The sequence below is a fragment of the Astatotilapia calliptera genome, chromosome 18, assembly GCF_900246225.1.
Source record: "Astatotilapia calliptera chromosome 18, fAstCal1.2, whole genome shotgun sequence".
NCBI classification, from domain to species: domain Eukaryota; kingdom Metazoa; phylum Chordata; class Actinopteri; order Cichliformes; family Cichlidae; genus Astatotilapia; species Astatotilapia calliptera.
In genome coordinates this window covers 18,281,761-18,545,600 of record NC_039319.1, presented here as the reverse complement: position 1 = coordinate 18,545,600, position 263,840 = coordinate 18,281,761, and the positions used below count along the sequence as shown (strand labels likewise).

The 263,840-nt window shown below is 40.7% G+C and overlaps 16 protein-coding genes, 2 long non-coding RNA genes and 2 other non-coding genes across 42 annotated transcripts; 13 read left to right on the top strand and 7 right to left on the bottom strand.

Annotated features, from left to right (window-relative positions):
- Positions 1–19,103: 19,103 nt before the first annotated feature.
- Positions 19,104–21,856, bottom strand: LOC113010829 (bcl-2-related ovarian killer protein homolog A-like). Of its 2 annotated transcripts, none has more exons than XM_026150053.1 (3): positions 21,187–21,856; positions 20,455–20,769; positions 19,104–19,649 (listed from the first exon to the last, which is right to left on the bottom strand). In XM_026150053.1, the coding sequence occupies exons 2-3, from the start codon at positions 20,675–20,677 to the stop codon at positions 19,504–19,506; spliced, it is 369 nt and encodes a 122-aa protein (XP_026005838.1). In that variant the 5' UTR covers positions 20,678–20,769; positions 21,187–21,856; the 3' UTR covers positions 19,104–19,503. The 2 variants fall into 2 exon arrangements, with proteins under 2 accessions (XP_026005838.1, XP_026005839.1); XM_026150054.1 differs by lacking the exon at positions 21,187–21,856 and adding an exon at positions 20,929–21,098.
- A 4,627-nt stretch (positions 21,857–26,483) lies between these two features.
- On the top strand, positions 26,484–29,955 carry LOC113011275 (elongation of very long chain fatty acids protein 1-like). 2 transcript variants are annotated; one of them, XM_026150740.1, is made up of 8 exons: positions 26,484–26,840; positions 27,392–27,485; positions 27,682–27,872; positions 27,969–28,049; positions 28,209–28,265; positions 28,378–28,483; positions 28,598–28,737; positions 28,855–29,955. In XM_026150740.1, the coding sequence occupies exons 2-8, from the start codon at positions 27,425–27,427 to the stop codon at positions 29,161–29,163; spliced, it is 945 nt and encodes a 314-aa protein (XP_026006525.1). In that variant the 5' UTR covers positions 26,484–26,840; positions 27,392–27,424; the 3' UTR covers positions 29,164–29,955. The 2 variants fall into 2 exon arrangements, with proteins under 2 accessions (XP_026006525.1, XP_026006526.1); XM_026150741.1 differs by lacking the exon at positions 28,209–28,265.
- An 883-nt stretch (positions 29,956–30,838) lies between these two features.
- Positions 30,839–34,870, bottom strand: LOC113011384 (cell division cycle 20 homolog). The gene is made up of 11 exons (XM_026150913.1): positions 34,786–34,870; positions 34,217–34,427; positions 33,974–34,113; positions 33,800–33,896; positions 33,593–33,718; positions 32,851–33,047; positions 32,649–32,743; positions 32,311–32,548; positions 32,045–32,170; positions 31,372–31,489; positions 30,839–31,276 (listed from the first exon to the last, which is right to left on the bottom strand). The coding sequence occupies exons 2-11, from the start codon at positions 34,404–34,406 to the stop codon at positions 31,098–31,100; spliced, it is 1,506 nt and encodes a 501-aa protein (XP_026006698.1). The 5' UTR covers positions 34,407–34,427; positions 34,786–34,870; the 3' UTR covers positions 30,839–31,097.
- An 815-nt stretch (positions 34,871–35,685) lies between these two features.
- Positions 35,686–42,489, bottom strand: LOC113010892 (uncharacterized). Its single transcript, XM_026150160.1, has 6 exons — positions 42,009–42,489; positions 39,194–39,376; positions 38,845–39,102; positions 36,895–36,993; positions 36,607–36,624; positions 35,686–36,337 (listed from the first exon to the last, which is right to left on the bottom strand). The coding sequence occupies exons 1-6, from the start codon at positions 42,073–42,075 to the stop codon at positions 36,264–36,266; spliced, it is 699 nt and encodes a 232-aa protein (XP_026005945.1). The 5' UTR covers positions 42,076–42,489; the 3' UTR covers positions 35,686–36,263.
- A 3,684-nt stretch (positions 42,490–46,173) lies between these two features.
- Positions 46,174–50,130, top strand: ppp1r7 (protein phosphatase 1, regulatory (inhibitor) subunit 7). Its single transcript, XM_026150525.1, has 10 exons — positions 46,174–46,301; positions 47,002–47,097; positions 47,275–47,330; positions 47,545–47,610; positions 47,799–47,929; positions 48,032–48,194; positions 48,350–48,466; positions 48,551–48,655; positions 48,766–48,852; positions 49,565–50,130. The coding sequence occupies exons 1-10, from the start codon at positions 46,193–46,195 to the stop codon at positions 49,739–49,741; spliced, it is 1,107 nt and encodes a 368-aa protein (XP_026006310.1). The 5' UTR covers positions 46,174–46,192; the 3' UTR covers positions 49,742–50,130.
- Positions 50,131–54,187: 4,057 nt separating this feature from the next.
- ubxn7 (UBX domain protein 7) lies at positions 54,188–68,441 on the top strand. The gene is made up of 11 exons (XM_026148572.1): positions 54,188–54,293; positions 58,063–58,216; positions 58,525–58,589; positions 58,723–58,788; positions 58,936–59,048; positions 61,243–61,389; positions 64,112–64,202; positions 64,671–64,801; positions 65,132–65,639; positions 67,220–67,299; positions 67,433–68,441. The coding sequence occupies exons 1-11, from the start codon at positions 54,188–54,190 to the stop codon at positions 67,592–67,594; spliced, it is 1,623 nt and encodes a 540-aa protein (XP_026004357.1). The 3' UTR covers positions 67,595–68,441.
- A 1,838-nt stretch (positions 68,442–70,279) lies between these two features.
- Positions 70,280–77,018, bottom strand: LOC113009915 (uncharacterized). 3 transcript variants are annotated; one of them, XR_003270262.1, is made up of 4 exons: positions 76,665–77,018; positions 75,121–75,180; positions 74,736–74,865; positions 70,280–70,445 (listed from the first exon to the last, which is right to left on the bottom strand). It is a non-coding gene; the product is annotated as an uncharacterized LOC113009915 (long non-coding RNA). The 3 variants fall into 3 exon arrangements; XR_003270260.1 differs by lacking the exon at positions 76,665–77,018 and having other exon boundaries at positions 75,121–75,883; XR_003270261.1 differs by lacking the exon at positions 76,665–77,018 and having other exon boundaries at positions 74,736–74,862; positions 75,121–75,883.
- Positions 77,019–78,050: 1,032 nt separating this feature from the next.
- Positions 78,051–85,315, top strand: tfa (transferrin-a). Its single transcript, XM_026148571.1, has 17 exons — positions 78,051–78,136; positions 78,227–78,378; positions 79,088–79,190; positions 79,322–79,513; positions 80,323–80,452; positions 80,549–80,604; positions 80,975–81,147; positions 81,254–81,407; positions 81,495–81,658; positions 81,750–81,846; positions 81,943–81,963; positions 82,555–82,719; positions 82,934–83,084; positions 83,410–83,477; positions 83,563–83,744; positions 84,658–84,850; positions 84,974–85,315. The coding sequence occupies exons 1-17, from the start codon at positions 78,097–78,099 to the stop codon at positions 85,015–85,017; spliced, it is 2,085 nt and encodes a 694-aa protein (XP_026004356.1). The 5' UTR covers positions 78,051–78,096; the 3' UTR covers positions 85,018–85,315.
- A 2,351-nt stretch (positions 85,316–87,666) lies between these two features.
- On the top strand, positions 87,667–109,741 carry eif4g1a (eukaryotic translation initiation factor 4 gamma, 1a). 8 transcript variants are annotated; one of them, XM_026149008.1, is made up of 33 exons: positions 87,667–88,188; positions 89,861–89,983; positions 90,082–90,168; positions 90,361–90,393; positions 91,296–91,316; positions 91,626–91,796; positions 93,350–93,449; positions 94,332–94,442; positions 95,313–95,464; positions 95,679–95,768; positions 96,558–96,627; positions 96,717–97,619; positions 97,716–97,804; positions 97,917–98,106; positions 98,498–98,631; positions 100,559–100,678; positions 101,053–101,421; positions 101,632–101,778; positions 101,866–102,102; positions 102,313–102,417; positions 103,287–103,565; positions 103,649–103,766; positions 103,856–103,955; positions 104,287–104,585; positions 104,692–104,813; positions 104,907–105,079; positions 105,178–105,303; positions 105,585–105,666; positions 105,796–105,894; positions 106,229–106,372; positions 106,487–106,568; positions 106,810–106,950; positions 108,632–109,741. In XM_026149008.1, exons 2-33 carry the CDS (start codon positions 89,909–89,911, stop codon positions 108,811–108,813), a joined length of 5,151 nt encoding a protein of 1,716 aa, XP_026004793.1. In that variant the 5' UTR covers positions 87,667–88,188; positions 89,861–89,908; the 3' UTR covers positions 108,814–109,741. The 8 variants fall into 8 exon arrangements, with proteins under 8 accessions (XP_026004793.1, XP_026004795.1, XP_026004792.1 ...); XM_026149010.1 differs by having other exon boundaries at positions 89,857–89,983; positions 95,313–95,461; XM_026149007.1 differs by having other exon boundaries at positions 87,668–88,188; positions 89,857–89,983.
- On the top strand, positions 101,463–101,540 carry LOC113011454 (small nucleolar RNA SNORD66). The gene has a single exon (XR_003270560.1). It is a non-coding gene; the product is annotated as a small nucleolar RNA SNORD66 (small nucleolar RNA).
- Positions 102,150–102,224, top strand: LOC113011455 (small nucleolar RNA SNORD66). The gene has a single exon (XR_003270561.1). It is a non-coding gene; the product is annotated as a small nucleolar RNA SNORD66 (small nucleolar RNA).
- Positions 109,742–111,053: 1,312 nt separating the features above from the next.
- On the top strand, positions 111,054–118,507 carry fam131aa (family with sequence similarity 131 member Aa). Of its 2 annotated transcripts, none has more exons than XM_026149022.1 (5): positions 111,054–111,777; positions 114,376–114,487; positions 114,577–114,759; positions 115,923–116,060; positions 117,560–118,507. In XM_026149022.1, exons 2-5 carry the CDS (start codon positions 114,397–114,399, stop codon positions 118,096–118,098), a joined length of 951 nt encoding a protein of 316 aa, XP_026004807.1. In that variant the 5' UTR covers positions 111,054–111,777; positions 114,376–114,396; the 3' UTR covers positions 118,099–118,507. The 2 variants fall into 2 exon arrangements, with proteins under 2 accessions (XP_026004807.1, XP_026004806.1); XM_026149021.1 differs by lacking the exon at positions 111,054–111,777 and adding an exon at positions 112,620–114,197.
- A 4,215-nt stretch (positions 118,508–122,722) lies between these two features.
- On the bottom strand, positions 122,723–182,477 carry clcn2a (chloride channel, voltage-sensitive 2a). 5 transcript variants are annotated; one of them, XM_026149018.1, is made up of 25 exons: positions 182,426–182,477; positions 159,565–159,730; positions 150,617–150,748; positions 149,673–149,801; positions 149,203–149,336; positions 148,761–148,841; positions 146,315–146,338; positions 144,044–144,122; positions 141,152–141,277; positions 139,686–139,770; positions 139,140–139,241; positions 136,566–136,668; positions 134,202–134,357; positions 133,804–133,873; positions 133,607–133,717; positions 131,755–131,968; positions 131,449–131,582; positions 130,908–131,152; positions 130,455–130,566; positions 130,323–130,369; positions 127,904–127,972; positions 127,345–127,383; positions 127,150–127,254; positions 125,536–125,622; positions 122,723–125,408 (listed from the first exon to the last, which is right to left on the bottom strand). In XM_026149018.1, the coding sequence occupies exons 2-25, from the start codon at positions 159,728–159,730 to the stop codon at positions 124,893–124,895; spliced, it is 3,066 nt and encodes a 1,021-aa protein (XP_026004803.1). In that variant the 5' UTR covers positions 182,426–182,477; the 3' UTR covers positions 122,723–124,892. The 5 variants fall into 5 exon arrangements, with proteins under 5 accessions (XP_026004803.1, XP_026004800.1, XP_026004801.1 ...); XM_026149015.1 differs by lacking the exon at positions 182,426–182,477 and adding an exon at positions 177,198–181,210; XM_026149016.1 differs by lacking the exon at positions 182,426–182,477 and adding an exon at positions 177,198–181,209 and having other exon boundaries at positions 130,923–131,152.
- LOC113010134 (uncharacterized) lies at positions 125,621–130,898 on the top strand. Of its 3 annotated transcripts, XR_003270283.1 has the most exons (5): positions 125,621–125,879; positions 127,951–128,162; positions 128,283–128,757; positions 130,329–130,393; positions 130,498–130,898. It is a non-coding gene; the product is annotated as an uncharacterized LOC113010134 (long non-coding RNA). The 3 variants fall into 3 exon arrangements; XR_003270282.1 differs by having other exon boundaries at positions 127,951–128,757; positions 130,332–130,393; XR_003270281.1 differs by having other exon boundaries at positions 127,951–128,757.
- On the top strand, positions 160,175–162,757 carry LOC113010132 (zona pellucida sperm-binding protein 4-like). Its single transcript, XM_026149020.1, has 8 exons — positions 160,175–160,512; positions 160,601–160,788; positions 160,889–160,986; positions 161,474–161,631; positions 161,705–161,897; positions 161,973–162,120; positions 162,208–162,283; positions 162,569–162,757. The coding sequence occupies exons 1-8, from the start codon at positions 160,233–160,235 to the stop codon at positions 162,685–162,687; spliced, it is 1,260 nt and encodes a 419-aa protein (XP_026004805.1). The 5' UTR covers positions 160,175–160,232; the 3' UTR covers positions 162,688–162,757.
- Positions 182,478–188,469: 5,992 nt separating the features above from the next.
- On the top strand, positions 188,470–201,218 carry LOC113011257 (solute carrier family 12 member 9-like). The gene is made up of 14 exons (XM_026150709.1): positions 188,470–188,882; positions 190,888–191,022; positions 192,364–192,501; positions 192,581–192,687; positions 192,950–193,151; positions 193,348–193,455; positions 194,239–194,350; positions 194,682–194,839; positions 195,318–195,400; positions 198,210–198,334; positions 198,460–198,652; positions 198,755–198,929; positions 199,185–199,331; positions 199,478–201,218. The coding sequence occupies exons 1-14, from the start codon at positions 188,681–188,683 to the stop codon at positions 200,362–200,364; spliced, it is 2,772 nt and encodes a 923-aa protein (XP_026006494.1). The 5' UTR covers positions 188,470–188,680; the 3' UTR covers positions 200,365–201,218.
- Positions 201,219–214,490: 13,272 nt separating this feature from the next.
- Positions 214,491–246,740, top strand: per2 (period circadian clock 2). 5 transcript variants are annotated; one of them, XM_026148677.1, is made up of 24 exons: positions 214,491–214,732; positions 221,654–222,219; positions 231,721–231,813; positions 232,006–232,160; positions 232,651–232,772; positions 232,893–233,094; positions 234,036–234,087; positions 234,613–234,755; positions 235,237–235,315; positions 235,418–235,524; positions 235,620–235,773; positions 235,919–236,033; positions 236,269–236,409; positions 237,035–237,125; positions 237,259–237,439; positions 237,736–237,860; positions 238,046–238,252; positions 239,537–239,800; positions 240,354–241,246; positions 241,552–241,668; positions 243,560–243,755; positions 244,519–244,645; positions 245,895–246,045; positions 246,132–246,740. In XM_026148677.1, the coding sequence occupies exons 2-24, from the start codon at positions 221,771–221,773 to the stop codon at positions 246,279–246,281; spliced, it is 4,314 nt and encodes a 1,437-aa protein (XP_026004462.1). In that variant the 5' UTR covers positions 214,491–214,732; positions 221,654–221,770; the 3' UTR covers positions 246,282–246,740. The 5 variants fall into 5 exon arrangements, with proteins under 5 accessions (XP_026004462.1, XP_026004464.1, XP_026004463.1 ...); XM_026148679.1 differs by lacking the exon at positions 238,046–238,252; XM_026148678.1 differs by lacking the exon at positions 241,552–241,668 and having other exon boundaries at positions 214,493–214,732.
- Positions 246,741–249,654: 2,914 nt separating this feature from the next.
- On the bottom strand, positions 249,655–251,848 carry hes6 (hes family bHLH transcription factor 6). Its single transcript, XM_026150558.1, has 4 exons — positions 251,485–251,848; positions 251,324–251,410; positions 251,140–251,221; positions 249,655–250,817 (listed from the first exon to the last, which is right to left on the bottom strand). The coding sequence occupies exons 1-4, from the start codon at positions 251,776–251,778 to the stop codon at positions 250,402–250,404; spliced, it is 879 nt and encodes a 292-aa protein (XP_026006343.1). The 5' UTR covers positions 251,779–251,848; the 3' UTR covers positions 249,655–250,401.
- On the top strand, positions 251,809–258,327 carry itm2cb (integral membrane protein 2Cb). The gene is made up of 7 exons (XM_026150559.1): positions 251,809–251,871; positions 253,382–253,652; positions 255,481–255,618; positions 255,733–255,924; positions 256,021–256,131; positions 256,290–256,440; positions 257,138–258,327. The coding sequence occupies exons 2-7, from the start codon at positions 253,566–253,568 to the stop codon at positions 257,227–257,229; spliced, it is 771 nt and encodes a 256-aa protein (XP_026006344.1). The 5' UTR covers positions 251,809–251,871; positions 253,382–253,565; the 3' UTR covers positions 257,230–258,327.
- Positions 258,328–259,766: 1,439 nt separating this feature from the next.
- Positions 259,767–263,455, bottom strand: LOC113010888 (G-protein coupled receptor 55). Its single transcript, XM_026150154.1, has 3 exons — positions 263,381–263,455; positions 261,570–262,332; positions 259,767–260,854 (listed from the first exon to the last, which is right to left on the bottom strand). Exons 1-3 carry the CDS (start codon positions 263,383–263,385, stop codon positions 260,630–260,632), a joined length of 993 nt encoding a protein of 330 aa, XP_026005939.1. The 5' UTR covers positions 263,386–263,455; the 3' UTR covers positions 259,767–260,629.
- Between the last annotated feature and the right edge of the window lie 385 nt (positions 263,456–263,840).

The window sequence follows — 263,840 nt, the reverse complement described above, 5'->3', positions numbered from 1 at the left end:
ATTGATTTACATCGGGGGTGTCCAACTCTACAGTTTTAGATATCACCCTGGGTCACCATACCTGAATCAAATGATTAGTTCATTACCAGGCCTTTGGAGAACTTCAAGACATATTGAGGAGGTAATTAAGCCATTTAAATCAGCTGTGTTGGATCAAGGACACATCTAAAACCTGCAGGGACACTGGTCCTTGAGGCCTGGAGTTGGACACCCCTGATTTACATGATCAGGATTTACTTTAAAAAAGTGATAACTCTGACATCACAGGTTAATGTGAATTCCAGATTATACTTTTATTCTGCTCTCCTCTTACCTGACATGCCAACAGAAAAAAAAAACTAAATAAAGCAGTAGGAAATTTAAAAAAAAAGTAATTTACTTAAATAATCTCATGGCCAAGGAATCCCAATGTTTGGTATAAAGAGACGTGCAACTACACTGAAAGCTTTTCAAGTAAAGATGCTGCAGTCACATTTTTAGTTCAAAACAACCAGGATTTGACACTTTGATCAGTCTCTCAGTAGCAAAACAACATAACATTTAAATATTCTACATAAAACAGAGTACTGTGCAATTTTAATGCAAAAAACAAAAGCTTATGTTTCACTGGAGCCAGGAATGTTACCTAAAGCTTGAATTACACATCGCAAAGGCCTGCTGATATTCATGGAGCTACGCTATCAGTTTTCATACAGAAATATGCTGGAAATATCATCCGTTTTTTTAGTATTATTACAGTTGTGAGGTATTGTAACAGAAGACGTCTACACAATTTCCCGATCATTTTCAGTCATTTCATTCATATCTCTGTGGTAATGGACAATTGAGCCAATGACACCTGTGGGGAAAGGAAAAACACAGATTATGGTATGTGACATGTTACTGAGTTCATGAATATGTGGTTTTAATCTCTAATGATACTTTTAATGATACTATAGTTACAGTCATTTTAGACAGACCACATGACTGGGCCACAAACACCTTTGAAAAGCAAAGGGAGTCTGTTTGACTTCACTTAATATTTAACTTTCTGAATCTTTCATAGGACTCCGAGCAGAGAAATGCATGAATCCCCCGGATTTGTTCTCCTAGATTTTGAATCGCTCTTTTAGCCATCATGGAGTAGCAGCTGCTTTCTTAGACTAACGTGACTACAATTCAACCTATACAGCATGCCGCTTATTTCTTTTTCTTAATGCCATCCACCAGAGCTCAAGCTGTCCGGCTGACAAGCGCGTGTAGAGCATGCTACCCCTAACGTAAACATACACATTGTAAGGGTTACAGAAAGAACCCAAAGCAACATGGAGGAAAACTCAAAGATAAACCTAAGAACATAGTAGTCAGGCAAGGTCAAACTCAGAAAAGCAAAACCAACTTAGAGAATCTAATCTTTTCTTAGCACACAATTTTCCTTGCGCTCTGCATTAACTTTCCTTTCCTGTGCATCGTTTGAGAGCCAAGATTGGACATGCTGAGCTTCACTTTAACACTATCACATTAAGCCCATCCATGCCAGTTCTATGCTTATCAGTTCAGGTACCCTGTGCAGGTCGCCAATCTGTCACAGGATACCTTTATTATTAAAGAAAATGTTTAGTTCTCTATAGAAGAACGACACGCACCAAGAAGCCCTTTTATGTTCAGCACAATACCCAAACTTGGGCTCATTAGTAAACTAAAATGCTCTAAACATAGAAACTCTGGATGTAAGACTTAATTATGTGTTATAGATAGAGTCTCACCACTTACATCTGATTGCACCACTCACTCTGAGCCCGAATGAGTGCTGGTGAAAGCTGCAGAGGTCCAGTCAGTGCCATCCAGTAACAGTCCCAGTGAAGGTCACTTCCTGTGCTCTTTTTAATTTTACTCGATGCATATCACCTGGCTATCATAACAGCTGTGATACCCGCTGTGAAATCTCTGTTGTACACATGAAGATCCGAACCAGTTCTCCATGGCACAGAATGTTGAGCTGCCGCGCCCGTTCCTGTACAAACGGCTTTATACACTCCAGCTCATCGCCTAAGAACGAGGGAGAGCAGAACAAAAAAAGAAAGGAGAAAAGTCTGTTAAAGTGATCTTGAGCGAAGGAGATTAAAAACGATCGACGTGTACAGTCACAACATTTTACTTGCTTGAATTGAATAACTTTCACGTGAGAGTTCCTTCACATAACCGTGTGCTGAAGAAAGATTCAGATGTGAGAGGAGGGCTGGATCCGCTGCTGCCTGGTTATGGTTCAAGCTCTTCTCAACATGCAGTATAATCTCGACTCATCATTTGGTCTGAGCTCATCAGACCTTAAATCAGTCAGTACAGGGCTGTTATAACATGTGGCAGTATAAGCCTATTGTTGCTTTAATATATTGCAATGTAGCAAATACTCCAGAATAAGGATCATAATGATAGGTACCGAAATTCAGGTCTCTATCATTCGCAATTTTCCTGGTCTTACCATTCTTGAAAGCAGGTGTAAATTCAATCAGCGTTGCATACTTTTCTTACATTTTTATGGGCCAACAATAATCAATTGTGAGCAGCTATAGCAAGATCGTGAAATTGGAATGCATGTTAGAATTGCAAATGCATGAAATTGTAATGTCAATCATTTCTGAATGCTTAAAACACAAATCATTCTCCTTAATTTAAGTATTGGTTGTTGGACAAGAAGAAGAAAACACATCCCAAAAGTACACCATTATCCTTTTTTTATGTCATGCTTTTTCATGACAGCACTATAAGAGCAAGGCAATCATAGTTCAGAAGTCATTCATAAAGGTGGCATTTATAGAACTTACCAAGGACAGCGAAGCACCATAACACTTCAGCCACGCTGCAGTTTGAGGGAGAAATTGAGTCCAGTTTTAGACCATCCAACCCGTTTTGTGAGCTGCGACAAGATGTAGTCTCTGCCAGCCTAGACTGGTCAACGCTCCCTTCTCGTCAGTGACGGTCAAACACATCAGGCTCTGCAGCAAAACATGAACCTGCGCAGACCTCATCCTATGCAGGGTGAGGCGGATCTGATAAGTCAGAGAGCTTCTGACCCCTTCCAATCAGCTCAGAGTTCAGTGGTGCCCAGTATATGGCAGCTGTAGAATAGGAGTAGATGAGAAAGACGCGTTCAGATAAGAGGAAAACGAAGCAGTGTGAGAAAAATCCCTGCTGCTACTACACCACTTTTTTTTTATTCGACAAGCATGTGGTGAGTGTTATAAAACATTTGGATCTAAAAGAGCAGAAACTTACATAGAATATTGATGAGGCGTTATGTTGTGGTCACATGGTGGATAGTCCAACCTATCCTACACTTCTTGGATTATGCAACAACACGGCACCACCAAATGTGGACTGAGGAAATTTTTGTTTCCGTCTCAATATAAACAACACAACGCACGCACGCACAAACCCATCGGCTTTTTTCACTAAGTCACAAACCTTACCCTATTTTAATCCGGCAACCTCTTACATCCGCACGAGAGAAGACCACGCTTACCATCGCATCCCACATGATGCAAACCACCTGCCGCCATGACATGTCAAACCCGATTTATACGAATTTATTAATTAGCAAGGGGGACAGGACTGGCATTCAGAAGCGAAAATCTCTGAAGTCTTTCAAAACAAGCTGGACTGTCAGAGCAAGCGCATAAAACTCCCTCCACTGTGCGACAAAACGCCCAGACAATAATGCAACAACGGGCGAAAGTTCTGACTCTCATTTCCACGCAGCGGATAGTGTCCACTTGCTTCCCGAGAAGCGCACCGACGAGGTAGGGAGGAGGCGGGTGGAGGACGCCCCCCCCCAATACGTTGTTCCCTCTCATTGGCGCGCGGTGGTTGCTGTTTCAGAGCGGAAACCCGGTAAGGAGTTTGACAGCCGCCGGTCCCCCCACCACAGCCAGCTTCTCACCCGGCGGACAGAGGAGACACATATCATTAACTTACTTTCATTTCATCACATTGAGCGGCGATTAGCTCGCTTTAAGAATACCAGTTCGTTTGAATTTTTCTATATTCACGCCTTCAAACACTGATGCATAATAACCATTATGCTGTGTTGAGACACAGGTTGTGACTTCAGGACTATCACCTGCCAAGTTTTGTACTGTTCTGAGCCGAATGTCCACTGTGCATCCCTGCAGAGCTCCTTCCACGCACGTTGATGTCCGCTCTGCTCGTGGTGTTGTTTGGTATATCTATGTAGATTTACTTTTTGGCCCAATTGCTCTATCTTCCTTATTTATTATCTATCTAAGCAGATAATGAATAAGAATAGGATAACTCTTTCTTGTATTGCACATTCATACTTAGTACAATACAAAGAAATATTTTGTGGTGGGGGTTGGTGGGACGTAGTAAGTCATGTGAACTAACAAGAACAATAGTCTCTCATTATTTGAACTATTTTCATTGACATCTATTCAGATTCACAGATAGACCTAAGATATATTCTTTTATTTATTCTTTGATACGTTTAATGTTTTCAATACATATAAGTGACAACCTGTGTCGGTGGTGGTTGTGTGTGTGTGGGTGGTGGGCGTGTGAAACGTGTGTGAATGATGGTGTGGTAGTGATGTCGGGATGTGTGGATGTACTGGTTAAATTCTTTGAGGACCAAAAATTAGTATGTCCATGATACTTGTGGACAACCAGTATTTGGGAATATAATGCCCCGGTACTCAGCAAATATTGAAAGCCGATTTTTGCAGCTCAAAATGTGTTTTTTTAGTGTTAGGTACAAATGGGGTTTATGGTCAGGAAGCTAGGGTTAGTTAGTATTCATTCTGATGTTGCAAGTTTTGTTAGGGCTAAGGAAAAAGCATGTTCCACCAGATATGAAAATCTGTGGTGTGTGGCTTTTTTTTTATTTAGTTTGTTTGGCTTTTTTAGAAAACTATAGCGACTCTGTACGTAGACATAATATTACAATGTTAACTATATGAACTAAAGGTGAAAGCGTGGTTAGATGTAATTTGTTTTTTATTTGAAAAGAAGCTGTTAAAAAAATTGTTAAGTATGTAAAATTAAAATTTTGTTATTCTTATCAAACATTCATCCTCAAAAAAGAGAAAAGAAAACTGTTATTTTACTGCTTTTAATGCTCGGCTGTTTGAATTATACAAACTTAATCCAAACGATCTTTTTTTTGACACTGGCTCATTAATTTCCCTGCAGTGTTGCTGTTTCTCCTGTGTTTGGAGACCTGAGCCATTTTCTCTTAAATATCCACAACTTGAAGAATCTACATAACGCAAAACAGACATTTGTTATGCCAAACACGATTCAAAACATGTGACACAGGAACTCAAGAGAACTGGATTTAAAGGAGCAACTGACTGGTAAAAAAAAAAGTTTGCTAAGACAAATGACGAAAAAGTCATATTGTGATAATGTGAGTGTGAGATGCTCTTGGTTATAAAAGGGTAAACTACAGCTGGATGTGAACTTAATGAACCAGTCTTTGCTATTTTGCTTTTTCTTCTTTTATCATCAATTCTATATTTCCAATCTGGTTAAAGATGTCGATTTTCCTTACATGTTGATTTGTTAGTGTAGCTGTAGCTTTTAACCTACGTTCCTTTCACATTTCCTTTTTTTTTATCCCTATAATGATCCGATAGAGAGAAAGTTTTTATTTGTAAGCAAATGCACAGAAGAGATTGCAAGTCATCTCAGCCAGAGGTGCAAATGAGCTGGTTAAGACAAGTACACCTGCCTCAGATGATCACATACACATGCTTAGTGTTTATGTACATTCTGCCAAGTCATAACTCTGACAGTATATTATTCCAGAATGGACTAATGCTCAGAGGCAACAAGAAGCATCGTGTCACGTGTTTGTCTATGACAGAAGCTCTAGAGAAAGGCCTCGCGAGGTGGAAATAAATCCCCGAAAGCAAAGCTGCAGACGAGAAAATAAACAGAAACATTTTTAAGTGCGCCGAGAAATAATGTGCAAAACTCTGAAGACAAAAGCAACTTGGGACCTTTTTTTTTTAGGTTTGATAACTCTAGCACTTAGTCAGTCTGAAACTTCTTGCCTGCACATTATGTATTTATGTTGTATTCTATACTTCTTGTGGAAAAAGAAAGAATTTCTTGCTCTTTAGGTTTCAGCAGTGGGATTGAAACTTAAAGTTCAGAAGACAAACGCACGTATAAGATGACAAGCAACCCATATTGTTTTCTTCTATCTTCTGTACTCGAGTAATCAACACCCCTTGCCACTTCTTACCCCCTTAACAAAAAAAGAAATTAGATGACGTGGATGATGGCCGGTCTCCTCCGCAAAACAAGCTAATATCTGCCAAACGTTAGACTTCTGCATGCGTGATTCCCTAAAGATGTTCTATCTCTCTTGCATGCTTGATGCTGCTGTGCAGACTTCATATTCACATAAGGATTAGATGAAGCTTATAAGTTAAGTCATTGTTTTCACTGGAGTGCATACTTGTTCCAACTCAGTGAATGACAATTGATCTCAAAGATTTCGTTGGCTTCTTGGTTCGTTCAGTTTGCACAATTAAAGTAGTTTCAAGCGCTTTAACCTATTTAATGATGATCAAGAAAAAGAAATAATCCTGATAGGGTCAGAACTGCAAATACTTATTAAAGTCCAAGCTTAAAATACTTTTCTAATATGTAAAGAAATTCAGATAAGTAATGGGACTATATGTGTTTTGCAGTATTAATGTATAGTATTTTTTTTTTTTCTAACATACAGCCCTGTTATAGGTTACATGATCAGAATTAAGCGGCTGAACAAAATCCAAAACAATTAATAAGTGAAAACCAAGCTTGAACTGCTACTGAATGAGATTTTTTCTAGATACAACAATATGAAAGGTGTTTGCGAGGCTGTGGTTGATGAAATTCGCTCACCTTAAGAGCTTGCCATCGAAATGTTACTTAAGATCTCAGACCCAGTTATCTTCCATTGCAGACAAGGCACCTGTCTTATTATTATGCAAAACCAGTTGCACCAGAAAGTTGATTTATTTGTAGAAAACAGTGTAAGAAGAAAACTTTTCACATCTATTCAGTATCACCAAACCTGATATTTTCACATCCCATGGGAGGTGAGAAGAAAAAAAGCCTTTCAGCTCCATGTTTGTAATGTCTCTACAGAGTTTGTTTTAGATGGCTGCAAACAAGCATGGATTAAAAATGATAATATTGGGGTAAATATACTTACACGTAAATGATTACATACTCGGCAATCGCTGAAACCACTGTGAATCGACGGTCTTTCTTCACAAACAGCACCACACTGCTTTGGCACGTGCCAGCCTTTCCACAAATGACCGGTCACTGAGAGAGAATGTATGAGAGCATGCGGCAACCATATGATTTCTTAAGCTCTCACTGCTATTACATAAATGCACGAGCTGAGAAGTTTAAAGATCCCCCACCCACAATTCCATTTACATTTCATTTTCCACATTACGATGAGGCCCATCCTGCCTATTTTCCACAATTGGCAAATGAGGGGACAATTATCGCGCTGGCAGTGGACGGCATGTCAGGCTTGTTTGCCGGGTTTGTTGTCATATCGAATTAACTAAAGTCAGTGTTTTACGCTCACAAGGACAAGGTGACAGACTGTTGCGTGTATGGTAGTTTAGAATAATGGCAGGCAATGGAACAGCTGAACCCGCGTGGAGACCAAAACACCAAGTCTCACATTCATGTAGCTTATGCTTAAAAAGGGCAAGAAACTCCATAAGCACATTTGCTCTCCCCCATGCACAGTTAGACTTGTTGTATGATCATTTTAATTCAAGTTTTGTCACATTTCCACCAACTGCATGGATGATTGTAGCATACTAAGTGTCATGCTGAGTTCTGGTGCATGTGAAACCTGACAGTGCCATGAATTTGATTGCTTTTCAGAGAGTCCTCACGGACTTTTGTTAGAGCCCTGTCTCGGGTGACGACATGGAATATGTTACAAGATCGGATTTACCTTAAATATTGGTGCTGCCATGAATGTGATATGGCCACATCAGAGCCACCTGTCGAGTTCTTTAAGGGCTCTATCTGAACTAAAACTCCCTGTTGGAAGTCTTTACTTTTCTGCAATGCGTGCATTTCCAAAAGAATTTCACTTTTTTTTCCACTTTTATGTTTTCGTGCGTTCACTTGATTGATTAGTGTTAAAGTTCATACAATATGTAAACGACAGCCTGTTGCTCTACCCTGCTTCCTTCTGCCCTCTATTCATTGTGGCATGGATGCCTCTTTATTCCTGCCTCTCCGTCTAATCTTGTGGTGCCGATAATTTTCTAAACACTATCACATGCCTCCACGCCCAGCGACTCGCCGGGGCTTGGGGAAGGTCATAACCAGAGGCCCAGGGCCTGTCAATAGCTGCAAGTTGGCAATCCAATGTGTCGTTAGGTTTAAGGTATTGTGTGGGTTTGCATTCTACCTTATCAAAGTATGAAGGATAACCTTATTATGTTATCCTATATGCGTGATAGCTTCCTTCTTTATTTTTTATTCATGGCTGTGTTTGGATCTGCTATTTTTATTCAGTTCATTTTTCACATAACTCTGTTTGTTTTCTTGCTTTTACTGAACTTATTAAAGTAACAAATGAGTAGTCGCTCTTGGTGTAGGTGTCTGTTGCAGGGGCCTTTAACTCTTTCACCTATGCCTTCCCACTTATTATGAGCAGTCAAATCACAGCAGTCTCAGTGGACACAGGAGGTGGAGCCAAGCACTAAAAGGGCTGTGGTGTGAAACTAACAAAGTGGCCTGGTTTAATTGAGCTGATAGCCCACAGCTCCATAGTTGTCTAGCTCTTCTGTCCACTTTTACTCACTCTCCCTCTCTCTCTCGGTTTCTTATCGTCTATCCTTAAAGCTTTTAGCTAGTTGGTCTGTTTTCTGTAATTGTTAGAACTTATATACGGAGGCAGGGAGGGGGCGGGAGCTGGGAGGCTTCAACCCACGGAAAATCCCTATGCTTCTGGTTTTTCCTGATCGCTCTCACGGGTGGCGCAAGATCTGTTGATCATGATTGAGTGCTGCGGCTGTGGCTGAGGAGCTTGCTTCCTCGCATAAGGAGTGCTCAGAGGGTGAGTCACTTGTGTACACTGTAGCTTTTCACCTCCTTGTCAAATGAAGAATAAGCATTGAACTAGTTCAAAAAACATAAGAATGTTACGTTCTACAATTCACTACCTGGGCTTCATATCTGTCAGTATTCATTCACTCCATTTAGCCACATGGCCAAGTTCTGTGCTACCTGTCTGACTTTCGCTCTGTTAGTACCCAATGGAGCATCTTTCATTGTTTAAACCTTGTCAATCTGAAATCACGTTCACAATCTGCCCAACTATCTATGAGGACTTTTCTCTTGTAAAAATGGTCTGAGCGTGGTCGAAGAAACTTTTAAATTCGCCTCTCATTTTTTCCTTGATATATATCTGTTTGAAAAGGATGGAGCCGAGGGCCTCAGGTGTTTGTTAGGCATCCAGTCTCCTGTTGTTCCAGTCTTGAGTCAGCAGGTTTGACAGTCAGTATATTGCTCACGCCCACCAACCCTCTTTCAGCTTCCCTTTACTCCTTGTTCTCTTGATCTTTGTTTTTGTACGTTGTTTTTTTTCAGATTTTGAAAGGTAAAGAGGAAGCAGTCACCATGCTGCAAGAGGTTATAGACAAGCGTTTGTTGAGGTGTCCACAGTATCTACCATAAGAACTGCGTAAGTTTCGTCATTTTCTGCTTCCACACCACCAATCTGTCAATCAGAAACATTTGATTTCCTCATCATTCATCAGATGTGCAAAACAGCACAAGTACTGTATGATGAAGTGCCGTGACCCAGATATTCCAGATGGAACCAGACTCAAGGACTAAAATGCTGTGTTCCTGTATCGTTCCAGATGCCGAGTCAAGATTACCCTCTGATGCAGCGCCCCGTGCACATGGAACGCCCCTCCTCCTGTTACGTTGCCTTTCTCGTGTACGTTGGGCTCGCGTGATGGCACATCGCAAAAACTTTCCCTCAACACCGCCATGAATCTCAATGTTTCCTGTTCTGATCTGACATCCTAGCATAGTTGTATGATGTAAGACGAAAATGGTAGTGTTTGCGTCTTTTACTACGGGTGCTGTCATCTAAATTGTGTGGTTTTTTTTCTTTTTTTACACTTAGTTATATGTCTGGATGGCACCACCTTCCATGGACGATGCGGACCTATTGACCGTTCCACAGCCACTAGGCCTCTTAGGGAATCAGTAAATTTCCACAGGCAGCTTTTCTTTTCAAGCTAATAATAAATTTTTTTTTTTTTTTTTTGTTTTTTGGGTCTTTAAATGTAATTTATTTTATTTCTGGCGTCAGTATCGACATCACGCCCTCTTCCTTCACAGATATTGGTGGCCTGGCTGTTTTATTTTTCAAATTCATTGAGCTTCCTACCGTGGGTGATTTTCTTTTTCTTTCTTTTTTTTTTCTTTTTTTAAATCTTCCCCTATTATTTTGCCTTTTGCTCAGTAACCGGATGAATCCCATGTTGTGCCTTTTGCATTATCTTTGTGCTGAAAAGAACAACGTCAGTCACATTCTTCACGTCTTCCCATCACTCCTTTTGCCCTGACGTAGAGAGTGAGATGGGGCGTCAAGCTGACACCGGTGAGCTACAAATGATGTAAACGCATTGTTTGACAGTGCAAACCAGCAAACTTTCTGTGAGATGTTGCCTCTGTACTATTAACATAATATTCTTATACCCCCTCAGTCTTAAGCTGGAGAATGGGCATCTTCCAATGCCTCGGGATTGCAAACATCCATTTTCATGTACCCTACTACGCACTCTCTGCTGCAGGGCCTCGCTTCCACAAATACTTGTAGGTGTAGAAGTACATGACCGCAATCCAGCTTGTACGTTGTTTTGTATTTTCACAGCAAAATTCAAATAAATGGCCTATTGGATTTTTGCCCTCCAGCTCAAACCTGTTTACAACGAATGTCTTGGCGAGGAGGGTGGTTGTTTTTCAGACGGCAGTTCATTCTTAGGTTCCATTCACATCAGCCTAATACTACTTCCCATGGAAATGTGGCTATCACATCCCCTTTGATCACCTGTTCGGTGTATGGGTCTTATTCTTTCTCCTTCTCTCCACTTTTGGGTGCAAGAGCCTACATAAAGGCACAGACTCCCCTCCGCCGAAGTCGAAACAAGGACTCAACCAGCAACGTTCACTAGTGGTGGCCAACGGAAAGCACCTACGAATGCACCGTCACACTGCACAACGGCAAAATTCTTATGGGCAAAAGTCAAGAAGTCAACTCTGTACCTGCCTGAATTTAGAGAGACAACAGACTTGTCAGTCGAGATTACACCATTAACTTCATCATCATTATCTTACTGGCATATTGGTGCATCAATTTCAGTATGCCATCTAACTTAGTCTCTCTTGTAATCTAGGTACTTTTGTAAGCACATCCAGTTCTTGGGGCGTGACGATGCCGTGATCTCTACCTGCCCACGTGTTTTGTAAGTTGTACTGTGATGAATATGTATGCAGATGTGCTTATTTTTTGTCCACTGCTAGTATTCTTCGATCAGGATCGACCAACTGCGTTTTTGCTAAATGTGGCTTTGTTGCTTGGAGTCGGCAAGTGTCACACAAGACACTAGAAACATGTATTACAGCATATCTGTTAGCCCCCCACAGATTTCACTTAAATGTCGAAATATATTAGGTTTTTTTCTTATTTTATTTTTTTATTTACTTTGAAATAAATAAATTTAAAGGTCTGCGTAACTTGAAAAAAGTTATGGTGTGCACTGACGAAAAGTGTTAACACCTAAACTAAATTTAATTTGCAGGAGTCTGTGCGGAAGCATGTTATACTGTATTTACAGTTTGTGTTGTTTTTTAAAGTGCACTAACTTGCTGTGCATGTCATCTGTATTATTCCAGTCCTGTTTACAAACTCGTATGGTCTGTTTCTTTGCAACACTTGCTTGAATTATAGCTGTCTATGCTGTTGGTGTATTCTGAATTATAACTAAAGAAAGTCTAATAATACTGACCCATCAATGTTTCTGCTATTGATTACCTTAAACATGTCTGTCCAATCCCAGGCCCAGGCTGTTCCTCGGTTTTTAGATCTCACACTGGTCAAACCACCTGAATCACATATTGTTCATTACCAGCCTCTGGAAAACTTTCAAGACATGTGAGCAGGTAATTTATACATTGAATCCAGCTGTGATCGTCAAGGACACATCTAAACCCTGCAGGGACACCTGCCCTCATGGACTGTGGATTGCGGGAACCCGTTTTTAACGTGTAATTTGCCCTCTGGGAACAAGAGGTTGGGCCTTTATCTAGGCTTTATAACTCTTGGTCAATTAATGGATAACATTATGACCTTGCAAACCACATGATTTATAACATGAGCTTTCATAATCTTACTCGTAGCAGTTGCAACATCAATTTTTAAAAAAAAAAAAAGTTGACAGCAAAAACCAGCTTGTTTTCGCAACATGACGACACTTGACTTTTAGGAAATTCTGCATGTGACATCAGCATTCTTTTAATAACTTAATTGCAAGCACTCGTCCTGATTTCAGAGTGGCCACTTGTGGCAATATTTGGGCATCTGTTATTTACATTAAGTGGGGAAAAAGCTTCCATGAATATCTCAGGCCTTAGGCATACTTGAACACGTCTACAAAGATTGGTTTGCATATTTATCAACAAACACTACAGAATAACAGCAGATTAAGTGAATCGCTTAATATGATCAACTTTGTGATGTAACAAAGCCAGCTCTAGTCTGACAAATGAACACAGACTTAGTTTACATCATAAGCAGGATGTATTTGAAAACAACACACAGTAAACTTTTAAATGGTCTGGCCAACATGAAAGCCAACACAAAGGGACCGTTGGTTAAGGTTATTTATAACACCAGAGTATACGAAACATCCAGATATTAAAAGAAAAAAAAAAAACTTAGCTATACATCTTTAATAAACTGACTGAGCAAATCACTCGAGTCCCACACAGACCATTGACACTGTTAAACACACTGGGAGCCATCACAGCAAGCACCAGTTGTTTCTTGATGTGGATAGAATTAAGAAAATTATACTCGCAAAAACATCTGTCAAATACCATTGAAGAAATTATCCGATGGATGGATGCAATGACGCTGCATGGTCTGATTTCACCATTTTCTTCTTTAGCTTCTTCTTTAATGGGATGCCATTTCGCCGTCTTTCCACATGCGAATGGTCTCATCTGCCGCACCAGTAGACAGCTCGAGCAGTTCCTATAGAGAGGTCAAACTCAAACTCGTGTCATGGCCTTAAAGGAACAATAACAACAATTAGACCGAGCAAGGAGCAACGCCGGTTCTCATTCACTGGATGGCCTTTATTGGAACGGACTTGTTATCCATTTGAAGCTCCTGCGACTTTTAACTGAAAGAGGGGATATTTCTCAGACAAACACATTGTTTGTGGCATCTATCCATGGAGCAGAGACCAGCTCCTTGGAGTTGCGTGGCAAAACCAGGGATGAGATCAAAAGTTGGCATTGGATGAGTACATGCTAGTCACACACAATTTTTGGTGGGAATGACCATAAACCGAGACTGTGTGGAAGAGGATGTCAACAGTGCAGGGCCAAAACCGGCCAAGCCAAAGTCTCTTTAGGCCACTGACAGTCTTTGAAGTGAAAGAATGATTTTTGACTTGAACCACGCTTTCCTATCTGTAAAATACTATCACCATCCTCCAATTCTTTCCACCTATATAGCTCAATCCTATATGACTTATAAATATTAATAACAGAAATGTATCATATTTAATCCTCTACAACTATTTAAATCTGTTATGCCATTAACACAAAAGATTGCAAATTTTCGGGCGAACCTTTATTCTCATAAGAAAAAACTGAGAAATGATGTTGAATTTTATTCTATATTAAAGAGTATTTCAGAGATAAATGTTTTAAACTTCTTTTACACTGCCAAGAAAACGGGCAGTTTTACTTATCGGGCCATTCTCAGCAACAATGTGAGCTGTATGTGGCCCACAATGTCAATTTTTTGACATCCCTGGGGAGGATGCAGTTCCTGGGACTGTATGTCAAGCAACTGATACAAGAGCCTGATTTACATTTCAGGATACGGACTGTGGCGGTTCGCTAGTACCACCTCAGAGGCCAGGTTTGGGCTAGCCATGGACCAGGCAGACGCTAGAACGAATTGAAAGGCATACACAAGTGCGCAACAGAGAATATTAAACTTCATCGCTTCATTAAATGTTCAACAACGGAGCAGAAGCCGAGAGGAAGCACTGAAAGGAGAAAATTAGATAAGACTATGTTTGCTACTCACCTGCACTCCGCTCCCTGATGTCGCTCCAGCAACGGTAGCTGGCTGTCGTTGCCAGCACTGCCCCCCTTGTGACACGACAATTGCAACCAAGTTATCATTTGCCTCACTAGCCAAGTATCGCATAGGGACCCTTCAACCGCACATTCTGATGCGTGAGCAGTCAGGGTGGCAGATGTGAATGTCGGCCACTCACATCATGGGTGGTGGATGGGTCCAGATCTGGAGCCACTGCAGGGAGGTGGGAAAGGGGAGAAACACACTTGGTGCCAGAAAATGCGAAAACACCAGGAGAATCACATGTTTTGGTAGGAGAACATTTTTTACCGGGAGGAAAACATGGTCATTCCAGCTCAGATTCCAACCTTGCTGGTGGTGGCCATTGCTGCTTCAAGCGTTCTGATTTTCATACATCCCACCAACTAAATGGAAGTCAATACAATTTATAAAAAAATAATATAATAAACCATGTTCATGATATGTCCCATACTTCATTTGACTATGGCCAGATGTCTCCACACGACCTGAACCTTGCAGTCACTGGTGCAAAACATAGGTAGCTTCCCTCTTTTCCGGACACGGGAGCAGATGTAGTCCTCTTACGCTCCATTCATGAGAAGAGAAATGTATCTTGAGTGGCATCCACAGGTAAACACTGTTATGAAGGCAACACGAGAGAAATTTCTACTGCTCATCAAGTAGATTCATCTAGAGGGGGAGAAAAAAAAGCCAAAATTATATTGCATGTTAAAGTATTTCTTAATTTACTAAACTAGATGTTTATTTGCAACACTTGATTTCAGTGCGATTCCTTATTTATTACGGGAACACTATATAAACGCAAAACATTGGGAATGAGTGTTCTCTGAGATAGAGATCTCTATCTCTCTCTACTCTTCTTTTAAATGCGATGCAGCGCATTCATGACGGAGCATTGTCTGATGGATAGCGTTTTACAGCAGGCCGATCGGACACCAATGGAACAAAATGTACTCGCAGCCAATCTTAGCTGTGAGGTATGGAAGGCTGCTCCAACCTTTGCCTACTGTAAAAGTCTGATTCAATATTCAGCTGCAAGTCCGAAATAAGGACTCAAACCACAACATACAAATTTGCTCTTTTAGATCTATTGAAATCAGCGTTCCATCTCTTGACCTTTCTGTCCAATATTGTGGATCATGATCAAGTAAACGATTTACAATTGCAATTAATAAAGATCATTGATATAGAGATGTAAAATCACTTCAAGTTGCCCAAACTTACAGAAATCATTTCTCAAGATCAGGCATCAAGATCCTGTCAGGAGCTGAAGTAATATGACGGACTTCTTAAAGGCGGTTGACTGATTGTTAAGAGTGTAGAGCGACATTATTAGGTGTCTTTTGGTAGCCTGCTAAACAAGACAGAAGCCGAACAAATGTAATAAAAAACATTGCCCTTCAAGACAGGCAGAAATATTTATAAAATGCAATATTTCTACCCTTACTGGGCATTAAAGTGTTCCCTCCAAGATGTCAGATCTTGCGATCTGTACAAACGTTGTATCCAATTCCTATGACAACAACCACGCTTTCTGGTTTCCCTTCAGACGGAGCACACCACTGATTGATCATAACGCTACTTGTTACAAATAGACAGACCGTAAGATGTTTTGTTACCCAACTACATGATGATAACTTAGATCGTGTTTGTGATCGCCTGCTCTTTCTCCTTTGTCAGAGAATGTTAGCACATCCATTTGTTGCTGTTTCCTGATGGAGAATGAAACGATCAGGATTTTGATGGATAATAATCAACATAAGCTTCTATTATATGCAGATGATATGTAGTTACTTATGACACAGCCTGGGAAGTCTATTCCAGCCCTATTAGAATGTATAGAAAGCTTTACGCTGCTTTCAGGGTATCACGTCAACTGGGATAAATCAGAGGCAATGCCTATGTCAGGACACTGCCCTCATACTTTATTTAAACAGTGGGAGTTTCGGTGGTCCGTGAATGGTTTGAGGTATTTGGGGATACAAATTACCTTGGATTACACTAAGATGGTTCGAGCAAATATGGAGCCAATGTTTGAAAGAATAAAAATGGAATTTGGTAGATGGTCCAGGGTACGTCTCACAATATGGGGTAAAATTAGCTGTATTAAGATGATGACTGCACCCATGACCTTTTATATTTTATTACATATTCCAGATCTAGACTAAGATCTAGACTTTTTGATCCAGCAGTTTCTTTGGGGTAGCTCACCACATTGTTTAAGTATTAAGAAACTTCAAGCGAGTGCAAAACAAGGAGGTTTTTCATTGCTTAATTTCGAATGGTATTATTGGGTGATGAATGTGAAACAACTTAGAGCTTGGTTATCTACTGTTAAACCCATTTGGTCCCATATAGAGACGGAAGTTAATGGCGGTATTTCTCCTTGGAAGGAGCTGTTTGATACCAGTCATAAACTTACCCATCCTATAATTGCAAATGCGAAGACATTGTGGTGTAAATTACATAGGGCGGGTCGCTGGGACTTTATTAAATCTCCTTCGACAACCTTATGGAGTAATAAAAGAATTTTAATTGGAGGGACATCGGTTGACTGGTTACAGTGGCGTAAGGCAGGCATCATTTATGTATCAGATTTATTTGACTGTGGGACCAAATTTTTTAAGCTTTGATAAAATTGTGGAGTTATATAAGTTGCAGCATAATCAATTCTGAAGATAAGCTCAAATACATAGTTCATTATCGAAGTGGCTGAGAACCCCCTTGAGTTGTCCTGTGGGCAGCCCTGTGGAAGTCGTGCTCTCAAGATCATCCTTGGGTAAAGGTATCACTTCTAAGATTTATCATTTATTGCAAGAACGGTCAGCTGACCCGCTCCTTAAAGTTAAGGGCTACTGGGCCCAGGACATGGCATTGGACATATCCTTCAGTTGAACGGGATTCATGTTTTCAAAATGTTAATACTATGTATAAAGAAACAGGCAGTAGATTTATTCAACTTAAGATAATCCATAGGTGGCATCGAACACCGCAATAATTGTATAAATGGAACCTGGCCTCTACGGACGAATGTTGGAGATGTGATGGTCAAAATGCCTCGATTTTACATATCTTATGGAGCTGTTCGGCACTTCGGGATTGGTGGGAAAACATAATGGAGGTAATTTTCAGTGTTTTTGAAAAGGAGATTTGGTATCTCACCAAAACTGTCCATACTTGGTATAACCACAGAACTTTCTGATGGAGGTTTTTCCAGTTATACAAAAAGATGGGTTATTCAGGCTCTTACTACGACCAAACAGGTCCTGCTAAGACATTGACGGAAAAAGAACCCCCTCCCTATGAAGAGTGGCTAATGACAATGGCTAAGTTGGCGTCTTACGAAAAAGTGACTTATGGTTTATTAGATAAATTGCATCAATATGATTGTATTTGGTCCATCTTCACAAGCTGGCTTTCTGTAACTTGAAGAACAGAGGAGTAATGACAGAGTGGTGGTGTGGGGATTGGTGTGCGAAGAAAGAATAGGATAACTTCCCTTTGTTTTTGTTTTTTGTTTGGTTTTTTTTGTTGTTGTTTTTCTGTTTGTTTTTGTTGTTGTTGTTTTTAATTATTTATTTATGCATTTAAGTTCTGCTATTGAAGTTTAAAATGAAATAAATAAAAATTGTTGATGATAAAAAAAAAATTATGGCTGGTATCATCCCAGAACTCCACTGGTGTAGCCTGCAAATTTTTACATAAGGGTATTAAAGTAAGGCTGTGTCTATGTTAGACTGGATGTAATAATAATAATAATAATAATAATAATAATAATAATAATAATAATAATAATAATAAGAAGAAGAAGAAGAAGAAGAAGAAGAAGAAGAATAATAACAACAACAACAACCACCAGATGAATTATTTGCCAAAAACAACACCTGAACTATGTGAGGACACAATTACAAGATTTACTCAGAGTTCAAAAATAAAAAATAAATAAATAATAAATCACACCACCAAAGAGCACAGCTGGAGATTGTGATTTTCTTTGTGCACAACAGCAGTTGCTTCTGTATCAGTACAAAATTTAAGAACAAAAAAAAAAAAAAAAAAATCAAGAAAATGCAGACAAATTAAGCACCAGAATTATGTTACATATCTTATAATTGGCTAAATGATTCTTCTTTCAGCTTTAGCCTTATTTGGAAGACTTCACCACAGCGGACAGATCAGCACACCTACATCTACACTCGATAACTATCCTGAAGGAACTCACCCAGGGATTTGTGTCTCCTAGATTTTGAATCGTCTTCGTTAGCACACTATGGAGTTAGCAGCTAGCTTTCTTAGACTAACAGTGACTACAATTCAACCTCATACAGCCATCCGGCCTTCATTCTATTTTCTTAAATGCCCATCCAACCAGACTCAAGCCTGTCCCGGCTGACAGCGGGTGAGAAGCATGCTACCCCTAACGTAACATACACATTGTAGGGTTACAGAAAGAAACCAGAAGCAACATGGAGGAAAACTCAAAGATAACCTAAGAACATGTAGGCTCAGGAAGGTCAAAACTCAGAAAAGCCAAAAACCAACTAGAGAATCTAAAATCTTTTCTTAGGCAACCACCATTATCCCCTGCCGCTCTGCATTAATTTCCTTCCTGTGCATCGTTTTGAGAGGCCCAAGATTGGACATGCTGGCTTACACTTTAACACTATGCTACCATTAAGCCATCCATCCATTTTCTACTGCTTATCCAGTTCAGGTTACACCCTGTGCAGGTCGCCAATCTGTCACAGGACTACTCTATATTAATTAAAGAAAAATGTTTGAGTTCTCTTAGCAAGACACGACAACGCTACCAAGAAGCCCTTTTATGTTCAGCATCCACATCCCAAACTTGGGCTCAATTTAGTAAACTAATGTCTAAACATAGAAACTTGGATGTAAGACTAATTATGTGTTTCAGATAGAGTCTCACTCCACCTACATCTGATTCGCACCCACTCACTCTGAGCCGAATGAGCCTGGTGAAAGCTGCAGAGGTTCACAGTCAGTGCCTCCATAAGCAGTCAGCAGTGAAGGTCACTTCCTGTGCTCTTTTAATTTCTACTGCGATGCATCATCAACACTGAGCTTCATAACAGCCTTGTACCTGCTGAGAAAATCTCTGTTGCTACACCGATGAAGGCATCCGAAACCATGTTCTCCATGGCAACAGAAATGTTGAGCTGCCGCGCCACGTTCCTGTACAAACTGGGCTGTATACACTCCAGCTCATCGCCTAGGTAACAGAGGGAGAGCAGAAACAAAAAAAAAGAAAAGGAGAAAAGTCTGTTAGGAAGTGAATCTGAGCGAAGGAGATTAAAAACAGGTGAACGTGTACCACGTCACACATTTTAACCTGCTTGAATATTGAATTCAAACATTTCACGTGACAAGAGTTCCCTCAGATACCCGTGTGCTGAGAAAGATAGATGTGAAGAGGAGGGCTGGGACCGCTGCTGCCTGGTTTTGGTTCAAGCTCTTCTCACACATGCAGATATAATCCTCGACTCATCATTTGGTCTGAGCTCATCAGAGCTTCAATGCTCAGTACAGGCTGTATAGACATGTGGAGTATAAGCCTAATGTGTTGCTTAATATATTGCAAATGTAGCAAATACTCCAGACACAGGATCATAATGTAGGTGATCAGCAAATTCAGTCTCTAATCATCGCAATTTTCTGGTTTCTTTACCATTCTCTGAAAGCAGGTGTAAATTCAATACAGCCGTTGCTACTTTCTGACATTTTATGGGCCCAAACAAATAATCAATTAGTTGAGCAGCTAATCGGCAGATCGTGGAAAATGGAATGCATGTTAGATTGCAAATGCATGAAATGTAATGTCAATCATTTCTGAGATGCTTAAACACAACATTTCCTTTCATTTTAAGTATGGTTGTTGGACAAGAAGAAGAAAAAACATCCCAAAGATACCCATTATCCTTTTTTTTATGTCATGCTATTTTCATGACAGCACTAATAATGAAGCAAGGCAATCATAGTTCAGAGTCATCGATAAGGTGGCATTTATGGAAACTTACCAAGACAGAGAAGCACCATAGACACTTCAGCCAGCGCTGTGTTTGAGGGAGAAAAATTGAGTTCAGTTTTAGACCATCCCAACCCGTTTTGGTTGAGCCTCGACAAGATGTAGTCTCTGCACAGCGCCTTAGACTGGGTCACCAGCTCCTTCTCGGTCAGTGATCGGTCAAACACATCCAGGACCTCTGCAGCAAACACTGAAGACCTGCGCAGGACCTCCATGTCCTCATGCAGGGTGAGGGGGATCTGTAAGTCAGAGAGCTTCTGACCCCTTCCAATCAGCTCAGAGTTCAGTGGTGAAGATAATATGGCAGCTGTGAGGAATAGGAGTAGATGAAAAGAGGTCAGATAAGAGGAAACGAAGCAGGTGATTAAAAATCCCTGCTGCTACTACACACTTTTTTTTTAATTCACAAGAATGGTGGGTGAGTGTATAAAGACATTTGGATTCTAAAACAGGAGCAGAAACTTACATAAGAATATGATGGAGGCGTTATTGTTGTGAGTCACATGGTGGGATAGTCAACTTATTGCTACACTTCTTGGATTATGCAACAACAAACGGCGATACCACAAAATGACTGAGGAAATATTTTGTTTCCCAGTCTCAATATAACACACACACACGCACGCACGCACAAACCCATCGAGCTTTTTCACTGCAGTCACAACTTAACCCTAATTTTAAATCCCTGAACCGCTTTAACACGCGAGAAAAAGACCACGCTTACCATCAGCATATCCACATGATGACAAACACCTGCGCCTGATGTCGCAAACGCGATTTATCCGATTTATTAATTAGCAGACGTTTCAGAGCGAATCTCTGAGGTCTTTCAAACAAAGCTGGACTGTCAGAGCAAGCGCATAAAAACTCCTCCACTGTGCAGACAAACCGGCCCAGACAATCAAGCAAACAACGGGCGAAGTTCTGCTCTCATTTCCACGCAGCGGATAGTGGGTCCACTTGCTTCTCCGAGACGCACCGACGGAGGGGAGGGAGGGAGGCGGGTGGAGGACGCCTACCTGTTGTTCCACCTTGCCATTGGCGCGCGGTGGGTGTGCTCGTTTCAGAGCCGGGAAAAGCCCGGATAAGGAGTTTGACAGCCGCCGCCTCCCTCCCACCACAAGCAGCTTCTCACCCCGGCGGACAGAGGGAGACAATTCAACTGTAACTACTTTCATTCACAAATCTGAGGGGCGATTAGCTCGGCTTTAATAGAATAGCCAGTTCGTTTGAATTTCTTCTAATATTCAGCCTTCAACACACTGATGCAAATCACCATTATGCTGTGATTTGAGCACAGGTGTGACTCAGGAGACGATCACCTGCCAAAGTTTATGTAACTGTTCCTGAAGCCAGAATTGTGCCACTGTCAATCCCCTGCAGAGCTCCTTCACGCCGCTAGATGTCCCGCTCTGCTCGTGGGTGTTGTTTGGTAATATCTATGTAGATTTACTGCATTGCATCCTGATCTTTTTATTTATTTATCTATCTAAGATAATGAGATAAGATAGGATAACTCTTTATTGTCATTGCACTGTCATACTTAGTACAAATACAAAGAAATATTTGCTACAGTCATGGAACACAAAAGAAAAAACTCTTAATGTCTTTATATTTTCTGTCATCTATTCAGTCAAAGAAGACAAGATATTTTTTGTTGTTGTTGTTTTCTGCTGTGTGTGTGTGTGTGTGTGTGTGTGTGTGTGTGTGTGTGTGTGTGTGTGTGTGTGTGTGTGTGTGTGTGTGTGTGTGGATGTGTGGATGTACTTGTTTAAACATCTTTTTGAGGACCAAAAATTAGTATCCCATTATACTTGTGGGGACAACAGTCACTTCTGGGGACATAATGCCGGTACTCACAAATTTGAAAGCGTTTTTGAGGCTCAAAAATTGTTTTTTTAGGGTTAGGGTTACAATTGGGTTATGGTCAGGGTAAAGGTTAGGGTTAGGGTTAGGTATTCATTTCTGATGGTTGCAGTTTTAGTAAGGGGCTAAGGAAAGCAATGTCCTCACCAAGATATGAAAATGTGTGTGTGTGTGGCTTTTTTTATTTAGTTTGTTTGGCTTTTTAGAAAACAAGCACTCTAAGTAGGAATAAATATTACAATGTAAACTATATGAAAAATAACAGGTGAAAGGCATTGGTTAAATGTAAGTTTTTTTTATTTGAAAAGACTGTAAAAAAATTTTTAAAGTATGTAAAATTAAATATTTTGTTAATTCATTTCAAACAGTCATCCTCAAAAAAGAGAAAAGAAAAACTGTTATTTGTTACTTTGCTTTTAAATTGCTCGTGTGTTTTAAATTATAAAAACTAATCCAAAGGATTTTTTTTGAACTGGCTTCATTAATTTCCCTGCAGTGTTGCTGTTTCTCCTGTGTTTTGAAGACCTGAGCCATTTATCCTCTTAAAATATCCACAACTGAGAATTACATAAAAGCAAAACAGCAATTTGTGCAAACACGGATTCAAACAATGTGGACACAGGAACTCAAGAGAAAACTGGATTTTAAGTGTAGCAAACTGAAACTGTTAAAAAAAAAAGTTGTAAAAAACAAATACAAAAATTCAGTATTGTGATAAATGTTAGTGTGAAGATGCTCTGGTTATAAAAGGGTAAACTACAGCTGGATGTGAAACTATGAACGGTCTCTTGTATCTTTGCTTTTTCTCTTTTATCATAATTCTATATTTCAATCGGTTAAAGATGTAATTTTCCTTACATGTTGACTTTTTTGTATAAGTGTAGCTGTAGTTTTAACCTACGTCCTTTCACATTTCCTTTTTTTTTTAATCCCTATAAATGAACCGAATAAAGAGAAAGATTTTTTATTGTAAGCAAAATGCACAGAAAGATGATTTGCAAAGTCAAATCTCAGCAGAGGATTGCAAATGAGCTCCTGCTCAAACAAGTACACCATGCCTCAGATGATCACACTACACATGCTTAATGTTTATGTAACATCTGCCAAGTTAAACTCTGACAGTATAAATATTCCAGACATGAGGACTAAATGCTCAGAGGCCAAAGGAACATCGTGTCACTGTGTTTGTCTAGACAGAAAGCTTAGAGAAAGACCTCGGAGTGAAATAAAATCCCACGAGAACCAAAGTGATACAAAAAATAAACAGAAAACATTTTTTAATGCCAAAAACATAATTGCAAAACTTGACAGACAAAAAGCAACTTGGGGACCTTTTTTTTTAGTTTGATACAGCTCTGGCACATAGTCAGTCTGAATAACTTCTTGCTGCACATTATGTAATTTATTTGTTATTCTATACTCTTGTGGAAAAAAGAAACATCTTGTCCTTTAGGTCTTCAGCAGAGGGGATTGAAAACTAAAGTTTCAGGAAGACAAACGCACAGTCATAAATGTACAACACACACATATTTTGAATTTCTTCTTCTTCTGTAACTCAGAAAGTAATCACACACCACTTGCACTTTTACCCCCCTTTAGACAAAAAAAAAGAAATTAGGAATGACGAATGATGGCCGTTCCTCCTCAAAACCAAGCTAATAATCTGCAAACAGATTAGACTTCTGCATGGTGATTCCCTGAAAGAGTGTTTATCTCTCTTGGCATGTTGATTGCTGCTGATGCAGGCTTTATTCACATAAGGATTAGATGAAGCATTATAAAGTTAAGTCATTGTTTTCACTGGGAGTGCACTTACTTGTCCAAACTCAGGTGAATGGGAACATATGATCTCAAAAGATTTTCGGTGTGGCTTCTTGGTTCAGTCAGTTTTGCACAATAAAGTAGTTTTCAAGGCTTTAACATTTAAATGCATGATCAAAAAGAAAAAATAAATAAATACATTTATAGGGTCAGACACCTGCAATAACTTATTAAAAGTCCAACTTAAATACTTTTCTATATGTAAAGGGAATCAGAATAAGTAAAGTGAGACTATAATGTGTTTTGCAGTATTTTGTATAGTATTTTTTTTTTCTAAATTACAACCTGTATACTGTTTACATGATCAAAATTAACTGAACAAATCCAAAACAATTAATAAATAAAACCAAGCTTGAACTCATACTGAATGGATTTTTCTAGAATACCCACAATATGAAAAGGTTTTGTCAGGCTTTTGAAATTCCTCACCTAAAGCTTGCCATTGAAATGTTACTTAAGATCTCAGACTCCAGTTATCTTCCATTGCAGACAGGCACCTGTCTTAGTTATTAGCAAAACAGTTGCCAGATAAGTGATTTTATTGTAAGAAAACAGTGATAAGAAAGAAAAAACCTTTTCACACATATGATCAGTATCACAAACCTGAATTTTCACATCCATGGGGAGGGGAGAAGAAAAAGAAAAGTGCCTTTCAGCTCCAGTGTTTGGTAATGTCTCTACAGTTTTGTTTAGATGGGCTGCAAACAAGCAATGGATTAAAAATGATAATGTTGGGGTATATATACATAAACGTAATGAATTACATAACTCGGCCACTGCTAACCACATGTGAACTCGACTGTGTTTCTTCACAAACAGCACAAACTGCTCTGGAGTGCCAGCTTCCACAAATGACCGAATCACTGAAGAGAGAATGTATGAGCATGGGCAACCATATGATTTCTTAAGCAATCCTCACTGCTATTACATAAAGCACAGAGCTGAGAATTTAAAGAATCCCCCCCCACATCCATTCATTCATTTTTCCACATCCAGATGAGGCCCATCCTGCCTAATTTTCCACAATTGGCAAAGTGAGGGGAACTATTATCTGCGCTGCGCAGTGGGACTGAATGTCAGCTTGTTTGCCGGTTTGTTAGCTCATATGCGATAAACTAAAGTCAGTGTTTAACAGTCACAGGACCAAGATGGACAGGGAGTGTGCTGTATTATTTAGGAATATGGCAGCAATGGAAAACAGCTGACCACGTCGCTGGAGACAAAAACACCAAGTCTCACATTCATGTCAGCTTATGCTTAAAAAGGGCAAAAACACTCCAATAAGCAACATGTTGCTCTCACCCTGCACAGTTAGACTTGGTTTGGATGATCATTTTAAGTTCAAGGTTTTGTCACATTTCCACCAATGCATGGATGATTTAACATATAAGTGTCATTGCATAGAGTTCTGGCTGCATGTGAAACTGACAGTGCCCATGAATTTAGCATGCTTTTAGAAGAAGTCCTTCACTTTTGTAAGAGCCCTGTCTCTGGGTGAAACTGAACTGTTAATATGTTAACAAGATCAGGATATTACACTTACAATATGGTGCCTGCCATGAATGTGAATGGCACATTCAGGAAGCCACCTGTCGAGTTTTTAAGGGGCTCTATCTGAAACTAAAACTGCCCATGTTGGAAAGTCTTTACTTTCTGACACAATGCGTTGCATTTCCAAAAGAATTTCACTTTTTTTTTCCACTTTATGTTTTCATGCTTTCACTTGAGTGCACTTAGTGTTAAAGTGTCATACAATATGTAAACAGACAGCACTGATTGCCTCTCCCTGCTTCCTTCTCGCCCTCTTTCATGTGCATGGATGCCTTTCATTCCTGCCTCTCCGTCTAATCTTGTGGTGCCGAGTAAATTTCTAACACTATCCAGGCCTCACGCCCAGCATCGCCGGTGCTTGGGGAACAGGTCAAACCAGAGGCACCAGAGGGCCTGTCAAATAGCTGCAAGGGTTGGGCAAATCCAAATGTGTCGTTAGGTTTGTAAGTGTATTGTGTGGGTTTGCAACCTTTAACCTAAATCAAGTATGAAGGATAACATTATTATGTTATCCTCATGTACTTCTTTACTTTATTTATTTCATGGCTTTTGGGAATCTGTATTTTTATATCAGTTCACTTTTTTCACATAACTCTGTTTGTTTTCTTGCATTTTACTGAACTTATTAAGTAACAATGGAGGTAGTCGCCTTTGGCTGTAGGTGTCTTATGCAGGGGGCCTTTAACTCTTTCACCCTATCGCCTTCACCACTTATTGATGAGGCAGTCCAATCACAGGCAGTCTCAGTGTGGACAGAGAGGTGGAGCCAAGCACTGAAACAGGGTGTGGTTGTGAAACTACAAAGTAGAGCCATGGGGTTTAAATTGAGCTGAATGAGCCCAGTCCCATAGTTGTCATAGCTCTTCTGTCACTTTTACTCATCTCCCTCTCTCTCTCGGTTTCTTTATCGGTCTTTCCTTAAAGCATTTTAGCTATTGTTGGTCTGTTTTCTGTGTAATTGTGTAAATATCATACATCAGAGGACAGCTGGAGGCTTCAACCCACGGAAAATCCCTTCATGCTTCTGGTTTTTCTCCTGATCGCTCTCACGGGTGTCGCAGATCTGTTGAATTCACTGGATTGAGTGCTGCCGGCTGTGGCTGAGGAGCTGCTTTCCTCGCATACAGGAGTGCTCAGAGGGTGAGTCACTTGTTACACCTTGTAGCTTTTCACCTTCTTGTCAAAACTGAAGAATAAGCTTGAACTAGTTCAAAACAACATAAATGATCGTGTCTCGTTCTACAATTTTACTACCTGAGCTTCATGATCTGCTCATATTTCATTCACTCATTTGGCCACATGGGCCAAGTTCTTTGCCTCACCTGTTTGACTTGCTCTGTTAGTCCCAATGAGCATTTCATTGTTTAAAACCTGTCATCTGAAATCACGTTTCACAATTCTGCCCAAAATATCTATGAAGGACTTCTTCTTTTTAAAAAGTCTGAGCTGTGAAAGAAGTTCTTAAATTCGCTCTCATTTTTTCCTTGTATATCTGTTTGAAAAATTGGAGCCGAGGGCACTCAGGGGTGTTTGTTGAGGCCATCCAGCTGTCTCCTGTTTGTTCAGTCATTGAGTCAGCAGGTTGAGCAGTCATATTATTGCTCACCTGCCCAACCAACCTCTTTCAGCTCCGCTTTATCTCTTGTTCTCTGACTCTTTGTCTTTTTGTACTGTTCGTTGTTTTTTTCCAGGTGTTTTGAAAGGGTAAAGAGGAAGCAGTCACCATGCTGCAAGAGGCTATAACAAGCGTTGTTGAGTTCCACAGTTATCTACAATCAAGAACTGGTAAGTGTCTTCATTTCTCTCTTCACACCTACAATCTGCTCAAATCAGAACATTTTATTTCGTCATCATCATCAGGTGTGAAACAGCACAAAAGTATGTATGACCTGAAGTGCCGGTGGACCCACCCAGATATTCCAGTATGGAACCATGACTCAAGGACTAAAACATGCCTGTGTTTCCTGTATGCGGTTTCCAGATGCCAGAGTCAGAGATTACCCTCTGATGCAGAGCCCCGTGCACATGACGACCATCCTCCTGGGTTACGTTGCCTTCTCCGTGTACGTGGGGCCTCGCGTGATGGCAAATCGCAAACCTTTCCACCTCAACACCGCCATGATAATCTACAATGTTTCCATGGTTCTGTTGAATGCCTACATAGTGTATGAGGTAAGACGAAAAGGTATTTGTTTGCGCTCTTTTACTACAGGTGTGATGTCAGTGCTAAAAGCTGCTGGTGTGGTTTTTTTCTTTTTTTACACTTAGTTTATGATGTCTGGATGGGCCACCACCTTCACATGGAGATGCGACCTTATTGACCGTTCCACCAGCCCACAGGCTCTTAGGGTAAGTCAGTAAATTTTTACAGGGGAGCTTTCATTGTCTCAAGCTAATAATTAAATTTTTTTTTTTTTTTTTTTTTTTTTTGGGTCTTTTAAATGTAATTTATTTTATTTCTGCTTGAGTGTCAGATATCTGACATCACAGCCCTCTTCCTTTCCACAGATGATTTGGGTGGCCTGGCTGTTTTATTTTTCCAAATTCATTGAGCTTCTTGACACAGTAGGTGCATTTTCTTTTTCTTTCTTTTTTTTTCTTTTTTTTTAAATCTTCCCCTTATTATTTTGGCCTTTTGATCAGTTAACCGTGACTGATCCCATGTGTGCTTTTGCAGGTATTCTTTGTGCTGAGAAAGAAACAAGGTCAGATCACATTTCTTCACGTCTTCCATCACTCCTTTATGCCCTGGACGTGGTGGTGGGGCGTCAGCCTGACACCCGGTGAGCTTACAAATGCATGTAAACGCATTGTTTGACAGTGCAAGACCAGCACAACTTTTCTGTGAGATGTTGCATCTGTACATTAACATAATATTTTATTACCCCCTTCTTAAGCTGGAGGAATGGGCTCCTTCCATGCCATGGTGAATGCAACAGTCCATGTTATCATGTACACCTACTACGCACTCTCTGCTGCAGGGCCTCGCTTCCACAAATACTTGTGGTGGAAGAAGTACATGACCGCAATCCAGCTTGTACGTTGTTTTGTATTTTCCACAGCAAAAAATTCAAATAAATGGCATATCTGATTTTTGCCTACAGCTCAACTGTTTTACAAAAACTAATGTTTGGGAGGGGTGGTTGTTTTTCAGACGCAGTTCATTCTGGTCTCCATTCACATCAGCCAATACTACTTCATGGAAAAGTGTGACTATCAAGTCCCCTTTTGGATCCACCTGATCTGGATGTATGGGGTCTTATTCTTTCTCCTGTTCTCCCACTTTTGGGTGCAGGCCTACATAAAAGGCAACAGACTTCCCCTCACGCCCGAAAAGTCGAAACAGAACGGCTCAACCAGCGAACCGTTCACTGTGGTGGCCAACGGAAAGCACCTTCAGAATGGCAACAGTCACCACTGCACCAACGGCAAAATCTTCATGGGCAAAGTCAAGGAAGTCTAACTCTGTGACCCTGCCTGGAAAATGAGAGAGACACACAGACTGTCAGTTCGAATTAACACCATTAAATTCATCATTCATATCTACTGGCATATTGGACTGACATCAATTTCAGTATGCTTCATCTAAACTGTAGTTTCTTTGTAAATCTAGTCTTTTGTGAAAGCACATCCAGTGTTCTTGGGGCGTGAATGGTGATCTCTACCTGCCCACGTTGTGTTTGTAAGTTGTAACTGTGATGAATACTGTATGAAGATTGGTGCTTATTTTTGTCACTGATAGTATTCTTCGACTCGGGCTCGACCCACACTGCTGTTTTTGCTAACATGGGCTTTGTTGCTTGGGAGTACGGCACAGTTGTCACACAAGACTAGAACATGTAAATAACTGCAATTATCTGTTAGCCCCCCACAAAGAATTTCACTGTAAATGTCAAATATTTAAGGTTTTTTTTCTTATTTTATTTTTTTATTTATCTTTGAAATAAAACTAAATTTAAAGGTCTGCGTAACTTGAAAAACAGTTATGGTGTGCACTGACCGAAAAGTGTTACACCTAAACTAAATTTCAATTTTGAGAGTTGTGGGAGAGCAATGTTATACTGTATATTACAGTTTTGTGTTGTTTTTAAAGTGCACATACACTGCTGTGCATGTTCATCTGTATTAATCCAGTCTGTTTTACAACTCTGTATGGTCTGTTCTCTTTGCACACTGTGCTTGAAGTTAATAGGCTTTCTATGCTGTTGGTTGTTTCTGAATTATAACTAAAGAAGTCTGAATATACTGAAACCCATCAATGTTTGCTGCTATTGATTACTTTAACACAGGTGTCCCCAATCCCAGCCCGCGAGGGCTGGTGTCCCTGCAGGTTTTAGATCTCACACTGGGTCAAACACACCTGAATCACATGATTAGTTCATTACCAGGCCTCTGGAGAACTTCAAGACATGTTGAGGAGGTAATTTATCCATTTAATCCAGCTGTGATGGATCAAGGACACATCTAAAACCTGCAGGGACACTGGCCCTCATGGACTGGGATTGGGGACCCGTTTTAACGTGTATGTGCCCTCTGAGGAACAGAGGTTGGGCCTGTTATGCTGGTTTTAACTCTTGGTCAATTAAAGATAACATTATGGGACCTTTCTAAAAGCCAATGATTTATAAACATGAGCTTTCATAATCTGTACTCGTAGCAGTTGCACATCAATTTAAAAAAAAAAAAAAAGTTGACAGCAAAAACCAGCTTATTTTTGCAATATGACGACATACTTTTAGGAAATTCTGCATGTGAACCCAATCAGCATTCCTTTTAAATAACTTAAATGCAAGCACTCAGTTCTGAATTCAGAGTGAGCCACCTTGTGGCAATATTTGGGCATTTGTATTTACATTAAGTGGGGAAAAAAAGTTCAATGAAATACATCCTCAGGCCTTAGATACTTGAGACACATCTACAAAGTTGGTTGCATTTTATCAACAAACACTACAGAATAACAGCAGATTAAGTGATCCGTTATAATAGATCAACTTTTGTGATGTAACAAAAGCCAGCTCTAGTCTGACAATGAACAGCAGATTTAGTTCTACATCATAAGCAGGATGTATTTGAAAACAACACACCAGTAAACTTTTAAACTGGTCCTGGCAACATGAAGCAACACAAAGGGAAGCCGATATGGTGAAGTGTTTATTTATAACCCAGGTATACAGAACATCCAGATTTTAAAAGAAAAAAAAAAAACCTAGGCTATACATTTTAAAAACTGACTGACAAAAATCACTAGTACCACACACACGGCCATTAACACTTTAAACCACCAACTGGAGCATCACAGAACACCAGGTGGTTTCCTTTATTGTGGATAAATTAAGAAAAAATATATATCACAAATAACTCAAACTCATAACAGATGTAAAATCTCATTGAAGAAAATTATCTGATGGACTGATGAATGACGCTGCTGGTTGATTTCACCATCCTCTCTTTAGCCTTCTTCTTAATGGGATCCATTTCGAAGCTCTTCCACAGGCGAATGGTCTCATCTGCAGCAACAGTAGCAACAGTCGAGCAGTCCGGACTGAGAGTCAAACTCAGAACTCTGTCGTCATGGCCTTAAAGAAAAATAAACAAATTATACCAGGAGAAAGGAGGAACAGCAGGTTCTCAGTTCACTGGATGTGCCTTTATGTGGACGGGACTTGTTTACCATTGAGCTCTGCGACTTTACTGAGAGAGGGATATTTCCAGACAACAACATTGTTGTGGGCATATCCATGAGCAGAGACCAGCTCCTTGTAGTTGGGTGCAAACACCAGGGATGAGATCTAAAAAGTTGGATTGGATGAGACATGTAGTCAAACACATTTTAGTGGGAATGACCATTAAAACCGAACTGTGTGGAACAGGGATGTCAAACAGGTGCAGGGCCAGAACCGGCCAAGCAAAGTCTCCATTTAGGCCCACTGGACAGTTCTTGAAAGTGAAAGAAATGATTTTGAACTTGAACCAGCTTTTCCTATTGATAAAGACCTTCCACATCGCCATTCATTCCACACTATAGTAGCTCAATACTATATGCACTTAAATATTAATACAGAAATGTTCATTTTAATCCTCTACAATCTACAACTATTTAAATCTATTATGCATTAACAAAACGTGGAAATTTTGGGCGAGACCTTTATTTTACAATATAGAAAAACTGAGAAATGCTGTTGAAATTTTATTCTATATTAAGAGATTTCAGAGATTAAATGTTTAAACTTCTTTACACTGCCAGAAAACGGAGTTTTACTGATCGGGGCCATTTCAGAACAATGTGAGCTGTATGTGGCCCACAATGTAAAATTAGTTTGACATCCCTGGAAGGATGCAGTTACCTGGGACTGAGTGTCAAGCGAACTGATACAGGAGCCACTGTTTACATTCCAGATACGGATGTGGCGGTCGCTAGTACCACCTCCAGATGCAAGGATATTGGGCTGCCATGGACACCAGGCCAGAGCCTAGAACAATGGAAAGGCATACACAAGTGGCAACGAGAATATTTAAACTTCAGTCTTCATTAAATGTTCACAAGGAGCAGGAAGGGAGAGGAAACTGAAAAGGAGAAAATTAGCATATTGAACTTCTGTTTGCTGCTCACCTTGACTGCTCCCTGATGTTCGCTCCAGCAACGGATCAGCTGGCTGTCGTTGCCAGCACTGCCCCCCTGTGCACGGGGCCATATGCACACCAAGTTATCATTGCCTCCACTAGCCAAGTATCGCCCATCAGGGGACCACTTCAGGCCGCACACTTCCTGTGCGTGAGCAGTCAGGGTGCCGATGTGATGGTCTGCCACCCTCACATCATGGTGGTGGATGTGTCCAGATCTGGAGCCACTGCAGGGGGTGGTGAAAGAGGAGAACACACACTTGAGTGCAAAAATGGAAAACACCAGGGAGATATCACCACTGTCTTTGGTAGGAGAAACATTTTTACCTGGAGACAACATGGTCATTCCAGCTCAGACTTCCAACCCTTGCTGTGTGGCTGGCCATGCTGCGCAAGCGCTTCTGATTTTCAACATCCCACAACTAAATGGAAATCAATACAATTTATAAAAAAAATATATATAAAACACATGTTCTGATATGTCCCATATTCATTTGGACTCAAGTGGCACGATGATCTCCACACGGACCTGAACCTTGCAGTCACTGGTGCCAACAGCTAGGTAGCTTCCCTCTTTAGTCCAGGACAGGGAGCAGATGTAGTCCTCTTCACGCTCCATCTTCATGAGAAGAAGGATGTCTCCTTGAGTGGCATCCCACAGGTAAACACTGTTATGAAGAGCAACAGCGAGAAAATTTCTACTGCTCCAATCAAGTAGATTCAAATCTAGAGGGGGGAGAAAAAAAAGCCTAAATTAATATTGCATGTTAAAGTATTCTTAATTTACTAAACTAGGATGTTTATGCAACACTGAATTTCAGTTGGGTTCCTATTAATTAAACGGGAACATATATAAACAGGAAAACAACTTGGGAATGGTGTTGCTCTGAGATAGAGATCTCTCTCTCTCTCTCTCTCTCTCTTAAATGCTGCAGCGCATTCATGACGGAGCCTTGTCGTGATCTGGATAGCGTTTATACAGCCAGTCATGGACAACAATGGAAACAAAAATGACTTGCACTGCCATCTTAGCTTATGAGGTTGGAGGGCTGCTCCAACTTTCCTAGTAAGAAGTCTGACTTAAATATTCCAGCATGCAAGTCACGAATAAGGACTTCAAACCAAACATACAAGATTTGCTCTTTTAGAATCTATTGATCAGCGTCCATTCTCTGCCTTTCTGTAAATTTGTGGCATCATTTAAAGATTCATTGCAATTAAATAAAGTCAATTGTATAGAGATGTAAAATCCTCTTAAGTGCCCAACTTACAGAAATCATTTCTAAGATCAGGAGCATCCAAGATCCTGTCAGGAGTTGAAGATATGTATCTGGACTTTTTAATAGAGGCAGGGGTTGCTGTGTGAGTGTAGAGGACTTTTAGGTTGTTTTGGTAGCCTGTAAACAAGACAGAGCGACAATGAATAAAAAGAATTGCCTTCAATACAGCAGATATTTATAAAATGCACATATTTCTACCTTCTGGTGCATTAAGTGGTTTCCCTCCAAGATGGAGGATCTTTGCATCTTCAACGTTGTATCCATTCAGTGACACAGACCACGCTTTCTGGGTTTCCTTCAGACACAGGGAGCCACACTGATTGATATCCTACTTGTACAAATAGAAGCTTAAGTGTTTGTTACACAACTTACTGATGTAACTGATGTGTTTGTGTCCGCTGGCTCATTCTCCTTTGTCAGCAGGAAAGTTGCCACATCCATTTGCTTGCTGTTTCTGATGGGAATGAAACGATCACCCCCCATCTTGGATGGGGTTTGTTTCTTGTTTTTGCCTATGACCCATAAAAAAATAAATTTAAAAAAAAAACTTCCCAGTGGTTAACATTTGCAAAGCTTTCCCCGACATACGAGTATAAATGCAGACAAATACACTACCTGGCGTTTTGCTTGGTGTTTTTGATGAGCTCAGGGACACATTAGCAGACTTTCCCGGCGACAAGCCGCTCAGGGCGGATGTGTTTGATGAGCTCGCCTTTCTCTGCCACCTCGCCATGGGAGCGTTTGTGATCGGCATGTCCAGCTTCAAGATGCTGTGGATGTCGTTCTCAAACCCAAACTGCGCCATTTTATCAACGTTTTCATAGACCTGGACATCACAACAGATAAACAGTAAGTCCGTATCTGATTTGAAACAGTATAAAAGGCTTACTGACAGCTACGATGCTCAGACTAATGCTAGGATAGCATCTGTCAAAAATGTCTTCATTTAAAAAGTAAGTCAGGTCCGATTGAAAAACTTCGCTATGCTTCTATTCTTGTTTTGAACGTTAGCTTAACGTGACCAAGCTAAACGATTGTGTAGCATGAATCCAATGAAAGAACGCGTTAGCACCATCGCTTAACCGATTAAAAATGATTTCACGTATAAACAAAACAAACTTAAAACTAGTGATTGAATTTAAAAGTATATTTCTGCAATTTCAAAATCAACACAATGACCTCACCTCGTCGAGAAACCGTGAAATGCAGAGAAGCACAAACTCTTGTCTCTCTCTCGATTTTGAATTTCGTGCGTATGACGCCACGACGTTTAAATGCCACAGAGCGCTCATGCGATTGGTTAGTTCAAGAAGCTGCAGTAAGCTCAGCGCATTGCTATGGTGACGTTTACGAATACGTTAACGTGATTGGTCAATGATACTTTCTTTAACGTATGAAAAGAAACCTCTCCACTTAAAGGTGTCGCCCTCTATCTGTAGTTTAGGTCTGCGCTGTATGAATTTAAAGAGCGACACAAAACTAAAGACCTGTAAGACGCTTTACTTTAAAACACGAGACCGCTATCAAGTATATTTTTCTGTATTTGAAGGCTAGTAAAATAAATAAATAAATATTGGGTTTTATTTTTTTTATTTAAGAATCTAATATTGGTAAATATTAATTTCAGGGAGAGTTTAAATATAAATATTTGCTGAGTGATTAAGCAAAAATCTTCTCATAGTCTGATAATATATTGTGTCTTTGCTCTTTGACTGATGTGTACACGTTGGTTTTCAGTCACCTTGACACACCTGTACACAGGTCTGGACCACAGCTTAAAGGAGGCACCTCAAACAAACATCTTTAGTATTGAACAAATAAAATATTTATTGTTTATTATGCACTATCATTTAGATTTAAAGTCATTTTCTTGTTTGCTTGGCATTTGGTCAATTGATTTACATCGGGGGTGTCCAACTCTACAGTTTTAGATATCACCCTGGGTCACCATACCTGAATCAAATGATTAGTTCATTACCAGGCCTTTGGAGAACTTCAAGACATATTGAGGAGGTAATTAAGCCATTTAAATCAGCTGTGTTGGATCAAGGACACATCTAAAACCTGCAGGGACACTGGTCCTTGAGGCCCGGAGTTGGACACCCCTGATTTACATGATCAGGATTTACTTTAAATAAAGTGATAACTCTGACATCACGGGTTAATGTGAATTCCAGATTATACTTTTATTCTGCTCTCCTCTTACCTGACATGCCAACAGAAAAAAAAAAAACTAAATAAAGCAGTAGGAAATTTAAAAAAAAAGTAATTTACTTAAATAATCTCATGGCCAAGGAATCCCAACAGTGTTTGGTATAAAGAGACGTGCAACTACACTGAAAGCTTTTCAAGTAAAGATGCTGCAGTCACATTTTTAGTTCAAAACAACCAGGATTTGACACTTTGATCAGTCTCTCAGTAGCAAAACAACATAACATTTAAATATTCTACATAAAACAGAGTACTGTGCAATTTTAATGCAAAAAACAAAAGCTTATGTTTCACTGGAGCCAGGAATGTTACCTAAAGCTTGAATTACACATCGCAAAGGCCTGCTGATATTCATGGAGCTACGCTATCAGTTTTCATACAGAAATATGCTGGAAATATCATCCGTTTTTTTAGTATTATTACAGTTGTGAGGTATTGTAACAGAAGACGTCTACACAATTTCCCGATCATTTTCAGTCATTTCATTCATATCTCTGTGGTAATGGACAATTGAGCCAATGACACCTGTGGGGAAAGGAAAAACACAGATTATGGTATGTGACATGTTACTGAGTTCATGAATATGTGGTTTTAATCTCTAATGATACTTTTAATGATACTATAGTTACAGTCATTTTAGACAGACCACATGACTGGGCCACAAACACCTTTGAAAAGCAAAGGGAGTCTGTTTGACTTCACTTAATATTTAACTTTCTGAATCTTTCACTAGGACTCCGAGCAGAGAAATGCATGAAAATAAAGAGAACACATGACAGTTGTAGTTTTCTTACCTCCAGGGTGCCTGAAACCTGCATAGCAAGTGTGAAAAAGACAAAACACAGGAACATAGTTTACACTTCTCTTGGGTATAAGAGTCATTAAAATCATGTGACAGTTTAAAGTTAGGGCAGAGATAAAGGTCAGCACATTCTGTTAAATGACAATGTGCAACACTGGACTGCAGTCACCTCTTAAACATGCATCTTGTTGCTACATTAAGCAGTGAACTGTGAATAAAGGATGCACAACTTCATGTGCTGACATCTAAATGGAAAGAAAGAAAAATTCTCAATGCCCACCTTTTATTTTGTAGATAACGATGCTGACCATAATTAGTACACCAAACATAATGAGCGCCAGGAGTGGGACCAGAAGATGAAGGTGAAGAATTCCTGGAACTAAGAAAATATGTTAAATTTGTAACCCGACAGTCAACAAAAAAAAATTCCGCTCCAAAACACGTATGTCCTGTATGTGGAGGTGAACTCTTGTAACTGCATGAAACAAAGTTGTTTTGTTTAAGTACATGCCCATTTTTCTGTTTTAGCGTCATATATAACTGTGCAAAAGTCTTGAGCTGCCCCTTATTTGTTTATATCTTGTATTTCAAGCCAGACTCTTGTCTTTTTTTACAAGTGGTCATTAACAACAGTTCAAGTCCAGACTTTCAAAGTTTTTCTTTGGACATTGGCTGCTTGACCATTTTCAGACAAATCTGTTGTATTTTTTTATTGTTTGATAAGGCCATGTAACACTGACTTATGAATCATTTAAGCATAAACTTACCTCAAACAATAAACCGGTATTATGTTTGCTTATAGAGCACTTATAACGAACTTAGCAAAGAACCAATTTTAAATTGTGCTTTTAGGCTCTTTGTTACAAGCAGCTGTTCCCATTTTTTTTAGCTGATTCTGAACAATGCAAAAGACAACACAGTATGACAGACATAAAATAGTACCGTCTCAGTGAGTGTGTATTTGTAAAACATGCTTGAGGCTCTGTCATGGTTATGGGTTGTATTTCCACAAGTGGTGTTGGAGATCTTGTCAACAATGATGAAATTATAAATGTAGAAATTTTGAGCCACCAACCCTTAAAAAGCAGCTTAATGAGACCAGTTTCCATTTCCAGCCTAAAAATGATTCCAAAGGAGTAAAAACACACCAAAATAGAAAAACCCACAGTGGTGCACTAGAAGAAGCCCAGAGAACTATTCCTGAATACTACTTAAAGAAATGACCGGAAAGCTTGCCTAAGAGAGTTCAGCGCATGTTGAAGAATAAAGGTTGTCATACCAAATATTGACTTTCAAGCTTCTTACATTTGGACAAACTGGTTTTGCCTTTTTTTTTCCGTGCACGCTTACACATGTTTGAATAAATCGTTGCACCTACTTCAAATAAATGAGGGGTGGCTCAAAACGTTTGCACAGTACTGTACTACATTCCTTTACTACTACTTTCAAAGAGGCTTTTAAAACTAAACAACTGAAATGATTATGAGATACATTATTACGCATTTTCTGCATTTTAAAAAGATTAGCATTAAATAAATAAATGTCCTGTTTCTGGATAAGGAATTTCAGCATATCCTCAAATCAAATATGACACAGTAAGGATAAATTTAAACTAACTTTATTGTTTTCTACAGTAGCAGGCTAATCAAAGTTGACAAAGTAACATCGTCTTCTTATTCTTAACAAAGTCTGCCCAACTGTGATGGAAATGTAAGTCCTTAAATGTTCATTTTTTAGGTCTGTAATCACTGCAAAGGAGTTAAAGCTATCAGCTTAGTGTTTGTTCCAGATAATGACTCACTGTGAACAAAGGAGTCAATTTTGAAGAATAGAGGTGGTCATACCAAATATTGACTTTCAAGCTTGTTAGAAGTGCACAGATTTGTAGAAATGTACATTTCATAAGTCACTGCACTTATTTCCCATTTTCCTAGAAACATATAACAATAAATGAGGGGCGGCTCGAGACTTTTGAAGAGCAGTGTATCATTCAAGTATATGTCATTGAAAATATTTTGTTATTTTTGTATTCAGACATGAATTACTGCATATTATACTTATGGGTTGCTTAGAAAAATGTTATTACAGTTATTGCTGGAGAATCTGACAAGTTTAAAAAGGGCAGTCGGAGCAGGAGTAAAAAAGTTTCTCTAAGTTCAACACTTTATTGAACTGATTTTGTTCCGCAGCGCTTAAAGCAGGCAGGAAAACAGCCTGAAGTAAAATATACCTGACTGTTTCTCAGAAAGGTTCAAATGCTTCATCAGCTTGACGCATCCCTCCTGCAGATGGAGTCTCGCTGCTCTTGTTTGCTGCACTTCCTGGTCCCAAACCGCTTTGATGGCCACCGCCTCCTGTACGTGGGCTGTCCACATGTCATTCTGGTTGAGAGTCAGGTACAACTGGCTGTCAGCAAATACACGATCTGCCCAGCGCAGCTTAGACCCTTCCCACGTGCATTCTCGAGAACGAAGAATGGTGTGGTTACCTGTTGAGAGTTAATGGGTTGTGGCCCTGGTGACAACAATCTCACTTACACAAATGTTCAGTTGTAAAACAAGACAATTTGATTTTCTTACGTATTGAAGAGGTCTGGTTGAAACTGATAAGAGATGTTAGGAGTGTGTCATCTAATACGGCTTTGATAACTGCATTGAATTCTGGGCTTTTGCCCATTAAAGGAATTCCATTGAGAAGGACTTGCTCTTCAACCTGCTGACTTCCTGCCCTCCTCCACTGCTGGATCTGCAGTACGACGGTATCTAATGTAATATGGGCAAAAACAAAAACCAGATATAAATTTTAAAAACATAAAGAAAAAAGGAAATGCAATTGTAGCTTTATGTCAAGAGATTTATTCTAAATGACACTTCTTCAGCTGAGAGTGTCAGAGAGTGGAGACACACACGCTGCAGTTTTTACTTGCAAGGGCGGTCACAGAGCGCTCACATCAGAGTGGGGGCCCTGTGAAGTGCGCTCTGTTACCGCTCTGGTCTTTATTTATATACAAAAGTAATACAATAGTGAATACATCTGTTCATAGACAGAGGAATGTTAGTGCGTATGTATGTGCGTATGCAGGTTTATGTGTGTGTTGTGGGATTCAGAAGGGAGTGAAGATAAGAGTGGTTCAGCTCTTATTATCGCTGTGGGAAGAAACAAAGAAAGAGAACAGAACAAGTTTTTGTAGTGAACAACAGTCTAACACATCAAAAGGTCATCATGCAGTATTCTATCATATGCTAACTTATATCATTAAAAGCTTATACTGACTACTAAGTACAATTTTCTATTGACACTTTATTTATTTCTTGTTGTCTTTTATGGAGATGGCGTGAGAGATAGAACCACACACAATAATTTATCATATTATCATGTGAGCATTATTAACAGCAAGCTTTAGTTTCCTATGGACACGTTTCACATGGTGTCACAGGAGATGAAAATGTGTGAGCTGTGAGGAAAAAAGTTTTTTCATTGGTAATATGAAAATCTACTGTAGTATATTAATCTTTTTGTGTCATTGTAGAGTCATATAACCTTGTGTTGGGGGTGTGTGGAGGGGCGGGCTTTAGCACTCAAACAAAGATAGTGCTTTGTTTGACTAATATATTGCTTTAAGGTTTGGAGATGATCCAATGGGCAAACTGTAAATGGGTGCTAAAAAGGAAGATGAAAGTCAAATGCTTAGTCAGCCTAGGTACTCGTGTCCCACAAGTATATTGTTGCAAAGTGTGAAGACAATCCATAAGAAATTGTGGGTAATGTGAAGTTTTTGCTGAACCTTGATCTTGACCCAATTTTCACCTAAATGATCTCGAGCTGTTTTTGGTATCTACCATCACACAAAGTCTGAAAATGATATCCCAAAAAACTTTGGAGCACTAGATTGCAAACACAACCAATTACATAATCCCTCCCTTAGAGGGGGAATAACCAAATCACACTGAACTGATGTATCTAACTTTCACTTCACAAAAGCAAAACTGAAAGCAAAAGCTAATAGCCTTTCTAGTAAATATTTTGCATTTACCATACTTCTGCTTTCTGGAGCAGGATAGACATTTTATGTTAATCGCATGGTGTGAAATAACAAGATGCGGTGATTTCTACATTCTGTCACACAGTGTTTATAGTTGATTAAATAACCAACACTAAATCAAGTCAAGTGCAGCTCTTTGAAATGCTTTGCAGCGTCACATCCCTCGGTATATTTTGATTGTTTTTCATCTCTCCTTCTCTCTCTCTATATATGCATATTTTAAAATTCACTGCATTTGTCAAATTGATGCAAATTGAAGCGTCTCCACTTTCTGAGAATCCTCAGAAAAATGGACCTGAAGAAGGAGCTGCTGACCGTCTTCTACCGCTGCTCCATTGAAAGTGTGCTGACATATTGCATCGGTGTGTGGTTCTCCAGCTGCACCACAGCAATCAGAAAGGCACTCCAGAGGGTCATCAACATGGCCCAAAAAATCATTGGACATCCTCTCCCCTCCCTGAAGGACCTGTACAGCACTCGCTGTCTCAAGAGGGCACGCAGCATCCTACGGGACTGCACACACCCAGGACACCGGGTGTTTAAGCTGCTGCCGTCTGGCAGGAGGTTCAGGCTGCTGAGGTCCCGAACAAATAGACTCAAGGACAGCTTTTACAACAGGGCAATAGCCCTGATCAATGTAAATAGCTGACCTGACTGGATACCTCCCTGGACTTTTTAGGGGGAGGTAACAATGTTTAAAACGATAACAATAATATTTATATTTATAACAAGGTGCAATAATAATTAATGTGCAATAATAACAGTGTGCAATACACATACACTTATTCTTCTTTTTTATACTAAGTTAATATACTGTGTTGTGTTGTTTGTTACGTTGTGATGTGTCATATCGTGTCGTGTTGTGTTATATGTAGTGCCGACGTAGGACAGTTTTTCCAATTTCATTGTACTACTGTACTATGTATGACTGTGCAATGACAATAAAGAGTTATCTTATCTTATCTTATCTTATCTTATCAATAAAAGAATCATGTACTGTGCAAGTTGCCTGTTTTGTATCTGGATAACTTTATACAATTCAACATAAGACGCCCACAGATAACTTTTGTTTGGTTGTTTCAGTTTCTGATTACATGGCCAGACATTGTTTTATATTCCTAGGAGTCCTGCACATACAAATAAAACGACCTGTGAAAGAATTAAATCCAGTCAAATCCACCACCCGAAGATTAAAGAGAATAACAGAAAATGGGTGGATTCATGCACTGTTTGAAGCTGCTGAAAGCCGTCCCTGCTGTTCTGTCAAAAGAAATTAAGCAATCCTATACATTTTATTTATTTATTTAATGAATTACAGTGAAACCATTTTTTTTTAAAGACGTGATTCCTACCTGCATCGACAGGAAGACTCCGGCATACGTGAAATGATAGGATCAAAACAAAGCGCAATGAATACATTTCTACACGCGTACAGGACTGTACTGTAGCTGGCGCTCGGTGTCAGATTCAGTGTTGTTCATCTGTCAAAGAAGCACAAACTCCACAGCAGCAGTGTGCTTTAAGCCATTTCCTCATTAAAATGGTGCTCGAAGGATGACCAATCCATCAGGCTTTAACAGAAACTACTCCACAGACACAACGACAGCAATAGTCGGATAGACCCGATCCTCTAGGCGTTTACGTTTCGGTTCACCTGACTTCAGGCTTCCGCCTTGCTTTCTCTTTTGGCTGTCCGGTGAGGTGGAGTTGCTGTTGGTGTGTGTGTGTGTGTGGTGGTGGTGGTGGTGGTGCGGGGAGCATGTGGGGCAGCCAAAGGTCATTTAAGGTAGCTTTCAAAACAGCGAAGTTAAGAAGTCAGAGCAAAGGACTCGACTGATAATTCAAAACAGCGCTGCGTAACCATGGAAACCGTAAATAATTAAAATCAGAGCCATCACGTCATCTTTATTTATTTTTTTCCATCTGTATGTAAATATTGTAACTCAACGCATTTATAGATTCATAATAGTCAAAAGTTGCCGGACTGTCTCCTAATTTAAATCCACCGGTAAGTACCGTCACCGCCTATCACGTGACGAATTCTGAACCCTGACACGACTCTGACTTATTCAAGGGCTCTAGCACCTGTATGTTTCTATTACTTTATTCTACCCTGCTTGTGTTTCTACGACAGGTATGCACTTTTGGGGGAGACGCACTAAATTTAAGGTATTTATAGAGGGATAACCCTGAGCCTGATATCCCTGAGAGCAGATTTCTCCCTTTGCTCAAATCCTGCAGTCAGTCCAGTTTAACACAGCTGCTGTCTGCTGTCAGAGATGTGTTGAAAGTGTAAACAATGAAACTCAGTTTATATGCTTAAATTGACTTTACATATAGCACTTTTCTACTCTGTGTGAGCACTCAGAGCATCTTCTTACTACGAGTGTTATTCAGCCACACACAAACATTCGTACGTGTGCTTCTTTCTATGTCTAAGAACTTTGCCTAACATTTGCACACACATACTTCAATGGATGCATCTGGGGCGACTTGGGATTTAATATCTTGCCCAAGGATACTTTGACATACATGCTGGAGGAGCCTGACCTTCCAATTAGCAATCTGATCTGATTGTGAATTATGGAGTCAGTCCGCTTAACTTCAGGCTGGGTTGTGATGTCTCTGAGTTATCGAGTTTTACCCTCAAGAGAGGAAATGAAAAAAAAAGTCAAAACAAATCAGCAGACTGAAGCTAGCACAGGAGGAAAAAAAGATGTCTGCGCTTACTACTAAAATACATTTACTCCTCTTTGTATCATGGAATAACGAGGGACCAGACAGATCCTCATCGGGCCATTAAATTGTTCTCTGCCAATTTAGCCTCTTGGGGAGAGTGCATAAGAATTGCTGTAGTACAAACAGTTAACACAATACTTTAGCAGATTACAGTATGCATAGTCTTTAATCTTAAATTTCTTTTTTTTTTTATCCTTTTTGCTGGTGTACTGAGGAAAAAATGACTTATGGACCCACCTGTATATTGTATATTCTGCGGTTTATATGTTTGCTGTGCCTTCAACTTTCAGACAAATGTTCTAATTTTGTCATTACTCTTCTGAAGAGTTAATATTTACATTTGTGCCTTGAGTTGACTGGTCAATGATTCTGGGAGGTGCAGCTTAGAAACATATTTAGCTGCTAGTTAAGCATGAAAACAACCTTTATTCTCCTATCCTGGCGGCCACACCTCTGCTTACCCCCGATAACATGTCAAGTAAGAATTGTATGTTCCTTTTTAAAAAAAAATCATATCTAACACGTTACACAATCACACTCATGCCGTCATAACAGAAACACATTGATTAGACACCGTGGGCTCAAATCGGCAGTGTCTGCTTGTTATGTTTTTAGAAATTTTAACTATCTGGATGCTGATGTTGTAATCAGGTCTTTTGTGGACGACAGCAGTGCCTCAGTCTTATGCAAGGGAATTCTTAAGATGGGCGGTACGTAGCACGCATGGGAAGTGGTCGTATAAACAACCTGCTGTGGTACTGCAGGAAATGAGCACAGAGGCAGGGCTGTTTTATGTTACATCAGACAGAATTACTTTAAGCACCCTTTTCACCTTGTATATGTAAAGTGGTGCTGCTCACTTTAAATTGTCATCTCTCCCTCTTTTGAGTCATTAATGTGCTACATAAACATCAACATTTTTACAGTCTGCGCCAAATAATTGCTTAAAACGCAAATAAAATAACAGACCTTCCAATCACAAGATATTCAATTCAGTTCTATTCAGTTTTATTTATACAGCACCAAATCACAACAACAGTTGCCTCAACGTGCCTTATATTGTAAGGTAAAGACTCTACAATAACACAGCAAAAAAAACCCCAACAATAAAATCTGATGATGATCAATCAGATTACCCTTATGAGCTAGCAGCTGGTGACAGTGGGAAGGAAACACTCCTTTCTAACAGGAAGAAACTACCAGCTGAACCAGGGGGGCAGCCATCTGCTGTGACTGGTTGGGGGTCCACAGGGTAGACAGATAAAAGAGGTGAGTAAAGCAGAAATGCTCAATGCATCATGGGATATGCATCTGGACTTATTTTGCAGTATGCAACCTTGCAGTGGAGGGGATCCTGATAGTCATACACTTTGACCTCACTGGCGCACATGATGGCAAGGTGGGGTAATATCTCACAAAGGAGTCTTGGCACTTTAATGACCCTTGCCGTAATTCAGAATCGTGGCTCATATGACTTTTAACTAATTACATGATGACAGGATGTGTGAGTGACTCAGAACCACCTCCAACAGGACTATCCCATCTGGGACTCTCCTACTAGAAATGAAACATCTTCATAAATCAAAAAGAAATCCAGGTGCCTTCATTTCAAGCACTTGGCTACCAGGAGCTGATGACTAAGAACCTACAAAGACATACAGTGCCCTAAAAAGACATGTTTCTTCACGTTCTTTGTTTCTTTTTCCCCCCTCTTTTTTTCCGCATATTTGTCACACTTAAAAAGTTAAGATCATAAAACAAATTTCAATATTAGATAGATATAACCAGAGTAAATACAAAATTAAGTTTTTAAATGATCTCATTTATTAAGGGAAAAATGCTATCCAAGCCTACCCAGCCCTGTGTGAGAAACTAACTGCACCCTTATTAAATCATGAATTAACTGTAACTGAATTAACACATTTTTTTTTAAAAGTGAGCTCAATTTCACTACATACCGAGGCCTGATTGATGCCAGACCTGCTGAATTGAGAATATACTTAGACAGACCCTGTCAGACAAAGTGAAGTAGGATAAGATTTCAAAAAGCAACACACTGTGTCAAACTCAAGGAAAACATCTTTAATACAGTTATTGGTTGCAATCTAAAGAAACAGCTGACAAACAAAGCTAATAACATCTATCAGTCTGAAAGGGGTTACAGTGCTCAAATTAACCAACATGTTAGGTGTCGTGCTGCTGCAGAACAGTAGTAACAACTACCAGACCTCACAGTCACAGCTGTGCTGCTGCAACCACCAGCTTTGGAGAAGGAGGAAGCCACAGAGGAAGATGAGATTAACGTGGTAAGAAAATAGATGAAGGGACATAATTAGGAAGGTAGGATTCAAGGATTCAGATGAAATGAATGGCTGCTCTGATCATGAGTCATTGCTAATAGCTTTTAAATGTGTAGCTTTTAATTGTCCCATGCTGCAGGGCAACTAAGAACTACCCCTACAACAACTGTACCAACCTGATGCCAGGCCCAATTGTTTTGTCCCAGTCCAGCTCTAACTGCATGTATAACATCTGCTGAACAGATTTTTAAAAAAAGAAAAAAAACTGCACTGTGCAGTCTAACAGTTTTATATTCAGGTGTACCGTGTGAAATCCAATAAGTTACAGAATAAGAGAGGAAATAAAAACAGCTTGCATTTGAAATTTTAAACTGAATAATGCAAGTTCAACAACGGTACTCTCTTGTCAACTAGTAGTGTTACATTTATGTCCTGAGTTATATAAACCTTACCGTATAATTTGTTGATGCTCGTTTCCAGCGGCCTTCAGCGCCCCCATGTGGCTGATGTCAGTGTATGCCTCCACTGGATTGGCTGCGCGGTTGTCAGGAGTGTTTACAGGAAACATGGCTTCCCTGTCTGTTGGAGAGCTTCAAGAAATGGAAGGTGAGTAGCCAAATTTTCAATGGTGCAGCCGTGTTGTGATCGATATAGCTTGGTAGCCTGGCGGAAATTTGGATAAAAGAGTCTTTTTTCATCGGAGCACGCTCCTTGATGTTTTTCTCTTGTGACTAACCAAACCTTCATCCTTGCTTTGCTAGCTAACAGGCTAATAACAAGACGCTAGCTGACGATATTAATTTAACGTCAGTTCATGCTATCTTTATAAAGGCCATCTACTGCGGCGTTTCAGGGTATGTTGAGTACCCCATAGTCATAGACGTTTATTTGTTTCCCCGTCCATGTAACATGTTTCAGATTCAGCTCGTAAAAGCTGCTAGCTGTGATACAGTCAGCAACCTAGCTGGCTAACGTGCTTAGCAATGTGTGTGTTCAGTAGGTAACGCGCGTTCAAACTGATTTAAAAAAAATGAAAATAAAGCTGGGACACATCCCGCAACATATAATACTAATAGATAAAATCCGTTGTAGTGCTTTCACATTTTTCCACGCATTTTTCCACAATTTGGGCGCGTTGCAGAGCACAGAAATGTGCACTATCACGATCTTGTGATAGTGGAGACAGAGGGTGGCTGCTCCAGATAAACCTGGGCTTGGCATCATCCAAATGTGTGTGTGTGTAACCAGTCGGAAGCTGTGAATCTTTGTTGAGGTTTTGAGGCTCTCTTCTGTTTGCGTACTGTAGTGGACCGGAGGGGAGAGTCTGAGGAGTCTGGTGATGATGAAACCAGGAGGAAGAGCATCAATGGCGATGTGGACCCTAATCAGCCCACTGCTACAAGTAGGTCATCATCACCTCCTACCCAGCCAATAAATGTGTTTTAGTTTACAAATTAGGCATGCTGCTTGTGTTATTTTCTCACAAAAACTTTCTTAGATAAAATCTTTATGTGACAATATGTTTGTGATTGCAGTGGATGCTTTAATTTAATTTCATTCATTCTTGCTCGTATTAAAGGTAAAGAAGAGTCTCCTGTTGACATGGACACCATAACTTTGGACCCTGAGGAAGAGGTCAGTTTAAGTTTTGAAGAACTTGCCTTTCATCTCTGATGACTTGTTTTGTTTGGAGTTTAAGAAAGTGAAGATTATAGTGTTAGAGTTCATATTAACAGTGATTTTTGGGATTTACAAACTTCTGTGTGTAAATCTGTATACAGGTGCTGTACCATAATGGCTAGTAACCATAGACTGCGTGATCTCTTATGGTGTCTATATTTCTTTCTAGGATGTCGATCTTGTTCACTGTCGTATTGGAAAGATTGAAGGACTGGAGGTGCTACAGAAGGCTAAAGTAAGAATTATTTAGGTGATTCTGTTGGCAGCAGTGTCATTGGCGTCTGAGGCGTTTTATTAGCATTTTGGTTTCATCTGCATTTTTAAAAAAAATATTAATCTCTAAAGTAAGGACCTGTCACATGCACTTTAATTCTGCTCTTGATGGTATCCTCTGTTATTTTTGCCTCTCCTCTCTTCACGCAGACACTCTCCTTACGGCAGAACCTCATAAAAAAGATAGAAAACCTCGACAGTTTGAGTGCCCTGCGAGAACTAGATTTCTATGACAATCAGATCCGCAAACTGGAGAACCTGCACAACCTCACAGAGTTGGAGTAAGTGTGACAAAACTGTGATTCTTACGTAAGCCTAAACAAAAGTCTAAGATATCAAGGTATATTTATTCTGAGAGGGACTGTTGTTTTGCCAACCCACAGGCAGCTTGACATGTCATTTAACGTTTTGAGGAAGGTGGAGGGTTTGGAGCAGTTGACTCGGCTGAAGAAACTTTTTCTGCTTCACAACAAAATTAGCAGCATTGCGAATCTGGAGCACCTCACAGGTCTGGAGATGCTGGAGCTCGGCTCCAATCGCATTAGGGTGAGATACGAAGGGACTGTGCTGCACTGAGAAATTGTTTTGAACTCCTTATGTAAATAATGGGTTTTGTTTGCAAAATATAAATGAAGATTTGTTGGAAAATGTAAGTTGTGATGTGATTTTAAAGTGTTGCCTCAATGTTGTTGTGTTCACAGGTCATTGAAAACCTGGATTCACTTACATCTTTGCAAAGTTTGTTTCTTGGCACTAATAAAATAACAAGGCTTCAGAATCTGGACGCTTTACACAACCTGACTGTTTTAAGCATCCAGGTATCATCACGCATATTCATCACTTGATTACAGTTGCACACGCTCCAGGCAACCAATAATCATTGGGTTTGCATTTACTTGCAGAGCAACCGGATTACGAAAATTGAGGGGCTTCAGAACCTCATCAACCTGAAGGAGCTCTATCTGAGCCACAACGGCGTTGAGATCATTGAGGGGTTAGAAAACAACGTGAGTTATAAGCTTTAAGGCACACATTTCCAAGACACATAAAAGAAAATGGGGTTCCATACTGTTGAATTGTGCAAACATGTAACAGCAATGTTTGTTTTTCCGAACAGAAAAAACTCACCACCCTCGACATCGCAGCCAATCGAGTAAAGAAAATAGAAAACATCAGCCACCTGACGGAGCTGCAGGAGTTCTGGGTACAAATAGTTTGTTTGACATGTTATTTAATGTACAGCCTCAGTACAGACAGCCCATTTTTCACTGCTGACAGTTTGACAGAAGAAGAAAAGTTTCTTAGAACATTAACAAAATTTAACGTCGGCATGCATTAAAAGACAACCATCATCAAATAATTAATTACACCTTTGCTTGTTAATAAAAATGTTGACATTGTGGGTAGAGAACCGATAGAAGCGATCCTGCTGAGGTGGAGGTATGCGCTGGAGAAAAGAGGAATGAGACACCTGGGAGATGGGTAGAAAAGTGAAGATGCAAGGAGTAGAGGCAGTGAAGGTGGATGGGTTTAATTCCCCTGGGTCAGTTATTCAAAACAACAGTGCGCAGAGAGGTGAAGAAGAGCGTGGAGGCAGGGTGGGTGGATGTAATGAAGGCGGACATCCAGAGGGCTGGTTGGACAGAGAGCAAAAATGACAAAATAAATGACAGAAAATTCAAAGTAAGACATAATTAGTTGAAGTACTCGTGTATTTGTATCGCATAATTTTTTTTGTTGAGCAGCACATTTAAAATGAAACTTTCTTAAAAGTCAATTTTTGTTGCTACGTTCAGTGTGTTGCTCTTTAAACAGTGGGTCAGTACAAAAAGTTTCAAAGTGTAGTTCTTATATTGTTATGAGTTAAACTGATGGTGCACCCTCACTGCTCTTGTTGTTTTGTAATATCTCCTCAGATGAACGATAATCAGATAGATAACTGGTCTGACCTTGATGAGTTGAAGAACGCCACTTCTCTGGAGACAGTCTACCTTGAAAGAAACCCTCTACAGAAGGATCCACAGTACCGGCGAAAGATCATGCTGGCGCTGCCCAGCGTACGCCAGATCGACGCCACCTTTATCCGCTTCTAAGCTGCAGCGTACGATTTACCTGCCAGCTTCACAGTGTTCTCCCTCACCTCCCTGCCTGTCCTGCCTACACAAACAACAACCTTTGGAATCACATTGGCCTCACTCGATTATATAGCTGCGTCACACATTCCAACATATAGCACACCCACTGCTCACTCAACATACATGTATGCATGTATGCACTCATTCAAACCTTGAATCTGTACTTTTGTGTGGAAGCTTTTATTTATTAAGGTGGACCTGTGAAAATGAAAAACTACCATACACTCATTTCCACATTTTTTTTCCTCTGCACCCTTTTCCCCCCTTGTGTTGTTTTGCATTTGGGATGTGCCGTTTTCATTCATGAAGTGGAGGAAATTATGAAATCAGTCTTATTTATCACACTATTGAAGTTTCACTGTTATTATAGCAGAGGAATTCTTAACATTGGAGGCATTGTTGTATATTTAAGGGATTTTGTGAGTTTACTTCTTTCATTTGGGCGGAGAAAGGCTGGGGGGTTTTTTTTTGGGGGGGGGGGGGGTGTTGTTGAGACATTAAGTAAAAGAACAATTCAGCATTAAAGGGAACGTCTATAACATAATAGAAGCTGCTTATGTTGAACCTTGGGATATAGCTCACCATTGCATTCGGCCTCAAAACTGTTCCACACTTAGTACCAACTGTGACAGTTTGAGAAGCCTCTAAAACGAAGCTCACTGTGCCATAATGACATCATGCTGACTCAGAGCAGCGCAGTAAAGGTGCAGTTTCATCAGTCCTTTTTAAGGAAAGCGGATCCTTTACGGCTTGATTTACCATTTTAATAAACTGGTTCTATTACTGACAGAAGGGGGATTTTTATTTTATTTTTTTGATGTCCAGCAGCCTTGTCTGTTCCTTGTTCAGAGATTTTACAGCTTATAGATCCATTTGCTGATTAACAAGAGTGACCTCTGCAGTAAAATAAAACTCATGAGAATGTAAGAACAATTAATGTGTCCACAATGATGGTTTTGTAATCGGTGGTGCCGTCACTTTTTTAGTTTATTTTTATTTTTTTAGCCTTGAATGCATCACTGATTACTATCACAGCGTATTAGGGCCACATTGAGAAAAAACAAAAACGTTGTTGCTCATTTTGAGAATAAAGATGACATTTCGAGATTAAAGGCGAAATGTGGAGATTACCGTTGTTGTTTTGAGACCAACTGCCACGGTTGCACTACCCTCTAAAAAATGCCTTGTTTACATGAGTTAGTGAAACAAATTGTGATCAAACATACATCCTCTTTATTGGACGAGAGTGTAACCACTGGTAACCTCACATCTGTCCACTGCCGGTCATTTCGTGTTGTACAAATCAGCTCTTCTGAGTTTGTGTGTTTCTGTATAAACTTTTCAACGTCCTTAAAAGAAATCATTTCCTTCCTTGTTACTCGATTTTACTAACGCAGGGGGTATAAAAACCATGATAGTTTGTCTGGAAACAACTGTAACCTCCACATTTTGACTGTTTTTCTCAAAATGATTGATAATATTTTTTTCATAATGTGGCTGTAATACTTCATAGATTAAAGCTTGGTGATTTCTTTGGCTAAAAAAAATGCTCATAAAGTTTATTTGAACCGATAAAATCTAAATGTAGATTTTTCCTTCATTTACATTCTACTGGCTGGTTTGATCTCATGATAACTAATGTAAGATAGACTATTAATGCTGCTGGTACAGACAGTCTTTATAAACTACTAAACTACATTCAGCAGATGTGTGAAGACACTGCATTGATTCATTTGGCATTTAGGATGGCTTCCAAAAAAAAAAGAATTTCTGTGTATTTATTGACAACATTTAATACAGGATTTTCTCAGATCAAAAAATACAATGACTGCCTGGAACCAAAGTTAATAGATTACTCTTTGGGTCTCCTGTATATAGTACTCCTGTATATGCTTGAGTGCACTTGGTTTTATCCCTGGTACAATTAAAATGCGATGCATCTTTTATATGAAATATGAACTCCCCACCTCAGGGCTTTTAAGTTCACACATGATTACAGTAGAGAAGCATCAAATTTATGTGCATTAAATGAGAAGTGCTAAACGAAGTGCTCCCTTTGCACTCATAATTATAACCTGATTTTATTTGGATTCATTGGAAACCTTTGAATCGTTAAAAGTACCCTGAGTTGGCATTTAAATCTCCCACTGTAGCCTAAAACCCACGCTGAAATGTTGGTTTCTATCGTAGAACAGCTGTTTATTATGCTTATGATCACAGCCTTTTTAAATCCAGTTGCTTGTGATCGTGAGCATAAATTAACAGTAGAACAATTATCAGACTATCAGCACTGACGTTCTTGCTTAATTGAAATGAATGTAATGTTATTTTTATATTCAGCTTGACTGAAACTGGCCAGTGGGGTTGAAAGTATCACGTTGTGTATTTGTAAATAGAGTTTGGACATGCCATGATGTAGAAAGTCAGTTCCACCATCACCTTCCCTTTGTAAAGTGACATTCTTTTTCCTCTTGTTTTGTTTTCACCCGGCAGCACAACAGATTTGTGCGAGATACTTAAGATGACATGACTCTGACTGGTCACTGAGGGAGCAGCTGTTCAGATTGCTGTTTGCTCCTTGTTGTTAGGACTGAGTCTTCAGGTTTTGGGCTTGGTTGATGCCGTTTTCAAACTGAATGTATGAAACAAATAACAATAAAATGACACTACTTAAGAAGCGGGTTTGTTTAGTTTTAATTTCAAAGATAAAGAGTCTCATAAAGCACAGTGTGAAACTTGATTCACCGTCAAATGATTATGTACCTGGGTATTAAAGGATCCTTTATTATGACAGCTGCTTAATAAATTAGATTTGCTACATTAACAGCCAAAACAATAACAACACACTATGAAACCCCGCAGCTCATCATCTGTCTGAAACAAGCTGTTTTAGCTGCATGGCCATTTAAGCCAAACTTTGGGTCTCCTGTGTATTAGAACTCGTCCTATTGGCTGCCCCCAGCAAACAGACGGTTTAAATCACAGGTGGGTGGGGCTTGCTATGCTCACATTTTAGGGGACATCAATCGTGAGTCATCATAGAGACTCAAGAACAGGAAAATATATAAAGGGTGTGATGGGGAGCACAAAGTCTGGCCTCATAGGGACTGCTTTTGCATACGAAACGTTGGCCATGGTTATTAGCAGTATTTGTCTTTTTGCATGCATTATGTATGTATCTGACAATAAGGAAAAGCATAATGAATTTCTTTTAAGTTAAAGTTAATGGACTTTGACTTTAAACAAACTTAATTCCTTGAAAATCTAGATACACTCACCTGCCATTTCATTAGTTACACCTTAAGATACACCTTGTTAGTTCCCTGTTTTCTTTCAGATCTGCCTTAGTTATTTGTGATTCAGATTCAACATGATGCTCAAAACATCCTTTAGAAATTTTGGTCCATATTGACATGACAGCATCACACAGTTGCTGCGGATTTGTCACCTGCACATCCATGATGTAAATCTCTACTTCCACCACATTTCAAAGGTGCTCTATTGGATTGAGATTTGGTGACTGTGTACGCAGTTTGAACAGAGTGAATTTATTGTCATATTCAAGAAACCAATATCAGGTGATCTAAGCTCTAGTCTTCTATTGTTCAATTTGCCCGTACAAACTCTTATCTGACAGTAGTGGCACCCGGTGTGGTCTTCTGCTGCTGTGGCTCATCTGCTTTAAGGTTTGACGTATTGTTTATTAACCCTAGAGATGGTTATGTAGGAAAATCCTAGCAGATCAGCACCTTCTTAAATATTCAGACCGGCCTGTCTAGCACCAACAACTATCCCATTTCTTCCCCATTCTGATGGCTGGTTTAATCTTCAGCAGGTAATCTTGACTTTGTCTACATGTCTAAATATGCTGAGTTGCTGCTATGGTACTGCTATTGGCTGATTTTGGTATTTGCATTGACAAGCAGTTGAACAGGTGTACATAATGAAGTGACTGGTGAGTGTAGATGAGTGTAGATATGTTTACTGAATTATGACCAGGTAAATTATGAATTATGAAATATAGCCGTCTACACACAACATTATCATATGAATAACTCTGTGTCTACAGCACAGAAAATGTAACTCAGTTTCTGAATATGAATTAAAGAAAAGTTTATATTTTTAGCAAAACAGCAGGAAAATAAAGATAAATTTTATTAACTTTTATTACTAATGTAAAAGGGCATATAATATAATATAATATAATATAATATAATATAATATAATATAATATAATATAATGTAAAAAAAACTGTATAAAATTCCAACACGTATTTTTTACATAATAAGCCATCAACGGTAATTGACTTTAGATCATTAAAACTACATGACCCAGAATGCAGCACTATTGTTACGCATGGGGTCCGCGTCGCGCCGGGCAGGGGAAAAATTACGACTTTGCGCATGCGCCTCATCTATGTTGTTGTTTGTGGCGGTAAGATGGCGGCGCTCGGAGATACCTCAGCTCCGGGGGTGAACGGGTTAATACAACAATTCACAGCAATAACAGGTAAAAATAACATTTTAATTAGCGTTTATTTCACTCAGTGGATTTTTGTGCTCATATAGGAACACTTCCCTCGCCGGGTAAATCTTGAAATCCGTGCGCAGATGAGAAAACGGGCGTTAAGTGTTGCTCTTGCTCCTGCGCTGCCAGTGGTTTGCAGAGGGGAAAAAGCACAGGCAGTTATCAGCTAAACTCAAGTGAAAGACTCGGAAAATGAACCTTAAAGCCGCCAGCTTTGAAACTTATTTTTAATCATCACTTAAAAATGTATGTTTTTCTTATTAGTGCTCGTTAAAGACACAATCTCGCTAACCTAGAGCGGTTTGTATGCTCTTTTTTTGCGTGGCGTGTTGCTCGATAATGTGGAATGGAGGTCGGCTGTTCAACATTTCCCTTCTTCATCACCACCAGCCAGACTTCATGTTGTTGCTGTCACTATGCCTCTGACTGTGGCCCCAGACACTATTTATTGGTCACAACCTGAGGACTCCGAGTGTCATCGCAGACATTATCTATAGTTTATCAGCACTTTGACACAGTGGACGGTGTTTTTTAAGTTATTAAGCGGCAAAGAAGAGGGAGACTCTGTTAAGAGGCTGCTACTTTATACGGACATGCGCAGTGCAGACCAGAATTTCATCGTCGCCCCGCGGCACTCCGCTTATAAATCAGGTTCATTCAGATGTGGAGTGTCCAAATCACTGTCACGACGTTGTGGACTGCCGCCATGTGTGTCATTAAGGCTTTTTGCATTGTTCAGGTTTTTTCGCACATTTCCGTTTATTTACCAAACATCGCGTTGTATATGCGGAGCATTTCCGCCCACTAAACCTTTTCTGAACTGAAACTGAACTGTCATGCGGTTGTTTGGCGTTAACTCATTTCACTATAGTGATAAAGCGTTAGTTTAAGATGTGCTTTGTTTGTCCTAAAAGTTGGGGAAACTCAGTAAAACAAGTAAAGCATTTTTTCCCATTTAAAATCAAAATAAATATAAAAGGTAAAATAAATGTGTCCATTGTCAAAGTGACATGTGGTTGCTTCTGTGACCACATATACGGAAAAACAAGTAATCAAATACTAAGATATTCCAAGGTTACCAAGTACTACTAGACTATGTTGTCACATGATAATAAATGGCATTTAATCCCTTGAGTGAATAAAACACGTGTGTATGTACTCATAATGTTTAGTGAGCTGGTTATAACTTTACTTTGGGCCTTATGTGGAACAGTTATAGCATAAGACAGAAGTTTGAACATTTAAGAATTTTTAATGAGGTCAGTGTTGCTGTTTGCCACCCTCTGTGCTTTGCTTTCACCCAGTTATATGATTTTATTCATACTGCTGACAGTGTTGTGAAATTATTGGTGAGGTTTGCATAAAGCAGAAAAAAGACTTGATCCAGTGTAATAGAAAAAAAAAGCAGACAAAAGGTTCACTGTCACGAGTTTGATGTGATGCTGGTGACACCTTGGTGCATTGGTTAGTACCGCTTTGGAATCCATCCTTGGTACTCCAGCTTCCTCTAATAGTTCAAAGACATGCTTGTTTAATGGTGATACTAAATTAGCGCTAGGTGTGAATGTGATGGACTGGGAACATGTCCAGTGTGCCCTGCCTTTCTATGAAACTTGGGATAGGCTCTAGCCTTATGTGACCTCACAAGTAGAAGATGGATACCTAGACTGTGATATACCACTCTCAGAAAAACATGAGCATTGTAATATAGCAAGTAGGGATTAAGGAAAAATTGATAGAGCGAAGTATGATGATATTTTGTGTAGTGATGTTGTGTGAATACAGGGACGCTAAATATTGATATTGTATTAAACAAGTTTAAATACCCTGGGAATACTGCAAACAAGGGGGCTGATCTAATGCACCATCATCCCGAGATAACATTAGCCAAGCAAAATTAAACTAAATCAACTGAACTGAAAAACTATCTAACACTGGTGACACTTAGCTTGACAAAGCAACTACCTAATTCACAGCTAATGGCTAACTCAAATGAGTAAAAATAGGACAGCGGCTTCCTTGTATATAAAAATAATGGCTGTATTTCATATTTTTCTAATCTGTGACCACAACTTGTGCTAACTAAATGTTTATGGCATTGGTGATTGCACGGGTTGCCTGATAGGTGGTAACTTTTTTGCAAACAGTAACAGTCTCACCTGGACTGACTGCAGTCAGCTTCAGAGAGATTGTTGGAAGTTTATGAATAATTGCGTCTAATTTATTCTCGTAGACCGATTGCTAACATGTTGCCATCGGTCTGAATGAGTCGTCAGCACAGCTCGAGGAGGACTGAACTGGCTGATCACTGGTTGTATTCTGGTAATATTTCTCACCCCAACTGGTTGCAGCAGATGGCCGCCTGGTTCTGCTGGAGGTTTCTTCCTGTTAAAAGGGAGTTTTTCTTTCCCACTGTCGCCAAAGTGCTTGCTCATAGGGGGTCATATGATTGTTGGGTTTTTCTCTGTATGCATTGTTGTAGGGTCTATCTTACAGTATGAAGCACTTTGAGGCAACTGTTTTTGTGATATATTAATAAATTCAATTAAAGTTGAATTATGAACAGGAAGGTTGCTGAGTGTAACTGTTAAATGTTCATTTCTGTGTATATACACAGCAACAGATATGTGATTTTCAACAAATTGTCACAGGTAATTGCTGCATTAACCAAAATAGACTGCATTTAGTTAACAACTTGACCCCAATTATTCGCAGACCAAAAGCAGACTTATGGCAACATTAATGCAGTTTTTAGTGACAGTGTTGGTTTGCTTGACAGTCTTTTATAGAAAAAAAATTTTTTTTTTAAAATGTTTTATCACACTAATGTAATTAGGACCTGGCCAATAAAGTTGTTGTTTTTTTTTTTAGCACAGATACCAATATTTGATTTTCAGCCAATATTTTGTTTTGTTTAGGCAGTCAAAACAAAAAAATATTTGTGATGTGTGGTTATTTATGATTCCCTACTAAGATAATATCCATCCACCCATTCGCTTCCGCTTATCCTTTTCAGGGTCACGGGGGGCGCTGGAGCCTATCCCAGCTGTCATAGGGCGAGAGGCGGGGTACACCCTGGACAGGTCACCAGTCTGTCGCAGGCCTAACACACAGGGACAGACAACCATTCGCACTCACACTCACTCGCACATTCACAGCTAGTGGCAATTGGGATTATCCAATTAACCTATCCCCACAAGCTGCATGTCTTTGGACGGTTGGAGGAAGCCAGAGTACCCGGCGGGAACCCACGCAAACACGGGGAGAACATGCAAACTCCACACAGAAAGACCCCAGCCACTAAGATGGGGGCTAAGATAATATGACGATGCATTTTAAAAATAAACTTTTATTGTCATGAGAAGTGGTAGATTGCTCCTTGTACTCTGCCCATCTCTGCTTAGATTAGCAGGTTGTTGTTTGCGGTGATTCAAAATTAAGTTGCCATCAGAAAAAAAGCAGAGTGCCCTCTAGTGGGAAAACTATGCAACATCAACACTCATAACACGGTGGAAGTGCATTTTGTTCATTTTGACTTTATTCATTTTTATTTATCAGCATCTATGAGATTTCCAATACGGATATATTAGCAAATACCTTATAGCTGCTGGTTGAAAATATCGGTCAGCTGATATTTGGCTCTGAAATACAATGTGCCACTATGAAATTCTCAATGTTATTTGTTAATCTGTAAACATTTGTGAACGCATTGTGCTCATGGTTAGTGCCTACATATCTAACTCTCTTCCAGGGGCCACAGAGAGCGTAGGAAAACATATGCTGGAAGCATGCAACAACAACCTGGAGATGGCAGTGACCATGTTCCTAGATGGAGGCGGGATTGCAGAGGAGCCCAGCACCAGCTCCAGTTCTGCAGCGTCAAGCAGCAGAGCGCCCTCTACAGAGTAAGCTGTGACTTTTCTCCACAAGCCTAGGTCAGACAAAAGTAAAACAAAACCCACAGAGTTAGTTTGTCTGTTTTGGTCATGTTTTATTTCAAAAATGGAAACTTCTCAAATTTTCTGCTGATTGTTTATCCAAGCTTAGAATCTGTGTTTACCACAAGCTGACATGAGACGAAAAATAGCATTCGTTTCATTGCTTCCTTATCATACTAAATGTTGATTGTTTGTAATATGATTACAGATCTTTTACAGCTGATTGCTTGTCTACATAAATAACTCTGTATATGTTGCCTTCATGCCTTCCTCAGTGAAGTGCGGGCTCCAATTCCTCAGAAGCAGGACATATTGGTGGAACCAGAACCCCTTTTTGGAGGTATGTTGTTGCTTTTATTTGTCAGTCCTGCTTAAGGCAAAGAAATCTTCATGTAGACTGCCAGCTGTCTGTAAAGATGATGATGATTTTTTTTATTTGTTTACTTATTTATTTTTTTATTACATATATTCAGTGCCAAAGCGAAGAAGACCTGCTCGATCAATATTTGATGGTTTCCGAGACTTTCAGACGGAAACAAGTGAGTATTTTCCAAAATGTACAAGTTAAAGCAAATAAAATGTGGTAGTGCTGTTTCCTAACAATCACCATTAAAAGTCTGTCTCATATTTCTGTTGTGGCATCTTAACTTCCAGTAATGAGTGAATGAATGTTTTTCTGTTCCTAGTCCGCCAGGAACAGGAGCTGCGTAACGGTGGAACAGTGGATAAGAAACTGAGCACCCTGGCAGACCTTTTCCGTCCTCCCATTGAGCTCATGCACAAAGGCAGCTTTGAGACGGTGAGGAGTCACTCACAGGACACTGTACCCCACACCTTTATTCAGCCTGTGTGAACTTTCAGCCAAATTTTAGATGATGACTGAGTAGGTAGATGGTGAAAACCTGCAATGTCATGCTTCCTTGCTTGTGATCGCACACCGCTAATGCAAAAACCTGTTCCCAAAAAAGTTGGGAGGACTAAAATTTGTGTAAAAGCAGATTGCAATGATTTGGCATAACACCAATTTGACTGTTTGTAGTGGAAGAAACATCAAATGCTTAAAATCAGAAATTTTCTCATCTTCTGGAAAGGACACACTATGTTTTTCTCACTAGTTTGACTGCTTTGAAGGGGCAGTTACTTCAAAACAGCATGACCCCCACCTAAAGAAACACTGGGAAATGCTGGATGATATATATATACAGGTTTTAGGCCAAAATATGCCACCATTAAGGGGACTTAGGGAGTTGGTGCCAAAAATAGATATTTATAATTATTTAGAATATGTACCAGTATCATTTCCTAAATGTAGGCCGATATAAACAAAGACAGTAGAATTTTTAGCATAGTTGCAAAGAAAAATTAGATTTGATAAAAGTTCGACTTTATTTGACCTTGGAGAAGAGGTCAGAGGTCAAAGTAATGTGATGTTGAGAATCCCAAAAGATCATTGCCTTTATTTTTTTTACATTGTAAATATACCAGTAAGAAACCTAGGTCGTGTCCAAATTCATGGGCTGCATCCTCCTGAGGACCTGGCATTCGCAGTCTACGTGGGCCGGGTCCTCAGAAGGTCGGGTAGGCCGGAAGTAAACGGCTGTGAAATTGGACGGTCTAGCCTTCAGATTTGCGACACCGCTGTCTCGGTGGAGTCTAATTAACTCAGCTGTCTGCTCCTTGCTATCTAAAATATAACAGGACACTGGTGTAAATTCTCGACCATCTCACACGTCTGTTTAATCAGTTTTCTGTTTGACGTTTATTCAGCTGTGTGAAAACCAAGTAGGAACCCACCCGGGGAATTAATAAAGTTTTATTTTACCTAATCTAATAACTTTAATTTCAGCCAAACCGATTTACTCATGAACAAATAAAACACCGAAAAAAGCCAAACAATAACATTTTTAGGTTATCTAAGTATATTATATTATTTTTAACCTGAGTAGCGAAAGACCGTGGTGTTCTGAAAATGATGTGCCGGGAGTTTGCCGTTCTCGGCGGCTCTAGTGACCTAGCGGCTTAGCTCCCAGTTAGCTATCGAGCTGGTGGATAACAGACGTCTCCGAACACGTCAGACAACTTTTGCAAATATGTGATATCTTGATAAAGCGAGCAGATATTTGAAGTTTACACAGCTACATTCTCCCCTGAAAATATGTTAAAAGTTTGTTTTGTGACCCAGAAAGAGTAATAAGAACAATATTAAAAACTTAGTAGTGGCCGCCATTGTTGAAAACTGGAATTGGCTGGGCCGCGCTATGAATTCTGGTATATTGTGGGCGACGATGGATACACCCAACCCATCCTTCAAATTCGGAGAGAAGGAGGACACATTTGTCGGCTAAATTCGGAGGAGTCTACGAATTTGGACAGCCTTCGTCACGTCGCTGTGACGCAATTGGCCTACAAATGCGGCCTCAGGAGGGTGCACCCCATGAATTTGGACACCCCCATAGTTTTAAATATCTCTATATAGAATTATTATCACTTTGACCTTCAGATCATTCTATTGACCTTGAAGGAGAGGTCAGAGGTCAAATGTGACATATTTTAAAACTTTATAAACTTTTCTATATGTTGACAGTATTTACCACAATATTCAGAGTCACAGTCACTAAGTCTTTTAATGGATTGTTAACACGACCCCACCCCTAATTTTTTTTCATCAGAATTCATACAAAAAAATTCAATAAAAATTTCATGTACACACAGAATTACACATAACGACACACACAAGAATGAAGAACAGAATTTTTCGCTTTCAGCATTTGATTTGTAGTCTTTGAACTATTTCCAGTTGAAATTAAGGTTTCAGTTCATTGTAAATAATCTTTTTTCTTAGTTAATTTTATTATTTGTTCTCCACCAAGCAAAAGATATGTTTTGCGTTTAAATCAAAACTTGCAGACTTAATGATTTCCATCATAAAGTATATTTGTCTTTGTAAATCGTGAATTCCCTCTAATTCCATATGTCTTTCTTTACGTTTATAGGCTAAAGACTGCGGACAGATGGAAAACAAATGGCTAATGATCAACATTCAAAATGTTCAGGACTTTGCCTGCCAGTGTCTGAACAGAGATGTGTGGAGTAATGATTCAGTGAAGACCATCATCAGAGAACACTTCATATTCTGGCAGGTATGAGGTTTTAAGAGCGCAGTGTGGTGTTTTCTGTGATGCATGGCGTTATTCGTGAGGGAATTTATTTAGTCCATCCATCCATCTACAATTTGGTAGTTAGGTGTTAGCACCATCATCTCACAGCAAGAAGGTCCTGCTTTTGAATCCACTGGGTAGCTCAGGCCTTTCTGCATGGAGTTTGTATGTTCTCCTTGTGTGTGCGGGTTTCCTCTGGGTACTTGCTCCTACAGACCAAAGACATGCATTTATAAAGTTTGGGTTTTTTGTTCTACACAGGGTATAAAATGCTTTTTTAAACCTGTAGGATATACTTCTATGATGCACGTTATATTTTTCCCATGTATGGACAAAATTTAACAATGGTATAACTTCAATTGCAGCTCAGTGTGTAGCAGTGCCACAATCAACACCTCTGGTTTATGCTACCAGAGCACTTAAATACCACCCTAATTCTTGCAATGAATACAGCAAGCCAAGCCAAAAAGTACATCAAGCCTACATGTTCACTACAATAACGAACAGATGTGCCTGCTTCCGAGCAGTTGAGACCATCATGCATGTCTGCTGTGTGTAGGTGTCACTGCAGTCACATGCTGCTTATAGCAGATGGCAAACGACTGGCTCGTTCGTGGGTGGGGCGAGACAACTGCTGGCATGTCATATTGTAAGATGTGGATTATAGTCTTTAGAAAATGCAGTACTCAATGATCAAAGGTGTTTAAATTCTGTTTCGTGTTTAAAATTGCCATCAGGTGAATTAGCCATCATTGAGCAAAGATGGGAATAGGGCTGCTCGATTATGGCAAAAATGATAATCACGATTATTTTCACTGAAATTGAGATCACGATTATTTGACGATATTTATTTAACCCTTTAAGACCTACTATAGAACCAAGTCCACCAGAGCTTATATTATTTTTTTTACATGCTGTAGTGCCATTTGTGGGAGCATTTCAAGTTGCTATACATCAATACAACTGTTATAGCCCATATTTTAATAATATGTATGCATTAAGTCCATAGTAATTACATAAATTGCAAAAAAGTGCAATAAACTACAAAAAAAATTGAAAATTGCTTTTGTTTTGTTTACATATATTTCTACTTGGAGAAATTTAAGAGGTTTATCCCTCAAAACTTTAAATACAATAAAGTTGCAAAAAATAGTTTCCCACCACAGGAAATTTATTTTGAGTGTCTTCATAGTTTTATTTTGGAGATACAGCAATTTTTATGTACTGCAGGAAAAACAAAAAACAATCCTATGATGCAAATTTGCAAAGAAAACAGCATGTGCATCATTTCACTGTGGGAAGTGTTACGAACAGCTGATAGGAACGGCAAAGCGTGTTTCTGGAATATTATGTTTTTGTTCCTGCAAGCGCTTTTTATGCAATTTTTGCAAAGCTATATGTGGAACGAAACCGTGACCGAGGACAAGCTGATGGCATCAGATGTAAGTACAACTCCTCCGGTTTCATATGCAAAACAAATTATTGCGCTAGCTTACACGGTTCAGGTTCTACAGGGATTTAAAAATAGTTACGCAAAACGGAGCGTGCTGCTCTGACCGGCTTTAAAGGGTTAACAATGACTTTAAAAAAATAATATAAAATAGTGTGCAACACCACTGAAGTTTTTTTTTTTTTAAACTCTCTTTTCAACCAACGGCAGTCACTCTCCAAATAACTTCTGCTTAGCTTTCCGAGTTTCCCTCGGGTCCTCTTAATCAGCGGTCTCCAACCTTTTTTGCGCCACGGACGGTTTATGCCCGACAATATTTTCACGGACCGGCCTTTAAGGTGTCGCGGATAAATTAGGGAGGGGCTAATAATCGGCTCAGTCATTTTTAATGATCGTTGAAAGCCCAGATCGTAATCGTGATTAAAATTCGATTAATTGAGCAGCCCTAGATGGGAAAGTGTATTTTTAGAGCTGTAAAAAACAACAAAAGACAAAAAAAAAGAAGCAGTTTTCCACGTAGAGGTAAAAGGTTGGTTGGTATTGGTGAGTGAGGCTATGCTTTTCTGTTTCTGAAGTGGGGTGTGCCTGAGTAAAAAGTAGAAAACTGGTCCTGTTAGCTCTAAAGGGCTTAAAGTGAGAGTAAAAGTTCAAAATAATGGGCTATGGAGAGGAGCAGCACAGTGGTGCAGCTGTTAGCCTCAAGATGGTCCCAGCTTGAGCCTTTTGGTGAAAAGTTTTCATGTTAAAATGAAACATAAATGCAGGGGTTCTTCCTTTTAAAAGGAAGTTTTTTTCTTCCTACTGTCACCAAGCACTTGCTCATAAGGGGTCCTATACTGTAATAACTGTAGGATCTTTACTTTACAAAATAAAGTGTCTTCAGACGACTGTTGCTGTGAATTGGCGATATATAAATAGAAAAGAATTTAATTGAATTCCTCACACAATCCATAGAAGACATGGATGTTAGGTTAACTGGTAAATCTAAATTGGCTGCAGGTGTGAATGTGAGTGTGTCAGTCTCTCTGTGTTAGTCCCATGGCAGACTGGCTACCTGTCCAGGGTGTACACCACCTGGGATAGGCTCGAGCCTGACTGTAACTCTGAATTGGATAAGTGGAAGAAAATGGGTGGATGATGGAGAGTTGGGGAGGGAGGTACTTTTCCAAAGCAGTCCACCCGTCTTTGCATTATGCAGTGTGGGCACACTTTAAGTTCAGTTTATATTCTATCGTTCATTTTCTCCCTCTGCAGGTATATCATGATAGTGAAGAGGGACAAAGATACATCCAGTTCTATAAGCTGAACAAGTTTCCCTACATTTCGATCCTGGATCCACGCACAGGTGAGTGTTTGTGGAGGGCTGATTGATGATGAGGGTTTGCTGATGTACGAACACACTCACACCATTGAGTTGTTTCCAGCTGATCAAGAAAACAAACAAATATGTGATTTACTGGCAAGATTAAAGTACAGCTCTCACTCTGAGAGGCTTACAAAAGCAGTTTTTATTATAAATGCACAGGAAGATGATGTCTGCATGCATCATTTTGTAAGACATTAATAGTGTTATGAAAAATAATTTAAATGTCAGTAGTCTTCAAGTAGCTTGAATAACAGTGTTCATATCAGGAAATGGGATTAAAGCAATACTAAAGCGACACAATTGGCTATTATGTCACAATAAACTGTGTAAATCTGCAGTGTTGATCCAAACTGATGTGTGCGTCTCTCTCTCTCTTTTCTTATAATTAAATACTTAATTATTTCCTGCTTTTGGTGATCGGTTCTGTTCAAACCATGTTCACATCAGGTCAAAAAATGGTGGAGTGGAACCAGCTGGATGTGGCGTCGTTCCTGGAGCAGGCAACTGGCTTCCTGGCAGAGCACGGACAGCTCGACGGGCCATCCTGCCACGCACCTCCTGCCAAACGAGCTCGCTCTGTGGGTCTCTCATCTCATGTGTCACCTCTAATTCCCTCTATGTTTTTGCTCTAATAAGAGCTCCTCGCTCCTGCTGTGGCTCTGTTGGAATTTCCTCAGTCACACCTCTGATCAGTTTCAGAGGCATCTGGGATGTTTGTTAGGATTTTGCATCAGAGCTTCAGGGTTTGGATAAATGTCATGCTATGATCAGTATCAGCATATTTTAGTGCTGTGATATTTGATGTTGTCAGTGTCACGCAGCCATCCATATTGTTTAAAGTCTTTGTGTTGCTTTACTCAGATCTTTGTTACTTTTTTTAAACAATTGTACACTATTTTATCTTTTAGGAAAGTTTAATCGATGCCAGTGAAGACAGTCAGTTGGAGGCAGCAATCCGAGCTTCTCTACAAGAGACCCACTACGAGTCCTCAAATGTCCCCGAACCCCCCGATTCTCCTCGATCAGACGATGAATCTGATGCAGAGCCTTTCTCTGACAGCGAAGGGCCTTTCTCTGTTGACGGCTCAGACAGCGAGACGCCAGCACCCCATGAAGAGAAAAGTTCGACCGGCAAACACACTGCGACCCCCTCTGCAGCCACTGCAGCCCAGCAGCGTCTTCATCCTGATAGCTCCACTTCTTCCTACAGAAAATCACCGTACAAAGAAAACAACCACAGTCACAAGAAAGAGGAGAGCAAAAAGAACCACCTGGAGCCCTCGGCTCCCGGGCCTCGTCATCCCCAGCCTGATTCAGACTCTGGTGGGAATCACTGCGCCCCACTACCTGAAAGCGCAGGAACTTCAAAGATCAGCACCACCACAACCTGTGATGTGGACTGTCCTGAGGACAATGGTACGACAAATGAAAAGTATTTTAGGTTTCATGAGTGTGCGTGTGTGTGTGTCTATATGTCTGTTTTCGATGCAATCATAATAAGGTGAGCAGCAAGTTTGCTTTAAAAAAACAAAAGTCTAAAGGCCTTTGCGGACGTGCAAACTCTTTCCGAATATTTTGTGCACTAAAAGTTAATTTTAGGGCTCATCTATTCTTCAGTGTCAACTTATTTCACTGCATGAATTTGTGACTTTTATTCACATTTGGAAAAATAAACAGATCTGCCCAGACAGACTACTGCACTGTAGTTCAAAGTGCATCAGTACTGAATATACAATGATATGGAAATCGTAAAATAATGCTGTTTAGCCACAGACACAGCGCTAGACACTGCTCCGGGTCAATCAGCTCTCTGAAATTATTTCTCTTCCTCCTCAGTTGTGGTTCCAACTCTTTCAAAAACAGCTCAAACTGTCCCGCTGACATCCTGAGATATTTACAGAAGCGGTCGTGGTGCTGCTTCAGCTCCTTGATCAAACCATGAAATTGTCCCTACTACTGTCTTCTCATGATGAATTTGATGATGTTCGTGTTTAGAAACATCAGGACCATCATCATCATCATCGCTTGATGTTAATGTCATCTTTTTCACGTCACTTTTTTTTCAGGCGAATTTTCTGCAAACTGCAATGCTTTCAGTGTGCATCTGCGTTACACCACAAGTTTGGATCCAAAAAATTAGCTTTTTTCAACGTGCTCAGGGTATTAAAGCCTTAAGGTGTCTTAAGAGCCCACTTATGCCAACACATAAGTGGGTGCTGCTGGACTGACTCCTTTTAGATCAATGATGGCCGTGAAGTCAGTCCTAGTCAGTTGAATGTAGACAGACCCTTAATCCTACTGTACTATTTGGTCCCTTTGGCTGGATTTAGCATTAGTTTTATTGCTGGAGTGTGTGTGAAGATTTCTATCAAAATGTGTACCATATATGACCAGTGAAGACTGGTGCTAAGCACTAGATTTTCTGACGGTTTCTACAGTCACATCCCTTGCAGAATGTGGTGGTTGTGTGTTGTTTTTACTTGGCGGGACCCAAGTGATAAGTATGTTAGTGGTTTCACTCATCTTGTCTAATTACAGTCTGGTGTAATATCTGTGTGCGGGTACCTTCTAGTGGTTGTAGTTCTGGAGCATAGACAGAAAAAGCAATGAATGTAGCTTCTGTGACGTCACCTATTGTTTAGTAAAGTCCTGTCATAAAACCTCAAGCCGAGCATTTTCCCCCGTTGCCACCCTCACCGCCACTCCACTAGTCCGTATACTGACGTCTCTACTGACAGCTTAATAGTGTGAAAGCGGAGCGTGACAAGGCTGCTATAGGACTGAGTCGGAGGAGTCGCCCTCTGCTGACCATTAAATAGAATGCAAGTTTAATGCAAGCGCACACAGTCGTAGCTGTTAATTCAAAGATCAATCCATTGTTTATCTATGTGATGTGTGTTTTTTATGCTTTTTGACCAGTGTGTTCTGGCATTTTTAAGTATAGTGGCTTTTCAGTTCTGACAGCATCATCTTAGTAACTGTTTTGTTTTTAATAGGTCCCAAAGCCAGGTTGATGCTCCGCTACCCTGATGGACAGAGAGAGCAAATTTCATTGTCTTCTAAAGCAAAACTTTTGGTGAGTGAACCCCAAAATCGCTGATATTCAAGTAAAATAAACAGTAGTACATGTTTATAATGCCTAATAAACATGGCAACATTTTTTTAAATCTTTTTTTCCCCTACCTTCCAAATTATACTCTCTCTTTAAGGCCCTGGTAAGACACGTCCAGTCTAAGGGTTATCCTAACGAACGCTTCGAACTCGTCACCAACTTCCCCAGAAGGAAGCTCGCCCACTTGGACTATGACATCACGCTGCAGGAGGCAGGGCTGTGTCCACAGGAGACTGTATTTGTGCAGGAGAGGAACTAGCCTTCCAGACACACTCACTTTTCGCTTGTCTGTATCTCTGGTAGACCTCACCCTTTCACCAATGATGTGGGATGATGTTACTGGCCTTGATCCCATAACCTTTTGTTCTGGAGGTGGCCCTGGTTTTTGCCAAGACAGATAAGGGTGGATGGGCTACTTTCACCGCCACTCCACTAGTCCGAATACTGACGTCTCTACTGACAGCCTAATACCTTTGTAGTGCTCTACAATTGGCCAGTAAGGTTTAATGGATGCCAGCAGTCTTTAATGTTTTTAATAAACTATATACTCTGCTCTGAGGCAAGCCTCATTTAGCTTTCAACACTGAGGCATATCAGAACAGAATATATATCATATAGCTCGTCTTCAATTAAAAAATGAAAAAAGAAGAAAAAAACACAAATAATAGATCACTAATTGATGATGGGCCACAAGGGACTTGTACAAAGAGACTTTTACCTCTCAGAAAGGACATTAAATCAGTCAGAGTTTATTTTCTAGCTCTTCTTGTTATTTTCTCTACCTGGGACAGGTAAAGGGAGGCTCATTCTTGTTTATTTTGACCCAAATTTGGTCTCTCACTCGGTCATTGTTGAAACAGTTGTAATTATTTGGAAGGCAGGGGCGCTAAGAGGCCATGTCCAAAAATTACAAAGTCGTGAAAATGTGTCTTTTGATACAGAAGGGAATGAATAAAAGGTGGTACATCTCATCAGTCACACCTACACTGTACAGAGATGGCTTAGAGAGACTGATATTTCGATGTAGTCATTGTTTCCTTTCTTTTTTTATATGCTGCCAAGAAAATATGCTGATGTTGAAATATAACCACCAGAAAACAAAAAGAGAGGTTCTGCTTCATCTTTTTCTTTATTATTATTATTTTGAATCGTTTGTGTGGCTTTAATTTAAAGTTAAAACCCCAAACGCTTGAACAGCTAACAGAGTAAATAACTTCAGATTCAGCTGGAACTACTGAGAACACAAATGTGTAGTGCACCTCACTTTAAAGATTAAGCATTTTTAGTGTGTCCATACTACGTTTTGACATGTTTTATTCCTGGAGCCTTGGTGAAACCAGTAAGAGTATTTTACATCTTATGTGTAATGCACATTTCTCAAAAAAATGACAGGAACACTTGATCATCACAGTATAACACAGATGATTAAACTTTTCAGTTGGTAACCACAGCTCCCAATGGGGATCCATTCCACCTGGTTTGGTCCAAATGAAGTGACAACAGCTGCACTGGACAGGCAACTCCCCCCTGCGCAGGGAAGGCCACAGACTATTGCTCCTGACTGATTTTCCTCTAGTTCTCCTTTTTGGAAGTGCCCTTGCCATCAGTGGCAGCATGAAATGATACCAGTTAGTCCAGCTCTTCTGTGATACCGTATGCAAACAGGCAGTTGCAAAGTTTTCTGTCTCCTAGTACAGCCTTGAAGGTGTAAATGGGTTATTGCACAAGGAGAACTAGACAGAGCCACAGAGGGGGCATCAGCTCAGCAGCAGGACTGGTATCTGGTTCTTGATGCGAGAAGGAACTGGAGGAGCACTGCCAAAGCCCTACAAAATGACTTCCACTGGAATACTTGAGCATGTTTCTGATAGAAACACTACCTGAGGGTGGCATGAATGCCCAGCAGTTTTTAGTAGGACGTGTGCTCACAGTACAGCACCGAGCAGCTCAATTGGTGATGGCCTGACAACACCAGAGCTTGCAGGTTAGCCACTGGTGCTCTGTTCTCTTCACAGATGAGAGCAGACCACCTTTAAACAACATGAAAGAGTCTGAAGACGTTGTGGTGAATGTTTTCTGCAACATTATCTAGTATGACAGGTTGGGCAGTGGTGGTCTCAAGTGGGATTTCCTTGCATAGAGACCTCCGTGTGTTAGCCAACAGCAGTTGGGTATAGAGATGAAATCCTCAGATTCACTTTACATCTTTTGCTGGTGCAGAGTGATGCCTTGCCTCGTGTGGGCAGTGTGTAGCCATAGTGGTAAAGGCATAGGTATCATGGCCCTAGAACAATATTTATGAGTCCCACAGATTATCTAGTACCTCACTTATGCTCTGATCCAGGATCTGGGAGAAGATGAACCAGGGCATCATCCACTGTCTGACCAGGAGCGTACCCAGATGTCTGAAGTGCATGGAGGCACATTGAGGCTGTAAACATTAGTGAGCCAGATTAGTCTGATCACTCTGATATAAATTTATAGCTTTTTTTTTGTGATTTGATGATTTTGGTTTCCCCTGGCTTTTGTTACATAATTTTGTTCTCAGCAAATTACAGTGTGTATCAGTAAAAACTTTCAGCCTGAATATTTTGTCATCAAGAACCAATGTGTGATTTAAGTGTTCCTGTAACTTTTTTAAATTTAATTTAATTTTTTTGGAGCGGTGTATTTAGATTTTTTTTTTTTTTTTTTGTGCTGAGGCTGTTAAAGACTTTTCTGTGTGTCTGTTCAGACTGAGCAGGTTTGTGTTTCTTAATATGGACAGATGGTGGTGATAACGTACCTTAAATACCAACAATTCCCCGAACGCAGGTGAAAATTCCACTAAGACCAAAAAGACACTGACACCAATATTTTATAAGCAGTGTTTTAAGTTTTAACTGTTCAGATTTTTAAAAAAAAAAAAAGTTTTAGGAAGTATCTTGATGCATTCTCAATCATCAAGGTAAGTAAATCTCCAAAAGTTGATTCTGTTCATCTGGACGTAGCGTTTCGTCACTTGGAGTCATGCACGTGTTAACTGGTGCAGGGGTTTCTGTGGTGGAGTATGAGCTGTTTCCTTCCCAGAGATTTTTCTGTGTTTAAGTTTTTCACTCAGGCGTCCAGTCCTGGAAGAAAAGAGGTGATGTTTCTTAAAAATGTTACAGTGATCTATGTCAGTGGTAACAATCATAAGGCCAGGGGACTAGAAGCAGCCCAGCAAAGATCCACTATCTGGTCCACTGGAAGACTTTGGAAAATATGAAGGAGGGCATGAATTTTGGACTTTTAGATGGATTTATTAGATTTAGATTTCATTCATTTTTCTTGCTGATAAAGTCTCCTCCATGGCCATTCATACAACGCCAAAGTAATTAAGAGACAGATAAACAATTAAATGACAGAAAAGTTCCATCAGCTATTAAAAAAATTTGTTGTTTTTTAAAGTGGGTTCACAAAAAGCAATTTTGAAATCAAATCTTTGAATTGACAGAAGCTTTGTTTTGTAATTAGAGCACAGTCTGAGCTACCAGACGTTGTCTAATTTTGCGTATTTATTTCTTGCAGTTTAAGCCCAAACAATATTTCTTTAACATAAAGAAAAACAAAGATATACTGTTGAATTTACATGGCTGCTTTTATTAACCCTCTCGAGGCAGGCGTTGCCGATTTGCAAAAGTTAAAAACTAACAACCTGGTTACCCCACATACATATTTTATGAGGTTTTTTTTTTTTTACTCAGAAGTACCACTGCAGGACTTGGTTGTGCATTAGCAACAAAAAGTTTAATTTGAGCCTGAAAGGGTTAAGACATCACAGCCAAGTGTGTAGGTAAACTTCTTTTTACTAACTGAAATGGGAGTTTCACTGGTCTGGATAAAAAATGGGCTGTATGTGCTGCAAATTGAATGTTGGCTTCAAATTTTGTCCAATCAATCAAAACATCTTTCTTCGCAAATAAGAAATCTCACAGTTAATACAAGACTTGATGCTCCTGCATCACTGGCATCAACTCTTTGTGTGACAGGCATTATTTCCAGTTTGATGGGTTGACATATTGTTTGTCACACCCACCTAGAAGCAGTTGTCTGGTCTTTTTAAACTAATATGTGACCACTGCTGTGACTCATAGATTAGAATGAGATCTTTCCAAAAGAAAAATCCCTGGACAACACCTGAAAATTGTTATTAACAGTGCCTGGTGTGGGGGGCAGTGGTCAGAGGTGAAAGAGTACAGTGTGCAGCTGTGCAAACAGATGAGGAGTCTTGAGTCTGTTTCACTCCCCTCGCTGTGTGGATAATACAGTATGAGACAATCATTCTTTCACCTCCTGCTTTTTGTGTAAAGGACAAGGGTGAATAAACACAGGAGGGCGAAGGGAAATTTTATTGCTGACTAAAACAGAACAGCTAAAACCATTTCCCCCCACGAAAAATCGTTAAGCCCATCAGAAGTTTCGCAAGTCTGAGAGTACTGTGTGTTCCAAAGTCACATCTTCAGAGCAGGAAACTCTTTAAAACATGCATTTTCTTTTTCACTTTGTCAGTCAGTCAGAGAAATTGTGTTTTTCCCCTGCTGAATTTCTGGTACCTCCAAATAAAGGAGCAACAGTTTAAAAGCCCACATCGCGTAGCAATGACCTAAATCAATTTCACACTGAAGCCGAGTTGATTAATCGGTGCTGAAATTTTAATGACGCAGCAGGACAGCAGCCCTCAGGCTTTGTTTGTTCAAAGGGTTTGTCTGTTGCATAAAAGGCTGGTGACCCCAGTTGTCTGATTACCTCTTAGCTCATTCTCAGAACGAATCAATAACAGTTAATAAACAGTGAGCCATTTTTGGGTTGAGTTTAGACATAAAGTTCAGTTTGGACATCACATGAACCAGTACTCAGACTGGGATTTTAGTCTTCTGTGTCCCCTGGGGAGCTTTTTCAGAGTTTGAAAACTTTATAGGAGCTCCAGTAAAGATGCTGTTGGTGCTTGATGTGTTGACCTTTGATTTGTTCCTTAGGAGTCCCAATTTTATGACCTCCATGGAGTACCCACTAATATTTATGCATATTTGGAGAGTTTTTAGACTCTTGCAGGTTTTGCACATTTTCTTTTGTACTCTTTATGAAATGGATTTAACTCAATCAACAAAAAGTTACAAGTTACTACAACTTGACTGAAATCCATTAAGTATTGCTCATAACAGGAAGAGATGCAAATTAGCTCATATAAGATCCTTGCATGTAATTGTGTATCCCAGAATGAAAACCTAGCATGGAGGTTCAGTGGCTTTTCTGTAGACCTGCAATAGATTGTGTAAAAACACAGATTCTGGGGAAAGTATACGAATATCTGAAAATGTCCAGGAGCAAAAAGAAGCAAGGTGCCACCATAAATCTTTCAATAACTGGCCACCAGTTTCCCAAAACACACCTGAGTAACTCACTTCAGCATGATCCTCCAGTCTTCCTATCATTTCTCTACAGGTTAACCATGACATCATCTGCCCTCAGACTTGAGTGAAATCCAGATCTTTTGCCAAGTATATCATGAATTGATGAGGGAACAAGCCTCAACTTGCCATGAAAGTGCCTGTGAGTCTTAAAATCACTTATGAGCCTCTGAAAACGGGATCTGTTTAGAAAAATCGCTGAAATTCCTAAACATCTTGATTGTTTATTTAAACTCCAGTGTGGTGACATTGCCCAAAAACTCCTGGCGTTTCCTGGAGTTGACTGTATGACAGGAATAATTCAGAATGACGGCTGTTCAGGTATCAGAGAAGCAGCTCTGAATATGTCTCCTTCCACTTTAATGTCAATCTTTACTGAAGGTGCAATTAAAGTCACCATTTCTATCAGTGACGTAATAACAGTATGAATAACTGAGGAGCCCGATGTCTCTGATTCCTGATGGAGGAGATGGATGTTTTTCTACAAACTGACACTTTCTCAAAGTGTACTCATGTGTGGGCCTCAAGATGAATCACTCCTGGCTCATGTGTCACAGTTAACTCCAGTGTTGCCTCTCACTCAAACGCCTGCCTTGAACACGCCTTCACATCTTACAGTAGCACACAGCATTTCACCTGCACCTGAAGGGGTTATTGCATGCACAGTGGAACAAAACCTTAAAAACAAAGATGACCATAAAAAATACAACAAAGCATCTGCTCTTGAAGCTCACCCGTTTATGCAGACTACAGTACTTTGTTATTCCCCTGCTCTGTGTACTCTAGGAGAACAGCCATGGATGATAAGCTTATCTCCTCTGACTCAGCACAGTCAGAATGACTTAGCGAACAATAATCTCTGATACGCAGTCCTTCGCAATAATCCTACACTTCAGAAAGTTCAGTCACAAAGCTACAAAGACAAATAATGGTGTTCAAATTCATGTTCACAGCCACATATAAAAATATAGAACTGTGTGACCATTTTATTTGGTTCTGTTTTCTGATCTTATGACAAGAAACGGTCCTGCCTGCAAAAGCTGGACAGGTATGTTACGGGATTGCCAGGTGTGTTATCAAGCACCTCAAAGTCCTTTAAAAATGGGACTGACAGCAATAATCTTCTTTGATTTTTTTATAGAGTAAATGTTTAATTCTAGTGTGTGCGGCAGGAGTTAACCACCATGATGAATTAATTTCTGTTAGGATTAATAAAGTTTTGTAGAATCAAATGAAAGACAATTCATGGCCCAAGCAGTTCTGAGTGAAGTGTCAGCAAAGATTAACAAAAGCACAACATTCAGATTGAACTGCAGACTCACAAGACAGATACTGTAACGAGGGCTAAAATCATTCAAGATCAATTCCAGACTACATACCTCAGATGCCCACAACATTCATTTGTATTTCTTCTGGTTCATCTGAGTTCTTTAGGTTCATAACACAAAACAGGGCAAGAAAATAAACAACCCTTGCAGCAAATACCCCATCAGATCAGCTGCATGAGCAATATCTGTCCAGTGTATACCTAATAGAAACACACTCCGCACCCTAGCAATAGAAAGAGATGCTTATACACAGAAATGATTAACCTGGACTCCTGTGTCTCCTCCTGGGATTTAGTCCTACAATTAATACAATCATTCCACAAAAACTGAATGGCAGCCTGGCGCTACTTGGACTTCGACCCTCTCTGTATCACTGAGTGATGGATTTTCTTACAAGGAGGCCGTCATTCACAACACCACCTCCTCCTCCACCAGTCAAACACTACAGCCGCCTTCCCCCGGCTGTGTCCTGACCCTGTTTCTGCTGTGTCACAAAGCTGGAGTATGATGGCTCAGCTGGACGTATGGGGCAATCATGATGCCAAGTTTGCATAAAACATAAAAACTCACGTACTGTGGGAAGGAAGTGAAGGAACTGAAGACCTGGAGAGAAGAAGAACTACAAAACCTCACAAATGCTTACCATGCATGCACAAACACAGCCAAAGAAAGACAGTCAACCGGTGCCAGGTTCCTGCCATGCATCTCCCACAGATGTCCAGTGAAGTGCGCTCTGAGCATCATGACCCACATCATCACACTGTTTCGTCCTGCTGATTAGAATGGGAAGTAGTCATGATTTATTAAAATAAAGTTAAATACAAAATTATAATAACGATAAATGTAACTGATAATCTAAAGCACAGAAATATGTTTGTTATCAGCGTATTACAACTATTTGATAAGGTACAACTTTATTTGGCAGGAGATCAGTTTCTACTTCATAGATAAGTTTATAAAGTAAGCTTATCTTGATTTTGAGGACTTTAATCTCTCAAAATAAAGACTTGTGTAATCTGCAGACTCACCTTTGGACACATTTCAGTTTTGCTAGTTTATCTTCCAAGTCACACATTTGTGCTGATTACCTGAAAAAAAAGAAACATTTTACAATCTGTACTTTCCCTGCTTGTATTATTTAGGGGTACTTCCTGCAAGCCCACTCTAAGGTCAGCATAACACCTTAAAAATGTGCACTCAAACTTTCCCTACTCAGAACTGTCCTCTTTGTGGAATGGGTTTATTTTAGATGTAAACATTTCTCAATACTCAGGGGTATCATATTGATTTCTCAGCTGATGGTGAATAATACTGTATCAGAGACCCTGATAAGATGGCTGGACTAATTCCTCATGTTGTAAAGTAAATTTAACCATAGCAATATTAATACTTGCAATCACCTATTCCACAATTATGTGTTATTATATCTAGAGCTGGGAGCAAAATCTGCATAAATATTTCTTTCCCTCTTATTTTGCTTTTTTTTTTTTTTTTTAAAGAAAGAAGTATGGAAGAGATGTGCTTTTTGTTCCGATTATCAATTTTATTCATGGCTGGCCCAATTTCAAAGTTGGATGGGTCCAACCTTTATCTTTAAAATTGATATAAGGGATAATTTAGCTACTTCTGCTACTCATCATCTTCACTGGACCTTATTCTGTTATTAAAAATGATTATTTTAGGTTTCCTATTTGAAGGAAACGGTTTCCAAGGCCTAATCCGTGGATCGACTTCCTTCAAGGCGTGGACGTCTATCAGCAGAGAATGTACCTTCACCTATCAGCAGAGAATGTCCCTTAGTCTGTAACACAGTCAAATATAGTCTCAAGTAATATTCAAGCATGCCATTCAGCGTGTTAGTACGAGCTCGGGAGCAGCTTGGGAGAACAAGAAAACAGAGACTGCTTTAGATTGTCTTCCCAAAGTGACTCAACTTTATTCACAAGTACAACAGTTTATATAGAGGGTAAAATTCATGAGACAGCAGATTTATCAGTTTAAACCAGTACAGACCAAGATAAGGCAGCGTCTTCCTGCCCATGGGTGAAGAAGCATCCTTTGTGTAGTTTATCAGTTCAGCTACAATTGTGATTATCTCAGCGACATATTTTCATGGCACAAAACAAAGAGTTCTTACATTAGTGAAATCTGAAACAAACCATTTGGCCTTCAACAGGCGTCTCCTAAAAGATTAAGAAACTAATGTAGCTGAGGGAGTGATCTCTGTGGTATTTCAACCTTGTACCAGCCTGTGATTCTCACACATCAATTCTTGGGTCAAAGAGAAAAATAACTAAAACAAAGGGGCCTTATTGAATGACAGAGTTTTCCTGTATAATGTCACTATAAAACAATATCCAGTAAATGCTACCATGGTACTAAAATACCTAACACTATTGTTCCTTTAAGTTTTACCTGCTTCAGCCAAGTAAGACATTTAAAGTTGCAAACGGACACAGCAGCACAGAACAAAAACTGCATGAATAAAAATGAATTTGGATAATAAAACACTGCAGAAGCAAGAAAGAAAAGCAGATGATGCAAAATAAAAAATAGATCAGTTTTCACTTACACAGGCTTTGGCTGTGGACGCAGGATGGTGTGCAGTCCTCTGCAGAGCTGTAAAAATTAGGTTAATTAGTTAACAATAATAATATTTTATTTTGATTACTTCATTGTGAGTGGTAAATTATGTCTCCTAATTCCAGAAATACTAAGTAGTTTCTAGATACAGCAAATATTCTTCTTCTTCTTATCCAATATTAAAGGATGGTGTACTACAGTAATGTTGCTACATTAAGTATTAAATCCATCCAGAATCATGTTTTGGATCTTCCAAAGTTACACCACCGAACATGCATCATTAAACATGAAATGTATTATGAGAGGTATTATGTGATATCTCTACATTTGATGGCTGAGAATAAAGGAAGCAGTCAAATGTGCAAATCAGCATGAACCTTAGTGCTTGCATTGGGTAATATTGACTCTGTAAACACAGCTCCCAAGTGGGTCACACAAACTGCAACTTTTCCAAGTAAAAAAAAAACAAAAGAAAAGTTTGCAGGTTCTGATTTTAGAGGCTGAATAATTATGAATATTGAATGAAACTTTCATGCCACTTCTGGATACAGAATAAAGACAATTATATTAAATTAAAAAACAAATTGCAAAATAAAGACATTTTCTCAAGAAATACAATATTTTGTGTGCTATATAAAGTCTGGTGGCATTTATACTTCTATTCCACGTATTTACTAAAAAATTAAAATATTTTACAGATGTTTCCACAACAAATATTTCAGGACATCCATTCTTTCCTGCAAAACATCACATGAGTATATTAAATTCTCTACTTTAAGCAGTCCAGAGTTATATTCTGAACCAAAGTTTAGATTTTTCTTTCTTTCTTTCTTTTTTAAGTTAACTTCAGCATGACTATGAAGATATTCCATTGCAGGGCTTTTTACATGTGGAGTATTTTTACATTGTGCCATATATACTTTTATTCAGACACCAAAATCCTTTTCACGTGGCTGGTTAGTCCTGAGACCAGAATGCTTTACTGCAGTAAAAACTCCAGGGGTTTTTGTTATTGTTTTGTTTTTTTACTCTTAAATGTAGTTTAGACTCTGTGCTGCAGAATGTTTTGTCCTCTGACCAAACCTTTAACCCACCTGAAAACAAAGATTTTTGGTCCTGCACGTGTATCCTAAATATGCTCATCTCTAAATATTTCTGATTTCAAATTGTGCAAACAAACTGTTTCAGATGACTAAATGTTATTTCGTATTATGTGGCAATTTCAGATTGTCCATGAAACCTAATCTCTGTCTTTTGCACACTAAAGTACACACGTGCGCCCCCACATGCGCACACATTAGGAAACCTGAGCAAACTCTGGCATTTTTATCTTTTGTCCCGGTCCACTCAGGTTTGCTATAAAAGCCCGAGCAGCCTCCCAGTCTCTCTGCTCTGCTGATCCGGAGACCCCACCGCCCAACATGAAGCCCCTCCTCCTAGTGGCGCTGCTCGGACTGCTCGGTAAAAGCTTTTCAGCCCCGCACTACTATATTTAATCACACACATGACATCACATTTTCAATCCAAACTGACATCCATGTGTTTTAACAGCCAGCGCGTTCGCCCGACCCGGCTCTCAGAAGGTGAAATGGTGCGTCAAGTCGGACCAAGAATTGCGTAAATGTTTAGATCTCGCCGCTGCGGCTCCTGCGTTCTCCTGTGTGAAAAAAGAAAACACCCTCGAGTGCATTATTGCCATTAAGGTGAGCGCTTTTTACATCCAGAGCACCAAATTAACCACAAATACTCAATAATAGATTTTGACCAGGGCAGTTGTTATAAACGCAATGTAACTGAAGTGCTTCACAGTGCTCGGCTTATTCTGAAATGTTACTTAAATAAAAATAAGTGAATGTAATGACTTCATTTTATTGTTTTTTTCCCTTCACTTTCTTCGAGTAGGTTCATACTCGAACTACTACTAAAACATATCTAAAGTAAAGATAAACTAACTGTATCTGCTGTGGAGTGTTCTAGAAAAATAGAGTCGAGTTAAAAAATAAAAAAATAAAATCCGAACCAAATGATTTGACTTTAACTATTTCAATTGTATCTAAATATTCAATTTCATTTGGTTACATAAATACAATTTAAATGTTACATTTAATGGAAGCTTGTCAAATAAAATTTATTTGATTGGCATGGATTCAGTTTATACCAAGCACATTTTCCTTGATGATTATTTAGCTCATTAAATAAACATTTGATTTTATATATTTCAGCTTTACTCACTTTACTCAAAATGATTGCATCATGTTTGCTGAGGATGAATAACTCCCCCCCCCCCCCCCCCCCCCCCCCCCTTTTAAGTATTTAATGTGGGGGAAAAACTACCAATGCCTTCAACTTATCCAGTGAAATTCTATGTAAAAATGACTTGACCTCAGTCATACAGCAAATACTCTCCGGCAGGCTGGTGAAGCAGATGCCATTACTGTGGATGGTGGGGACATTTACACTGCTGGCTTGAACAACTATGACCTCCATCCCATCATTGCTGAGGACTATGGCGCCGGTATGTCTAGTCATCAGCTGTCGTTAGTAGCCTAATGAAATAAGCTCAAGCAAGAACATGTTTAGCGTTTTATTTGAATGTGATTTAGCTGTTTCAATAATATTATATCCATTTTTTTTTCATTCATTCAGGTACGGACACCTGCTACTATGCTGTTGCTGTGGCAAAGAAGAACACTGGATTTGGCTTCAGAGATCTCAGGGGGAAGAAATCATGTCACACTGGTTTGGGGAAATCTGCAGGCTGGAACATTCCCATAGGATCTCTGGTGACCATGAATGTTATTGAGTGGGGTGGCATTGAAGACAAACCTCTGGAGGAGGGTAAAGGACTTTTTGTTTCTGGTTAGCTAATAACATTTGACAGTTTTAGTGCATGTATGGTCAAAGGACAATAAGATCAGACCTTTTTATGAGAAACTGCACACCTGAGAAACAATTAAACACACTTATTTGCTTTACTGACAAGAATTTATTGACGGGATCAAAACTACAGGAAAAGTAGAAACAGACAGGGGCTACCTAGCTTCTTTTTTTATTAGTCCTTTATTTAACCAGGGAAAAAAATCTCATTGAGATTAAAAATGTCATTTCCAAGAGAGACCTGGCTTCTGCCCAGGGATTATAAAATCCTGTGCCTGTCAGCACTTCTTATCACTTATAACACTTCCTTTTGTTAAATATAATTTACTGAAGTTCAAAAACTAGTCTGTTTAGACTAGTTAGGCCTGTTAGACAGTTGAACAAATCAATAGCCATCCATCTTCTTCTTAACCAATTCCAGATCACAGGGGCTGGAGCCTGGCTCTCAGGGTGAGAGGCGCGAAAGGTTGCCAGTCTGTTAGGGGCCAGGAAAAGACAGGAAAACCACCCACACTCACATTCGTACATATGGTCAGTTTAGAATTGACAATTAACCTAACATGAAAGAAACTGGTGTATGCAGTATCCCATGCAAGGGGATGCAAACTCTGCACACACAGTATAATATGAAACTTCTAAATGATAAAAATGCATATGGGAACTTTCATATTTGTCTTTAAAGGGAGACAGTGGTGACACTCTGGCTCTATTGTCAGTGTTTTGGTTTTCTTTTCTAAATTATGACCCTGGCCTTGTTTTTTGTTATGCAGCTGTGAGCACCTTCTTCCATGCCAGCTGTGCCCCTGGGGCAGCAAGAGGCAGCAAGCTGTGTGAACTGTGCAAGGGAGACTGCTCCAGGTCCCAGAGGGAGCCTTACTATGACTACAATGGAGCCTTTCAGTCAGTGTCCACTTTTTAATGCTTCTCATTAGTGAACATAAACGTCTACACATTTAGCCAAACCTTTTATCTGTAATAATATGACTTTTGTGACAGGTGTTTGGTGGAGGGAGCTGGAGATGTGGCTTTTGTGAAGCATCTCACTGTGCCAGGTCAGTATCACAACAACCTTTATCCATTCTAACATGTAAAGAAGCACTGAATCATAGCATTGTCAGGTTTTATTTATCAAAAAAAAAAAAAGCTTTACCAAGATTAAAAGTTTCATTTTGAAAAGCGACAGGGACAAGAGGGGACCTGATGAACATGCATGACATACAAATACAACTGTTGCACACTGCACAAGTCAAGGACAAGTTGAGCAGAATTTCAAAGCAAATTTCAGAGCAATCACGTTGACCAAGAATGTCATTTTCTCCATTGATTAAAATCGTCTTAAACGCCCTGAAACTTCTACAAAATATGGGAAAGGATAACTGTGAAAAACACTGATGTAAAACCTGTGTCATATCACACTTCCAGAATCGGATAAGCCATCGTACGAGCTGCTGTGCAAGGACAACACCAGAGCACCTATTGACAACTATAAAGTCTGCTCCCTAGCCAGAGTGCCAGCTCACGCTGTTGTTACTCGCAAGGATCCACAGCTGGCCGACTTGATCTGGCAGAGCCTTGACCAAGTTCAGACTGACCACGTAGGAAGTACACTGAATAACATCTAATTTCAGCGTATTCTGATTCCTTGTGTTTCAGCAGCCTCATTGCTTTCCTAATGAATCATCTCACTTGCTGCCTTTTCAGAGCTTTAACCTCTTCTCATCTGAAGCCTACGCACCCGCCAAGAACCTGATGTTCAAAGATTCAACAGTGAGGCTCTTGAGGGTGCCCCCAAACACAGACTCCTTCCTGTATCTGGGTGCGAACTACATGAGCATCGTCCATTCCCTTAAAAAAGGTAAAGAACACAAGCAAGACAGGCAGAAACGCAATTGTTAGTCAGGTGTCAGTCTGGCTTATGTCTAAGTCTTTCTTCCCTCTCTAGAGCAGGCATCAGACGATGCATCCCCTGCCATCAGATGGTGTGCTGTGGGCCATGCTGAGACCGCAAAGTGTGACACGTGGAGCATCAGCAGTGTGTCTGGGGACACCACCTCCATTGAATGCCAGAGCGCCCCTACAGTTGAAGAGTGCCTGAAGAAGATTATGGTAAACTCTGGAGGAAATATCAAAATCTGTTAATTTATTATTTTTTGTCTCCACTCTGTGACATTCATCTCTGCTTTGAATCGCCCCGCAGCGTAAAGAGGCCGACGCAGTGGCCGTGGATGGAGGTCAGGTGTTTACGGCTGGAAAGTGTGGCCTGGTTCCTGTCATGGTGGAGCAGTATGTGCAAGGTAGATAACAAGAAGAAGAAATAACACACACACAATCCTGTGTCTTATTTCAACTTTTTTATGAGTAATATTTGTTCATTTTGTCTCCTCTCACAGAGTTGTGCAGCCGCTCTGATGGTAGTAAACTTTCATCTTTTTCCTCTTCTTTTTATGATATGGACAAATTTTTTAAAAAGTCTCGAAGTGCATTATTTTAATTGTAACACAACTTCAATGACCTGTTGTGCTGATGACCAGATTTGTATTTTTATCCTTGGACTCTACCACTCTACTACTACAACTATAATTTAACTAGCTTTATATGAACAACCAGTTCAAGGAATCCTTATTTATTAGTTTATCCTCTGAAACTTCTGAAGCTTTGAACAACAGGTGGATGGAGCTTGTCTTCATTATATATTAAGGATATAGTCTCTTTATGGCATTACAAACAACCAAGATTAAAAAAACAATACTAAATAAATCCCCAAATTGAGCATTTACATAAATCTGGAGACCTAGCATTTAGCTCAAAGGTATTGCTTGTACATTGTTTAAAATTTTAGTGGCTCCGGCTTTGTAAGTGTCCACCATTATAATGAAAGATGACCTTTAAAAAGTGGATTAATTTCAAATTAATCAGTGACAAACAGAGTAGATTTATATGAATGTCTCTCTGCAGTTGAATCATCTGAAATGTCTACCTCTACTTCCCGTATCCACTCTCAGTCACATCCTCCTCATACTATGCTGTTGCTGTGGTAAAGAAGGGTTCAGGGGTGACCTGGGACACTCTGAAGGGCAAGAAGTCTTGCCACACAGGAATCGGCAGAACTGCTGGCTGGAACATCCCCATGGGTCAAATCTACAAAACAGAACATGACTGTGACTTCAGTGAGTGACTGCAAGCTTCTCCTTCTTTTACCAACAGAAAGAAATTTAAAGCCACCCACAGAAATCATGCAACTCCCCTTTTTCTAAAAAAGTTTGTTTAGATGACTCACGTGATGAATCTGTATTTAAACAAAAGCCACAATCTTCCATTAACCTTGACAAAAGAGAGGTTTGCTGATTGTGGAACTCTTTCTGCATCTCTTCTTCTCATCAGCCAAGTTCTTCAGTAGTGGCTGTGCCCCTGGAGCAGAGCCCAACTCTCCGTTCTGTTCTCTGTGCGTCGGCAGTGGTAAAGCTGTGGGAGACCAGGCCAAATGCAAAGCCAGCGCTGATGAGAAGTACTACGGTTATGCTGGAGCCTTTAGGTACAGCAAGAAACAGAATGGCATCGCATACAAGTTTGTGTATAAGGAGAAAGTTAGCAAAGAGACGGGAAGCAGAGGAAAACAATCTTGCTCAATCTTGCCAGCTACTGTTATGTTTTTTTTTTCTTATATATTTCTTTTGTAAACAGCCAAGAATGTGTCAAGAGCTGAAGCATGTTTTCCTCCTAAAACCAGAACTTTTTAATCGTTTTTAAAATTTTTGTGAACTTTAGCAGTGATAAGGTGTAATTTTTAATTGGTTAGCCATTTACCCCCAACTTCACTCTTTGTCTCCAAAGTCATGATGTATGGCATATCATTACAGGTGTCTGGTTGAGGGTGGTGGTGATGTTGCCTTCATTAAACACACAATTGTGACAGAAAACAGCAATGGTAAGAGGACTGCACTGATCTGCACTACCTGCTCCGATGACATTACAACAGCTTCTAAACTTTATTCCACCTCTCTTTATCGAAGGTAACGGTCCAGACTGGGCTCGTAATCTGAGATCTTCTGATTACCAGCTCATCTGCCCTGGGAAAGGACCAGTGGAGATCAGTGAATATGCCACTTGTAACTTGGCTCAGGTGCCTGCACACGCTGTGGTGACGCGCCCAGAAAGCCACAGTAAGGTGGTCCGCATCCTTCAGGAACAGCAGGTTTGTGATAAAGTCTAAGATAGCTACTTGAAATGAAATAAGAGCTTAAAATAAAATTGTTGTTGTTTCAAAGCACTGAATTCCCAGTGCAAAAATCTGACATCAAGGTTCAACTTCTCTAGCCGACACAGATGCTGAGTCTGAAATAGAGAAGCATCCTTTCATTACAGAAGCTGCATACAGTTTGTTTGGCATTCTGTTTTGAGCACAACAATGAATTTTTAACCGATTTTTCCAAATAGTTGCCAATTAACTCTGACAACTTTAACATTGTCCCTTTGTAGGGGCTACATCTAAGACTCTACAGGCCTCAGTTAACAAGTTAAAGCTTATGACAGCAGAATTAGAAAAATACTGAGCAAATGTGGCTTGTTTGGAAAGAAAAAGCCGCTTCTCTCTACAGAGAACATAGCAGGACAGCTATATATATTTGCAGAGTTGCATCTGAACAAACCAAGAGACTTCTGGAACAATGTTCTCTGGGCGGACGAGACCAAAGTGGAAACGTCTGGCCTTAATGTACAGGACCACGTTTGTTGAAAATCCAAACATATTCGCACAAACACCTAGTAGAAACTGGTGGTGGAGGGGTGTTGATTTGGGCTTCTTTCACAGCAACGTGGCACAAACACTTCAAGTTACTGCTCCCAAAGTTGATTCTACTTGCTACTGAATCATGGAGTGTACTTAGTTTGTCACAACTGCATAGAGTCCTGTGAAAACTTTCTTTTTGATATGACTGTACTTGCACTTGATCTCAAGTGGGGGGGACCTTGGCATTTCAAAAACCAATAGTTACAAAAGTTATGATGACTTCTGTTTTTCCACATTCTGTCGGTTTCAATGAGTAAAGTAACCAGTGTAATAGAAATCTAAACTAAATAACTGCTTCAAACCTAAATTGTGTTCTTAGGCCAGATTTGGAAACACCGGAACCGATCCTTCATTCAGAATGTTCCAGTCAGAAAATGGAAAGAACCTCCTCTTCAAGGACTCCACTAAGTGTCTCCAGGAGGTACCACTGGGAACAACCTATGAGCAGTTTTTGGGAAATCCTTACATGGACGCCATGAAGGCAGTGAGACATTGCAGCGAAACTACTCCAGGTTTGTACTACTGCAGAAATTACTTAGCATTTAAATGGTACTTTTGTACCATCTTGTACCAGATAAAATAACATTCATACTCGACATTCTCCAATTGTTTTTGTTTGCCTCTCTTCCCAACAGATCTGGAAAAATCTTGCACATTCCATACCTGCCAGCAAGGCTAATGGAGATGTACAACACAGTGATTCAGCCATCTTACCCACTTACTTCCTGCACTTACCCAAACATAGTGTTTCTCCTGTCTCCTCTTCTGATCTTACTATAGACTTGTTTTTAGAAGCACAATTGACACCAAATATCATCAGTCCTGCCAATCAACAATATGTGAAACGATCATCTCCACATATAGCTATTTTTATGCTGCTGAAACAGCATGTTACACTGCATTTGTCACTAGATCAACTATGTTTTGTTAACACACGACTGACTTTTCTCAAATAAAGACATTTCAATGCTCTTTCACGGTGAAAGCACAATTTCTGACAACGCTGATGGTGTTTTATCCGATCTTCTCCCATAACGATTGTTACCAAAAGAACAAAAAAGAAAAGACAATATTATCACATTTACTGCAAGTACCAAAAACACTGAGTCACTGGCTCGTTTGCAGGTTTAAAGAGCTGCTGTCTGAAGGTGCATTCAATAATAATGAAACATTAGGTGAAAAAACATGTAGCAGAATGACTGTCAGTACCGGTAATGTACATTATACAATTATAATACAATAAGTATAACTGTAGACTACATTTTATTAAAATGTGATTTCACTAGCTACCTTCAAATTGTTACCAGTCTATATTTAAGCACATGGATGTACAGTTTCTAACCGTGGTAGTCAGCTGAGCTGCATTTCCACAGGCTTCGCAGGCAAATGAATAAATAAACATAATTTGAGGAAAATCTGTTTGAGTGAATCGCACAGACAATGTGGCACCATCTGCTTTTTGGATACTTTGAAGACTTTTGGATAATTTACATTCAAATCAAAATCCTGTGGCATGAACAATGTGAAGCTGTTCCATCATAGAGACTTCACAGCAGGTTGGCATGTTCTGGAAACCCCTGTTAACACTTGGCTGGTGAACAAACACATGGTTGGATTAACCTAAACATGGGAAAAGGAGCTTTGGAATATGACTCCTATTTGACACAACTTAGTTCTATTCAGATATGCAGTATATTTAGGAATATTCACCCTGTACTGTACATGACAAAAAGAAGAAAAACTACATCAGTTAATGCTAGAGCTGATTTTTTTTTCATGAATCTGCTGAATACTTTTATACTTTATATATATATACTGTCAGAAAATAGTGAAACATCCAAGTTTCAGTCCAAAGTGGTATTTTTATATCTATACAGCACTGAGCAAAAGTCTTGAGCCATTCCTTATTTCTTTATATTTCTTTTTATATATCTTTTCATTGAAAAACTAGACCAAACATCTAGTTTGTTGCCATTTGTTTGGGTGAATCCACAAAAAAGGCTAATGGCAACACTGTACGACGGGCATAAAATAAATAGTATTCTTGGCGCAACATGAAAGTTTGGCATATCTTAGTGCGGTGTGCTGTGTATCCTTAAAGAAAATCTGTGGACACTGGACAAGTGGAGGACAGAAGAATGAGTAGCAGGTCTGAAAAAAGTATCAACAACAAATGAAAAGTTTTTGAAAGTCATCTTCTGAAGAAATCTGAAAATATTCCAGAAAAGACCTGACACAGGACCCGACAGACACATCTGGCCCTCAGTTGATCCCTCTGCTGTTCACTGAAACCTCATTAGAAATGGTCTCGCTGGAGGGCCATCTGAAACCATGCTCAAGAAATGGAAGCAATAAGAAAAGGCTGAGGTATGCAAAACTGCACAAGAACAGGTATTACAATAAAAACACAACAATGACAATAAATATTTTACCACATTAACAAATACTAAAACTAACAATTTTTATTTTATTTTAGTTAGCTGTCCAAGTTGACAAGTTAATTTTTTTCAAGGTCTAGTTTTTATTTTTAGCTGTGTTAACTAAAACGAAAACAATCTTCCCCCATACAATATCGGTTTTTAGTTTCGTTTGAGTTAACTATAATAACCTTTCCAACAGGTCAGTAATGAATCCAAATATCAATTTTTCGTCAAATCATTGTGAGTGTGCACAGAGGTCAGAAGAGAGGTACAACAGTGAGTGTACACTGCCATCAGTAAAACACAGTGGAGGCTGTGTCATGCTTTGGGCTGCATTTTAGCCAGTGGTGAAGGGACTGATCCATTGATCTACCATGCAATACCACCTGGAAAGCATTCCATTGGCATCGCCTTCATTTTCAAGCAGGACAGTGATTCTAGAGACAATGGGAATGGTATATACTCTATTTGCATGAATGCTTGCACATATTTCATACATATATCTATATATATATACACACACACACACACACACATATATATATATGAGAAATGGCTTGAGACTTTTGCTCAGTACTGTACTATATTCCCTTACTACTGCTTTGTTAAACAACTGAAAATTAATATCAGATACATTAGTAATTATTTCATGGTATTAAACAGATTAACATTAAATAAATAGAAATGATCAGATTCCCAATCAAACATGATGCAGTAAAATAAAGTTAAGCTAACTTCATTATCTTCTGCAACAAGAGGCTAATCACAGTCTACTCAGCAACATCATGTCCCAGCTGTGATGGAAATGTAAGTACTCAAATGCGCTTTTTTAAAACACCTTAAAAGAGTTAAAGATATCAGCTTAGTGTTGTTCCAGATAATGGCTCACTTTGAATACGGAGGCCTCGGTTGATCAAAGGAGTCAAGCTCCTGCATCACATGACCAAGGAAATTGCATCAAATTTTAGTTTCCCCGGAAGTTACCCATGCGACTCGGAGGCGTACCGGCTTCGCACAGGAGAAACATCGCACTATGGCCTCTCTCTGAGCCGCATCACACGATACTTGTGTATATACCTAACCGGCAATCCATCACCATCGACGCCTTGATCATGGACCTGCGGTCCAGAGGCTTTTCTTGGGGCCATCGGAGTTGTCAATAGTATTCCCGAAGGACTATATTATTTGATTTTGAGCACTGTCACTTTTGCACGCCTGGGGGTTTAAACCGAACTGACAGTTTAGCACTCTCCCCCATCTGCCGGTTAGCTAGCTAGCTCGCTAAGTCATTAGCCAAGAAGGGCATCATTTTTCTGTTGGAGTTAAAGGACAAGGAAACAGCAGCACCACCGCTTTCATTAACAGAAGACTGAGCCGAGGCTGATTCCCCGAGTTCCTACCTTGCAACACAGTAACTGTTATAATTCCTGGTAAGAAGAAACCCGGCGGTATGCTAGTTCCCCGAGCGGGGCTGCATTTTTGTGAAAGGCACACGGGCTGAGCAGGCCCTGACCGTCCACACACACCAGCAGAGCTAGCAGGCTAATCCTCCCCTGGGTCCCGGTAAAACTACTTTATCTTAGTGTTTTCCGTCAGTTCAGTATTTTTTTTATTTAGAGCTGACGCTAACCTAAAGTTACCTAAATTAACAGCGTTGGCTGTTTTGGTTTGGTTATCTCGGTGGGCTTCGTGGGGAAGCTATGGCTAACCCTAACCTAACGCTTTTTCGGTTCTCGGTTAAAAAAATAATGAAATGAAATCAATATTTACTGCGATCTGGATCGATTTCTTTAGTTTGTCTTGAATCTAAAGTCGGTGCCCTCAGTGCCAAAATATTAGGCCACGTTAACCATGAACATCAGGTACACGGTGTCGCCGGGCCTGTAACACCCCGCTAACCGCTAGCCAATGTTAACCAACAATAGCATGACTGTAACTTAACCTAATCGCTGTCGCGTGTTGCAACATTATTGACAAAGCTAACTACTTCACTGTTCCCGGCCTTTGAGTATAAATGTGTATTCTTATAATCAGCACAGTAAAACTGTTTGACCGGGCTCTGTGTACATTAAGGTTAAATGCGGACTCAGCCACGTAGCGTAACTAAGTAAAATGTCTGTGATGGTGGGACACGTAACATTAGCCGGCTGTGGGCTAACGATCCAGCCAACCTCGCCGGGGCATTTCTGATTCGTTAGCAGGCCATAAAAAATGTTTTACGGTAAATGTCAGCTAATACAAGACCGTTTACATTTATTCGTGAATCATAAGCCCGTTAGCCATCGCTTCTCGCGCGCCATATGGAAGCATTGAAGCCCTGTCAAAAAGAAGCATGGCACCAGCTAGCATCTGACGATAGTCACTGTGTCAGCAGGTGGATGGTGTATGACACGTCTCCTGCTATTACGGCAGTTTATATTTTTTTAAAAGCAATTCTATCATTTTTTTGTTTTTTAGTTTCAACCCCCCGCAGCCGTCATTTACTCATGGGAAAACGGCAGTCAGTATTGAGTTTTGTATGGTTTATTTGCACAAACGGGAGGGAGGGGGGGCTTAGCTTCTGTTCACACAGTAAATGAACTTTGACCTGAGGTATCCATTTTCTTAGATTCACTTAAAAACAGCGTGCGTGTGAGCTTTAATAACTGACGAATTAGCATTGGTGTCTAAGGCAGGAATTTATTTGAAAGTAATTTGAACCCTTATCTACTCAACCTAAGCTTTGAATGGAAGATAAAACACATAATTGTGTTACCAGCTGATTTAATCAAGGATGGAGGAGGGAAAGACACTAATTGCATCCTCATATGAGCTCTGTAAAAATGCAAGGGAACGAGATTGGGGAGGTGGTGGTGTTATCACAGGCGAAACTGCAGGCCACACCCTGGCTGCTTGGTTAGATGTTGCTACACTAAAGGTTCAACATGTCTCCTTACAGTGATCTTTAGTATCCAACCTCAATGGCTGTAATTAGTATTTTTAACAAAGACCTGGAATACCAGTGCCTGCTTGCAAATGTTAAAAAATCACATTTCAGCTCAAAGTAATTTCATGTTCTTCTCATTTTGACATTATTTCTTGCTCGTCTTTCCCCCCAGGAAGGCTGGCACCACATCGCCACCCTAATGCAGTACCATAAAAGAACGTGAAATGAACAAACCACCACAGCCTATAGCGGGACCCACTTCTGTCCCCAATCCTGCCCCTTCCCCTGGATTGACACAGGTGAGACCCACTAACATAGTTTGTTTATTTATTTTGGTAGTTTAGAGTTTAGTAACCTTTTCCCCCCTCTCCCTCCTCTTCTGTTCTCTCCAATTAAGGCTGCCTACGGCCCTGGACAGCCAACTTCTCTTGTTTTTGCAACCCCTCCACCTCCACAAATGAACTCTGCACCACAGCCAAGACAGGTATTGTTCACAGCATGCTTTCTGTTGTTGATATGGTTGAAAACCCCTTTCTTTCTTGCTCTTTCACAACAGTTTCCGACATAGCTTCTTCTGCTGTAAGGCTTTGCCTCGACTTGTGTGTTATAACCGCTATTTGCCGTCCTTGTCCTTGAATGTGAATCTTGACTTCTTTCCTCTCTTCTGCTGTCCTAGTTTGCTACTGGGCCCCGTACTTTACATCAACAGGTACTAACACCCCTTACTTTTCCTCACACCCCCTCTGTCTCCTTAGTGTAATGCATGCTTTCAGATACAAATTGGGAAAGAAGATAAGATGAGTGTTTAGATCTGCCCTTCTAAACATCCATTTAGATTAGTTTACTTTAAAAAAAACATTCAAATCCAAATGAGCTCTTTTGCAACATTAAATTATTATTCAAGCCCTTAGATTGTGTAATCAACATTATGTAACTTTAATGCAAGTTACGTTTTGCAAGTGAGTCTATGATGTAAATTAAAAACAGCTGAAAATTCAACTCTACGCAGTTTTCTTTTCCAGTGTCCCCCAAAGTTCTTTCCTTTTTCCTCAGTCCTTGTTTTCCCCTTTCATCTTAATTTAGTACCAAGTCAGCATATCTTGCATCAGATCGTTTTTTATTTAAATACCTGGTTTGTAGACATGAATTGTATTATTGTGAAAATTTTGAGAAATGAAAGCATTTCTGATACGGTCTAAATTGTGCAGCAGGCTGTCATTTGAAAACAGCCCACGTCTCGCCACTGTTTTGCATTGATCACCACATTTGTCCTAATCCCACAGTGATAAAGGGCCTTGTTGCCACCAGATATTAAAATGAATTAAACTGCATGTGCCTGCAGCCCTTAATGTGATTCTTTAACCTACCAGAAGTAGGGCCCTGCAGGACTAGAAGGGGATCGTGTTTCTATAATGATCTGTCCAGAATCGATTGCATGTGCGTCTGTAGTTGTTTGAGCGTACCCATCATGACTGCGAGGCACACTGCTACCTCTCATACTCCTCCCTTCTTCCTGCAAATTCAAACATCCCCCTCATTGTGTCCGGTCCTCATTTTCACCTTAATCTTACTCCCTTTCTTGCTCTTTGCTCATGTGTTGCGCGGCTGAAGGGTGGATACAGAGCATTACAGGTAACAGCTTTTCTCTTCGTCCCTCCCCTGTTAACTTGTGCTAACTTCATTGTGGCAGGAAGTCATGACTTTCAGGATAATTTAAACTCCCAAGTTACCCAGAATTGAATTTAGTGTGCACATGTGCAGTTGCTGTGAGTGCGTAGATTCCAGGTGAAGGGTATCGGCGTGTGCGTAACTCGAAGCAAACGCACAGAAAAATGTAAAAGCAAGAATTAGGAATACCGTTGTTATGAAATGCACAGGCAGAACCAGAAGTTTGCTGCTGATATGATGCAGTCTTCATCTTTTTGTTTTTGTTCTTTTAAGAGCTACTATCAGAACCGACCCACCATGGCCACCAGTGCTCCAAGGGTACCGGGAAATAGTGGCCCTCGAGCTGTTGCACCAGCTCATGTCTACCCACCCGGCTCACAAATGATGATGATATCCCAACCTTTTGCTGGCTCTCCTCAAGGCTACTTCATTCCCTCTGGACAGGTTAGTGCACACACGAGCTCTACTCTGCAGCCAGCCCAAGTAATCAATACATACTTATCATAACAGTTGCAATCACTTTTTAACACTTTTATTTGGATAACATTACCTTCTGAATGAATTGAATTTAATAGTAACATGTTGAGCTTATTGCTCTTCATTATTGTTTGTATGTTTAATGTTGGAAGGTTGCAGTATTCTTCATGTCAGTTTGGTGTCTTTAGTGTCAGATTTCATTTTAAACTTGAATTCAGTTTTATTTATTTAGCACCAAATCCCAACAGCAGTCATCTCAAGGCACTTTATATTGTAGAGTTATCCGGCAACAATGGAGAGAAAAGTCCAACAATCAAATGACCCTCTTGTTGACAGCAGAAAGGAAAAACTCCCTTTTAACAGGAAAAAACCTCTGTCGCAATCAGGCTCGGGGAGGGGCGGCCATGTGCCGTGACCAGTTGGGGGTGGTGGGAGGAAAACAGGACAAAAGACACTCTGTGCAAGAGAGCCAGAGATTAAGAATAACTAATGATTAAATGCATAGTGGTGTATAAACACACAAAGCCCTCTTTCACTAGTACGTACTCGGATCGACTGTTTTTAGGGTTCTCCATTAGGTGGCGCTACCAGGTACTTTTTTAGTACCTGGTACTCGGCTGGGGTTCCAAAATGCTCTCCGTTGATCCGAAAATGTGATGTCAATAGACTGCATGCCACTGTTTGACTGGTCAATAGTGTCACTGTAAGTCATGAGAGCATCTCCTTCACAAAAATCAAAATGGCCACTTTTGTAACCCGGCAACAAGGATATACCTTCACCTCGATGTCCTCCATTGTTGTGTTGTTTGTGTCGGGTACAAATAACGCTGTAGGCCCTTCGACCACGTTGATATAACGACCCTATGCACATTAGGTGGTACTCAGGTGTAATGGAAAACGACTGAAACCAAGCCGAGTCGTGCCAAGTACTTACTAGTTGAAAAAGCGCTAATAGTGAAGAACAAACACTCAGTGCTTTAGGAGTCCTTCTGATGGCTCATCCAAAGTGTCTTCTAAAGAGTTTCATTATACCCACCTTCCAGTCCTTAGCAGCCACACCCAAAACTGAAGGTGACATCACAGCCGATTCTGCAGGTTGTTCACCTCACAATTTAAACGTATTTATTTATTTTGTCATAATCTCCCACTGCTGCTGCCATCACAGCTGAGTTGAGAACACTGTATATAATTGTGTTGGTTTTTACTGTTTTAATGATAACCTTACAAAAGCTTAGAGATTCACAAATTGTACAGACGACATGTAGTAACACGAGACTTTTGTAAAAAAAAAAAAAAAAAAAATCCAAAACTTGGCAGTTTCTTTGCTTTCGGTTTTGACTTCTCCTGTACCAGCGCTAGTGTGGAAATTCGTCTGAAGCTTGTGATCCTATGTGAGGACGGGAGAGACGCAGTTTGGAAACCTGTTACGATGAGCTACATTAATATTTGAAAGTCCTCTTAATAGAGGTTTTTGGAGTGAGGATCTCAAAACTTAATTGTTGTTTGTCTTGTTTCTACAGTACCGAGCTCCATACATGCCTCCTACCCAGCAGTATCCCGTGACCAGCGGCACAGCAAACTTCTATACTGGAACTAGCCCTGCTGAATACCCTCCTTATGGTAAGGGTTTTTAACCCCAAGACTCACAACAACCAAGCTGAACCACAAACGCGTTCAGTTTAAACACAGAACTTAATGGAGAAGTTCTAACCCGTATTTAAAACCACATCCACATGCAGAATTCCTCATCTGTGAAGTATTCCTGAATGTGGGGTGGTTTTGCTTGGCTGATTGGGTTGTTTTCTTGTTTCTATTTTTTCTGTGATGGGGGTTAATTGTCTTTGTTGCTGTAGTATGTCTGTCTCTGTGTGCGTGTTTCTTTTTCTTCGTTTTTTTTTAATATGCCTTTGAGTCCAAACACTGCTGTATGTGCATGTAGTTGGGCTTAATTCTGCTTTGGCCTGTGTTCATTTTCTGCACCTTACGCTGCCTTGTAGGTTCCATGAAATGGCTTTGAAACCGCAGTTTTCTCCTTTTTTGCATGTCTACATACAGCAGCAGAAGCGTTGTGTGGGAGCTAACGTTGCCAGAAACCCTATTTAAATATGAATGAACTGCACTTTTTAAGCAGGAAACGCAACTGCTACAAAAACTGATTTGCTTTAGTACATTTGTACTAATGCACAGATATTTTATATATACGACGTATAGATAAGTGGGGGTTTGTTGGCTCAGTTAAAACCCCCATTGTATTTACTTATAAAGACCCTTGTGTGATGGTAGTGCACTTCAAAATTTGTACTATTTGAAACTAAATATATGCCAAGAGCACAAGGTAAGTGTACAGTAGAGACATTGTTCATTTCATGGGACCTTCTTAACACCCTGCTTCCTCTGGATCCTCTCATTAACACATTCTGCATCTGTCTCTTCCTGCCCTCTCCTTCTTTCCTCCCTCTCCCGTCCCTCACTCCCTTCCTCTCCTTTGCTGCGTTGGTTCAGAGCCCTCTCTTGCCGCGAGGGAGAGGCGGGGTGGCGGGGGGAGAGGAGGCGGGCGAGAGAACGGCCGTCTCTCTCTCCACGGTGCGCCTCTCGCCTCCCAGCGCTACCCCGGTGAGTAGTGTGTGTGCTTTTGTGGTGGTCAGCAGGCTTCTGTGGCACTTCCTGTCTCTAACCGTGTCTTCCTGTCTCTGATTTCGTACGTGTAGGCCACGTATACACGACGATGGATGTTATTTAAATGTAGTTGTAGCAAATACAGAGAAAAACTTTAACTGAAACTTTTAGCTTGTAGCCTAGTGATGCCTCTGTGGTGATGACAGCTTATGGCTTTTTTTCCCTCTCCATTTGTTTCTTGTTTAAGAAGCTAAATAAATGGAATTTTGCATACAAAGTGTCAAAAACCAACTTCCGTTTGAAGTAATTTTCTGTACAGCAATACTACTTGTAAATGTTTAAATTTGGCTGGATGCTGAATCGGTGGCTCCAGCTTCTGGTGCCAGCCCATTAAATTGCTTTAAAAAGTCTGGACAGATGTGAATGTAAAGAGCAAATGGCAGTTATGCCTCCTTACACAACTGAATGTAAAGTGGGCTGTTTGAATTCATCACGTATTGTAGACAGAAGTAGTAAAGTTTTGTGTAGTAGTCAAATTCAGCCATCATTAATTCATAGACTTTGTTGTTAACTTAATATATAATGTGGATCAAAAACATAAAAAATAAGCCCACAAATTAGCCTTTAAGTACACGTTTATATCTGAAACCACACTTTGTGTACACGTATAAATGTTTGCTATTGTACCTTTACATTTTTTCCCCCCAACATTTATCAGCAATGGTAGAAAAAAAAATCTCAATCAAATGAAACGAGTACATACAGATTTTTATTTTAGTTTGAACTCTTGAAAACTCTTGTTTATTCTGAGTTGTTTTTATGATTTATTTTGTAATTTCTATTCTTTGTTTCATTTCAACTTTACAGCTGGAGCATACTATCCAACTCCGCCTCAGTATCCCCCATCTGTCCAGCCTTCAACGGTCATGCTGTCCACCCAGCAACAGCTACAAGTCCCGCCTCCTCAGCAAGCCCCTGCACAGTCACAAGGCCTAATGAAGAGAGAACGCAGACCGGTAGTATGTCCCAACAAAAGCACAGCACACCTCTTGAATGAGGTCAAAAATGTTGAATGGAGAGACACTGTATTGTGTGTTCAATGTGGAACTTTCCCTTTTAACCTGAAAACAACAATAGTATTTGTCATGATGGGGGTCAGCAGCTGTAGATCAGTAGTGGCAGGATGGTTGCACATTGTTTGTATTTTAATGTCATTTGCCTTTTCTCTAATAGATAACAATACGAGACCCCAACCAGGGTGGACGCGATATCACGCACGAGATCCTGTCGGGTGTAATGTCCTCCACCACACCGACACCACAGGTAAGACTTTACTTTGAAGTGACTGAGTTAAATAGAGTAATGATGGTGTTGTACATTTGTCTTTTATCAGAAATCTAAAGTATAGTTGGCTATCTTGTACTGACATGTGGTACTCTGTGTTTAAAGTAATACAGTAAAGCTCAGAACTTCATTATGTTTTTCTCATGTTCATTTTGTCTTCACTTCACTTCACTATTTGCTTTAGAACAAAGTAATTTTTTTTCAATGTGAAGCCAACGTTTTGCTTTATATAGACAAAACAATGGTAAGTTATAAAAAGACAACAAAAGAAGATGTTGTTAGGTGAGGATTGCTCTCACTTTTTTATTTTTATTTTTATTTCCTCTTACTTTAAAAAGGAATGAATATGAATTTATCTGTACATAAAGGCACCGTTGTGGATTTTTTTTTTTCTCTTTTTTTTGTCTTCATGGTACTTTCTAATAGTCAGCACAGCTGAGGTCAGTTTCACTAAGCAAACTATGCTGAGTCTAAGCAAATGCAAACAAAAATGCACTGATGCGTTGAGCTATTGCCAAAGTTGAAAATTGCTAGTTGGAGGGGAAACGGGCAACACAAACGAATCACTTTTTAAAAGAGTTGAGTGACACTGCAGCCTTCAAAGAAACAGGTCTGAATCAATACCACCACAGACAATATCCACCAAATGTGAGGAGAAAAAAAACTTGTAACAAACTGCACCAAATGTGTTGATGCTCATTGTTAAAAGCCCGTCTAGTGGGTTTTCTATTTTATTTATTAAAGGCCGCTATTGCTTTGTGATTGCAGGCACCGGATGCAAGTTCTGCACAGGTCAATGGGGAAATTGCCCAGCCTGTGATTGCACAGACGAGAAGAGGTGAGAATATTTTCTTAAGTTTGACTCTGTGAAAAAGAAATGACTAAATTTTTTTCTCGTCATTTATTGTCACGTCTCTCGCTGTCCAGATGATAACACAGAGCGTCCTACTAGTGCTGAAACCCCTCCTTCTCTTGCTGCGGCAAACGCTGAGCCTGTGTTGGAGAGCAAACAGGAAGTGGACAGCCAAATAGTGCTGCCTACTGAGTTAGCTGCACAATCTGTAGCCCCCGTAGCTACTACTGAGGTGCCATCCACACTGATAAAGGACCAGCAGTCTCCTCCTTCCCTTCCTCCAGGAGCAACGTTGACCACTACTCCTGCTGAGGCAGTAAATAAAGTTGGCACTACCGTTTCTGATACAGTAGATGCTCCTCATGCAACCTCACAGTCTTCAGAAGCACCAGAAGCCCCTGTGAAAATAGAGGAACTACCGGCTGCTCCAGCTCAAGCTGAGAAGGGTCCAGAAAAGGAAGAAGCAAAAACAGAGGAAGTGAAGAAGGTGGAAAAAGAAGAGCAGGTGGCCACCACAAAGTTGGAGCCTGCAGCTGAGGCTGCAGCAGCAGGTTCTTCCAATCTTGAAGAAGAAAGAAAGAATAAAGAAGAAATGGCTACAAAAACGGCAACTGAAGTCTCCCAGCCTCCCCCACCTGCACGGGAGCCTGCTGGTCCACAGACCCAGAACGCCGTTCTGCGCTCTACCCCCGAACCTGAATCCACACAAGTTGAGGCAGCAGAGCCTGTTCTCCCCAACGGCCTTCCTCAGGAGACCGAAGAACTGCCCAAGGATAATGCAATTTCAGACACTACGCCCCACAAACAGCCAGACGCTTCTCAATCTCAGGAATCCACACCTATGGCTAAAACGGCAACAGCAGCCCAGGAGGTGAAAGAGGAGGCTGAAGAGAGGGAGGAGGAGGAAGAGTGCAAGAAGAAAAGTGAGGATACCCCTCCTGCGTCTGTTAGCTGCCCAGAAGAATCTACTATGCAAGGTACAGTTAATCCCCCCCCTTGCTTCTCAGGCTGTCACATGCCTAATCTTGTTTTATCTGAATTTTAATGTCATCACTTTGTCTTTCCTTTTGAAGCTGCTACACATGTGCAAAGGAAGAAAAAGAACATGAAAGAGTTTAACAAGAAGGAGGCCATTGGGAATCTCCTGGATGCCTTCACAGAGGTTTGTGTTAAATCAGACGACAGTCCAAAGAGCTCTTAAACTGGGTGTCCATCTTTTACTCTCAATAAACAACAGATTCTTAGAAAACTTGATCTTTTCTTTCTTTTTGCAGGAACAGGGTGCCAAGCCTGCCTCTGAACCCATGCCCACTCAGGCCAACCCTCCAGCTCCAGCACCAGCTGAACTTCCTGTCGAAGTGGCAGATGAGACCTGGGAGCAAAAAGAGGACAAGCAGAATGCAGAACCTGACAAGTCTAAAGCCACACCTGAGCCAACTGAGCAGAAATACCAGTACAAACAAGGTACGCTTTGAAAGCTTAAAAGGCTAAAAAAAAATCTTTAAATGTTTTAATCTTTTCCCTAAAGCTAAACTGATAAAACTCTGTACATACTTTGGTCTTAGGGCAAATATAATTTATTTCAGCATAAAATTTTAAGTCTGTTTTTTCCTTGTGCCTGCATTTATATGCTGGAAGGATGAGGCCTTGTTTGATTTAAGCACAGTGTGAAAATCTCTTTATGGTGATTTTAGTTTCTCTCATAGTTTTGCTCATGTGCCGTCATCGTTTTATTATTTTAGTTTCAAAGAATCTGCACTGACAGAGTGGATTATCACAGCCATCTTTCAGCTGTGCCTTTACTGTAGTGTGCCTTTAATCATGTGCCTTTGCATATTTCCTGTACGTTGTGCAGAAGAATGGAAGCCGATAAACCCGGAGGACAAGAAGCGGTACGACAGGGAGTTCCTCCTGGGCTGCCAGTTCATCAGCGCCAGTATGCACAAGCCTGAGGGCCTGCCTATCATCAGTGATGTGGTGCTGGATAAGGTAGGTGATGTTGAGCTTTGTGTAAAAGAACGCAGAAACGATACAAATTGAGTTGAAGAATATGGCAGTTGTTTTTTTTACCCCTCATCTGTAAATTTTGACCTCACATCATGAAGCGCACCACAATCTTTGAGGCGCTTCAGCCAGTCGTGCAACTCCCGATTTTTGTAACCCGATGCGTTGTCCCGGGCCGTCACAGCTTTGTTAAAGGCTGACGGGGTATTGTTGTCACTAGAGATGGCACGATACCACTTTTTTATGTCCGATACCGATATCATAAATTTGGATATCTGCCGATACCGATATGAATCCGATATAGTGTGTTTCAACAAAAGTTTTTTTTTAAATATCTTGCTGCATTTTGTATAAGTTCATACTCAAGTTTAAAACAACAACTACACTAAAGCTATTCTGTTATACCTGTATGCAAAAAAAAATATTTCATAGTTCAGCAATACTGATCAATCTAATAAACTTAAACCTACACCATCCTCCCTATTCTGGTATTTTAAAGAGTACTTAGCATAAATATTAAGCAACCTAACTAATAGAGTTCCAACTCCCAGCAACAACAAAAATAAATAAATAAAAAATAGGGAACCACCCCTCACGCTCCACCTCATGATGCTTAATCGACGTAATCAACCTTAATTTGATGCAGTGTGAAAAAGAAATGCACAGAAATCAATTATTTTTCAATATATTAAAATATTAAATAGATTCAACATCTTTCTTCAACAAAGTTGCAGACTGCACAGATGGTACCTTCCCAAAGGAAAAAGTACTATAGCTTACTAGGGTATATATATTAGACTTAATAGTTACTATATACAGTAATTGACTTCTATTCATTTTACATCAAATTAAAACTTTGGGTGTCAGATAATTATTTATTAAAAGCTAGACATTTTAAATGAGAATAAGAAAGAAAAGTATGTCTTTCTGCTCCCCTTTTCCCTGTTAATGCCCTATGAAAACTTTGCTAGATCCGCCCCTACACAGTTACCAGCCATCAACTACGTAGAAAAAGATCCTGGAGTAGAAAGTAATATTAAATACATTCTAACAACAGCTGATCAAGCTTAAACGTGCTGCTGTTGTTCAGCCGCTGGTTTCCTCTTTCTGGTGCAAAGTGGGCCAAAAACAAACCAGAGACACGGACTCCCGACAGAAAAGCCGATCAGCTGATCGTTAAGCAGTTTCATGATTGAAGTAGCAGCAGGAGAGGCAGTCGCTCCATATATCGTTTGTTAAGCTTAACGCAGGAATGCTTTACAAACATTCAGAGATGGACTTACACACTTGCTTTACTTCTCTCGGGGATAACTTTGTCGGAGATGAAATGCCGGGTTGCTAGCGAAGCTCCACATGCTATCCAGACCACGACAGGTCCCGCATGCGGCAGCCGCTCTATCACGTGATGCATACTGCTAACGTTCTGAGGCGAGTTACGGCGCGTTGCAAGTTTTGCGAGGTGCTTTCGTGATATTTAATGGATCGGATTACATTTTTTATTTTTCTCCGATATCCGATCCAGTAATTTAGGTCAGTATCGGACCGATACCGATACGTAATATCGGATCGGTCCATCTCTAGTTGTCACCACACAGAGCGAGCGAGTGGGCGGGTGTAAATGCGATAATGAGGCGATGTAGGATTTTGAAATTCACATCAGTAGGTGCATCTGCTAAAAATCTCCAAGTTTGAATTTCAGTGACCTTGTCCTAAAGTTCAAGGTCAGAGGTGAAGTTTCCTGAAAATCTTGTGAATGCAAAAACTCGAGAACAAAGTCAGGATTTTCAAACTGATACCATATGTTGATCTACTAGGAGGCTGAGGGGTAGTGCTGCCGACTGCCAGTATTTTAAACTTTGTGTGAAAACACGGGTGATTTTTCCTTTATTTATTTTTGCCTCTTTAATTGCAGGTGAACAAGACTCCACTACGACCTGCTGACCCATCTCGCCTGATGAACACTGGTCCTGATTTTACTCCCTCATATTTAGGGAACCTTGGGAGCAGATCAGTGGGAGGACCTCGTGGCCCGGTTAGCTAATTTTACAGTTTTTAAAAGACACTTTAAGCATTAACTTGCATTATAGTTAATAGGTTTACCAATTGTGTCGTCAGCACACCGTTTTTATACTTTTGCACTTGAGACGTGATGCCCTGAAGTAAAACGATCTCCCTCTGTGCCTGTCTTCCTACAACGTGCTGGAGTACTTGTCTGATGTTTTTTGAGATAAAGAGATGTATTATGAGCTGACATGACACAAAAGTGCAATGAATGCCAGCAGTTGTGATGTTACGTTTGGCAGACAAGCTGTTTGCAAAGGCAGCGATCTCTAACGTAAACTTTTTGTTTAGTGAAGTTTTTTCCTACTAGCTTTTTAAAATATTTACGCGTTTCTCTCCATTTAGCCATCCGGGCCCCGTCGCTCTCAAACCAAAAAAATTATCACCAGCATGTCGCTAAATGACGACGTGCAGCTCAGCAAGGCTGAGAAGGCCTGGAAGCCCTCTGTGAAAAAGGTCACTCGTGGCCGTGTTGATGAGCCTGAAGAGGAAGACCCAGAACAGGCCAAGACTCGAGAGCTGTTCAAGCGTCTGCGGAGCATCCTCAACAAGCTTACGCCACAGAAGTTTCAGGAGCTGATGAAACAAGTGACAGAGCTGACGATAGACACTGAGGAGAGGCTGAAGGGAGCCATCGACCTCATCTTTGAGAAGGCCATCTCAGAGCCCAACTTCTCTGTGGCCTACGCCAACATGTGCCGCTGCCTTATGGGGGTGAGTCTAGTGAAGGTTGGATGTTGTGCTTTGATCACATGCTCTAGTGATGACTTCTTTTTAGTGCCACGTGTCTGGGCCACTGAACTTTTTGTGATGGTATTGAGGAACTGAAGGAGCATACTCTCAGCTACATATTTGTTAAATGCAGTTGAATAGGAAAACGTGCGTTAAAACCCCCTGGTGACATTGAATGTTGTCTTCCACCAGCTGAAAGTCCCCACTTCAGACAAGCCAGGAGTTTTTGTGAACTTCCGCAAACTGCTGCTCAACCGCTGCCAGAAAGAGTTTGAGAAGGACCAGGATGATGATGAGATCTTTGAGAAAAAGCAAAAGGAATTGGAGGCTGCCAAAGACGTAAGAACTGTCAAAACCACCGTTCAGATTTAGAGTAAACTTGTCATATGACTCATACACTAAGAACAAACTTGTATCCGCCTGCAGGGTGAGGAGCGTGAGCGCTTCAGGGTGGAGCTGGAGGAGGCCAGAGATAAAGCTCGACGCCGCTCACTGGGCAACATAAAGTTCATTGGTGAACTGTTTAAGCTTAAGATGCTGACAGAGCCAATCATGCACGACTGTGTCGTGAAACTACTTAAGAATCATGATGAGGAGTCTCTCGAGTGTCTCTGCAGACTGCTGTCGACTATTGGTAAAGACCTGGACTTTGAGAAGGCAAAGGTAAGTAAAGCATGGACTAACACCGCTATATGTACACGTTAAGATGTCTCCTGTGATGACCTTGTTTTTGTGCCACGTGTCTGGGCCACTGATCATTAGTGATGGGTTGAGGAACTGAGGAGGCAGTTCTCGATGTATCATTAGGTACACACAGTTTGTCATTTGGTACCTGTACCTCATAAAATTCACTCTTTTCTGTGTCCCCGACAGCCTCGCATGGATCAGTATTTTAATCAGATGGACAAGATCATTAAAGAGAGAAAGACTTCATCAAGAATCCGCTTCATGCTGCAAGATGTTTTGGACCTCAGAAGGGTAACTGTTAAATCATATTCAACATTTTAGAGCAATAAAGAACTGATAGCCAGCATTTATCATGACTTGACTTAGTAGTGTATGTATCTCAGTGTTTATATACAGTACAATCTGAAGGGTTTTGTTTTGTTTTTTTACAAGGCTATCTACATAGCAGAGACCACACTCTCAAACTTGTGGTGCGCACCCAGTTGTTTTGTTCTATAAGCAGTGCTAAAATAAGACAGTGAGTACTCGGTTCAGAAAATGGCGTCAAGGGTTACTGCTGGTAGGTTTCAAAGGGGTAAAGGGTTAGTTTGAAAAAACTTTTTTTTTTTTTCCTGTCCATGAGAACGGCATCATCAGGCATAGATTTGCCAGCAAGCAGACCCCTGACTTTTATTTTGAAAGTTTACGGTGTTCACGTTGCAAATCACCTAGGTCCAGTTCTTTCCTTCTCATATTTCCTTACCTGCTGGATATCAAGCCATGTCACTGGTGTGGTGGTTCTTGATAACATTCAGCTGCTTGCCCTTTCAGTATCTCATCTCCAACATCTTGGCCTGCAGTTGGCAACGACAATTTTTGTTCCGCTCTAGAGATTTGCTGTGAACAGGAGGAACACTGGAAAGCGGTTTATGTTGATCATACTGAAGCTGCAGAATAGAACAAGGATTTCATTTTTTCCCCTTTTTCTTTTATGTCACAAAGGGCTTAAAAATGAAAATCTTTGACGCACGTAAAACTGTGTTATTCAGGGTGGATATGCTTTCTGTCTCAGGTTCTCCTATCAGAACATTTGTACTATTACAAATGTAATCCAAAACACAGACAGGAAACACCCCAGAGTGGCTCACGGGTGTTAATTGTCTTCTGTCTCTGATCCACAGAATAACTGGGTGCCTCGTAGAGGAGACCAGGGTCCTAAGACAATTGATCAGATTCACAAGGAAGCAGAGATGGAGGAGCACAGGGAACAGATGAAAGTCCAGCAGCAGCTCATGACCAAGAAGGAAAGCAGAGACAGGTTCACGGGAAACATGGGCAGCCGAGGCCCTCACACACCAGGAGGTGGCCGGACCAGCCAGCCTCAGGATGAGGGGTGGAACACAGTCCCCATCTCCAAGAACAGACCCATTGACACCACCCGCCTAAGCAAGATCACAAAGGTAACGTCCGAAAATTCATGTGAAGGCTTGAGCTCTTTCTCAGGCCTCTTGAGAATGAATATAACTTTTTTGTTTCCCTGTAGCCTGGTGCTATGGATTTCAACAACCAGCTGTTGGCTCCGGGTGGCAAAGGCATGTGGGGCAGCTGGGGAAAAGGCAGCAGCGGAGGAACTGGAGCTAAACCAGCGAGTGGAGACCAGGGTAAGACCTTCAGCTTTCTTCTAAAGCACAGCATTGCTTTGTGGCTGTTTGTGGTTTGGCTCTTAATCTATTCATTTCCATCTTTCTAGACTCTGGGCGTCCGGGTACCAGCACTCTCAACCGCTTCTCTGCCCTACAGTCTGGGTCATTGATGTCTGCAACAGACTCTGATCGCAGAGTTCCTCAAAGGTACTCAGAAGCACCAAATATTTTCTCATTAATTGGTCTGCTTCTGCTTTAGTTGAGTACTTGATTCACAAATTTTAGTTTATCACTTGTCATAGGCACTCTTATTTTTTACTTTATGTTTATGTCACGTTTTTCAAAACACATTTTACTGGCATCTAGTTGTGAGGTTGCAGATGGCGACCACTTGAATACTAATCTTCCTCCATCTGGCCTCCCCTTTGTATACAAGAGCCTACTGCGGTCTCAAAAAATACAAAACTTTTAGTGGTACATGATTACAAATTGATTGAGTGTGTTAAAATGACCTCTTTGTGTCTCCTTTTACCATTAGGTCGAGTTCGAGCCGCGAACGTGGGAGCAACAGGGACAGGAGCGACCGCAACAGGGATCGATTTGACAGATTTGATCGCAGCGAAGGACGGGAAGCGAACCAAGTCACCAAGAGAAGCTTCAGCAGAGAGTCGCAAGAGCGCGGCGGGAGGGGAGGAGATGGCAGGTCTTCAACTGAATCTGTGCGCCGCGTCGCCAGCATGACAGACAGTCGGGACAGAGGAAGCAGGGATCGGGGAAGCAGAGACCGAGGAAGCAGAGATAGAGGAAGTCGGGACAAGGGTAGTGACTTCGTCCCAGGTATGAAATAAAGAATTAAAAAGAGTTGAATAGAGAAAGATGTGGTTTAAAGAAAAGGACATAAAGAACAATGAGCTTCAAGTTGTATTTTTACCTTTTTCTTCAGTTAAGCGTGAGAGCGCTCCCACTCCTCCTCCATCTCTCCCTAAACCTGCCTTGACTGAAGAGGAAGTGGAGAAGAAGTCGCATGCGATCATTGAAGAATACCTCCACATCAATGATGTCAAGGTGCAGACTTGCCTCTAACAATCAGAGTTGTACTTCCATGTTTAAAAGTGAACCGTGTTAACAGCATTGCTTTGTGTCACTCTGGTGCTGTAGGAGGCATTGCAGTGTGTGGTGGAGCTCAACAGCACATCACTGCTGTACGTGTTCGTGCGGAACGGCTTGGAGTCGACGCTTGAACGAAGCACCATCGCTCGGGAACACATGGGCCTGTTGCTGCACCAGCTTATAAAGGCAGGGACTTTGCCCACGCAGCAGTACTACAAAGGGTAAGCGTGTAACAGGAAGAACGCCGCCTGGTTTCAACTAAAATCTACCCTCGATGGATGTTCTCGAGCAGATGGAACTAAAGCCGATTCTTTTGCAGGCTACTAGAGATTCTGGAGGTAGCAGAAGACATGGCCATAGATATACCTCACATCTGGCTCTACCTGGCTGAGCTTATTACTCCTATGCTCCACGAGGGAGGCATCCCTATGGGACAGCTGTTCAGGTGAGAGCTTAATGTCAGCGGTCACATTTCAAATAAGTGAAAGCAAACTCGAATACTTTGACTTTAGAATATAGTCTGATGGAAATGGACGTTTTTAAACTGTAAATAGTGTTGGAATCATTTTCCAGAGATTCTTTTGTTGACGGTGTTTCTCGGAAATAAAGATTTTAAGCTAAATTTAAAACTAGGTCACTTATTTCCAGCTTTAAAATGAGATAAACTGAATTATAATCCAGCTCTAAGAAAAATGGGAGCTTAATTCAGTGCATCTGTGTCTTCAGGGAGATCTCAAAGCCTCTTGTGCCTCTGGGGAAGGCCAGCGTGCTGCTGGTACAGATCCTCAAGTTGCTTTGTAAAGAAAAGGTAACCGAACACACTCGTTTTATTACCTTGTGTTGCACATGTTTTTTGGTTTTGGTTAAAAAAAAGAGAGAAAGAAAAAGAAATAAAAGCCACAGATATTTGATTATCTGGCCCTTTTCTCCCCTTAAGACCCCCAATAAGGTCGGGGCTTTGTGGACAGAGGCTGGGCTAAATTGGAACGACTTCTTGCCCAAAGATGAAGACGTCAACAAGTTTGTCACCGATCAGGTACGTGCAACACGTTCAGGTTTTAGACGATAAAACACTTGTCTGCACTTTTGGAGTTTTGTTTAGTGGTCTAAAAATGTTAGGATACGTTTAAAGCAGCTATAATTGGTCTATTTTGTAACAACAAAGCTTAAAATGGTAACGAGAAAGCAGCACATCCTGCACAGCACCAAAGACAAACACAGCTGGAGTCTACCTGGTGGGCAGAGATGAAAGCAAGAGAGATTTTTGCTTGTGGGGATTTACGATTAGAAACAAGTTACTCCGTGTCTTCAGGCTTTTTTCTTTTCTTTTTTTTTTCTTTTTTTTTTACACATTTAATTGTGTATTTCAGAAAGTGGAGTTCACCGTGGGAGAGGAGATGGAGCCCAAAGAGGCCAGTAAGAAGAAGGTCCTCAGCGGAGAGGAGATCAGCAAACAGCTGGACAGACTCCTCCAGGACAAGGCCAACAATCAACGCATCAGAGACTGGATCGAGGTGTGTGTGAGGCAGTACAGAGTGTTTTCAGACCTGAACATTTTGTGCGTGCTCTTATTTCCCAGTGTTGTTCATGTTCCCCCTCTCCAACTGCATTTTGTTTCCTATTTTCAGGCTAACTTGGACGAGCAGCAGACTGCTTCGAACCAGTTTGTACGAGCATTGATGACATCAGTGTGCCAGTCTGCTATCATATGTAAGTATGACTAATACACCACGAGCTGCCTCTATTTCTGTGTGTGTGTCTATGATTTAGTCTTTTTTCTTTTCACAACGACCCAAGCTCAAATTCTGAAGTATGGAAAATATAGTTGTTGTTGTTGTTGTTGTTTTTTTTTTAAATAAATTAAAACGGATTTATTTTATAGTAAATTTTAATAGCGCTTACTTTTAAAAATCACACTTTCTGGTTTAAAAACTTGTTCACTTCGTTTCAGGTGACAACCCGTACAAGGTGGATGCACAGCAGATCGGCCAGAGAGCCTCTCTGCTGCAGAGATACCTGTACGACGAGCAGAAAGAGCTGCAGGCCCTGTACGCCCTCCAGGCTCTGATGGTGCACATGGAGCAGCCTGCTCGTGAGTTTCCCCACTTACAGTGAACTGTAATACTGCCGAACATACAAATCTGATTGGTTCACTTATAAATATTTAGATACTGAAGCATCTGTTAAATCCAGGCGTCAAAGTCGCCAATGATTCAAAGTGTCATTTTAATGTGGTTTCCTCAGCTGTTGCGTCTTTTTGGCAACATAAGCAAATGATCCCAAATTTCATGAAAGTCAGTGGAGACGAAACTGAACTCAAGGCTTACTGTAATGCGGTGATACTGGTTTCAGTCGTGCAGCTGGGCTGATTATAAGGTTGGGGGAACTTAAAGAAGTCACATGGATGAGTGATGTGATGCACCTCCCACTGATAATGTCGCTCAGCTTTCTGAGATTTCTTTTTTGTTTAACCTGGATTCTTGATCGTGCATCGAGACACAGCAGGAAGATACCATAAATCGGTTCAGATAATGGCACAAGATGGCAAATTTATTGGCCTTTGTAAATTATTAGTGATAAATGTTCTCTGGATGAGTCTCGCTCCCTCCAAGTCTGTCTTTGAATTATTTCAGAGAAGTTTTTTTTTTTTTTTAAATGTTACTAAAGTCCAGTAAGCTTGTTTAAAGAGCACAAATCAAGCAGAAATCTTTCCTGTGAGCTTGTTTCAAATTCAGCTGACAGTAGCTGTCGCTCAGAGTAATCGAGCAGGGACATGTAACGAAATCAGCTGTTTGCTGGAAATTCAATGCTTCGGTTCTTTATGTTGCTGTCTATTTTAAAAAGCCTTCACGTCACTGTAAGCAGTCTTGTTGGCATATACAAAGTTCATGTTTCCCCAAAGAAAGGAAAAAACTTAAAGTCAGTTTTTAAGCGAAAACTACAAAATCAACTGTTACAAAGTATCTTTATAGATTTGCGTTATTGTATCTACTTTCTAATCAATCCAGTCCTTGTTGACCACTTGAAATAATTTGTATAGATCAGCAATGTTATGTTGTCATTTTTGCTTCCCAGATCATTCTTTAAAAATATGTTTTTAATGTTTGCGAGACTTTTTACCTGGATAAATAAAGGATCTGTAAAATTCCCTTTGCCAGACACGGATTACAGCTTCTTAGATGTTTAATGTTTACCTCTATGTGCTGTTGGGTGCAGCTTTTGGGGGGGGGGGGTTAAAAACAAAAAACAGCTGCTGCTCTAAAGTAATGTGTAATTGGTTATGTGATGATCACAGGCATTAAAAAATGGACCTTGTTGGTTTGTCTGAAACGCAGCTCCTTATCAGAAAAGATCTGCCTGTATTTCCAGGTTGTTTTTGTTCAGGGTGAAAACAGATAAAATCATCATGTGTACAGCAGCTGTGTATTCAGGGTATCAAGATTTAAAGATGAGACTGAAGGTTTTTGTAGTGTTGCTGCTGGAGGGCCTGAGTCATTTTCCCTGAACACAGAAATGGAAGTGGTCTATTTTGGAGGAAAACACATTCTTGGGGTGATTTTTTTTTTTAAATTTATTTTTTAAAGTGTTATGAACTGGATTGGAGGGTTGAAACAGAAAAGCCTAATCACTAAAAGAAACGTGTTAATTAGGATTTGACCTACTGATTAGCTCTTTATAGCTTTTCAAGTGTCCCTGACTCAATGCAAACAGAAACAATTTTAAAATGGAGCTGTTAATAAAGCTTCTATAATGCTCTAATTTTGTCTCTGCAGACCTGCTGCGGATGTTCTTCGACGCCTTGTATGATGAGGACGTCATTAAAGAGGAGGCCTTCTACGAATGGGAAACCAGCAAAGACCCGGCAGAGCAGACAGGCAAAGGCGTGGCCTTGAAGTCGGTCACCGGCTTCTTCACCTGGCTCCGCGAGGCCGAAGAGGAATCTGACAAGGAGTAAAATACTGAACTAAAAGCTGCCGCCAGAGCTCTGCAGGCGACCACGGAGAGTCATGGACAGTATTGCCAGAGAGGCAGACTCGAATCAATCCTCAATGAGGATAAATCTTTATTGTGTTCCTTTTTTTTCTTCTTTTTTTGGAGGGATGGACTCTGAAAAACAATCATTTCTTTTCTACCTTCCCTCTCCTGCTTCCTCATTATTTCTCCACCTGCTTGTCACAGCAAGTGTCCTCATCAAAGCAAACTTGAAAATGCAGGTTTCAGCAGGATTACTCATTAGCGAGGTGTGAAGTATCCCACATCACTACGAAACTTTCTATGTCAAAGTAAAGCAAACCAACTGGCTGCTCTTTCACCCCTCTAGACGATTCTAATGACAAACAACCTTTCTGATCTACAAGAGGAAACAGCAGGGCGTGAAGTGTAGCGGGCGGGTGGGTGGGTTGGTGGAGGGGGGTTTATCAACATGCCATAACATTTGTTCAGTCCCGACACGGCTCTTATGTCCTTGTCCTTTTCCGGAGTGTGCAGCATGACTGAAGTGTGTTCCTATTAACGATCCAGTGGACAAAACGTTACAGTGTACATGAACTAATCTTAATTTGATGGAGTTTTTAAAGCAAAGGTTGTCTATTTTCTCTCCTTTCCTATCATGATAAACTAGCAGAGGACAGAAACACAGAGGGCTGATGTTGACCTTTGACCTTGACTACTAGGGGGTGGTCTTAATGCTTCCTCTTTAAAGCCATTCTCTCCCATCCCCCAGTAGTGAACCACACTGACTGACTCTTCATCTTTTACCTCTTCTGTACTTAAACCTGAGCTGTTGTAGAGGACACTTAACGACCCAATCACCGTTAAAACTTGAAATCTACAGAAAATTGACTTGATAAAATATATAAAGTTTAAAAAAAAAAAAAAAAAAAGACACAGAAATGATCCGAAAGCCTTTTCTACTTTAAGTGGAAACTAGTTTCAGGATTTCAGGAGCGTTCTGTAAATATATAATAATAATAATAATAATGATGATGATAATAAACTTTTTCAGTTTTATTTTTCAGAAACAAATTGCTGATGTAATTGCAGTGTCTCCTTATCCAGCAGAAACCGCAGTTGTCCGGATGCAGAGAGGTGCTTTAGATAATCCATTGATTATTAGTTTTATTTGAATTTTGTAAATATTTTCTTTCCTTTTTTTTTTTTTTTTTTTTTTTTTTTTTCCGCTTTCGTTATTTAAAAAAAAAATTATTGCTTCTTTTGCATCGGAAACTGGAAAGGTAATGGAACATTGCAAATAAAGGACTTATTAAGTTGCTGAGCCGAGTTTTGGTTTTTGCCTCTGATGATGATTTTACGTTGAACTAAGGCCACTCTCATCTGAAACCAGACCAGTTTATTTTCAGTTTGTATTTTTGTTTTTGTCACGTGTAAGTTAACATAGGGTCAATGTGTGTGACAGCAAAACGTGTTTGATGAGATGAAAAACGAGTCCCTCCACTGTGGTTTTACTGATCCATATTGCAATCAGTTTCTAGTTTTGAAGATTTGTCCATGCAGACCTACAAATATGGGAAAAGTGCCTTAGTACCAACTGAGAATGACTTCAACACCACAGTCTGAGTATTGTTACTGACCGTGTTCATCCTTAGATGACCACAGTGTACCCGTCGTCCGGTCAGGGCAAGTGGCTTTATTGTCATTCCAACCATGTGCAGTACACAGTGAAACAGGACAACGGTCCTCCAAGACCATGGTGCTACGTATAACAGACAATAAACACAGGACTACATAATAAAGTGCAGGTGTGCAAAAGCTGCAAAAAACCAAAAACGGTGCAACACCAGACAGAACAGAATGAAGCAGAAACAACGGTGCAACAGAAAAGTGTGATGGCTGGTTCCAGTAGAACCACGCACAAAGCTCATATCATCACAAACTGGCTTTGTGAATGTGACGATGAGCTCGCTGTACTCAGTCACCAGATCTCAATCCAAAAGAGTACCCTTGGGATGTGGTGGATCTGGAGATTTGCATCATGGATCTGCAGCACCTCTGTGATGCCAGCATGTCGGTGCTAACCGAAATCAATGAGGAATGTTTCCAGCACTTTGAATCTGTGCCAATGTATATTTTAAAATATACATTTCCTGACTTAAACCCCGATGTTACAAATTGATTTTCAGAGTAACAGATGATGCACTTTTATTTTAAAGTGTCAATCTACATAAACTATAAGAAGATATCGGGTTATATGTCGTTGTGACTATTGTCGAGGCCTTGTCCAAATCAGGATATGATGCCATATAAACACATTGTAAATGAATTATAATGCAAATGAATGGACCTTTTATTAAATGTTTAGAGAGTTCACTGTCGGAGGTTGCACGGTTTTGACCTTTAACCTCGAATCACGGTTTTAATGTTTTTCTTTTGCTCTTTTTTTTTAAAAGTCTGATTTGTTCATCTTGTCGCTCACAAAACTGGACAAATAAGGTCAAACTCGTGACGGAAACCCGTTTTTTGGAACGATCACCCCCTTTTTTATTTTTACTGCAGTAAGTAAATTTCAACACATCCGTCCTGCGTGCGTACTGCTGGTGCCTTAGACGAAAGGGGATTAAAAACGTGCGGTTTCTAGGAAAGACTGAAGCTGCAGGTTGCTGTGTCTTCTTGGCTGCATGGAGGGGGGCGGGTGCAATGACACCGCCTTGCGTTGATGACGCTTGCCATCGGGAGACATTCGGACAGCCTATGTAACCCACATAGCGAGCAACAAATGGTGCGTCCGTCTGTGTCGGAGATGTAGCTGATGCTGGAGTTGGGAAGATGTTTCCGCCGTCAGCGTCGCTTTAATGCTCTACTGCAGACCCTGCAGCTGGAGGACGAACAGCGCGGTGACATCTGTTGATCGGATTGGAGACGTTACAGGCATTATGACGAGCCGCCGCGGTCCGACTTACAGGTAGGTACCGAGAGTGGCTGTGCGGGGAACGATTCCGACCACACGAACCCCGATAGAGCGGTAGAGGTGCAGATAAATGGCAGGTGCTGTTGGTGTTTACCCGATGCGGGTATGGAGCTATTGGTATGCAGATGGAGACTTCAGAGATTCCCGGGGACCTGCTGCTGCAGCATCCGCACTTCTCCTGCGTTATTTTCTGCGTAATCTGTCATCAATGGCGGGGTGATGTGTTATTCAGCCATCAGCGTTCCGCTTCTGTTGCTTGAATGCACCATTTCCAGAAGAAGAAAAAAACCCTCCTCACATATGAGCACTGCAGCTTCCTCCGAGCTGAAGATGTTTGGCTGCAGACACGCTGGCTTAGCTCGATCCCACTTGTTGGTCCCCTAAGTCACAATCAGTGTCTCTGGAGGTGTCAGACGACACATCAGCCCTGTTGTATATGTTTAGTCACGCATATGTTAATGTCAGGAAGTCGCAAACTGGTCTGCCTCTGCAGGGAGTGGACAAAACAATCCAAACACCTCGTGAGGGGGGAAAAAGGCCTAGAGCGAGTTAATTAGAAGCGCAGTTACACATGTGGCTGTTATTATCATAGGTGCTAATTAGCAGCATTTGTCAGATGTAAAAATAAAAAAAAATTAAAAAGGGGGGTGGGGATGTGTGTTTGCGTGTGTGTGCGCGCACGCTTAAAAGCACCTCACGTAATTAACTGCTCCAGAGAGGCCAAATTATATGCAGGTGCACTGGTTGGGGGAAAAAAGAATGAAACACAAGATTTACAAATGCAAGTGTGATGTTTTTAAATCATTTATTTTCTTCTGTTATTATTATTTATTATTGAATAGAAACAAAAACGGATTTTTTTTTTAATCACAAATAGTTGCTCATTAAGTTTATTGAAGGTTACATTTTTCTGTGGTCGCCTGTGGGCTGACGAATATTAAAATAGTAAAACTGCAGACATTTAAAGCAAATGAAGAGATGTGATCATCGTCTATTACCCTGCACCCTTTTTAGAGGTTCCCATAATAAGTTTGAGCTGATTAATGGGATAGGAAATAAGATTTAAATAAGAATAAGAGACCATATTTTGATCCCAGAATTCTACTAGAGTCGCTTTGCATGGTTCAAAATATCCCTTATTTCTCCTGCACAGTACATTCACTCTGAAACAAGTAGTTTTAGTCTTTGCCCCTCCCATTTAAGACACTTATCTATCTGCCCCTTGCAGACACAAGGTTTGAGCAGGTAGGTGAGGCGTTTGGCTCACACTCACATGTTCTGATCTGAGTTTGAAACTGTTACACTGTTACATTTCTGACAGAAATATAAGGGAACTCTTAATGAGTACCCTTTAATCTTGTTCAGACTCTTAATGTTCCCTGACAGTTTCAGTTTCTTTTAAATTATTAAAGGAAAGAAAAGATTAGGGAAAACTGCAGGACAAAAACTCACGTCACAGGCAGTTTTGGACACGTCTCCATTTGTAGTCAAGGCTTAATTTCCATATGTCCTAATCCACATTTGCAGCAGTGGCTGCCTTTGATATTCAGGTTCAAGTAAAAGCTGTAGATTTATTGTGCCTGCATGATTAAAGAGGCGAGCTGTCGGTCTCGCTGGAGGGAGCCGCTCTGAGCTGTACATGCTGGACATGTGTTGTGTTTATCAGCCTTCAGCATGAGTGACGTCTCACGGGTGTTTAACAGCTGAAGCTTTCCTCTGAACAGAGCTGGTTGCACCTTCATATCACGTCCTCCCAGAGTCCCTACCCACCTGTTTGCCTCTGACACACATTTACTTTCATGGCTGACTTCAGTGTGAGCTTTTAAATGCTGTCAGGGGCCTCGTCTTTCTTAGCCGCTTTGGAGGTCAATCTGCTTAAGGATATCTGTCCACTCATGCACGTGCTCACAGTTTCCTTTCCTGCTAGTCAGATGGCCTGAAAACACAACATATTACAAATCCATCTTGTGCTCCGGCTACTGTAAGCCACATTGTAGATTTTGCTGACCCATCACATCTGCTCAGTGTGGCCATGTGTGTTTGTTGTGGAGTTAGTTAGGTAGCGCTATCATTTTAATCTGCAGCTTTGCAATGAAGAGGCCCAGCTGGAGCTGCTTACCCGTGCTGGTCACACGCCATATGTTTGCTCAGACGCATGGAAACTGCCGCAATTGCGCTCGCCTCCCTCCACCCCAACCATTCTAACCGGTTGCACAGGCTTATCGTGGCTTTAGCATCTGTGCGGTAAATGTAGGCCATTGATGTTTGCTTGTCTGGCTGGTGGTTTAAACCAGTGAACGCAAGCTGTGACTTTTAGTCGTTTGTGCGCTGTGCCGTGATACCATCTCTGCACGTCCACGATGAAGCTGAGGTCCAGGAGTAGAGAAAGAATGGAGACAAAAACAGAGGAAGAGGTAGGAAAATCAAGAGGTTTTATTTCTTGAACTCGGTCTGTGCGCCAGATTTGGTGTCATCTGTAATAAAAGCTGTACAATATAAACAAGTGCGGGAATACTGAAATGGCAGACTAATTCTGAATGTGGCGCACAAATCTAGTTTTTCTTTCTAAAAACTAATAATTTTGTTTTACAGGTGAAATTTGAGGAGATTGAAATGATTCCAAAGTCCGGAAAATCTCCAGCAGACTCACGGAAATCTGCCGGCATTCATGAGTTTGCAGCGCTTGCCAGATCCTCCTTGAATGGTGATGATCTTTCTAGCACTAGCCTCGTTATCATCTATATGCTGTGAATTTAAACATGAAACCCTGGCCTTTACCTCTCCCCCGTCCAGGTATCTCTCAGGCAGTGAGAGACCACATGACAAAGCCCACCTCGCTGGCTCAGGGCCGGGTCGCTCACCTCATCGAGTGGAAAGGTTGGCCTAAACCTGCAGCTCCTTCACTGGCCGCACACTCCCAGTTCAGCTCCTACTGCAATCTGACTGAAGGGGAGAAGGAGGCTCGTTTTGCTGCAGGTACTGACTTCTTTGACCTTCTGACCTCTCGGCCAGCAGAATGTTTGATATTCAGATTAAAATGCTATTCGAGAACACACATACAGGATAATTAGCTGTAATTTTTTTTGTGTGTGTGTGTGGGAACATGCATCCTCTCATCTGGCTTTCTCTCACCTTCTGTCATGCATCTAATGCCCTAAAACTCCTGCATGTTAGCGGTTTGCTCCGCCCACCATCGTGTCTCCTGGGTGACGGCTTGTCTTGGCAGCAGATGGTGGCCTGTTAGATACTCTCCCCAATCACTTCACTGGCCACCAATGTTACAGCAGCTCCTGTTGTTTTGCTGTGACTCATCATCTGTGGCACCAGTGCCATCGGTGTGGATTGATCGAGAGAGAAAGAGAGAGAGAGAGAGGCTGACTGATATGCAGCTGCGTATGCCACACAGCGAAGCTCGCGAACTTAAACAATTAGCTTTTATGTTATGATAATATTAAATTGAATGAAATTATTTTCTGTAATGAATTTTTTGGGTCACTTTAAGTAAAAGCAGAAAACTATGTGTTAGTTTCTTTTTTATGGGTCATTTTTTCAAGCCGTTTGAATAGGTAACCCTGGGAATTCTGATTTGACGCTCTTATTTAAGGCTCATAGTGACACATCGGTGGCAGAGATGACTCAGACAATGTCACACTCAGGTAAATTAGCAAATAATAGGAGGATAGAAATTCACCTTTACTCCTCCCCCCTCCCTTTTGTATTGCCTGGACCATTAACATCCAGAGAAGATTGTTGCTTCCATCTGCAGTAATTTATATTTGTTGTGTTGTGGGACCTCCCTGCACTTTAACATGTGTATGTGAAAGGGCGTAGGCAGAGAGAGGCAGCAAGAATCCTGGTCATGCAAACAACTTAATAGACATGGCATGAAGAGGACCATGGGTTGCAATGTGGCTTGCAGTATGAGTATAAGCTGAGCTATCAGCTGGTCCACGTCATCACTAGAATACTCACTTTGTTTCTGTCCCGTATAAGATGTTGTGAGATAAAGATAAGCAAGATGATTCACTTTTTTTCTCACCGTATTGCAGACAACATTAGTAAATACACAGTTTAGAGTTTGAAATGACATTACAGCCACCTTAATCTAGCTTCATTTGTCGGACCTGTTTTCCTGCTAGGAGTGGCCGAGCAGTTTGCCATCGCGGAGGCTAAGCTACGTGCTTGGGCATCTGTGGATGACGATGATGAGGAAGATTTCAATGATGAAGACTCCCACATCAGCGGACAGACTCACACGGTATCCAGCCAAAACTCAGGTATCCAACTTTGCATCATTCTACATCAAACATCTCATCTTTGCACCCTGTCACCTAGAGCTGGGCGATAGAACGATAACGATATGTATCGCGATATAACTTTTACTCGATAGAGAAATTAAGCTATCGCGATAGACCTCGCCGCTCTTGTCGTCTTAAAAAAAAAAAAAAAAAAAAAGGTCAGCCGATCCAAATTCAGTAGCGAAGAGCCGAACCAATCACAGCCGCAGCGTCACGTCGCGTGACTTGTTACGTACAGCACAAGTGCCAAGCCGCACGTGTGTTTGTTTGGGAAGCAGCCAGCGCGTAATGGAGGAAATGAGTGTGCCGACTAGAAAAATCAACCGAGCGTGACCGAAGAGAAAACAGATGATGGTTCCAACGCCGGAGAGATTGTCGAACGGAAGAGCCATAGAAGTTCCGTAGTGTGAAGGTATTTCGGCTATTTCGGCTAAGTCTGACAAAAACAGAGTAGCGTGCACTGTAAATTGTGCCGAAAGCAAGTCTGGAAATACAATAAACTGGTGCATGCGTCACACTGTGCGCCACGTTATTGTTTCGGTGAAATGAATTTCTACAATACTGTTACTGTTAATTCTACTCTCTGCAGTGTTTAAATGCTTACATATACACACAGTTACTGTCCGTCCACACATACGACTCTGTTCTGCTTCTATGCCCCAGCTTTGTTTACTTTTTCCCACCGAGGCTTCTAGACTTCTGATTGGCCAACATTTCTGCACGGTTAGGAATCTAGCGCCACCTGCTGCTTTGGCATGTTCATAGCAGCGTTTTCCTTCATTTCTGCCTTTATGTGTGGACGGGATTATTTTTTAAAACGAAAACGGAAAATCTCCGTTTTCAAAAATACCCGTGTACGTGTGGACGTAGCCTCAGTCTCTGACTGGAAGCGCTAATTCGTCATTCGGCTTTTGTCAGACTAAAGTAACTGTTAAAACTGTTTGAAAAGCTCAGCTATACAACAAGGAGAGATTGAGAATTTCCTTTTAGTTCTCAGTTTATTTGATACTGACAAAAGTTAGTCAGTTTTGTCTGTTCTTCTGTAAAACAAACTAAGATTTATTTTTAGAATTAATATTTTGTTTCTAAGTGGAATTGACAATTTAGTAGTCTGTTTCGTTTGTTCTATTTTGAAACTTAAACGCTTTAGCGGCTGCCTTTTACGTAGTTTGCAATATTTGCCTTTATTTATCTGAAAAAGTCTCATGTTCCTTAAGTACATCTACCCTGTTGAACTTATTATGGGAAATAAATATTTAAAAACAAGCTGCTGATAATTTCACATTTTACTTGTGAGCAACGGCACATTTAAATCTTACAAATATAGTTATTTGGCTTATATCGTGATAGATATCGTTATCGCCTGAAATGGGAAAAAAACATATCGTGATATGAAAAAATCTCATATCGCCCAGCTCTACTGTCACCTCATCGGTAAATCCACTTCCCGGTCTTCTGACTCTTTGTTCCTCCTTCAGAAGCCACCATCTACAGTTCCACCTCTGGCGCACCGCCCGGGGTGGACCGTACTGAGACGCCACCATCCGATGGTCCCCTGGGCTCCCACAACAGCAGCCTGCCCTGTGGCAGGCTAGCAACTGAAAATGCCCCACAGTCATCACAAAGCAACTCACCCACTTTGCCCAGCGACTCCATGAGTACGTGCCTGGAGGAGGAGGAGGAAGAGGAGGAGAGGCTGGATAGCCTCGAGGAGCAGCCGGCTCCTTTGCAGGAGCACCGCAGCGAAGTGTGCATCCACAGCAAGCCCGAGTGGAGGCCGAGGTGCAGGAGCAGCAGGTTTGACTCCTGCTACTCCACCTCTCACTCCGAGTCTCCTGGAGAGGAGGACGAGGAAGACGAGGAGGAAGAGGAAGGCAGCGTGTTTCACGAGGTCCGGGTGTGGCACTGCAGCCCCAGGAGCTTTTTCTCTGACCGGGCGTCTTCCGGGGTGGCGTCATTCGATGAGGAAGAAGAAGAGAGAGAAGAAGCAGAAGGAAAAAAAGAGTATTTGATGTGATGTGTCGTCCACCTTTTTGTCCCCTTGAGTCTGTGTTGATTCTGGATATTATGCTTCATCCTTACACCTCTCCTCCTCCTCCTCTTCTCCTTCCTCCTCCACTCATTCTGTCTCCTGTCTCTCATCCTCCAAGCCTTTCATACTGATCTTGCTCCACTGTTTATCGCTGCTGTAAACAGTCAATATGTTGAGAGAGTTCAATCAGAATGTAATGCTGTTGTTCACTAAGTTTTGTACGTTTATTTTTTGTGTGTGTGTGAACAGTCATGTGTTGCTATTGCATTGGTTTTCTATGGATATTTTCTAGTGTTGTTTCCTCTGGGTCACGCTGTGTCACGTGGGTTGGGCTCTGTTTGATATTGAATGCCTGAATGTCTTGCATATATAAATATGAGTTTTTGAAAGAATATACTTTGTTGTTGTTTTATTTTTTCTCCGCAATCCAAAAAGCAAGAAAGAAACACGACTGCTCGTTTACCCTTCAAATGCAGTTTTTTTTTCCCTTTAAATTTAATCATTCACTCATGTACAAAAACAAGTTCATGTCCTCTGAAAAATAACAATGGCTGTTGACTGCAAATGCATAATTCTCCTATGTACAATAGCATGTGCGTAACTCTTTCATATATATATATACAAAGCATATACAGGCCAGTGCCATATAAAGGGAGATACTACAGACTTATTGCTTAACTAGATACGCTGCAAATGAGCTTATACACTCTCTAAGTTTAACTCCTTTATAATTAATCTTATATGGCAAGCACTACTTCACATTCCTAAATGCAAACAAGAAAAAAAAGTTAAGACATTAATAAAATCTCTGCACAGATGCCTGCAAGGAGAAAAAAAAAATACTCAAACCAAAACAAAAAAAAAGGGCTGGTTGATGTGCTGCGGTGCTATCACAGGAGACTGAAATATGGCTCAAAATTGTTTCATGAAGCGAAAATACTTACACGTCATTTGAAGGTCGTATCAAGGACTCACACACACGCTTGTAGCTCTACAAGGTTTTTTTTCCTTTTTTGGGGGGGACTTGTGGGTGTCACGGGCTTCAGACAGTAGTTACATTTCTCAACGCTGCATTAGAGGTCAGGCTGGAGTAAATGTCATAAAGACACGTGGTAACATATCGTGATGTTTAATATCTACAGGCCACGTACGGTACGGTATATGTGTGTATTATACGTATAAATGTGTGTGTGTGTGTTCTCTATACAACAGCCAGTATATTCCTGTAACTCAGAGCCAAAGCGTTGTTCCTTCATCGCTAGACACGAATGTAGAGGCAGTTCAGTCTGCATTGCCCTTATTAAGCCAGACAAGGCTACATGTGCATTAAATTATAGTCATGGTAATTACAATGTGCTTCACTGTTCTTTAGAGCCCTGTACTAAAGCTTGGTGGACATTTGGAAGCTGCCTTTGTCGATGTGTTTATAGTTCCCAGCTCATTGTGGACTACCGGGGGCTGATGCAACCAGTATTTAATAGCAGAAAAAGAAGAAGAAAAAACCCGCCCAAACCTCATGATATGCTGCAACATGAAGCTCTGACAGGACAGCAGAGTGTTATAAATAATGTAGTCTGAACCTTTACTGCATTGTTAATGTAAATTTATTGCCTATCACCGAAACACATAAAACAACACCGCAATACGTCTTAACATTATGACCCTCGGATATATAAACCCACCGCTAGTGAATAGGTAGTTGTTTGAAGTCATACCATCGTGTGCTCATTAGAAATGTTCTTTGTTTTTCTGTGCTTTCTCTTATTGTTTTGATTTTTCCACTCGCAGTTAATCGTACGTCACTCATTTCTGTCCTTGTAATGTTTGGCATCATGTTTACAGGATGTTGATTTGGCATGAAGACCCAAAAGTTACGAGTCTGATCCAGATTTGAGTGTGGCAAAGAAAGTTGCACTCTCGCACACACATACACACACACACACACACATATATATGCACACATATCACACACACATAAAAGATAAAGCTGGAGGTGGTGTTCTGTGTTTTTGCTGTCAACAAATCCCAGAAAAAAGACCAAACTAACACCATCTTACTTGACAAAAGCAGCCTGTGGTGTTGGAAGTAGGTTAGTGGGTCTGGAAACTTAATGAACCACAGAGTTGTACTGCTGGACGTGATTCTCTATTACAATAGAGGCAGTTGTAGTTTCCACCACACGCTTCCTAATCTATCTATCAGAAACGGTACATAGCTTCTAATACGATTTCTTTATTATTCACTACGTTTTTGTAATGTTATCTAAAAACAAGCTGCGTTAGAAAACCATTCTTGCTCAGGGGGCTGGGGTGGGGGTGTTCCTCTATTATAGTCAACAGGAGTTATATCCCTCACACACCTCTCTGGCCATGTAAATGTATTTAATCCACGCTAAAAATAATCCTAACCAATAATGCACCGGTGTAACATGATGATATTACAGGATAGCAGTTTATGTGGGTTTTTTTTATCAGACTACTGGTTCATGCAGTTAACCTCTGCATGTAGTGTTTGCTACTGTTGAGTTTTATCATTTACCTCATTAAAATTATTTTTACTTGAATTACAACTGGTAATTCATGTTAAATGTGACTAATTACTAGGGATGGGTATTGATAAGATTTTCACGATTCCGATTCCATTTTCGATTCTGTTTAACGATTCGATTCTTTATCGATTCTCTTATCGATTCTTTTTAAAAAAGGAGAACACTAAGTTCGATTAGCTTAGAACTTTGTTTTATATCTTCTCTTTGAACAAGATAGAAACTTAGGAGTAACATGGCCTTACAAACCCAACAATGACATCTTAAGAGATCCACAGCCTACGGCTCTTCAATGGGGTGTCACAGGGTCCCCAGGAAAAAAAATTGTAAATGTAAAATAATAAAATAAATATTCTTCTGTAGCAATAACAAAGTATAACATAAATGATTCTGTAGCAATTACACAAGAATATCCAGTAATGTCCCTGCCTACAATTAAACACATTCACTTACCGAAAATTAGGGGCATCTGCTGTGGCAAATGGGTTCAAGCCTTTTACCACAAACTTAGCCACTGCTCTGTGACGTTCGTCTATCCTGGCCTGAAAGGAGACGCTAACGGTAGACTGCAGCGACAACTGCCAGCATCTGAGCCAGACTCTGTCTGTCTGTCTCATCATGGTCACCTAAATGCGCAGTAATGGCAGGTTTTGTAACAAGGCAGATCGCGCTAACATAATATGCACTGTTAGTTGATTATTTACCTGCCGCATTAACGGGAGAGGACGTGCAAACGTTACCGCTGCTGCTGGGTTGAGATTAACGAGTCCGGAGCGGAATTAAAAACATGACATTCATTTAAGGTCATCACGTGTTTTGTGAGCAAATGCTTTTGCATATTCGTAGTGTTTCCTCCCTTAAATGAAGTATCTACTTTGCAAGTATTGCAAGTTGCCCTGTTGTCATCCGTTCTTGTAAAGTATAACCAAACTTTTGAGTGTTTGAGCCGCTTACGCGCCGTGTTTCCTGCCAGGCAAATGACGCTCCGCAACGTGGTGACTGGAATCGATAAGGGAATCGTTTCCAAAAATGGCAAACAACTCCAAGGAATTGAAACAGTGGTTTTCGATACCCATCCCTACTAATTAATGATATTTAGTGTCCACTATGTGGACAAAAGCATTGGGCCCCTACACACCACACATACAGGAGCTGCTGGTCTATGAAAACCCATGTCATGTGTCATAGTCCTGGGTGTGACCCAGTGTTTTGTATTTAATTTAGATTTTTTGATTATTTGTTATTCATGGTTTCCGTTCTCTTGAGGTTATATTTTGTTGTTCTAGTTTCAGACAGTATGCCCTCCCTGTGTCTGTGTTATGTCTTCTCTGTGCTTTTTTTCCCCCTGTACTACAGTTCATGCCTCTGTCTCAGCCTCTGTCAAGTCCGTGTCTCTGTGTTATACTTCTTGTTTTACTTTGACAGTCTGTCTTTTGTCATTGTATTCTGCTTTGCTTCCTTTGTCTTGTTAGGCCTGATTACTCCCAGCTGTGCTCTCCTCCTGTGTCTCATTCCCTCGTTATCCCTCTGTGTATATAAGCCCTGTGTTTTCCTTTGCTCTTTCTTGCATCATATCTTCATTATGCTTTGCGTTTCCCCGCCGTCTTTCCAGCCATAACCAAGTTTACAGTTTCTGGTTTGTTTTTTAATTGAAGTTTCTTGCTTCCTGTTTCTAGTTTAGTTTTGTATTTAATGTTAGTTTTTTTCCAGGATACAAGTTGCCATTTTAAGTTTATTTCTCTGTCTTGAGTCCGTCATCCTGCCTGCCACATAGCACATTGTGACACCATGAAGCTCCCAGTGCACAGTTTTTGTGCTGATCTTCCACAGCATGTCTTTATCCTGTTTTCCTTCTCTCACCCCAACCGGTTGCAGCAGATGGCCCCTCCCTGAGCCTGGTTCTGCTGGAGGTTTCTTCCTGTTAAAAGGGAGTTTTTCCTTCCCACTGTCATCAAAGTGCTTGCTCATGCTTCCTCACAATCATATAATTGTTGGGTTTTTCTCGGTGTGCATTATTGTAGGGTCTCCCTTACAATATAAAGCACCTTGAGGTGACTGTTGTTGTGATTTTGTGCTATATAAATAAATTTGAATTGAAAAATATTAATGCCAGAGAAGGACTGGAGCTCTTTGACCTCACTCTGACACTTTGGGACTGAGTTCCTGTGGTTGCTAAACACTTCCACTTTGCAATAAAACCACTTACAGTTGATTGTGGAATATCCAGGAACAGTAGCATTCTCAATCAGAGTTAAATGAAACAAAACCTGACTAATACTGTCGTCGTCGGAGCGATTCCTATGACCTGTAGATGGACAGACAGGCGGGTGACAGATGTGATGCCATAGCTAAAATAAATGAATAAATAAAGTACATTTTTGCTCCCTGATGACTTTTACTGTAATGAGGGCTGTCCATAGAGAACAACCTTAGTCCCTACTCTTCCCTACAGTCACATGTACTGACGCTGAGGCATTACATGTGAAAGCACTCTGTATCCCTTAAGCATCATTGTATTTTTGTAAATTGTGTATTTTAATCCAAAGTTGTTTTCTTTGTTTGCTTTTAGCATAAACCAAGTGTTGTTGCCTCAAACCAACAAAACACACAAAAAAAGGAAATGTTCAGCCCTAAAGGGAAGTGCAGAAGAAGCAGTCACAGATGAGACTCACCCCCCTTTTTCACGTTTTTTTTTTCCACAAACCTTCCTAAATCTTTTTTTTCTGTGATTTCATCCTCGTCCTCATTGTACTTTGTGCAATAAAATAAGATGAGAAAAAGGATCCTATTGGCCATTTTAATGTTTGTGTGCCTGGACTTTAATGATAAGTATGTTTGAATCTTTAAGGGATTTGGGCTAATGCAGTTTAAAGAGAGCAGCTTCAGTGTGAAATAGCACACTGACCAACTCCCCTCAAAACTCAGCTGTGCAGGGACTGAGAGATGGCCTCTGCTCTGCCATCATAGAGATAAAGTGTCTCAAGGAGGGAAACAGATCTCAAAAGGAGCAGACTGGCCTTGTGGAAGATGGGCAAAAGCAGCAAGTGAGACGACTCAGAGAAGAGCTCAAATAAAAAAGTTGAGCTCTTTTAAAGCACGAAAAAGAAAAAGAAAAATCAAGTACAAACTCAGTAAAGCTCTTGCTTAGACCCTTGACCACAATCAATTAGACAAGGAGCTGAGAAGGAGTAGACAACCCCAGATAAACACTTGTGATGCTCTAGAAGTGAGCTTCAAAGAGGAGGCGACAAGCCGTCATGGATTATGAAGGAGGTAAAAAAGGAGGAGAAGAGAAACACTGATTAAAAGAACTGGAGGAGTGAAAGAGGAGCTAGAGAGAGGCAAGAGAGGAAGATGAGGAGGTCAAACTCATCATCTCCAACTACAACCAGCTGCAAGTTGACAGCTGGATGCACGTATGTGTATAAACTCTTTGTCCAGCAGCTGGCATCTAACAAAAAGGAGCTGAAATAAAGAAAAGAAGAACAAGAAGGGGAGAAAAATTAAAGCCAATGCTACTGGACCATGAATCCAGCTTAACACAGCAGAAAAGACTACAAAGAGCCCTTTCATTCCTACCCCCTGAGCCCTCTAATCAGACTTGGCATTCTTTATGAAGGCCAGCAGGGGGCGACTCCTCTGGTGGCAGCAAGACCACCAGAATAGTGTAGTATAGTGTAGTCTATAGTCTATGTGAAAGTGACCCTTTCCCAAAGTTTCTGATGACTCTTTGGGTCAATTGCTAGCTACAGATTATTTATAATATAATATGAGACTCTTTTTGTAAAATATGGTCATTATTAGCTCGGAACGGAGATTATTCAGGGTATGCTCACGGGCACCAATCTGTTACTGAGTGCTGTGTTCTTGGTTTCACATGTATGTATGTTTGTATGTTTGTATGGATGGAGAAACCAGTTTACAAATTGTGGATTCAACTTCATTGTCTTCCGCAGGCGTAGCAGAACAACATTTTAAAACCAAAAATCCTGATATTTGAATTTTATACCCTGTAAATATTGACTCTTTTGGTCAGAAAGTGCTACTTTTGGTCCTTCCAGGAGATTAGCTGTCAGCATTAAAAACATAAAACAAAACCAGCTTTATCCCTCATATATCTTTCAAGCACTCGCTCACTGTCATACCACGAGTATCTAGGCTGGACTTGGAGGTGAGTGTGACCCCAACAAATGTAAGAAACGTCAACATTCATGAGGCGACAGTGTGGATCTGATCATTCTGACTGATCCTCAGTGTGGCCTGTGCTACCCTCCCCCCCAGGTTCGGATTGGCTGTTGTTTAGAGACGGAGGCGCCTCCTCTTGCTCCATTTCGTCTGGCTCAGGAGTTTGGTTGGAGGGGTCAAAGTCACAGGCCAGCTCCGATTCCTCGGTGTGGGAGGGGCTGCAGTCAAAAGTAAACTCAGACTGATCCTCTGTGAACGAGGGGCTTTCCTGGAGCGGCAGCTCTGACGAGGGATTTGTGATGTCGCCGGGGCTGGCTTCGAACTGCACGTTTGTTTCGTCCGAAAAGTTGACAGGGATCTCTTTGTACTGGAGATCTGGCTGATCCTCCACATTTGGAGGGTTGGGTTCCCGTGGCAAAGAGAGCCCCCTGTGGCGGATGCACAGCTTGTGAAGTTCAGTTACCTCGGATACATTTGTGGTGTTCCCACTGTCACGGAAACTGGCCAGCGGAGGGCGCACTTTCACTCCAGTCACCGTCACTGAGCCTTCGATGGCCTTACGCAGCTGGAGATGCGGTCAGCCCGAAAAAAAAAGAAAGACAGGAAGGAGAGCCAAGAAAAGAGGTGAAGAAAGAGGAGAGGTGGAACATATAACATAAATAAAACAGCTTTCATCAGACAGAATTGCAGACCTCTTTGAGAGAAACCACTCCAACCAGTCGTCCCATGCTGGTCACATAGGCGTGGTCCAGACCAAGGAGAGAGAAGATGGTGTGAGTCTGTGGAGGAGGAGAAAAGGTGGGTCATGCCCTGGATACAGACTCAAAGGGAGTTCACATGCATTTTGGATCTGGGTTATAGAAACTGCATCATGTTTCTCCCTTTTCAACATGGACACTGTGTCAGACAAGACGGTGCCCGAGTCATAAAACTGAACCAACTAACCACAGCTCGCTGTGATTTATGATGCATGACAATCACAGGTATTCGGAAAGGAGATTAAGGAATCGAAGCAACAGTCTTCAGGTAAAACCAGGTAAGCTCATGGGTGCTGTGGTTAATTTGGTATAACGCTCCTGACCTTCAAGATAAATGTGTTGGGTTGGACCATTAAAGGGCTGATTTCATGGGAGCAGCAGTTTAGAGTTTGAACTTAGCAATCAGCACACATTCATTCAAAGTGCTTTTCATTATTAAATAATAATAATCTTACTATAATAAGCTCATATACAGTGCACATAGCTGTCTTTGAGAGAGCTCATTTACTACTCAGAAGGTTGGTGGTTCGATCTCTATGTGCCATCTTTGTGCAACATGTTGATCTCGATGGGTTCATCTAAGCGTGAATGTTAGCTAGAATGCACTTAAGACAGAAAATAAAGTGCTCGGGTGATTCAGACATGTTACATAAAGCGCTTTGTGTTCGAGCAGAAGAGCACTACACAAGAACCAGCCCATTTACTTATACAATGAAAGTCCAAAAATCCAAAAGAAGAACAATAAGTCTGTATTTTTAATATTAATTTGTTTGCTGTTCATGAGAAGCCGTTTCTGCCTTCTGATTATATACAGTGATATAAGGAAGATGAAAAGAATACATAATAAATGAGCACCATACTGTCTGTGTTTTCATACAAGAGGGAAGAGAATGAGCACATCAAAAACTAGAAACTTAGATTTGTATGGAGCCTTTCAAGAAACAAGAAAAAAAGAGTGGGTTCATGGATTTTCTAACATCAGTGTTAGTGACTTGTTCTGCATATTAGTCTGTGACTAAAGGGACCATTTTCATTTTATGAGGCGTAATGAAAAAGGTCGGCCCATAAAAGGCATACCTGATTTAAACTTTATATGCCCGCAAAGGTCATCTTCTCATGCCTGTCCAGACAGCTTCTGGCACAGCTGCTATTTTTAGATCCCTTGAAGACCCATTATGACCACTTGCACGGTTTGCTTTGTTTTATTTATTTTTTTTGCATTTTTTCATTCAGTTTTCTGCGCTGTGAAACTGATCCTCCAGTGACCAATGCAAGCTTCTACTATAAAGTCCTGGTGGTGTCAGAGAAAATGTATTCAGCAGAAGTGAGCAGCATTACGACACTTACCACTGTTTGCGCAGAAGAGGAGCGAGACAAAACCAGAAGCTGGCATTAAAGGGTTGTGTTGAGCTCACACTGACGTAATATTTTAAAAGCATCGTGCTAATGCAACTGAAGGAGCATAATGTCTGCACATTTTTTGTGTGTGTGATTTATAGTTAAAATTTGTATTTCATTTGTGTTGCTAGTTGTTTGTTTATATTGCACCTTATGCAGAGATGTTTGCTCCACCAGCTGGAAGGGTGCCGGATCAATCTTGCAGTTCTTGAAATCCACCGGTTCGTCAAGCTGCTGCTCCTCCCACTCTGTTATCTGCATTAAGGAGGACACTGGAACCTCTAAACTCTGAATCCAAAGAAAGCTCATTTCATATGTTAAATCTTTTGTTAGTGTAGGGCTCACCTCTGAGGGGGTCATGCAGTCTTCCACCTCGGTAGAGTCCTAAAAAGCCAACATTCAGTTATTCATTCATTGCTTCAACAAACAGATTTATACAAAGTAAATGTTCAAAACGCAACACCTGATTGAAAACCTAGTATACATGTGTTTGCTTCAGTGTAGTATGGTAAAGACACAGGCTGTAAACCAGTGCAGCATTTATATCTACCAGTCTATGAGAATACGAGGCTGAAGGAAAACTTTGGTTTATTGATCTCTGTGCAGCCAGAATCCCGAAAATTACACTGACAACAACAATAAAACTCAGAGAATCAACCACCTTTAAATAAAAAACACACACACAGTCGCACAGACCAGGCATTCAGACCCGAGTGAAAGCTGATGAAACACTGACAGACATTCACACCTCTCTAAAACACACACACTTTCTCTCGCTCTCTCTGCTAAAGCACTCTAATGCTCTGGTTTGTGCACCACAAATATTTTGGTCCAGCACTCACTACGTGTGTGTCGCAAGGCAACGGTTACTAAGCAACAGTCTCTAGGCGGCAGACAATCTTACCGCCATGGAGATCCTCACACGTTTGGGCTTGGGCTTTCTTTTTTCAGAAGGAGCCGGCCCAGCCGGGCTCTTCCAGCCGGGGAGAGAAGGCATCAACACAGCACAACATTAACACAGCGTCAGTGGAAGCGGACAGTTTTTCCCCTTTAACATCGCACCACTGCAACATTGGAGCCCAGTCTGACTTCTGCTGGGAGAAGTCTTTGTGATGAGAGCACAATGTTGCTGAAAGGGTATAATTACTACACCACAGATGGAGGTGAGGGCACAGAAGCTGTACAAGAAGCCCAACGGTTAATACAATATGATGCACTGCCAGAAAAAAGGAGCTTGAACATCTTATATTTTAGTATTTTAATATCTCGTGTCATCCCTTTAGGAGCTTTGCAGCTGAGAGCAAATGTCTTATTCAATCAGCTTCTTTAATGAACAAATGGCTGCTTCTTCAAATGGTTGGATAAAAAAAAAGAAAAGACTTTATCCCATTTTTGTGAGTTTTTGAGACTTTTACATCATCGCCATCATTTTATTTGGCAAAAAATTGTCAGAAGATTCAATAAAGTTTTTTATTTTCAAAGTAACTTGAATTTTCTGGCAATTATTTCAGGGTTCAGATACTATGGTTACATTTGTCAACACAACCTGCCTATTAGGGCCTACATGAGTGTCAGTCAAGTGTCTCTACAAAAGGTTGTGGGTTTTTTTTTGTAATACCTGTTCTACATTTCTTTTCTTTGTCCATCCGTGCATCTGTATTTTAAATGTTTATCCGATTTAGTGTCACAGGAAGGCTGGAGCCTACCGTCTTGGTCCGAGCGGAAGGCTACAGTGTGGACAGGCTGCCAGCCTCTAAGGTGAGTAACATAATAACAAAGATATGACACTGAGGTCAGTTTTTTTCCACTTGGGTTTTTTTCTGGGGGCAATGCTAATTTTTAATCTACAATCATAATTTCTAATTTTGAAATGTGCAAATCTCATACACCCAAATTTTATTCACAACACAGAAAATACATCAAATGTTTAAATTGAGGAACACTTCCCAAACAGCAAAGAAGAAGCCATATGTGGACATGATCCCAAACTGCTGCTGTCTCCTCTGAACCAAAGCTCATTTAAAATGGACTCAGACAAAGTGGAAAAAAGTGATCATACGATTTGAAATTGGAAATTATTGTTGGAAGACGTGAACCCAGCTATCAGCTCTCAATTCAAACCTCTGCATTTCTGATGGTATTGAGGTGCCTTAGAGCTGATGTACAACTCGTACATATCAAGGTGTGTACAGATTTTAGAGCAACATCTAGATGAGGGTTTGAGGGAAGGCCTTAAATATTTCAGTAATTCAATGCTCAACTGCATCCTGCATGTATTACAACTTCATAGTAGAAGAGTCTGAGTGCTGAATTGATCTGCCTGATGTCAGACAGTTAAATATGATATAGAAGATGCAGGACTGTTGAGAATCTGGAATCTTCAATCAGACACGAATGGGACAACACTTGTAAAATCGTCCTGCAGCTGATCTCCTCAGTTCCCAGATGTTTACAGACTGTTGTTAAAAGAAGAGAGGATGCTGCACAGTGGAAAACGTGACTCTGTCCCAACTTTTTTGAGATGTGTTGCTGCCTTCAAATTCAAAATAAACCAATATTTTTATTAAAATGGTAAATTGTCTTAGTTTAAGCCTCTGATATGTTTTTGTTGAGAATAAAATATGGGATTATGAGATTTGCAAATATTTTGAATAAGGGTTGTAATTCAGCTTTGCTCTATGCTTTAAACTTCCAGGAGCGTGTTCAATATTACTTATTTTGACCAGTCCAAAACCAAAAATGTTTCATTTCCAGAACAGTAGAAACAGCTTGATCCTTTATGTGTGAACCGACTGAAATATTTAAACCCAAAACCATCAGGTTGACACGTTTTATATCTCTGATTGATCTACACCCGATTTTTAAAAAGAATTGCGCATTTGAACAGCGTTTGGCAGCACAGCAGTGGCTGAGGACTGAACTGTGCTGAAAGGTGTTGAAAAGAGATAAGAAACATTTTTTTAAACCACACTGCATGACGCCATGACCGCTTTAAATAAAACTAAAAAAAAGAAAAGAAAAAAGAAATGCTAAAATGTAGGATGTTAAAAAAAACCCGTTTGACCAGCAGTGGATGTGCTGTGCGGTGAGGGTGCAATGATTCATAGACGTTTTATACAAAAAGCTTCGACCACAGCATGAGATTACACAGGAAAACCCTGCTGTCTGTGGGTGGATCCTGCCTGTCAGCAGCAGGAGGACGACGAGGTGGACGATATATGTGAGGACTGAGAGAGCGCACACATCCCCGCTCGTACAGTGCATGTCGCACTCTTAAAGGACACTCGCACTCATGCATCTATAACATCTCTGCTTCTCCTCACCTCCAGCAGCTCCTTGTCTTGGTCAGCACAGGAAAGGGTCTGAGAGCCTCAGAGAGGGGACAAAAAAAAAGGTTTAGTACATTTGAATCTAAACTCTGATCTTTAATTTATTTGTTTTTGTAAAATACATACTGTTTGGCGTCTCTGTGTCACTGATGGCAGACACGGTTTTCAGGGCAGATTTCAGAGGAAGCTGAACATTGGAAACCACTGGGCTGAAGGATGAAGACTCCTCTGTGGAGATCTACACGGAAAATACATTAACGCAGGAAAAAAAGGACAAAAACAAAAACGAGGGAGACACACAAAGGACGAATACACATGCACGTAAACGAACAGGACAGCACAGGTAAGGGCACAGACGACAGAGACACAGAAGACACATTTTAATGTTAAAATACAAATGAAGTACATTCACACAGCTTGTAAGCACTTACCACAACAGCTGTCCAAAAACTCCATCTGTGCCTTTACCTACTGCTACATGCTTCACACATGCTGATCCACTTTTAGTCTACTGCTACAACCCCAACCCAATCCAGACTTCGCCCCAGCCCAGCCCTGGCGCCCCCGGACGCCTCACACCTGTTGAGTGCTCACCAAGAAGCGGACCGCTTGGCGAGCACTGGAATTGGTCGAGGAGTTGAGGTGGGTGTGGGTGCAGGGAGAGCTGGGGGTGCTGTCACTGGTAAGACTGGGCAGGTGATCGTGCGTGCCGTTGTCCTGCGCCAGCTGGCGGAGGTACTCCAGCCTCCGCTGGCGTGACAGCTGAAGCGAAAGCAGCGACTGGAGCTGCAAACGCTCTATGGAGCCCAGCAGGATCATGGAGTCTGAGGGAGAAGGAAGGGCACGGGATAGGCAATGGCAAGGGAGGAGTAAAATTATTAGTTAGGGGCTGTGAAAACAAACAAAAAAAGCACATATTAAAAAGAAAATCAGACAAGAGAGGTCGGTATCGTCTGGGACTTTTTAGTGCTGTAGTACTGCTGATGTGAGTTGCCTCTGGCTTAGAATAAGTCATAACTTTGTGCTGAATGCATTGACATGTCTCTTATTGGGACCTTGTAATTAATTAGGAGGCACAAGCACAGTGATGAGCTCATACCCATACTGTGTATGCTCTTACCTCTGGATTCAACCAGGGCCAGCGTTTTGAGCTGACCTGTCATTAACATCTCTTGCAGATCCCGATAGGAAGAGTTAAGAGTGATGTAGCGCACATCTCTGACCATGATGTCCTCCACACGGATATTATACTTCCTGAAACATGGAGGAGAAGATAGAGGTTAATGAGACACCTGCAAACATAAGGGAAGGAAATGAACGGGAAGATGAGCGAAAGGAAGATGAAGAGGAAATGGAATAAAAAAAGTGAAAAAAGGTGCAGAATCACTGCAAAAGAGGAAAGCAGCATCAGCATCAGCAGACTCACTCATGATGTCCCATCCCCAGCTCAGGCAGATAAGGGAGCTTCTTGATGCGAATGATGGAGTCGTACAGCGATGGTTGGAGCGCCTGGGCCACGGCGTTGGCCAGGATCACAGCGATCATCACAGGCAGGATGTGTGAGATCTGACCGGTCAGCTCGAACACTATGACCGCTGTGGATACAGTGTGGGTGACCGCTCCAGACAGAGCAGCAGCACCTGTGAATGAAGGGAAAATCTTTTATATCTGTCAGTCTCCTTGAAGCCATTTACATGGAGCAAAATGGCAAAGATGGAGTGTCTGATCCACAGAAAAAGTTTAAATTTACATGTATATACAGAATATAAGGCAAAATCTGAGTTTATACAATTCTAATGAGAGTCAATTGTAATAATGAGTCAACATTTTGTGTGAACACCTTTCTTCTTCATCATAGCCTGAACTCTCTTAGGCAAGCCTTTTGTAATTTTTAAAACAGGAACAGCTTTTAAGGCTTCCTGAAGGGCATTTAAAGCTCTTCTTTGAATGTTGGCTGCCTTTTATTTTGCTCTCTGTCAAGATGATCTCACACCATTTCTACAATGTTGAGCTCTACTGTGTGTTTTTCCATCAGGTATGATTTTATTGTACTGGCAGTGTGTTTGGGATCGTTTTCATACTAAAAAAATAAACCTGTCAGACGCAGCACTAAATCATGACAGTGCCTCCAGATGGCTTCAGACACACTGTGTTGTATCACTTTCCTGACTTTCACCATACATATATTCAAATCTGGGTTCATCACTCCATAACACCTGATTTTTCAGTAAAGTTGCTCTGTAATTTTGCATACCTCAGCCTTTTCTCTCCATTTCCTTTCCTCAAGACAGCCATCCTTCCACTGAGACCATTTCTAATGAGCCTTCAGTGAACAGCAGATGGATCACCCAAAGAGTCAGATGCATCTCTCAGGTCCTGTGACAGATGTTTGCTGGATCTTTTCCTATTTTCAGAGACTGTTCATCTGCTGTAGATTTTTTTGTGCCTGCCACTACTTCCCTTTTTTCTCAACTTGTCCAGCTTCCTTTTATGGACACACTTATGGTGAGATATGCCAAATTTTCAGGCAATAGCTCTTTGGGAATCACCCTGTTTGAGCAAAATTACTATGCTATAGCTATCAAACGCAGTTAGTTTGGGAATTTATCACGGAACTAAATAAACTAACTAAAAAAAATTGTTTTTTTCTTGTTTTCCTAGTAACAAAGTGCCTAAAGAGACAATTTAAATTTGATTCTTTGATAAATTGTCTGTTACCTTTAGACAGAAAATGAGTTCATTCATTGAGTTAGCTACTTTGTTTAACGCTTGAATGAATCATAGGTCAATGTTAAGCGAAAAAACAACCCCAAAACAATCCTCACAGTCAGGTACAAGGACTGGACTGAAAATGAGGGTAAAAGCCGAAATCCAAAGAAAAACAGAAACTTGGAGAACTATTGCTCAAGACAACTTTTTAAAAAAAATGGCATAAAAGTCTGGCTGCTGGGAAGTGAAACGTAAAGAAATGATGGGTGGCTTAAAACTTTTGCTCAGTACTGCTAATTGTACAAAAATTAAAACAGCAAATTGAAACACTCAGCAATTAATCTTTCTGCTGCTCTCCCCAACACTGGCTTTGTACGTTTCAGAACAGAGTCATAGTACAAGTAATATTAGAAACAATCTTCTGACCAAACTGATAAAGTAGTAAAAACAGTGACGACTTTTCCAGCTGTGATACATTCTAATACTACAGGATCCCCACAAAAAGAAACTATGTAATTAATCTAATTAAATCTCAAAACAAACATCGATATAGAAATAGAGTCACTCACCAACTACAGCATAACCACCAGGAACTATGGGATACACGCTGCCTGCAGCATGTATACCATCAGGAAACATGGTTGCCATGATCTCACCAACAAGTCTGCCAAAGGCTGCACCTGCACACCAATACAGCAAGAACATTAGTTTAAGGTTCACCAGGGCAGTGGAAATCATTTAAAAAAGAGAAAGAGGTTTAATTCACCAATAAGAAAAACAGGCATGAAGGCTCCGCATGGAACGGGCATGGTGGTGGCCACAGCAGACATCCAGAACTGAAAGAGGGAGACAGAGTTTTACAGACTTAACCATCTCTGAAACTCTTACAAGGCACCAAGATTAGACATACAGATGAAGTCTTGAAATACTATCATTAATTATGAAAAGAGAAAACAGTCCCACATCTGATTGTCTGACCCTCCCAGAGCCCTGATATTATCACAGAGTGAGTTTGGGATTAGACGAAGAGGCAGGAGACACTGCTGTGACCTCTGCCAAGCTCTCAATGACACTAAAGGTAATCGACAAGAACTACTTGTCACAGTAAGTTTGAAAGCGTCGCCGGTTTGATTTCAGTGCATAAAAGCCTTTCACGTCGCCTACCTTCATAACAGTGAAGAGGATGAGCGTGATGAAGACGTTGACCTGGGGGTGTTTCCAGGCATGGTGGTGGCTGATGTAGTCAAACTCCTCCGCCACACCCTGACGGCACCATGTCCGATTGTCAAACAGCGCCACTAGAGACTCGTGCTGCGTCAGCTGACAGATCGACACACGGAAACGCAAACACAAACAGACATACCCAAAAAAGAAGCATCCTGAATCTGAATATCTGTTTTGGCTCTCTAACGTCAGAAGGATCTGTTTAGGAGACTCTAGCAGTCTGACAAGGTCAGCCACAAAGGCTCTGTTCGAATACAAGTCCCCTGGAAAAAGAAACGTTCAGTAACCAGGGGTCCAATTACATGTGAACCCATACTATTTGCTCTCTGTCTTAGAAAGGGCTATTTCCACCCACACAGTTCTTTCTATATTGATATAAACCTACTCATAGTACACTGGAGACTTGGCACTTGAAAGTAGTTTTGATTTTTTTCTTTCAAATTTAGGCACAAAAACTGTAGAAGAAATGATGTAGCTGTTTAAAAATTCATCTTGCAGGCTTCAAAACTGTAAGCTGTAGCAATTAATTGACTGACTACTTTTGATAACTGTGACACATCTCTTGAAACACTCCATCCATCCACCGCTTATCCAACTTAGGGTTGCGGGGAGGCATCAGAGTCTATCCCAGCAGGACGCACAGGTCGCCAGCCCATCACGAGGATAACACAGAGACAGACAACAACACACTCTCGCATTCACACCTCCTGCTTATTTAGAATCACTAGCTAACCTAACAGGCATGTCTTTGAGCCCTGGTAGGAAACCCACACAGACACAGGGAGAACATGCAAACTCCACACAGGAAGGTCCGAACCCAGTGTCTACTGGCTGCGAGGAGACGGTGTTGATCAATTTTGCTCCGTCATGTGTAAGTTTTGACATCTGTGCTTTAAATGTGCCAAATTACACCAAAGATTACACTTTTTTTCCCTTTTACACACAAAATCATCTCAATAGACTGAGAAGTAACCACAAAACTGACTCACGAGCAGTTTCATGGCCAAGTGCTGACCGTTTTTGTCATTTTTTTATGAGGAAGGATTTTAAGGAGATTAAAGTTCTCAATGTCATTCAAAGTGCTGTGATTACATTTAGCAGCTGTTTATGGAAGCTGCACAAATGTTAGGATAGACATCCAGGTAAAAAGTCCTCCCACACAAATTCAACAGCTCTGCGTATAGAAGAGTGGTGATAGCTGTTTGGCGACTGCTGGATTAGATGTGTAACTGCTCTGTAAAATAAATGCGTGAATTGATCTGACATGACTGAATTATGAACTATTATCAGCTCTGTTTAAACTGCATACAATTGTGTGTACTTTACAGTATAAGAGAGCACATATTTGTCCCATAGTGGGTTCTCTTCATTGGCTCCCTTTTAAATCCAGAATCAATTCTAACGTCCTTCTTCTCAAAAGATCCTGAATAATCAGGCCTATCTTATCTTAGAGATATCCTATTACAATATCACCGTAAAAAAGCACTTCAGTCTCAGACAGTGGGCTTACTTGTGGCCCCTAGGATGTTTAAAAGTACAATGGGAGGTGAAACCAGCTCCCAGTTTGGATTCAGGAGACAGACACCCTCTCTACTTTTATGATTAAGCTCAAAACTGTTGTTTTTAAAAAAGCAGATCGTTAGGCGTATGGCGACCCCGAATCCTCTCTTAGTTATGCTGCAATAGGCCTAGCCTGCTGGGGCTTCCCATGATGGACCTAGTGCTTCTTCTTCATCTCTTTTTACTCACTATGTGTTTATACATCACTTTGTATTTAATAATTATTTAATAATAATAATAATAATATGTGACTTCTACAGTGTGTCTTTTTTCCTGTCGTTCTCCTATCTCTTCCTGTAGAAAGAGAGTTTTTCCTTCCCACTGTTGCAAAGTGCTTGCTTGTAGGGGGTCTTCTGATTGTTGGGATTGTTACTTTACAATATGAAGTGCCTTGAGGCAACTGTTGTTGTGATTTGGTGCGATAAAAATGAAATAGAATTGAACAGACAGCTGCTTTTAATACTGAAGAAAAGTTCTGGAGCATCCCCACTCCACTCCCAGATACAGAGTTACACTGCTGAAATTAAAAAAAAAAATTATATATAAATAAAAATTAAGATCTTGCTGCAGTCTTCCTTTTCTGATTCCCAGTGATTAGACTACATCTGTCCCCGTGCTTTGGGAATAGCCTTTAAGCCCTCTTGAAGCCTTTATGTAGGCTTCATTTAAAATGACCATCAATCATCTCACAACAGTCATCGCATGCTTCCATACTGTCAAAGGAGTGTGAAAGTATTTTTTCACCTGTCCAGCCATGAACTGTCCGAAGCCCGGAGGGAACGTGAGTGTGGAGATCAGCAGGGTGACAAGCGCAGGATACACCAGACGCCTGACAGGAAGAGATGGACTGTGGGGTCATTAATGAGTGTGCTTGACACACTGTATGTGCATACCTAGTTTCTTGGTGGTGTGGAAAGAGAGAGATAGTGTATAAATAGCTCCCGATGACGTGTGTGAAACCGACCCAATTCATACAAGAGATTTACCTACATTTCCCAGGACTACATTAGCTTTGTGACATAGAGTGTGAGGCCAATTTTAAATAGAAGCATAGGAGCACATGGGCAGGATGTTCATGATCCTTGTGTTTAGTTAGAGTTTAACCAGCTAAAATGTGTCAGTGTGTGTGGTTGTGTTTTTAGATGTGTCTTTAATATCTGACATATGCTTATTGGTTTTAAGGCAGAGTAAGATGAGAAGATCATAATACTGTTATTATTTCAGTTTGTTAAATATGAAGTTAAAGCCAACAGATGATAGCTTAACTGAGTATAAAGACTGGAAACTAAAGAGTATAATTATATATATATGACGGACAGAACAGTGCAGTCTGAAAATAAAAAAAACAACACAAAGTGCTTTTCCCCCCCTATTTCCCACAGAGGGTTGTAATAAAGACTAGTGGAAAATTAAGCTTGTAGTAAAATGCCTAATGAATTTATGATTTCAGTCACTAGTTTATGTCCTCTTGAATACAACATGATACTCATTTTATAGCTTCCCAGTTCCCACAGATGGTGACACCCAAAAATGCTCAGCTTGAGGCTTCCAAATGAGCCGACACTTGCCATGTCCATCTTTTACATACAGTCTATGTTGGAAACAGCTAGCCTTGCACTCAAAGCTCCTAGATTTACAAGCTTTGTCTTTATTTGGCTCCTTTGTACACAAGTCAAAACATCAACCTGAAAAGTTGCTGTTTTACAATAAGTTATTTGAAAGACTTTCTTCATATGCTGTAAAACTTTAGTTTTGTATGGATAAAAGTGAAAATAGTTGAGCGGGAAGAATGATACTTTGAGGAGATGATGAAGAAAATGAGAGTGATGAGGACGGATGGAGGAAAGGTAGTGAATTAGGAAGTGCAGAGACCAATAAAGATGAACTGACAGCAGCTTTGAAGAAGATGAAGCACGGCACTCTGGGACTATGGAGATGTCTAGAAGAGAGGGTAGTGGACCTTTTAACCAGATAAGGAGATTAAGTGTACTGGTACCTTCGTGAACAAGCAGGATGTGCAGAGCTATAGTAACTACAGTGGGAAAAAGTTGATGAGGCATACCATGAAAGTATGGCTAGGCTGAGAAGAGAGCTGACGATCAATGAGCAGCAGTATGAATTCATACAGATCCAGTGTTTGCTTTGAGGAGGTAACAGGGAATTGCACTGTGTCTTTGTGGAGTGGGAGAAAAGTATGTGAGGGTGGTGTAGGACATGTATGAGGAGGTGGGGGTGGGATTACACCGGGGATCTCCTCTGAGGCCCTTCTTGTTTGCAGTGATGTTGGATAGGTTGACAGATGAGGTCAGGCAGGACTTTCTGTGAACTCTGATGTTTGCAGATGACATTGTGTTCTGTAGTGAGAGTAAGAAGCAGGCGGAAAACTCTGGATAGGTGGAGGTATGCTCCGTAGAGAAGAGGAATGAAAGTCAGTAGAAGTAAGACAGAATATACGTATGTAGATGAGAGGGAGGCAGATGTAACTTGTGTAGCAGTGAAGCATAAGTAGTGAAGGTGGAGTTGAAATACCTGGGGTCAGCCATTCAAAGCAAAGGACTGCACACAAGAGAGACAAAGATGAGAGTGCAGGCCGGGTGGAGAGGGTGGAGATGAGTTTCAGGGGTGATTTGTGACAGAAGAACAGCAGCAAGAGTTAAAGAAAAGCTTTACAAGATGGTAGTGAGACCTGATAAAAAGACAGAGGGCTGAGCTGGAGGTGGCAGAGCTGGGAGTGAGCAGGATGGACAGAATTAGAAATATGTAAATCAGTGGTTTGGAGACAAAGTTAGAGAGCCAAGGCTGAGATTGTTTGGACATGTGCAGATGAGGGACAGTGGACATGTCTGGTAAAGAATTCATGGATGTGGCGAAGGAGGACATGCAGAGGGTTAGTGTGACAGGATGCTAAGTGCAGGGTGAGATGGAAGCAGATGAAGTGCTTTAGAGCCTCATAAAGGGACCAGCTGAAAGAAGATGGATGAGGGAAAAAGTGTGTGTACAACTCACAGCAGGTTTGTGAGTTTGTGAGACAGTTTGTGCCTCAGAGTAAGAGCATGAAAAAAACGATGTTATACATTAGTCAGCTTTAGATGAGTTGGTTAGCTAGTTTCAGTACCCTGTGAAAGATCCACAGTCATTGTTTCCAGTCTCAGTTAAGCTAGCTTTCTGCTAGCAGTTGCAGTATTAATCGTTTCATCAAACTCTGTGAGTAATTTCCAAATATGTCAAACTGTTCCTTTAAGCTGGGCAAGGGGACGTTGGGTCTATGAATCTACAAATGTTTAATGATTTTGTGTAAGACTGGGGTGAGATACTTACTTCCTCAGCAAGAACTTGTTAATTGTCTTCTGCTTCCTCATGCACTCGACTATCAGCCGGTTCAGGTAGACAAACAGAGCTCCCCCAAAACCACACGCAATCCTACACACACACACAGAGACACGGCTTGTTTGGCCTGTTGAAGGTAAAACAGAACAGCATTGTGGTGCAAAACAAAAGCAGCCACATGGAAAAAGAATTACCACAAATGAAACAAAGCTACAGTTTTGCTATGCCTGGTTAAGTCAGTCACAGTTGGAAGCTCTTTTCAAGGAAGCCAACCGATGTTAATTCATCGTTTCTCTCCATGAAGATACATCAAACAAATCACATTTGGCACGTTCTGATCTGGACCGAGCCTCTGCTTGTAATCAGCAGAGTAAAAAGTTAATTTCATGCCCCGTTCATCGAATACAAATCAACCTTCAGACTCTTAAAAGACTTGGGAGAACGGCAGAAAAGGAGCTCAGATCTCCTCAGTAACAGAAGCTGCTTGGGGATCAGGGCTCCGTTTAATGTGGCGCCAGTCCAGAGAAACACACTCACCCCAGTATGGCAAAGGCTGGCAGCTCCTGAAGGTCAAACGGGAAGTCCAGACGGAAACGGGTCTTAAAGAGAGCAGTGATGGTCTCTGAGAAAAAGAAGACTGTTCTCACTCTGCTATACAGCAATCTGTTATGAATGAAAACTGGCTTTTAAACTGAACCACTAAAGACAACCACTTACCTCATCACGCCTCTTAAAGATATACTTATATATACTGAATTACATTTTATATAGAGTCTCATTAAAGTAGCCACCATGTTAGGTACACCTAGTAACTTGTTAAATTGAATTGGAAAGGGGTTCCCTTTTCGATTAAGTTCACCCTTTTATATGAAAGAGATCCACTTTGGCCTTCAGAAATGCATTAATTCTTAATGGCAGAGATTTAACAAGGTGCTGGAAACACTTCGCATGACATGATAGCATCACACAGTAGCTGTGGGTTTGTCAGCTACACATCCTGATCATGTCCTGATGATCCTGATCCATCATGATGTGAATCCCCTGTTTTACCACATCCCAAAGGAGGTCATCTGAGTACAATGAACTTAGTGTCATGTTCAGGGACAATAATTTTGAGATGATTTGAGTTTTGTGACATGGTGGAAATGATCAGCAACAATGTTCAGGTTGGCCGTGGTGTCGTGCGCAAAGACAGTAGAGAAAAGACTATTACACTAGCACCACCAGCCTCAATCACTGATAAAAGGCAGGATGGAGCCATGCTTCCATGTTGTCCATGCTGAATTCTAACCCTATGATTTGAAGGTCACATCAGAAATTAAGATAAATCAGACTAGACAACATTTATCCAATCCTCTATTGTCCAGTTTTGGTGAGCCTGAGTAAATCGTAGCCTCAGTTTCCAGTTCTTAGCTGACAGAAGCAGCACCTGGTGTGGTCTTCTGCTGCTTCAGCGCTCTCTTTCAATGACTGACATGATGTAAATTTCCGAGATGCTCTTCTGTATGTCTTGGTTGTAATAAGTGTTTGTTGGGGTTTCTGTTGCTTTCCTGTCAGCTTGAAGCATTCAGGCCGTTCTCCTTTGACCTTTGACATCAACAAGGCATTTTCGCCCACAGAACTGCCTCTCACTAGATATTTTTTTGCTTTTTCAGACCATTTTCTGTAAACCCTAGAGGTAGTTGTGTGGATTGTGTAGATCAGCAGTTTCTGAAGTATTCTGAGCATCAGTCTGGAACTGACAAACATGCAACATTTAAAGTTGTTTAAATCACCTTTCTTCCCCATTCTGATCCTCCAGCAGGTCGTCTTGACCATGTTTAGATACCTAAATGCACTGAGTAGCTTCCACGTGACTGGCTGATTAGATTTATTTTAACGAGCAGTTGAATAGATGTACCTAATGAAAGGGTCGGTGAGTTTAAATTAACTCGTTTAATTGCATATTATGATATTTTTCTTGAAACAGAACTGGAAGAGTGTGTTTCTGTTTTGTACTTTACCTTCCTCCTGATTCCAGACAGCAAGCACTCTGAATATGAAGGCGCTGAAGGTGGCAGCGAAGAAGCCCCTCCAGTAGTTCCTCACAGCAAAAAATGTTGACGTGACCTCAATACTGAACAGCACCCCTGCAACGCACAAACATACATACAGAGAGTGAGCCGTTCCCAGAGCCCAACTGCAGTCAAGAAAGCAGCAAATTCTCAACTTTATTTTAATATCAGATATTCTAGCAAAGAGCTATTCTCAGGCTTTCACCTTAAAATTATTTAACTATCAGATGATCTCTATAAATCGTGACCTTCCTTAACTGATTCATGTAGTCTATAACATTTTAGAAAAACACAAAAATACCACAGTAGCTGCATATTTAGCTTCAGTGACTCAGTGAATCAATTAAATACTTCAGCTCTGATCATCACGGCTATAATCTTTTGTTATTTTCTCATGGATTTTCAGCATTTTGCAAAAAACCCAACAAAGATTTCTAACTCGCAGGACCTGTTTGTTTGCTTGTTTGGAAATGCCACACAGCTACATGAATCGTGTCTCGGTGAATGTGCAGTACATACTGTACTGTTGTCAGTATGAGTTTGTCTAGTCGTTCTAAATAAATGAGACAGGGTGTCAATCACGCCCCAAAAACAAGTTCCTCTTGTCGCTTGTGGCCACAAGCATCCAGTCTATATGGCTCAAATGATGCAGACGAGAAGACATTGATCAAAATAATTATAACTTAAGGTCCTCTTTACAGCTTTTATTAGTCTTGTCATTGTCATTAAGCATAGATTAAAATGCTAAAGAACATGTCACTCTATTCAAACCGCTGTGAAAGAATGGGCACCTTTATTTAGCAAGCAAATTTCAAACACAGAAGTGAATTCACACGACAATTAAAACCTTCTGAACAACCCGACTCATGAAGAACGTCAATTAAGAAAGAAGAAAATAAGGTCTAACAAAAAATCTTATAATGAAGCAGAAGATGGAAATTCACCCTAATAATCAACAATTAGAGCAAAGGTCGAGAAGTACTTGAAGTTCTCAGGGGAAAAAAATGGAAATTTTAGCATTTGCATAAGTGGGCGAGTCCATCTGTTGAAGAAGATGGTAAGATGCAGTCGAATGCAGAACAACCACCGAGTGATACCAAGTATGATTCATCATGTGAGCATCCACGGAAAACCACTTTAATCTGAGGATTTTAACGGGGCTCTAATGTGGATGATTATGATCTTCACCCTTGAGAAAACATAATCCTAATCCCCGCTGCACCACAAGTATCAACAGCCAACAGTTAAACAGGACCACTAAGACACAACGTCATCCATTTAAAGACATAAATCTAATAATCACTCTTTTTTAACCCACGTTGATCCCTATCAGCTCCTGCAGAGCAGAAGCTCCTCAGCTGCTCGAAGTCGCCAAAAGCACCACAAATTTGAGAATTATCTGTATGTTTAACGCTAAGTACAACAATTCCTCACTGTTTTCATGTTATAGTTTGGTGCATTAGTATTATAAAATATCATTTAGATCACTTTCAAAGTAATTTAAAGAGTTGATCAAGTAAAAGTTGATAACAATGCTCAAAAGGTTATCTAAAGTTACAGGAAACATTAACATTCATGGACACATGAGCATTTGGCAGCTGACAGAGTTTGCTTCTCTGAATGAAAAGCAGTTTTTAAAGTTTTAATGTAGTTTCACATGGGACTGTATATTAACCATCAGTGAATACGGTAGATTTACATTTGAACTTGAAGCCAACTTAATTTATCAGTATGAGGAAGGTTTAGTCTGCTAAAACGGTGAGAACGGAAGAGCTGAAGGTGTTAAAACTTCAGCAGTGCTGACTTCACTGTTAGAGCTGTGGCGGTCTATCAAAAATAAATATGTTGCCGACAGCAGTTAAAGAGGATTGGTATTAAGTAGTAAAAAGAAAAACAAAATAAGTGATCATTCAAATACACATATAAAGCCAAAGAGGCATACATACAGTAGGTTGGGTCATATAGTCATGTGGGTTTAAGCCCATCAATCAATCAATCAATCAATCAAAGTGGAGCACCTAAAAGAAGACGTGTGTACCCTCAGGACCAAATATGGTGTTACACATATCTTAATCTATATGTGGCTGTATAAGATGGGTTGTTTTGTGGTTACAACCCAATTTAAAATGCTGTGTGTAATATGGTTAATTGGGATCCTGGAGAAGACCAGAACGTGTCAGTCTACCAATTAAGTTCTCCTAACTAAATGACAAATAGAGCAAAGTTTCTGGCTCAACTTCACCCAATTAAGGAGCGCGTGAAGGAGAGGAAAAGGTCTGAAGAGGTTAAAACTCCAGCAAAGCTTGAAAAGAGCATTTGAAGAGGAGTGTTTGCAGACTTTTTTTTAGCTAGAAACGGTGTATGCCGTACACTCACTCCACTCTGTAAAAAAACAGTACAGTTCAAAGAAATCATTAAAAGGCCAAAATTAGCATGACTGTCATAGCCATGATGAGTATGTGTAAATGTCTGACCACAACTGTATTAATAAATATTTTAACCTCATGGCATGTTCACGTGTAGCCTAAAAACATGCATTTTGACATCAAGCATTAAAAGAAAAGTGCTAAAGCTGGAGAGAAGAGTTGGGCTTGTTATGTGCTGCTGTATCATAGGATGACATAAGCTGTTAATGAATGAAATGCGCAATATTCCTTCCTATGGACAGCCATTAGACTGAGAGTCAGACTTTGAGAACCTTGGATTTAGACAAATATACTGGCTAAGACTGGCATCTTCGGCTGCTAGTGGGGTAAATATTCTCTTCATCTAATTAGCTCCTGTAAATGTCTCACATAATTAAATCCAGTTCAATCAGAGGCTACAGTCGTGTTGACTTACCTCCAATAGGAGCAGCAAAGCAGCAGCCCACACCCACCGCACAGGCAGCCGACAGCATCTCCGTGTTCCTCAACTCATTCTGTCCAACAAGGGTCAGATACACGCACATACCAATACACGCAGAGCAGTGCATTCAAGCAAATACACACACATTCAAATCCCAAGAGGTGCACGTTTATTTGCAAATGCCACAAATGTACATCCAGAACCAGTTTTATTTTACAAACGCAGCAGTTTGACTGCAAAGCTGCTGTTTGCACACATTCGACAAGATTACTTACCGTATTTTCACGACCATAAGGCGCACTTAAAAGTCTTAGATTTTCTTCAAAAAGTGCGGCGCGCCCTATAGCGCGGTGCGCCCTATGTGTTGTAAGGAGGACGTAGTAGAGAACACCATGAGAACGTTAAAGGGTGAAGTGTGGGCGTTGATCGTATATACCGGGACAATCGCACATACCTGTATAAAAGAACAGGTATGTGCATTATGCAGGACATCGTTGTTTTAACAACCCTGAAAATGGCAAAGAGACACGCTTACGAAGCACAGTTTAAACTGAAGGCCATCAGCTACGCGGAGGAACATGGAAATCGAGCAGCGGCGAGAGAATTTAAGATTAACGAATCGATGGTTCGCAAATGGAGGAAGCTGGAAAACAAGCTCCGGCAGGTCAAGAAAACGCAGCTGAGTTTCCGCGGACATAAGGCGAGGTGGCTCGAGTTGGAGGAAAGACTCGAGCGGTGGATCATCGAGCAAAGCGCGAGCGGGAGAAGCGTTTCGACGGTCACCATTCGGCTAAAAGCAGTTTCACTTTCACTTTTTAGTAAACGGTGCCATTTTTCCATCCGGACCAGGACTACGGTAGCGCAGCAACTTCCAGCGGATTATAAGGAAAAGCTGGCCATCTTCCGCTCCTACTGCAGCAAACACATCGGCGACAAAAACATCCAGCCCAGCCACATCACAAACATGGACGAGGTCCCGCTCACTTTTGACATCCCGGTGAGTCACACTGTGGAGAAGAAGGGGACCAGCACGGTAGCGATACGCACAACGGGGTATGAAAAGTCTTCTTTTACTGTTGTGCTTGGCTGCCATGCTAATGGACAGAAACTGCCGCCTATGGTGATTTTTTTAAGCGAAAGACTTTGCCTAAAGAGAAGTTTCCAGCAGTAATCATCATTAAGGCAAATGAAAAGGGCTGGATGGATGAGGAAATGATGAAAGACTGGCTGAGGGAGGTGTATGTAAGGAGACCAGGTGGTTTTTTCCACGCATCACCATCGCTGTTGATCTGTGACTATGCGTGCCCATCTCACAGCCGATGTGAAAAAACTTGTGAAGCAAATGAACTGTGAGCTTGCTGTCATTCCGGGAGGCCTGACAAAGGAACTCCAACCGCTGGACATCGGTGTGAACCGCCCGTTCAAAGTAAGGCTGCGAGCGGCCTGGGAGCGATGGATGACCGGTGGAGACCACAGTTTCACTAAGAGTGGAAGGCAGCGCCGGGCGAGTTACGCCACAATTTGCCAATGGATTGTAGATGCTTGGGCTAACATGTCTGCTGGCACTGTTGTTCGAGCTTTCGCAAAAGCCGGCATCATTTCCGAGGAGCCGCACGGCACGGAAAGTGACTCTGACGGTGAAGACAGTGAACCTGGCATGTTTGATGGAGATTTAGCGCAGCTGTTCAATTCGGACACAGAGGATGAGGACTTCGATGGGTTTGATTGATGATAAAAATGTGAGTACCAAACTTTGTTTTGCTCCTGCTTTATTTTTAAATAGGCACACTTGTATGCTTGTGTGTTGTTGATGATGACGATTACCGGCAATAGAAATGTGAGTAAGGTACCGAATTCAGGTTTGCTCCCGCTTTATTTTTAAATACGCATACGGTACTTGTATGCGCCCTATGGTCCAGTGCGCCTTATGTGTGTGTTAAATACAGTAAGGGCACACATAACTGAGACTGCGCCTTTTAGCACAGTGCGCCTTATGGTCGTGAAAATACGGTATATATGATTGGAGTTTGATGGGAGGCTATAACTGAAAAACCATGATTGAGGGTTGAAATCATGAAATGAGATGTTTGTGTCGAAGCAAAAGCAACACAGAATGATGCCTCTCTGCGATGGTTCACTGAACAGAATCTAGCACAGCGCAGACAAATGGAAAGACATCAATCTGTCTCAGCTCTCAAATGGACAGCTTGAATTAATGTTGATGGGATTGGAAATAAAGAAACTATCCGAGTCATGCATTCGTACCTTGCTTCCTTCAAAGGGCTCTTCCTTTAGCAGTAAAAGTGAAAAGAGGACAGACATGTGTGAGTGTAGTGGTTACCTTTTTTAAAATGTATGTTTTTTTTATCTTCCTCCTGGAAGACATCCAAGTTATTATTCAAAGCAAGCAGACCCAAACAAGCAGCGAATGAGCTTCAGCAAACAATCCTGATTTTACTGTGAACTGAATTAACATTTTCCCAGACTGATTAGGTTTAGTGGTCCCTGCACTATTTGAGTCGTTCTAACTGTGCTGACACGTGTTTTTCTTCCTTCACATCACTGCAGCCTATCTTCCTCCACGCTGATGTGGCTGTTGATGCAAGGAGGAGAGGCACATCACAGTATCCAGTGGAGAAATAGACAGAAGCTCAGGGTGAAGTCTCACATGAGTGGAGGTGAGAGTCCGTCCTGGGGAACGGCAGAAAGTCGAAGAAATGTCAAAGATTTTTCAAATAAAAACTGCATGTGCGTGTGTTATTCGCCCTTCACAGTGATTATACTCAAATAAGGAGGAAGGTGATAAATCATGAAATTACAGGCTTAAGGATTTACATGATTTATTCCACATTTGCCTTTATTTGCCTCCCACTTGTGTGAGTTAACGTGTATGTGCACATATCAGTGGCACTCTCAGCAAAGCGTGGTACACACTTACATGTAAGCTCTTCGTCTGCTGGTTTGAGTTTACACACAGAAATGATAAAGTAGTTTAGCTCAGTTTAGCTTTAGGCTCATTCTCGGGGACTTGGTATTGGATCAGTGCAATACTTTGTTGCATCTTGTAACTATGTAACCCACTGACTTGTGTTATATAAATGATTTTTTTTTAGAAATGAAAAAATACACCTCAAACATGCACTATGAAAATGTCTGAACCTTTTATGTTCACTGTCATTACCATTTGATTTATAGCCTATAACACATTTAAACAATAGAAGTTGACCTTCAATGACAGGCACGTTTACAGTCCAGGTTTCCAAAAAAAAGTTCCAACATACATGAAAATCTGACTGGTCTGTTTTATTGTGTTAGTTAATTACTGAAGAAAATAAAAGTCACAGTGATTTAGCTAGCATCGCACAGGTACTACTAAGAACCCCCCCACCACTTTTTTTTTTTACTTCTCGTTCATGTTAAGCCACTACTAAAGATCATTAACTTGTGTTTTCTTTTTTTCGTAGTTTGTAATATCATCTGCTGCCCTTTCCTCAACCTGATTCTGCTGCAGGTCTCTTCCTCTTATTGGGGAGTTCTTCCTTCCCACCATTCCCAACCAATCTTATATCTTATAGTCTTTACCTTACAATTGAAAGTGGCTTAATATGACTGTTGTTATGAGTTAAAACTATATAAATAAAACTAAATATTAATTAATCCTTACTTCACTTTCTAATGTGTAATTTAACGAGTTCATTTGTAATTCATTATGCCCCTCTGAAACCCCTGCTGGTCTTGAAGTGGCAGCGTGATAAGGTGAGGGAGGGCCACCACTTCTTGTGAGAAGTTATCGAGCTCTCGTTATGCACTAAAAAGTTTAACTTAGTTAAACTAGCACCCTTTAGACTCCCTGCCTTCAAATTATGCTTCATCACTTCATCCAGGTCTCTCTTGGAAATGAGATTTTTAATCTCAATGAGATTTTTTACCTGGATAAATAAAGGATTAATAAATCCAACACATTTCAAAAGGTGCAACTTTTACTCAACTAGTGGCAAAAGCAATCACAAGGAGGGTTTTGGTGCAGCACTCTCTTTGCTACAGATAGTACCCTAGCCAATGCCTGCAACCACATCACGACCAACCAGGAAATACGCATTTTTCCCTAGCGACTGGAGGTTGCCAGGGGGGGGTCACTGACTGGTCTTTGGCAGCAATGACCTGTAGTGACCCTTCATACAGTTTAGACCAGTGACAGTTATCTTTACAATGAATCTGTTGTTGTAGTGCTTCTGATAGTAATGTAAGGAAGTGGCTCTTTCACTTTTCCCCACTCATAAATTTGGGGAAACAAACACTCCCCAATATTGAGGCTAAAGTTAGGATCTAAACAGATCTCACTACAAATATCAGCATGTGTGACTCTGCAGCTGAATGTGAGCACAAAAGGGGTCAAATTAACAACTAGTGATGATGATTGATGAATAGAAGACAGAAATACATTTCAAAGTTTTCACACCAATTTTTCAAGCTTTTTTAAAAATTATTGTAAAGAGCCAAAAACAGTTTTCCTGTTTAATTAAAATCAGAGGCTCAATCTGACTGAAAACATTTGTGGACTTGAGCTGCAGACATACGAGAACTCATAAATTAGATTTTATCACAGACGATAACATGACACTTTTTATAGAAGTAAGCGGAAAGCCCTCAAACACAGTGCTGTGCTGCAGTCTGCTGGGACATCTGCATATCAGTTGTTCTCCATCCTCACCTTGTAAATCCCACCAAAAACAGCAGCCATAAATTTGCTCAGGAGAGCGGCGCACAGACTGGCAACATGAACGAAGGGTCCCTGTGAGGGAGGATAGAGAAAGGCAGACGTTAGAAGACAGGACACGACTAAAAGCACACTTAAAGACTAAGCAGAGCATGCTGCCTCCAAGATCAAGAGCATTATTCAAAAACCTTTGCACGATTAAACCACGCTCAGATGCAGATTCAAACTGCTTTATTACACCCTGGATGGGAAATGTAACTGCTATTAGCAGTAAATCACACTTTTATTTTGACAGCTCTGACTTTAATGAGACTAGAAGAGAGAACATTATTAAATCTTCCAGACCTACAAAAAAAGCCTTTAATTCATTGGTTGTAATTTGTGAAGCCAAGAAGACTCTAATGGGTGAAGGCTAGGGGAAAAATAAACTCTCTACCTCCTTCCCCAGAGGCATTCCACTACCCAGCGCGCAGGTCAGACCAATCACTTTGGCAACAAAGGTCTTAAAAGTCAGATACTCCTTCAGGACCACCCCCCTGAGTATGGTCTTCATCTCTGGAATACCTGAACCTGAGACATGAAAAGATGCCAGGTGGGATGATGCAGTGCAGAGAAAAGATGAGTTGAAAGAAAGCAATTACACAGAGGGGGGTGGGGGAATAAATGAAGAGCAAGAGGAGACAGTAAGGGGAAAAGCTGATTGATATTCATATAGTTTTAGTATGCACATCTCATCAGAGCTATATTTAATGGATTTCCTGCAGATGCAATCACTAAGACATACAGCACATGTCCTTGGAGCCCTTATGGAGCACTACAGAACCAATTACACAGAAATAAGACCATGAATTAGAATTTGAATATAAATACATATGTTTATGTCCACATTCTGTGTGCATGTCTTACCCACAGCCTGAGGCGCAAGTATCTGTGTGAATCCTGCAGAGAAAGTAATGAGGACTACAGGGTAGCTGATCCAGGCAATGTACTGCAGAAGCAAGTTACTGTCCAGTCCACCGTACATCCACTTCTGTGCTGCACACACACATATATAAGGAACTTCATTTCAGTATCATGCAGTACAAAACTAAACTAGTCAAAAACTATTCCCAATTAATTTTCTGTGACTCCTTTTCTCTTCTTCTTCTCTTCGACTGCTTCTCTGTGCTCTAACCTCAAATCTCTGCCTTTGATTTCCTCACCCTCAGCAACTCCTCTTTCATCCTACGAGCAAATTTACAGTTTCAAAAACAGAGGAAAAAAAACGAAAGCTACTAAACTAAGCCAGCTGTGTATTTCGCCATCTATTTTTCTTCACTCGTACCTGAAAAAAAGATCTTTTCAAAAATGTTCTGATGCTCAGAGAGGATGCGCTGGAAAACATCAGCATGGGCGGAAAAGATGGCGTGTTTGCTCAGTCATGGCTGAGTAGTGTTTTGTTAAAGTTAATGATGTGTCAACCTTTTCATTTTATTTTATTTTTTACAAGTTTTGGTTTTGTTTGAACACTTTTAGGAAAGAAATGTCAGGAAAAATAATCTGGTTTATTATAATTTATTGTGAGATTTTGGGAATTTTTTGTATCAAATACTGTATAGTTTCTATTCACATCACAGATGTTTGTAAAATCCCAGTTTGTTTGAAATGTGAATAGAAACCGTGATTTCTAAATATTATGAACCAATATTTCATCACAATTAAATTGTCTTCACAATGCACCTCTTAGCCGTTCATATGAAGCCTAACTCTTCGAGGTTTAATGCCGCCCCTGTGAGAACAGCATCACATTTGCTGTCTGTCCAGTCTTTCAAGCATCTCTCTCTCGTTTTTGGTATGCATCTCTTTCCTACCTTCTTGGCAGAAGGCGATGGCATAGTCCATCACCCAGCTGACCAGAGCCATGAGTAGCCCCAGCAGAATGAGGAAGATCCAGTCCTCCCCCACCCGTGAGATCAAGAACTTCTGGCAGCGAGATGCACACACTGAGGGCACAGAGAAACAGAGAGAGGGAATCAAAAGCAAAGAAATTCCAGGTGTGATGAGACTGCAGAGATATACTTGTTTGTATGCGACTCAAAGAAACACCAGTGTCAAGGAGAAAAGAGGAGAGGAGAAGGAAACTGAATTATAAATAATCAAACTGAATTATAAATAAGCTGAAAAAAGGAAGTCTAAATAATAAAACTTTTGAAAAAGATTCAAAACTGTGATATGATGTTGAATGGTTGAGTTAAAAAAGGTATGAATAAAAGATTAATACACCCATTCATTTAAACGTAATAGGCATAGACATATGGCTGCTACATATACAGGCATATTAGCATATCTATATAGATATGCCTAACCAGGTTCGGGTCGCAAAACCAGAGAAGCGGTAAAAACCGGATGGATGGACATTTTTAGAGTGAAAACTGTCGGCTTCACTGTTACAAAGACTAACCAGCTTGTTAGGACTATGCTTGCCTGCCATAGCCCAGCTTTTAAAGAGGAAGTGTGACTTCTCTTTGGTAAATGTAACCTAAATTTCTTTGTGAGCTAGTTAAACCAAAAAAAAAAAAAAAGCTCACAAAAATTACTAATTGTCATATTTTGTTAAAGTCACATGATCACTCAACTCTACTACATATGGAAAAAATAATAACTCAGTTATATAAATAAACAACAACTAGTTGCATTCAAGGAACGTAACTTCTTTTGGTCCTACAAACTCAGTCACCCATTGGTTGCATTAATTAATATGTTTCAGCTGGCAACAAGTTATTTAACTCTAAACGGGACAGTGAGTAACTAAATTATTGGCCAGCATTAAACGATGAAAACAACTAAGGAGACTGCTGAAACTATTATAATAACAGTTCAAAGATAGTGGTAAACTATCATCTTTTAAGAAGAAATATGGAACTCACGACTATATTTCGACACATACACTGCAAAGAGATCTGAAGGGATTGGCAATAAACATCTGTGTAGACTTAAGAAAAACACTCATCAGTGAGACTAATCTGGAAAACAGGCTTCAGTTTGCCACATAAAGATTGGACCCTGGAGCAATGGAAAAAGCTCATGTGGTTTGATGATTCCAGATTTGACCTGTTTCACTGTGAAGGTTAAATCAGAGTAAGAAGAGAGCTGGATGAAGCAATGCACCCCTTGTGACTAGCGCTTGCTTTACAAGCCTGTGGTGGTGTTTTGATTTGGAGTTGCTTCAGGTGGTCAAGTTTAGGTTCAGAAACATTATTTGCCAAAAAAGGTGTTTCTACCAGTGGAGTTTTCTTTTACTGGTGGCACAGGCATATTTATAGATGACACTGCCAGGATTCACTGGGTTCAAATCGTAAAAGAGTGGTTGAGGGAGCATGAGACATCATGGGGTTGCACTAGTCTTAAAAAACAAAACAAAACTGAATACATTTTTAGGTCAGCACTGGACAAAATTTGAGTGATTTTACGTGTATTTTGATGAAGAAAACAAGAGTAAAAAGATGCAGTGAGCAGAGAGATGTTATCACGTTTGCACATGAGAGAATCACATTATCTTCATCCAGTTCAAATATGAGAATATCAAGAAAAAAAAAGCTAGGTCATGGTTATAAATTCTACTATTACATTATAATCTATAACTCTGGGTTAGGTCAGCTAAAAGAAGCATTGCTGGACTAATTTCTCCTCGCTTGTCTGCGGACACTGCCAAAGCCTGGAATTCACAAATATCCAGAGCATTCATAGATGTGCCTGTCCCCAGAGAAGCTAAAAATGTGCTACTAACACATTTGCCAGATCCACACTTCATGACAGCGTTACAGCCAAGTGAGAAACCAAAAACACTTTTTTGTTAATTGTTCAGCTTGTTTGTAGAGGAAATGGAAACGGTTGTAGAGGAAAAAGTTTGTTATTCGACACTCATTATGTGACTAATTGGAAATAAATGTTCATTACGATGCAGTTTGTGACATTTGCTCAAAGCTTAAGTACTGAGCTGTCTTATGAAATGATTTATCATTTTTAAATGAAACCAATCACATGGCAGCAACTCAATGCATTTACAGACATGGTTAAAAACAACCTGCTGAAGGTCAAACTGAGCACTGAAATTAACGTGGCATAGTTATTGGATGTTGAGTCTTTCAGAAACTGCTGATCTGCTGGGATTTTCCTACACAACCATCTCTGGGGTTTATAGAGAATGGGCTGAAAAAGAAAAAATATCCAGTGAGCAGCAGTTCTCTGGGTGAAAATACCTTATTGATGCCAAAGAGCTGGTAGGAAGACAACAGCAACTCCAAGAACCACTCCAAGATATTCAGAAGAGCATCTTTGAATGCAAAACATGTCAAACCTTGAAGCAGATGGGCTACACAGCAAAAGAACACACCAGGTGCCACTCTTGTCAGCTAAGAACGGGAAACTGAGGCTATAATTGAAACAGAGTTACCAAAGTTGGACAACAGAAGATTAAAAAAAACACCGCCTGGTCTAAGTCTTGAGTTCTGATTGTAGAATTTGGGGTAAACAACATGAAAGACTCATCCTGCCTTGTATCAATGATTCAGGCTGATGGTAGTGAGCTAATGGTGTGGGGGATGTTTTCTTGGCACACTCGGTACCTCTTAGTACCAAATGAATGAACTGGTTTCTTGAACATGACAATGAGTTCACTGAGTTCACAATGAGTCACATTACTCTGCCCCCACCGTGTAATGTGATAATATTTACTATTTCACATCAAGATATCTTGTGGTTATGCTGCTTATATAATGTTTTGATGTGGCTCAAAAAAAGAACTGCTCGTGTTAAATCTTGTTTGAATGGCATGCTGCTATTCAAAAACCAAAACAAGGAAAATGATAAATGAAAGGACTTTGCAGCAGTCTTTCTAGGCCGGGAAGCGGGTCACAATGGGATGCAGCGTCTCCTGAGGCAAATGAGGCACAACTGTGTGCGTGATGGGGCAGGCTGTCCAGCTGCCAGGCCACCTGCTGGATGGCAAACAGCCAGCATAGAACCTACACATGAACATGGGATAAGCATGCAATCTGACACATGACACAATCTCACACAGAGTCAAAAAGAAAACATGCCTCTGAAAAATATTTAGCAGATAAATCTAAGTGAACATATGAGATGACATGGTTTTCTAGATTGTGTCATTTTACTTGACAGTTCAGTTGAAACTCTTTTTAAAAAGAAAGAGGGGGTATTCTCAGAGATTCTCTGTATGTATTCCCTTTAATCTCTTTCTCACACACACACACACACACACACACACACACACGTAATCTTTAAGAGGACATTCACTGACGTAATGCATTCCCTAGCCTCTTAACCTGCCCTTATCTATCACAACAAAGTGCGTAATCTAAACGTATTTTTAATATGAACCCTAATCATAAAAGGGCACCCGTAGTTTTATTTAATCTATATTGCTTTGCTGAGTTACCCTCTTTTTAGGGTTCTTTTGGCAGGTCCTGTTTAGCTCCATTATACTGAAGCAAAACTGGACAACTCACATAACAGCAATCTAGATGGATAAACAGCACTACAGCCAAAAGGGAAAAATTCATACGTCTAAACTGGAGTATGAAGTGTCCCTTATTTGACTTGAAACCAGCGAAAATGTCCCCATACTGATGGTCTTAGAATTTGTAGGGGTCCTCATAAAGGCAGCTATACAAGTACAACACACACACACACACACACACACACACACACACACACACACACACACACACACACACACACACACACACACACACACACACACACACACACACACACACACACACACACACACACACTCTGGCACCTGCACCACCACATACTTCCATGTGCATCTTGGCTCACACTCACATCCGCAGGCTCAGTGGCGTTCACAGATGTCTTCTCCTGATCCCGCACTAAAAATCACACCCAACGCCAGACACTTTCTCCACCTCTGCGAGTCCTGCATTGCATCACCCTAATCATTAATAATGTTGAAAATGCAGGAGATCATTCACCTACAGCCCTTTTCAAAGATTTACAGTCCTCGAATGTACAGTGAAACACTAGCTGTGATATTATTCACTGAGGCTGAACCTTGGAATAACCTGCAGTCCCAGGTCTGATTAATACCTGCTACAAAAATGCACCAACATTTCACTCTGTGAGGCAAAAATAATCAGTGAGGGGAGTACATGTTTTGTAGCTCAGCAGCACAGTCTTTAGTTGCATGTGTAGGTTGCCTTGTTCAAAAACCTCCAACTACTGATACGAACCGAGGCACACACTAGTCCATCACCCACAGATATGATGTTCCCACACAGATGCATGAGAGGAAAGCACTAAAACTCCCACTTCCACCAAATCTGAAGGCTCTCTCAGCACACATTACCTAAGAATGAAAGCAGCGGTGCCTGGCCAGCCTGAGCGCCTCTCCAAAGATGAGTCTAAAAATACGAACACCTCTTGATCTATGAGCACACACGGCAGACAGTGAACACACAAATCACTCTGGCTGGCTGCTGATCTGACTGATTGTTTTAAATGGCTTCTATTACAGCCAGCAAGCAACGCTGTGCTGATATAGTGCAGCTTTCACCTATAGTGCAATCTATTGCTCTTTAATCAGATCACTAGTCACAAGGGCAAAGAGGCAGAGATGGATACTGGAAAGCCGCCACGCTGGCTCACTTACGCAAGCACGAGTAAAAACAAACACTGCCTTTCCCTCCTATTGCCTTGTCGAGAGTCATCCCTGAGAGTGATTATTTATTTTAACACTTTATTTTCTGTTATTTGGCTTACATAACTTTTTTCCCCAGTTACTAATAGAGTTCAATAAATCTGTGTCCCCTCTGAAAAACAATCGGGTAAACTGCAAGTGGAACTTTTAAGTATTTATAATGCTGTTTCCAAAAAAATGTGTAAAATAAAGACAAAAGACTGAAAAGGTATGTGATGCTAAAGCTTGTGTTGTGGGGAATATCTTGAAAGAAATTAGGTTAAGCAACAAAAACTGGGAATAATCAATCATGTTGCCTTATTAAGTCCTTATTGTTACTTATTTCATGGGTGAAGATAAGGAGGATCTGGCCACTCTAAACAGTTTGCTATACTGATAAGGAGTTTCATCTTCTGTACACAGTGGACTGACACTGGCTAACATTTACAGCTCTTTTACACTATGATCACATTTAACCATGCATTCATTCAGGCCTCTATCCACCTCACATCTATGGCCAGTTTAGAATCACCAATTAACCCATCGTCTATGTTTTGGATGGTGGGAGGAAGGCAGAGCACCAGTAATAAACCTATGCAGACACAAGGAGAACATGCAGTCCACACAGGATAGTTCTTGTTGTGAGTTAAGACCACTGCACCGCAGTGCCAGTATCATGAAAAGATTCAGAGAATTGGGAGGAACCTCTATACACGAGAAAAAGGTCTGAAAAACAGATTTTAATGGCCGTAATCTTTGAGCCACTCACAGGAACACTTAAGAGAACCATTTCTCAATACTTCCAAAAGCCGTGCCGTCTCTCTGTGACATCTTGTTAGACACACATCTGAATGCTCCAGATCCGCAAAGTGTCAAAACATCAGCTTTGACAAATATGAGTGCAAGTCGAAGTGAATTTAAAAACGTGGCCCTTGTTTGCATGTTCACACTTTACCAAATTTGGAGTCTAAGCAGAAAAAAACAATTTTGACACAAACTGTAGAGAGTGGGCACAGACAGTTTTATTAAAGTTCTCCTACAGCTGCAAGTGCTGATGGTGTCAGCAATAAATGCAAATGCAGCAAAGCAAACCTTAAGAATGATTATTATCATAGGATCTTTACTCTATAATATAAACTGCTTTGGAAAAATGTATTTTATCTGATCCACAAAATCAGAAATTACAAAAATCAATAAATTGAATAATCAGATTCTTCATTTTACCAACCAAAATGCCACAGCAGAGGTCTGTACTACGAGGCATGGTTTCCTTTTATCCAGGCAACTTTCAGGTTAACCCAGGATTCCTAATACTATGAGTTGTGGATCACTTCTTACTGGGTATATTGACATCATAATATAACACGTTCTGGCTGACCTCATCTTCGACTTGCACGTAAACTAAGCCTAAGTTTGAGTACAGTTTTTATATTTGTTCTTTACTGTCAGGCTGTTAAACACCACTGAGGCTGCTGCTAAAAGAACAAAAACTAAAACTATCTTTTAAACATCAATTTAATCAAATACTCGTTATAATCTATCAGAGTCTCCCACTCTCCCTTATCTTAACGACAGAACCGTGTTATTGATAGGTCTGTTAACTCACACACTATGCTTTTTTACTGGCTTTCTTTCCTGGCTATAAATAGGCTACACTTTATTAATATAGCAGCTCTTTTCCAACCTTACTGACCAAAGCACTTAAAGTAGACACTCTTAATACAATATTACTCTAAAGTGCTTTTCCTCTCACGCAAACTCACACTGCTGATTTGTCTGCAGGAGCTGTGTTGCTGTGTTTAACCTCGTCATATTTTTCCCATAGTATAGTTTAAGTTCTTCAGCCATTCTTGTGAATGGTCAGATGCTGCCAACACCACCTCTTTCACGTGTATATGCAGGGAAACCCTGGGTTAGCTCAGTGAGATCGTTACCCTTGTGTTGCTGCCTATCCCGAATGCCTGTGTTAGGGTAAGTGAATTCAGATAACAAAAAGATCCCCTGGCTGTGTTAAACTCACTTTGTAGTACAAGGCTCTGGAAAGAAGGTCGACTCAACTTGAAGTATACACTAAAACATTTCCTCGCTCGACAGACACTCCAGCTTTAAGATACGTATTTATCTGTAAGGTTTCGCCTGGATTGATTAAGATACGATGAGTTCATTTGTAGAGCTGTAAGCTTTGAAAAATGACAAATACAGTGTGACTTTCTGAAAAGCAATATCACAGTCATTCAAAACACATTTGGAAGATGCACGCATACACACAGAAATACACATAACACTCCATTACTGTAGAGTACATCGGTCTCAAGTGGAGCTCTCTGCTGGTGCCACTCCTTTATCTGCAGTCATCTGGGAAGACTAGACATAAAATAACCTGACAGCTCAGATCAGCGTTTTGCTCACATAAACAAACGTAAACACAAAGTGAAGCAATCGGATACACTCACACACTGACAAACACAATCTGGGCCACTGGCTGCCAGCAGAGGACGCTGTCCCTGCCTTTGACATTGAGACAGTCCTTGGTGTCTGGAGGTCGTTGCTCAGATCAGACACATTTAATTCTTCTCTTTGGGCTTCATTTATAAAGCATACAAGTCGCATGCAGGTAGCATGGTGTGAGCAGAAAAACACTCAAAATGAGCCTTTTAGAAAATCTTACTGTGACATGTAAATGATCTATTCTGTAAGGAAAGTCTAGTTTTTTAATGCAAATTATGTTTTTGTTGGTTATGTGGGGGTGTTACTCTCTAAGACGTTTATCAGCCTCAGTTCTGAGTTTTTGTCCTGATCACTGCCAGGCTGGGACTGTTAAACTGAGGAACTTTTATCGGACGTAAAAGTCCGACACCATCAGGAATACTATCAGGAAACCATAAATATGTAGGACCTTTTTTCTCCATCTTTTGTAGCTGCTGTGCTGTACTTCAAGAACTCGTCGCTTTCACACGACTTTAACGCTCAGTGGAGAGCTGAAATCACAGTTTTAGGGGTGCGCACACACACGATTCACTATAGTTAATCACTACATTGGTCTGACCTTCAGGCACTACCTGCACAGTTTCTCCTTGCAAGCCTGAGTCTGAAGAGGGAGTATCAAACATTCAGCCTTACAACGAGTTCTGCAGAGTCCAGCAGGAGAGAAGGACGGTTTTATTCTTAATCACAAAGTATTGTTGTAGCAGATCATGAGCTGACCGTGTTTGTCCAAACTCTGAAGTCTAAATCATTGTCAGTTTTAAAAACATTACCCACACTACACCATACCGATGTGTTTCTATGATTTTTTAAATCCAGGCTTTCTGAAGGTCTTTCAAACTTCTTATATTGACATTGGCGGTTTTGTTCACTCCAGTTCTTGTAGCTGACCATTTTCAGAGGAAATTTTTTGTTTTGTTTTGTTAAGCCACTCAACACTGACCTATGAATCATTCAAGGATAAAAAGGCACCAAACTCAAGGGACGAACAAGTGTTGTATCTACACGTAGCAGACAACTTAAAAAGCACCATTGTATCTTCAGGCAGCAGTGCGGGATCATTGTGACAGAGAAGGGAACAAAAGGCAGCAAACATCCAAAGAAGAGCTCCGAATGTCCTTCAAGAAGCCTGGAGAACTATTCCTGAAGACTACTTGAAGAAATTACAAGAAAGCTTGCCTAAGAGAGTTCAGGCTATGTTGAAGAATAAATATGGTCATACCAAATATTGACTTTCAAGCTTGTTAGAAGTATACAAACTCTGTTTTTGCATGATATACTGTATTTCCAGGCACGTTTGCACGTTTTAATAAATTGCTGCACCTTTTTCCCATTTTCCCAACAAAATACAAAGAAATGAGGACTGCCTCAAGACTTTTGCACAGTACTGTACAACAGTAGCTTGTACTGCAGTGTCTTTGTGACTTGAAGTGACTGTTGTGAACTAGTGATACATAAATATCATTTAGATAAACTGAATAGGTGAAAATAGAAAAACTGGAACATTTTGTAGAAACCGTTTTACTGGTCTGGCCCACCTAAAATCAAATTTGTCTGTACGTGGTTTATGAATCAATATGTGGGTTAGGGGTTAAAAGAGTGATCGTCACTTACACTGGCACTTTGCACAAGGGTCCTTCTCATATTCCAGAAGATCAGCACGACTACGAACGCTGGCGTTCCTCCTCATGCCACCGCCATCCCGCACCCCTCCATCACGTAGGCGCTCCGCCTCCTCCTTGGCAAACACACCCAGCTCCTGGGTGTACCGCCCATACATCTGAATAGATGGAAAGGAAAAAGTTTTTACACTGGTAGTAACAGAGGAAGACAGTGTAGAAAATGTCAGTGTGATACAGCATGTTTTCCACTTTAAAAATTAATACTGTGTTGGGTCACAATAATACATTCAGCGTAAACATGCAAAGGTTCAAGCTCTGAGTAAACAGACCCAGCTGTGGAAAATTCACTGACTGCAAATAGAAACTCCATTCACAGCTTTCCTCTTTAATTCTCCTTTAGAAATAAATAAAAAAAATCACTCAGCTTTGACTCAGCAGTCGTGTAATGACTTCTTTTCAGACAGATGAGCAGACAATAAGCTCCACCTGTCAGCTCCCAGCTGATTAACTCTGCAGGGCTGGCACACAATTGACTACTAACAATGAGAGGCGGTGTTCATAGCGAACTACACACAATCAATCACATATAAAGACTGCATCCCAGCCATAGATGTGGTTGTTGTAGATTTGGCCAGTGTGTAGTTAGTTATTAACACCATAATGAAGTTTTTCAAGCTGCTGTTTAGTGTTGTGGTTGTTTGTGTTTGTTGTGTTACTGCGCAGCATTCCTGGAAGATTCCTCTGCAGAAACCTCAAACTTCTCATTCTTTTCAGTGGTTTCAACAACAGTCAAATGTCCCTCCAACTGCAGCTCCTCTTGATAAATGCCTGGTAGAGGAGGCTCAGAAGCTCCGGTGTGGGACTCCAGATTTGACCCCTGAACAATGTGAAAAAATGAACTGCTGCTTTGATGGGCTACGGTGCTACTATGGGAAAACAGGTATTTATGCTTCGGTGAGGTTTCTTTTCCTGTTGGTGGACATGTGAAACTGAGCAGACCTTCACCCATCTATTGTCTTGTCTCCCAGTGACTGTGCAGTGTACCAGGGATGGCCAGTTTGTGGTGGTTGTGGCTAGAGATGCCACCCTGCCACCTATAGAGCTGGACTCAATCGACCTGCTGGAGACTGACGATGTCTTCTGTACCTCTGTCGACAGCACCTCTGCCTTTGCCATCTTTCAGTTCCCTGTGACAGCATGTGGCACCACAGTTACGGTAGGTGGAGGGTTATCTAGACAGTTTTTAATATGAAAATACAATCTGATCGGATTCATCACTTGAACATAGTCATATTTTTTTTCCCCTCTTCCCACAGGAGGAGGATGGTTTTGTTGTTTATGAAAACCACATGTCGTCTTCATATGAAGTAGGAGTTGGCCTAAAAGGCTCAATCACCAGGGACAGCCATTTTGAGTGAGTCTGTCAAATGGGAATTGAGTCATTAATTGGCAAATTCTGAACACAATGACAACACAAAAGCACTGATTATTTATTTTTATTTGAGTCAACTCTATATAAAACCCCCTTTAGCTTCATGTATTGTAAACTTTTCTCCTTTGGCAGCTGCGATGTAAATGTACTGTTTCTAAAGCACTGCCAAATTTTGTTTAAATGTGCTGTAAATAAAATGACGGCCATCCCTAAAAGGTTCATACTTCTGATAGTGTATGTTTAAGGTATAATTTCCAAAAAGCTTAAGCAGTTCAGTGGGTACATGTTGGACTTGAAAGAGAACCTGTCGATCCTATTGGACTAATATCTAGAACCAGTGCCTCTGTTGTCGTGCCACACTACAAAGCAATTAGCCTGTAGTTGATTTCCATTCATTCTATGATTTAACTCTTAAACTTAAGTAGGCCTTTGACTGCTTAAATAGCACAAAGTTGTGCTCTGCCAACAGGCTACTGTTCCAGTGTCGGTACTCCGGCACAGCCACAGAGGCTCTCATCCTGGAGGTGAGCCCTGTTCCTCCTCCCGTACCGGTTGCTGCTGCAGGACCTCTCAGAGTGGAGCTCAGACTGGGAAGTGGACAGTGCCGCACAAAAGGATGTGTGGAGGGTGAGTGACACAACCCCTAAGAAGCAGTACAGAAATGAACTTGTATGCACTAAAACTATTGCTCTACTTGCAGAAGTGGCAGCGTACAGCTCCTTCTATGCCCCGTCAGACTACCCAATCACCAAAGTGTTACGGGAACCCGTCTATGTTGAGGTGCGCATCTTGGCAAGGTCCGACCCAAATATCATTCTGAACTTAGAGCACTGCTGGGCCACTTCCAATCCAAATCCTGACAGCCTGCCACAGTGGGACCTTCTGTTTAATGGGTATATAAAAGCAATCAGATACAACTTTGTACAGTTTTTGTATTTTGTGCTAAGGTGGATTCTTCTTGGCTGCAGGTGTCCATACCATGATGACAAATTCCTGACCACAGTGGTTCATGTGGACAGCTCCTCTGGGCTTCAGTACCCGACGCACCACAAACGTTTTGTCATAAAGATGTTTACATTTGTGGATCCAAACGACTTCTTTCCACAGCAAGACAGGGTACAGCAGAGCTTATTTAAATTGGGTTCCCTTACAGAAACTGTTTTCTTGACCAAATGTACTTTTTTTTTTTTTTTTTTTAAAAAGGTGTTCGTCCACTGCACCACAGCTGTTTGCTATCCAACCAGCATGGACTCTTGTGAGCAGTACTGTCATCGACAGCGTGAGTATCTTGATTGTAGTCTAATACTTAAACTGCCTGGCATTCTGCCCTAAGTTTACAGAACTGCAGCTTTATGCAAGTTTAGCAAAACTTTCCAGAGCTTTTACACTTCAAGAAGGCAGATCGCACTGAAATTGGCATTTGCAAGCTTAAATCAAAGGTAGAAAGGCTTCCCCCTGGAAGAGCTGAAATGGCATCTAGAATTTTTAGCTTTACATATTCACTTATGCACTTCTGTAAGATTTTCTTTTTCAGCACTTAAAGGAAAAAATGCCTGCCTTGCAGGAAGAGCAGTATCTGCAGCAAGGAAAGTTTCCCAGAGCCAGAGGGGCCTAGTCTCAAGTGGTGAAGTGATCCTGACTGAGAAGACCACAGCAGCACTGAATGCTAAACTGAAAGGATGACCTTCCACTGGCACGCCATTTCTGGCTGTCATTTTTAATAAAAAGCTTGTTAAAAGCTCATGCTGAACAACTGGGTTTTGTCTCAAATCACTGCTTGAAGGTGACTAACTTTCGCTGAGGTAGATATTCTACAAAGTCAAGCCAGTAACATGATGAAGGTGCCACCCTGTTTTCCTGATTCTTGCTGACAAGGCAGCAAGATTGCATTACAACTAGATGCTTGGAAAATCTATACTGAAATGTACAATAGCATTGTATAACACAGCAGATTTGCTTTCAGTAGTGAAAAACTGCATGTCAGGAAATGTGCTTGACTAGCAACATTAGATGTAGAGTATTAAGATTTGAGGTTTTGTTTTTTTTGTTTTTTTGTTTGTTTTTTTCCTCCTACCATGTCTCATTAAGATGAGACTCATGATTCCTCAAGACCTGCTGGTAGGCTTCTTGTAGATTTCTCTATGCTACAACCTGCAACATCTCTCCTCCACTGCTCTATGCACCACCTCCCTTTTTGTGTCCCACTCAACTCCTCCTCTCATTGAGATGGGCATCACGACTCCTCCAGACTCTGTCTTTCTGCTCGCATGAACAGGAGGTGCAGAGGGAAAGCAGAGCAGCTGTATAGGTTCAGTCTGACGTGCAGAGAACTATGCTGTCAGATGTCCATCTCACTCTATTTTGTATTATTAAAAAAAACCTAACCTGCTGGAAATCAAACATGATGCCGCTATGTATCATATTCAGGCAGGACTGCATTTAAGTACTGCTGCAAAATTCTCAGAGGAACTGGCCCATTGGATGGCGAGCAGTAACAGCTGCTGTGTGGATATAAACAGAGTGGAAAATGTTTTGCCACTGGTTAAAAATGCTGTCGGGTTGATAGATTAAAAATAGGTGCAGTGTGGAATGCTAAATGTTAGAAAAACAAGGGGTGGGTGGGGGGCAGTTATGATAAACTATTATTTGGGGTGAAAATGGAACTGTTCATGTAAATCAATTTGTCCTTAATGAGAAACTCCAGATAATGAAAGCTTTCATTTTGATAAAATACAGGATGTAAGATTGTTTTGAAAATTCATTTCCATCTGTTTCTATCAAATGAGATTAACGCTGTTCAGTCTGGAAAGTGCAATGAAGAAAAATATTTAAAAAAAACCTCGTATTCAGGTTTTGTGACACAACTTCACATCAATCTCAGCATGTCCTACAATCATGCAATAATGACATGCACGTTTTTCTCAGTCTGCATTTCAAGATCATTGGGGTGATTTGGTGTTCTGTATTATTATTTGTTTTATCATTGTAATATTTTTTCAGATAATTCTGCTTTATGAAAATGTTCCAAAAGAGTGAGGCCTTACAGACAGACAGGCGGAGGGCTTCTCTGAGAGCTGACCAATTTTAAACTACAGGGGGCTCCACCTGACTCCACTCACTAGTGGTTTAAGTGGCATGCATGACTCCGTTTCCAACTGTGAGTGGAGCGGATAATAAAGATTAAATATCTACTACTCTAGCCTTAACTGTGGGGGAGAGACACTTGAATAATATACCTTGTACTAGCATCACATAACTTTTTGTTTTTACTTGGCTAGCCGAAAAGCCTAGCGTGTCCAACTCTGCACTCTGTGACATGAATGGGTCGAGTCTGTATTTGGGTTTTTTTGTTGGTGTCAGCCACAGGTGAATGTACTGGGAAGGTAAATCCTTTTCAGCAACTTAACTGGAGGAACTGCAGTTTCTGCCAATTCCATATTTGCTACTTTGTTCAGCTCTGGAGGCTGGTGCTTGATTGTGACACATGAATTGTTCTTTTGGCTTTTACAATTCTTCAGTGTCCTTTGATAAGGAAGCAGCAGTGCTGTGAATCATAGCTGAGGTGCCAATGATGCTCTCAGTTACCAGCGAGAGAAACCCCACTGCTAAAAGCTTCTGATCTGCTCAGTGACGATGGAGACTTAATATTTGTTCATGCATGTGCTGAACACCTGCACTAGAAACCTCTAAAAGAACAAAGCATGAGTGTAAAGAAACAATGTGCTGCAAAAACTGACAAAATGGGGGCGGTGTGGACAGCTTCAATTTAATGTAATCAAAAAGAATCAGGGGTGTCCAGTCCAGTCCGCACACCAAAGCGTCCATGGGCAAAATACTGAACCCCGAGTTGCTGTGTACATCAGAGTATGAATCTTAAAGCACTTAGACACAGAAGATAGAAGATAAAATTCAAATAGATTAGTACCTCCCAAATTAAATGACTCATATCAGTCAAAGTCTAAAGATCTTGACCAGAAAAGTAGCGTCTCCATGTTAATCACTACACTCAGAAACTCAATTCTCTCTGACTTTTATAAGGTGGCAAATAAATTTTCATGCACCCACATGGTTGCACACAAATCCGCCATGAGCATCAGACAAACTCCCACTGGGAGTATAAACAGGGCCTGTTAGTGCTTCTTACTTCGGCCTGTGTGAAACCAATCACAGGCCATCTGGAGCACGGCCCCCTGGTGAGAGCAGCAGGTGGGACCCTGTGGGTTAAATGAGCTGTTATCTGTAACCAGCTTAACTCCTACATGGCTAACCTCTGTATCTACATCAGTCGGTTAGCATCCCACACTTGAACCCTTTAAAACCAGTTCGGCTCCTGCTTCCTGCTGATTGGTATTGACTGGTTTCTCATTGATCACAGTGCTCACAGAGAGAAAGAAGGCACGTCTCCAATGAATAAGGTGGTGTCAGTTAATTGGTTAAATAGCAGCAAAAGCCTGAGTGGAGCGGAGTAGTCAGAGGCAACTATCATGGCTGTTATGTCATATTAAAAAGTTGTTTTTTTAAACATGAACACACTCTGAACTAAAAAAACAAAACACACACCTATGATTGTAACAGAAAATCATTTATTTTAAAAGAACAGAATAGTGTTACATTTACTAATTTTTACTATTTTAAATATAACAAACACGGCTAACCAGCAGTTAGGCTGCATATATCCCATGCAGCAGATTCCTGCCTTCAGATACTGCCCTCCTCTATTTTCTGCCTCTTCTTCCTCTGTCCTTATCACAATAAAAGCAACATACCTCAAATTAAACATTATTACTATTGTATTAAAATTTAGAGTGATGCAATGAATTAAAAACAAAATTAGACGTTTTTCCCCACAAGTACTCCAGCAGCAGCTTCTGATGTCAACTAGTGAGGAGACACTCAGTACTGACATTTCAATGCTGTGTCGAGTTCACAAAGTGCAGATGTTTCAAAAAAACTGCTCCAAACTCACGTCACATCACCAGAGCTCAGTGAGGTTTTTTTCACCACGGTTTTGACAGGTAGCTTACCTGCTGCTACTAGGCTTGACTGACAGAGTGTAGAGCAAACTTGATGACACCGCAAACTCCCAGAAAGCTTAAAAGCCATCATCATCACTAGCAGAAACCACAGCAAGAGACAGTTTGTGGGAATTTTTTTGACAGCCGGGTTAGAGAAGCTCATTTTACCCACAATGCAACTGGTGATCCTGCTGTAGAGGTCAAAAGATACCTCACTAATCATTTGTTCCAAGGGCATATGATCGAAACAGCATTTTGAGACAGTAATCCATGCCTTTGTTACTTCTAGGCTGGATTATTGTAACGCACTTTATTTTGGGGTTAGTGATGCGTCCATTAGGCGCCTGCAGGTTGTGCAAAATGCTGCAGCACGTCTCTTAACTGGAACAAAAAAGTTTGAGCACATTACCCCAATTTTAATTTCACTCCACTGGCTACCTGTACAACCATATACACTTCCCCGTTCCCTTAGGTCCGCCAATCAGCAGCTCCTTAAGGTACCAAAAACTAAGTATAAATCTAAAGGTGATCGTGCTTTTGCTGTAGTTGCTCCAAAGTTGTGGAATGATCTACCCTTGCATGTTAGGCAGGCCTCTTCTCTCTCTGAATTTAAAAGTCGTCTTAAAACATATTTATTCGCTGAAGCCTTTGGCATTGATTAGAGGGGTTGACTCAATTTGTTTTGACATGTTTCAATTTATTTTAGTTTTTTAGTTATTTATTTTATTTTATCTTATCTCATTTTAATTTTCTTTACTTATGCTTTTAGCATGTACAGCACTTTGTGAACTCTGGTTTTATGTTAAAGTGCTTTATAAATAAAGGTGGTATGGTATGGTATGGTATTAGTTTATTGGCAAGTGGATTTGTGGTATATCCATGACTTTCATCTCAGCAAAAACTACAAAATTCCTGCGTAGACTTGCAACAACTCAGTTATGTGACTTAATTTGCTAAGAGAGAAGTGAAAAACAGAAAATGAAATTTTGAATAAAAATCTGCACATATGACAAATGAAGACATTAGACATATTTTACTTGATTTTCTCTTATTGATCTTCATTTTCAGTCAGCACAATGACTCATTCATTCACACTTCAATCCACCGCACAGGACACATCTTCCACAAGGACTACGTTTAGCATACCTACAAAGACAACGTTCATTCCCACAAAACCTGTGTGGTTATCACAACAAACATAGTGGCATTTTGTCAGGGTACTGGGTCTGTGACCCAGTGTTTTGTGTTTGTTGGTTAATTTATATTCCTTCATTAATGTTATTCAAGGTTTGGGGTCTTTTTAATGTTTTTTGCTCATGTTTATTTGTAGTTCCTAGGATTTAGGTTTCTGTTACTTTGCCTTTCCTGTGTTCCACGTCTAGTCACTCTTGTCTCCATGTTCCCTCTGTCTCCCCAGTCAGTCATGTCTCTGTGTCACGTCTGTCTTTGTGATTGTCACCTGTTTTATTTTGATAGTCTCTGTCCTGTGTGCAGTGCATCTAGTTTTGCTTCCTCTTGTCTCATTATGTCTGATTAGTCCCAGCTGTGTTTCCCTCCTGTTTCCCATTCCCTCGTTACTCCCTTTTGTATTTAAGCCCTGTGTTTTCCTTTGCCCTTTGTTGTGTCATACCGCCTTATGTGCTTTAAGTCTCTTCATGGTTCTGGTTTCTAGCTTTGTTCTGTACTACTTTCCTGGTGTTTTTTGTTCTTAGTTTCTTACTCAGGGTTTTGGGTTGTTTTGGGTTTTTTTAGGTTTTTTTTATGGAGAAGTTTTCCCAGCGAATAAAGCTGCCGTTCTAAGTTTACCTTTTTCGTGTTGAGTCCTGTATTTGGACCCACTTCCTGCCTGCCACAGCACAGCCAAAATGTAACAATAGCAAAAGACGCCAGCAGGTGTCTCTGTGGAGAAGGGTTCGAAAACGAAAACTCTATATCAGGGGTGTCAAACTTAAATACACAGTGGGCCAAAATTCAAAACTGGAACAAAGTCGCGGGCTAACATTAATATTTATTGAAGATCTAGATAAAAGAATGAATCTTTTCTTATTGACTCAAACAAGTTTTGCTGAAAAACTGAATATGGAACAAGCAAAGCTTAATACTAAACAATATATATATTAGCTGTATAATACCAGTAGGCCAGCTCTAATAGTAATTTGGTATTGGCTTCGCGGGCCAAATGCAATTAGGCTGCGGGCCAAATTTGGCCCGCGGGCCAGAGTTTGACACCTATGCTCTATATGATTCACGCATAATCCTGAACATTTCTGGGTTTCACAAAGCCTTCACTAATATTAACTGGCAGCAATAGGGTTAATGATTAAGGGTTAATTTGGCTATCCCAATTGCACTTGGTTCTACCTGGAACCTTTAAAAGACACTTGGGATGCCTGGCAATCTCCTGACCTGAACCCGCACTTCAAATATTTCATTTCAGGTAAAAGTTGAAAGTTTTATTTTCTATTGGCTTAACCAAACCTGGCAGCCCAAATAAGTATTTTGATTTCTGGATGAGACCTTCACCAGTATCTTCACCAGCACAAAACACCAATGACTAAAACATCACAATGGAGTCCAATGTTTACTCTATTGCATACTTTTGGTCGCAAACAGTTTCTATTCGTGCATCCATAGATGCCTGTTTTATGTTCCACTGTGTTCACCAGCCTGACACTATGTCTGTGCACTTGAGTTTTTGACTGATTTCAGCTGCCACTCCCGTTTATGGTAAAGAACACAAAACGTTGAGGGCATGACTCAATGTAGTCCTTTGCAAAGCTGGTTCATGTGATGACACTTGGTAGATTTGCTTCTATCAGCAACAGATTGAAACTTTGTTTAAAAATTTCAGTAGAAAGTGAAAACAGAATTTTACTGTCTAGTATCCATAATATCACGATGTGCTGACAATGTGCCAGTAAGCCTGCAGCACCGATTTAAGACATTCTCCCATCAATGTGAAGAAAGTTTGTAAGCAGAAAACACTCATTCCTTTTTTGGCATGTATTCACCATAGATTCTTTTCAATGAGTTTATGCAATATTACATTTATTCCCATTCAGAGTGCAGGAATTTTTCACCAAGCCCTTGGTGATTTGAATTGATTAGGGGAGAGTTAGACCACTGCAGCAAAATGGCTTAAAGTCTTGGCTCTGTGGTCTCGTGTGTGTGTGACCGCCCTTTTGCTATTGAGCCCAGTTAATCGTGGCACTGTCATCTTAAACATCTGAGTGTCATCAGGGGGGAAAGAAATGTCCACTGATGGAGGAAAACCTGGTCATTCAGTATGTTTCAGGTAGTCAGCTGACCTAATTTTTTGCACCCATCATGTAGCTGAACTACATACCTAAACAACTGAAACAACCTCTGATCAAACACCGGCCCTACAGACAGGAGCTGACTATCCTGATGCACCTTCATTCTGGAAGAGGATAAATCTGGACTCATCGAACCACGTGACCTTTTTCCATTTATCCAGAGTTCAATCTTTACGCTCCCTAGCAAACTGAAGACCTTTTGCTTTCCAAATTAGCGTCACCGATAATTAATTTAGTCCCAGTCCCCAGAGTTCTCTTTGGACTGTGCATGTGGAAATGTTCTTACTTTCGCTATTAAATATGAACACCAGTTGTACTGTTTTTCTAGAAACATTTAAGTAATCAATCACGACGACTCATGAGGTTTTGTTTCTTAACGTCTTCGAAGGTAATGTTTCTCCACTATCCTTCCTGGTTTTAGTAACGTGTTGGACAGTTCTTAATCCAGCTTTAGTTTCAATAATCTCTCTAGTTGTTTTTTTCCTTAAAGAAAACCAATAATTTGATGCTTCTGACACATAGGAACATCTTTTTCATAACCACAGAATATGTAATGAGAATGAAATGCGAAGCTACACACTGCATCAGTTAAGCTTAAAACCCTGTTATCAGCCAAAACAGTAATCACTGTAGTAATTATCTAATTACTACATAATCCAGGTGGTGACTTTTTTTAGCCAATTATACACAACAAAATCACCCATTAGCACTTGACTTGTGTGGCCTGACCGTAAGCGAGCATCGACAAACCTATTGTTAGTTTTACAGTTGATTTTTATAATCAGCATTAAATTTGTTAATTAATTTTTGGCTTCACCTGAAATTTAATCACCTGTGAATGGTTGTAAAAAAAAAAAAAAAAAGCCCAAATCTGTCCTCTGAGTTACCCTAAACTGATTAACACTACAAGCAGCAAAGTTATTATACAGCCAGGCATGGTTAGCTATACTGAAATGCTGCTCTAGCACTCATGAACATCATATTTGGACTCGTGTGTGTCTGCGAACATGAATAAATGCGCTTCGTTGAGCTTTACAGTATTAAAGCAATGCTGCTAAAAAACTGAAGCCTCCTCGACTTTGATCAGTCCCTCATCGCGTCCATCACACAGCAGCAAGTGTTGGCTTCAGTCTGTAGCTTTATAATGCCCACGTCCTTTCAAATGTCTAGTAGTCAGTCTATTTTGGCAGTGTGAGCACAGCTTTTCAAATCAAGCCACCAACATTTTAACAAGAAGCGAGGACCACTTGTCCTGCGACATTCTACTGCGTAAGACCCCCTACTTTACTGTTACACCACACTCTCCCGCTCGACCCCCTACTTTACTGTTACACCACACTCTCCCGCCTTTCTAAGTCCGACCATGTGCGAGTCCAGAACAACAGATTAACTAAAACGTCCTATATGATTCAGCAATTATCAGGAGCGCTGCGAGACAATTTATTCACCATGAGGCGACACCAAGGACAAATATTTGACACTGTAATGATGAAGGCTGGAACATCAAAAAACTTCCATCCTTGCTGCTTTTTATTAACACATATTCATGGAGTGATTTTAATTTCTTCTGTTGTGAATGACGGATGTTTTAGACCCTTAAACTCCTACATACCGTCAAGGCCGTGTGATTACTTAAGCGCATGCTGAGTGTGTATTGATGAGAGCAGGAGAACAACAAGAGGACTAAAGCACTCGAGCTAATCTGGACCCTGCAGCCTCCAGGGACAGGAAAATTGAATTAGAGGAGGAAGTGACACATTCGACTCACTCGACTGTCTACATTTGCATTCAGGCAGGTAGCGGAGGCTGCTTTTAGGATAGTTAACCGTGAGTCAGAGCTCCACGCAGCAGAAAACCTTTTTGTAGTCGAGCAGACTTGTGCACACGTGTGAGGAAAAAAATTACAAAATACACTTCAGTCACACCGGTGGGAAAGCAGAACACGGGATGGGAGACAGCCGAAGGACTGAGAGAGACTCAAACATCAACATAGACTTATTTAAGAGAGGTGTTTTTGTTTTTTGCATATGCAACTAAATGTTAAGCATTTAAATTTGATTTGTGCAATTCAAACTGTTAAAAGATACTTTTAATCAACAATGTGTGTACATTCTTTTTGTCGTTAATGGTGTTTTATACTTAAAAGCTTCTGTATACGTAGTTGACGTCATGCACACGTTGCTTAAGAGTTGAACGTGATACAACCTCAGGTCGCTAAGGACAAATATGGATTCCCTAGTGAGTGATTATTGGAGGTGTCACCAGGTGAAATTGGTGCCAAAGCGGGTGCTGCACCTAAAACCTCCTCAGCAGCCAACAGATTGCTGCAGTCACCTGTAGTTTGTACGGAGGACCTTACAAACTACTAGCTGAGTGGAAACGCGAAACGGAGTATGTTCCCCTTCAAAATAAAAGCTGTGCTTTACTGCTGCAACAAGCATGTTTCAAATGGTTACCATTTCCGTTTGGAGTCACATGTTTCGCATTTTCACTACCGCTAGGACGGAGCCATTTAATTTGAATGAAACTTTCTTGATGGCTCTGCTCTTGTAGAATAACTGGAGACCAAAACAACATACTCCATGCAAACTACAGGTGATACGTGTCAATCTTGTACTGATCAAACCAGTTGCAACCAGTCACAAAACACAATTTCCCTCACGACCAGTTGTACGATATCTTCAGGCAAACCGTAATATTGTTGCCAGGGGGTTACTGGCCTGTGTGACTGAGGCCTTATTCACTTGACCTTACATTGTCACCGTGAATGTAACATTTCCAAAACGACGGACAAGTCAGCATCATGTGGTTAGCAGTCAGGTGTCTGCAAAAATTCAATACTGCACTGTGTTTCATATATTATTTTCCCCAATGCCTCTTGTTCATCTGTTCATGGTGTACGCACGCACACACACACACACACACACACACACACACACACACACACACACACACACACACACACACACACACACACACACACACACACGATCCATCCAATTGGAATCATCTGGTTCCCTCGGGCCTCTCTCATATTGAACTGTCAATCCTGCAAACTTCGGTACCTCTTCAGCCAAGCCTTGATGTTGTTATTTATTTGAACTTTATTCATTTTGCTCTTTTAGATTTGATTGAAGTTCAACCCTGCAGTGACTCGACTGATTAGTCTATCAACAGATGCCTAAATGTCAGAAAATGCTGATTTCCTTTGTGTTATATGAGTCTAAATATCTTTGGGTTTTGAACTTTCAGGGGATGAAAAAGCAGGTTTTTGATTTGAATATTAGAAATCATGGAGATAATTCATATTTAGTCATGAAAATATTGCTTGAAGCTATTACTACATCCCTAGATCATACCCGGCTAAGATCTGTCACAAAGGTTTTTTTTAACCTGCCAGCTCTCTACTATAAAATCTGTATGACATTTGACGGCACTAATATAAGAACAGAGCAGTAACAGCTCAGTGATTTCACAGCAAGCAAGTGTTTGTCATGTGTGCCGCCTCCTGTACGTTCCACACAGGCGGCAATCTCTCCTAAGCCGAAAGGAAAAGGAATATATTACCAGTGACATGGGGAGTTGCAGTAGGGAGAAAATCAGGAAGTGTAAGGAAAGAGAGCAGTGGGATGACGTTAAGACAAAAAATATCCAGGTGGCCTGGAATCAGAGCTGAGGACCTGTCGTACACCCTAATCACCCACCCGTCAGCACAGTTACACATTTAGCCTGATATTGTGCTTTCAGTATTGCTCAACAGTATACAGTATAAATTAGTTAAATTAGTTAGCCACATCAACCAACTATGCCGTTATTATCATAGGATAAATGTATATTGCCTCTGACATTGACCTTTACTGCATTTTTAGTTACTGAGCACATTTACTCGTCCACCGCTTTGTTTTACACGTTGCTAATCATGAATTTTGGTTTGTCAACATTTCACTATTTGAGTTTTAAGTCACTGTCCCCTGCATCCACTTTGAAGTTGTTCCACAGAGCATGTAACCATTTAAACATTTTTAATGGCTACTATGCATTTCTTTTAATGGATACCATTTAGCTCATGAACACAGTACAATGAGCACGGGCTATTTTAAGAAGCGCCTAAAATGAGATTTTCTTCTGTCTACAGTCTCTGCAGTGGCCTGTTCAATTGTGTGCAGGTAACAGCACTATTTGGAAGTGACAGGACCTGAAATGGACTCGAGCCAGCGTCTGTGTGGGAGAACGAACAGAATGCTGACTAAGAGCAACTAAACCCCCCTGAAGAGACAGCGCTTTTATGTGTGTGTATGTGTGTGTGTGTGTGTGTGTGCAAAAACAACAGAGAAAGAGGCTGAAAATATATGAATATAAATGTACACAGTGTTTGAATCCTGAAGAGATCTCATCATAGAGCGCAAAGGCAACTTTTGAAGCTAGCTGCACCAAATGGCACTGAGAGAAATGGTAACACTTTTGTTAATTCCAAAAGGCAGAAATCCTTCAGAGTGACACAAGTAAACTGCAAGCAGCATGTTCATATTTACCAACCCAACTGGTCTGTGACACTTTGCACCAAACAATACAAAAGAAAGAAGAGAGGCAACAGACTCGCACTGGTGAGTCCAGTTTTCTGTAGACAGAGCGCCTGCTCGCTGCTGATCTAGAGGCAATCTGTGCATACTAACAGGCTATGAAAATAGTGTGTTAGCACCGTATTTGTATGGATGCATGTATGAAAAAGATGCACGTAAGTTGGGTTTTTGTATTAAATAAAGGAACATTTTTGAGAAAATCTCCATAATCTATACAAGAATTTGAAATCCACATGCTAAAATTCGGTCTCGCTGGGAAAATATCAAATGGATTTCTTTCCTGGTGTGCCACTGTGTGCTCTCTTTACATAAAAATGCAGTAATGTTGCTTTATATAGTCAGCGTCCACACACACACACACACACGCTGAAAGTGATTTTAAAATAGCAAGAATTGGATCGCTAAAAGGCACAAATAAAAAAAAACACCTTGTGTAGACTTCCATACATTTTTACATACATTTACATACACATACATTTCAACATGTGTACAGTAGGTGCTGTATATTTCTGTGGCGCTGCAGTGCTCTGGTGGTGGTGTTGGTGGTGATAGTGCCGGTGGAGCGCGGCTGGCTTCTCCTTCTCAACTGGATGAGGACTTTGATCCTTGCAGCAGTGGAATGTAAAAGCCTCCTGCTGCGGGAAGGACACGAACGGGCTGTTGCTGACATCTGCTCTGACAACGACTTCACCACGCACTCGTTTAAGACTGTGTACGTAGGCAGACATATGCGTAGGTGCAGTGCATACCCTCCCACACAAACACACACTCACGTATAATCACAAACTAACTGCACATGCAGGACCTATAGAGCAAACTTGCCCACGCTTCTGAAAAGAGAAAACACACGCAAACCCAATGACACATTCAGACCTCCCACACCTCTGAGAAAGGCCTTTGAAAAAGCTTCAGATGGAAGCGGCAACACCTCGACAACCAAGTCACCACAACACCGTCTGTCTCTTTTCTTTTCAGTCTCTGACCTGCCTCTTCTTCACTTTACCTGCTCCGTTCCTCCGTCCCACGAGACAGCGGGGAGGCAGAAAGCCGCCGCACGCCGTCCCAGCATGCCACTGCACCTGACAGTTGTAGAAGCCAGTGACCCATGCACCAAATTGTTGTTTGCTTTCAAACTGTCACACGCAGATTCCTCCTGCAGAAAACAACCGCTACTGCCTAAAATGATCAAATTCATTCATGCTTCCTTCTTGTGAAAGTCTCAATGGTTATTAATAACTTCTTTTTCTCAGTTTTTGCTCTTCTCTTTGGATAATAAGCTCAGAGACATCGGTGAAGACTGTGAATTCCTTCCAAAGCAATTTCCAAGAGCTAGGGTTTTGTGCAGCATCGGTGCACAATATATCAGTGGGTATTATTTACATCTCAGAAGTCAGTTTACTTTAGGGGTGGCTCTAATAAGAAATGCAAACATGGCCATCTGCAATGTAATTGTATCAATTATTCAGTTGTTAGTACCATTTATATGACAAGTTTGTAATACCCAGCACAGCTTTTCTTAATGGATTGTCACAGCAGCGCTGAGAGGCTGTAAAAGCTCCAGCTCCAACAGCAGTAATAAATTAAAGGGTTTTTTTTTTGTCTCATTGTCTTGTAAAAACTGCTGCTCGGTGTATTAAAAGATTTTTGCCAGTATAGTGTAAATACAGGAGGGGAAAGCCTTTTTTGGACTACAATACGTGTAAATGAAGGGATGGTGTTTCTGCGCTTCCTCATCCGGCAGAAGTTATCAAACAGATCTCCATATCGCTCTATCTGCTCCGTGTCATCTGCTCAGTCCTGCTACAGCACCCGTGTTCCTCTGCTGCCAAAATCCAAGCATTACTGAAAATCCTCTGAATCTTGCTGATGGCAAACAATAAAACACAAAAGATCCTTTTGTCAACATTAGAATCCAATTTTAGACTGCAGCCACACTTTGAAGAAACACTGCGAGCCTTTACTTATCAGATTTTTTTTATTTGTATCCATCTCTCAGTTTTCCCCGGGAGAAGCACAGATGTTTCACCTGCACGAAAGTATGTGATGAATAGCGCTGCCACTTTGTACCTATAGGAAGCATTACGAGACACACTGCACCATGGCAAGCATGTGGAGAAACACACATATCTATTTTTGGGGTAATGGACTGCTGTACGGGGAGTGAATGATAAAGCCATTGATCGCAGTCCTATGGCCAGAGGAGGTTCTGGGGATAGATGGCACGTTCCAATCCTCAGAGACACCGACTGCCATTTTACATTACTATTGATCTAAGGCACACGGCACGGCATCGATCCCCCACACAAACAAGAACAGCAAAAACACCTCTGTACCACTTAACACCTATGCCGCTGCACGAACACAGACTGACCAACAGATCTCAAGTCCACATGTGCAAATCCACGCGAGACAAAAAAACATGTCACCAGAAGCTAAAAGACAACTGCACACCAAGGCTCACAAATCAGTGAAGGGTGACACTTTAATCCACTGCTTTGCCTGACTGACTCCCTGCCAATCTGTCTGTCTCTCTCGTTCCCTTTATCTGAATATCACTGTTTCAAGTGCTCCAGGGTATCACTGTCAGCCAAGTGAAATGACATAAGTGAGGAAAACTAGTGCACGAGGAAATTAATATTCAGAAACACTCCACTTTTAGTTCATATGTGCAAGGGGCCACTCTCACAGACAGGAGGGCTGAGAGGAAGATAAAAGAGGGGAGGGTGGGGGCATTACTGGGGACACCAAGATGTGCAGGAGAAATGGAGAAGATAAGAAAATACAGGACATGATTGGAATACAAAAGCACCCAGCAGGCTCTGATGTGCATTTCAAGGTTATTAACATCTAAATAATAAGCAATTAGGACACATATGAGGTTAATATAGATAGGCAAACATGAGATTCTGCAAGCCGAACTAATTAATCTTACGTGGTTTGGTGACATCGGAATTGATTGGGATTAATTAGGAGGGTCGGTGCAGGCAGAGGCTGAGAGTGATGCAACACCTGTGGATCAAGGTGAATGACTGGAGAGCAGCGAGTGACGTTACATATCACAGGAGGGAGAGCACACCGAAACCCTTTCTTCATATTTTAAAAGAAAAAAATAGATATCTTATTTGGTTTTGTATAGAAATGTTGGACACAGGAGCTGCACACTCTCCTGCTATTCTCATCCAGGACACGGCTGAACAGGCACCAGCTGCGCCCGTCCTCCAGTCAAACAAGCATCCATGAAAGCCCTCCACACGACTCAAACCGAGATCTGTGAAACTCACCAAAGTTTGCTGGTACTGAAGCGTCCTGTTTTCGGCCTTGTCCTTCACCATTGCGGCAATATCCCCATTGAAGACCCCCACAAAAAAGAAATCCGAGACTCTCAGGAGTCGCCCGCTAATCAGTCTGTGGAGGAGGAGGAGGAGGAAGACTCTGTGCTGCCGCCTGCCATCTCGTGTGCAGAGAGTAACAGGTTTCTTTATCGTAAGACCTCCTGCATGGTGCAAAGCGAGGTGGGTGCACCGGATTGAGAGCCACGGCCGGCTGTAGCGTCACAGCAGCGCTGGTGAGGCTGGACTGCATACACCGCCTCCCTCCTCCACTCTCACTGTGCTGCCGCTGCCGCTGCTGTCTGTCTCTCTTTGGACTTACTGGACTTGAGGATGTTCGCATTTTATTCTGCTTTATTTTTTCGTGCTTTAGTGCGAGGGCGTCAGGTAGCCTGCGGCTCTGCCGAGATTGTTTCGGACAAACATCATGGACGACCCAGCTCTCCTTTGCTCCTGATTTGAGTCATCACTGGATTGATCAAGTGTGATGAGTAATGTAGTGGGCTTAGCTTTATGGCTCAATGAGTGTCAGAAAGAAGTCCTTACAATATCCCAGCAGGGCTGTCAGGACGAGGTGTTGTGACAAAAAAGTCATTTTTGGTGTTTTGTTGTTTTGTTGTTTTGTTTTTTAAAACGGTTAATGTCCTTGTATATTTTTTTTATATTTTGGGGTTAATAGGCTGTAACCAATCGAATTTTTGAAGGTGTTATACACATTTGAGTCAAATAAGTGATGCCCAACCCAGCAGGAATTCTGGCTCCAGCAGATTGGAAGGCTGGTGAGAAGGTGACAGCTGTTGGTGTGATTCTTTGGAAATGGAAGAAACATATAAATGATCCAGAGAAGGTTTAGGAGAAAGTCAGATGAAACCACAATCAAGCTGTTTGGCATCTGCTCGATCCTCCGTGTTGTTTATGACCCAAAGAGCAGCATCCCCACATCAAGCACAGAGGTGGAAACATTCTGCTGTATGGCTGTTTGTCTGCTAAGGTTACAGAGCGACTTTGTTACATTGAGGGGACAAAGGACAGAGCCATGTACAACAGTGTTCATTTTACTGACCAATAATTTTGATCAGTTTTTATCAATGACCTTTTCTTCTGATAAAAACAAGACGATAACTAAATAAAAACAAATGCACCAGCACAAAAACTGGGATGGAAATGTACTGACATTTGTGTCAATGAATAAAAACAAGATGAAACTTTTCTGGAGAGATGAAATCCAATCAGAACTAATTAAGTAGTGTACAAAAGCGGGATGAGTGTGAAAGTGATCTGGTCAGAGGTAATCTCCAGGTTAGGTACGCACATTTTATCTGTGCCTGAAAAGCAGAATTGGGGGGGCTAACTACCTGGACTAAAAGTAAAAGATTGAACTTAATCAAATTTTGTTGTCAAAATTAGCACCGATGTACCATAGACCTTTGGTCGAGAGCCTGCTTCCCTCAGTCACAACACTGACGATGGGTCATAGATGGGCCGTCCAGCACGACAGTGACCCAAAACATACCACTGAGGAAACAAAGGAGTACGTTAAGAAGAAGCACATTAAGGTCATGGAGTGGCCTAGCAAGTCTCCAGACCAGCCAAGAAACCTAACAGACTTTGAAAGCTTCTGTAAAGAGAAGTGGGCTAAAATCCCTCCTGAGATGTGCACAAACCTGATGAGCAACTACAAGAAACATCTTATAGCTGTACTCACTAACAAGGGTTTCTCCATCTTGTGCTAAATCATGTTTTGCTTGGGGATCAAATACCTATTTCTCTCACTCATGTTTTTTTATCCTGTATTTTGGCCGGCTGTCTCTTTAAAAGCAGATTTTTTTTTATCTTAATGAGACGTTTTCAAGGCTATATAAAAATTACTGACTGCAGCTTCTACCTTGTGTCTCAAAATGGCTTGAAATCATTCAAGAGAGATATGTTTGAGAGATTACAGGTCAGCAAGTCATTTACATCAGTTTAAATACCAGCAATCACTTTTTGGCATAGCCTGTAGAGGATCTTGTTTGTCGGTCTATGTCACAGCATCTGACTGCATTAAATCCTTCATAGATATTTTAAAAAGATAAGTCAGCATGTGTGATAATATCTCTCAAACATGAAAAGTGAAGTGGGCAAAACTGAAGCAAGGTCAAAGTGAATTCCCATAAAGCAACTCATTAGTGTGTGTAATTGAGCCCTCCATCATTTGCGGGGTAACTACGTTGGTGTTGCACTCTTTTGTGCTAAAACCGAACATAACCCTGATGACATGATCAAAGTTGTTTTCACTGACTTTAGAAATCTCCTCTGGGAGCCACAGACAAGATGCAACTGTTTTCTCAGCCCGTTTAGCGCCTCCCATAACAATTACGCTGAGTTTCACATGAGAAATCTGTATCGTGTGGCCTTAAATTTTTAAACATTCTCGTGTTGATGCAATCTGAGCTAAAATGACAGTAACTCTCTGACTCTTTGAAGCACGAAGGCAGCACACTCTCAGGATGAAATGAGGAAAATATAAGAGATTTTTTATGTGAAAAATGTGCGAGCTGGAAATGCCTCATATTGTGCTGGAAACTAAAATGCATTTCTCTCTGCAAAGCTTTTTCATTCAAAAAGAAATCCAATCCAAAAGTAAATAAATAAATAAAAAAGAAGTAAAAGCACACACGAGCACATGGACACTGGTTCAAAACTGAAGCGGATGTGATCTAATGGCATGAATAATAATGTGAAATTGAAAGATTTAAACTCAAAGAACCAATTTTTTGGATAAATGTGCTGAATAGTGCTGTCAGCACCAACTTTAAAACACCAAATTATAGAATATAGAATAAATTACAATCATAACTTTGCAGTTCACTTCTCATACTCCCCTCTCTAACACACTTTATTCTACGCCTATAGATTTAGGCAGCAGACTAGTAGACCCGAGCAGGGTCTAATAACAGCCTGAATAGGCTCCGGTGCCGCTGCGACCCTGAATCAGGCAAGTGGTTAAGAAAACAGACAAATGGATGGATTGAGGGAGAATATGCATTGCCTGCAAGTGCATTTTGCATGAAAACTTGCTGCCAAACATTTCCACAAGAAGTATTTTATAGTTCTGCTCTGTGCTAATGAACACTACAGCAGATCCCCTTTAAGTATTTGTAACCACTCCTCTTATGAGTCATAAAACTGTGGTGTGTCTAAACAGATGGGTGGAAATAAAAAGAAACAATAAAACAAAAAAGAAGACAAAGTGGCTTAGTAAGGTGTCGGGCCACCGCGTGCTGCCAGAACAGTTTCAAATCTCTGGAGCTCAGTTGGAGGGATGGGTCATTGTCCTACCAAACACACTGATCCAAAGGCCACAGCTCATGATTCATGCCATTCTCATACTAATGAATATGGGCATTGTCATTCAGTAAGAGAGCATTCCTACAAGGATAGAAATGTTTCTTGATGTGATGTTTTAACATGCTTTGGAGTGACCTTTTCCTCTAAAGGCAGAAGTGGACTTGGGGGAAAAAAGTTAACTACTAGGACTGTACTGACTATATTTTAAGTAGTGTTTAATTTCTTCAATTATAAAATACAGAAAAATGCACAGATTTCTGTTAGGTAAAGTAACACAGGCTCATTGCCATTCCTCTGTGCAGATTAATCAACGGTCACACACAAAGGCCTATTTGAGACAGAAAACCCCGCACAAGTGTTCATGTTTTTCCTATAATTTGTCACCCATCTGTGCGTGTCTCAAGAGAGCTAGTATCCACCTCCAAACGCTCACACGAGAAGACTTGCTACACATTCAGATCATTTCCTTTTCCCACATGTGCGGTGTAATTATACTGCAAGCAGTCATCTCTCTGGGCTTTCACTGGAAGGCTTTTCAGAGGTGCTACATACTGGCAGTGAAATCTACTGCCCTGACAGATGTGCTGCCAAGTGGGCCTCACACCTAAACGATAACCACTGTTCCAGGGATTCACTGCTTCAAAAAAAAAAAAAAACAAACCTTCATGTCTGCCAATATTTTTTTCTGTTTGGTTTCAGGACGTTTAAAACTTTTTTTTAAGCCAAACCAAAGAGTCTTTTCTAAACTGCTACTTGCATTGTTAGAAAGTTTTACCACCAAATGGCGGGTTGCTAATAAATTCTTGAAATTGTGGCTCTCACATTAAAAAATTGAACCAGTCTCAGGTCATCCTGAATAAAAAACATCACAACTTCCTGTGGGGACTAGTTTGACTGGCTGACAGTCCTGCAAAAGGCTGCAGCTTATTGGCTATTGGCAAGGCAACCGGTTCAAAGCGCTGGGCCACAGGCACCAAAATGAACCAGGCCCTCAGAGACCACTGTGGCATTTTACCTAAAAACACACGCACAGAAACACACACATTCACAAAAAACAATTGTTCATGCTCTTCGTGTTCATATGCACCGTGGGCTTCCAACTCGGCCTTGCATTATAACCTTGAGAGCAATATGTGTCACTGGCATCATTATATCAAGGACCTGGCATTCATAAACGGGCAGAGGTATTGTGTGTATTGTGGTCCTGACAGCAGAGAAACTGGGTGCTCTGCAGCCCCAAGCACCAGCACACTGACCCACATCTCTCCATTTCTACAGGAGTTTTTAGAAATCTATCACCTGTGCACGGAGGCCAGTGTGGCACCAGCATACAGGAGGGAAAAAAACCCACAGACAGATTGATGTGTTTCTTACCCACTGATCCTCGGTGTCTACATGAGGTAAGACGCTCTTCCGTATTATATAAAAAGCCTGTCATTAGAATTAAATGAATGTTTAGGTGGTGTATACATACGGATCACTGGCAAAGTTGTTTTGTTATGGAACATTTGGCATAGATGTGTGATACAGCCACACTGCCACAAGCACCTTGAGTCATTCCTCTGCAACATGAAGATGTGCAACCACCTGTGCCCCTTCAGTTTTGTGTGCCAAGTTTCTCAGTTGTCTTTCATTCCTGTTGGCTGATACAGCTGATAGAGAATAAGAAAACTGAGAAGAAATAAAGACAAAACGAAACCTGAACACCAGCAAATACACCAAAGCCCAGTTAGACCTTCAGTTAGAATTTGCCCTTGACCCTGGAATGAGCAAACTTTGGAACATTTTGTGACATTTGATACTTTAAAAAAAAAGACAGAAAAGAGACACTAATCCAGCTGTGCACTCACGTTTTTTCCCTGGGCTGCTGTCTTCCTCTCTCCCTTTTTTCCCCCCTGCTCTCCGGGCTACGTATTCAAAAACCGTCAGCTCTGTCCTTCCATTGCGCCTTAGCAGGATTTTGACAGAAATAAAGTGGCGCACAGCCACAGGTTGTAGCGCTCACTCAGTCGATGAGGCGATCTGATTGCAGATGACTCCCGAAAATCGCACTTTACTCCCAGGAAGGGAAATCTCAGTAGATCCCAGAGAATGGCCTGTTGCTGGTGCGCATTCCATACAGCGCCGCGCCAAAGTTGTCAGCACCGCGCGTAATTACCGGCTTTGCGCCTCCAGAACGGCGCACAGAGGAGCAGCCAGCTGTTGGCTGAATCTGGAGACCATGAGCAACAGCAGCCGGCCGCCTGAGAGCGCGGCTGCACAAGTCAAAGAAACTCTATGATAAGATGCTACAGCCTCCTCATCTGCGCCTGCTGAGGTGGGAGGGAGACAGCGGGGTACCGGGTGTCGTGTCCGTGATGCAATGCGGGTACCGTCAATGTTACAGACCGCAGTTTTCTCCTCGTGTGCAGAAATCCAGGCGCTCCGCTCATCATATGCGGATCGGCGTCGCGCATTCGTCTTAATTAACAGCGGCCGGGATCGACTGCAGAAACAGAGGGAAGCTTGGAGGGGGGAAACAGAACATAGACTGAGTGTTGATGCTCGGTCATGCTCTGCATCCCTCTCTCTCTCTCTCTTTCTCTCTCTCCCTCTCTGCTCGCATGTGGCACCACCACCACCACACGCGCGCGCAAACACTTTAAGGTCCCATATTAAGCGTCGTGCGTCTTAATCATGACACGCAAAAATAGCTCGGGTGCAGGAAGGTGAAGACAGCGGGGCTCAGTCAATGTCCAGACTGAGGTGGTAGGATGATGAGCGCGTGTGACTGAAAATGAGGATGAATGGTGCACTCCCCACGTTGTCTCCTGTCCATGTGTGTTGACAGCTAATGCGCCTCCTTTTAACCTTAACCCTCACATGGCAGCTGAACTGGAGCCTCACCGCTTCGTCCTCCAGCTGCGACCCAAAAGGTAGCGCAACCCGGTGGGTGATTGCATGCATCCGGGTGCAGACTGTTCACTTCTCCTTCTCTGTCATGTTTACAAGCTATTAAGCGATCCTCGAGTGGGTAATCACGTTGCCAGTGATGTCACCTTGTCCTGCCTGCAAAGACCGCAAGCCTGTTTAGAAGTTACAAGCTGTGTCTTTCTATAAGCTTTTGTTAAAAAAAAAATGAAACATTTGCAATCTGCTGGGCGTTTAGGGCGCCTCAAATTCTCTAAACACATTAAGTCACGCATGCATTATGTCATCACACACAGGTTATACACCCACGGTGCTTACACACACCCACCTGCTGGCGCCTTTAGCTCCCTAGGACAGTTTGGGGACGTTTATGTACCCTGGCTGTGACTTCTATTGGCCAGCGCTAACCTGGACGAAAAGTAAATATCTTTCAGGACAGCTGTGTCAATGGATTCTTTCACAATAATAGATCATTAACCTGTTTTCCAGCAACGATGCTGTTCCCCGAGTACTACGACAGCCAACTCAGAAGCAAAATAGTCTCGCTGATATCAATAAAATGCCACTTTCAGTTTATAACATTCTGTTGTGCTGCGCAGCAGAGAAGTTGGAGCACATCCTGCTCTCAGGCTAGATAACACTCGCACTTCCCACTACTGAATGAGAAGGTGGGAAATCAAGTGGTGAGAAGACAAACAGGACACCACAGCAGACTCTGGGCATTTTCCACATTTTCAATTTCTGGGCACATCTCTTAATGGAACAAATGTGGACTCATACGGAGAAGCCAAGCAGGGCATGGCTTTAAGCAGTGAGTACAAAAGGTTGACTTATGAGTCTTTTATTACAAACTTTATTGGGACGGCTCACTTTCAGCATGTATTTCTGACCTTATCCAGGACTTCTGCTGCTCTGTATGATAGCCTCTGAAGTGTGGGACAGTGAGACCAAGTCCACAGAGTTTGTGTGCAGTAGAGCAGCCAGAAAGGCTTTGAATATTGTGCCCGAGATGTCCAGTGCACTGGTAAGAATGTCACTGCCTTCCTCTCTGGCTTCAAGATCAATTTATTTTAAAGAAATGGGTTGTTTCACAACCTCCATCTGGATGCTGTATCTAATCCGCCTGTTGTCTGTTGTTACCTGTAGTCAGCCTGTCCACCTGTCTGTCTTGTCTCTGTCACTTGTCTCTCCCGTGTCTCCTCCGTTGCAGAGTAATTGTAATGGCTCGGCAACCCTCTCCACACAGGTTCAGCTACCCTGCACTGAGCTTCACGCAGCATCTTGGGAACACAAATCGGTAATGCTGGCACACATATGAATCCATCCTCCACCGCAGCAGATTTGAGTAAAACATTTGGTAGCACTTTGTACAACAGCCCACAGCTTATGGTGTAATTTCCCAGTATTCACAGTGTGTTTTGTCTGAATTTAGGGTGTAATGTTCAGCACAATAGGCACAACAGAACAACTTGGTATCAAATTGGAGGATTTAAACTAATTAAGGAACAAATTGCACTGTGAGCATTTAGCAGTGAACACATTTTGGGTTATTATAAAGCAGGCCCAGATTACACTGTCAATATAATATGGAGAAAGATACCTTTGGGCTATTTTAGAGGAAAAGACAAACACTGCTTCCTCATTAAGGCTGTGGGCTGCATTATGTAATATCTTAACCTCCCCTTCTTACATTACTAATAGACATTTAGGGTTCATCGTCAACTTTGGGTAATTTGGGAAACATTAGGATGCTGATATACACAAAAGGTTCACATTAAGCAAAATACTTAAAGTATAATTCGTTTATTCTTTCCTTTAAAACCTTTTTGTTCTAAGTATTTTTAGGTACTGAAAATTACTCCCTAAATCAAGAAAAATTACACGTAAAACGATCGAAAATTGCACCATAAGTCATGGGCTTTATTATGAAGTGCTGCCAAACATTTTATTACCTCTCCTCCCTTTTCTGAATGTGCATGTAACTGCAGGAGCGGGAGAAGAGAGGAGAGATAGTTGCATCTTTAAGGCTTCTTGTCGAGGGTGTGAAGTCTGAAAGGAGCCTCAGACCGGCAGGATGTGGCGCTTTGCTGCTGCAGAGACTGGAGAACAACATCAACAACTACCTGCTCATCATCACCCGCCTTCAGCTGAGCGTAAGACGCACTCACAGTGACAAGTTGCATGCAAACAAGCTCATAAGCACTCCCAGTAAGCACCGATTTGCCGTTCAGTGTAAGTGCAAATGGTAGACTAGCTGTAAATTTGGCCACAAAATTTCTGAATGTCTTGGATTCAGATATTTTCTTTAGGTAACGTAGAATTTCAGCTCCTTAGAAGCTTTCACTGTCAAACTAAAGTCTGCATGTCTTCTCACCTGCAAATCCAAAAGCTGACTGAGTGTCTCTGTCACTCAAGCACATCAGACACATTACGACACGTGTTGTGTTGATACAAGTTCGCACATCGTGAGGGAACACATGTAACGGGGTTCTCTACCACTGGTGTGCATGTGATACAGAGGCATTATCAGCTTCCTCTGGCGTGGAAATATCCTGGTTTCTCGTAAGTCTGTGAGTCTTTCTGGAATCTCCGTGCACTGGAAGCGATGATGTTATGCTGTGTGACCCGAGCTTTCCTTCCTCAGGACATGAAGAAGATAACAGCGCATACTTTGTTAGTGAGAAAGTTGTTCTCAGAAGTCATAAGGGCAAGACCACAAACTTAAGCTCAATGTGCGTGAGCACAGGTTTGCTGTTCACCCAAAAAGAAATTATATTTGACATGAATCTCATATTTTTAATCATCCAATCAGGTGTAAAGTGAATAAAAAATTTAGTACAGCACTAACAAATATAGAAATAATTATTTTTAGTTGAAATAATAATAACATTTTGCTTTGTTTATGTCAAAGAAACGACAAAGCATGTCAAACCTTTGACAGTCTTCTTGTTAGATGTAAAAGGCTGACAGTGTATTGTCGTCACCCTGCTAGGCTGGCAGTGTGGTAACCCAAGGTTGTGAATGCGATAACTCATGAATGAGGCAACGTAGGATTTTGAGATTGGTGTATCTGCTAGAAATCTCCAAGTAGTCTGAATCCCAGTGACATTGACCTCAAGGTCAAAGTCAGTCGTTCAACTTTCCTGAAAATCATCTGCGATTTTTCCAATTTATATCATAAGTGCTAGCAGGCTGAGGAGTAGCACTGCTAGTATTTTCAATTTTCAGCGTGTTCAAGCCTCATAAAGTGCTTCTCACAAGTGTGCTGCCCGCTCAATCAGGATACTTGCTACCTGCTTCTTCTTTAAATAGTTTGGATCTAGTGCTCGGTCCTGTCATAGGAGCAACCTGGCTCCAACTATGCAGCATCCAGAGGACCGATAGGACTGATAGCCTTCCTTATTAAAGATTCCTTTGATCCTGTACAAATCTCCCATTTTATCATCGTATTTGTGAGCCCGTCTTTACCTTTTAGTGGACAGTCTTAGTTGGGTGTTATTTTTTAATTTACAGCTCTGCCTCCAAGACCATTATCTGGATGCTAATCTAATCTAATTTTCATTTTTATGCTGTTTAGAGTCAGTTTGTGCTTTTCTATAAAGCGAGTGGTAAACACTTTTGGTCCATTTTACAATTATAATCATCCATAAAAAAGATGGATGCTCCAGATAATGAACTAACTAAATTAAAGTTTAATTAAACAGCAGGGGAAAAAATCAGCTGTGCTACTACAATACAAAAATAGTCATCAAATAGGAAATAAAAGATCTTTTTAACTATAATATTCGGTAATATAGAATGTGGTATTAAAACACACAGAGGCTCATTAATGACAGTCATTAAACCACCTACTGTCAATAATAGTCCAGTTCAACAGCAATCTCATTTCCAGGTGACTCGGAACATTTTCACAGGCTTCATGCTCTTCCCTATTTCCATTTTAAAAACTACACATCATTGCTGTGTTTCCTATTTCAACCACCAGGGGGCAGTGGTGACTCCATCGCTGTCTTGTGTTCCTCGAAGCACTCAGAGTCTGAGAACAGTCCTGATGAGTTACAACCTGCTGATCTCAGCCAAGCTGGAGTGGTTCATGGTTGGCCTGGAGCACAAGTGCACCAATTCCCGGTGACACCGGAGCAGCTTTTCACTACTGCAGCTGGGGGTCGCTCACGAAGGAGGTCCATCAAAGCAAAAACTGGATTGATCTACATTTTTTTCCGTCACCTTTTCGCAGAAGTCACTGTTATGGATGTTCTGTTTTTTATAGCCAGAAGAGAGTGAATACTTCACTATCTGTCGGTCATTAAGATAAAGCAAAGCCAGGGTAATATGAATATAAGAAAAATGAATGTATGATATTGAGGCGTTTTATGTTTGTTTGTTTTAGTTTTATCTTTGTATCATTCTGCAGGACAGTGGAGATGCTTTAAATACGACTGTAAGCCTGTAGGTCCTACAACAGGCTAAAATCTGCCATGTAGCGTTTTTATGATGCCTTCAGACAACATCTGTATTATCTAAATCCTGGTTCCAGATGTTTTTCAGCTTAATAATGTAAACAGAATGAGACTTATTCCAACATATTTGTTGCTCTTCAGCCCTGCTAATACTGCAATATCTTTTTAGGAGAAAGCAAATGTGTTTTTCTCTTTGCACTTTTAAATCTTATCTTGTTTACCCTTTGAATAAGAGCATTGCTAAAGAAGTATGCTGCTATTATTATCAGCATTATTATTATTAATATGATTATTATTTGCTTTTCTAGTACAAGAAATCTCCGTATTGTTGGAAAATTTCTCGATAGAATTCATATATTTTGCATTTAAAGATACATTATTCAAAATAATTGTGATACAGGACTTTTATAATATAGACGAAACACAGAAAGACTGTTTTTTGTTTTTTACTAATCATTTAATTTATTTTAATTGATTGTTGTCTAATAAAAACAAAAAAGAAGCTAATTATAAGGAGACGAGACTGGACATTATTGGACGAGCCCTTGCAGGAAGCAACGTCATTTTTGTCTCCAATTAGCAAATTACCTGCCCAAGGTGAAGGGCTCGTGCAGGTGAGGCGTGGAGGTAAATGGCGGCTCTCGACGTGGATGGCACGTTTCACCATAACAACAATATAGAACTGGTCTTTTATTTAAATAAAGTTGCACTTACCTTTATTATTGATAATCTACGATGTCAGAAAAAACGCCTTTATTACACTACCGACTGACCACTAGCGGCGAGCCGTCTGATGGATCTAAACGCACCGGGGTCGGAGGAGGGGTACACCCCGGACGATCCAAGGATAGGGCGCCTCAGAAGCTCGGGGTGCTGTTTGGAGTCGTCATTCCAACTTTACTGTCCATGTTCAGCGTTGTTGTGTTCTTGCGGATTGGTGAGTATCAGCAGGAGATCTTAAAAAGACTGAAAAATAAAGTCTCTACCTCAACAAAAATGAGTCCTGACACGTGTTCAGTGGATTATTTGTAGCCAAATAAGTGGTTTTCAATCTTTCATGTCCGACTCCAGAAAATGGAGATATTTTACTCCCCACACCCATTTTTTTTCCATCAGTTATGGACAATTAAAAATGAGTTTAACTTGATACTGACGATTAGTTCAGTAATATCACCGGTTAACTCTTATTTCCTCATTTTTCTCTGGACATCAACGCCTCACCTGTGCTATGGCCCTCTGTGAGGATCCACAGGTGCAAACTAGGGAATTGATTTGGTTTGGTTCTCGGCTTGTTCTCCTTTAGAAACTTTATAAAACAAAAAACTCCCATAAAGTTGTTTTATGAAACAACTTTATAAAATACCAAACGCCTCTAGGGGTTTAAACCTGAGGCATTTCACTAAAATAGCCTGGGCCTCAAGATTTTATAGGTCATCCAACTAATCATCTAGATGGTGTTTTTAATGGATATTCAGGGGAGATGTGGGCTGATTAAACGTAACCTTGTGCTAATGGTCATACCCTTCCTTGCTCATTCATCTGCTTTTACAAATGCCTGGACCTTTTTTTAAAGCAGCTGTCTGAAGACCCGTGTGTGTTATTATGATATATGATACACCTTTTATACAAAACAAGAAAACACAAATGTTTTTGAACTGTTTGAAAAAACTTGTTCGAAACAAAAAATGACTGAATAGGAAATCAATTGAACATAACATTTGACCGCAAACTATTTTTTTTTCTGTTTTTTCTGTCTTTCAATAATGCAAGAAAATAACTGTAATTTGGCAACTTAATTTTTTTTTTAAAGTGCTTTACTATTTTCTACTTTCTAAAGGTAATTTGAAACTTCATGGAGAACAATAATTATTTAATTTTAGTGTTTAAAATATTTCCATTAAATCGCTTGTGTAAACTGGTGGATTAACCATTACAGAAATGTAAAAGCTGATTTTGGTCATTACCAATATTGTTAATGTGGGGCAGCTGTGGCATAAACCTTACACTGGGTTGTCTACTAAGTTGGTTAAGCACTTTCAGTGATTACATTTATTAAATGCTTTCCACAGACATATAGTCATAAAGTGCTGTTCAACAAAATAAGATACAAAAAAGAAAAATCGTAGTAAATAATCAAAAATGACAATAAATAACACAACCATATTTTAAAAACAAAAACACAGGTAAAAAGCAGATCCTAAAAACAGAGAGGTTAAACACAGTCACCTAAACGTAGCTGGAGTGGGAGACTATTCCCAGTCCCCCTAACTACTAAATTCAGAGCTTGTTAGCAAATCCTGCAAAAAGCAAGAATTTGAGAGTCTGGACCATAGCACTTTGTATGGTGTTGAGGTTAGTATGACTACTTGAACTCAAATTCTGAAATCAAGTGGAAGTAGGTGGAAAGTAACACAGGAATAATCTGGGCTTGCTTACTGAAACATATTAGAAGTCTGGCTGCAGCGTTTTGTATTATTTGGATGCGTAAAAAAGGTAAATCGGGAAATACGGTAATCTAGTCCCAGTGACACAAATGCAGCTGAAGTGATTATGGCTCGCTATTCAAAGATCTGTTGAATCTGAGTAGACTTCGGGCCTCCACTCTGCACTGCACGCTCACTGTTTGAGGAAAATTCTGCTTACATGTTAGAAAATAGACTGATACTGAAGCTGTGTAGTCAGGCTCTGATAGTTATCACGTCAGCCTGTAAAACAGTCCAACCCGTACTTATGAATCAGGGCGCTGAGTTTGGAGAAGTTACTACTGCAAGCTGTGAGTATTCAAACTGCAGCAAATGTTTGATATTTCTCGTCTGATAGATTTTAAACTTGTTTCAATCATTTTTATTATTATTTTTTTTAAATGTGATGCTCAAAGGTTTAAAGTGATTTAAAAAAAAAGGATGTTCAGTGAAAGATGTGCTGTTACTTGCTTATTACAGGATTTGTTGTGGGCCAAGCAGGGCTGTACCATTCTATTGCCATGTTCCTGGTGGCCTACTTCATCATCACAATGACTGTGCTCTCCATCTGTGCAATCTCCACCAATGGAGCTCTAGATGCTGGAGGTGCCTACTGTATCCTTTTATTGCTTAGAAAGGGAAGTGGCCTTTCAAATCACACCTTGTTTATGAATCCATTAACACACTTATTTTTTCCCTCTGATTTGCTTTATTGCTGTATATCCTCTAGCTGCACAGGCATCTCCTTTGTTTCTTTTCAGGTCTTTAGCTGCCTCTTAAAGGGGAAGTATTGAGACCAAGTGTTTGGCATTCTATATTTTAGAATCTGGCTGCAGTCAAAGGTCTTCTCTTGACTGTGATTGAAAATGTCTTGAGGTTATGTAAGGGAAGACGTGAAAGAGATGTCATTCAAATTCAGGAAAAGATAGCTAAGAGAATGCAGCCACACTAGGCTGCTTAATTGTGTGATGGCAGCAAGTTGTCTTGAGTTGTGCACCTTTTAAAGCGTGTCTTAGCTTTGGTCCATGTGTACTTTCATGCAGGCTAGATAAAAGATGGTTAAAATTCAAATAAAAAAAGACACCAGTGTCAAAAGTAAATCAGTATTATTCCTTTGAGCTTTGCTGCTCTCCTACTGGCCCACTCATGTTTTTTTTATTCTAAATGAAGAAATGATCCCTTGTAAGTCCTTCCCATTTTGGTCACAGATGCTTTCAAAATTAAATAATACATGATAATCCTAAAGCCTGCCAATAATTGATAAATTAGGTTTTAAGCGATGCAATGGCTTACCTTTAAATATTGTTTCAAACTTTATATTCTTAGTAGCCTCTTTATTAGGTACACCTGTTGAACTGCTTACGACAGCAAATAACTGTCCTGCCAATTACTTGGCAGTAACTTAACATGGTTCAGACAACCTGCTGAAGTTTAAAGCGAGCATCAGTATGGGTAACAAAATAGATTTAAGTGAGTTTGAATGTTGCATGTGTGTTGGTGGCAGACAGGCTGGTCTGAGTATTCAAAACCTGCTGCTGGGATTCTTTTATTTTTATTTTTTTTAACACAACCATCTCGAAGGTTTACGGAGGACAAAAAGAACGCAAGATCAGAAAGCGGCAACAATTTGCACAGCCTCACTAAAACTGGACAATCGAAGACTATTTAAATAAGTCCTGAGATGCAATAAAAAATACATCTTTATTAACATGATCAGTTCCAGCAGTCGTAGACCATTAGCTCTTTCTCTTTTCTTGTAATGATGGTCCACTGTATTCTTTCTCAGGAGATTAGAAGTGAAGCATTGAAGAAACTTTCATTCTAATTTAGAGCATTCATCCATGTTCATGACACTTGAACACTTTAGGTCATTTCAGTCCTTTAAGACCCCCCAGGGGAAAACTAATTATTCCACTGCCACCCTCAAGTCAGAAATTCCTCAACTTGGACCACCAGACATGATCAGCCGAGCCCTGGGTCCAGAGTTTGGTGGCAGCATTGGGATCATGTTTTTCTTTGCCAACATTTGCAGTAGTGCTCTCTACATTTTGGGTTTGGTCGAGGCTATTACATCTACCTTCGGGGTCCCAGAAGGTGAAGTCTATTGGGACAAGATGGGACATGTAGATGTTTTGGCTTGTTTATGCACTAACTCTGTTTTACTGTCACTCAGAGGGGGCTGCAGCTGCTGCAGGTCACCATCATATGCTGCCGTCGGGATACTGGTGGTCTCTGCTTTATGGCACCGCCCTGCTTTTCCTGTGTTTCCTTGTGTGCCTGGTGAGATTGGAGTTTTTTCATTGCCCTTCTTTTAGATATATTCTAAGATTATTGAGATATTTACTGTATTGTATGAGAGCTAAACAAATAAAGAACTGAGGAATTTGAATGTTTTAAATCAACAATTATTACTGTTCCAAATTTATTTTTTAAGCTATACTTTTCTTTTAATATTTATATCTGAATTTTTGATTCATGCATAGAAACAATGTGTAGATATTTAATATTTAAGTGGAGTAACTTTACCAGCTTATGATTACAGGTGGGAGCCCACATCTATGCAAAAGCCACCTTCATTATCTTCATCGTAGTCATGACGGTCCTGGCTTCGATCTTCATTAGTTTCTTCATTCTGGGGCCCACCGTGGTGACTCTGTCACACACGTCTGCAGTGAACACCACCAGCATGAGCACTGCCAATTATACAGGCTTCAGGCTGCACACGCTGGAGGGAAACCTGTTCTGTAAGCATTGGACACGTCATCAGATGTGTTGATTGGCTTTTATTTAGTTTTTGCTTTGTAAGGAGACAGAAAAATGCAATTACAGATCCAGTTTTCCAATAACGCTTTGAATTAGTAAAAAATGCTGACATTTACATTCAAACATCCTTTTTGTTTGTATAAATGACACAGTCGAGCCTCCTGTTACTCCCTCTAGCCGCCTACACGGTGGACTACACCACTGGTGCCATGATGAGTTTTACCAGAGTGTTTGCGGTCATGTTCAACGGCTGCACTGGAATCATGGCAGGGTCCAACATGTCAGGTAAAACTTCATTAAAAAAGACGAGGGAAAGCAGTGGTGGCTTTCTCTAGCTGTATGTCACTTCAGGAATGATGAAAACAACAAGTTTAACATGCTGAGTGCTATAATTCTCGCAAAAGCCATAAAAGAAAGTCCTGTCAGAGGATCCATAGGCCAGAGAGTAAAAGCCTGTAGTTATTGTACTTTATTTGATATTAATCATTTGGTTTTTAAAATTTACCACTTTTTTTTTTTTTTTTTTTTTTTAGCTGCTGTGGTGTGTAGAAGTATTTTCCTCCCAAATTTATTTTTTTCGTTTTGTCACACAGATCATCAAATTAAGTTATTCATCAAATCTGCATGGGTCTATGTGGTATAGCATTTTTTTCTCTTAATAAAGGAAATAATTTAAACTGCATTTTGTATTTACTCTGGTTATTTTTGTCTATTGTTAAATTCTGTTTGAAATAAAACATGCGAATGTGACTCGCATGCAAGGAAATCAGTGAGGGGAAAAATACTTTTTCACAGCACTGTATTGACCAGCAACTGTTGACAGCTTGAAAGGAAAAATGGAAAAATATGCTGTGAGAGTGTACGTATTAAGCTGTAGGTAATCGCCTGCTTGCAGAGCAAAATAATGGGTTGACTAACGCATCTCTAGAACTGCAGGTTTTTCTTGGATCCAGGCGCAGATTCGGCACGCCGTGTATAATGTGGGAAAGGTCTGAGTTTGGCCAAACCTTAATGTTTCTATGTTTAAATGTGTTCAACATGGATGCTGATTTATTTTTCCTCCTTCAGGTGATCTGAAAAACCCTGGCTATTCCATCCCGAGAGGAAGTCTTGCTGCTGTTTTTACAACTTTCATCACATATAATGTGCTGAGTCTGCTGGCGGCATGGTCCTGTGACCGGTTAGACACACAACACACACAGATACTCTGAAACAAGTATAAACAACTACTCTTGTTTAAGATGTTGACAGTCACTGCTTTCAGAGTCGGATCTGTGAAAACAAAACTGTCTGTTTTACAAAAAAATTTTTTTCCTTCCCACTGTCACTAAGTGCTTGCTCACAGGAGGTCGTCTGATTGTTTCTTTCTAATGTTATAGCATCCTTACCTTACAATATAAAGCACCTTGGGGTGACTGTTGTTGTGAATTAGAACTATATAATTAAAATTTAATAAACTTTTTAGACTTTACAACTAGTTTCACATGTCATATTTTCCCAATTTCTCCTAGTTATCTTCTCCAAAGAGACTACAGCTTCCTGGGGGACATTAATATATTGCCACCCATGGTCACAGTTGGCATTTACTCCTCGGCCCTGTCTGCAGCAATGAGTAACCTTATTGGAGCCTCCAGGGTGCTGTACGCCCTGTCCAAAGACGACCTGTTTGGTGAGATTCTTGAGCATGCGTTTTGCTGCCTGATGATTGTAATTTGGATTTCTTGTCTCTAACATTAACAATTTCCTATAAGAAGCCATCAGATGTGGATGCTAACCTTTCCTGTAATAAAAAGGAGTTAATTACTAATGATCAGGCTGTGAAGTGTTGATCTGGATTATATAAAAGCATATCCAATTCATCTGGTCTTCTGTAGCTGAGTCGACATTTTAATATTCAGCCATCTGCTGAGCTGGGTCTCCATCTCAAATGTGAGAAATTGTCACTTGTTATTAATTTCATCATGTGTCATTTTCCAAGTGGAGACATGTTAATCTGGAAAGCTTCGTTTGACAACAGATGGCACGCGGTGTTGACTTTCTCAAAAGGAAAAAAAGTCCTCGTGTGACTCAGTTATTTATTGGATTTGGGACGATGAGCGAAACAGACAGAGAGACTTTGCTTTTGTTAGTTGTCTAAATCTCTGCAGGCGGTGTTCTGGCTCTGGCAAGGAAAACCTCTCAAAGTGGAAACCCCTGGGTCTCAGTGCTTGTCTCTTGGTTGCTTGTGCAGGTAGGATATCAGTATCACATCATATGTTTGCATTTTCCTCTGTGTTTGAAGTTTAGACAGTCTCGCCTTGAAAGCAGATATCTCATTAGCTTATAGGCTGAGCCATCTTACACTGATTGTTTACACATACCCAGTAATCTAGGATACAGCAACCAATTCAAAATACCTGATGAAAATAGATGAATGGTAAAGGGCAGACACATCATCCTCCAATTCTTCTTGGTTATACTTTGAAGTCCTTCCAAACACCTCAGTTCAGCATGACACACAGGTTTTCTTTCTGCAGTCTAACGTCCTCTTCAATCAGTTTCTTGCGTCAGAGATGGTCCGCCACAATACCTCTTAACATCTGTGTCCCACAGCGAGGCAGCCCCAGTTGTCACATGTTAAAGCATCACATGGCCATCATGAGGTAGTCAGTGATTGCGGGTGACACTCAAGATCTTCAGTAGGTTCCTGTAGGTGATGGGGCTCCTCCTGGAAACATTTAGGATGGCACGAAAAGACTGCTGGGTGGCAGATGTGGCTAATAACCTCTTCGTAGGACATGCTTGTTAACTACTAACTGAAAACACTGCAGAGTTCATTCACATCACCACAGACGGCAGCCTGTCTTGCAGCCTGTTCATCACTTTGAAAACTAGTTTTTGAGCTCTCTGGCAAGAAAACTGAAGAAATTTTCATATAAAGGTGCAGGAAGACCCAACACTTGGAAAATACTGCTTTCTAAAACTTCTCTCCACTGATGTTGAGGTCTGTCAGGTATAGTCCGTGTACTAACAAGAGGAAACCTCACCCTTCTTGAAGACTGCAGTTGCCATCACCCTTTCTTACAACCACCTTCTGCTCAAACTAGTACATCAGTATGATCAACATTGGCCCATATTCTGACAACGCAGAGTCCTGGAAGAGGCCACGGCCCCTGTAAGGAAGTCTGTCAATAGAAAATTGTACTTAGTAGTCAGTATAATCTTTTAATAATATAAGTTTACATATAGTAGTGATAGGATATGCGATCCTTAATAGTCTGCAAAGGCTTTGTGTGCATTCCAGAGTGCTCTGGCATTCACACCCACATCCTGGGAGCATGGGAAAGGTCGTGCCTAAACGTAGCTATGTCAGTTTTAGTCTAAGTGCCTTTTTTACATTTAGATGAACTGTTGGATTTTCCAGACCAGCAGGTTTAGGGAAGTCGTTTATGGGGTCACACACACACACACACACACACACACACACACACACACACACACACACACACACACACACACACATATATACACCTCCACATTCCAATGTAAGGAATAAACACCCACTGATGTATGAAATAAAGACCAGGGCAGTCTCAGAGTGCGAGTCCCTGAGCCCTCACTCTCGTGCGAGAGCTCAGAGCTGCCCTTGCTAAGCAACAAGTAAAACTGTGTGTTTCTCCTCTCTGATTCTCAGCTAAAGAAGTGTTTTAGAATACATCTCTTAACAAAGTCATGCTTTATTGCCTTGAAGATCAGTTGTAATATATTGTTGAAGACCCTGCTGGAGTACAGTTTCCCCCCTACAGTCACTTGCACCTTTAAAGTTATATCATTACACTCGACACGCTTTGCAGTACTGATGGCCCCACTAAGAGAAGGTTCCCAGCATGCAGCTGTTATCCTTCAGAACCTCGATTTTGCAGATAACATCTGCCTTCTTGAAGACACGATTGAAGTTGCAAAATAATTTCTGCACAGACCCAAAAGTGCTACTCAGTCTGTACCTTAACACTTTTAAGACCAATGTCATGCACATCAGTGGACCAGCTTATTGCCCATTTGCCAAGTATGGCTCTGCCATCAAACCGTAGACGCCCTCAAATGCATGAACATGTTTACAGTGGCAACTGTGACTAGGCGAAGCTTGGCGAGCTTCTTGTAGCTTTGCCAAAGTGCAGAAGGCTCAGATTCAAAGGTTAACCAGACTTAAAGTGTCCAAGTCACATTTTGAAGGGATCTTGTTCTCTTGGTCTGAATTATGGACCCTGAATAAAATTTGAGGAAACTAGTGAAAAAGTCAGTAATAGCATATTAAGAAAAGTAATTTAAAAAATAAAATAAAATCTTTCCACTTCCACCCTGTCTTCTGTTTCTAATACAGGTGGGGGAAAATAAATTAGGATGTGTGTAGTGATGCTGCATCAGCACTGACGTCATACACTGTTTGCTAAAGGTGCAGTGCTGTCTGCAGTTGATTGTAAATGAAAGCTGGAACAGAGGAAGGAAAAATCAAGAGCAGACAAACTGATAGCTCATTTAACTTTGCTCATTCTTCAGCCGCTGCTCAGCGATGCAAAAAGACTTTGAGCATCATTGTGCTCAGCTTCAGATTTTCGCTCATTTGTCGAGTGAAGAGGACTCACAGCTTGAAAGGTTCTGGCAGGGAGACGGAGCTGAATGTTGTCAAACTAATAAGTGAATTCTTACAGTACCATGCTGCTTAACTTCAGCTCATTAGCTCGAGTGAAAGGATTTTTGTATTTTAAATTTTATCCTGTAAATTCAGATACAGTGTAGCTGTTTAAATTTGTGGTGTCGAGGCAGCCGGGGGTTCAAAGCTATCATAGTTGACGTATGGTGAGTTTTATTGTTGCAAACATTGTTCTGTTGCATTTTAATGGTGCATGTCAAAGCCTGTTCACTTGGTATCATTTGACTGGATTTTTTTCTGGACTAAAACAGAAGAATTTTTGGTCTCAATGGCATATCAGTTTGAGATTTTCTGCTAAAGCCACTCTTAATTTTCACTAAAACCTGTTTTTTCCAATCGCCTCCACTAGATGGTGCTATTTGCAGGTAAATTGAACACCATTGCTGGTATTGTAACCATCTTCTTCTTGTTGGTGTATGCTGCTGTGAACCTGGCCTGTTTGGCTCTTGAATGGGCTTCTGCACCAAACTTCAGGTACAGTGCAGCATAAGGCAGTGGCTTACCTTTCTGCTTTAGATTTTATTTGCACAGGTAAAACCAAAATGGAACATTTTCATACATGTTCTTTCATTTTTGTTTATTTCTTGTTTTATATTTAGACCCTCGTTCCGTTTCTTTACATGGCACACCTGCACTGTGGGCATCCTCGGCTGCCTGGTCATGATATTTTTGATCAATGCAATTTATGCATTTGCCAGCATAGCCTTTATGCTGGTGCTCTTGATGCTTATCCACTACCTGGGGCCCATCAGCAACTGGGGCTACATCAGCCAGGCCCTCATCTTCCACCAGGTGCATAAAGTGTTTTTCACTCACATGAATCACAAATGTGACATAAATATGCATGAATCACTTATATTTAATCATTATTTACTATTTTCTGTAATTACCAAGGTGCGTAAGTACTTGTTGATGTTGGATGTGCGAAAGGACCATGTTAAGTTCTGGAGGCCCCAGGTGCTTCTGATGGTTGCAAACCCTCGCAGCTGTACAGGCCTCATGACTTTCATTAATGATCTGAAGAAGAGCGGCCTCTATGTGCTTGGACACATAAAGCTGGGCTTGCTGGGTAAGAAATGTGTACGCTGGAGCCCGATCTAGTGGATTATTGAGTACTTTAGGTCTTAGAGGGAGATATTTGTACCTCAGTGTGATAGTCTTTGATGAAAAGAGCTGTTATTTCTGAGTGTAAATCAGTTTTAATGAATCCTAACGTTAACGAGATTTCACAGTGAGAGGGAAAAGTGTTAAAACAGAAGTTTGCTTGTTTTCCCTATGAAAGTCTGATTCTTGTTATATTGTGTGTGCCTCTGTGTGTGTGCAGATGAGCTGCCCTCTGATCCTTTGCAGAGTCGATATGACTCCTGGCTCTGTTTAGTGGATCATTTGAAAATCAAAGCGTTTGTCAACCTGACCCTGGCTGACTCCGTCCGACACGGCGTTCAGAATTTGCTTTTCATCTCAGGCTTTGGTAGGTGGCTTTACCTTTACTGTTGTAGGATTAGGTCCTGTCTGTCACTGAGCAGTAGTTATGGCAGCATTTCCAATATAATACATCATTTTATCATTCATATTTTTCTTATTCAAAGCACAGTTGATACAAGTCTTTGATTCTAGGTGGAATGAGGCCCAACACCCTTGTCTTGGGTTTCTATGATGACTGCACTCCTCATGACCACCTCCAAGGTCATATTCTCCTGTCTACAGGCCATAGCTTTGATACGGTCTGTCCAACCAAAGTCCCTGGAGAGCAACGCTCTCCCTTCTTTCCCAGTCTGCGAGGTGCTGAGGACCCCAAAGACCTCCAGGAAGAGGAATACGTCTCTGTGATTGCTGATGCTGTAAAAATGGGAAAGAATGTGACTCTGGCTCGGTGTTTCGACCAGTTCAACCGGGACAGAGTCTTAGGGTCAGGAAGAAAGATCAGAGGTGTGGCCGGGCCATTCATTGATGTGTGGCCTATGAATCTTCTTCAGCCAGACAGCCATAGTTATGTTGGCATCTGCTCATTGTTTCTTCTCCAGCTGGCTTGTGTGCTTCACGATTCCCGTGCCTGGAACCAGGCGAGACTCCGACTCTTCTTGTGCATGGAGGCTGGCTACAGTCTGCAAGAAAAGGAGGAAGCAAAGCTCCAGGGTATGCTTAGGGATCTAAGGATCTCAGCTCAGGTGCAGATGGTGGCTTGGGATGAGGTGGTGGCGCTACACTGGCAGAGGCAAAGAGAAAGGGCTGAACAGAATGAGGAAGATGAGAGAGAAGACTGTAACCAGACATATCCCAATAATGCCTCTCAACTTACAGATGAGTACATCTGTGCCGTCAATGATATGATTTGCCGTCATGGTGTCCCTCAGCCAGCTGTGCGTTTCTTGTATTTGCCACACCCCCCAGCTGATAGAAGCCGTTACCGTGCCTACCTGCATCAGGTGGACCTGTTGAGTCGAAACCTTGGTCCGACATTGCTCGTTCACGGAGTCACTCCTGTGGTTACGACTGACATCTAGAATTTTACTAACTCTTTGTCATCGACTAGCAGAATCTAGTATCGTTCATGGACGGGGCTGTGCCTGTTGCCTCCCGATTTATTGACATGTTAGTCGTCAACCACAGTATTACAATAGATGAAAACACTGCAAATCTCAGTTTTAAACTTTAATCAAACATGAATGTTACACACACCTATTCCTCCCACTAATACACCAACAAACATGAATGCTTGAGGGAACTGAGGCTATCCCTTTGAAACTGAGATTAGGCCATAGTGGCATTAAGAAAATTAATCTGCACTTTTTTGTGTGAGAGGAGATGATTGTATTAGTAGAAAGCTGATTGGATGTTAATGTATTAGATTCTCATTTATTTGCTAAAATATTGCTGCCACAGTTGGGTGCCATCTTGCTATTGTGTGCTTTAAATTTTGCACAGATTTATAGAAAAATAAACGATTGTATTACCTGAATGGCCTGTTTATAGTTAGTAATTGTTAGCTACTACAAAAAAAGTTACACCTGAGTGTTTCCTGTTGAACCTGCAGAGGGCGATATTTGCCTAGCAAACTGCCCACAATCACAGCTATACAAGTAAGAATTTACAAGGCTCTTAGTGCACCACAATGGTGCAAATACCATGTAACTGAATGTGTACTACAAATAAGCTAACATAGACTGATCTGCTCATTCAGAACTCTCCACGTGGTCGGTCTGTTTATGATCGGCTTTCTTGCCAAGATAAAGAATGCAGTTCCCAGAAAAACGGTTGAAAACTTTTCAGGGCTGACAGGATCTCCTTCTGAGTTGTAATTATGGACCAAGGCAGTCTTACTAAACTAATAATAGAGTCCTATGTGTTCCAAATTAAACTTGGAGTCAAGTGTTTTCATTATTATTTTGGATATGACTTCTAGGAGGATTATGTTTGCTGTATACAAACAGCAAAGCACCATTGGCTTAGCACTGAGGGAGCTAAAATTAAATCAAGAAATATTAGGGGCGAATGTCAGGGCGCTATGCTACAGACTGGGTCATCCAACATGACATTGACCTGGGGTGCACAAATAAATGAACAGATGGTTTAAAGAAAAAGAAACAACAATTTTGGTCTGTAACCACCTTGAGATGCTGTGGTGTGAGCTGAGCAAGGCTGGACAATCAAGAAATCCCCCAAATACTCATTGTGCACTTCTTATCAGCATCTCCAGGAAATGATGCTGTTGTTAGAGAAGTTTCTTTGAACTACTAAATTCAAGACTTAACTTAGTTTTTCCAGCCTGAGCTGTGAGTGATTACTGAACACGATCATTAAAGACATGACTGTTTTATCCAGTCAGACTGTGTTGTACTATCATTATTTTATAATGGAATTTTTACTTGTAGTGCAACTTTTTGCCCCTCGGAATAAAGCCAGTGTGCAGATGTCGTATCTTTAAGTGTTTTTATGCCACAGGATAGTTTTAAAATAAGAATATGATGTAGATTGCTTGATAACAAGGCAAACTCATCTGTTGCTTTAAAAGATAATTAAAATACAGTGAAGATTTTCTGAATGACACTATTGTTTGGCACATGTATGCTGTGGTGGGTAAGGCGGCGCATACTGAATAGGAGCCAGCGGCATGTCGCATTTAGAGAAATTCTAATGGGTTTACAGCAGAAAACAACACCCACCTACACATTACTGTCAAACAGTATGTGGGAGGGAATTTGTTCACAGATGGCAGCAGATCCAAGGACACCGAGGCACCTTTTTCTCCACTTTTCTAATGAGTGCATTTACTTAGAAGTCACAAAGAAGCAATAGTGCACCAGCACACGGTGACTCCTGTGATCTGACAGTGTGGGCGCACATCGAGTCTGGCCCATCTTTTATATTTAAGGTTTTAAGCTGAAGGTCGGACTCGCTTCAGCGCCGCTGGGAGAACTGCTGGTGCAGTAAAAGTGTAATAAAAACACTTCCGGGCTGTGATACTTTTAAATACAGATTGCTGTAGTCCATGAACAAAAAAGTAAGAAAGTACTGTTGTTCTGACATAGTGTGAAATACTGGGTATGAATACATTTTTTTTAGAGCTTGTAACAGCTTAATCTTGAGCTCCAAACACTCGCAGAAGTAAAGATGCTTGATTAGGTAGACTCCAAGCTATATTAGTGACTAAAATTATTGCTTAAATTATAAATTGCTTAAAATACAAAGGAGTACAATGCTGTTTGTTCTTGTCTGTGATTGATTTAATGATGTTGGGATTGGTCTACAACAGGGGTGGAGAACTCCGGGCCTCGAGGGCCGGTGTCCTGCAGGTTTTAGTCATCCATCCATGTCAACACGCCTGAATCAAATGATTAGTTCATTACCAGGCCTCTGGAGAACTTAAAGACATGTTGAGGAGGTAATTTAGCCATTTAAATCAGCTGTGTTGTCAAGGACACATCTAAAACCTGCAGGACACCGACCCTTGAAGCCTGGAGTTCCCCACCCCTGGTCTACAGGCTTCTGGTGCAGTAAATCTTTCCATTTTAGGGCTGTTAGCCTTGCTTATGGTAGAACATTACAATGTTTGACGGTTAGGCGTGAAATATTACTAAATTAAAGACTAGAAATCTTAAAAATATATATATATTTTTAGGATTATAAATCTGCACACATTTCCTTGACACATCAGTGTCCAAAATGACAAATAAGAGCCAGTCAGGGGTTATAAGAAAAGCAAGAAAAATGCTCCTAACATAACAATTATGTTTACTGACTGTTTTTTTTAGAAATGAAAACATCTTCTAGTATCCACCCCTGAACATAAATCTTTCCAAACAATCAGACTCTCCTCGTCTGTGTGTGTGTGATTCCTGGTCCAGTCTCCAGGAGCAGTGAATGAGATGAGCAGCCACAAAAAGAACAGACGGTTTCTTGAATGTAATTATAAAAAAGCCAGGTTAAATACACACAGAGTCTAACTCTCTACTTAGCTGCTCTTTTAAACATGCAGAGTAATTATATGCGCAGCTTGATTTGAGTGGGGAACAAGTCCAGTGGGCATTGGCAGTCAGGCAGAGGACAGAGGAAGAGATGACAAAAAGACAATTGGAGGTCTCATTGCTGGGCAAGGATTTAAACACAGCAGTTAAATGGAGAGAAATCACACTCAGAGGATTAGTCAGAATGAAAGACAAATACTGAGGGCCCCACTTCAGCACCAAACAGCTGTGTATCCACCCAGCATCACCAACTTTGTTCCACTTTCAAAATGTTAATGAGCACCTGATCTCAGTCATTCGAGCTGACCGGGGAGCTGCAAAGCTTATAAAGAGTTTATAAAGAGATAAAGTGAATAATGAGCAGAAACAAGTTTATTGCTGCGGTCTTCCACAACAGTCCCAGTCCCTCAGTGTGGCTCCCATGGGGAAAATTAGTTGCCCACCAGTTTGGCATGACACTGAGCTGGCTGATGCAATTTGCCAACAGCAGATTTAGTGATTGTGGGCAACAGCTATAATGCATCTTGTGACGAAAAGACGGTGCCAACTGTTGCATACGTCACATTTGCTGCAGAGCTGCATATCTTTCGTATAAGTGTATTGACACCCGCCTACACCTCACTGACAAACTGCGTGTGGGAGGGAGCACGTTCACAGGCGGAGGCAGCCTGGGCTCTGAGCACTATAAGGGGATGCCACGTTTACAGTCATAAGAGTAACTCGGAGTGTTCAACTATTTTGGACTGGATACAACGTGCAGTAGTCCTACATGCCTCCTACGAGGAGAAGACTTTTTGCTTTTAGCGCGTATTTCTCGTGCAGCACTGGGGACTGGTTTGAGGGGGATTCCTTCATGCCCACAGGTTGACTCACTTCCGACTGACCAGCTGTAGAATGGAGAAGTGCTGATGTATGAAAAGTATAAAGAAGGATCAGTAATGAAAGAAAAAAAAAACTGGACCTGCCTTTAGTCTTTAATTAGTGTACCAAAAACAAAATACTATAGACAGTTTGAGAGAAGGGGATAGATTAATGCCCTCCTGGCAAAAAGTTTAAATTAGGTCCAAAACCTTACATATAATTCAGGTGGTCAAATCAAATTTTTAACCTCCAACTTACCATAAATGGTATGAGAAACATCAGAGAAGCAGATTGTAGATATGGCAGCAAAAATGGTAATGACTAAAAATAGTTAAGCTGCTCATATGTTGCTGCTGGGATGACGATATATTTGCTAAATTTCTGTTCAGAAATCTGTTTGCTTGGATTTGAGATGGTCGGACTGCTCGTCTTCCTGTTGGTTCGATTCCCTGCTTCATGCCAGCCCAAAAGTTTGTATGCTGTTTCTACAGCCATAAGTAGCGTTCCAAAGGATGTATTGTATAAATGATAAGTGAAAGCAAATCAAATGCTTCTGCATATCATCCTCTACAAGCAGTATGACAACGATTTTTGATTCTTTCACTTTGTCTTTGAACAACAGTCTGTGACAAAGAACGGCAAATTTGCAACCTGCCATTAATATACAAAGAGCAGTCTGGGAAATGAAGTATATTTCATGTATAAATTCACATGCCATTTCAGTAGGCACACCTTGCTAGTACTGGGTTTGACCACCCTTTTCTTTCAGAGCTGCATTAAGTAATTGTTTCACAGTTTCAATAAGGTGCTGGAAACAGTCCTCAGAGATTTTGTTCCTTATTAACGTGATTGCATCACACAGTTACTGTCGATTTATCAGCTGCACATCCATGATCCAAATCTCCTGTTCCACAACACCCAAAAGGTGCTGTATTATTCTGTGATCTGGTGACTGTTTCTGTGTCACGCTCAAGAAACCAGACTGAGGTCATTGGAGCTTTGGGACATGCAGGAAGCAGCAATTAGAAAATGTATACACTGTTGTTGTAAAAGTATAGACATGGACAGCAGCAATACTCGTGTAGGCTGATGTGTGTTTAAATGATGCTCATTTGGAACTAAGGGGCCCAAAGTGTGCCAACACAATATCCCCTATGAAGAAGGCATTTCCACTCAGCTAATTCCCTGGATAATTTTTGTTTTTCTGATCACTCTCTGTAAACCCTAGAGATGACTGTGTGGGAAAATCCCAGTAGATCAGCAGTATTCACTCAGAGCAGCCCGTCTGGCACCAACAACGATGCCATGTTTATCATCTTTCTTTCAAAATTCTGATGCTTGGTTTGAATTTCAGCAGGTCATCTTGACCATGTCTCCATGTCTAAATGGAGTAAATTGCTGCCATGTGATTGACTCATCAGATATTTACGTGAAAGAGCAGTTGAATGGGTGTACCTAATGAAGTGGCAGTGGGTGTAATTCACCAGCTGATAGATGACGGTGTGTTTTTGTCACAAGTGTCCTCACGTGTCTTCAAGCATTGCGGTATTATCAAGTCTTTTCCGAATTTCCTTCTCTGACATCTCCTCTGTAGTCTTGTCATTATTAAATCTCTGAAAAGACACATCTATAAGTTCTGATTAACCATCAGCTGCATTTTCTTAAAGTATCAGGACCACTCAAGTGAAAAATAGTGTGAGTGGGAGCTGGCCGCATAGTGCTGCCAATATATGTACGCTGATGTAAAATTTTCCCACATCATCTGCCTCTACTCTCTGGATCTGCACTAGTGACGTAGTTCAAACTGCTGTTACTGTGGAAATAGCTCCACTTCATGTGAGAGTGGGCGGACTGGGAGGATATGTCGACAGTTTAGTCCTGTGGAAGTGTACGATTCTTTCTCCTCCTGCTGCCACAGCATCCATAGGCCTAGTTCAGGTTGAGATTTTACTAGAATCTTTCATGCAAAATAAACACTTGATCTTAAAAGTTTCACTTCCTGGTTAAATACATGTTAATAAATAATCAATTCCTAGCATATTATTTAGTTTGTAACTGGGGGATAAACAAAAGAAGGCTTTATGAGTTTGTCCTGTCAGTTAAATAGACAGATTTTTGTCAGATGTGGTCATGACTTAAAGGAGTAAGTGACTCGTTTTAGATGCATTTGTGTCTCCATTTACTGCCCTACATTAAGCAAATATAACTGTTATCAATTGAGACCACAGCAGGACCTTGGGCACAGTGTCAATAAAAATACTGATAGCTTTGGTGTATGTTTGCTTTCAACTTATTCACTGCTTTTATTTGATAGTCGTTTACTGTATCACATTGCTTTATTCTTTGCACACAGGTGGCTAAACTGGGGCACTTGGTCGAACCTGATGCAGCTTTGCCTGAATAAACTTTCCTTCATGAAGGTTATAATGTCCATTTTTAACCCTCTTGGAGAACTGGTCTAATTTCAGACTTAAATTTAAGGTGCTGCTGAAGTGTAGCTCATTACATGGATGGTCCTTTTGATAACAGAAACACCTCTCTGTATAATACAGTGCAGTTAAAAAGCAACACAACCTGTCGCCTTCAAAGACTGACACGGAGTGGCATTTCAAGTCTGATGGTAAGCGTTAAACTATTCCGTCCTACAGCACTTTATTCTGCTGAGCTGTCTTTGGACTGTAGTAAGAAGCAAATGGAGAAACTCCACACAGGCGCAGTGGAAACATGGAAATATCATAAAGAGATGCCTTAGCTAAAGTTTGAACCAGGAACCTTTTTAATGCGATGCGGCAGAGCTCACCAAAGTGAACACAAAGTTTAGGAAGCACTATCAGATGATTTTAGAACTAATAAAAAAAGAAAACAACAACCTTCTTGAAAGGCAATTGTGTCAGTGAGGTGTCCCTAATAAATTGACAACCCAATTTCAATTGCCACATAAATGTTTAGCATATGCTCAACATTAATACATACATACATACATACATACATACATACATACATACATACATAAAACTTCACCCTCAATAAACTCAAAATAACAATTTTATTTAACATGCAAGTCAAATATTTAAAATCAAAGGTTAATTAATTCAAACAATTCATTATTAAGGTAAATGTGCTCGGTTTAAACTGAATGTATATGAATCAAGGAAGTTTCAGTTGACCGGATTTCATCAAATTTAGCATTTTATGTTGTGTTTATGTAACAAAATAACCTGCTTAAATTTACAGTCTGTGTGTTTTCAAGCATCGTGGAACACCATGTCATCATGGGGGCACGAATGACACCACAGAGGGTCGGAGATCTGCAAAATAATATCTCAGACCGGAAAACTACCCAGATCTTAATGGGACCAAGGATCAGGGGTTAATCATTGAACTGTGATCAGCTTGGAGCGTTGATATGGCAGGAATGGATCTCCACAGAGAACTACAGGGGTTACAAAGAAGAGTCAGCACTGTAAATCCTGACTCTCTGCATATACTTGATTTATTTACCAATAAAAGTCTTTGAAATTTAAAAAACAAAACATGACCTCGGGTCTCAGCATCTTCCACAGGCTCAGCTAGAAGTTTATTAGCCACTTTTGACCATAGGAGCTCAGGAAGTTGCCACTGTCAGACTTCATTTCTTGACCTTATCAGGATTCCTTTAGATCACTTTATGTAATAGAATATTATCACATGCCTACAACAGTAACTTGTATGATCCTAAATTACTCACTGTTTGCCTTGAGTGATTGTGATGGTCATGCAGTGGCTGTCTCACACCACCCCCACATAGCGGGGATGCCCTTGTTTTTATGGAGGCCTTGACAGCACCGTGGACCGATGGGCTGATTTGCGTCAGTCTCACTCTTTTACATCCAGGGATCAAACAAGGGAGCTGCTTATGTTGCATCATGATGTCTCATAATGTTTGTCAGCCATCAGCGGTTTACATGGGTATTACTAATCCCAGTTCAGTGAAATATTAGGATGCCTGCGTCACTGATTGCGTAGCAGTGGATTAGTAGGTTTACGTTTAGGAGCTCTGCAGCAGTGGCACTGGAAGCACTTTAATCATCCATCCATCTATTTTCTTCCATCTTCCTAATGCAGGATTGTGGGGAGTCTATCTGAGTTTTCACAGGGTCACTTTACTTTTACTTTACTTTTTGTTACTTTCAATCTTTAGTTTATACTGTATGGATTAAATGGAAAGACTTTCTCTTTGAAAAGCTTCTTTCTTCGTAAATATAAATCAACCTTCTGTCTTTTTACATTCGTCATGCACGAATGTGTGAATGAAAGAGGATGTGACTGGAGTCTGGGTGTCATCTTTGTTTTTGGGAGGTTGCACATGTCTGGCACGCCCACTTTCTCGCCTTTTCGCATTGCCCGGCTCAGCCTTCTGCACAGCACAAACCACGCGGCACAAGCCAAATCTGACTAGTTCTTTCTGCCATCTGTTGCTCTCTTCCTTATATGGAAACAGTTTTTCTGTGTAAGCACAGACAGATGATCTGTGGACCCAGATAATGGTGAACTGAATGATACCGGAAGTTAGACCACAACTATTTTGATTTGGTTTCAGTAAAAGTTTAGAAGTATACCTCAAAAAACTTTTATGTGCTCTATTGGTTTTTATTTAAAGGGTTTAGACCAGGCTGGCTCATTTGGAAATGTGTGCACCACGCAATCATTTTACAAATCTTGAGATCAATGATGTCCAACAATCATAGATGTTCAAAACCTTCTTGATTGTATTTGTGAATACAAAACAACATAACTTTCAGATTTTAAATTGTGATGGGATGAGATTTTCTACAGTGCTTCCTTATTTATACCTTGTGCTATCACCAACTTGGTGCTTCACAGTACGTCTCTGAATCGGTGATCAGAGGTCAGAATAGTGCATGAGGTGCGGCGTTTGTTGACCAGTAGGATTTTTAGCACTAGCACTGTGACAGTGAAGCTGCGGGAGCAGAGGCAGTGAAGGTGGAGGGGTTTAAATACCTGGGGCCAACCATTCAAAACACCAGACAGCACAGAAGAGAGGTAAAAAAAGATAGTGGAGTGGGTGGAGATGAGTGTCAGGGGTGATTTGTGACAGGAGGATAGCAGAAAGGGAATGTTTACAACCTGCTATGATGTATGGTTTGGAGATAGTGGCACTGATAAAAAGACAGGTGGCAGAATTTGATGGGAATCAGCGGGACTCAGTCATTTTGAGACAAAGTTATATGGTTTGGACATGAGCAGAGGGGGGATAGTGGATACCCGGGACACGTTATGGAGCTGCCAGGCAAGTGAAAAAAAGGATGATAAAAGAGGAGGTTCATGGATGCTGTGAAGGAGGACATGCAGAGGGTTAGTGTGACAGAAGAGGATGCTAGGGAAAGGGTGAGATGCCAGAGGGCAGATCATCCTCTGTGGCGACCCCTAGAGGGAGCAGCTGATAAAGGCAAAATATGACTTTGTATTGCATTTTACCTGCGACAGTGAATGCATGTATGATCAGTGGCCTTCTAGCTTAAATTGTACTACAAAAGGAATATGAGGGAGTGCTGCGTGGTAGCTTTATGGTTAGCCACTCTGTGTGAAAAGATGAGCAGCACGTGTCACCCTTTGTCTGTGTGGGCTTCCTCCAGCTGCTTCTGTTTCCAGAAGTGCAGGCCAGGTGGAGACTACAGACCACTTGTAGGTGTGTGTAATGTGTCTGTCTGTCTTCATGCTGAGGTTAGCTGGGATATGCTCCAGCCTCTTACACATGATGAGAAGTTCAGTGTAGGATGAGAGATAGCTTCACATAAATCAGTTGGATTAGTTCACTGAAACATAATCGGTTGTCGATATCACACACAGGAGCAAACTGTAGAAAAACAAACTGGCTGTACATAAATATGGGCCATAGGCAACATACTCTACTCTCATGGCAAGCATACTGCAAAATGAATAATGTGCAAGTAACAAAAAATGCGGGTAAATTCATGCAACCTAGTTTGAGATCTCAGTATTAATCACAGAGCTGTTTGATACACCCACAGACAGTTAACACAAAAGACTTCCAATATGTCACCAAGCTTCACTAAGAAGAATGTGGGAAGCCACTATGTGACTGATTTTTTCCTGCCTCTAGTCAAGTGAACACACCAGTGGCGGCTGGCCCATAGGGGGCGCTCGGGCTCCGCCCCCCCAAATGTGGAGGAGTAAAAATATATATTTTTAAAAAATTCATCAATGATAGTTTTACTATGTGTGTGCCCATATACAGCCAGGCGTATTTTAACATTTTCACCAGCTGACTCATTAAAGTTCAACCAACAAACAGTGTTTTTCTTCTTCTGGGGCGCTCGTCAAAGCGCCCTTGATATGCAGCGAAATAGCCTATCATTAAATGGTTGCCAGGGGAAAATAATAAATATTTGACCTATCAGCGTCGCTGAATTAAATGGTTTGGGGGCGCTTAAAATTGCGCCCCTGCAGAAAACGCGCGAAGATTTGCTGTTCTAGAATTTTACCTCAGTCAGTAGCCTAAGTGAGCTATAAGGTCAGAGAGAGACGATGGCAGCGGTATTGTTAACGGTTGAGGCACAGCCTCCCCCAAATTCGGTTAGATCGCTTCTAACCTACCCTTTTGCCAGAAGGACAATGGCAGAAAAACTGCAAGTTAAAGAGTTGGGACCTGACAAGCCCGAAATTCAACTAACCCAGGCAACGAAGGAGAAGTCAAAAGCATACAACAGGACTTTTTGTCGGAGTTGGTTCCAGCGCAAGTCGTGGCTGACAGGCTGTGGAACAGCTAATGCACTTTTTTGTTTCCCGTGCATACTGTTCAAAAGTGACAAGTGTGATTTGACGTGGACACAATCTGGACAAACCGACTTAAAGCACCTCTCCGAACGAATCAAGAAACATGAAAGCTCACGAGTTCATATGGACAACAGTGTAAAGCTAGCTGTGCTAGGGAAAACTAGCATAGCGGCGCAGCTAGATGATGGACATCGGATTGCTTTAAGAAGGCACAACGAAGAGGTAGATAAAAAAATAAAAAAAATCTGTTCATGATCATTTTTACAAATCTATACAAATGGCCAGAATATGGTTGTTCATTTTAAATTTAAATTAAAATTGTGTTGTTTGATGTACTCATTAAATGGGTCATTTTAGTCGATATCATAAAAATTGCCCCCCTGAGATTTTTTTCAGGAGCCGCCACTGGAACACACACAACTTAGTGGCAACTGGAACAAATGTAAGTGCCTGCTACACCAGCTACTCCAATGCTACACATTTAAAACTTGGCACTGCCTCACACAGTCAACCTGTGATACGTTACTGTAAACACAGAACAGGAAGAAATAATATCACAGTGCAAGCATCAACACAACCACAAAATGTGTTTAACTGTAAGGATTTAATTTAAATTATAAATTATAATGTAACTGGAGCAAAAGCGAAGGGTAAACATGAATGTTGGTCTCGACCACTAAGACTTTGGGGCAAAAGACAAGTCAACAACCACAAGCGATGTACAAAAGAGACCCCTGAAGGGACATTTTTACTTTGATGATTTTGAATTGCTTCCTCCTGACTGTGCTAAGAGTTGTTACTGGGCAATATGAACATTTTATGCATTTATGTATGTAAAATTTGAATCATGTCTTGCTGTATAATGGACTAATTACTATGTAAGAACCAGTATATAGATATACTTTATTTACAAGAGTCTTTTCAGCATGAGTACAAGCTACACGTACCACCAGTTTGTTCACCTTTCTAGTACTGGGCTGGACCTCCTTTTACCTCCAGAAAATCCCCATTTCTTGATGGTGCAGATTTCCTATGGTTGCTGGAACATTCCTCAGAGATTTTGATTCATAAAGATGTGATAGCGCCACTCAGTTGCTGCAGATTTGTTTGCTGCACATCCAAGAGATTAATTTCCTGTTCCTACTTATCCTAAAGGTGATCTGTTGGATATGACTGTCATATTAAATAAACCAGTTTTAGATGTGTTGAGCTTTGTGACATGGTGTGCTACCTGTTGGAAGTAGCCATCAAAAGATGGTTAACGACAATACGCAGATTGGCTGTAGAGTGCATCCCACACACCATCACACCACTACCAGTCTGAATCAGTGATACAAAGCAGGATGGGTCCATGTTTTCATGTTGCTTATGCCAAATTCTGAATGTTCATACTATTCTTCGTCTGGCTGTTGCATCAGAAATCGAGATCACCAATGTTTTTCCAGTCTTCTGTTTTGTGACGTGTAGCCTCAGTTTCTTGTTCATAGCTGACAGAAGACCCAGACAGCAGACCCAGACTTCTGCTGCTTTAGTCCATCTGCTTCAAGGCTGGACATGCTGTTCATTCAGAGAATGCTCTTCTGCATACTTTGGTTCTAACATGTCTGTGCTTGAGTTTCTGTTGCCTTCCTGTCAACTTGTAGCAGTCTGGCTATTCCTCTCTAACCTCTGACATCAGCAGGAAATTTTCACGCAGCTGCCACTCACTGGAAATGTTCTCTTTTTCACACCATTCTCTGTAAACCCTAGGGATGTGTGGAAAAAAACCAGGAAAATCAGAGTTTCTGAAATACTTAGAGTAGGTCATCTGCTGCCAGCAACCATCCCATGTTTAAAAGTCACTTAGATCACCTTTCTTCCACATTCTGATGCTCAGTTTGAACTTCAGCAGGTCATCCTGAACATGTCCACATGCTTTAAATGTGCTCAGTTGCATGACTGAGATACTTATGTTAACAAGCAGTTGAATGGGTGTATCTAATAAAATGGCTGGTGAAAAATGAGGACTTGTAAAATGTTTAGGTGCATTATTATTAAATAAGAAATAAACTGGTTCCTATATAGCACTGTTCTATTCTAACTGAGCACACAAAGCACTTTTTTATATAAATCATGCCACATTCCCTTGTTTCTATGCTTTCTATCTACCATTCATACAAATTCACATCAGAGAGAGACTTGGAGTTAGTATGTTGCTCAAGGATATTTGGCACTGGAGAAGACAAGGAGTGAACCCCCAGCCTTCAGCTTAATAGGTGACCTGCCCTATCTCCTGAGCCACCTCAACACTTATTATTATTATTATTATTATTATTATTATTATTATTATTATTATTATTATTATTATTATTATTCCATCCACCCATTCGCTTCCGCTTATCCTTTTCAGGGTCGCGGGGGGCGCTGGAGCCTATCCCAGCTGTCATAGGGCGAGAAGCAGGGTACACCCTGGACAGGTCGCCAGTCTGTCGCAGGGCCAACACACAGGGACAGACAACCATATTATTATTATTATTATTATTATTATTTTTTTTTTTTTATTATTATTATTATTATTATTATTGTTGTTGTTGTTGTTGTTGTTGTTGTTGTTGTTGTTGTTGTTGTTCTTTTATTATTATTTTTTTCTTTTTCTTTTTTTCCCCCTATAGCTCAGTATCCAAGTCCACGATATCTAAAAAAAAAATTTTTTAAAAAGGCAGAAAAAACCTACATTCAGCCACAAGAGGGACAGGTCGTCCTGCAGAGAGTGTGCCTCCCCAAAGAGCCCTGACCTCAACATCATCCTGTCATTATATGAAGAGACAGAAGTGAAGAGACCTGTGTGTATGCCTACCTGAAGGAACGACAACTCTGAGAGGAACGGTGGTCACACCAAAATATAATTATCATTTATTATTTAATTTTACTGCTTGAGTTATGTGACTAGTCTGCAAACAGGAAAAACAAAAACAAACAAATACAAAAAAAGAACAAAACCTGCCTTTATATCTTGATACGTCATCGTCAGATGATTTTGCACAGTTCTGTGTTACGATATATCTTAGAAGCAGCTTCAGCGACAAGTTCCCACTTTTTTATGTAAGGGTGACTGTAATTAGGTAACAGCCGCGATCAATGAGACCTTGGGTTATATCACATTATTTTAGGAGAGTCAAGGAACTTTTCTGCTTAGGCGAATGACTGCGCACTTCAGCCACATTGGTCATACGCACACTTGTATAACCGTTTAGATAACAGTCGGCCGCTCTGAGCCGCTGTGAGCCAACCATCGCCACTGCTTCATTCACCGGCAGCTGCGTCGTAGTGATTTGCTCTCGCTTCTCTCACGCCGGCAGTAGCCGTGGGTTTCCACGTGAAAGCGGTGACACACTTATATAAAAGGAGTGGCATAAGGGGGGACCAATCACAGTGCGGAGCGGCGGTTGGAGCCCCGCCCGTGAGGGGGCGGCTGGCGCTGATTCGATGCGAGCGCCGTGACGTAGAGACCGACAGGTTCGTGGGCCAATGAGCGAAGGAGCTGGAGGATGGCTGTCGAAATGAGGTCACTGCCAGCGCTGGAGATCCAGGGCAGAGTCCCGGTGTGAGTGGGAATCAGGACGGGGTAGAGGGCATCGCTGAGAGACGAACGCAGGGCTGTCGGGACCCGCTAATCATCGCAGCACGGATCCAACCGCAGAACTACACCAGAGGCCAGCCTTTATTTCCCGGAGACACCCGGAGCTAAAGACGATCAGCCTTCTGTCAGGTTGGTGGGAGTTTCTCTTTTCTATCTTTCTTTGGTGCGTAAGACGCTGCAGCGCTTCTCCGGGTTGTAGAACGTGTAGGGGTGAAGCCGACTCCACTTTTATCCAGCTGTGCTCTGAATGTGTAAAAAGGCTCTGCTGTGGGATCGCGGGAGGTGAAAGTTGCATAAATGTGTGTTGCCGTGGGGGTCAGGAGACTCCAACGGGACACCAGCTGTGCCTATGTAACAGCGGGAGCGGAACGAAACTCGCCGCACTTTAAGGTGAAATACCGGTGGTGGCCTGCGCTCAGAGGACCTTTAACATAAGGGTTTAATCTGGCAGGTATTTCACAGCGGCGGAGATGCATAGGGCAGCGATGGCAGAGTCGCATATGGCGCACTGTTTGTAGTGTCACTGACACATGAAAACTCCTGACGACTTACATAAAGAGGCTACTGCAGCAGCACATGGCAGAAGTTCACACGCAGTTCCTATTAGAAAACCTCTGGGCTGTGCGCCACGCTTTTCTGAATAGGCAGAGTCAGGCTGCTGGTATTCGCTACAGTGAGACAATCCTTATATGAAAGCATTCATTCATCTTCAACAGCAGCAGCAGCAACAGAAGTCCTTACAAGGGAGACTGGAGAAAAAACAAAGTAAATGCTGATTTTTAATTTTGCTAAAAGAGGATAAAGACAAGTCAAAATGCGGCATGCAAATGTGGATCATAATTAATGGAAGAAGTGTCTGCGTGGAAGGCTTAATTTGGGTGTATTCACCTTGCCCTTTGTGACTGAGGAGGGAGGAGAAAGATGAGTGACGCAAATAGGGCTCAGTGGAGATCTCATTTATGCATTTTTGTTTTACTGTTGCAATAAGAACGGTTGCCTTGGCACAGCACTCCCTGCCCACAATCGCAGTGGAGCAGGAGATGAATTTGCAGATTTCTTTCTCTTTTTTTTAACCATATGTCACTCGGAGTTTATTGTTATGATAAATAGTTAAAAACATCTTAAAGCACACAGTGCTGTAGGACAGTCTAAGGGAAAGGTGCCAAAGCAAACGTGCAGCAGTTTTGATGCAGTCGTGCTGAAAATAGTTGGAATTTTCTGCTTGGACTCTGGTGGTCTACAGCAAAGAAAGTCTTAGGTGGTCTCTGCAGGTGTGCGCGCGCGCACTACGAGTCTTATTTACCGCAAGTTTTTGAGCTGTCATCAAGGAGATGTAGGTCAGGGAATTATGAAATAATCCCAAAGAGCGACTGCAGTCATGTCTGCACGTGAGTGGAGTCATGGTGCATACAAGTCATTGTTTTGCACCTTTTTGCATGCATGTAAGAACTGAGACGCTAAAGTAAAAACATACCATCATATTAAAGTGTGCAAGACACACCATTCACACACTGGTGGAAACCCCCACATTAAATCCATAAGACTTCAGACTCCTTGAGACTAAATCCTTTAGCCTCTCTTTTAGTACTTATAGGTAGTTTATAAATTAGGCTTTTCAGCCTCCATCTGCTAATTTAAACATGCAGTTAAATTTTGTGGTAACACAAATGATGGTGTAAGAACTTTGCCTACAAAAACAAATCATTGGACAAATATCTTGAAGTGGTGTTTATTTTTTATATTAAGCTTCTAAAGTCATTATTGCATCATTGTTTCAAGGGCAACCCCATGAATATGAGGTTCTCAGACATCATGAGGGGGGCAGAGTGCCAGAAACACTTTGAGAAACACTGCCTGTGTGATAATAATGGAAATGTAATGGACTCCTTCTGCACGATGCACATAAATCTGCAGCTACTTCTGTGCAGTTATACGAGTTGTTTTGAGTCCAATTAAAGTGTAATAAACATATTAATTATGCAGTTGTGGTGTGTAAAGATTAATTATGAATGAATCCTTAGAACGTCTTTCATTTGGCACAGTTGTGTAATCTGGTGCTGGTTATTTCCCCTAGAAAAGATGAATTACATAAAAATCACACGAAGGGGAACGTAGTGAGCAGATGGCACAGAGTATCAATGAATGTTATGAAATAAAATTACAGCTTGATATGGAGCTGTTTGTAAAGCTAGAGCATTTTTGATCTTATGGACTTTTTCATATTCAATTTCAAGTCTAGCATGCAATATGCAGTAAGGAATGGGTAATATGGTTTGTTTTTTTTGGTGAGAGTTATTATGATATAATCTCAGGTTCCTGTATAGGTAGCAGTTAAAACATCTGGAAGTCAGCTGGTACTCACAGTGTATTACCAGTACGGTGACATTTGTACCTAACATAGTGGATCTTATTAAGTCTTATTGTTAGGATCTCAGGTTGGAAGAGTTTTGACTTTTTAAACAATGAGTCTGTTGGTTTTTTTTTTAAGTCAGCAGCAGGAGGTTTTAATATTTCTGGTAACTCTGAATAAGACCAGCAACAAAACAGAAAAAAACTCTAAGAAGGACCAAGGTTATCTGGAAATATGTTGCAGACAGTCTGTTTTTCCAGCCGTCTAGGAAAACTGCGGTGACGACTAGAGCGATGAATAGATTCAGGGGGCTGAACACATGTAATCAAATCTTAATTTGCCACCTTAATTACAACCTTAGTTTTAATGTTTTAAGCTCTAAATGGGACATTTTGTCCTTGAAGATTCAGAAAGGCCAAGTGAGCATCGTGTTCCCGGAAGAATCTGATTGCATTAAATGGATTGAAAGTGTTGGCGAAGATTTGCTAATACAGAGGCTGTAATTGCGTTATGTTTCTGATCTTACCTTGTTTGTCACCTGTTACCTCGTCTGCTTACCTCAGTGGAGGATATAAAGGCTTCCTGACCGCTTCCTTTGACAAGAACTGCATTGTAACTCACGCTTAATAGTGTCACTGCCTGTGTGTATTGATTATGCAAAGCTGGTGAAAGATAACCAAAAGATAACCCTGCACAAATGTCACGTGAGGGACGAGTATGAGTCAAGGTCCCTGCGAGCTTACCCAGTTAAAAATGATGATTAGTTTCTTAATGGGCAACAGGAAATCCATTTCGTTCTCTCCTCTGCTTCCTTGGCAGCTCAACTGGATGGAAAAGACCCAGTTAATGACAGGAAAAAAGGAACAATCAAAGATGCTGAAGTGGCCTCGGGTAACCTTGACTACAGAGAAGAAACGGACATCCATGGGCTTTTTTGAGAAACGATTAACAGGTGGTAGGCCAAGAGTAAATGCTGAAAATGAACCACCGTTAATGACTTTTATTGCATGGGTTTATTGACTCTTTCTTGTTAATTGTCTTTTACGCAAATAAAAATTAGAGAGGGGGATCTATTTTGAGTAAGTCCTCAGCTTCCATAAACAAAATAGTGTAGTGTAGAGCAATAAATTACATAAACTTCTCAGTGTTGCCAGAGTAGCTTGGATTGTCATTGCTGGACCATCATGTACTATGTAGCCTACTTTCAGACATGTGACAGGTCTCTGTTCACATTCTTAGCCTTCCATCCAAATAAGAATTTGATGGAGTGTATTTTATGGGGGCCTTGATCCAAAAAGCAAACAAAAACAAAAATGCTTTCACATTCTTTACACCACCACCTCAGTTTCTGCTCTTAGATGACAGGAGTGGTGTTCAGTGTGCTCTTCTGCTGCTGTAGCCCATTGACTTCATGACTACTCTTCTGTATACTTTGGTTGTAACAAGTTGTTATTTGAGCTACTGTTGCCTTCCAAACCAGCTCAAAGCAGTCTGGCCATTTCCCTCTGAGCTTTGGCATCAGCAAGGTATTTTCACCCAGATAACTGCAGCTCACTGGAAACTGTCTGCTTTTTGACCACTATCTGCAAATCCTTGAGCAGTCAGTCTGGCGCCAACAATGTGTTATGCTCAAAGTCACTTAAATCACCTTTGCTCCCCAATTCTGATGCTCAGTTTGAACTTCAGCAGGTTGTCTTGACGATGTCGACACGCCGGTATGCATCGAACTTCTCTTATGTTATTGGCTGATTAGATATTTGCATTAAGAAGCAGTTGAATACCTAACAAAGTGAAGAACAGACAGTTAAAGCAGTCCATCTAGTCCAAGGAGAATATTTTTGAGGATGGATGAACTTTCTCTCTCTTAGCTTTTCTAAGTATCTGATCCTGCTCGTGTTTGGTAACCGTCTCTCTTAGTATCTTTCTCAACCGACTGTCTGCTGGTATTGAGCCAACTGGCATGATAATGAGCGATAGAGGTCAATGTTTGGTAGGTAGTTGGCAACCAGTGCGAACTCCTGGACTTTGTGACTGTTAGAAACATTGCCAGTCAGCTCTTCAACTTTGGACCAGACTTGCTTTTGCATTTTTTGCTTCTGCAGCAGCGCCTGCAAAAAACCCCATCCATTTAACTAAAACGAACTGGTCAGCGGTCAGTGAAGAATGTTCAGTATGTACACTATGTTGGGTTTAACAAACTCTTTCATTTATAATGTCCGCTGTGCATCATGATGGACTTTTTGTGTGAAAGGAAAGACTGAAAAAAAGCCACAAAGCTCATCTCACTTTGCAGCGATGACAAGTCATTGCCAAACTCACTGCTCCAGTTAAGCTTGCCAAGCAGTCTAAAAACTACAACACAAGTTGCTCACTTGTCCCTTAATTGTCCCTATTATTTGGCTGTACGTTGACCCAGTTCACAGAGAGAATATGCCTACTTCACAGCATGTCAGGGATATGCAGGCTGCTGACTGCCAACTGCTTTCTGCCATTTGAAAAGGCCAACAGAGCTGCTCATTATTAATGCAAATACCTCAGTACCCTTGACAAAGTAAGGATGACTGTGTGATGTTGCGCAATCGATGGGCCAGCCCGATTTGCAGACAATCACGTGCACACATGCAATAAAAGTTTAGTAAGTGATAACGTTTTTAATGCAAAGTCAAGAGGTCAGTGTTGCAACCTTCGCCTTGAACTCTAAACTGCTCAATGAGCCAAATTTTTCTGTTTTCTTTTCTTTTTTTTGTATCTTTAATAATATTTTTGTGTGAATTTGAGAAACTGAGTCGCGCTGCTTGTGTGGTCCTTGTGTTTTTAGTTGTATCGTGCTTTAAGAAAAGTATCAAATCCCTCTGCGCTTGCTCAATTCTTGTCAGTCATTCTGTCTAATTTGACCTGTGTTCTATTTTAAGTAAAAGACAAACAGATGATGGTCGAACTTATCGATCAGGTGCAACGTGAGTAGAAAGTAGGACAAATCTGCAGTTTTAAAAACCCATCAGAAACAACATGAAAAACACATTTTTGTCAAGCCAGCAACTTTTTTGTCACATACTGTACACACACACACCTTTCAAACAGGTTATTACCAGATCAATAGACAACAAACATTAGTGACATCCAAACACCTGCCTACGTAAAAGTCGTTGCACTTCTATGGGCTTGACGTTGAAAAGCTAACTCTGTGAGGCTAAATCCACTTCTGCTTCCGGGCTTAGTGACTTAAGGAGGGCATAGAGCTGCCGTGTGTCTTCAGGCTGAGGAGAATATAGACATTTTCCATTGCACGGCTGGGGAAAGGCATTCTAGTGACGAGGGAGATTATTCCTGGAAGGCATCCAAGACTAGAGGTTAAACACGGGCACAGTGTGGCTTTAACTTCAACATGCTGCCCAGAAACAGAACTGAGTGACTGATAAGATTTTATTTGAATGACTGTAAATCTCAAGTTTGAATATATGTTTTGGGAACATTCATCTTTCTTTGACTAAAAGGAAAAAAAAAACAATATTTGAACTTAGTTTAGTGAAAAGTACTTGCACACCAAAGCAATCATACAAACCATGGGTTACACTGCATCACTGTGCGTAATTAGTTTAATTCTGTATCATTACAGAGTGAAGCAGCACATACTGCCTTTTTAATCTGCCTTTTATACCATTTGGTCTTGCACATGTCATACACGTGACTCTCACAAAGGTTCTCACCTGACTGATTTGACTGTGCAAATTCTCTTGTAAATTTCCAGTCTTTAGCTGTGATTCAAAGTGCTGCCCTTTAGAAAGAGTTTCGCTGCTGATAAATCAATTTCCAGAAACGGCCTGTTGAGGGAAAAAACTTTTAGCCGCTTCTTCTGATCATAGCCATCACCATGGCCTTTTTCTTGTTTACTCCAAACACGACACTGTTGATGTTCTCACCGAGCTCTGCGTCACTTACTGTAACCAGAAGTAATTCCAACCACCAGTATTTGGGAATCTGGCTTTTGTACTGCATCATTATTTAAAAGAGCACAGATTTTGCACAGTTTGTCAAAAAACCACAGAAAACAGGCCAAAGCCCCTTCACTGTTGGCCTGCAGTGTATGATGGCATTCAGCTTGTCTGGCGTTTCATGTGTCCCAGAGTGAAAGATCCTTTGAAAGGGTTGGTGGGCTCACATGGGACAGGCCTGCTGTTCTTAAAGGCCACGCTGTCTGTACCACAGAGCCATTTTTACAGTACATCAGAGAAGAATCTGCAGGGCTCTTCACAGGTCAGGGGTCAAAGAGCACAATGTGCTCTGATTTCATACCAGACAACGACGAGACAGCTTTTTGAATGATGGGCGCAGCATTGATTTGTGTCTCAAAGACTTTCTAAAAATATGTTGTTGTTGTCTGCAAATGAAATGCTGGTGGGTTCTTTATGTTTTGACTAATTAAATGCAAATTGCGTATGGTTTGGAGTAATCCTGACCAATCTCGCAAGCATGTGTTTGACTGACCTTGCTTCACCCAGGCATCTATTGAATTCAATTTCTGTTGGCATTAACAATAATATAATAGCACATCAAAACTTAGTTGACTCAGGGTTTTTTTTTCCACTATCACTTCATTCCATCATATATTACCCATTTATTTACATATAATGCAGTCATAAAATGTGGAATGGACAAGTTTTACTTCATTACTAACATGTGTACTCTCTTTCTCTCCGCAGATCAGTCCACTTCTTCTTTATTTCCCTCGGCTATTACCCTTGTAAAAATGGGGTAATTGGGGTTTTTTTTTATCATCTAGTAAACTAACCTGGAACAAGGCCTGTGTAGATCTCCTGATGTCAGAAGATTCAGACTCCAAGCCCTACTGCTTCCCAGGTTTGGAAGATCAGGATGGAGCCTCGAGTTGCAGAGCGTCCACTTCATGCAATTCTATCCCAAGGGGGGACTCAGGGTGCAGCTCCATGGCACAGCTGCACCGTATGGGTGCCTTCAGCCAAGGTAGGCCTGACCTGGGCCTCCCTTCTGAGGGCAGCGACAGCAGCGATCAGGACCCTCCCGCTTCACCAGACAACCATCGCAAGAACGCTCGCTCTCGGTCACTACCCGAGGAGGATGTGGAGATGAAGAGTAGCGGATCGAGCGGGAGTGGGACCGAATCACACGGCAATGAAAGCCACGGCAATGAAAGTCATGGAAACGACAGCAACGGCCACGAGTCGATGGGAAGCTCCACCGGCAACAGCAAGGACTCGGCACTGCTTGAATCCTCTGAGAGCAATAAGAGGTCAGTGGTGGTTGTGGGAATGATAAAACCATTATGAGGGTTGCGCTTCGTCTTTGCATAGTAGCATATACAGACAATCAACCAAAGTACTGCGTCTTTGACAAGTCTTTGGCTGGTCTGACAAGCCAGCAGTAGGAGATAATAAATGGGGTCAAGACCCGAGGTTGCTATCTCGGGAATCTGCAGGTAGTTCAACAAAAAGAATGATCACAGCAGTCTGTGTCTGTGCTTACAAATTACCGTAGCAGCTGATAAATGTTTTTTCAAGACCCCATTAGATAAAAAAGAAAATGCCAAAAATGCCAATCCGAAGATAACACCAGCTTTCCTCATGGGAAAAACTGTGCTGGGTTATTTATGCTCTTTCCTTTTTCCTTTTTCCTCTTACGTAGTTACGTTTGCCCTTTGCTAATGAGTGACAACAATCGGCATAAAAATTGACCATCAACATGTCACAGTCATAATAAATGCAGTTAGCAGCAGCTGATGCATCCGCCCCCATTGGCTAATGCATGTAGATGAGTGAGTGAACCAAGGCTTCAGTGATGGCTGTCGTGCTCTTCGCCCCAGAAGCCCAGTTGAAATGTAATTGTACACATCCTGTTTGTCATAAAATGTTACGTTGGGACTTTTGCCAAATGAGGATTAATTTGACATTATTTAGTGTCACCGCAAACATGTTCTCACTCCCTAAACTAGATCTCATTGCCAGCTCACATTGCATAGAAGTGAGTCATACTAGGAGCAGTTGGTGTCTGTTTTTTGCACTTTTTATAAAAGAATCCAACTTGATAAACATGAGCTGATTTCTATGTAGGACACACAAAAAACATGTTTTGGTAAGATACGTCCATGTGCTCCACGCTTCTGTTCGTTCTGGAGTAAACAGGTTGAAATGCAAACACTTGTACTGTGATGCTGTGTGGTTAGTGTTTAATTATAAAGGCTATTTTCATGAATTGTGAGGTGGTTTCAGCTTTATGTTTAAAGATGATCCTCACGAGAATTTAAAGGGTAGCATGCTGTGTGTTTTTCTGGATTTATGTTTACAGATGTGTTCTAATGTTCACTTTTCTCACTCTGAGTGAGAGTTAATGTTTGCTTACTGTCCACGGCACACCTTAAAGTTTAACTTAATGTTCAGTCACATCACAGCCTTAGTATCTGAAGAGTTGTTGGTTACGGCATTTCTCAAAGAAAACTTTAAATGACTAAAGTACGAAAAAAATTTAAAATCCCCTGCCTCTCCACAAACGTGCAGACGTGACTTCATCATGATTTAAAAAATGTTCAGACGCAGTGCAGCCTGCCCAAGGCATGACTACAGCAGTGGAAAAAATAAAAACGATCATTCCTTCCAGTAGGAAAACTGGATGCTGGCCGTCTCTTTATAGCAGATGGGTTGTGTCATGCTCGCCAGCTCCTTGACATTTCTATGGCAACAAAATGTTTGTCTTTGTTTACTGGGTGGCGCCGGCCAAGTGGAAGGCATTGACGTTATACTGCCTCACTTTCAGCCTTGACTGGCTTACCTCACTTGATCTTTTCACTATGGAGTTTTTTTTTTTATTTGTTTAAAAACCGCTCCTCTTCCTGTCCATATGCGCCTCGCACGCAATAGCTCCCTCCCTCAAAAAATGCTATTACTTTTTTTTCCTCCCTCTTCTTACTCACGCCGCTCTCTTTATTTGAACTTTTAACCTTTTGTACCAGTTTTTTTGCTATTTTTTTCCCTCAGCATCTAAAAAATACTCCGTCTTTCTCTGTGTTTAGTACCTTGCTACCTGCATCTGTTGCTCTTTCTCATTCACCTTCCTCATTTAAATAGCAAAATTTAAGTGACAAAAGAGGGTTGGACATTTTGGTCCTTAGTGACACGGCGGCATCACACATTTGCTGCAGAGTTGTCAGCCTCACATCCATGATATGGATACCAACTTACCAAAGGTGCTCTATCGCACTAAGATCTGGTGATTGTGGACGTCGTTTGAGTACAGTGAACTTATTGTTACATTCAAGAAACCAGTGTGAGATGATTTCAGCTTTGTGTATTCAGGTTGGCTGTGGTATTTAAATGATACTCAGTTGATGCTAAGCAGCCAAAAGTGTACCAAGGAAATATTCCCCACAATTTACCGTCAGCAGCCTGATTCGCTGATACAAGGCAGGATGGATCCATGCTTTCATGTTTCACTTGTTTACTCCAAATTATGGCCCAATCATCTGAATGTCTCAGCAGAAATGGAGACTTGTCAGACTGGGAGTCGTTTTCCTTCTGTTCAATTTTGGTGACCTCGTGCAAATTTGAGTCTCAGTTTCTCATTCTTAGCTGACAGGAGTGCAACCTGCTGCTGTAACCAATCTGCTTCAAAGTTCAGCGTGTTGTGCATTCATTCGCCTTCATACCTTGGTAATGAGTGCTTATTTGAGTTATAGTTGCCTTCCTATCTGCTGAAGCCGTCCTCTGACATCAACCAACAATTTTCACTCAGAGATCTGCTGCTCACTGATTATTTTCTCTTTTTTGACCATTATCTGTAAACTCTAGAGATGATTGTGTGGAAAAATCCCAGCTGATCAGCAGTTTCTGTAATACTCAGACCAGCCTAACTAACAATCATGCCACATTTAAAGTCACTTACAACACCTTTTTTCCACTTTGTGATGTTTGCTTTGAACCTCTGCAGATTATCTTGACCATGTCTGCATGTCTAAAGCTTTGAACTGGTGATTGGCTGATTAGATATTTGCACGAACAGGCAGGTTATCATGTGCACCTACTTAAGTGGCTGGTATTTCACCCCATATTTTGTGTAAAGAGTAAGAACTCAAGTCAAATCATGCTTCTAATACACTGAAGCAAAAAATTAATGAAAAGGGGACAAAAGTAAAAGCAGTTAATGAATAAATACACACTATACTCTCTCTGAGCCTGTAGCTCCAGGCTCAGGTCCATCACTGGTCTGTTAGACAGTTTCATGTTGTGAGACCTGCAGGAGTATCCTTCAATTTTCCCCTTTAATATCCCACTTTATCCACCTGTGATGCTCGAGAGTGAAGCAAGGAGGGGAATGTACTTCAAGTAATAGTGTTATATGTGTTAGAGTAGGAGCAGACATTTGACCTTTAAAAGCATAGGTGTGAAATTATTCGTACAGCCAAATCCAGAAGAGCCACTGTTATGTCACCTGTCCTTTTTCTCCTGCGACAAGTCAAAATGTCTTCTGAGAAAAAGTAAATCTTTGTCGGCTGATATAACTCAGTTAACAGCCCCACATTTTAGCGAGCGTGGGTGACTGCCACCAGTTCTTCAGCTTTTAACATTTCTGTCGAGATTTATATCTACCAGACATACAGAGATAAGCCAGCACGCAGATTTGAAGGAAGGGAAAGTCCAAAGTAAGAAACAGGTTCACGTTTTAGTCTTTAACAACTCTGGATCACAGTGCATCAAATGTGTAGGACATGTATCAAAATGCACCAATATGAAAGATATAAAAGATATATTTTATAAGTATTTATCGCTTAGTGTGGACAGGTGTTTCCATGTATGTATGCAGGATTTTAGACATAAAAAGGTTAAAAATCTCCGTTTGTAAAGATATTTACTTTCCATCAGTACTCCAAAGAGGAAGTCAGTCAGAAATGGGTCTAAAATATATTTCTTTGGAGTAAATAGTTTAACTATATAAAGAATCTGCACAGCTATCAGTGAATGAATAACTGTTTGACAAAAGGCTTTGAATAGAAAATTGCATCCCTACAATCACTCTCTGTGTAGGAGTACGTGCGTCACGTCTGCATACTCCTCTGTAGAAATAATTACCATGTAGTGCCAGAACTGGATATCACTCGTACACTGCTATTTTAATCAACTCCCTAAAAAAGAAAATCAAAATTTTAAGTCACATTTCTTGTTGTCTTTTCTCACTATTCATATAGTTCATATAGCTTTATAGTCGTCGTAGAGAATGAGCCACTGTTTTTAAGCGCACTGCAGTGTAAACTTACCTGTGTTATGGCTTCCCTGGGTTATTTATGTCTCTCAAATGCGCATAAAAACTTGTCGCTCTGCAGTTTAAACAAGACCGCCTCACCCTGATCATCACCTCCTGTCTCTGGTGCACAGTGTAAAAATTAAAGTCTCTTTGAGCCTCTTTTTTTTTTTAACTAATTGAAATAACTCAGAGTTAGAGCCACATTGTGAATCAGCGTGTCGACACTAACGCATGGTCACTCTGTACAGTCTAAAACCAGCTGTTGCATTTCCGAAGGCAATGTTTGACAGAATTGGGCTCTAATCGTGTTTGGACAGACTCTTTGTAAATAATATGTTTTCTATTCTTAGCCAAGTGATGAGGTTATTCATAGCAGCTTGCCGAGTTATAGTTCAGGTGAGTCAGTATCGCATAGCGGATACAGTGCAGTGCACCACTGATATTTGACAGTTTATACATATTTATCTTGAACTTTTTAGCCTTCTTTGAGATATGACTGTGGAGAAAGGACAGAAAAGCTGGAAGAAAGAGCCAGAAAAGACACCGCAAATAGCAGATTCAACCCAAGGTCTCTGCGTTAGCCTTACAGAATATAGGTCATCTGCTCTACCCAGTGAGCTAAACTAGCACACAAATGCCAATATGCCCCAGTGTTTGTAGGAAAACTAATATCAGTCTCTTTGTACCCATGGGCAGTGGGCATTAAATCACTCCCAAAAACTAATTAATAATAAACATGTTGAAGTTTAAGTTAATTGTGGAATTTAATGATCCATACTCCAAGTTACGATCTCTGCTTCCTCTGGGTTGCTTTCTCCTCTCTCGCTCTCTGTCCCTTTCTTCCTCTCTGCCTTTGCCAGGATACTGTTTGCTCTGTCTCTCCCTCTCACTGTGTGTTCATCTGGAGCCTGTCCCAGATCACTTTGAGTGAGATGAGACATGGTACTCCCCTGGTCTAACACAGAGATCCAGACAATCACACATGCTCACTTTCACACCTACAGCCAATTTACAATCACAAATTAGCCTAAAATGTTTAGCCTGTGGGAGGAGGTCAGAACACCTGGAAGAAAACCTCATAAAAGGTAGGGAGAACAAAGCCTGTACAGAAAGTAGTAGTTTTAAATAAGTCTGTATGAGGTAACACCACCCACTACAACCTGTTACTAAGAGTACATGGTGTTTACCATTGCATCCCAGCAAAGACCCACCTAAAGAAAAATGATCATCCATTAAAGTGGACACCACACTTGTAATATTTTCATCACTTTACCTTGCTGCCCTTTCCGATCGGTAACTGAAGCCATTATTTTGATCTCCTCCAAGCCACAGGACTGAGTTGTCAAGCAGTTAGTTTACCTAGTAGAACATGTGAGTTGCTTCTTTGCAGCTGCCTAATCTGTAATCACTAAACTTGATTATGTTTGTGACTTTGACCTGTTAAAACAATTAATTTAACGGTGGCCAGATTTAAATTAGTCATTTTTGACAATAGTTTGGCTGTTAGTTATTCAGCAACTACTTTTTTGCTGCCTTTTGAGATCCTTTTCTTTGGTAATAAAAGGGTGAAATGATTAAAAATTGACATTTCATCTGAATTAACTTTTGCCAGTATGCACATAGTAGAAAATACAGTTCTGTGGTTTTGGACCATTATGTTACATTTTAAACAAACATGCAGATAAATCTGTTTTAACACCTGCTGCAGAAATGTGACTTCTTTTTCCATTAATACTCTGAACCTTAAACAGGATTGGCTCAGTTTGGCCCAGAAAGCCCAAACTGGGGTTGTTTTCCACTTATATTCATTCACGTAAAGAACTGTTCATTTTAAAACCTGCTTTTAGGCCCACTTACGCTGGCCTTATTCATGTCTGTGAAACATAAGAAAACCACAGAGTCATTGTGCAGTTCCTAATTATACAGGATGGCATTGCCCTGATTGTCACCTTGTGTCCCTGCTGCAGACTAGCCTCTTTGAGCACGCTCTTATTGTAACTAGTTTAAACGACCTACAGACTTACTACCACAATGTGAATTAGGCTGCTCAACGCAAATACATGGTCAGTCTGTACAGTCTAAAACCAGCTGTTGTATTTCTGAGTACTGAAGGCTATATTTGACCGGATTAGACTCCTATTTGTGTTTGGAGAGGCTGTTCGTAAAGATGTTTTCTATTCTTAGTCAGGTAAGGAGGTTATTCATAGTAGCTTGCTGAGTTGTAGCTCAGGTGAGTTAGTTTCTCAGACAGCTGTTAATAGTCTTTAGACAAGCTTATTGGCTAATACGTGCAGTGGACTGGCTGCTTTGTTTATGTTCTGACTTTGTAGTGTTGCAACAGAACAGGTGCTCTTATCTTTAAATCAAATTGGTCAAAAAAGTATCAATGAGTACATTTATTTTATTTTTTGCTGCCTTTTGATATCCTTTTCTTTGGTACAGCTTGGTGTCCTGGTGCCTGCAAATTGCACAGAAACATATTGTTGCTTTTGAAGATACTAGTGTGGTGAAATACTAAATATTTACATTATATATTTTCCTTTTTCATTCCCTAACATTAACAATACTGTGTTTGTATGTATTAATGCATATAATATACTAATAGAGTTATAGTCAAATGGGAAAATGATGGTGAGATGAACTTTTTGGTAGCTTACTCTTAAATTTATTATTGCATCATATTTGTGAGGTTTTATTACTCCTGGTCCTGCCTTAATTTCCACGTCAGTCTTCTGTGAAGTACTTTGAACTGCACTTACCTGCTTTGGAGGTACTATACAAATATAGTAGGATTGACTGATTAAGATAAGATAAGATAAGATAACCTTTATTAGTCCCACACGTGGGAAATTTGTTACTTGCTGCCTGCACTGTGGTGTGATACCAGTTAATCTGTGACAGACCAATACCAGCTGACACACATATATATATATATATGTAGGTCATTCAGAAAAAGAGGGTTTAAAAAATGCATATATATGCAGCATCAAAGTGTAATAGGTGCATGTCGTAGTAAAAAAACAAAAACAAAAAACCCACCAAGGGTCTAAAGAATAAAATGTTATTAGGTAAATTATTTACACCAATGCTGTCTATTTCAAATATTGTGTCACTGGAAAATAACTAATTACACCTTTGAGATACTTGTACTTGAGTACTTTTTCCACAAAATTAGCTTCACTTTTTTACATTGGCATGGAAATTTGAGCACTGACTGAAATTGCAATATTACCTAGCCCAATTAAGAGACAGCTTTTTTCATTGAAAATATTTGATACCTTTGAGTCCTTCATGGAGCACGATTTGAAGCTAACTCAGAATAATAATAAAATTGCGACACAGCTCAGGTTCTAATTACTGCTAACATCTATGTGGAAACTAAAATGAACTATGTACTGCGGTGCTCAGAGAGTGGCACACAGACTTAGTAAGTGCTCCTTTGCAATCTAGCCTGCTTTCAAAAACACTTTCTAAGTCTCACACACTAATACATGCTCAAGCTGTCCAATCTAAAACCAGCTGTGGGTGCTGGAGTCTATATTTAGCAGAATTAGAGACTCACCTGTGCTTGGAGAGGCTATTTGTAAAGGTTATTTCTATTCTTGGCCAGGTAAGCTTGTTATATACAGTAAGCTGCGTGATAGTGAGTCAGTGTCCTCGAGCGCTATTGATTTTATTGTATTAGTGTAGTGTTAAGCTTGTAGGTTAACACCTTGGGTCATACATGTACAGTATAGATGCATCAGTCGACATCAGGTTGTGCAGAATTAGGGCTCTAACACAAGATACAGAAGACGGACCGAGGAAAAAAAGCACACCGTTTTATCCAGAGTAATCACAGAATTGTGCACAGGACCGCACACTGAGAAGCATAACAGATGTTGAGCCAGAGACTGAGAGGAAGGCATGACTATTTATGCATAACGAGGTAATCGGGGAAGTGGAAACAGGAGGGCAACAAGACACAGCTGAATGAAATCAAGCCAATGAGATAAGGTGGGAAGTAAAAATAAAAGTGGGCACAGGAAATGACCAACTATCAGAGCAAAACGGGAATGAACCCAAAGGATAACTACTAAACACATGAACTCATGCTGAGGCAGGAATAACAAAGTCACAATAGAAACTCAAGAGCTAACAGAAAATTCATCACCAAGGAAACCATGAGTAAAAAATCAGACACAAATAATACAAAAAAATACATAATAATTCAAACAGACTCTTTAAGAAATAAATGGGGACATTAAAAGGTCAACAAAACAGAACTCTAATCAGAAATAGCATTTAACAAACTGGCCTAACCATATGAGACAGATTGATCTAATATACTACAGGAGTAAAATATTTTAAGTTCAAAGTTGGATACCACATGAACAATGACTAAAATACATATAGAAATGTAAAGACCCAAACCCCTTTGCTGCACTCCCAATGCAGATTTATGTAAGGTCACCACAGAGGGAAAACCAACCTTAACTATACTTACAGTTGAAGAGAGCTTCTTTTGTAACCCAGCTATTTTGAAGCTGCTGCTGGGACACCGATCACTGATTCACATTCACAAAGGCAGAAAACAGCAGCTTTCTTTAGCTCAAGTATAAAAACCCTGTTGTGAGTTTGAGTATACTTGTTCCTTTATTATAAGAGTTACATGTCATTATGTTAGGTAACTTGAGTATAGAGTACTTATTATTTTATTATTAGATATCCAATATTCTTTTGGGTGATGTAATCACTCTAGAAGTGTTTGACCCAGTATTTTGAGTTGTTAAGTTTTGGTGTGTTTGTGCATTATGGATTGTTTTCTTATTCTCTTGTAGTGCTTGTGGTGATGATGATGATGATTATTAGTTTCATGTTTCTGTTTATCTGTGTTTAAGGATTTGTTGTTTCATGAATTGTTTGAGTTGCATGTGTCTGTCTGCGTCTTTGTTTAGTGGTTTCTTGTTTCCTGTTTTATTGTGAAGGTCTGTGTCTCATGTGAGTGTGTTCAGTTCTGTTAACGAAATTGTCTCGTTAGTCCAATTTCTCCCAGCTGTGTCTCCCTCCTGTTGCCCATTGCCTGATTACCACCCTGTGTATATTAGCCCTGTGTTTTCCTCTGTTTTCCTGTGCTCAGTGTCACGTGGTACCCTCGGATTATGCCTGTGTGTTTTTGGTCTCAGTGGTCACTTTATGTTTTGTTTGATGCCAGCAATAAAGCTGTGGTTTTCAGTTACATTTCCGTCTCCGAGTCCTGCACTTGGATCCACATCTTCACCTGCCCGCCCACAGAGCCCTGACAAGAAGTGCATATAAAATATAAAACATATGCACAGAAAGTCACCTCTTTTACAGTTAGTTTCCTGTTGTTTAGTTATTTAATTATGAGTTGGTTTGGCCCACCTTTACAGTACAAAAAGATCACTTAAAGCATATACACCAGCACTCTAATAATAAAGATGATGTCGACTTTCATTTGCAGTGTTAAACTAAACTGTCCCTGTCCTCTTTTCCCACACAGTTCGAACTCCCATAGTCCATCTCCACCGAGCAGTTCAAACGCCTTCAGCCTGCTGAGCTCTGAGCAGGACAACCCTTCAACCAGCGGCTGCAGGTAAATCCACCACCTGTTGCTGTATAACTGAAGAAGCTTCTTGTCACTTCACGGGACATTCTCACTCTTTGGGCCACAAGAACACCTTACATAATAACACAACCAGCTATTGTGCCTGTTATTTAATCGCTTTCTGAGGGACTGTTCTCCTTGTCTGACTCGCCGCTGTGCGTGTATGTGTGCAACTTGCAGTAGCGAGGAGTCTGCCAAAGCCAAGACGCAGAAGGAGGTGATTAAAACTCTGAAAGAGCTGAAGTTTCACCTGCCTGCTGACAAGAAACACAATAACAAGTCGACCACGCTGAACACCCTGAAGTATGCACTTCGCTGTGTGAAACAGATGGAAGGTGTGTACTGTCTAAAAGCGTCAGTCTGAGTTCCTCTTGTTTCTGTGGTCTGTTCCTCCTTCTTAGTAGCTACTTTTTTATTGAAACACTTAACATTCGTGTGTAAATGTTTGCTTTTGACTCCTATTTCTGCCACAAGAATGTCCTCTGCGCAATTTACAGAATTTGCTCAAAGCCAAACCCAAAAAGAAATAAAGGCATAACTTTGAGCAGGAGGGAATGTTTATGTAGGCAGTTTCCAGGTAATGATCTGTAAATGCTCACCTCATTCCTGCTGAAATGCTTGCAGATGTTAATGGGTGGGCAGATGTTTACTTGCGACGCATTTCAGCATAGCACTGAGATTTAGGATTACAGACTATTACATCAGCTCTGTCTTGGTAGTCTTATGTTGATACTATTTTGTTAGTTTTGCTAGTTTTCATCTACTCTGAGCTTATATTTTGAGCATATTCTGACAAAAATGTTCTGTGTATATTTCTTCTTTCAGCCAATGAGGAGTATTACCAGCTCCTGATGATCAATGACAGTCAGCCTTCAGGCCTGGATGTGTCTTCATACACAATAGAGGAGATCGATAGCATCACCTCTGAGTACACTCTCAAAAACAATGTAAGATCTTGAAGTAGCTTTTAAAACTGATTTGTGCTCTTAAACAATAACAAAGATGCAAAGAAAAAGTCTTGTAATTATTATTTTTTTCCTCAAACCACAATTTCATGTCTTCAACAGGATATGTTTGCAGTTGCCGTGTCTCTTATCACTGGAAGGATAGTCTACATTTCTGACCAGGCTGCCTCCATCCTCAACTGTAAGAGAGATGTGTTCAGAAACACCAAGTTTGTGGAGTTTCTTACACCGCAGGATGTCAGCGTCTTTTACAGCTTCACAACGCCTTATCGCCTGCCCTCCTGGAGCATGTGCACTGGAGCAGGTATGGTGACGACAGAGAACTCTGAAGTAATTGTTCTTATGGACCACCAGAAGGGATTTCAACGTTAATATAAGGACAGATTTCCAATACAATAGTTTCAAGAACAGTTACAGTATAGCAAAAGAAAAGCCAAATAAGTACAAATATGGGTTTATCCAAGAGGGCTTAGCTTTTGAGCGTTTAAGTTAAATTCAGACAAGTAATAAGAGGATGATGTCAGACCATCCATTACAAGTACCAGAACTATATAAAGACTTCACAGAAATAGAAAAACATCTGAGAGTCTATAATGAAGAGGCTTAGAGGTACTTTATTAAGTTTATGTTCAATGGATTCAAGTTATCCATTTAAAACCGCTGATGTTTACCCCTTTTCACTCAGCTATATGGAACAGATCGAGCTGTCTCAGTCGTTAAAGCATAATCTGGAAATTATAATGGGTTGCCAAATGGGGAAGCTTTTAAAAGTCCACAAAAGAACAAAACGTGCAAATGTCCAAGACACAGTTTGAAATCGGATAATGAATACCCTTCATTTAATTTTCCCAGAGAGACTCTGTGTAACGGATAATGGCCAGCTTCACCAGTCAGTGTGGTGCCTTAAATCTTGTTTACGCACAAAGACCCTTTTAGAGGTCCTGCATTTAAATCCCAGATGAGCCCTGTGTGTGGGGAATATGGTGCTTGTAACACAAAGTGCTCAATAAGACTAAATATACTCCATAAATCATTTACTCTTTCTCCCAATTAGGCCTGGAATTATTTTGGCTGGTGTACCATGTATGTTTAAATTCATTTAAAGTAAGTGCAGGGCTGGGCTTCCAAAGGATGTTTATTGATGGAATTAATCAACCATTGGACACCTACAGGAGACCAGACTCTCACCACCATTTGGCTGGATCGTGTTGCTTTTGAATTAAAACGTTTCTCTTCCCATTTCAGAGTCGTCCCCGCCTGACTGCATGCAGGAGAAGTCCTTTTTCTGTCGTATCAGGTGGGTGGGTGCTGGGTCAAATGCAGTGTCGGGCCATCTGCTGCTCGTACCTGCTCTTAGTTCATATTCATACTTTCTATCCAGGCTAGATGCTTTTTCAATGAGTTTGTGACATCATATGCATAAAAACCTGTAAACAGCTGCTTTTTCCAGGCCAGCGTTAAAGACCATTTACATATTAACAACACACTTAGCATTTGTTAGGATGTTCCACAGACTTCTATAGCATTCTTTAAATCTTTTATTTTAAAGAATTATTTTATTTAACTATATTTTTGAGTATTGGTCTGATTTATGGGGTCACATCAGAGATCTAAAACCTTAAACAGAACAGCTATTTAAAGTTGTGCACACAAACATTCACTCCTATTTACTGATGGGTGGAAAATGACCACAGAGCGCCCCCATGTGTTCAGATTCTAAAATCCAAAAGCGATTAAACTAGAGGGTATTTGTGCATACTTGACTCATGTACCCAGTCTCATCTTTGTTTGGCTCACTTTACCTCTTTTGCCTAATATCCAGCAGTGGTAAGGAGTGTGAGGGTGACCTGCAGTACTATCCATTCCGCATGACGCCTTACCTGATGAAGGTCCAGGATACAGTGCACACTGAAGACCAGTTCTGCTGCCTCCTTCTGGCTGAGAGGGTCCACTCTGGCTATGATGGTAAAAATATTGAATATGAATATGTTTCTCCTAATTTGGCTTCTCTTTACCGGCTCCCTATTAAATCCAGAGCTGAATTTAAATTTCTTCTCCTCCTATAAAAGGTCTCGAGATATCAGTCATATCTTAAAAGCCCTATTAGTACAATAATATCCTAATGGAGCACTTTGCTATCAAACTGCAGGCTTACTTGTGGTTCCTACAGTTTCTGAAAGTAGAATGGGAGGCCGAGCCTTCAGCTTTCAGACTCCTGTCCTGTGGAAGTGACTCCCAGCCAGCGTTTAGAAGACTAACACCCTCTCTAATTTTAAGATTAGACTTAAAACTTCCCTTTTTCTTGAAGATTGTTGGGGTTTTCTCTCTGACACCGTAAGGTCTTCATCATACAATTTAAAAAAGTGTGTTAAGAAGACTGTCGTTGTGTTTTGGTGCTATAGAAATTAAAGTGAACTGTATCTGTATATATTTTTTTATCCTTAAGCACCCAGAATTCCAACAGACAAGCAGATCTTCACCACCACTCACTCTCCAAGCTGTGTGTTCCAGGATGTGGATGAGAGGTAAGCCAAGAATGCTTTTACTGCTGAATTTAAACTAAGTGATCTCTGAAAAAGGTGCAAACATTTGGTGATGTTGGCTGCTAACACTGCACTTTGTTTCAGGGCAGTACCTCTTCTTGGGTACCTCCCACAGGACCTGATTGGCACCCCAGTCCTCTGCCACCTGCATCCCAGTGACCGCCCGATCATGCTGGCTATTCACAGAAAGAGTGAGCCCACACAAAATTGACAGAAGAAACATCAACATCCAGTGTAAGCAGGGGAAATCAGCGCCTGTCTCAATCTGTTTGTTTTTCCTCTGCAGTCCTCCAGTGTGCAGGCCAACCGTTTGACCACTCGTCCATCAGGTTCTGTGCAAGAAATGGAGAGTACATCATCTTAGACACCAGCTGGTCCAGTTTTGTCAATCCTTGGAGCCGCAAAGTCTCCTTTGTTATTGGGAGACACAAAGTCCGCATGTAAGTATTTATTACCTAAACAAGTTGATACATACATTTAAATCGATATTAGATTAATATTTGACCACGGCATATGTGACATTATAGAAACAAGTTCTTAATTGGATGACAAAACTGCTTCACGTAAGATGTGCTTGTTTACCAGGGGCCCCGTGAATGAAGACAGTTTTATGGGCCCAGTCTCAGGCGTCAAAGAGGTGAAGACCATGGACTCTGACGTCCAGGAGATTACTGAGCAGATCCATCGGCTCCTGCTACAGGTGAGGAAAAAAACAAAACTAATATAAATTTTATAAGCTGAAAGGAAAAAAATTCAGTTGGAAGGTAAAAGAAAGAGCAACATTTCAAGACCCTACACAGACTAAGGATTGATCGAGGGAAGGAGATTAACAGTTACTGTTATTGCAGGTGCAATGTCCTCTCTGTCCCTGGAAATAATCTCTTCATTTGTTCCTGTTTAATCTTTTTCTTTTGTCTTGTTTTTTATGTAACCAGCCTGTTCATAACAGTGGGTCCAGCGGCTATGGTAGTCTGCACAGCAACGACCACTTTCTTGAAATAGGCTCCTCTAACGAGAGCCTGTCGTACAACAAGATGCATCAAGAGGAAGAGGACATGAGGGGCAAAGCCAGACCTGTGAGTAAACCCACAAACATGCATTATTTCTTAAACGCTGCATGCACTGCATTTATTGTTTGACATTTTAGTTTAGCATCCGAGTTTGAGTTCAGCAGCCTTGAAAACAAGGCACGTGTGCATGCATGTCGCAGATCAAACACAGTCCAAATACATGCATGTTAAGTGCACTGGCAAGTCTTACCCTGCATGTAAGGGATATGAAGCTCTCGAGTTGTATAGAAAAAAAGCACTGTATGTGTGACGAGGTAAATGTGGCTTGTAGTCTAAAGAGCACTGAGTAGTGAGTCATGCTCACTTTCTCTTTATGGACGTCTGATTATTCAACAGTTGGCAGTGAAACTATTCAGAATCTTGAACCTCAAGTTGCTGCTAACCACTAAGTAAATTATTCACTTGATTATATGGCGAAGAAGTGACTAAGGAAGGGAATTAGGTCACTGTTACAGCTCACTGCAGTGAATCCTTACCCATGTGGTCAGGGTAACAGCACTTTTGCCTCAGGATTATGAAACAAATTTAGCCAAGATTAATATGAATTTAGTCTTAATATTCTTGTATTATTATTTTGAATGAAAAGTCTGAGCAGATTGTAAATGATTGACTCTTGTTTGTCTATTACCAGCGAACTTTTCAAGAAATCTGCAAGGGAATTCATCTTCAGAAGAGAGAAGAGCAGCAGACGGCAAAGCCAGACAACAAAAAAAGCAATGCCAGTAAGTCCAGTGAATAATTATCTGCATATTTGCTAGGTTGCAGAGCTAATTTTTTGCAAATTGTTCAGTCGCTGATACAATGATGTGATTTCATATTAATCTTAGACACTAATGCCTAATTTGTCTGCTGCAGAGTCTGTACAGAAGAAGAGCCAAGCCGTGGTGCGACCCAAAGACTTGGCTGCTCCTGTTAACTGGAAGGAGGCGGGATCACCTATGGAGGAGAGCAGAGCCTCTTTCCAGGAGGACCTGGCCTTCAATGATCAGACTGTATACTCCTACCAGCAGATCAGCTGCCTGGACAGTGTTATCAGGTACAGAGATGACTCATTAGAAGAAAATGCCAGCCATTAGCATTGCCCATCCCATGTAGAGGGACTTTATATGTTCCTGTAATACGTAATGGATACAAAGAAAGTTCAGCAAGTTCTCTGTATCATATTTCTCTGTTACTGTCCACATTCATGGTTTTACCAGGGAGGAATTGGAAAGAATTGTTACTATAAAATTCAACCTTTACAGAGTTCCTAAAGTTCTTGATTGTCTTTGACTTTTACAATCGGGTATTATCAGCATAAATACTAATTTTGTGATTGAAAAATCCCTGTAGGTACTTGGAGAGCTGTAATGTTCCCATCACCATGAAAAGGAAATGCCAGTCTCTCTCTAACACCACGTCCTCAAACTCTGATGAGGACAAACAGAAGGGATCCAGCAGCATGCAGCTGTCTAATGGTATGTGGCACTACTTCAGATCATCTAAAATAAGAATAACACAAACCTCTTACCTTTTTTTTTTTATCATGCAAAGTTACAGCCTTCTAAGGCTTTCAGACTCTTCCCTTTAAACTCTATCTATCAGACTCTTCTACAATACCACTTCCTTGTCAGTAGTTCCTGTTCTCTGTTCTCTTTGGCAGAATCATCCTTGTTGAAGGATCAGTCTGGTCTCTCTGCTTTGGACGATCAAGATAAAAAGTCCACTGACGCAGCCACAGCGGTAGTGGGCACTTCGCGGCCCCTACCTGTACCAAACAAACCAGAAAGTGTGGTGTCCATAACCAGCCAGTGTAGCTACAGTAGCACCATAGTGCATGTTGGGGACAAGAAACCTCAACCCGAGTCAGGTACAGTGACGTGAAAAAGTACTGACCTCCAACCAGATTCCCTCTATTGTTGCATATTTAATATACTGGAACTCTACAGGTATCTGATTATTAAGACAAAAAAATGTTGTTCGATGTGAATCGCACACTCTTCAGCTTATTTCTGTTTAAAGAGCACTACAGAGTACTGAAAAATCACTGATTTGGAGTGATATTGGCGACTGTAACGGATGCAACAGATTGTTTTTTTAAACCTATTACTGTGGATATTTTAGTGCTTTTTACTTCATGTATGCAAAAAATCCATTTCTGCCTCTTGGAGATCTGAAACGTCTCAGTGTGGAAAAATATTCAATAATAGAAGAAATCAGAGGAAAATGGCTTCTCACAGCACTGTAAATGCAGCCTGTATGTGTACGTGCTGATTTATGTGTGTCTGTGTGTTTGTGATGCTGTAGTTTATCAGCAAAACCTTCAATACAGGAAAAAAAAACAATGGCAAATTTTCAGTTCAAGTTCCAGTATGTATGAAGTGGGTTTGTGTCCTATTTGAAATAACTGCAAAGGTTTATGATGGGGGGGGGGGGGGGGGGGGACAAAGACACATGCACACACACTATGGCAGTTTAACACACTAGACTGCCATAAATATACTCAGTTACAGAGAGTTTAGACAGTCAGTAGGAAAAACTGCAAAAAGCTAAAACGGCTCGATTGTCTGCACCAAAGCCCAGTATGAATTAAATAAGGATTATCTTAAACTGAAACCATGCAAAGCTACTCTGCAGTTCAAACATGTAACATAATAATCCACCTTAGTTCAGAATAACAAAACCAACAGTTATGTCTATAGCTTCTGTTCTCTGAAGGAGAGGACTGAGGTACAACACGTGTAGTATAGGATATCGCAACGCATACTATGTGCTGTACTGAGTGAATCGACTGAAAATGAACTGAGCTATTTATGCAAAAATGCAGCAAAACTCTCACTGATTGTGCACCGCTTCATCTTAATACCTCAGCCCAATTTCTCTATATTCATTGGCTGTAACTGTTGTACTTCACTGCAATGTCTTAACTGTGCAGTTGCTTTACAGACTGTTGGCTTTGAACGTGGTTCCCAATTTGTGTGAGCCTTTCTTTCAGTGTGTCATTATATGTTCCAGTGTAGGCTACTGCATTGTTTTCTCTATGTTGCTTTTGTCTTTGTCGCTTTTAATAATAAAATGTTGTGTTGCATTAAAAACCCCACCTTCTGTTGCTTTACAGCTTATTAAAGTTATTCTCTTGCTGTCATTCATGCAGAGATCATAGAGGACGTACCGGGCGCAGGGGAAGTGGCCGAATCCATCCAGAACCTTGCGGCTCCTCCGTGTGCATTTTCACCTCCCAGTCAGGAGAGAGAGTGCTACAAGAAGCTGGGCTTGACCAAGCAGGTTTTGGCAGCACATACGCAGAAGGAGGAGCAGGCCTTTCTGTGTCACTTCAGAGAGCTTCGCAGACTCTCCCCCCTCGAAGCAAACTGCTCCGAGTACCTGGAGCGTCAGAAAGAACAGATCGGCAGCGATGGTACAACTAAACACCAACCCCATACTGACACAGGAAGGATAATTCTGGCTCACTGCAATTTACGTCCATGTCTATTTATAACCTGTTTAATCTCTATTTATAATTTATGACTCATTCCATTGATTAAACATCTTCGGAGATGGTGACACAGCTTTAAAAAAGACTAGAAATAGAGTAACAGACACAAACTAACTTTGAAATCAATCCCAAAGCTAGAGGAGTTTTATTTTGAAGAAAAAAAAAAGTGACAAAGAAATATTATGAGGAATATTCTCTACAGTTTACTGACTGGCTCCCTGTTTCAACCTTAATCTGTTATATTTCCACTAGCTATGACTGCACAGTATATTTGTTTCGGTGCAGCAAGGATGTTTTTATGTGGTTTAGATCACCTGCTTCCAACTTTTATGATATTTACAACAATATTTTTTACTCTCTCCTATCCTATTATTCATAGGAGGAATCTGTAAATTGTCCACTCGGACAATGCGTGAGGAAAATTTTCATGAAAACTTTAAATAAAATATTTTTTTTCATTTCCTTGATCGTCTAGTTGCACCTGCTGTTCGACCCAAACAGGGTGGAGCGTTTGCAGAGCCAACCACACGGAGAAGCACGCGGAATAAGAAGACCAAATCAAAGAGGGCTAAACAGGTCGAGTCCTCCGACAGCACAGCGTCCCATCAAGGACCACAGCTGCAGCGGCCTTCTTTTCCAAACTACAGCCTTAACCAGACATCTTGGTCTCCCTCTGAGGCAACGCAGTCGGCTTTTCCCATGGCCTACCCTACCGTGATGCCAGGCTACCCTCTCCAGGTTTACCCCAGAGCTGAGTCCATAGGTCCACGGACAGATACCACTACACAAAACTTTAGGGACAGCCAGGGTGCTCAAGCCACTCCTGGCCCCTCATCCATCCATTCTGCTCCCTACACCTCCCCCATGGTCACCCCCATTGTGGCTCTAGTACTCCCTAACTACCTGTACCCTGTAATGGGCCCCGGTCCTCCACCACAGCAGCCAGTGTACCAAGCAGAGACTGGGGTCTTCCCCACCCAAACATTGCCTTTTGCTCAGGCTGCCTTTCCATTCCCACCTTCCTTCAGCGGTCAGACTCAGTTCAACGTTCAGACCAATTTCACTCCTCCTCAAGCAGCAGGCAGCTCAACTCCATCATTCTGCTTCCCACCATCCTCGGAAATCCCTAAGCCTTCCGTTGAAGGACAGTCTCGGTCCTCAACGCCACAGTCTGGAGGAGCTGAAGGCCAGGCCTCCCCTCGCTTATTCCAGTCACGCTGCAGCTCACCCCTTAACCTGCTGGAGCTGGAACTGAACGTGGACAGGCAGGACGGCGCGATGCTCCCCTCTGGAGGACGAGGAAATACTGCAGCTGAGAGGGAGCAAACAGCAAGTGCCAGCCAGCCTAAGGAGAGGGAACTGAATCAGGTAAACAAGGAAATACAACTTCCCTTTGTCCTGTTTTTTTCCCACCTGGATCCTTCTTAATCTGTCAGCAGCCCACAGTGTCAAAGAATTTTAACGTCGTGGGCTCCCTTTATAGGCTGTGGCATGTTCCCCCATAAAGTTCACTATATATGCATCTCAGTTTGTGGGCTTTAATGGCGTTATGATAGTGATTTTATCCAAAATTATTTCCACTAAATAACTTCTGTTTTGCTATTGTAAAAACTCCTCCGATTAAATGTGGCCCAGGGTGTGTTAATCATGTTATTATTCCTTACACCCTTTAGCCATCTCTCAGTCTCCTTGGTCCTCCAGGACCGTTGTATTTCGGGGGTACAGCCTGTTTCTGTGAGCGTTTGTCTTGGGATAAAGTGTGCTCTAGGCTGAGTGCTTTCAGCAACGAGGTAGGCAAATCATCGTAAAACCTCCGCACTTTTCAAATCCCATTTCTTCCCGATTCCATGTCAACTGTTCCAGTTACTGTTTTCCTTTTCATGACTTATGAGTATTATTATTGCTTGTTCAGTAGACGCTGATTTTTAGCTGAAGCATGACAATGAAAACCGCCTAAGAAGCATAATAAAACCTGGAGGCACGTGCCCTCTTGAGGAAGTTAATTACAGGATAGTATTCTGTATGTGCACCTTTGGAATAATCCAGTTTTAATAATTGGTTATAAAATGAGAACTGATCTTTATTTAACTGACCATTACAAACACCAAAACACGAACAATTTAAGTTTTCTCTGTTTTTCAATCAACACAGCCATTAAGTATTTGTTGTGCTAGAAGGAAAATAACCCAAAATGCTATGTTTAACTGGTCAGAAATGCTCTGGCAGAAGAAACTTCAAATGTTTTTGGTAGCTGTGGGTTGAAGAGCATATTTTTCTGCCAAATTTTGGACTTCTCTTCCTCAGCTTAGCCAGATTCACAAGATGTCTGAAGTGAAGCGCTCTCTTGAGTTCATTTAACTGTGTCTCTGGGGTCTGACTGGATACTGGACAGATTTTTCTCTATTTGTAGTTATTCTGCAGTGGGTTTATTTCCAGGCCCAGAAAAACTCAAATCATGATCTTTTTTCTACCGTACAGCGCACATAGCGTGTATGTTCTCCCCCAAGCAATTCAACCTAACTTTCCTCAGTTCAAAAAAAGCATTATAGAGTGTCATATTGACAAGTCGAGGCACACGGTAAGATCAGCTTCCGCTGGCGTCCTGCTGCAGATCCCATCCTTCATCTCTCACCTTTTTAAATAAGTCAATTCAATTCAATTTTATTTACACAGCGCCAAATCACAACAACAGTCGCCCTACAATAATACATACAGAGAAAAACCCAACAATCATATGACGCCCTGTGAACAAGCTCTTTGGCGACAGTGGGAAGGAAAAACTCCCTTTTAACAGGAAGAAACCTCCGCAGGACCGGGCTCAGGGAGGGGCGGGCATCTGCTGCAACCGGTTGGGGTGAGAGAAGGAAGACAGGATAGAAAACATGCTGTGGAAGAGAGACAGAGATTAATAACAAGTGCGATTCAATGCAGAGGTCAAGTTCTCTCTTCACACATGCCAACAGTGTGGTTTGACTTACTGGATTGGATATCTCCAGTGGGGTTTTTAAAGCCTGTAGCCCATGGGTCTACTATACTGTGGGTGTTTGAACTATGTGCTTCATATTACTGAAGACGATACACTAATTTGTGTGTTAGTCCTTTAAAAAAAATGCATTTTTCAGAATTGTTACTTTGATGAAGATCAGACCACGCTTAAACTGATGCAGCTACTTCTAAATGGTTCACCTTCGTATTTTTTCCATTGCACATACACTGATTTTAGCATGACCTCCACAGCTGTGGGAACCTGATTCACAATTAAACATGTGGAAGGGGGTATTGTCGTTTGTATTGTACCGAGATGATATAATGAAGAAAGGAAAAGTGGTTTGCAGCCATCTTCTGTATTTTGCAAATGCTTTTCTAATTATAATATACATATTGCATTCATGAATTATTGACTTCCCTCACTTTAAATTAGCTGGAAAAGGATCAGGATCATGTATCTAATTTAAATCAACTACACTGGTCTCCTCGGTCCTTGTGAACCAACGAGTGTTTGCTGAGAATGACAGTTTTTTATGATTAAGCAGAAACATGCTCCCAGGTGAGTCTTTAAAATCTGAGGCAGGATGTAAAACGGCAAGAGAAACGGCGTCTGCGAGTGTAATGAATGCTTCAGTGTGAGGACCTGAATCCTGCTCCTCTGATGTGGTGTTCCTTCAATATTTGTTTTTGCAGACAAGCTCGCAATGTGACGCTAACAACAGCGATGCCAACTCTTCATCCAGTGACATGCTGAACATTATCCTCCAAGAGGACTCCTTTTCGGGCACCGGCTCAGCCACCTCAGGGTCCATGGGCTACAGAACGTCAGCCAGCGGCACTTCGAATAGCGGGACATCTGAGGGCAGGACGTCAGCCAGCAGAGTCTCAGGTAGTCCTACAGTTATAACCATGTGTTTTAACTTGTGATTGCTATACAGATTTGAAGTTTTTGTCCAAGTTTTTTTTTTTTTTTTTTTTTAACAGAGCAAGCAATGTTTAACATTTCTAAACGCAGTAGCGTTCTTTAGAAAGCATAAATTATTTCTGTTTGCATACAATAACAGAATTATTTCAAAAGAAAGACAAAAATTACCAGAGTTAGTATTATTAGCCCACCTGAAAAGCTGACCTTTTATTGATCCATAATGTAAACAACAGCTGTGGAATGATGTGCTTTAACTTCTTACTTTGCAAAGCTAACAAAATCAAGTTAAAAACTGAGGGTTTTCTTTCAATTTACACACAGTATAAAAACTTCAGCGAGGGTTCGAGTTGTCACTTGAGAAAGCATCCTGCTAAAAAAAAATTAAATCAGTTTAGACTTGAGAAAAAGAACCGCTGATGTTTAAAGAGCAGGAGATGGAAATGCTGTGATGACTTTGTATAGCCAAGTGTCAAGAACTGAACTGAGAAATCTCATCATTAAAGAGAACCACACAGTACAGAGTGAGCGTGGTAGAGGTAGGAAGTGAAAGGTTTCCAAAACTCTGCGAAATTAATATTTAGCCTGTGTAAAATAAGCATTGTCCCCTCAATGATAAATGTCCTGTTATTAGGTAGGCCAATGGAAAGCTTTTAAAACTACATAATTTGTCATATGATCATCAACTTACTTGGCCTCTAACAATACTCTGCTCTTTGGCTCCTCTCAGAAAGCACCAACAGTAGCAAATACTTTGGCAGTGTGGACTCATCGCTGCACAGCCAGAAGGTCAAAGGTCATATGAGCGGCAGAGATGGAAGACGCGGCAGAATGGAGCAGAGCGACCATATCACAAAGTATGTACTGCAGGACCCGCTGTGGCTGCTCATGGCTAACACAGATGAGAAGGTCATCATGACCTATCAGCTGGCCTCGCAGTGAGTGGGAGAATGGGGCTCAGCCAGTGAGGAGTAGGATAAATGGCCCTGTAGACACTGTGGTGTGGTAGTTATTCACCATCTGTTTGTAATGGAAGGTTCCTCAGTAATGCACTAGTGATAAGGCTGTGTGCGTGTGCAGGAAACTTGGTGTGGGATGCCTGAAGGCAACAGCTTGCTAAAAGACTGTTTAACATGTTTAACCGAGTCCCCACCATTGGAAAGCGTATGCGCAGTTTTAACCCACCCTGTAAAACTGCTTTACATTCATCACTAGCTAGCTTTGATCTCAGGTGAACCACTGGCTGAATAGATGTTTAACTACACATTTAATCCCATTTAATATAAAAAGAAGTGCAATGTCAACAGTGAGACTCCTTTTTTTCCAGGGCAGCTGTGGCTACAGTGTAGCTTGCCATCACCAGTGTGTGAATGTGTGTGTGAATGACTGAATGTAGTGTAAAGCGCTTTGGGGTCCTTAGGGACTAAGTAAAGCGCTATACAAATACAGGCCATTTACCATTTAAATGCAAGAAATCTGTCAGTACAAATAAATAAATGTGTTAAATTACAGAAAAGGCCCACTGCCCAGAAAATATTCAATATAAATTCTGGCATCCTTATTCTAATAGGATTAGATTAGTGCTAGTCTACAAGGCTTCTACTGGGATGCTGACTGACTACCACATCTTCCAGAGAAAGAAGATGCGATACTTTCAATGAACCCTTTTCAGGCAGCATCACTTGATATACTCAGACTCTTTATGCATCTACCACACACTCCCTTAACTGTGGTAGCAAATGTTCATCTTACTGTTGTGTTGCATCATCTCTGTGTAAGAGGGAGCACGGAAACTTTTTGTGTTCAGTGTTTGTAAATGTGGAGGAAAAGAGAAACTGCAATCTGTAATCATGACACAGAAGCTCCAACCCTGATGGTTGTAGTAAGACTTTTGACCACTAGATGGAATCCTCACAACAAAAGAGATCTGCTGTGTTGGGTGTGAGGAGCCTGACAGCGAAACTTTGTTCGAACATAAAAGTAATAAATTATCCAAAAGTGCAACATAAGCATGCAAATCGAAGCTTCCAGTGTTGTTTATCTGAGCATTTGTCACACGTGTGAGCTGAATCGTGACCGTGTCTGTGCGTTTCAATGTGTCTGCAGTGATATTGAAAAGGTGCTGAGAGAAGACAAAGAGAAACTGAGGCAGCTGCAGAAGAGCCAACCGCGCTTCTCTGAAGAGCAGAAGAAGGAGCTGATCGAGGTTCACCCCTGGATCAAGAAGGGAGGTTTACCCAAAGCCATAGATATCAAGGTAGAATTGAATACCCCTTCCAGTTCAGATATCCACTGTTAATGTAAACATAATGCCTCATTTACACCTGAACATGTTTTTTCCAGATGTGCTCCTGGTGTGATGACGCCTTAGAGGCAGTGATGGCGGTACAGGATCAGCCGTACCAAGACCTCGATGAATCTGAGACCGCCGGAATATCCTGCCACGGCTCTCCTTCGGCCTCCGACTGTCAAACACAGACGGCGGCACAATAAGCTTCTCAAAGTGTCCAGAGTGACTTTGTTAGCCACTGGCTTACAGCCTTTGAAGAGGGACCAGTTTTAAATGTGCTCTTACTGTTTCTCTCTTGCTGTTCTGTGAGTTCTTCTTGTGTAGGTGCCAGCAAGAAAACTGGATAAAACAGTCCAGATTTTTGTAGAATGTGAACATGTGTAGTAGATTCATTACATTATATTTTAATCTACTTTTTAATTGTTCACTGTGTTGTTGCTTGAGGAATTGCTGGTCTCTAAGACTGCGCCTGTTTGTTGCGTCATCCCTTTTGTAGCATGTTGCCACGTGCGGCTCTTAATGGTTTTTATACAGACTTGATTACCAGATGCTGAGCCCAATAAAGGGAAAGAGAAAGTGTGCTCGCATGCCAGGCACCACCACAGAGGTCAAACAAACATCAGTCAGCTGGGGGCTGCTCTCGGTGGCTCTGTGGTGTTTGATGAATTCAGTATTTCGTGGCGTTTCCCCGAGTTGCAACGACACTTCTGTCATTCATACACATCAGACACCAAATGAGCACAAGTGCACTTTGCAGTTTAGTATTTATAGTTGAAAGAAATCTGATACTAAGGTAACTTTTTGAATCTTAAATTGTATATTTCTTCCCACTGGGTTGGATAAAGAAGAATGTAAATGAGACTCCTGTGGGTCTGATATTCATTCTGCTGATGCCTGTATTCAATTGGGGGATCTCAGCTGTTAAACATAGAGGGGAAAGATGTCCAATGTAGTACAAGCATTGCTGATCAAGTGATGGAGTTGATTTAAGTTTGCACTGAGTTGGGGGTGGGGGTGTGAGGCACATATGCTACACTGATTCACATAATGTCATACTTTTAAAAAAAAAAAGCTCATTTCAAACTTTTTACACTTCTGTCATTTGGTGACACGTCACTAAAAGCAGCTCTAGATTATTATTTTTTTCATTCAGCAGATTTCCTTTCATCTGTTTCTGATGAAATGCAGCATTTTTGTTTTTCAGCTGTGACACTCACTTTAAAGATTTCTTTTTTTTTTTTTTTAATATATTTCAAAGCTTGTGTTGGTGTTTGCAACACTCTCTGACTCTAGGCATATGTATAGGCTATATTTTTACATAAAATAACTGATAACTGTTTCTCTATAAATGAGTCAATGTGTTTTTAAGTTATAGTATTAAAAAAAAAAGTTTAAAAAGCAAACTGGACCAAAAGAATTAATATTATTTATTATAAGCTCTATTTTGAAAATGTGAATTCCATAATCAACACTAGGAAAGCCGCTCATCACAAACTGAAAAGTACCGAGCTGCATGTTTAGGGTGGGTGGTTATTGTAAAGAGATTATTGTGGTTTTCCCCAGTTTTGAAGTGTGCTGCATGACGCTCGACGTGGTCTGATGTTGCAATCATAAACAAGGAGAGGAACATCCTGAACAGACTGAAGCTCGTTACTGTTCAGAACAAACACTTCAGGCTGACTTTAGGGTAATTTCACTGTTACAAAGCAGCTTGGACGTCAGGTGGCTGAAGAGTTTTTTCACTTTGAAGCCTACGCTGTTGTTTGAGTCTCTTTGGGAACTTGAACATTTTTGTTCAAGTTTTTTTGGGGGGGGGGGGGGGGGTGGTCTTCAAACAGACACTGACATACACATTTTTATTTTTGTTTTTCTTATTTTTTAAAGGAAATGATTCCACTATGTTTGCTAACTTTTCTCAAAATAAAATGTTGCATAACTTAAAGCAAAGTGTGTCGTGCACCTTCTTTGCCAGTCCAACAACGACGAATAAGGAAGAGACGGGATGATTTCTGCAGACTGGAAAAAAAAAAGAAAAAAAAAAGAATGTTCCGACATCTTAAACTTAGCTTGTTACAGTTTTTCTCAACAGTGTCTGCAGAGCCCTAAATGCAGTTTAATTACAATTCTGTTAATCTTAGTGCCCCAAATCCCTGGATGAATATATGGATAGCAAAGTAACCTGATATATTTACTTGAATAAAGTACAGTTTTATTTTGGATACAAATGTTTTGTCTTGTACTTCATATGATTTATCTGCAAAATAAGTAAGGCTTTAATATAATTCTGCAAAGTGTCATTCCACACAATGAACACATTTAGTTAACTATATTTTTGTTATACTATATCTTCACTGTTAAGCTACTTAAGTCGGATGGAAATCATGCCCCATGTTTTGTACAGCATATTCCTACACTGATTTTTAACTCTGATTAAATAATCTGACTACCTGTGCCCTCCCCTCTTTGCCTTATTATGGGTTCCCCCTTGTGCCACACCATTTAAAAATCCTGGGAACGCCCCTGCTGCCGCCTGTCTTATACATATTTAAATGTTAAAGTAAAAAGACTCATGCTTCTCTCTGTCGTCACTTTTACCTTCGCAATGCAAATGTCTGTCTGTCCAACCACCGAAACAACAGACTTCTGCGCAGATCCTCCTGATCAAAGCGACCCTTGTTCACACCTTCATACTTACTTCAAACTGAGCGTGAGGTGCGAACATGCTTAAAAAAAAAGAAAAAGAAAGAACATCCCCCCCCCGGACAGCTATACCTTCGGTGATATTTTAATACGGTGATATTTTAATACGGTCTGGTCACAACACAGCGGACTACATCAAGTTTAGCAAATAATAGGACCAAAACAAGGATGTATGGGTCGTCATTTAGTAGTTTATAATTTGAATTATGATAATTTACTTGTGCTTTCTTGCACTCGAGAAAGCTTGTTATTAATTTAAGTGGTCACAGCTGGGTTTAAAACGAAATATCACCTTTTTACATAAATAAACAACTATAAAAATACCAATGCTTAAAGTTTAAAATATAGGCCTTCTAACTTTATCGTATGGTAACACCGTTTGATATTTATTATAACAGTGTGTCGATCTTGTTTCTAGCAAGGGGGATTACAAAGAACAACAAAAGCAGATCGAAATCTTACCTGATTGCATTACCTCGATGTATAATTACTACTCTATCTGCTAAATAGGAGAATGCTCCACTATTCAATGCACAGTGTATTAGTCCTTTTCTTCTCATTTCACCAGTGTCCCCTATTAAGTCGGGGGTGGGGTGTAAAGACGTGACTCACACTCCACGTGGCATATGAATAGACTTGTTTTAGGATTGCTGGCTTTTCTTATTCATGCCTAGCAGTAGGAGCTAGGTGGTGCAGATGCAGAACACTGTCTGTGGCTCTCACTGAGACCACAGAAGTGATGTCTGACATCAAGCGAGCTGTGAAAGTCAGCAGCAATGGCAGCCTAACCCACTGCTACGAGATGACATGCTTAGATTTCACAGGCCTAAAATTATGTTCACTTCCACAGGCTTGTGCACCACTCCAAACTTGCAAAAAGAAAGAAAGAAAGAAAAAGATGACTGTTTGTGGATATCACAGCGCAATACAAAGCCAAACTTATTCCAGAGTCATGACTGTGCAGGTTATGTGCCCACGTTATTTAAAAAACGAGTCGAGCAGAGTTATAAATTCCATTTGTCAAGTTCTCAACCAGGACTATATAAGGAGGGAGTGAGTGGATTACTCATTTCACACCTCACAAATGCCTACGACGTGCTAAGGGATCTTGGAGAGCCTGTGCACACAAATGGTCCACAATTGCAGAGTAATAACAAATATCTTGGAAACAGCCGTGGGTGGGTGGTTAGTGGGATTCTTGTGTGTGAAATGAGGTTTTTTTTTCTCCTGAAGAGTCTGCTGCACAAATGGAGTACAAGTCTTTTTTTTCCCCTAAAATATTTATTTAAAAGTTTTAGCTTAACTTAGATGAGGTAGCCTACTAGCAGTCAACTGACATGTATAAATAGAATTTTCAACAGATCCTAATTAGGAAATAATTTACACACACTCATATTAGTGCATTTCTGGTGGGGGTCTACTTTCTATACAGCAGTTATATTGAACAAGTACATATTTACATAAGTCAGCAGGCCCAAACAAGGTCACTAAGCTCTGTAAAGATATATTAGAATATCTTTACGAAGAGTTTATCTGATGCCCATTCAGGCAGTGTTGGCCTATTTCTAACCCAAGCTATTGTTTCGACAAAAAAACCCAAACTCCTATTCCACCTTAAATTGTCTACCATGGTCTCCACAGAGCTTTAGAGCAAGTTAGGCAGGGCAACGCTTCTTGACCGTCTGCCTCCTCAGAAGAAGAAACCTGGCTTTGCTCTGAGTCGGTCTCATCCAGGTCAGAGCAGAGGTCGTCGCTGGAGGTGGTGGAGGGTGCCGGGGACACCAGGGCTGTGTGAATGCTCTCAGACAGGGACCAAGTGCTGCTATAGCAAGGGCTGTCCGCTACGATGTCCGGGAGCATCACTCGGTGGTACTCGTTGTTGTTAAGTGGCATACTCTCCAGAAGGTGCTTCAACAGCTCCGCTGCCACTGTTGGGTCAATCCCCGGGTAGTAGGACACAAATGTGTGAACGTCGTGCATACACTGGATGTATCCGGCAGCGAAACGCTCACAGGCCTCCCGGTGTACAGCGTCTGCTTCTGTGGACAGACAGATGGAAACGACCGTTAAACCTTAGTTTCTAACGTGTAATTACTAACAGACACTCTGTGCTCTGATTGGCTGCGCCACGGTCGAAGCGCACCTGTGGCGGCCACAGTACAGTTGATTAAAATATTAATCCGCCAAGAGCAATGAATTAATCAGTAGTTTTACTAGTTATAAAGAACTATATTACTTGGCGGAAGAATGATTTGTAAATTGTATTACTGTTTATATGTCTCTTTTTTTTAAATTAAGCTTATGGTTAATACTGTACACTCAAGTAAATAAAGTTAAATAAGGTTTATATGTACGGTTTACCTTGAGCACGCCTTTGAAGAGTGCCTTCCACTCGTTTCACTGTCATCTCCAGCACTTCGGCATTCTCCATCTTTGACTGTAACTGCAGCAACAAACATCAGGAACACAAGCTAGCTTAGCCACAACACACTCATCAGTTTAATTGCTGTTGAGCAATGGCGCTACATAAACAACAGCAACTTACGTCTTCGTCGGCGATAAGGACTCTGAGTTCTTGTAAACTTTCATTGATGCGAGCCCTTCTTTTCTTCTCAACCAGAGGTTTTCTTATCTACAACAGTAAGGAAAACTGAGTTGTTTTCCCCCCAGTTCAAAGTAGCTCTGAATCCTCACATGGGATCTTACCTTTCTGTCAGGTCTGACCCCACCGCAATCATCCACTCTGTCCAGGCCGTGTGTGCTGCTGCTGATGGGGGCCATGTTTTTGCAGGCGCTGCCAGGAGCCGACCAGACTGGAGGTTGGTTAGTTGGTGTGTAATCCAAAGAGCCGTTAGAGGCCGTCAGTGGGACAGATGGCCGGGGCGATCCCAGCAGCAGTGAGCACAGAGTGGAGGAAACTGGGTGGGGTGGGGAATGCACTGTGTGCAGTGGGTTCATTTGCATGTGAATTGTTGAACGAGCAACGACCCCCCAACACATGTGGTCACTTTAAATTGTGTCACACACGATGTCTTAACCATGGAGCAGCATGCAGACATAAGAGTGCAAAATATGGACAAAGAGGCTGCAAAGGTAATGTCAACAACTCTGAAGGTTTTAGTTTGTAGTGGGTGAAAGAAAATAGTTTCAATAGCTTTTGACCACATTCAATCAATTTTGGTAAACATGTTACTTATATTAAATTCAGTTTTATTTATTGATTGATTGATTGATTGATTGGTCATTTATTTCAAACATGTAAACAATATACAGGTACATATAGAAAAGAAAATAAGAGAGAAAAAAAATACTATACAAAAAAATCAATACATTTCAATATTGCTACCGTTCTGATTAATTTACATGTTGAAAGGGAGTGGGAAGAAGTAAACACTTATTTATATAGTGCTAAATCATAACAATCGCCTCAAAGCCACCTTTTTACTCAAATTGAGCACTCATAGTGCTTTCTACTACAAGTCTCATTCACTCAGTCTCACGTATACACATCCATACTATGCTTTTCTGTATGTGCTTTTTCTAAAATTTTACACACATTCAGATCAGCATCAATTTGGGGTTCACTCTGCCACTTGAGCCACAGCTCCTAGGGCTATAGACCGTATGTTTGCCAGTCCACACATTCATGTCTTTTGGAGCTTGTGAGGCATCACCCCATCTATAGTACTAGATGGGTCCCGGAGAATATGGACCACTCTTATGTGTAAAGCGCCTGGAACCTCTTTAAAAGTTATCAAGACCAGAAAACAGTGATGACACTGTGGAGAGTAGATCATCCCTATTGCATTAGGACTTCACTTTGCTGTGGTGTGGGTTGTAACCCTTTAAGGACACGCTTCTATCACTAACTATCAGCTCAAATTTCCTATATTGTCTAATTCATTGCTGCAAGTCTTATGTCTGTAGTGACTCATAGATGCTGTAATGATTACTGAGGCAAGGAGATGAGAGCTGTGTGTACACCATGGCTGTAAAAAATGTGCATATATTACTGATTAGCATATTTCTTGTGATGTTCACTAGAAAGAAATGAATAATTTAATGTTACTATATATTAGTAACTGTTACTGTATATTAGAATCGTATTATAGATTCTTAATCTGTCTTACAAAGTACATTTTGTGACCACATTCATATAAATTAGATTATATGGCATATTAACCAAGTAATACACCTTGTAAAATATTATATATGCATTGATGAGCCTATGGACATCTGAGCAGCATTATCTCTCTTACTACTAAGTAGTGCTGACCTATTGATAACTTTATTGCAGTGTAGTAGCTGGATCAGCCAGTTTGAAACATCACAATATTTCCGGATGGTAGTGTTGAGAACATTGAGAATAGAAGATTCAGCTTTAAATAAAATACGGAAAGCACTTCCATATTGGGCGCTTGTCTTCAAAACAAGGGCACTTGGTAGCCAAATATCCTCAAAATCGAGGTAAATTTAGCATTTTTTCCACTAAAGCCGCTTTAAATGTTTAATTATATTCACCAGGAAGCAACTAAGCTCACAGTCTGTTATTTTTAGCGTTTTTCTAAAAGTCGAAGACCGATAGCGGCTCTTATTTTGACAGCGGCGAGGCGGCTTTTCCCTGAGACCCACACACTGCTTGTTCGTCAGAGAAGACGCTCTTGTGAGGTCACCGAGGCCCGGGGGCGAGCCTGGTCCGGCGCTATATAATCTTCCCGGTCCGGTGGATGAAACCAGCGCACTGAATCAGACAGGAGACAAAGCAAGCACACACTGAGCAAACAAACATGGTGAAGATCACTTTCCAGCCAGTGTCGGCGCAGAAGCCCGAAAAAGACAACGATGAGGACAAGATCATTATACCTCAGGCTCACGTGAGTTTGCACACTTTGTCTTTGTTTCATGCTGCGGCATTTGTCTTTTGTCTCGTTATAGCATAAGTAGATTTTTATTTCTGCATAGGCTATAGCTTACAAAAAAATAAAGTTTGATATAATTAGTTTCGCTTTCCTTGTCCATGCATCATGGCATTTAATGGGATTGGATTTTATGTGATTAACATGATTATAAAGAAAAGCCAGTGACTGCTTAAAGTTAGATATTGCATTTGTTTTCTTAAAAAATATAATTACACCCTTATCTACAAGCTCAAAGGTTAATAAAGGCAGTGGTAGTGTTTCTGAGCCTAAAAAAGTTTTATTGTGCATTAATATTACAACAAGGGAACAGCCCCAGCATTGCAATGCAATCCCACCTATGGGATGTTGGTATTACATCACCTTGTTTAGCCACAGCTAGGAGGCACACTGCAGAAGAGGCAGTCCTGTATACATGTGGGCAATTGGCAGAAAGAGGACATCATTTTACCAAGTTGTTCATAAAGTGTGCATGTATAAGATAAAAATCTCAGGCTTCTCGCTGTCAGCGTACAGATAGCCTTGGGCTTGTTTATTCTTTTGTCGCTGTGAGGAAACAATAGAGCTGTCAGATGTGGATACTGCACTAGTCTGTAATGTCACGGTGTTATACCACGTGTGTCCTGCAGGTAGTGCCGGAGAGCAGATGAGAATGAGCGGTAATAATCAAGCAGCAAAGTGTGTGTGTAAAGGCAGCTTAACCCTCCCGAAACTAGCAGTATAAAAAGTCAGTCTCGGTTTGACCTAGCTGTTTTATAGCTCCTGCTTTCGATGAATATATTAGAGGAGATAAAACTTGGAAAATTCAGAGTTTATTTCAAAAAAATTGAGGAGTTTAGTTCTGTCTCAATTTCAGTTCTGCAACACTTTCAGTCTCCAGTTCTCAAACATGTAATTTAACTACATAGATGTAGTTTCTCAAACACTGATTTTTTTTCCTTGCTTGTGTAAAGTGGGGTTTGCAGAACGGCTTGTACCTGCGTTAGCTGAGTGGGAAGTCAGATCTGTCACCAGCTTTTCTTAGCCTCCTTTCTGGACTTCATCCCCAGAGTTGAACATAATTAGATATTTGGCACATAATGGATGTTCACATAAAGCTTCTCGTCTTTTTTTCCCCCCTAGCACACTGCACAGATGACGCACCTATCACTTCTGCAGACATATTTTACCAATGCTCGTTACGTCAACAGAAGGATGTGAAAGGCTGTGTGGATTTCCATTGGCTGCTATGGCAGGCTAGGCGTCAGAGCCAATGTGTGTAGATCTATTAATACGCCCGCCTCTGAGGGACTCCTGCTCTACGCAACTGTCCTCATTTTTAACTCCCACCAAGGGAGTTAAGACTTAATATCTGCAAATATGGAGCGTGGAAGTAGGCCTCTAAGAATAGACCCAGACGGCCACGTGCCAGCATCTTCGTCAGAGCATGCTTCCGCTCACCATAGCAACAGTAGTAGGGAGAGGCAGCAGATTGACTGAGAGACTGTGGGTGGGCATCTGGCGTGCTTTATTCATGTCCGTCGTACGTCTACCAGATCTCAACTTGGCACTTGCTTCTTTTCAAAATTAACTCTGTTACAAATTTGGCTTTTGGGTATGAAAGTAAAGCAGTGTGAGTGTGATAGGATTAGATACAAATATTTCACACTGCACAAAGCAAATTCAGAGTTGCAGTGCATCATTTAAACTACTCTTAAAAACTTTCACACACTACTATGAAAAGAACCAGGATGTAGGATAAGATCTAAGATCTGAACTCTAACCAGTCTGCTTTTTCTTTTTACAGGGGCAGTCGGTTCACCCAGTCAGGCCAAAGAAGCCTTTTCCAACCGGCCTGTGCTGCCTTGCCTTGGGCCTGGCAGTTTTCTTGATAGGACTGGTGTTGGCGTCTGTCTTTATCTATCGCCACTACTATATACCTCAGGTTAGTCAGCAATTACCCCTCTTTTCTTAAATAACATCCTGAACACAGTGGGTAAAAATCACACAGCTGAAAGTAAACGTCATATGCTGACACAGCTCTGTTGCATCCCATTAGCAGATCCCAGAAGACAGTTTGTTCCATTGTCGGGTTATCTTTGAGGACTCTGTGTATGCTCCTCTGAGGGGGCGGCAAGAACTCGAGGAAAACGTCGGCATCTACCTTGAAGACAACTACGAGCAGATCAGCGTACCCGTGCCACGTTTTGGTGGCAGCGATCCCGCCGATATCATCCACGACTTTCAGAGGGTAGGTGTTTGTCTTTGCGTGTTTTTTCCTCTCATTACACTTGTTTGTAAGCGTTTGATTAAGGCATAACACAATTTCTCTCTTTCTCTGTTCCAGGGCCTTACAGCTTATCACGACATCGCACTGGACAAATGCTACATCACCGAGCTGAACACAACCTTAGTGATGCCACCACGCAACCTGTGGGAGCTGCTCGTCAATGTCAAGGTGAGACACGCAGTGGATTAGCTGTTAATGCCACTTGTGGTTGTAAGAGATAAATGGCTGTCTGAGAGTGAAGGACAGTGTGTTCCCACTTTCCTGTTGGCAGCGTTCCTCCCACAGACCGATCAGTCGAGTGATTCATTTTTGTCTCTTTGCCACAGAGAGGGACGTACCTTCCTCAGACCTACATCATCCAGGAGGAGATGATGGTGACGGGGAGGGTGAGGAACATGAGGCAGCTGGGCCCTTTCATTCACAGGCTCTGTTACGGCAGAGAAACTTACCGCCTCAGACGCCGCAGCCAGCGCCAACGTGAGTTGACATATTCACTTCCTTTTCCAGTCTGTTCGGAGTATATATGAAATGTTAAATAATGTAGTGACATGTGCAGGATTGCTTCCGCTTTTCGTCACCCTCTTTTTCACACCAGCTCTTGTCAGATGTTGAGTCAAGTGACGTGTGCTGGTTTGCTGTAAATTCTGTACCTGAGGAGGAAAATGTTCCTCCACTGAGTCACAGGGAATCCAGTGTCCAGAGTTGGTGTGTAGGAGTAAAGAGAGAGTGACAGAAAAGCAAATATCAACGGGGACCATATAGGGTCTTCCTTTGAACACTTGAGACAGTGCGTCTGCAGTGTAACATGCTGCTGTACCAGCTTGTGAGCCTGAATATTATTGTGTGTGTGTGTGTGTTTGTGTGGGCTCAGCCTGGGAACTTCCTGCTATGTGAGTCACTTGTAGTGCAGTGGACACATCCACACACTCTGTGGAGGTGTTTGTGATTCGGATGAGTGATATCTGTGTCGTCGCTGCCTTTGATTGGGTTTAGAGCTTCAGAAATGATGCAACAAACTTCCCCCTGCGTACATATATGGACGTGATTTGTGGGGATGGCTTCTGCTGATTCAAAATGGACGTTGTAGGCAGAGTAGCTTGAGAAAGCATGTGAACAAATGTCCGCTTTCGATTCTGAACAGATTTTCTAAATGCGTCGTGTTTTCCTCTTCCAGGTATTGAGAGGCGTGAGACCAAGAATTGTCACAGCATCCGCCACTTTGAGAACACTTTTGTGGTCGAGACTGTGATCTGCGACCGGTTCTAAATCTGAGGTGGAAATCACAGCCATCCAACACTGAAGCCAATTTAAACCATACCTCTTGAATTCCTTAAGCGTTAAACTGCACTTTAAGAGCAAGCGTTTGTCTCGTAGTTTTAGTTTCAGATCCAGTTGGAATGTTTTTGTTTATGCTTTTATTTTTTTGAAACGTCCGTGTACTATGTTAATGTCTTTTTAATTTAAACGGATTCCTGGATAATGTTATAGATTTGTTTCGATATATCTGTAGCTTGTCATGTCGTGCAGAACGTGTTAACCTGTGCATGTAAGTTTGTGACATTTACATCAATGGACTTGATTTCATTTCATTTTTATACTTGTCCTCGTATTTTTTCAATTAAGTTATTTTTAGTTACTTTTTTTGTTGTTGTTTTGAATGTCGGAAGATGGCGAAACATACCTCATGTAGTTAAGATATTACTTTGCTGGTTGATATCATAATGAGTGGTGTATATAACTTTGACTAAGCAATATATACTGTACATTGATTTTCTTCTTAATTTCATATTGTTACATGCATAGATTTTTATCTGAGATCAACTTGTTTTGTGGATGATCATTTCTTTCTTGTTTGCCTTTTAGTTTTGTTCTTCTCACACTTTCCTACTCCTTGGATATAAACGGCTTTAGACTGTAATTAGTAGCAGTGCTGTAGAAGGACAGAAGGAACCAAAGTCTGCAGTCAGGGATGCTACAAGCTTGGTTTTAAGGACATATGAATTATTTATAAAGAACGCTTTATAGTCTAGATCACTTACTGTAGATGATATCAAAGGCTAAAAACTCACGTTGTCTTGCTCTTCCTCCTCTTCACTCAGATTTGCCTGTTGTCTTCAGCTCTTGCCATTTCCCAATCTTTCCTATCTTGGCATTATAATGTTCTCTGATGTTTCGTCCCAGCTTAAAAAAGGAAAAGATTTTGGGCTGTCTTTCTGATGTATAAGTTGGAGTAAATCTGATTCTGTTGAGAGAGAGAGATCTGTGATCTGTTGTCATATTTCACTGTCTTGGGTACTGTATTTCGCTGTACAGTCAATTTTTCTTGTAAAATCTTGCTGCTTTGAGAATAAATTATCAAACTTTCTTGGTCATGTTTTGAATGTTCTTCACCAACAGTTTCGGTGGCTCATAATCACTGTGTAGGCTGTGGGTTAGATCAATTGGAGATTGGCTGAACAGTACTGATAAAAGTAGGAGAAACAACACAGCATTACACTGCCTTTGTGGCATTCTCACCGAAATGGAACAAAAATACAGTGATAATATCTGAAAGTTTTCATCTGCAGCTTTGTTATCAATTAAACATCATAATCTGTTCAGGTTATTTCCCTTCAAAACTGATGAGTAATACTTTTGTGATTTGATCAGCCTACTTTACAATGTCTCATTTAATAGTGTACATTTTTAAATATTCAGCAGTTACTATAGTTACAAAAATGCAATATTTAGGTAAAAGTTTAGTTTCCGGCTGCATTTCATTAATTAAATATTTAGGATAAATATTCATAATATTCACTCATAAATCCTTTTTGTTTTTGTCTTCACATTGTTTTTATTTTGACTTTAAACTTATGAAGAAAAGGAAAACAGCCCAGACCGACAAACTCCGTGGGTTGGCTCAAGATGCAGGGATCACAAAAGTATTTTACAAGTAAAAATACAATTGAGTACAAAATGCAGAAACTTAAATTATAATAAAATAAAGTTTCAATATGCAGGTAATGCAATGAAACCAGCATATGATGGTTTCAAAGAGAGCTTTTCACACATTTTTATGAAAGATATATACATTAAATACAACATTATGGTACGGTTAAGCCACAAGTGAGGCACGCTGTCATAAAACACAAAATGACCCTTCAACATCGGCAACATATGGTCAGCGACAGCTCTGTGTGCTTCATAAGCAGCTTTCCATTTGACTTTTCATGTGACAGCATTCACATAAACCCAAACAGTAATATGAAAACAGTTCTTTCAGCAGTGACCTACGCATGGCCGGGACTACATACTTACGGTTTTTAAACATTTCAATAAAACTATTATGCACCTAAGGTTGCAATCTAAAAATAAAATACAAAGTTCAGTACAGCTAAATATGAAATGCTACAGCTAACAATATCAGTTTATAAACAAAGCAAAAAAAGCATACGAAGTATCTTTTCATCTGCAAAACTATAAACAGATCACTTAATGCAATAATCATAAATGCTTTAGTCCTCTCTTATAATAATGTCACTTTTAATATTTTTTTTATATTATATTTTTTTAGTATAATTTATGAGATTTAAAAGACAGAAAATGAATGCAAAATCTATTAACAACGCACATAAAAATCCTCTCTACTCTTCCTCAGGCCGTGTTTATTTCTATATTTGACTGTTGCTGTATTTCTGATTAAACATTTACATTTAATTATTATTTAATAAATATAGATGATATTGTTACTTATTTTGCAGTGAGAATTTTTTACAACCATTTAGGATCCATTGTATTATTTAATGTTTTAAAAAATGAAATGAACCACTGAAATTATTGCTAATGTTTTGTTTTTAGTTTCATATGTTTAAAGCTATACCTGTGGATGTGATTTATAAACCCTGATTCATCTGTGTACTCATTAAGGAAATATGCATATTTGAATTGTAATTAATTAGATATATTGGCATAATTTCGTTTTGTTTACTTTTTATGTAAATCTGCATTTCATAGATTAGAGATTCAGGACTAAAATATGCTTATTATTACGGTTAGCTACCTTTTTTGAATATAAAAAAAATAATTATGCATCTGTTAAATTCGTTTAGTCTGAAACAATTAATCTATTTTGTCTTTGATGAGAATTCTGACTAATAAGAGCCGTCTTTGTGCATGTTTGATTTCAGTCCTAGATAATATCACAAAGGCATTTTTGAACTGCCCGCCAGTATCAGTTTTTAGTTCTTTAAAATGAGTCATGCTGCCTGTCCCTGTCACTTTCTCACTCATTGTTGGTTTGCAGGTTTGAGTGACCTTTTCATGCTTTTAATGATTTTTTAAAGCATGTCAGACTGTGGCTTTTTAGTTCATGGGTTGTTTTGCAGCCTTCATTTAACGCATTAGAGCGCTTTGAGGTTAGAGAGGTGCCTACTGGCTTCCTGCTGCTGGATCAGATCATACAGCCTTGCATTCAGCTGTGTGGTTAATTTAGATTACACTCTGACCTGCTTCCTTACGAGCAGGTTAATTACTTTTAGTGCGTGACACTATGCTTATCAGCTATTGGGTCCACTATTGACTTGTCTCCAGCTTTACTGCTCTGATACAAAACAAGGTTTTAGCCTCGTTTTGCTATATTAACACAACATAACATCACATCAGTGATCCTCTAGGGACAGTTTTTGTCTCAACTTGACTCGCCTCTCTCCCGTTCAGAAGTGCTGTTGGTGGCTCTCCTTTGGCTCAGTATTGACATCCTTAAGCTGTGTCTGGTGTTCCTCACTTCATGGGCAATAAAGTAGTAGCACATGGCGTCCAGACAGCAGGTGATGTTTGACAGGCACATAGCAATCTGTATGAACAGGCTGAGATTGGCCTTGGTGCCACAGTCCTGAAATGCTCCTTGATGCACCTGCAAGTATGTGTGTTAAGGAAACATTAGTTTACCATCAAAGAATCATGTGTGACACTTTTGGTTTGTAGCAGAGGTAGCATTGCAGTGTGAAGCGCAGGTCCTATCTGTGAATTTTCCTATGAAGATCCTCTCTGTGCATATCTGCAGTACTTACACATGCTTACGCACTTGCCATACTCTCCAGTTTGATAATTAATTTCTAATAATTTCTAATAACGTTAACTTTTGAAGAAGAATTTTATTGCAAGTATCAAAATTAAACACAAGTACCCCTCAACAAATACCCCAGTGGTTACAACCATTTAGGCTTGTTTTGTCATATCATATGTGCTACTGACATAAAAAGCGCTGCTGAGTCATAACATTTGCAGCATCCTCCCCCCCCCCTGAATTTTTCTGATGATTACTCAACATAAATCTCAAATCAAAGTAAAAAAGCTGCAGAAAGTTAAATGTTTTTAACTGAAATATTAATAAGCTTTTTTTTTCTTTATAAAATAGGTTCAGTACACATTATATTTTTCTGATTCAGGCTACCCAGTGGATTATAAGGAGTTCGAGACTTTAAACATCAAAATTTTAAATGTTTACCTGCTGAAATAAATGTGATAAAGGACAGCTACTAAATGGACCCTAAGGTGATATGCTTTGGACTGTTGTTTCAGTTTCTTTACACTTAAAATGAGCATAAAATGAGCCTTGAGTTTCTCACCAGAAATTGCAGGAAGATGGCTAGGTGGCTCGGAGTGAAAGGCACCAGGAACGCGCACAGCCCGCTGTAGATGATCTTCACACAGGCCCGGCTCTGTGGGCTGTGCTGACCAGACTGCTGAAGTGTCCAGATGATCTGAACTGAACAGAAAACCACCACCAGTGCAGGCACAATGAACCCAAACACCTGCACACTGATGATGATGGGAGGTTTCCAGCCTTCCGGTGAAAACTCGTGGAAACAATGAAATGTGTTGCTCTTGCTTTTCCTGAAGTTACAGATGACTGGAATGACTGATGCAGACACAAGCATCCACACGGCTATACAAGTTGCCATAGCTGCTTTGGGTGAACGCAACTGCTTGGATTTAAACGGATGACAGATAGCCACCCATCTATCTACAGCTATACACATAATGATGTATATGCTTCCATATATCCCATAAAAATAAAGCCCTTCCAAAATTGAACACAGTCCGTGGAAGCTGGCGGGCCACTTGTGATTAGTGGCATGCATTTTGAAGGGAAGAATCAACAGGAGAACCAAGTCCATCAAAGCCAAGTTTATCATGTAGATAGCAGAAATAGCAGATTCAGTCTTTTTTCGCAGAAGGCCGCAGAACACCGCCAGCGCTGCAATATTGAGAATCAGACCGACGACAAATATAGGAATATAGAAGACCAGCTCCAAAACTTTCATCACTTCATCCACGTGGTCGAACTCTTTACTGCAGTTCACTGACATGTTGTTGGTCATGATGTCACTGCAATATAACAGTTGGATTCAATTTTATCTCAACATCTCTGCCAGGATTTCAAAGAACAGTTTAAGTTGTCTTTCCTGTTTTTGTTACTCGTTCCCACATAGAAACGGCAGTATGATACGCCACTATACCAAGCCACTAGAAACCTCTCAGCTGTGTGGGTACAGGAACTGTGAACTTGTTTTTTTGTTTCTGGTATAAACAACATAGCAAACAGGAGCACCGTGAACATTATTAACCTTTAGCCTCCTGATTCTCATGAAAGTAGTAGCAATGGTCGTCTTAGTAAAGTACAGGCCGGAGTAACTTTCATTTTACTTCGACATTTAGAAACAAATTGTGAATAGATTATGATCAAGATTTCAAAGGAAATGACTTTCTGTTATTGTATTAGTTTTGCAATCTGCGACAGCACAGTTAAGTGGTTCTCTATTTGAGGTTATTTGTTTGGACACTAACAATATTCCCATTTACCTCGGAGTGTTTACTGATTTAATATCAGTTGAAAACAAATGAACAGGTGGTTCGTCACATGTTCTACTCTTCATTGCGTTGGTGTCAGGTTGTGATGGACAAACCTGACACCTGTTCTATTTTGAGTGAAGCCATGGTTTTACAGGAAAATCCCAAATACATCTCTGACATGAGTGTCTGTGCATCGAGTTGACACTCGACTGAAATAAACCTAATGTAAAAAAACAGGCAGGTTTTGACTGCGTGTACTACGTGTCGCTGGCTGCAGAGTCCCTCCTTACAGCGAGCAAGCTGAAGGCCCTTTGCACTCAGATCAAAATAATTTGCATGAAGATAAAAAAAAGCACATTATATATACAATGAAACCTGACTTTTAACGTAAGCATTAATTAGAAGTAAATAAGTAAATAAAATTTAAAAATAGATAAATAAATGAAATATGTCTTGTAATTTAAGTTCCTCACGTTTGACTCATCATCTACATGTAACTGCAGCACTTTTAACATCTAACCTGGCGTTCTTTTGCGACCAGCTAACATGTAGTGGAAAATGTGAAATCTAGTTGTGTTCTTACCTCATGCCAGTCAAGTTTCAGTGTGTCTGACTGTCTGCGCGGTGCCAGACGCACTTCTCCTTTTCAAACCTTTGTTGTTTCATCACCACTTCCTGACTGTGCCACACATCATGCATGTGTTCAAATATGCATTATAGCTGTTTAAAATCAAAGTAACATGAACCTGCCCTGCACGTCTGCTGGAACTCTATTTTTGTGTAAACATCTGAAGAAACTAGCAGCAGCACTCACGATGATTATGTTTATGTTTAAGTGGCAAGATATTTTCCTAAAATGACTGTGGGCGTTATCCTGATAGGCTGCTTACCCCTCTCTATCATAATGGACTTTCTTTTTTTTTTTTTACTTTGACTGGGTTGGACAAAAGATAAAATCTACGTGCTGTGACTTAGCCGTTACATGTTGATGTTTGATTTGAGTAGTTGTAGGCCTGTAAGGCTACATGACTGGCCTATGATAT

What these genes read in the sequence shown, in the direction of transcription:
- LOC113010829 (XM_026150053.1), bottom strand. Translation starts at nt 20,677, where the DNA reads ATGGAGGTCCTGCGCAGGTCTTCAGTGTTTGCTGCAGAGGTCCTGGAT. An exon ending in TATGGTGCTTCTCTGTCTTG is followed by an intron (nt 19,650 to 20,454) that starts GTAAGTTTCCAT and finishes TCTGTTACCTAG; the next exon opens with GCGATGAGCTGGAGTGTATA.
- LOC113011275 (XM_026150740.1), top strand. Translation starts at nt 27,425, where the DNA reads ATGCTGCAAGAGGCTATAACAAGCGTTGTTGAGTTCCACAGTTATCTA. An exon ending in TTATCTACAATCAAGAACTG is followed by an intron (nt 27,486 to 27,681) that starts GTAAGTGTCTTC and finishes TGCGGTTTCCAG; the next exon opens with ATGCCAGAGTCAGAGATTAC. An exon ending in ACATGACCGCAATCCAGCTT is followed by an intron (nt 28,738 to 28,854) that starts GTACGTTGTTTT and finishes GTTGTTTTTCAG; the next exon opens with ACGCAGTTCATTCTGGTCTC.
- LOC113011384 (XM_026150913.1), bottom strand. Translation starts at nt 34,406, where the DNA reads ATGGCGCAGTTTGGGTTTGAGAACGACATCCACAGCATCTTGAAGCTG. An exon ending in CAAACACATCAGTTACATCA is followed by an intron (nt 33,897 to 33,973) that starts GTAAGTTGTGTA and finishes CTGTGTCTGAAG; the next exon opens with GAAACCCAGAAAGCGTGGTC. An exon ending in CGCTTGACACTCAGTCCCAG is followed by an intron (nt 31,490 to 32,044) that starts GTAACTGCATCC and finishes CCAACTTTTTAG; the next exon opens with ATCTCATCCCTGGTGTTTGC.
- LOC113010892 (XM_026150160.1), bottom strand. Translation starts at nt 42,075, where the DNA reads ATGTATTCATTGCGCTTTGTTTTGATCCTATCATTTCACGTATGCCGG. An exon ending in CAACCAGACCTCTTCAATAC is followed by an intron (nt 39,103 to 39,193) that starts GTAAGAAAATCA and finishes AACTCTCAACAG; the next exon opens with GTAACCACACCATTCTTCGT. An exon ending in CCTTTCTGAGAAACAGTCAG is followed by an intron (nt 36,994 to 38,844) that starts GTATATTTTACT and finishes ATATTTTCTTAG; the next exon opens with TTCCAGGAATTCTTCACCTT.
- ppp1r7 (XM_026150525.1), top strand. Translation starts at nt 46,193, where the DNA reads ATGTGGCTGATGTCAGTGTATGCCTCCACTGGATTGGCTGCGCGGTTG. An exon ending in CACAACCTCACAGAGTTGGA is followed by an intron (nt 47,930 to 48,031) that starts GTAAGTGTGACA and finishes GCCAACCCACAG; the next exon opens with GCAGCTTGACATGTCATTTA. An exon ending in TGACTGTTTTAAGCATCCAG is followed by an intron (nt 48,467 to 48,550) that starts GTATCATCACGC and finishes ATTTACTTGCAG; the next exon opens with AGCAACCGGATTACGAAAAT.
- ubxn7 (XM_026148572.1), top strand. Translation starts at nt 54,188, where the DNA reads ATGCGCCTCATCTATGTTGTTGTTTGTGGCGGTAAGATGGCGGCGCTC. An exon ending in AGACTTTCAGACGGAAACAA is followed by an intron (nt 58,789 to 58,935) that starts GTGAGTATTTTC and finishes TTCTGTTCCTAG; the next exon opens with TCCGCCAGGAACAGGAGCTG. An exon ending in ACAAAGGCAGCTTTGAGACG is followed by an intron (nt 59,049 to 61,242) that starts GTGAGGAGTCAC and finishes TTACGTTTATAG; the next exon opens with GCTAAAGACTGCGGACAGAT.
- tfa (XM_026148571.1), top strand. Translation starts at nt 78,097, where the DNA reads ATGAAGCCCCTCCTCCTAGTGGCGCTGCTCGGACTGCTCG. An exon ending in AGTGCCTGAAGAAGATTATG is followed by an intron (nt 81,659 to 81,749) that starts GTAAACTCTGGA and finishes ATCGCCCCGCAG; the next exon opens with CGTAAAGAGGCCGACGCAGT. An exon ending in TGTGACAGAAAACAGCAATG is followed by an intron (nt 83,478 to 83,562) that starts GTAAGAGGACTG and finishes TCTTTATCGAAG; the next exon opens with GTAACGGTCCAGACTGGGCT.
- eif4g1a (XM_026149008.1), top strand. Translation starts at nt 89,909, where the DNA reads ATGAACAAACCACCACAGCCTATAGCGGGACCCACTTCTGTCCCCAAT. An exon ending in GAAATACCAGTACAAACAAG is followed by an intron (nt 98,107 to 98,497) that starts GTACGCTTTGAA and finishes TACGTTGTGCAG; the next exon opens with AAGAATGGAAGCCGATAAAC. An exon ending in ACCAGCGAGTGGAGACCAGG is followed by an intron (nt 103,767 to 103,855) that starts GTAAGACCTTCA and finishes CCATCTTTCTAG; the next exon opens with ACTCTGGGCGTCCGGGTACC.
- fam131aa (XM_026149021.1), top strand. Translation starts at nt 114,144, where the DNA reads ATGAAGCTGAGGTCCAGGAGTAGAGAAAGAATGGAGACAAAAACAGAG. An exon ending in AGACAAAAACAGAGGAAGAG is followed by an intron (nt 114,198 to 114,375) that starts GTAGGAAAATCA and finishes TTTGTTTTACAG; the next exon opens with GTGAAATTTGAGGAGATTGA. An exon ending in GGAGGCTCGTTTTGCTGCAG is followed by an intron (nt 114,760 to 115,922) that starts GTACTGACTTCT and finishes TTTTCCTGCTAG; the next exon opens with GAGTGGCCGAGCAGTTTGCC.
- LOC113010132 (XM_026149020.1), top strand. Translation starts at nt 160,233, where the DNA reads ATGAAGTTTTTCAAGCTGCTGTTTAGTGTTGTGGTTGTTTGTGTTTGT. An exon ending in GTGCTACTATGGGAAAACAG is followed by an intron (nt 160,513 to 160,600) that starts GTATTTATGCTT and finishes CTTGTCTCCCAG; the next exon opens with TGACTGTGCAGTGTACCAGG. An exon ending in CATGTGGCACCACAGTTACG is followed by an intron (nt 160,789 to 160,888) that starts GTAGGTGGAGGG and finishes CTCTTCCCACAG; the next exon opens with GAGGAGGATGGTTTTGTTGT.
- clcn2a (XM_026149015.1), bottom strand. Translation starts at nt 177,248, where the DNA reads ATGGTGAAGGACAAGGCCGAAAACAGGACGCTTCAGTACCAGCAAACT. An exon ending in ACTTGCGCCTCAGGCTGTGG is followed by an intron (nt 149,337 to 149,672) that starts GTAAGACATGCA and finishes TTCATGTCTCAG; the next exon opens with GTTCAGGTATTCCAGAGATG. An exon ending in ACTGCATGACCCCCTCAGAG is followed by an intron (nt 127,255 to 127,344) that starts GTGAGCCCTACA and finishes TCCTTAATGCAG; the next exon opens with ATAACAGAGTGGGAGGAGCA.
- LOC113011257 (XM_026150709.1), top strand. Translation starts at nt 188,681, where the DNA reads ATGTCAGAAAAAACGCCTTTATTACACTACCGACTGACCACTAGCGGC. An exon ending in TCTCTTGGTTGCTTGTGCAG is followed by an intron (nt 195,401 to 198,209) that starts GTAGGATATCAG and finishes CGCCTCCACTAG; the next exon opens with ATGGTGCTATTTGCAGGTAA. An exon ending in GCTTCTGCACCAAACTTCAG is followed by an intron (nt 198,335 to 198,459) that starts GTACAGTGCAGC and finishes TTTTATATTTAG; the next exon opens with ACCCTCGTTCCGTTTCTTTA.
- per2 (XM_026148677.1), top strand. Translation starts at nt 221,771, where the DNA reads ATGTCAGAAGATTCAGACTCCAAGCCCTACTGCTTCCCAGGTTTGGAA. An exon ending in TCCTCTGAGAGCAATAAGAG is followed by an intron (nt 222,220 to 231,720) that starts GTCAGTGGTGGT and finishes TTTCCCACACAG; the next exon opens with TTCGAACTCCCATAGTCCAT. An exon ending in GCTGGCTATTCACAGAAAGA is followed by an intron (nt 235,525 to 235,619) that starts GTGAGCCCACAC and finishes TTTCCTCTGCAG; the next exon opens with TCCTCCAGTGTGCAGGCCAA.
- hes6 (XM_026150558.1), bottom strand. Translation starts at nt 251,778, where the DNA reads ATGTGTTGGGGGGTCGTTGCTCGTTCAACAATTCACATGCAAATGAAC. An exon ending in TCCTTATCGCCGACGAAGAC is followed by an intron (nt 251,222 to 251,323) that starts GTAAGTTGCTGT and finishes TTGTTGCTGCAG; the next exon opens with TTACAGTCAAAGATGGAGAA. An exon ending in TCTTCAAAGGCGTGCTCAAG is followed by an intron (nt 250,818 to 251,139) that starts GTAAACCGTACA and finishes GTCTGTCCACAG; the next exon opens with AAGCAGACGCTGTACACCGG.
- itm2cb (XM_026150559.1), top strand. Translation starts at nt 253,566, where the DNA reads ATGGTGAAGATCACTTTCCAGCCAGTGTCGGCGCAGAAGCCCGAAAAA. An exon ending in GCCACTACTATATACCTCAG is followed by an intron (nt 255,619 to 255,732) that starts GTTAGTCAGCAA and finishes GCATCCCATTAG; the next exon opens with CAGATCCCAGAAGACAGTTT. An exon ending in ACGCCGCAGCCAGCGCCAAC is followed by an intron (nt 256,441 to 257,137) that starts GTGAGTTGACAT and finishes TTCCTCTTCCAG; the next exon opens with GTATTGAGAGGCGTGAGACC.
- LOC113010888 (XM_026150154.1), bottom strand. An exon ending in CCATCTTCCTGCAATTTCTG is followed by an intron (nt 260,855 to 261,569) that starts GTGAGAAACTCA and finishes ACATACTTGCAG; the next exon opens with GTGCATCAAGGAGCATTTCA.